The sequence below is a fragment of the Molothrus aeneus genome, chromosome 13 (genome assembly GCF_037042795.1).
Source record: "Molothrus aeneus isolate 106 chromosome 13, BPBGC_Maene_1.0, whole genome shotgun sequence".
Classification (NCBI taxonomy): Eukaryota; Metazoa; Chordata; class Aves; order Passeriformes; family Icteridae; genus Molothrus; species Molothrus aeneus.
Genome location: NC_089658.1, coordinates 14,139,700 through 14,426,386, shown reverse-complemented (window position 1 = coordinate 14,426,386; position 286,687 = coordinate 14,139,700). Strand labels below are relative to the sequence as shown.

The 286,687-nt window shown below is 44.5% G+C and overlaps 1 protein-coding gene across 1 annotated transcript; it reads right to left on the bottom strand.

Annotated features, from left to right (window-relative positions):
- Positions 1–46,037: 46,037 nt before the first annotated feature.
- SLCO3A1 (solute carrier organic anion transporter family member 3A1) lies at positions 46,038–178,044 on the bottom strand. The gene is made up of 10 exons (XM_066558618.1): positions 177,865–178,044; positions 154,962–155,427; positions 75,629–75,727; positions 71,882–72,151; positions 62,137–62,301; positions 60,105–60,303; positions 59,095–59,233; positions 54,623–54,798; positions 51,881–51,945; positions 46,038–47,505 (listed from the first exon to the last, which is right to left on the bottom strand). Exons 1-10 carry the CDS (start codon positions 178,036–178,038, stop codon positions 47,126–47,128), a joined length of 2,133 nt encoding a protein of 710 aa, XP_066414715.1. The 5' UTR covers positions 178,039–178,044; the 3' UTR covers positions 46,038–47,125.
- Positions 178,045–286,687: the final 108,643 nt, after the last annotated feature.

Sequence of the window (286,687 nt, the reverse complement as noted above, 5' to 3'; positions counted from 1 at the left end):
AGGTGCAGGGAGAGCATGGCCCCCAGGTTAGGCCCTCCTGTGAAGCAAGAGCAGAACTTCTTGGCTAGAACTCACCTCTTGGTGGCCAACACCAAGAAAGAAGCACTTACATCGATCCAAAAAACTCTTAACGAGTTGCAAACACCCCAATCACATTAGGAGCAGCAGGGAGAGGATATTTTCAAGATCATACTTCCCTTCTGGGTCCCAAAATGGAATTTTTGAATGCCTGCTCCTGGCTGTGCAGCACTGCATGCTCCAAAACCCTCCTCTGTGGGAATCTGATTTGTCAGCTCAGCGAGCACGTTCCCTGGGAGGGAAAACTTTAGTGCAGCTCGTGCCAAAATGTGATTTTTGCTCTGATCTGGGATCATTAGTGTCCTGTGTGGTGAGGAATATGAATGATCTGCTGCCAGATCACACCCAGCACAGAACAGCCTCAGGAGGGGGGGCTGCAGGGAGCACTCCTTGCAGGTTGAAATGCTCTGTACAAATGCAGAAGGAGGGAGGAGAGAGGAAAAGGAGCAGCGTGGGGGAGAGAGACCACAGGCATGTAGCAGCCTCCCTGACCCAGTGATTTATTTATGGCAGTCCTAGAGGGGAAGGAGCCATGCAAAGATCATGAGCCTGCATGCTGCAGTCAGTGGCGGATATGTGCTGGCATATATTTAGCAAGCAGGAGTACAAAGCACAGAACCTACAGAGGATGGGGAAATGCTTCCAGTCCTTGCAAGGTTTTTGAATGGTTCCAGTCAAGCAAGAGGAGAGGTTTATTTGGAGGAACACAAAAGATTTCCCTTGTTTCTTCCTAGGAATAAATTACAGGTGATTTCTTGGGTTTGCTTCCTTGAAAGCCAGAGTGTTTCCTCTCCCAGCAAATGCCTCACCATGCCTCACTCTTGGGCTTGCCAGCAACTTCAAAGGCCCTAGCAGGGAATTTTGGATGCTGATAGCCCTCTGCATGTGTAAAAGAAAAGGCTCTGTCTGGGATGAGGTGCCTGAGAAGTGTTTCACAGTGAGCTGCTCTTTCCAGGGTAGGTGAACAACAAAAGGAGCATTGCAGGGAAAAGGCCTTCAGTACAGCAGAAAAAAAGCAGAATCCGTGTCAGCTGAAACCAGTTGCAATGTTCATCATCCTGACAAATCCCTGCTCTGGAAGGTTTATAAAGTACAGTATCACAGGAGGGGACTGCACAGAGATTTACCCTGGGGAAGAGCCCATCACTGTGGCCACTGTAAATACAAGTTATTAAAGGGGTTTTCCTTCACATCCCACTGGAGTGAAGCCTGATTCCACCAGGATGGTGCAGTCAGTGGGACCTGGAGCAGCACAGTGCATGGGAACAGCAGGGGGAGCATGAGGTGTTTGGCAGCATCCATCAAACCTTGCCCATCACAAAAATATTAAGCCCTTAATGAGAACACAGTGTCACTTTAGAGCTCTTGACTCTGTTGTCTAAATTAAACCTCATCAGAAATAGGATCTTAAACAAGAGCCTGTTACACCCTCTTTGGTTTCTGAATTTAGCTCCTGCTTCAGCCTCAGGGATTTCAGAACCCTGGTGGGCTGAGCTCCTGGAGATCTGTGGGGACACACAGAGCTCCAAGTGTCCCAGCTGCCTCTCCAGCTGGGGCCTGATGAGCTGAGGAAAGCTCAGAAGCATCACTGGGCTTATCCTGTGGACCCTGATGATTCCTGTGGGTTCCTCCCAGCTCAGCATATTCTATGATTCCATCAGCATTGACTTGATTTCAGGAGCTGGATTTGATTAGTCCAGGAGTGGACTTAATGCTTGGACTTGCATCTCAGTCAAACTTATCTGTCATTCATAAATTTTAGTGGAAAAAAAATAATCTCCTTTTATATATGGGAGTATAACAATCAATCAAATCTTATAGCTCCTGTTTCCATTCTAGCAGCTTATAACCACATAATAAAAGCATGTAATGAAAACATCATAAAAGCACACAGTAAAAACACATTCACCATGCAAGTATTGCCATCTTAGCACATCCTGGATAGAAATGCTGGAGAATTCTCCAGGCTTCTGGTATGTACTAATAGCCTCCATAACACTACATCACACTCACCCTTCCCACTTGAGGAGTGCTGTCTATTTAAACAGCAGTGGTTATAGAAGATGCACGTAAATGTTTGGATTCAGCAAATTATGGGCATGAAAGACCTCCAGAAGAATTGTGCTTTCCTGGCTTTACAAAGTTAGTTAGAAGATTCTATGAGAAAAGCCTCTTCAGCTGCTTTTGTTGTATTATAGCCCTTATTGGAAAAGCTGCATGAGGTGGGTGTTGCATTAACACTCTTCTTCCCTGTGGTTTAAATTAAAGTTCATCTTCTCAGGCAGTTCCCTGCTTCACTTGAAGGATGCAAACAGCTCGTTCTGCCTCCCTGCTCTTTCTTCATTTCCCTGACACTTTTCCATAAATCCTTGCTCCAGCAGAGCACGGTTTGCTCAGTGTGGAGGAACCAACACCCTGAGATGATTCTGCACCCTGATAAAAGGTTTTGGTCCCTGCTAACTCTGCTTTGGGCCCAGACTGCTGTGATTCATCTCAGCTGGCTCTCAGTGTGGGCACAGTGGCAGGGCAGGAGCACTCTTGGAATTCTCCTCCCACCCCAGCTCCTTTATGCGGGGAAGCTGCTGAGGTCAGACTGTGGCTGGCCAGTGCACTTGCCTGCTTGTCCCTTCACATATGTTCCAAGTTTCTCACAAAGTTGTCTCAGCGAGTGAATAAACCAGAAATTAGTCATCAAGCCTGTCACAGAGACTTTCAATAGTGCCAGAATAGTCACCTCTCACTTTAATAAGAGCCTCTTGAAATCTTCTCACTTTCAAAGATTTTCATTTCGGTTTGAGGGAAGCATTACAGTGATACTGTGGACCTAATGGCTCAGCTACAGGTTGATTTTTGTATTTTTTTTTAAAGCCACAGATGTTACTATAATATCTAAAATGACTGAACCTGTTTATCTAAGAGATTAAAGGCAATATAGTTCCCAGTTTTCCCCAGCTGCTTATTTTGTGGCCTTGGGAAGCACTTTTTACTCATATGGCTCCGCTTTTTTCCTCCATTACTTCCCTCTCCTTTGTTTGCTTGACACTTTCGTGCAGAGAGAGGGCAGAAACCTGAGCTGGACAAATGTGATTTGATCACAGAGCTGGTGGGGGGCAGGTACAGTCAATCACGCTGCCATGAGCTCTCTTGTGTGCCATCAGCTGGAGCTCGTTTGGGGAGAGCCCCTTGAAGTGATGCCAATCCAAAAGCTGTGATACCTTTGCATGGACTCTGGGTCTGGTGCAGTGTGTCGCTGGTCCCCCCTCTGGTCTGCAGGTGTGTTAAGGCTGGAGGTTGTTTTACCAAAAACCGCAGATTGATTCAGCCACAGAGCAGAAATTCCTGACCCAAGTCCTTCTGTTCCTCTCACAAAACACAAAACCACCATCAGAGGCTTCTTTTTTTTTTTTTATTCCAAGTTCTCAGCCTCTTCAGAGACACACTAAATTAACCTGAACTCCCTTGGCTTCCCTTAATCTTACAAAAATGCAAGAAGCAAAGTAACTGCATTACAGATGAAGGCAGCAGAGCTGCCCCCCTTACCCCAACTCGGAAGCTGGTCCCAGGGATTTTAACTGTTCCTTTATCTACTGAAGAGGAATGTTGAAAAGTTTAATTGGCATGTAATGAGATAACTATAACAAGTTAATTAGTTCTCAATTAAATTGCGTTTACCATACGTTCTGAATATGTTGTTAGCAATTAACGACACCTAATGAACTTGCACTAGCAACTGAGTTTACTGTGATAAGGGAAATAATAATAATAATAATAATAATAATAATAATAATAATAATAATAATAATAATAATAATAATAATGCTGCTCACACGTGGTTTCATAGAGCATTAGAAGCAACAAATGATTTAATAAGTATGTGGTTAAATCATCATATCTTGTGCAGCCACTGGAAGGGAAACAGCCAGGAAATTTATTCTGGCACATCGAGCAGGGGTCTGGGAGGAAACAGTTGGCTTTTAGGATAGGTCATCTTGGGGAAAAAAATTCCCTGAGAGCTGTTGAAGAACTGCAGAGGAAAAGGGAAAGCAGGGCTGCAGGATAAGGAGATTCAGTGTAGATATAAGAAAGCATGACAGTTCCAGGCTGGACAGGGCTTTGAGCAACTTGGTTTAGTGGAAGGTGTCCTGGGCCATGGTGGGGAGGCTGGAATGAGATGATCCTTAAAGTCCTTCCCAACCCAAAACATTCTATCATTCTGTGATGTTTCTACAACAAAGAAAGATCATAAACAATTGGGATAAGGTAGAAACCCCTGTGGGTAAGAGAAAAGGGTTAAATTATTTTCTAAGATCACTTGAGCAGGTGAGTATGTGGAGAGCAATTTGTCTCTGTGCTGCCAGTTAACCTCCCCTTAATGCTTTGTGCCATTAGAGTGTCACACTGAACAGGCATTAGAAGGAAAAAACCCTACAAAGTAATTTACATTTTAATGAATTTTTAATTGAACCAAAATCTGTTGTTTCTGTTTAAAGATGCAGTGTTGACTTTGTGGTCTGTGCTGCTGAGAGCCAAGTGGGATCTTAATGTGATAAAAACAATGATAACGCTAAGCTTAATTAGGTTTGAAAGCATCCCTGGTAAAGTGGTGGGGAATAAAAACGTCACCTTCCCTGATGGAAGCCAAGCAGGCAGGCTAGGGAGAGCCTGGACCACTTGGCCAGCCTGGCTGCCATGAAGCAACAACCAGAGCTGCTGCTTCTTGCTTGTGTAAAGCTCAGCCTGTGCCCTGAGTGGCCTCAGAGAGACAAACCTGACACAATAACGTTGGTTCCATCTTTTCCGGCCACTACATCCAGCTTTAATGACTGGCAGGACCTCCTGTGTCTTCTCTAATCACTTTTCCCTTCCTAACAGGGCACATTGAAATGCCAGAGCCTGGCAATCACATTTTCCATGGCTGGCACGTGGAGGCATGGGCTCTCGTGCCCTTCTCTGTCCTGGAGCAAAATGAACATCTCCTCCTCTGTGCACCCAGCCTGCCTAGAGCTTGGAGACAGGAGAACTCACTGCACTTGGATTTAACCAAAAATGCTCCCTGGTGTTGAGGTGCACACGTTTGCTCTCTCTCTGGGGTACCTGTAATCCTGATCCAGACATTTTGTTGTGTTTTTAGTGTCTTGTACAGAGCGATTTGCCAAGTGGATCATGGCACACACACACATACCCAAGGAGCTCAATGAAATGGCAGCAAAGCAGCTTTTTAACACTAGTTGCACATCCTCTACTTTCATCTTTCTTCTGCCTGCCTCTGCTCCTGGGAGGATTGCTCTGTTCATAACATGCTCACAGATTCACATAATTAAACCTTGGTTTTTATTAGTTATCATTTATTAGGTTATTGTTGATTTGGTTGTAGCATGAACATAAGCTGAATACACCCCTTACCTCCACAGAGAGCCTGAGCATCTGACACTCTAACGAGCCCAAATAAAATCACAGCAATTGAAAACAAGCTATGGCAGCAGGTTTCAAAACCTGTTAAAATCACTTTGTGAGCTTTGTCTTCAATATCCTGCTGCTACTTACCAGGTCTTGCATTTTGCAGCAATTTGCTCCACTCTTGCTCTTTTATGACACTGAATTTATACTGCACAGGAGTCCCCAGCCTCAATGCTCAACTTTGAACTTTACATTATATACCGTGTTATTTTTGGCTTTTAAAAGTAAGGCTTCCCTTGACCAATTTATTTCATACCTCCTCCTGCTACCATGGGCAGTAATTTGATTCCCTGCTAGCATGGGCTAGAAATATATTCCTGTCTAAAGTGAGCAAGTTTGTCATTAAAAACATCTTTGCATGCATAGTGGGTGCAGAGGAGTTAAGACAGAGACCTCGTACCTCATCACATGCCTGAAAAACTCCTAATTTCTACTACTCCTAATTTCTCCTTGGAAGCAAGGAACTTTTCACTGCTACATCAATTTTTCAGCTGCTGTTTTCTCTTTCAGAGGCATTAAACTCCAGACTCACTCTCCCTGCCTTGCTGCCGTATCTGAGCTGCTTCTCTCTGGAGCTACACCATCTGAGCAGAGAGAGCCACAGCACTCCTCACGTTGCCTTGGCTTGGGAAATTATTCCTGCCTGCCTTTCCATGCCCTGGAACAGCAGGAGCTGTCAGTGCAGGCTGCTGCTGATGCTGGGTGTGATCAGCAGAGTGGTCCAAGAATAGCCCCTGGTCCTGACAGGGCATACTCCCAGAATAGCTGGGATGTCAGGAACTTTGCAGAAGGGGAAAGAAGTCACTTTGAGAATTTTGACTTTCAAGCAGGAACACCAGGGCTCCCAAAGCCACATGTGCTGAGGAACTGAGCACAGGACTCAGCAGCTCTTGCCCTCACACATCACAGGGGGGTTCAGGGAGGTTATTAGGACCTCTCTGGGCAGGAGGGATGCTGATGAGTGTTACCTCCCCAAGAGCAGCTCTGGAAGGGGTCAGAGTGTTTCCAGTGTATTGTGGTCCCTCTAACCTCTATTTTCATCTTGGCCACTGAGCAAGAGCAGCCCCAGAACTGGAAGGCTGGGTGCAAACCCAGTTAGCAGGGCTGGGAAGATCTCAGGGCACAGAGAGGGATGGAGGAGAGACCTTTTCATGTGTCTTCCTGCTGTACTTGTACAGGAACTGTCACTCTCTAGCCCATAGGAAGCAACTATCCTGAAATCCAGGAAACAGCTGCTAAATGACAGAGATGGCTTTGCATTTATACGATGATCATTACTGGAGGGTGTGAACTCAGCTCCTGCAGATAAGCTCTAAGTGTGGGAGAGTGCCACATCATTTTGCTTCTTCCTTCAGAAAGGGTCTTTCAACAAACTGTGTCCTTCTCTTCTCTTCTCTTCTCTTCTCTTCTCTTCTCTTCTCTTCTCTTCTCTTCTCTTCTCTTCTCTTCTCTTCTCTTCTCTTCTCTTCTCTTCTCTTCTCTTCTCTTCTCTTCTCTTCTCTTCTCTTCTCTTCTCTTCTCTTCTCTTTTCTCTTCTCTTCTCTCTCCCCACTCCCTTGCTGTTGCTGTGGGACATTAAATGTCAAGTCAATTGAACAATTTTCCATTTTGCCCTGACACTTGCAGGCCCTTGAGGCCATCTGGAGATCCTGTGGCCCCAAGAGATGAACCAGGTCAAGGGACCAGTGTCTCCCTCTCAGATAAACCCAAGTGTGTACCTGGCAGGTCCTGGTGAGCCCCACACCAGAGTTTCTGCTTTTGTGATGAGATGAAAAATAAATAAATTTAAAAAAACCCTAGCTAATTGCCTTTTTGCAGATTTAGGTGACTATAGCCCAGCTCTACAGAAAAGGCTTTTCTGAAGTGAAGCATCTCTCTGAGATTGTTTTTTCACCATAGCTTTATGTAAAATCTCTCTTCTTTTTCCCCACAGTTGAATCAGATCATTGATCTTACACTGCAAGCTTTGCCTCTCCCTTTTCACCTGTTCCTGCCTCTGTTCCACACAGCCTGGTAATGATTCCAAGATACAAAAGCTCACTGCCTTCCTCATAATGAGTCCACTTCTGTCACAAAGCATAATTTTGGGTACCTGGATGGAAAATATTGTCCAGATCCCATTTATGAAAATGCCTTTAATTCTGAAAGAAGGATGATTTTCTGGCTCTATTTGGGAAAAATGAGGACAACAAAGGGAATTTAGAGTAGAAGGGCCTAAAAAGATCCATTCCACATGCTGCAGGCCACAAAACACTCTCCATCTTCTTTATCTAACTTAATGTCTAGAGGAAAAAATAAGCTCACAATGCACTGAGCTGCAGGAGGTCTCCCACCCTCCCCAGTCAGCATGTGTGGGAGGGAAAGGCACCTGAAAGATGGGTTTATATGAATGTTTCTGTGGTGGTTCAGGGTGTTGCCCCCTCCTCAGAAGGGCACAGGGACCTCGTTTGCACCCGGGCAGGCTCTGGCATCCTTCAAAGCCACCACGTGTGAGACAGATTTGTGGCAGAAGAGGCTGAGATGCTGAGCTTTGGCAGAGAGGCAGCAGAACAGCCAGGGGCTGTAATGTCTTAGGACATTACAGGAATTCACCTGGCAGTGCTCTGTGACCAGGAGGTCCTGGTGAGCAGGTGGCTGCACACCCATGTCCAGCAAGACTTAGGTCAATTGTGATCATTTTATTGCCCAGCTCTGTAATGTGGTTAGGCACAGAAAGAGTTGTCTTTCTAAGTGGATTGATGTAATTGACAGAAGCAGACATCAGAAATTCCTAGGAGACTATGAGTACGATCTTCTTTGAATGCAAATAGTTCCTAGCACAGCAGCCCTGACTTTGGTTAGCCCTAATGCAAATTAATAAGCAAAATAAATTATATAATGGATGGAAGAACTTGAAAAAAACACTTCACTCAAGAAAGCAGAAGTGATTTTTCAATAGCACACTGTCCAGGTTTTCACCAGGCTTCAACTGCTTTTTTTGAATAATGGAAGAGATGAGCAAGTAAAATACATATGCTTAAATCACAAGCCTAATTGAAATACATTATGGTCAAACAGGGCATGTTCTACAGAGGTGGAGATCAGTGTGATAAAACCAGGAACAAGATGGAATTGTGCTTCAGAAGTGTTTGAAAGCTCTTCCCATTCCGAAGGAGTGGCTCACATTTGCAAAACATTTATTCAAGTCTCAGCTGAAAAGAAATCCTTGAACGCAGCTATGCTACCGAGAGGTTGCACAGTGGCAGTGGCCTCTTTAATCATTGTCCTATTCAAGCCCTAATCAGGGCAGCATATGCAGGAATGAGTGGTAGGAGCTGAGAATTCACCTCCTCAGCAGGGTGAGATTGTCTTTGTGTCTTCTTTCTAATTAGAAGCTCTATTCAAATGTTAATCAGCAACACCATGATTAAGGAGGATTAAAGAGAACACTTGGCCATCACTTCACTGATGTGGCTAAAGAGGATTTTATTTCTTCTTTCTTGTAACAAATAAGGATGTTCTGCTCCTGGTGGAAATCAGTGTTGTTTGGCTTCCCCTCAGCATCGAGGATGCCACCCCTTTCTCAGGGTGCTGCTGTGATGGCAACACAGCTGTTTCACTTCCAAGACCTTCTGCCATCCATCTGAGCCACACTGGTCCTTGGTAAACGCTGCTGATGTTTGAGGAGCGACAAGGGACTCGCCCACCACAGCTGAGAGGAATTTGGGGAGTACTCAAAGCAAAGATGGCCTGAGAGAGGGTCACAGGAATAATGTCTCCGCTCCCCTGACATTAGCTATGAGCTGTCTCCTTGGTTATTCCAGTGCTTTAATACCTTTCCTATCCCATCTTCTCTGCCAATATGGGCTCCTAAATGGTTCTGTTTGGATTTTCCTTTAGAGAAAGGAAGAAAAAATAATCACTGTCAGGGTAAGATGGAATCAAATGAATCTGAGACAAATGGGAGAAGTCAATGAAGGAATAGTCTTATACCTGATGAAACTGGACATAACCCTGCAGCTGGAAGGGACAAAACCACTGGAGATTAAAGCAGGATGACGCCAGAGCAGACAGAATCAGATGAACCACAGAAACAATGAGCAATTCTCCACTCACAATTTCTCTGCTCTATTCAAAGGGAAAAGGTGCTACATGATTAGAGACCATGTCCTTCTCCAGCATCCTCTCTGAGGTGCCAGCCTCACACGCCATGCCTTGCCCAGTGGTACCACGTCATTCCCAATGCCTTCCCATGCCCACAATTAGGAGAAACAAAAAGCTCTCTTGTCTTTGTTTCTTCTGAGGAATAAGCTCAGCTGGCATAAAATGAAACCATTTGTCTAATGGTCTTGTATTTGGAAAAAATCCCTTCAAAGAGACTGTACTGGAACTGGCTATTCTTCCAAATACATGAAATGATTTAATTAAAAGTGACAAGTTGAACAGAAATTTTAGTGCTTAGTGACCTCATTGTAAGTCTGTATTTTGCCTTTACAAAAAGTTAGCATCAGGTGAGGCTGCCCTGCCAAATCAAATGTCATAATCAAGGTCCCAACACAAAAACTGTTCCCTGAATTCTGAGGCTGGGGAAACTCCCTTAATTTGCATATTTCAAGGGGAAAAAAACCCACAACCAACAAACAAGAATGAGAAATTGAAAGCAATCAACTCGTTTCTGGTGGAGAATTTGGATGCTGCCTCTTGCATCTATGCATAATCCTCAGCACAGCATTCATTAGGCCCTGATGATTCATGACTGGCTTCTCCAGCTGAGACACAGGATGGGTTCAGCCCTGAACTGCCCTCCCTGTCTGAAGGCATTTAACTCCAGGGGTGACAACACAAATTGCTGTGAGTATTTTGAGGCTGGCTCCGCTCTGTGGCAAAGTAAGGGTTGATTCATCTGTGTTTCTGACAATACCAAAGCAGGCAAGCAGAATTTCAGTCCTGCATTATGTATTATATGTGATTGTTTGGGGCAAAAAAACCTACCAGGGTCTTTAATTCTTCTTGGTATTGTACAGGAAGGAAAAGTGGAGGCAACAATAGGCTGTGTGCTTGCAGAGTCCTTCCAGGCTGGATTCATTTTTGAAGTAAGCTGGAGGTCAGCTCAGAGTTGTCAGGGACTCGTGGAAATTAGGGGTTTTCAAAGGATCCAATTCCCATCTTGAGATGCTGTTTGCACTCAATATCCAGCCCAGGCCTTCCAATATCAGCTGGGCCTTCAGCACACCTTTGGTGACACTAATAGACATTCAGAGCCCAGACAGCAGCACTGAAAGGGTGACTCCTTGAACTGCAATGCTGTCCCATCTCAGATAGGCTGTAATCTTGGGAGGCACATCTGTGCCAGGTTTAATGCACATAGTGAAGGCCCCATGGAACAGACAGCTGTGTAAGCTGCACAAACTCACAGTCTACTGACCCATGGCACCATCCACATCCCTCCACTGTCACAGCTCACTGGGACCTGCACCAGGTACATTAAGCACAGCTGAATCGACCTGCTCACACCACAGCACAGCTGCACCAAAAAAATCTGGGGAGAGCTGGAGCTACAGCAAAGTGTGCCAGAGGGAAGGTGAGCAGGAAACAATTATTTGCTGTTCTTGCAGCAGAAGAACAAGGGATCATTATGTGAAACTCTGAAATTGCAGAGTCAAGCAAATGAGCATTTTGCACACATAGTTAAACTGAAACATACTGCCACAGGATAATGTGGGGGCTGAAAATATTCATGGCTAGAAAAACCTGTCAAGAGTCATTAAAAAGAAGGACTTAAACATTGCCTGAAGAAGTGCATACAGTACTACAGCCTGAAGGTGAAAGGACAAAGAGAGATGTTCCCTCTCTTCCAATACAAAAAGCTTCTGCTGCTGTTCACTGCTAGACAGAAACCAGAGCAAAGCTGATATTTGCTTCAGATGAGTACAGCCATTTTTATATCCTTATAAAAAAATTAAAAGTTCTGTTCATGGATTTGTCCTTTCCAGGGAAGGTCAGGATCTGCAGACATCTTTTCTGACAAATTTTGGAAACTAATCAGATAATCAAATATGCTTTTGACTGATGCTGGACGAGGAGCACCTTCTTGGCTGATAGCAATGAATCCCAAGAGTCCCTCCAGAGCCTAATGGATTGCCAGGACTCCCAAAGGTCACCTCCTACCAGCAGAGCTCTCCCAGGATAGATGAGCCCCACGTTAGCGATGCCATCCCTGTCCTGACAGGGCCAGGGTAGCAGTGCCTGCTTCTCCCCACGCTCAGGCTCCTGCTCCTGTCCCTGGCTGGAGCCAGCAGACTGAGAGGAGCCTGTCTCAGCCTCTCAGCTGCCCAGGGCCCTGACATTTCACTGCTGTCACCCTGGCTGTGTCTGGGCACCATAATTCAGCAGGGCTGTGTGAGCCAGCTCCAGCCAGGCAGCATCTGCACTGTTGGCATCTGAGCTGCGGGCACGTGCAGCTCCCTGGCACTTCACACCGTTATTTCTACCCACTCTGGTGTCTCTTGCACCTTTGCTTGATTTTAATCTCATGGTGATGAGGCCTAACTTCCCCTTTCCCATCTCCAAAACTCTCACAAAGTCTCTCACTAAGACTCTCACTCTTCTTACCAAGATTGAGATCACCTGCTGCCATTTAGCTTGGGCCCCCCAGTAGCACTTTTCTTAGGAAAAGAGACGGGGAAGAGTTGAATTTCCTGTCTCCACAACTTTTACTTAAAACATGGCTTTGCATCAGAACCTTTCTAGGGTTGGGCACTTTCATCCGGCAATAAAATTCTCTTAAAGCATTTAAAATAAAAAAAATCACAGAGTTACAAAACACCGAGGTTTTGATCTGAAATCATCACATTCCCACATGCTTAGTAACGTATTCATATTTTTCTCGCTTGCTTCTTTCAGCTAATAGTATCTCCAGAGGGGTTCTTCCAACATCACCTACTTCTTGGCTTGCAAAGAAATAAAAAATCCTGATTGATGATCTGCAGGCAGACGTGATGAAAGCATTCCAATCAGAGGCACAACACTGGTGCCTGAGTAATGGGATTCCCACGCCCACAGGAGGCACAGCACGCACCAAGTGATGAGGTTGCTCTTCTAGCAGGCAAAATTCTGCACCATCACATCTACATAAACAGCCACAAGTTCATGTCACTGAGCTAAAGGAAGCAAATAGACAAACTGAAAACTCCTTCCCTGCACTTGTCTCTCCCCTTGTTAACATCCAGGCGTGAGCAGCAGCCTGTTGCAGGAGGTCATTTGTTTTAAGATTGTATTTGGCTTGACAGGGAGTCTAGACAGAAGAGTACTCAGTTAATCTGTCAAATTCCCATTGCTCTCCCATGCATTGAGCACATCTTGGATGAGCTGGTGCCTCGAGGGTGAAGCAGGGAGGTGAGGCAGAGGCTTTGCTGCAGAGCAGCCCCGAGGAAAGGTCCTGGCAGACAATACTAGGATTCCTCTGGAAGCTGGGGAGGAAAGAGCTCGTTTTCCTCTGGAGCAGAGCTCCAGTGTGCCATGGTCACAAAACCTTTCTCCAAACCATGAGTGGAAGGACTGGTGAAGTTAAAGCTGCTCAGGGTGGTGTGAATGGATAAGTTGCTTTTTAGGGCAGCAAGACCTTGCTTTACAAAAGTTATAAAGGATATGTCTGTGTAAGGCACTGGGTCACAGCCCAGTGGGTCCCAAGCTGGGTCCCTTTAGTGCTTGCAAAAATCAGCAGTAGGAGAAAACAGCTGCAGTTTTATTGTAGTGCTCTCCATGATGCTGTAATTCTCACTCCCTGGCTGATCTTTGCCACCCTCCTAGTGTGACGTCTTTTGGCACTTGTAGGAAACCTCTGCCATGAAGTGCTCACCAAATGGCTGCTTTCCTTTAGAAACATCCACTGCCACAGTCCCAGACAGCTCTGACCAGCCAACACAAACCCTTTTGGGGGTCACCAGGGAACCTGGGTGCCCATCCTGAATGCGTGGTTAAGAAACAGGCAGCCCACCAGGCAGAGTGGTTCCACTTTTATGTCAGGCTCCTAACACTGAATCTGTAGCTCTCAGAGCAGCAGTAATCAGCCACAAAACCTTGGAGAGACAGGCAGGCCGGGTTCATTTTAGATAAGGGAACTGTGAAAAATGACAGTGTGACAGACAACTGCATGAGGGAGAGCTCTTCACACAGCCAAGGCTTTACTGACAAAATGCTGCAACTTCCCAGCAAGAGCTGCTCACTCACCTCCAGAGCTTCATCTGCTGGTGTTCCTCAGTTCACACCTGCCAGGTGGGGCTCTTCTCCAAGCAAAAGGATTCAGGGAGTGGAAGCTATGAGAGATGTGGCTATTTTGGGCTAGAGAGCTCTGGAGGTCCTGGAAGCAAGGATGAGCATGCCCATGGCACTGTGAAATCTGGTTAGGGGTTGTATTTTGCTTTGTTGGAAGATGCCAAGTGCACTTTCAGTGAGGTCAGGAGCAGGGTGTTCATCTACAAGCACCCATCCTCTGTCTTCCCATCCCATTTCTCCCCCCCATACATAAACATTTCTAAAAATTTTCAAAGCCTGCTTCTTAGTATTAAGTCCAAACCCCTGGAGGTTGGACAGGGCAGGGTGCAGCGATTTTTTCCTTTAGCTCCAGCTAAAGGGCAGCCTGCAAAAACTGCAGAGCACTGGCTCAAGGCATGATGCTGGCTGAGAAGCAACACCTCTGTCCTGCCTGGTCCTGGTCATCCCTTCTCTGTGTGGGATCCAGAGCTGCTGCACCCCTGAGGGAATGGGAGCAGAGGAGACCATGGAGGCAGCTCCAGACAAAGATTTTTGGATGCATCTCTGAACACTCCTCTGCCGATGAAATATTTATGATGACATGTTGCCTAGCAATGACCAGATTGCCCTGAACAGGCAGGAGATGAAATATACTATGGGATGTGGGAACTGTGGGAGAGATTGTGAAAGGAGGGGCTGGGGAGGGGGGGAGGAATCAAAATAAAACCAACTCCAAATGGGCACTGATTTTGCTGGGCTTAGAACCTTTTACTAGTAAGAGATGAAAAATAGGTATTGTTCAGTAAAGAATTGGATTGGTCAGGCTGATTTCACCAGCTAGGTAGGAGCTTAGAAGGATAAAAGCAGGCAGTCAGGAAGCACTTAGCTGTTATGTAGCAAAATGGTTTATTTTTGTCACTGCTTGGCGATGTGCGTCCAGACAGCACTGTCCTGTGGTGTTTTCTTTCCTCTCCTTGTCAATGTGCCAAAGCTAATTAAAGTGAGCTGGGTCTATCTGTGAAGTGGGATTTACTGAAACAAACTAATCAGGAAGGCAAAAATAGCATGTATTTTTGTCATTTGGAGGGAATTGGTTGGCTGGGAAGGAGGATGGATGGGAGAGCTACCACATGTCGTGTGTTCTGCCATCTGATTCTCCTCATTCATCCTGGAGCATATGCACAGCACTCTCAGGTTGTTTTTCTGTTTTTTCACTTCCTAGATTTAACCCCATTTCCAGCTGGTTGGAGAGCCAACAGGTGAGCCAATGGTGTTTCTGAAAAACAACCACTTAAAAAAAGCTGGTGGTGCATTTGCTATTTGGTGGTTCTCGATGTAAAGAGAGGGAAAAGGGAAAGACATGAGTTCTTTTCCTGTGAAAAGAGATCATCTTGCAACAGCATTTGTTTGCTGGAGCCCTTGCAGAGGCCAGCTGTTAATGGATGGGCTGCATGAGCCTTCTCATTCAATTTATCACCAGTCTTGCACAGAAAGATTCTGCTGCTTTCACGAGGGCAGTCAATCCAACCATCTCCCATATCTACAGCAGCCCTGATTGCTTTACCATCCATTGCCTGGCAGTCTGCATTCCTCCCAGATCCCTGTGGGGAGGGGATGGTTGGCTGGCTTTAAGCACTACTCCTCTGCTCCACTTTGCAGATTTGCAGAGGAGGAGTGCTTAAAGCCAGGCAGGAACTTTGCATCACCCAGCCCAACACAGACTGGGACATTTCATCATTCACCTCAATTCTTTGAGCATGACTGATATTGTCCTTTCTCATCGCATCCCATCCCACCACCAAGCTGTGGAGACCCTCTGGAGAGCTTCATGTTTTTGGTTAAACCTCCTGGAAAATTGTTTCATTTCAAATCAATGCATATCTAAGTGAAAAAGTACAAAATAGAAAGGGCAAAGATGGAAGTTTCAGGTAGGTGCTTGGCAGCGTGGGCCCACTGGCAGAATTAACCTCTCAGCAGGGAAGTTGTGGTGTGCTGAGGAATGGTCTCCAGAGGGGTCAGAAGAGCCAACATGAGACCCTCACTGTGATAATCACTCTGGAAACAGCCCAAACAAATCCCAAATCCATGGGAGGGACTTTGCTGGCCAGACCAGGCAAAGTGCTGTGGGTGGTATCGGTGTTTTCCTCATCGGGTTTTCCCAAAACCCTTTCCCGGGTTTTGCTCATGGGCTCTGGTTCCAGCAGGCTCCTTCAAGCATTTTGTCAACAGCTTGAATTTCTGCACTGTTCTGGCTTTGTGGAAGCTTTCTCACTCTGTCATGTTGACATTTCCCCTTTGCTGGGTTTGCCAGGCAGAGGTGACACAACAAGCTGTAGTCGAGCTCGCAGCACTGTCTCTGCACAAAGCAGCCCCCAGGCACTCACCTGGGCTGCAGCACTGCTTGCAAAACTTGCAGTTTTTTCCCTCAGCTTTTATCCAAAGCAGATGTTTAGCTGGGCCTTTGGGGATGTTCACTCCACTGCTTGCACTTTGGGAAAAAATTCCCTTCCTCCAAGGTGGGTGATCACTGTGGAGCTGTACAGAGGCTTTGGGGTGTTTGTGCCATCCTCTCACAGCAGTTTTGGGGACAAGGTCACCTCACTCCCTCTGTGGAGCTGTGCAAAGGCACTGGGGTGTTTGTGCCATCCTCTCACAGCAGTTTTGGGGACAAGGTCACCTCACTCCCTCTGTGGAGCTGTGCAAAGGCACTGGGGTGTTTGTGCCATCCTCTCACAGCAGTTTTGGGGACAAGGTTACCTCACTCCCTCTCCCAGCTCTCACTAAGAGTCAGCGTGGGGGAACTAATTGCTGCCACTTCCAGTGGATAAACCAAGGGCTGTTAAACCTTTGATGGCAGCAGATCTGGGAAATAAATTGAACAATCTTAAACACAACAAATTATATGGTCAGAAAGGAGCAGAATGCGATGGCAGCTCCTGTTGGGCTGCTGAAATGGAGGGCAAGGGGCTGAATGTGACCCTCTCTCCTCCATCCAGATAAAAGAACAGGAGTTCAGGGGTGGGGCCATCACAGATGGCACATCTGTGTCAGGAGCCAGGCTCATCAGTTGCCACTGATGGGCTGCCAGGGGTGAGATGTTCCCCTGGACACAGAATCAGGCAATGCTGAGTCAAACCACAGCCTTCAGGAGACTTCCAAGGCCTCCACTCCTGCCCGATGCTGTCACTGCCATGAGCAGCTGGAAGTGTGGGATGCAGTGAGAAAGCAGCAGCAGCTCCCCTGGGTTCAGTGGCTCACTTGGCCAGTCATTTGCTGGATGCCCTTGGAAAAGCCAATTAAGTTTTGCTGCCTTGGATTTCTCAGTTGTGCAATCCAGAGCTGTACTCAAGCATAATTAACTCATGATCTGACCGCAGTTTCGGGCATGTGGTTTGTAAGAGGGAGGCGTGATGGTTAAAAAAATCAGGAATTGAAAGTATTAATAGATTTGTAGGGCCTGAAGCAATGACTCTGCTAATTTATTTAAGCAGCATTTGTTAACCAGACCACAGAACCTCTTCCAGCAGTATCTACACTTCAGGCATGCCTGTGAGTCCCACCTGTGCATCTGGAGAGATGCTGAGTCTTGACTGAGGCATCTCAAGTGACAGAGACTCTGTCACACCTGCAGGTCTGCTGCTGAAAGGTTTATTTACCTGCCTCTCTAACACACACCACATTGCCAGTCTGAGCATACCCAGGATGGTGTGATGGGATTAAAGAGCTGTAAATGTGAGCAATCTCTACCCCAAGTGGAAGGCTGCAGCTCTTTGCATTCTGCTGGATAAGCTGAATAGATTAGGGTTTAAGCCACTCACAATAAAGAAGGTTTTCAAGGTCTTAAATAATTCTGGGAACTCTCTCCAATTTTCCCAGCACCTTTCTCTGAGTTTTAGATGCCCAGACTGAAGAAAGAACCAAACTCATCTCACTGACATTTCATTTAATGTAACATCTCTGCCTATTTTTAATCTCCTTCCTTATTCATTCATGGCTCATATTTGTCCCTTTAGCTACAGCTTTGTGCTGAGAGTTTGTGTTTGAATGGTTTTCTACTGTGATGCCCTATTTCTATTCCACCAGAGTTTTTGAGCACTCTCAGAATAACTGTTTTACAACCTGAGCAATGTTTAGACATAAGGATAAGATGAATAACTTGGTATTTTGATCTAAGGTAATGTAGAAAGTTCCCCAAAGTCAGTCTGAGTTGGAGAGAGGGAGTCAAATTCACAGCTGGAGTTGTTCAACCAAGACTTGAAAGGATACCCTGGATGAAGACTGGAATTAAATTTCAAGGTGGGGTTTGCTGTTGGAGCACATCAAATCTGGCATTAATCTTAGGAAATGTGCTTCTTTCTTTTTCCTTCACTGTGGCTTTGAGCAAGAACCAGCTCAGGGAATTACAGGGGAAATGCTGCAGACATTCTAAACTTTTATTGCTGAAATGGGATTGTAAGGAGGATCCCTGACCATAGAGAGTAAACCAAAATATAGCCAGAGGCAGATGAGTTTTGGACTCCCAGAGAGCAGAGAAGATGGGCAGGGAGAGCTAAGTTTCACTGCTGTACATGCCCCATCTGTTTTTTGCTGACACATTATTTAAATAAAAAGCTTTTCCAAGTTGCTGTGGGACCACAAGTGACCTCCTGTACATCCAATAAGGACCCATTTCAAGTGCAAGGCTGCAGGGCCACAACATAAGAAATTACCAAAAGATCTCTGAGTCACCAGGCTTTAAAAGTAAGTTAGAAATAAAGTGTGTCCATTAAAAAACAATTTTAAAAACCCAGCTGCTTCAACATGATAAAGAAGTTATGGCTCCAAGGAGCATCCATCAACAAAGCTGCTGTCCGTGGAGGGAGACAGAAATCTGGAGAAGGAATGAAAGAAAGATGCAAGACAGTGGAAGAACAGATTGAGGAATGGTCTTTGGAGAAAATTCTGTGCTAAGTGAAGGGTGTTGGCAGGTAGAAAAAGGGGGTTACACTAAATAGAATGTAAATGATAAAAACTAAAATGCTCTACTTAAAAAACAAACAAAAAGATACATGACAGAGTGGTAGAGATGCTTGCAGAGAAATCTGGAGCTGAAAACTGCTTGCTTACATGAATGGCTAATTCCAATTAATAAATGCAAGTCAGGATTCCATTTTCTTGTCAAGCGGACCTGTCAGGCTAAGTAGGATGGACAGTGAGGAAAAAGAGTGGGCAGAAAATAATAAAAAAAAGACAGCATTCACTGAGTGTGAGGTGTCAGATGGATAGACTAGGGGCTACACCACAAAAACAACACATTTGATGTTTGCTTTTGAAGTGAATAAATGGGAAACTGGGGAAATGGAGACATAGAGATGAGAATTGTCCAAACAAAATGATGGCTGAAAATCAGGAACTGAAACCAGTGGAAAGGGAAGCTGAGAGGAATAGGACAAAATCCTATTTGACAAACAGGGAAAGAAGAAGGAAGGAAGGAAGGAAGGAAGGAAGGAAGGAAGGAAGGAAGGAAGGAAGGAAGGAAGGAAGGAAGGAAGGAAGGAAGGAAGGAAGGAAGGAAGGAAGGAAGGAAGGAAGGAAGGAAGGAAGGAAGGAAGGAAGGAAGGAAGGAAGGAAGGAAGGAAGGAAGGAAGGAAGGAAGGAAGGAAGGAAGGAAGGAAGGAAGGAAGGAAGGAAGGAAGGAAGGAAGGAAGGAAGGAAGGAAGGAAGGAAGGAAGGAAGGAAGGAAGGAAGGAAGGAAGGAAGGAAGGAAGGAAGGAAGGAGAAAGAAGAAGAAAGAAAGAAAGAAAGAAAGAAAGAAAGAAAGAAAGAAAGAAAGAAAGAAAGAAAGAAAGAAAGAAAGAAAGAAAGAAAGAAAGAAAGAAAGAAAGAAAGAAAGAAAGAAAGAAAGAAAGAAAGAAAGAGAAAGAAAGAAAAGAAAAGAAAAGAAAAGAAAAGAAAAGAAAAGAAAAGAAAAGAAAAGAAAAGAAAAGAAAAAAGAAAAGAAAAGAAAAGAAAAGAAAAGAAAAGAAAAGAAAAGAAGGAAGGAGTGCTGGCAGAGGTGGAAGGAAGAATTGATGGCAAGGGTGAAAAGGAAGTTCCTCTGCAATGTTTTGTACTCAAAAATCATAATCAAAGATCTAATGAAATGTTTCAACCTCTTGGAAAGTCCCTAGGGAGCTTCACACAGAGTTTCAACTGCTGTGTTCAGATAAACAAACATCTTCTGGGAGGTTTTATATTGTATATTTGTATCAGCTGGGATGGAGCTGGATGGAGCAGGACACAGGGCCATGATTTACTGTGTCATACATTAATAGTATCAAATTATGGCTCTGTGGTTATTGGGGTATATGGTGGAGTGTGTTTTACTCCTAGCAATAAATGTAGTGTTTGCCTTGGGATGTCAATCAATAAACTATCTGCCTTAATTGGTATCGATTTATTCATTCATTCATTGCAACACTGCACAATGAAAAGCAGCACTCCTGGATTGCCACGGGCCCTGCAGCAACAGAGCTCTTGCCAAATCCATTTTGCACAGCAAAACTCAGAGTCTGAGATGGGGACAAACCTCTGTGAGCCCCCCAGTGACTCCAGCTCTCCCCAGGGACACCGAGGGGCTGCCCTCCATCACTTCTGATGGCCATGGACAGGGCACTCCTGCTCAGTTCTGCCTCTTCCATGATCTGCTGCTGCATGGGAAGAGAAAACCTCTCTCCTTTCTTCCTGCCTCAGCTGAGCAGTGGAGAACAGAGCTTTCCCTAAGTGGAGGTGTAAATGTGGATACCCCGTGGGTTCCCAGGCATGTTTGATGCTCAGCAGTGCAGTGATTTGCTTAATAATGGTGACAGAAGCTGCTCATCCTGCCAAAGCAGCTCTGAACCCTGCCCTGCACACAGGGCTGGGTGGCAGGGGCAGTGCTGGGGGGCTCAGGGTCTCTCCCAAAAGGACACCTGGAGTCTGCTGTGCTGTCTGCACAAAGCCAGCAGGTTTCATGCTACTTTTGGCTCAGTGGGATGCTGCCACTGGAACAATATCTCCTCTCTTTTACCTGGGAGGAGGCAAAACACTCGAGTCAAAAGATTAACTCTGACACAGCTCAGAAGCTGCTCCAGAGGGGAAGAAGGGATGCATCCAGCCTGGAGAGCACAGGCTCAGGATGGGGTGAGGGCTGGTTGCTCCACTGATGGCTTGCTGTCTTTTAAGTTAAAAAATGATGACTGAAAAGCAGGAACTGTAAAAATCAGTGGAAAGGTAACAGGGGCAATACCCAGTATGAAAACAGTGAAAGAAAAGATGGCGGGGGGGGAGGGAGAATGATTTATTTATTCATTATAACTAAACCCTGTGGAAACCATTCTGTTTTTTGCTAATTCCATACTTTAAACAGTGCTCAGGATACCAGGCAGTCCCTGAACTTCTGGCATGATACAGAAAGAGGAACCTCTTTTCCTGCCTCACCAGTACCCTCAGTCATGGCTTTGTGCTTTGTTCTGGGGATGCCTCTCCCAGACAGAAATGTATGTGCTGGCAATTAGAGTTAGCACAGACAATTACACTTCTGGGGTTTCTCTCTCGTCTCACCTCATCTGAGCAAGTCAATTAATCTCCCTGCATCTCAGCTTCCCTGCCTGTGAGACAGATAATCATGTGGGCACCACCCAGCATGGCTTAATCGAAGTGCTGGCATCTCCCCTGGCCACAGGGGTGCCGTGGATCCTTTCTCTGGAGCAGGTAAAACGCTGCTGTCTGTCTGGCCATCACACCTGCCAAAGCCCCAGCAGCTTCTGCCCACCCCTGGGATTTGCTGGGTCACCTCCCAGCACCTCCTGGCTCTGAGCCACAGTGGGAGACCCTGCTGAAAATAGCAGTGCTGGCACTTCTGCTCTGGATGCTGCAGCTCATCTATTTGTCTTTTTTAAAGAGATGATTTTACTGACGTTTCTTTAAGGGGAAAGAAAAAATGAGGGAGGGAGAGGAAGAAACTGTTCAATTAGGGATGAAAATAGCGGCTCCATTAGGTGGGCACTGCTGGATCAGGCAGGAGGGAGCTGAACTGCAAAGTCCTCGTGTTGGGAGTGCAAAAATTGCCAGTCTGTGACAGTGTTCACAGGGGTTTTCAGATTGGGGAAGAGATGGAGATCTGACTCCATGTTTCAGAAGACTTGATTTATTATTTTATGATATGTATTATATTAAAACTATGCTAAAAAATAGAAGAAAAGGTTTCATCAGAAGGCTAGCTAAGAATAGAATAGCTAAGAATGATAACAAAAGCTCCTGTCTCGGACAGAGAGTCTAAGCCATCTGACTGTGATTGGCCATTCATTAGAAACAACTCTATGAGCCCAATCACAGATCCACCTGTTGCATTCCACAGCAGCAGATAACCATTGTTTGCATTTTGTTCCTGAGGCCTCTCAGCTTCTCAGGAGGAAAAATCCTAAAGAAATGATTTTTCATAAAAGTTGTCTGCGACACCAGTGTGATGTGAGAAGAGCAAGGCCACCAGGGGAAACAGCCCCAGAGTGATGATGGGGCTTGCCCAGGGTGGTGCACCACAGGCAGGAGCCATGTGCATCTCTGCTGGGAGGACAGAGCACCCCAGATCACAAACCTCTCCAGTATCTCCCCACCCACAGTTATTCCTCACAGCACTGCAGAGCATTACTCTGAGCCTCTTGTGCAGTGAAAAGTGACCCAATTATGTCCCAGGATGGAAATTTACCAATGAAACAACTTTTCTACAGAGGAAATTGCTGCAGATGTGCCATATCTCCTCAGGAGGAGGTGTCATTAGTGCTAAATGTGCTGGTGGCCCTGGCAATGGAGACACTGATCTGTTTGGAGTGGGATGGACAAACTGTACCTGATTTCACTTTTGCTACCAAACAGACAGTGGCTGTTAATTATTTTAGCTACTAATTCTGTGTATCACACTATAACCCACGACCCAGAGGGGAAATGTTTTGTACCCCATTACCATATCCCTTGCATCAACTAATGACTCCAAAGAAAAACATGTTTAAATTAATAGTAATTTCTATTTGTGCTTTGTGACAACTCTCTTTCCAGCATACAGTCCTTGCACACTCCCTATTTTTATGCAGAAAAGGTACTGTGTTAAAGCTTGGAAAGCTTTTTATTGGGTATTTCTGGTATGCAATGAGTGCTTTTCTGGAATTAGTCCATCTTATGCCCACTTGGATTTTTAAGGAGAGACTAAGTGCCTCTGACATGAGTAGAGGAGGATGAGCAAATGGAAGAAAGCATAATTGGAGTAGATGAACTTTTCAAGAGTCAAAGAGGACTGTAAGAAGAACCACTCTAGAGTTTGGAAAATCCTCACATTTCCCAACAGCACCATACTCCAAGAAAAAGGCTTGGTCTGCAGCTAGTGATGGGTACACAAGCAGCACGTGGCAGCTGTGTCAGGCTGAAACCCTTCTCTGGAAAATCCTTTGTGTTCTCAGTAAACATCTCCTTCCACACAATACATCAGCCATCCTCCCAAGATTTGAAATTTTCATTGGAAAGCCACAGTTTTGCTTATGCAAATGAATTTTTTCTCGTAATTTGTGGTTTAGGGTGGGGAAAGGTTGATTTACTCTAAAGTAATAATAAAAGCCACCCAAATTCCACCTCTTCTCATTTTTTCATCCAGTTCCTGTTAGTCTGTGCTCATCCATATTAAAGCACAATAGGAAAGGGTTCTTTTGGGTGGGGTTTGGCTTTTTTACAATGCAACCCTAAAACAACATTTGGAAATCAGGCACTGACATGTCTCAATGGGTGCACTGAACCTTCAGAACAATTTCTGTAACAGGCAGACAGGTGAGAGGGAGAAACCACAGGAGGATTCACACGTCTCATAAAAGGCAAGAACCAACCTGAGAGCTCACATGGTGCTGAAACAGATGGCTTTCTGAGAGGTAATCTGTTTTCTCAATTTGGTGCTGTGGAAGGCACATAAACATTTCCTAAGGAGAAGATGACTCCTTGTCTTTTGATAAAAGGCACCTGCCCTCCATGCAGCCACCACGTGAACAAGGACAAAGAGAGAGAAAAATGAAAAAAATTTAAAAAAAATTAAAGAAAATTATCATGTTGTGTTTTTCAAGTCTTTGTTGGAAAAAGGATGTAGAGAGGGTGAATATTCCTAATTATTATCTGAGCAGCATTCACAGACAGTAGCTTTGGGGAAGCCTGTGGCGGGTTAAGAGAGCACATCAGCAAACGCACGCAAATGAGAAGGTACCTGCTCAAAGGAAAACAATGCATAAAACATCCTGCTTATGCAAATGTATGATGATGACATTACCAGGTGCTGATTAGAAAATAAATCTGATTTGCTTAGGGCCCTTTTTATCAACAATCCACTGTTTTTTTAAAAGGTGTCTGGTGGCTGTAACCTTGGCTCATTCCATTTGGCTGTCCCCTGAGGTGAGGTCCAGACATTTGGAAATTAGCAGAGGAAGGAAGGCTCCTGCTCTCAGGGTGTCCTGCAAGTGAGGCTCCAGGCATGGCTGATGAACAGGCCAGGGTGGTTTTTGTGCTTGCCACAGGGGAAATGGCTCTTTATGCATCCTGTAATCTGTGTTCCTGCTCCTAAGGATGCTCACACACACATCAATTCCTCTCCAGCCTCCCTCTGTGCACCTAGTCATGCAGCAGAGGGATAAATACTGAAACAACTTATAGAGCAGGTTGGTTAAAAGTTCACTTCTTGCTGTGTTTACAAAGGTTAAAACTTTCCTGTTTTCACAGCAGGGGCAGAGACATCAGGCCATGGCAGGAGCACTCCATCTGTATGGGCTGCTGTGCTCCCGGACACCAAAGAGCAGCACTGTCTCCTTTGATGGCAATCTTTGCTAGCAAGATTTTTCTGATAAACACTGGCCATTAGCACATCCTGCAAGTGCCTTTTCTAAACCCATCTCTTCTTGGCATCCATCACCTGCAGGGACTGGTTCCTAGCTCCACAAATTGGCACAGGATCACATTAACAGATGGCCTCGAGTACACGCGTGCCAGGACTCATTATGCACCTCTTTTTTTCTTATTTTTTAAGAGCTGTGTATGGACTCTGTCCAAGTATGTGGCAACATCTCTCACATCTGGGGTCACGGTGATAGCTCCTTTCTTGTATAACAAAGGTGTGTCTCGTGTGTGATGTGCTCCACAGTCCTCACTCACACTCGAAGGGAGGGAAGCATCTGTCTGGTTGGAGCAAACAGCTGTGCATTCTTTTTGGGTAGCCTGGAGTGAGCTGCTGGCAGCCAACACAAAATGCAGCTGCTGGGATCCATCCAGGCCTCAGTACACTCCCAGCCTCAGTAGATCTTCCCAGCAAAAGAAAACCTCAAATGCTCCCTCAGCTGATATTCCCGTGGCACAGGGAACACAGGGCACGGAGTAGGAATTTTCTGGCAAACAGCAGCAGGTGGCCAGCAAAGCCCAAGGAAAGGGCAAATGGAGCCTGGAGTCTCCTTCCTTGGTGATACTCAAAAGCTGTATGGACACAATCCTGAGTAAAGTGCTCTCAGGGATCCTGCTTGAGCAGGGAGGGTGACCTCCAAGTCCCTTCCAGCTTTGCCCATCCTGTGAATTTGTGATTTTACAGCTCAGGGCTCATTTCTGAGGCTGCCTCCACAGCACAGCTGGTCAGGGAACTTCTTAGAGGTGACAGCTAAAGGACAGAGATACCACAGCCACATCCTGATCCAACAAACTCTGCTTTTGAAGCTTTTACCTTAATTTGCATAACCTCAGGTCTGTGTTATTTACCTGATGGAGAAAGACTCATCCCTTTGTCTTCCTGAAGATCATCACGACTCTGCTGACTCCCCTTTGTGTCAGCCTCAATTTTTTTTTTTCCTTGGGAAAAATATGTTGTGCACTGATCTGTCAGTCACTTCTTCAGAGATATGGAATCTATAAAAAAGAAAAGCCTGGTTTAAAATGACATGTCACACTAAACTGCCTCATTACATCCAAAGTGAGATGAAATGCATTCTCTCTACATATTATTTTTCCCCTACTTCTCAGTATTATTCTTCATTCATGGGAATGGTGTTTAGCCAGGAAGATTATAGACTGGTCATAACCAAAGAAAAGGAGAGAAAGATTTACTCCAATCATGTCAAAGGGACCTCAGTGAGCATTAACTGATAAAGCATGCACAGGTCTCAGCACCCCCTCACAGCCCGCCTGTGAATTTATCCAGCTTGATAAATGGGAGCAGTTTACAGAGCAGGCAGGAATTGATACAGGAGAGGTTTCTATCTGGAATGCTCTGTATAAATTACTGGATGCTTATCTGTGAGTAATTCCCTTGCATATGCTAACTGTCCAGACACTTAGAGCCCATGGCAAAGACATTAGATAACCTTCGATTCACAATTGCTGGGGGCAATCTTCAAGCTAAATAAATAGTTCATCTCCTTCAGACCCAAATGATAGATCTGTTTCCTAGCACCACAACGACTGGTCTAGAAATGGATACTTCAGCTACAATTTTTGAGCTGTCCTTCCTTTTTATTTCTGTGCTTGCAATTTGTGTCTGCATTTTATGTAATTTAGCAGCCTGCTACTCCTGCCTTGCCTATTTTATCCATCAGGTCTCTAATGCCCCCATCCAGGTGTCTGTCAGGTAGATGGACAGTTAAAAATATGATTTTTAATCTTTCTCTTTTTTGCCATACACATTCTATTGTGGCCACAAACCACCCCAAGCACCTTCCTTTATTTGCCTGCTTGGCAATTTTGCCCACAGCTCTTCCTTGCTACAAACTTATGTGCTGAGCTGAAAAGGAAATATTTTTCTACTGAGCTTTGCAGTCTTAAGATCAGAATTCATCTGAGTAAAAAGTGAGGGCAGGATGCAGGCAGGGTGAAAACCAAGCAGTCAGTACATAAAGACAAGAGCATTTTCAGCACTCAGACAGGTGAGTGACAAATATCATCCTTTTCTGATAGAACTCCCCCAGCCCACCTTAATACAGACATTGCATGGTGTTTGTTTGGCATCAGCCGAATTTATAGCTCTATTTTCTAGAAATAAAATCACTGTCTCTGCCTGAAAGTCAGAGCAGAATTTTTTGTCCCCTAAAGGAATTGCACTGGCACTCTCAGCCCATCGTGCAGCCCGGTGCCAACCAAGTGCAAATGAACCAGGGGGAGGAAGTTCATGGCACAGAGAGGAAACTTGAGGCTGCTGAGAGGCTGCAGCCAGGAGATCTAAGCCAGATGGGTGGGAGCTGCTACTTCTCCATCAAGAGCAAAGCCAGGGATTCCCATCCTGTTGTGACCCAGCTCCTGAGCCATGGAAACTTTCTGCCTCACTGTGAGGGTGAGCTGGAGCTGTGACCAGCACGTGGCAAACACCACAGTGTGCTGGGAGATGAGACACATGGAGCTGCTGTCCCTGCCTGGAGAGACACAGCCCTCCAGGGAGGACAAGCACAAGGCTCAGGGGTCCCAGCTGCTGCCTTTGCTTTAAATCTGCTGCTACTAACTTAAACAAGAGTTTAAGCTGAGCTGCACTAACTTAAACAAGATGGTCTGCACAAGCCTCCTCACCACAGCCATGAAACAAACTGGAAATTATTAAAACCTTTAGACACTCTTCACCCAGCAGTATTCTTTGCTCTAACTTTTGCTGCCTAACAAGCTGTGCTGGGAAGTGCAGTTTCCCTTGGCAGTTTTCAGTGAAGCTGGCTCTGTGTGCTGGGTTTGTATTTCTCAGCTCTGGAAGAGGTGCTGATCCCATGCCTCATTCTTGCCATTGCCAGGCTCCCTTGCAAGAAAGCTGTGCACAGATCCGTCCACAGGGGAATACTTCATTAATCTAGTGCTGACAGTCCTTCTCACTGTTTTTTTTTTCCCACATGATGGTCAAACACATCATTTTTGCTCCTGAGAGACGCTGCCTGCAATCCTGCAGGGCACAGCTGCATCACACAGCCCCAGCAGGGCCAGAGGGTCTGGAGCTCAGTCTGTACCTGTGGGGAGGGGAGCAGTGCTTCCCAACACCCAGCAGGGATCTCGTGCAGGTGCAGAGACAGAGCTTGTCTTTTGACAATCTTGTCTTTTGACAATCTTGTCTTTTGACAATCTTCTTCCACCTCCTGTGTTTAACAGCTAGTGACAGCCCATGGCTGCTGCTCAGAGCCCCTGTGGGAGTGCTGTGAGCTGTGGCACCACCTCAGGCTTGGCTGCTCTCCCTCCCACAGCCAAGGTTAACCCATCCTTTTCTCAATTTTCCATGTGGAAGCAGCACTCAGCAGCTGCCCACATCTGCAAGGCACAACCAAAAATCTGGAGTCCACACCCCCAGCCAGGGGCATCCCAGCCCCAGAATGGGGGCATCCCAGGATTTTACATGGAGGCAAAACAACTCTCTCATTTTCCATGGAATCCCTGGTATTTCACAAGCTTTTTTTGGCTGCCACTGCCCATTGAGCTGATGATGTTGGAGAAGTGTCAGAACTGAATCCAAGCTCAGCACGTGCAGAGATGGCCCAGATTGTTTCTCCCCACATTCTTTATGGTCAGTTACACTGCTGCTCACATTTACCTATGCACACAGATTTCTCACATCCTTCAGAGGTTCCCTGCTATTGTGATGGCATTTGAAGACCTGAGCTCTTCCCCCTCGTGCCAGCTGTGAGCAAAGGCACAGCTGGAGGGGAGCCCAGCTGGGATGGCCATTGGGGGAGCTCAGCCCTCTTGCCCACCACTTCTTGCTTCTAAGAACCTGAAGGCAGATTTTACACCACAATTACTTTTTATTTTTTTTGTCATAAAATGCTGACATCATTGATTATTAAAGGTCAGGGAGAGGAAGAAATATCTCTGCATTTGCCTCTTCAGCTGAAATCTGGGAGCTGCTGCCCATCTGCCAGGGTAGTGCTGGAGATAAGCCCAAACTCCAAACTCAGCAGCAGGCCACAACTCCTCTAGATCTGGCCAGAGCAAATATCATCTCCTGCCACTGCTACATGCCTGTGATTTGGGTCAAATAAACCTTTTGCTGCATGCTTGCAACAATTTGCACAAATCTCTTTAGATCCAGGATCCAACAAGTGCTCTGTGCAGAAGGGAAGTGGACACAAGTTTCTTTCTCTGCTCAGCAGAAACATTTCCATTTCCATCTCACAGGAGAGAAAATCTAGATGCTATTTTTTTCCTCCTCACGGCTTGTTGCAACAAGGACTCTCCCTACTACCTTTCCCAGAGGGGAGAAGAGTTGCCTTCATTTCTAAATTTAGATTTAATGAGTGCAAAATGAATAAGGCAGCAGGGGAACCTAATCTGGTTAGCAGAGCAGCAGCAGAAAGCACAAGATGCCTGAGTACAGGGCTGGGTTGTCATTTCCTGTGCTGAATCCACAGGAGCATTGCTTTTGTGGATAAACAGTTGGGTATGAATTCAGCAGGCAGTCCTCAGTGCTGGTGATGAGAGCAGAGCTGGATTTGGCCCTGGGCAAACACACCTTCCTGCTGATCTCGCTGCTTGGATGCTGTGGATGAAGGGAGAAGTGGCCCAGCCGGAACGTACGGAGTTCTGTGCAAAGGCACCCCCTGGCACAGCTTGCAGAGGCACTTGGCTCCTCACAGGCACCTCTGGCTGGCCCTGCCCTCATCCTCTCTCAGCTCTGGGAGGGCCTGGGGTGCCTCTCTCCTCCCCTCCTGGAGCACTGCAGGAGCTCTGCTCATTCCCCACTTCAAAGCAAAATTATTTGCTGCATTCACTCAACTCCAAGATCCCCAAAAAACCTCTGTCAACACACCTTAGTTTTGCTCCAGACCCGATTCTGCAAGTCCCTACTGATGCCCTTCACTCCTGACTTGAATGATCCATTTCATCCTTCCCATCCCTCACAGCCCAAAGGGACAGTGCTGCTGAGCTCAGCTCCCCTGCTCTTCAAAATATTAAATGGGTAGGATGCCCTGACTCTTGCAGCTGACGTTCTCAGAAAATCAGGTTTCCTCCAAGAACCCAAACATTACAATCCTAAATTTCTTCTTGGGGTCATTCTTGGGGAGTACCTCCATGAGGGAAAAGAAAAAAAAAAAATTGCCACCAATATAACCAAAGTAGCTTCACTGCCCAAAAAAATAAAGAAGAACGTGTACACAGAGATAAAATATTCAGATTCCACTGCAGGGCATTTTCAGGCAAAATTAGCACCTGGCATTTGTCAGAAATGGCAGAGGATGGCTCATGATGTTAAATGATCAAAGCACTTGCTTTGGTCTCATGTGAAAGCTGAAACTATCTTCAGAAACCACAAATTCTGCTAATCCTGTGCTGATGCTGCCACTTTCTGTGGTGTCCTGGGGCTTCCTTGGAGGTCTTGTGGACCAGAGACACATAAAGGATGCACAGACTGAATTTCAAAAGCATCTCTGCTCCCACAATTTCTAGTGAAGTCGTCTGAGGAGACTGCAATGCTCCAATCCTTTCCTAATTAGATCAGCAGTCTCATCACCCCCTGAGAGGGCTTGGTGAATCCTCTGGCTTTTAAAGGAATTCTGCATCAAAAGCAGAGATCCAACAAATTGGAGCCTTCTCAAACACAGAAAGAAATGTAAGGAAAATAAAGAGCTTCCTCCATCACAATTCTGAATAATGACAGCTGGAGAAATAACACTTGTTTGTAAATAACCCATGACCCTTTTCATCCAAAGGGATCATGGTAGCAAATAAATCAATGCTTTTCTCAAGACATAGAGGGCATTAATAACATGCTTGGGCAGTTTTCTCACTTGAATTTTAACTTTTTCAAGGCTGTGACCACACATTCCCAGAAGAAGAAATAGATAATGTTATCTTTAATTTCTCACTAATTTACAACGGGATTATTTTCAGGGGATGGAGCAGATATAATTAATTTTTATACACACTTTATTTCAGGGGATGAATGCAAACAGAGAGCACCATCAATTACTCAATCAAGCATGGAGGCAGCAAATCAGCTGGGTATGAGCAACCAGGGTCAATTATCCCCTGTAGAAGATATTTCTGCAGTATATAAATTAATACAAAAGGCTGGATTTGTGTTTCAGTGCTCTCACATTGCCTGGTGTCACACAGATATTGAAGGTTTATTTGTCATTGTTGGGATGAGGGTTAATTTGTACAAATGGGTGTAAAGATGACCCTGGATCTGTGTCTTGTAGCATTTGCAGGGTGAGCTAACAGGACAAGGGAAAGGTATCTGAGAAAAGGGAATTGTTATTTTCCCATTTTACGGGTGAAGAGTGAGGGTGTGAGGAAACAAGGCTCAGTGGAAGTGTGTAAGGGACTGAGAGGTGACTCCTGTGCTCCAGCCACACTTGTGTCTTCCCAAAAAGATCTCCACCTCAGAAATTCAGTGAGCAGCTGGGGTATGCAGTAGTGTCCTCCCCACCTCCATAAAATGAACAGGATTAGAGATGCTCAGAGATAACAGAGGTCACCAGGGAGCCCAACCCTCACATCTCTAAACCCCATGGGTGAGACCTGCACAAGCCAAAATGAGCAAACAACAGGGAAGTGTTTGTGAGGATTTATATAAATGGTGCTCAAGTGTTTTCCTTGGGGATATTCCTGCCCTTTGCCACGAATCTTCATACAAATGATACTTTTGTGTGCAAGACCAAGTGTACAAAGGAAAATGCTCAGAAATATGCATTTGAGTTTCACTACAAAGAAATCTTTGTGGTGTATAAAAGTTTCAGTCCCTCAGAGAGTGAATTGAAGAAATACAATCTAAGTAATACATTTTGCAAACCAGAAAATAGCAACAAAAGGCTGGCAAACAGCCAGGTGCCATAGAAATGAACTCGAGGACTGAGATACATCACAGACTGTGTTTGAATAAGCAACATTGTCATAAAAAACAAGCCTGTTCTTTCATGAATAATACAGGACCAAGGGACAGGTCTCAATTTGTCATGTAAATTATTTACTGTAACTGTGAAATGGCCACCTGTCTGGACTTGTTGCAGCATTTGAAACACAGCCCATTCAATAAAAATAGGAAAAGTTGATTAAGAGGAAGAGGAACTTCTTTGGTCCTGCAGAGTGGGATGGAGACCTGTGTGCCAAAGCCAGTCTGACCCAAAGCTGATGAGAGAGCAGCTCTTAAAAGCACAGCACCTTCAGACCCAGTTGTTAAAGATGGAATAAAATCTGCACTGTAACAAGTCTAAAAGATATTTCTCTGGGTTCTGGCTACACCTGCCCCAGCCTGTTCCCACCACCTCACCTGAGGCAGCTCCTCCATGGTGACAAGCAGCTCTGTGCAGCCTGAGCTCAGCTGCTCAGGATTCCAGTGTGGTCTTTTGTTTCTTGGTTTCATTATTTTTTTTTTTTTTTAACCTGTTGCTCTATAAAGTGCATCCAAAACCATCCCAGCAGATCAATAATGAACAAGAGTTACTTCAGCAAGGCACTCGGCATTCTTGTTTAAATAACCTCTTTCACTCCTCAATTGCCTTGTTTTTCTCAGGGTTGTCATAGAGAGGAAGATATTGATGAGATGGTGCCGTGTGAGGCAGCATGGATGAGAGCAAAGTCATTTACTCTGCTCTCTAAAGCATTTATTTTTGACCTATTTATGTAGTGTGTGTAGCTACAAGTGTCCCTCTGCTCCTTCGTGTCAGTTTGGCCATTGGGAAGAGCACAGACATGGTTAATGCTGCACTGCCTGGGACTAGAGGAGTGTCTGTCATGTTTAATACATCCTGAGAAAGCAGACACCTTGGAGCAGGCAAAGTCAATAGGTTGTTTAGTTATACAGAGCTTCCAGAAGGCAAAAAACCTCATTTTCACCTCTCTAAAGAAAGGAAAGGTCTCGGGTGTCTGTGTCTTAGATCTTAAGAATGTCCCATCAAAACACAGGCTGCTGCAGAGGTTGTTACCTTTTAAGAGAAATGTCTTACTGAAATCAGCAAGGTCTCTGCTCTCTCCTATGAGAAAGGAGATGAATGAAAGCAGGCAGTAGGTTCTAAGACTGCTTTCCCCAGAAATAACCCAAAACTTTTCTTCCTGGTGCATTGCACTTGTTTGCACTTGACTAGAAAGCTGGAGAAGCACTAAAAGGTGCAGGATGGCAGGCCAGGCTGTCTCTGAGTTTTAGCCATCAAAAGGCTCCTTCAGCAGCAGTAGCTGTATGAAAAGTCCCAGGCAGAATGTATGAAGTGGATCAAGAGCTACTTACAAACTTCTGGAAGTTCTTTGTTGAAGACTTTCCTCTGGGTGTTTTTTCCCTGCCCTTGCTGAAACACACAGCTCTATTTCCAGCCCCCACAACACTTGTCCTCTTCAGGTCTCCCTCTGCTCACACTGGCAGGCAGCACTGCCAGCAGAGGAGTTTTGACTGCAGCAGTATATTAACCAAACATCCTAATTAACTGATTCGCCCTTTTATTGTCTCACATCTCTGCCATCACTGGGCCTGCTGTGCTCTAACAATGCTTTAAAAAGTCTAACTTGGTTTTTGTCCCCTGGCTTTTAAACACCCTGGCATTCCCATCTGCAGCTCTGTATGGAGATACACATGCAAAAACAAACAAAAAAACCCACGCTTCTTGCAGACTCCTTCACCTTCTCCTGCATGCAGCCCCCAAATGTGGTTGCCCTGCATGTTTCTAAAGCTTTAACCCAAGCTATGACCACATAAACACAGCTCCAGAGGTACCAGGTAGCAAACACCAGCAATGGCAGCAAGAGAGCAGAGAAAGGAGGGAACCAGCTGGGAAAGGGAACCAGCTCAAATAATATTTTCTGAAAGGTGATCCTAAATGTTATTAACCTGATTCTCCTCTGCCATCAAAACTACACCAAGGGATCTCCGGTTCAATGAGATTCAGACCATGAAAGACCAACAAAATCCTTTCTGTTAACAAGCCCATAAACTAATGGCACTTGAAAAACTCAGCACACCAGGCTTTATGACCCACAGTGAAACAGATTAGGAGTAATAGAAAGGCAAAGAGAGCCCCCTAAAACCTTATCTTTAGCTACAAAGAGTGTTCTTGTGCTGAGCAGGTTTTGGTTTGCAGCTCAGCACCCTCTTCTGCATCTCCAGAGGCATTTATGGTCCAGCAGCATGTTTCCACAATATTGGAAAAGAAATAAAAAGTAAGTCAAACAGCTCTGTGTCATTTCAACAAAGGCTGGGTTATGTTCTGGCTTCATACAGAAATCTAGATGTCTCTCAAGCTGCTCTGCTCCTTTCAGACACCTTTGGAAGATGTGTGGGGGTGTTAGCTCTGGATGAGTGCTGATTTCTGTGGGGAATTTGTACATGTCCTGAATGGGGAAGATGTTTTGTATACACCCAAGGCTTGCAGGAAAAGGTCTCCAGGATTTCAGGTGAAAGCATTCCTAATTAATCCAAGGGTGGCTCCAGCATGCTCTAAGGGTTGCCACAAAAACATCATCATATCAGTCATTCATATGATTGCCTCAGCAGTCCCTTTCCTCCTGCACATGAAGGGAGGGTTGGAGAGGCAAGTTTAATTCCAGAAACCACCTGTAAGACAGAAACTCTGGAGGAGGGTCCACTTCATCCCAAGCATTTCTTAGACTCCTGGATTTCTGCACTCATTTGCTGGCAGCAGCCTGAGGATCCCTTTGCTCTGCAGCCTTTGGGGCACATTCACTCCTCACTGCCATCCTGAGCCCACCTGAGAGTAAGATAAAAATCTCCATCCCCTTTGCTCTCCTGCCTCTCAGCAGAAATTTTCCTAACCTGCTGCATAATGAGACCATTTTTATTCTTTCTGGCCATCTCCTAAAGGTGAAAATGGGCCATCTGCTGAGCATCAGCTTCCCAGGCTCAAGACTTCTAATGAAAGCCTCAAATTCCTTTATTTGAGGCCAGTGAGGTGACTAATGGACTGAACAGCCTGAGAGGTGGAGGAAAGGCCCTGCAGAAGAGCAGAGGCAGCCACAAGGTCCTTGCGCTGAGCTAATGCTCCCGACAGCCAGCCAGCCCCATGGACCTCAGGCAGGGAGCAAACCCCCCTGAGCTGCTCTTTGTCTCCCCAAGCAGTTCTTTCACACCTACAAGGGCCAGTAAAAACACCCCATTGCTACAGCTCCCCTTCAGATTTATGCATTTTCACTCCCAAAATAAGGAGCCTCCTACTGAGAGCTCTGCATTCCAAAAAATACAGGCTGGGGCTCTGCAGGCTCAGGCCCTGAACATGGAGCTCCCAGGCTGAGGATGAGCCCTGCCCAAGCATCTTCCCCTGCCAGGGAGGGAAGATGCAAATTTGCAAAAGAGCAGACAAAAAGCCAATTTTAAAACCAACGCTGGCCTCAAGCTAACAGGAAAAAAAGATGCACCATTAGCTTTGATTTTAAAATAGTTATTCTCTCAAAGGCTGGATCAATGGAAAAAGGAAGCTGAGCCATGGATAAACCTTTAATTGCTCAGAAGGAGGATTCATCCTCACACTGCCTGGCCAGAGCATGGTGGCTGTGTGCTCCTGCATTCCCTCACAGCAGCTGTGCCTGCTCCCATGTCCCAGGCGACCACCAGGCTCTCAAAGTATTTTTCTGGTGGGGTCTGAATTGGAAAAAGGCATCTGTGAAAAGTTCCAGAAGGTTTATGTGCACTTGTGTCTCAAAATAGAACAAAACACTGAATTTCAGACTTTCCACAGAAGTGTAATGTTAAGCAGAAAATATTGCCTGAAGGCAATCAAAACATTTCATTTTGATAAAAGCCCAAATACTCCAATTTATTTTATATGCTGAAAAAAATTCAAGCTACAGTTTCCCAAAGAAAACTCTAAATGCTCCAATTTCAACAAGATACTGCGAGCTCATCAGCTTTTGTTTGAATGAAATAGCACTGAAACGGAGATATTCCCACAAAAAGTCATAATTTGGAGGAAATTACATTTTTTTCCCCCTCACAGGGAATATTCTGACTGGCTGTATGCAGCAGTTTGGTTTTGCATTTTGCCTGCAGAGCCAAAGGCATTTTTGTGGAAGGACACCTATTTATCACAGGAGTGACAGGAAAACAGAAATGAGATAAACATCCAACTTTGCCCTGCCATGAACATGGGATCCGTCCCTCTTGTCTGGCTGGCTGAGAAAGGCTCTGCAAAGAAGGTTTGTGGTAGAGAGTCACTATTCTAATGTTGTGTTTTATCCTTCCAAAATCCCAATTTCAGAGCACCAGAGTGCTCTCTGCAGTCACACACAGCCTGGGCTGCTCCCAGCACAGGGAACAACACAAAAGAAAACCAAACCAGGCTCTCCCAAACCCTCCAGAACACTCAGCCAGCTCAGGAGTGCACAGATCATCTAAAGGATGCTTCAGGAGCGGAGCAGAGCTGGGGCAGAGCTAAAACCTTCTGCCTGGAACATCACAACCTTCTCCACTTGGAGCTCACCAGAGTTCATCACCAGGCACTGTGGGAATCTACAAAATTAAAGGATTTTGGGCAAGCTGCAAAAGGCAGGCCTCAGATACAGCAGAACTGTGATTACAGCTAAGCAGCAGCCATGAGATTGGTCAGCAGAAAAATTATTTAAAAAGTAGAAAAGCAAGGACAAATAGAACAATGGTCTGTGTATTAATGCTTGTCTAGAATAACTCCCTAAGCTACAGAAAAGTTTATCTAGCAAGTTTATCTAGGAAGTTTGAAGCTTAATAATGGAGCTCCGTGCATTGTGTTTTAAGGCTCACAAGCAGGTATTGTATTTGAAATAAGCAAGCATTGTTTTACCAAAGGTACGTGTGCTTACAGTGGTTGGATAGAACTACTGTCAATGTGCTTTTGCTTTGTGTGATTGGTCAAAAAACTTATAAAGTAAGTTGTAACATTAAGTTCTTAGTCTGCTGCCTGAGATGTGAGCTGGTGGCATCTTCCCATTGTCATAACCATGTAATGAGACTGATGCTGGAAAATCAAACAGCTCCAGGCACGTCCCGCAGCAGCCCCGTCCCGTTTGTGATTTGTGCATAGACCCCCAGCCAGCGATAGGCATCACCTTAGACCCAGCTCAGGGTGCCTTAGGAGAGGTTCCAGCATCCCTGGGCTGGGCACCACAACATCAAAACTTACCCAAGGAGGAGAAGGATCAGAGAAGGCTGAAAGGGGCAGCAAACTGATGCTGTTGATGTGACCCAACTGTGAGTCCTTTCTAATTAAAGCACAGCCACAGCCACACATGGGCCCTGCTGCTAATTGAGGGAGGGCTGAGCACTGAGTGACACATTAACCTCCCAGTCTCAAAACATTAACTTTACCAGGTGTAATCTCTTCTAGGTGACATAAAGGTTAATAGTCTGCACCCACAACAGAATACAGCTCGGTAAATACCCAATTAACCAGATTCTGTTAGAGGTAGCAGCAAAAAGGAAAGGTCTAGGCTGGCTAAAGGAGGCTCTGAAATGCTGGGTGTGATGTGTGCTGGTGAGTTCACCCAGTGTGGGGGACAAGGGGACCTGCCAGGCATGGCCGGAGGATCAAGCAGGAACGCTGCCTTCAGAGGGAGCTTGCACAAACCTCCACACTACCAGGGGCTGGGCTGAGGAAAAGCAATGAAGTGAAATAAATAAAAAGATTCTTTGCTGTCAACGTTTAACAAAACATTTTTTTTCCCAGGCTTCCTCCTTCATTCCTCCTGAACTATTCTCCAAAGCCCCTGTTGTTGGAAAGTGAATTCAAAGCAACTGTGGTTGGATTCAACTCCTGTGCAACAAAATTGGTTGGTTTTTTTTTGTTTGTTTGTTTTCTGACTTATAATCTTTGTTTTGCTCACTGCCTTTCAGAAGAGGGAACTGGAACAGGGGAAGATAAAAAATGGAACAAACAAGAAATAAGTGAATATTCAACTCAGTTGGAATGCAATTGCCTCATTTAGCATAATTTTGTCGAAGCTTCAGGAGAAAACTTTGATACACCAGATTTGAAGCATTTGAAAATAAAGGGTCAAAGAAGTAATTGCTTTTATTCTGACCAGTACAGCAGCTGGAACAGGAGGAAGTGTGTGTCACTGAATCCTCAGGAATGTGTCACCCTCTGGGCCTGCTCCAACTGATGGAGATGGAGAAGCTTCTGCAGCTGCAGGGGCTCAGAGTGCATGGCAGGGCTCAGCCACTTCACTCAGCTGTTGCTATTTCAGCTAAAAGCTCTTTCCCCCCCCCCCCTCTACAGCTGAACTGACACAAAGAGTGTGAGACATATTCATCATCACCGACACATCCAGCATTTTCCTGCTCAAATCACGTTTCCTCTGAGCTCCTCCTCGTTTTAGTGTCTTCCAGGTGTTCAAGTTCTTCAGTTACGCAATAATTTAGGATGCCCTTGTTCTCTCTTTCCTTTCTCCATCCATTAAACTTCATTTTGCCCTTCCCCAAAACCTTCCCTACCTTCTCTGCCACAACCACTGCTTCACTGGACTTCCCCCTGAAGGCACTGCAGATCCACAGAACACATTCACCCCCACTGTTATTTCTAGCAAACCTCCAACCTGCACTCTCAACCCTGCTTTTACTGAGGCTGAGAACCTTCTGGAACAGCCAGAGCCCAGCCAGCCAACCTGGGAGAACCAAAGAGATCATCCAGTGAGACAGGACAAGAATGAAAATAGTGTTTTTAATATCATTTACAGCAAACTTACAGTATGTATTTCACATCACATATTTCTAAACTGCTCATCTGGAAAATATAAGCTGCAAAAATACAGAACACAGTACTCAAAATATATCGAGCATGTGGCTTCTCTTTTTTTTTTAAAGTCAATTGTACAGTGAAACATTTCCTTTTCCAAACCAGGTTTTGGTTTATTTTGGAAGTGCTGCTAAACATCTGAAAAATTACCAGCAGTCAAATTACCAGCACAGTTCAAAGACCTTTCTGAGGACCACTTTCCCTTGGGCAGGAAAGGAAAACAGGAAGGGAAACAGAAACCCCCAGCCCAAGAAGGGGCAGTGGCACGTGGGCTCATCCAGGTGCTACAGACCATTTGTGGGGATGTTCTGTGCAGGAAGGACCTTCTCCAGCACCCACAAATGCTGCTCTGGCAGTGGCACGTGGGCTCATCCAGGTGCCACAGACCATTTGTGGGGATGTTCTGTGCAGGAAGGACAGACCTCCTCTTCTCCAGAACCCACAAATGCTGCTCTGCCCAGGTGACTGTGGAGGACAGCAATGGCTTGAGGGACAAACACCACGGACTGGTCTGGTACAGAGGCAGGTAAACACTCCTCCAGGGCTGTGCACCCTGCACAGAGCTCTGCAGCTGGGTTTCAAGCACAGGTGTGACAAAGTGCATGGGGTGGTGTTGTCTCCAGCAAGACAAGCAGTGTGGAAGCACTCTCCATGCACTGAGGGGAGATTGCACCCACACACCAGCTGCAAACACTTGTCAGAGAAGTCCTGAGCTTCTGAAGCCCAGAGGAACTCCCACCAACAACCCAGTCAAGAGATGCATCAGGATTTGGAGGGCACATGGCAGGCCTGCCTCGTGAAAATGTATTTTTTTTCTTATTTACACTATGGAGAAAGAGAATGACGGATAAGGGAGTGAGTTAAGGAACAAAGTAGGTTCCTAATATTCTTGCTAGCCAAAACCCCAAGCCCCTCAATCTCTGTCAGAGACACAGAGGAACCAGCTGGTCAAGCTTTCTCAATATGCTTTGAATTTTAAGCTCTTGAGGTTGCTCATGTGTAGCTGCCACTGAGGGTTGTCAGGGGTGGGGAATAACCAGGTTACACAGGCAGGGCATGAGCTGCTGGTCAACCTCTAGAGCAGGAAAACAAGGAAATAAAGATCAGCCACTGAAACCTGGCTGTTTCTCCACCATGAATGAGGCATGGCCAAGGACGGGCTGGGCAGTCTCTTCTGCCCATGAACCACATCCAGAGCTGCTCTCCTCCTGCCTGTGTAAACTGATTTCAGATGGTGCTCGTGTCTCACCTGCACGAGGCAAAAGGAATTTCAGAACAGCCCTACTGCAACCATGCCCCATCTAATGCCATTTATGCATTGTCAGCTCCCACGACTCCAAATGTCCCCGTGCCTGGAATGTGATATAAGTACATACAGCAGGGAAAAAAACCATTTCTGCAGACTGCATTGGACTTGTATCAAAATCCTAACGAACACCACATTTATTGTACTTTATTTACATGGTAGTCACGTGTAATATAATACAATACAGCGTTCCATTTGCAGTGGTAGGCACTATGGGTTCTAAAATGTCACAGCTCTTCCTCTGCTCCATCCCACCCCCTCCTCCCTATGGATGTGAGCTCCCTGTTGTGCGGTCCCAGCGCTGCTCCAGTTTCCCCCTGAACCTGCTCTGGGATGGCTCTTCCCCAAAACCAGGGGAGGGAAGCTGCTCTCATGGGCTAACGTGGAGACTCCAAAACTTTGGTGGTCACAGACCACTGGCAGACCTCAGCACTTGTCAGGGGCAGTCCATGTGCAGCCTCCTCACCATGCTTTGCACCAGAACACCGTGAAGGCAACGTGGGGCTGCAGCTGAGCTACAGACCCCTAGCACAGGGAATAGGCCACCCATGGTGATCACAGAGCACCATTTGGTCCTGCTGCAGTAAGACTTTGGGAAAACGGTTGTGAGTCTCCACAAGGAATCATCCTCCTCCTCCTCTGGTCAGGCAGGAAGGGTCACGGGTGAAGAGCAGGGGTCGTTTCTTCCTTTCAAGTTCACAGTTAGAGTTGTGAGGCACCAAAAGCACAGCACTGTTTGCACTGAGGGGTAAATGCACTGCTGTTTGTGCGATGCCCTACTGCAAGAGAAAACGGGTTTGGGGGGCTCAGGTATCCGTGGCAGAGAAAGATGCCTTTTGCTGTCCCACCCACAGGCAATTCACTTGGGAAGAACTAAGATATGTTAGGCCATATGCAACTCTCTTGATGCCCCAGAGGATTCTGCTTCTGATCCAGGAGCTGTGCAAACATTGCAAATAAAATTTACACCACCTGCTTCACCTCAATACCAATTCGCTGTTGCCTGGGTTCATACCCTTCTGGTGTTTGCTCTCAGCAATTACTGAAATGAGTGCTTTAACCAGTAGGAATACTGGGAGAGGCTGAGAATTTCAAGCATCTCTGAGAGAATATTCCCGGGAAGAGGACTGTGAGTGGGAAGCCAGCACTTGGGCTGTCCTGGAGCGCGGCGCGTCCAGCGGCGCTCAGCCTGCTGACACTGAGCAAGGATCCTCTTACTCAATTCCTAACCACAAACTTCTGAACTAAATATTTTTACTGATGAGAAAATTCCAGCTTAGGGAACTCAGGGAGCAGAAATATCCCCTGTGAGTTTTATGTCCATCCAGAACAAATCCCTGTGTATGAATTACAAGAAAGCTTTTCCAGCTTCTCCAGACCACAGATGATATGCAGAAATAACCTTCCAAATACACTGGAGGTATTTTCTTGGTTTTCTCAGCAATTTGCAAGGACAAAATAAAAGAGAAAATTACTGTATGAAGTTGCTATAAATTATTTACCAAGTTGCAGCTGACAAGTTTCTTATTGCTTCTTGCCATATGCAGATACCAATTTTGTGCAGAACAAATCCAGCACTACAAACTGTTCAGGGTATGACAAAGCCTTTCCTTCTTAGGGTTGGACACCCTGCTCTGCCACACTTAATCTGAATAAATGGGGGAAACATCACAAACTCATCCCATCCCACAGACCCCCTCCCTGGAGTCACTCCATTCATCAAACAAAGACAGATTGAAGCAAAGCTTTGACAAACAAAACAACATAAACACTACAAACAGCCTCAAGTCCTACTCTGGCAGCCATCTAAACTGATTGCTCTGTCCACACAGCTTCTCCTGAATTCCCTGTGTCCTTTTGGGACCAAGAGATGCTCAGAGCCAAGCAGCCAAGGCAAGCCTGAAGCTGAAGGACAAGCAGTCCATGTTCACACTCTGCCCCAGGAAGCATCAGTATTGCTGCTGGGCAGGCACAGCCTCCTTCTGCTCCCCTGAATTCAGGGAACAGACAATGGCCAAAGATTTTACTTGGCATCACTAGTTAATAAAGAAGTACCTCATGTCTAAGAACTGCTGAAAGGCCATTTTTCAGCAAAGCAATTGTATTAAGACTCAGATTGGCTAGAAATGTCAATGGAATGATAGAGAACATCATTTGCAGCCTAAAGGTTATAGATTTAGGGGATATAAGCAGAACAAACTATAACATTTTGAACATATGTAAAACTAAGTGAGACCTGCTGGCATGCCAGGCAAATTTAAATGCCTCTGGATACCTTGGTAGAGCCAAGCTTGTGCTTTGCCACTGGGGGAAGGAGGAACTGTGGCTAGAGAAAGGAAGCTGATGTTCAATTTGGAAGAAAACACCCACAAACCATGGGTGTGGTGGAGGTAGGGCTGTCCAGGAGCAGGGAAGGGTGGATAATCCTTACAGAGACACTGAGTGGCTCAGTTACTTTCCTCCTTTCCTCCTTGGATGAGTCTCAACCATCAGATAAGCATGGCTGAACCTGGATCACACCAAAGGTTCTTATCTTAAATAAACTGCTGCCTATATTCCACCAATTCTAAATTGGCTGCCAACAAAACAGGTGAGGCACAGCAGCAGTGTGGATGCTTGGAGAGGTGAACCCAGACTGAGTAGGAAAAGCCAGAAGCCCTATTGCAAACCAGAGCAGGTCAGTATTATTGCTTGTAATCAGGGGTGCTCTGCCCTAAGCACAGGAGGCTTGTGAGCTCTGCACATATTAATCACATCTAGAGAGAGAACAACAACAAACCTGCTGCTGTCTGCAAACACAGTTCACATGGAATTAGGGGGATAGATGAGCACAGCTGCATTTAAAGGCAGAGCAGGAGTAAGTCTGGAAACTCTTGTGAATAAAGAAACAAAGCTGTTATCACATCAGTCCAGTGAAGCATTTGCATGTGCCTTTTATACTGACAATTCCCCACATCACCTGCCAAGAATAAAGCAAACATCACACCAAGAATGCCACAGCCTGAAGAAAATACCAAGCCAAGCACACCCAGCTGTGACAAACTCTCATATGGCAGCAACAGCTGTGGCTGGCCTGGGGGCTAAAGCTTCACAGTGCTGGTAGGCTTCAGGTTGTTGTGGGTTGGCTGTGGAGTGAAACTGCTGCTTGGAGTTGCCTTTCTGTGTCCCAAAACCTCATTTACTGAGGAAAAATGTCAGTCTGTCTGAGACACAAAGGTGAACCTTAAGCACATTGCCTCCACTGCATGTGATGAACATAAAACTCTGATGGGGATAGGAGGGGGTTCAAATCACATTCATTCCCTTAATTTTTAATTTTTTTTTTTTTTTGCAAGGCAAAAGAAGTAAATGCATCTCAGCCATTTGGAAATACTCCAATCACTTTCCAAATGTCTGCAGACCATCAGTTCAATTTGGAAGCACTTTGAAGTGTAGCTAAGTCAGATAATGGAAGCTAATTCCTCTCTGCATCTTTCCCTTCTCACCTTCTGAGCAAGGTGAGACCCAACCATGATGAAGAGCAGCAGCACCAAGGAGTTCAGTGCATCTCAGAGGGAAATGGCAGAGGGAGGTCCCTGTTATTGAGCTGACCTGCCAAGAATAGAAGGTTTGTGATATTCAAGTGCTGATTCAAGTGATGGACTTTTCAATCCCACTCTACATCGAAGATGTGCTGGGTGAAGTCAGAAAAATGGATGATTTCTATAGGCATTAAAAGAATGTTCTGGAAATGCATCACCTTGTTAACAAGGGTGCAAAGAAAACAATTCCAGTGTCATCTGCACCAATTGGGGTCCCCTTTTGATCCCACTGGGGCTATTCCAAGGTGGGATCTGAGCAAGGGAAAGGAAACCCCAACCTGAAGTCATGCAAGGCAACTGGTCAATCCCAGAGAATCTCAAGTAGTTTGTTTTTCCAAACATCCCATTCCTTAGCAGACAGCCACATGGTGAACACAGTGCTTTGAAACGCCAAAAGAACATTTCTGCTGAGACTGAGACCTCAATAAACCCCTCAATTTCAATGCCCTTGAATATGAAGAAACAATTTCCACCACTGGATCTGGACCACATGGCTCAGAGCATGCCCCTGTTCCTGTTAATGGGTGTTTTTCTAACTCCATCCTTGTTTTTTTGAGTTTCCTGCATGGTTAAGGCAGTTGCAGGATGGAGGTGAAGTGCTGACAGGTCAAGGCCCATAACACAGTTTGGGAAGAAGGAGGATGTCTGACACTCTTCTTTTGTTATTCTGTAACAAAAACTGGGTTGCAGGCAAAAATGGCTTGTGGTTCTGAAATCAGAAAAAAAACCCCAAATGCCTGCTGGTGTGGATGAAGGGTTTGGTCTGTGTATTTTCTTTCAACTAAGGATCTGTTCTTAAATCTGTACCAAAGCACTGACAGCAAAGCCCTTCACGATGCAGGCATCAGACCTAACCCTAGGGGAAAAAAAAAAAAAGAAAAGAGTGGGATGGGGGAAGAGATTTTCAAGAGTTCCATTATCAAAAGAAATAAAAAACAATCATGCAGGAATTTCAAGTTACAGCTTAAAAATAACATAAGTAACCCCATTCAACTGCATCTCCCACACATAATACAAGAAGAGATCAAATGAAAAAAGTAAAGAAAAACAAAAATGAAAATGTTATGTGCCCTGGAATCCTGTTTCTATAACTCCGGTCAAGGGAGACTTTTGACTGCAGCAACAAACCACAGCTCATGAACACTGGGAGTTTGTTTTACATCATATCAATCAGCATGCTATTCTCCTTCACCTTGGAATTTCAGAGGGGAAAATCATGAAATTGTGAAAGGGGTTATGAAATTTCAAGCAAGCAGGCTTTTAGAAAGGTTCTATTGTGTGACATTTGTTTTGGAGTCTGAAAGTGTGTGTATAGTATAAAATTATGAGCTAACATTTGGAAAGACAGCAGTCTAAGTAATAAATCTGCAGAATGAAGAGAACTGTACAGAATGATTTCAAAGGCTTATTCTTGACAATTATATATATTTTATGAGACAGTTATGCACCCTGTGCCTTTTCTGAATTCATTGTTTTATGGATGCAGTTTCTCTATTTTAGCAGGTAGGATATACTAAACCAACATAATGGTCTAAAAAGCATCATTTACCACCCAACATAACAATGGCACTGCATAGCTTAATTTTTTTTTCTTAATCTCCTTCATCAATTGAGTGATCCTTAACATGGCTGAAACCCAAGAATTAAATATCTGCAATTACAATATTTGTTGAGTATTTGGCACAATGGAGTTTATTTGATACACCCTTTTTTCCTGCCCTTATTGTTGCTGAACATGTAATTCTGTGCATAAGCTGCAAGCACACATATAAATTCAATCAAGTGGAAGCAGTTTGATACTCCACACCCATGTTGCAAAGCTGGATAAGAGAAAAGTGTGCTAAAAATGTGCTGAACATGAGTGACAAGTTATCCACCCTGTGTAATTGTGCCAGCTCTGGGGTGTCCACTGCAGCAATGGACAAGGACTTGGGGAAGATCAGCCCCTCTGCCACCTGCATGGAAGTGACATCCAGCATTTGACTCAACATGCCAGGTTACTCCTCTAAACATCCTCAAGTTCACAACAGCTTCGAAATTCACACACAAAAAAGGAACTCTTAATTATGGTGCTAACCCTTAAAGCCCTTCTGACATTTAGTCCATCGGAAACAAGTCTGCTTCCTGGGAAAAGAACTCATCAAATGCCACCAATTTGCATTGCTTCCCAGCAGGAATGTTTTGGAAAACAAAAGTGTGCATACAAAATAAGCCTGACCCCCACGTTTCTTGTAATCAGACGAAAATTTCCCCATGGTTTTTGCAGGTTTAGGTAAGACTGCACTGCAGGAGCCAAGCCAAATCTGCTCCTGCATGGATGCTTTGTGGGGAGCTGAATGGAAGTTTGAGCTGCTCAATGTTGGCCAACCTCTGCTCCCATAACCCAGCCTTCCAGAGGGACACTATTCCCACATGTACAAACAAAATGTGGCATACAGGAGAGATTATTCCATCCTCCTCACATGGCTCCCACTGAAAGTCAGTGGAATTTCTCAGGTGAAAAATAAAATACCAGTTGTGAGGGCTGAAGGATTAAGGTCGGTATTCCTCTCATCTTGTACACACACACACACGCACACGCACACACACACACTTTAAAGAAAACATCCACCACACAATTTCTAGATTGCAAATTATATATATATATATATCTTTAAAAACTGGAGAGAACATCAACAGCCTCTCCACATATATATGTATTCACTGAGTCACATAGAATATGAAAAAACTATATTATGTAAATCATCATATTATCTATAATTCTCCAACAGACAATTGTTTTTATAGAGACACAGTGCATTCATTCTCTTCTTTAAAAACATATTATGTGTCTTCATTGGCTTGGTAGCATATTAGAATGAAGGCGTATGGATAAAAAATGCAGAGGATTAAACAAACCCCTTGAGTCACATTACATTTGGGTGAATTAAACAGGATCCTTCCCCAAACTAGCATAAATAAATCCTCCTCATGGAAAAGTGTCAGCGATTTAAGGGTTAACACATACTCGAAAATAATTCCAAAAAAACCATCTTATTAAAGGACTACACAGATAAGTATTTGGAACTCATCCCCCTTTAAAAATGACAGCACGTTTGGCAAGTGTGAGCAAACGCCTTGAACTCTACTGGGTTTGAGATCTGAGCCTGGTTATTCACAGACAGCCACAGGAGCTGCAATCTGTGAATAAGCCAGGCCTGGAAGGACTTGGATACCCCTGACAGCATCGCTGGCCACTGGGAAGGTTTCCAGCAGCTTTCAAGGAATTCATCCTGGGCTCGTGGCTGGTGACAGAGTGTGACTGGTGGAAGGGCTCCAGCACCGCTCCCTCTTTGCCATTGTGGACGCAGCAGGGTGGAGCAGCACCCAGCCTGGCCAGCCCTGCAGGGCTCCACACACCCCATCTCAACTGGGAAAGAACCTATTGCTGTTATCACCTTGCTGTTATCACCCTGCTGTTATCAGCTTGCTGTCATCACCTTGCTTTCTCTACACCTCGTGCCAAACTCTCCGCTGAACCTCTGCAGGTGCCCTCTTGGAAGCTCGTGCTGTCACCAAAGGGGCTGGTGCCCAGCCACAAGGGCTCCCTGCTTTCTCCATCACCCTGCAGGATGTCACAAGTGATCCCATCAAAAGACTCTGTTCCCAAGAATCCTGGCTGGGTGTGACTTTGAGAAAAAGACAAAAGTTTCCTGTGTTGCCGTTGCTGTTTTGCAGTTGTTTCTTCTTCCATTCGTGCTCTCTCCTTGTTTTTATTAAAAAGGACCCTTGTATTATTAATATAGTTCACTCCTCCACAGTCACTATAAAACAGACTCCATATTTTCACACCACTCATGATCTTCAAGGTTATAGATAAATTTTGTCCTATGTGGTTGATTTTGGGGCACCGAGTCCCGCCCCAGATTGTCTAGGGTGAGAGTAGAGGCAAAAAACTCACTAGTGCTGAGACCACCTTCGTGGTTCTTGATGTATCTTTTATAGTTTTTCCTCAAGCACTGCCAGGTGGTTGTGTACAGGATGAATGCAAAGGACTTGAGGGCGATGGCAATGCTGACATACAGGTATCTGTAGACCACGTTGTCATACAGTGCACAGGCTCCTTGCTCCCCACAGAACGTGCTCCAGAACAGACACGTGGAGTCAATCCCAGCCCCGAAGATCAGCGGAGGTGGGATAAAACCTGCCAAAATAAGAGAGACAAATCATGCTTCTATGATCCCTGTGATAAAGAGAGAGAGGACGTGACTGCAGTGAGTGGAAAGAGGGTGCTTTATCAAGGCTAATAGTCCCAGCTGCAGCCTGTGATTTTCATTTTTGAAGTTCTAAATCAACCTGAATGAAGTTTGTGGATGAGCTTTTAGCTTGGACTTAACGTCTGTGGAAGAGATACCTGCTGATATCAACATGCAGCAAGAATCTTATTCAAGTCTGAGTGGCTTTTATTAAGCTTCTTGTTTGCCTAATGAGACTAAGTGGAGGGATAAATGAAAGAGGAGGACAGCCTTGCAGCTCACCCTCTAGAAACTGGCAATTCTGCACTTTAGAGTGTTGCCCTGAAGGATCTCATAGCATTCCAGTTCAGCACCTAAAATCAGCCTCGACACTGAGATCCAGTTTTGGACTGTACTCTGATATCAAAACATAGCAAAAGGTTTTCTCTGCATCTAAGGAAAAGAAACAATAGCCCCTAATAGATGTCAAAGATGCCATCAGAAAAGAAGGGAAAATTTTAGAGTGCCATTAAATGAAATATCACAGCAGGATTCTCCCACAGCCACTGCAGCTAACTACTGATGAGTGTTTCTCAATCATAGTTTGCAGAAGAGCTGCAATCTTCAAGCAAAGTAATCACTCCAATCTCATTTAACTAATAAAAGAAATGTTTTTCTTGTCTACTTTCCCTCATCCTGCAGGGACACTGCAGCAACCCCCCATTTCCCATTAGCCTGATGGTGATTAGGACATCCACACTCCAGCTCTGCGCTCCCAGCCAGCCTGCGCAGCACTGGGAAGAAAATGTGAACATTCTACATAATGTAACCATTTCTCTACCTTCTGCTGTATTTATGGGCAGAGGCTAGAAGCAGATAAACCCTGAAAAAAGCCCTGATGGATAAAGTCACTGCTGTGGGCTAAGACAGTGAGCAAAGGAGAGCATTGCATCTACCGAAATCCAACAGCAGGCAGGCACAACACCCCCCTGACAGTATCAATGCATCCGTAGGTGCTCTGATGCCTGAGACTCTATAAATACCTGTGACAGCAGACACAAGGAGTGCAGTTTTTAGACAGGAAAGTGTTTAATCTTGGATCCAGTTTCATCATTAACCTGGATTTCCAGGCTTAAAAAAGATACCTTCCTTCAGCTTGTCACGAGCAAAGTAGTGACATTCATGACATGTATCCTAAGACTACAAATAAATTGGTTGTCTTCACTGTTCTCTGTGGTAACTGAGATCTCTTTATTTTATTTTCTTGATGACTGGAGCTCTGCAGATTTTGTTTGATCTTCCTTCTATGTTGGTAAATGCAGGAATTAAGAGAGGTTATATGGGCTTTTGGTTCTCATTTGAACCAGTCATTAATAGCACAAATGTAGTAAGTAAAACCAGATGATAAAAAAGCAAGACAATCTGTTTGTTAGAAATACTCGTTCCAGTCATCATATCTAAAAACCTATCTATGTTCTGGAAAAAAATATCAGCACCAGCTCTGTGTTCATCATTTCAATGACTGGAAAATCCAGGCTGGGCTGGTTCTGTTTCTAAGTTCAAAGACACTTTTTTAGCTGAAACCTGTGAACAACCACACACTCAACCTGGATTTAAAAAATTCAGTTGGACTCCTGCCACAAAGAAGCAAGAGGCTGTGCTGCTGACTACTGCTGCTGGATGGCACCTCAGGGGTAATATCCAGATCTGGCAGTGACTGAGGAGCCACATTCTTCCTGTTTTAACAGACAACCACATTTGGATCATAATTTTGAGGTGTGAGTCCCCGCTTGTTAACATGCTGAGAGATGCTGACACAAAGCTTTGGAGATGTGCAGGCTGAACTTCAGGGAGAGCTGCCATCCCCACCTGCTGGCTCCAGCCTGGAGTCCACCACAATTTGGCCTGGAAAGTGCTCCTCATAAGACTTGAGGTAGGACCTGTTTCCCTTGAACTCCAAAGCTACTCCCATGTGAATGCAGGCATGTGGAAAACCCTTTAGCAACCAGTGAGTATTTCAGGCTGTTTTTAGCAGAGGAGAGGATGAGAGACTCACAGGAGCAAGTTGGTGCTCAGAACCCCTGAGACAAGGGAGCTGAGCAGTTGCACTGCACATCAGAAACTCCTCCTGAGAGTGAAACACTGTGGGGTTTTGTCATGTTAGAATAAGAGGCAAACAACATGAGCTTGGAGGAGAAAAATCTAAGGAAGTGCCCTGGTAAGCAGAGGCTCTTCCAGGATGCATGGTGAACACCACCCAGAAAAAATGCATCCAGGATCTTAAAGGTCTGAAATTTTTTGCCACTCCAGACAAATCCATTCCAAACCTTTGGCTCCAATGGCACTGCTTTACTCTCTTCTCTGGGAAACTGCAGTAATGCTTTTTAAATGAAGACACTGTTAGGCTGCCCTCTCACAGCAGAATTCCTATGAAATGAGACAATATATGCAGGAGGATACCGGGAGAATTCAGTCATGCTTCATGTTATTACAGTGAATATTAAAGAGAGTCAATCATGTTCTACCTCTTACTGCAAAATGTTGCAAAAATTTCTGCTCTCTCTATATATTTATATATATTTCATAGCAGAAACTGTAGGGCTGCATAAAAAAAGGTGCTTCTGTCTTACTGAAATCTATTAGCTAGGATTGCACCTTCGGGTCTCATACCTCTTGCATTTAATTCTCTCCTTTGGTGTAAGAAGCAGCTATTATCGCTGTCTTCTTAAGTCAAAGCTTAAAGGTGAACTGAAAAGCTTTTAAAATAAATCAGTAAAGCTATTCTCAAACCTCAGGTGATAGAGGCACAATTTGGATACCCTTGCTCATACAGAAAAGTATCTTTCTCTTCATTTTCTGTGCGTTCCAGCTACATTGCTGATATGATTCAGGATGTATTGTCTTATTTCATGGGAATCCCTTAATGACAGAGCAACATATAAAGATTTGAATTTAAATTCTCACTATGGCTTCTTTACTGAAGTGAAAAAAAAGAAATCTGTTCAACTTAAGCATACATGTCTGAGCCTAGTTTTAGAGGAATTCAGGATGCTGCTATCTCAGGAGGCTTCTCTCTTTTGAATGGAAAAAAGAAAAGATAAAAATCCCTCCCCTTAAGTATTTTTCTTTTGGAAACAACAGCCCACAGCCATCCTCCTTGCACACTTGTCTGCTGAGACTCCATATTCAGCCAGTCACAGCTGAAGTCAGGCCAAAACCCACCAGCAGCACCAGCAGCTAAAGAAAATGCTGTGTTTGCAAGGCTTGAACCAGAGCTGACCTGAAACTTCCCTTTGAGTTATCTGAGCCCTGGGTAACTTAACCTGAGGGAGCTTTTTGTATGGCTACAGTTACTTCACCAAAACCAATGGACATCTAATTGGCTTTACTGTAAACTGGTCTGGGAGCACAATTTCCTGTTCAGCTTATGGGGATTAAGGTATTAAAACAATAAGTAAAAAATGAAGTCACTTATTCAAAGCGATGTCTGATACTGCTGGATTTTCAGTCCTGTACTTCCCAGTGCCTTGTTACAGCCTAAGAAATGGCACTTTAGTCTCCAGCTCATTCCTTTGGGACCAAGGGAGCCATGCAGGGAAGGTGCTCTCAGTGCCCTGCTAAAAAAATAAGTTCCCCTCCCACAACATGCAGAAACCCTGGGCATGAGATGGTCCCACACAATGATGGATCAGAGGATTTTGCCCTGAACCACTGAGACTAATGAGCTGAAATAGAAGAGCTTTAAAATAGGAGCCACCTCTTCCAGAAGGTAAAAAAACCAGCCAGAAACAAGCAGCAGCCTGGTATGTTCCCTTTAATTCATACATGAGGAGAACATACTGGTGCAGAGGAGGAGCCATAAGCATTTTAATGGGATATTAACCCACAGGAGGAAACAAGGACTCAGCTTGTCTCATTTTCCTGGTTTCATTTCTGAGACACCCAAAGGAAAGGGCAAACTCACCATGTAACACAGGTCCTGTCCCTCAAAGGAGGGTGAAAATCCATATCCCTCTACTTCAGCCCTATGCAGTGCAGCAGTAATTCTGCAAGCTGCTGACACGTTATTAACAGCCACAGAAGAGAAACTGGTTGTGTGGGACCATGGGAGAAACAGCCATTGCTCATGCAACACTGCATTTTCTTCCATTAGCACAACACAAATGGCAGGAAAAGTGCTTCAGGAGCCTTGATGTGACATCCCTCATGGAGAGGGCTTGGAGCCCAGTGTGCCAGACCCCTCTCACGACAAGGACAGCACTGCAAGGAGCAGAAATCAACTTCTGCAGGTTAAAAAGAGGGAGCAAAGGGTGGGAGAGAAGCACACACAACTTTTGTACCTACCTAGCAACCGCAGCAGCAGGAAAAGCACCCCCAGAGCGTAAGACTTGAGTTCAGGGCTCACAGTCCTGCAGGGAGGAGGGAGAGAGAAATCAATTCCTGTTGTTCTGCTTTGATTAACACACCCCGTGGCCATGCTGTGCTGTCAGCCAGGATGCCACCAGCACCTCTTCAAAAAGTCATTAATGGGGCTTTTCTTCTGCCTTCTCCTGAACTGCCTACAGCCCCAAAAGTAATTGCATTGGTGACAGGTTCAGGAATTAGCCAAGTCATTAATAACAACAGCTAATGTTGACAATGGATGTTTATAAGCTCCCCATCAAGTTTTCAAGGCTCCAGATGTTGAGAACTGGAGGGAGAGAAAACTTTTGGTTCTGAAACTCCCCAGACTACTGGGAACAAGAGAGGGAGGGAGAATGGTGGACCAAAAGGTTCAGTCAGCCTGGTGATTCAGTGAGGAAGTGCTCAACACTGGTTTTCATGCAGTTTGCAGTGTCTTGTGCTATGAACACAACCACTATTGCATTAAGAGTTATCCTTCAAAGGTGCTTTAAAAAAACACTCATGGCAGGGGTGGTTCTCAGTATAAATACATGGAAGGGGCATCAGCCAAAACTGATAAAACAGAATCAGTGAGAGCTTTTAAGTTAGGAGAAGATCCTTCTGATCACCTGTCCTCCTCTCACACATTCATGGGCCATGTAATACCACACCATGACTTCTGTGTGAAGCTGTGACCTCGGGATGAATTTCAGCAGTTTCCAGGCAGACCCCCCACACTAAATATCTAAAGCTTTTATGCTGGGAATTATATGACCTTGGACAAATGTTCCAATGGTTAATGGGTTGGCTCAAATAGGATTCTACAGTTGGGTGAGAAATGAGGGAAACAGAGCATTAAAAGTTTATTTTAATGAAAAAAGAGATTATCACATGGAATATTCACAGTGGACTTTTAACTGGTGGTGGTGTCTTTCCATCCACTTTTCTATATTTAAGACCAAAGTCAATCCCCATACCTTAGGCTGGAGTAAAAATTGTCACTTGGAGACATCTCCTTTTCTCACTGACTACAGCAGTGACCAAATGACTTGCTAAGACAAGTCTACATTTAATTTGTAGACACCGAGTCCATTTTTAAATAACCATGGGAGCTGCCAGTGTCACTTGTCACTGCTCTGGACACCAAGGACACATTCATATGCCACAACTTTCTTTAAGCAATGGAAAATGGCAGTTGCAAGAGAGCACAAGGTGCTTATCTGGCTCAGAGCTCTCTGCTGTACATTTGGTACATTTTGTCAGCTATCAGTGATTCTGAGTGAAGTTACAAATCTGGATGTGTGAACTGTTTATTTCCTACAGCTCTGAACTAAGTATGTTTCATCTTCCCTTTGCTTTTCTTATTCCCTGGTATTCTTCTTCCTGGCTTATCTCATTTGAAGGCAACACTAAGATGTCTCCATGTTGTATCCTAAAGGTGCTGGCAGCTTCCTTGAACAAGAACTCTTCAAACTCCAAATTGCTTTTGTCACAATATTTATCATGAGGAAATTTGATTTCCCTTTAGCTACTGGAGATGCAAAGAGAGAAATGAACTAGTAGGTGGAATATCTCATTTTGTATCCTGCAGGGAGACATGCCCTCACAGAGCTGTTCTGTCCAAAATCCACTCAAGAGTGTGTTTCTAATACAGACCTTATTGATTGAATTTTATTGGAATTTTCCAGGCAGCAGAATGGATCTGCTATTTATGCCTCTGGTTATTAGTCTCAGTAAGTGACAGCTTGGACAGCTAAGTAATTTTGGATAAATGTGGGCTTAGATATATATGTATATCATAAGGTGAAGTGTTCCATATGTCTGGAAATAACACAAGGTCAGTTATTTGAATAAGCTACTTTTGCCCACCTATTCACATTGGTTTAAGTCAGACATGTCCTTCAGACTTCCAAGCTCCTTATGTTCTTGGACTTGCTCCAGGGTGAGAGAAGTTAAACTCCAGTCAGGGAGGTACTCACCAAAGCTAGCTTTAAATTTTTCCGTGGTTTCTGTGGTCTCCAGATGATCTCAAAAGGTGAGCCTAAGCCTCTCTCTAGGCCATTACATGCTGAGAACACGGGATGGCAATTCTGCCCCTCTCCTGATGCAGCTGTAACCTCCCTACTAGCTGGATTGGAAACTGCACATCTGTATTTCCATGTTAATCCCAGAAGAACAGCCCCTGCCACCATTCTCTGAAAGATCCCTGCAGGAACCTTGTCTGTTTGGGAGCCCAGTTCCACCTCACTCCCTCACTTTACCAAAGACGGGCTTAAACAGTTCCTGTTTTCTCTCCAGCAGTTCCATACTGCAGGCCCTGAACTGGGGCCATGCCTGCCTAAACCAGACACTAACAAGTGAAAAAGAGTAGCTTAGGGAGAAAACAGCTTGAATGAAGGTTCAGTTCAAAGTCATGGGTCTGGAGACAGTGAGCCTGGTATAAAAGGCAGAGGCCAGGAGCTGTGTGGGACCCTCATCTCCCCCCTGTGCCTTAGAGTTCCTCCAGCCCTCATCCCATGACAAGATCCCACCACCTGATGAGGACGGTGACTGACGGTCCTACTTGGTGAGAATGATGATCAAAGCCCCACCTGATGAGGATGATGACCAAAGCCCCACCTGATGAGGATGGTGACCAAAACCCCACCTGATGAGGATGGTGACCAAAGCCCCACCTGATGAGGATGATGACCAAAGCCCCACCTGATGAGGATGATGACGGACGGTGTCTGCGCCATGGCCCCGATCATGCTGCAGACACACATCACACACAGGAATGTCAGGAAGGCCTCTTCACACCCAGGGCTGGGGCACTTGCCAGGAACCACGGTGGCGTTTTCAGGAGGGACCGAGGTGAGGCACGAGCAGCCACTGAGGTTCTGCAGAGGAGCACAAGGAGTCAGGAGAAGGGAGAGCTCTGATCCCACCGCTGCCCTCTGTAACAGGGCTTGTCAGCAGCAATTCCTAATCCTCTGATGGTCAATTAAATAACTCCTAAGTGCTTGTTGGAGGGGGGTTCGGAGAGAGTTTCAGGAGCGTCAGAGCTGACGCATGCTGCCAGCAAGGGAAAGCTGTCCCTTGCCTTGTTTCTTTTCTTCTGCTCCTTTCAAGTCTCTCCCATAAATGTCACGGTGACAGAATTATTACCGAGTTCTACCTCTTTGGAGGAGAATAAAGAAACAATCTGTGTCTCTGTGACAAGGAAGATTCCCCCCATTATGGTTCTAATTACTTTCTTATTTACCTCTGTCCTCTTGGCTGTTGCAATTAAACTGAAGTACATTGAATGCAGGTAAATCTGCAGCCCTGCTCTTGGCTGCAGGTTGGGGACTGCTTCCAGCACCTCAAATCCTGGGCAGGAGCCACCCACGATGGGTGCTGCAGCTCACCCAGAGCTGAACCACCACAGCCTGGCAGCAGGGATGCTGCTGGACCTCAGTGCACTCCAGGGCTAATAAATGACATCTGATTCAGAGGGATTTGTGTTGAGCTAAAAGCTCAAGTCAAGCAAGATAAACTTTATCAATATGTGATCAGAAGGAGGGTGGAATGACTGCATTTTGCTTTGATCTCTCCAGCAAGTGCAGGATGTGAAAAGAAGCTTTGTTTGCCAGCCACAGATTTAAGGATTTTTTTCTTTTCCTTATTTTCCAACTCGCCCTCCTGAATTTCTGAGTGGGGGATGTCAGTGCAATTAAGGCACACAATACTACCAAGAAATCCCTTAACGAATACAGAAAGAAACAGTCATTAATGATTCATGGCTTGTCTTCACAAGCCCGCTGGGTTTGCAGGTCACATGTTTGGATGAGGAGCAACGTCATAAAATATAACATATTGAAAAGCAGCTCAATCTCCTCCCCTTCTCCCATACCACGTGCAAGCAGAAATTCCTTTGCTTTTCTGCCAAAGGGGTCCCCTTAGGACCATACAAAAGCACACTTTCTGGTTCACTGCCTCCAAAGATAAGGATCAGCAGGGATACTACTCCAACCTTTCTGACACCAATCTCTTTCTTCTGCACAGGAGTCAAATCATTTTTTTCCAATTAAGTGCACAGAGGACAAGAGAGACTGTGGTGCAGAACTCTAGGAGAGCTGGAGCAGACATGCAGGTGCCTTTCTGCTGGCAAGCAGTAATTAAAATAACAAATTCCTGTGCTGTGAGTTAGAAGCTGACACCTGAAGGCTCCAGAATGGTGACAATTAGCACCACCGAGGTGGTGTTTGCACAGACAACAGGAATTTGTAGCTCCTGGCTCTTACTGCAGTGCGCTGCTAGCCACTAGCCTGGACAAGGCCCTGTGGATCAAAACCCATGTAAGTCTGGAAAAATATACAGCTGCACTGAACAACCCTTGGACAAAATTCCCATCACAGCAAACATGCAGAATGGGGTGTTTATTTCCCATGGGCTCTCATCAAGGGACAGAAAGTACCTGTTTTGGGCAGTGGTGGGGCAGACTGTCCTGCCCCTGGTGGGATTTTTTTACAAAGCACAAGGCAGGTTCTACCTTCACTGCCTGAAAATTTGTCCCTCAATCTGCTTTTTTTACCACTTTGCTTCAAGGTGCTGGCCCCAAGCACTGTGAGTGGTTTGTACCAACCACCTCAGCTTGCTTAGCACTGCACCTCATCCTTACCTGGCAGATCTTTGATCTTTTATTACTGACACAGTATGCAACTCACAGACATCAAACAAGGAAACATCAAAGATGGAGCTATAACTTTGTCCTGTGGAGAGGAAATTTTTTGCTAACTGTGCCAAACTTCTGTAGATCTCCTTGTCTACAACCCCACTGCATCCAACCACTTGTTATCAGAACCTTCTGCTGCCCAGCAACCTGCACACCCAGATTTATGTGTGCCTGTGAAGCTACACAGATGCAGAGTTTACACCTTTAACAGCATCCTGACTTTGCTGTGATTATCCACGCAAATTATTTTACCCACATTTTTAATTACTCATTTTTTAAGCTCTGGCTCTGACAGGGAAGGGACAGGCTGGTATTTCAATGCAAAGCTGTGAGGTGCCAGCACAGTAACTCCAGGCTGGAATTCATGTGTCTCCAGCCAAAATGCTGAGAGAGTCAGTGGCATCAAACAAACAAGATGCACAGCCCAACATGTGGTATGCAAGGGTCACTCCTAGGAATGGCTGGAAAGAAAAGTCCTTGGGGGTGCCAGAGCTCTGCCTACCAGCACTGATATTCCTATGGCTTTTTGGACAAGTGCACCTCTGGAATCAGCTCAGTAAGAAGAGAAGGAATGAAAAAGAAAGAAATATCTGAGCTACACACTGCTTTTAGAAATTGTTCACAGAGGAAAAGTGAAGAGAAGCAGTCAGAAACGTAAAATGTAGTAAAGTTAAATAAAGCATTCAGAGAATTTTATGTCCCAGTAAAAAGCAACCCTTGCCTCATCACAAGCACATAACATTCACAAGACCCTCCAGACAGGTCATTACCTGGATTATGGGTTTAAAACTTGGTTTGGCAATTTGGCTTTGCCTCAAGGCCATTGCATGGCCAAACTGGTCCATAATTCTTGATAATGCCCTTTCCAGCAGATGCTATTGCTTCACCAATTTGTGTTCAAAATGTTACTGCAAAAAACCCCCACAAAACAAAGAGATGAGAAGAACCCCAAGGATGACAACAAGAAGGCAAAATGAGAAGGAGTGAGTAAGAGAGAGCATGAGGCAGAGTGAGTTTTTTGCTGAGAGGCTTGCTCTTGCAGAGCACAAGGTCAGGCAGCTGCAGGCTGAAGGGGCAGAGCTGAATTTTCATTACCATGCTCCTTCCAGAGGAGTCAGAGCTTTGCCCTGCACTGCACAGATTTCTGCCATGCTCCAGCCACACACCAGCTGAACACCTGCTGAAGGCTTGGTGAGCTGGTGAGACACAATTCTGTGTGCCTGAAACAAGCTGGTTTCCTCTTAAAATCATCCTGCTGCCATCTCAGGTGTTGGCTTATTGGGAGGAGGAGGAGGAAGAAGGCAGGGAGGAGACACCTTCGTGTGTGACACGTTGATGTGGATCCTTGCAGGGCTGCTGAACTGTGGTGTTTCAAAGGGATGCCAGCATCTCTGAGGCTGGGGGGGGAATGGAGGAGACAAGATGTTTAAGCAGGATGAGCTCACAGGTGATGAGGGTGGGGAGGCTGCACTGCCAGCTCCAAGTGTCAGCACTCACCTGTGCCTTGTCTCTGGGGCAGGAGGGGAGGTTTGGTATCTCCTCAGCGAGGAAGGATGAAGCCATGGAGGGATAACTGCATGTGCTGAGCACTGATGTGTAGGCACAAACAGTGCCTGTGACCAGGCTGACCTCCCACAGACTCCACACAGCCTGGCACAGCCCCAGGCAGTGAGCAAGGATGCAGGAATCCCACCAGTCCCCACCCACAGGAGCACTCATTTTCAGTCTAACCCAGAAGACATTAACATTTCAGCAGCAAAAAATGAAAAAGCTGGCTTTTAAGATATTGTTAAAAATTCCCCACATCTTCTTTATACAGGGATAGTTTGGTCTTTATGAGTTTTCTGAGGGAAAAAGCTCTTAGAGAGAACTGAAAAATGCAGAATGTCTTTGGATGGAAACTCTGCTCCCCTGACAACTGCTCTTGCTGCTGCCTCAGAGCAAAGCAAGGAAAGAGAAATAAGCAAGTAGAGTTAAAGGAAAGCTTAAACAAGGGTGAATAAAACCAGCAACTGCTCACAACTGTCTAGGAACCAGATTCAGGGAAAGAGCAAGAGGAAAAAGACTGAAAGGGTTGGGCAGGACAAACATGGGCAGGTGGAGAAGAGGGGAGATGAGGACAACAAGGAACAACAACAGGATAAAAGAGGAGCAGGTTCCCCAGCTCTCCCTTCTGGGCTAGGGATCTCTTGCAGAGGATGTGTTCTACCACTGGACACCTGTGCAGATCTCCCATCACGTTCCTTGCTTCCCTGCTGAGGAGGAAAACCAGGGCAGGAGGCTGTGAGATCCCATCCTGCTCCCTGCACAGAGTGGGCATTTATGGAACAGAGTGAAAAACAACAGGGGCTCAGGCCCACCAGAGCTGTGAGCTCACTGGCTGTGGGTGAGCTGCCCCCCCAGACACACAGGAACCTCACTCACTTGAGCTCCCAGAACTGCTCCTACAGGTGAGAGGTCCCCAGGGAAGGCCACTCACCGTGCTGCTGCAGCCAGCAAAGCAGGCAGATAAGTATGTGACCCCGTCTGCCCCACACACTGGAGTGAAGGAATCAGTTTGGCATTCACAGTTGTTATTGCACGGGGAATATGGGTCCAGAGATGAGGTTGGAGTTGAGCTGTAAGACAAAGAGAGAAAGAAATTAATGGACAGTGTGGTATCAGCCAGCTCTCCCAACTGTTGCCTCACAAAGATGCCTTTGAGGGGGAGAGTTAAGGCAAACACACTAAAAAAAGCAGTGGGCAGGCTAGCTGGGTTCCAGCTCTAAGAAATCCAGGCTACAGCCTCTTCTTGGAGACTGAAATGCCATGGCCACTATCTCCCTGCAAGAGAGAATCTAATGCAAGCCTTGGGCTGCCCTGTTACCTCAACAAGGAGCCTCAAGGAAACACAAAGAGATGCTGTGGAGACAGCTCTGTGTTTTTCTGTAAGGAGCTGACAGCCTGATGTTGTCATCTAAAGAGTTGCCACTGCATACAGCAGCACTCAGGAAGAAAATACCAAATGACTCTCTCCAAGTCCTGTGAGTGCAGGACAAAACAGGGTTATGTGAGCCTCACTTCTCACATTAAAATGAGCCTGCAGCCAAAAACACTCTCTCTTCACCATATCTGTATTTCTAGGCATCTAAAACCTGGTTCTACAGCCTCCCCTCAGGCACTGAAATCAATGTACAGAGCAGTGCATGTCCCTTACTGCCAGGGCAAACCAGACCCAATGCTCCAGAGGTGCCTGTGGGTACAGACTCAGGTCTGGCACCTTTTGATTCAGTTTGACTGAATTTCAGACTTTAGTGAAACTCTGCTGTCATCTGCAGGTGCTCAGGTCTCTCAGTGGTGAGTGGCATGGAAACATGCCAGACTAAGAGCCCACACCACACTGCCTTCTCTGTGCTTGCTCTGTGGCTGTCTGAAGGCCAGCACTGCTTTTCAAGGACACTAACATGGATTTATGCTGGCAGAGCTCCCTGAAACTCTCTGTGGACTCACTTGTTTCCATAGGGAACAGTAACCCCTGCCACAGGTCCTGTGTCACAGCCCAGGAACAGGAAGGACACATAGCAAGCTGTGGACACCAGGTTCACCAGCATGGCCATCCTGATGGCTCCCAGAGCAGACAGGCTGAGCTTCTTCACCAGGAGGCCACCCAGGAATATGCCCAGACATGCACATGGGATTGCTGTCATCCCTGCAAGAGGAAAAAGCAGTTAGCAAGGCCCAGTGAGCTGCACTGGGACAGGCTGAGCTCTCCAGCAGCCAGAGCTGTGCACTGGCACCAGGAAACTTTGCAATGCCCAACTGCTGGAGTGGCACCAAGCTGGTGCTGCCCAGAAAAAGGAACAGATGCAAACAGGCATGCTGCCTTGCATGGAGGAACCAGGATCTTCTGCCAGTTCTCATCCAGGATGGAGGGAATGCCAGGCTTGCTGAGCTTGGCCCAGCCTGACCTAAGCAGCAGCAAATAAAGTCAAGAATTTTCTGAGGTGTCTGGAGGCTTTGGATGAGCCCTGCTGGTGTGACTCACAGGAGTCTGATCTCCAGAGACTAGGCAGGAGCAGCATTTGAAAATATGAAATCTCCCTAAAATGATTTTCTTTAACTGTGAAATGCAAAATCACTGCCAGAAGTGACTCCCTTTCCAGCACAGACAGAAATCACCACACTATGCTTGTTTGGGATTGCTTTTATCCCTTTGCTGCCAGTTACACTCCAGATCTCACTGCCTGAACTGTGCTTAGGAGAGAATCCCAGTCCTGGCATTCCCAGACTCCCTGATGACAACTTTGTTTAAACAAGTTGCTGTGAGAAACACAGAGGTATCCAAGTCTCCTTTCTGTCAGGTCAGAAGCAGGATGTGCTCTGGCTCATGGGTGATCCCCTCTTTGCTGGCCACCCAGCTGCACTCCCATGCTGACTGCCCAGCCAGCTCCCACCAAACAGCTTTTTCCCTTCTCCCACTGGGTCAAGAGTGAAGTTACTTCCCTTTGCCAAGCCTTTAATTTTCAGGAAAGATGGAATTGCCTAACAACTTCGAGACCTCTGGCCTTCTGTCAAATCATATTAAAATTCACTAGCAAATTCCTGGGTTGCAGGGGGAGGCAAGGCTGACTGCAGGGGATTGTTTCTTTTGAAAAACCAAGCCAAAACCAGAAGATATATCAATGACTTTAATAGGGAAATAAACAACTGTCAGGAGAGCAGCTTGCAAACTCCTTGTTATGAGATGAAGATCCACCCATTTCCTGATGTCCCAGTTTTTGACAGATCACTGCCAGCTGCCCGTCTGGCAAGCTGTGGCCGCAGATCATCCAAGATCAACTTGCAGATATCTTAATTGGGTGCTGCTGAGAGGAGGGCTGTCATAAACAAATGGCTGGGCCTGCCTGGGATGAGCAGCAGCAGCAAATAAATGAATATTCTGCCATCAGTGTCCTGACAGGGAACAAATGAACGCTGAGAAATGTAGAACGTGAAATCACAGCAGCATGGAATGGTCAGAGAGAAGGGACATTTGAAAGACGACCAAGCTGCACTAACTCAGGTACTTGAAGTGCTCATTGCAATCTTGTCATTTCCAGGCCAAGGGGGAAAGTTGTAGTGATTAACAAGAGACACTGGGCTTCCTAACCCAGACTGAGATGGGCTGCAGAACTGTGGGGCACCAGAACCATGAGACAAGCAGTTCAATGGCCACACTATCACTGCAGTCCTGGGCAACCAGACAGCCCATTTCTGCTGATTCCAAGGCTCTCACAGACTCTCCCATCCTGGGTGTCCCATACTGCTTCCCACTCAACAGGCTGGGCCACAGGGGAAGTGATGGCAGCAGGATGCAGTGGAGAAAGGATGCTGGAGGTCTGGTCTGGGCCCTGCAGCCATGGCACAGCTGAAGGCCAACCCTCCCACTCACAGACACATCTCAAACAAGTCACTTTTGGGGCAGCCCAACCAGCAGCAGTTACCAGCCACGCTGAACACTTCTAAATCCCTTTGGAGGTTTGGTGTGCCCTTGGTTACTCACCCAGGAGCTGGTTGGCAGAGGAGGTGGTGAGGTTGAACTGCTGCTCCAGGTACTTGCCCAGGAAGGCGGCGAAGCCGGCCACCACGGCGATCTCCATGCAGGCTGCCAGGATGATGCAGGTGAACACGGGGTTGGACAGCAGGTGCTTGGTCACTTTGGGGATCACTACAAGGGAGGAAAAAGGGAGAGGTGTGTGGAATTTTGGGCACTCGGGGTCACCAATTGTGGTGGTGTTCACAGGGGTCTCAGGACGGGGAAAGAGATGAGAATCTTGACTTCCATGTTTCAGAAGGCTGATTTATTATTTTATGATATATTAAAACTATACTAAAAGAATGGAAGAAAGGATTTAATCAGAAGGCTGGCAAGGAATAGAAAGGAAAATGGAATGACAGCAAAAGCTCGTGACTCTCAGAGAGTCACTGACTGTGATTGGCCATTAATTAGAAACAACCAACATGGACCAATCAAAGATGCACCTGTTGCATTCCACAGCAGCAGATAATTATTGTTTTTCTTTTCCTCTGAGGCTTCTCAGCTTCTCAGGAGAAAAAATCCTAGCAAAAGGATTTTTCATAAAATATGTCTGTGACAGAGGTGTTTTTGTGTAGACTTGAGGTGCTGGAGATGCCTCTCTCCTCCTCTGTGGGGTACACTCATTTCACAGCAAGAGTAATTTCCTATTCTGCACAGACAAACTGCTTGAAATGTGGGAACACCAGAACAAAGTGAAACACCCGAACAGTGCCACTTAAAGATTCAAGAACCAAGAGGTGCAAAAAGAAATAATCAGTGATTATTTACTCTTATAGAAAACTGGAAGAAAGAGAAAAATTTCCAACATTCCTTTTTGTTTTCCCCATAGGGAAGTCAATCAAAACCTGGTGTGCTCTTTCTTCCCCTTCTCCTTTCTGTACCTGCTCCCAATGAACAAAGCTGAGCCAGCTGACAGGTGCCATGAGTGCTGTATTCAGCATAAATCCTTGCAAGCTTTAAGACACAAACTAACCCAGCTCACATCCGGACTCTCCTTCTCCTGCCATCCAGATTTGATTTATTTTCCTGTTCCAAACTGGCTCACTCACTGATGGCCACCTTCTTGCAGCACATGGGGGTGTTTTCAGCAAGCTGAAACTCTCAGGCTTAGCCTGGCCCATGGATACCCCATGGCACAAGGGTCCTCCTGCCTTGTGCCAAGGGACAGGCTTGTCAGTCTGTGTGTTCCCACAACCTAAAGCTTCTCCAGCCTTCCATGCAGATCCTGCCATCCTTAAGAGGGTGGAAGGGGACGTGCTGAGCTGTTCAGTGTGTAGGACACACACATGTGCCTCTGATTTCATGATCCCTTGGCTCTCCCCTTCCAAATCATCATTGTCTAGAGTCCCCTCTACTTCAAGCCCATCTCAATTTCCTATAGGCAAACAAGAGTAACCCTACAAAGGGAAATCTGTCTAATGAATCAGATTGCACGTTTTCTACTCCAGCGAGCATTTTAATTATTGTAGAGATAACACAGCTTGAAGAGGAGAGCATCCCAGTACAAAAGAGAGCCTTGCTTTGTCTCCATACCTGATGACTAATTTCTCCCTGAATTAAATGTGAAAATCATTAAGTTTGAAAATTACCTTGAAGTAGTGTAGTGAAGCCTCAATGGACCCCTATTTGCATTTTGAAAATCCATCCCCCAGATCCCCTGTGGTGTACCAGGGGCTGGCAGATGATGTTTCTCTGGTGCTGGGTTATGTTTTCCCTCAGGGATTTTTTTGCACTGGCCTCAGCAGAGAATGCACAGCTCTTTGTCAAGGCTCTGCTTGGGTGCCCTTGGCTCTTTCTTGGGGACAGTGGGAAAAAGGGTTATAATTAGGTTTGATCTAACCCTTTTGGAAGAGGTCACTTCACAGTTTCTGGTCTCTTTAAATCAGAAACATTTTTCCAAGCTGTATAAAATTTCTGCTTCCTAAAGATTTACTGAACATAATTAAGGTGCAAGAGGCATAGCAATTTTTAGCAGAATGAGTGAAAAAGAGAAGAAAAAAGGGGGAAAATACTGTGTGGGAGGAATGGGGATGAGGGAATTCAGACATGGATAAATTTCAGAAGCCACCTGCTGCTTCCTTCAGTTCTTTGGTGGCCACCTACAGAATTTCCCCTTCTTGCCAGGAAAAATATAGAAAATGAAAAGGTGGACTTGGCAGCACTGAGCTTGAAAAGCCATATTTAAGGTATTAATGACTGTTGTGCCTCGGGAGTTCAGTTTGTTCAAGATTAATGGATTCCTTGAGATGTAGCTTTGTGCCAATTTAAATCCAAAGACACTAAGGTCTAGCTCTAACTTTATCCACCAAACAATAGTGATGACAGCCTGGCTTTTGCAGGAGGGAGCTAAAGATCACGGACATTTATTTCTGAAGTTGGCACCCAACCATCATGCACTACCAAGGTCAAAATCCATCTTCTGTGCTTGGGGTGGACAACAAAAAAATTGCAGAGTTATTGCAGCATCTCACACAGGAGAGGAACCCCTCACAAGTGCCTTGTCTGGCAGTGCAGGGCTCCAGGTCACAGCACTTCATCACCTGAAGGGGCTACAGGAGAGCTGGAAAGGGACTTTTGACAAGGCTGTGTAGTGACAGGACAACAGGTAATGGCTTTAAACTGAAATAGGGAGGGATTAAATTAGATATAAGGAAGAAATTCTTTACTGTGAGGGTGTGAGACAGGGGAACAGGGTGCCCAGAGAAGCTGTGGATGCCACTGGAAGTGTCCAAGGCCAGGCTGGACAAGGCTTTGAGCAACCTGGTCTAGTGGAAGGTGTCCCTGTCCATGGTGAGGTGTCTGAAATAAGATGATCTCTAAAGTCCTTTCCCACCCCAATCTTTCTGTGATTCCTTGATTCCACAATCACTGCTTCTTCTTCCTGTGAGTTTTCTGGGACAGATCCTGTCCTCTGCTGAATGTCTGACCAATGTCTACTGCAACTCTGTACCATCAGGCATGTGGGACACAAAACCCAGTGCAAAGAGTGCACAGACAACTCAAGCAGTCTGGCAGCCTCCACCATCTCCTCAGCCAGGGCCAGCTCATTCTCTTTCATCTTCTAAGGGAAATAAAAGGGGATTTCCCTATAGAATTGAATATCCTTTCATCTTGCTACTGCCATTTGCTAAGATCAATCATTTGACACCGGCTGCTGCCTCATCCGTCTCAGTTCTTGGGGTGAAATACCTCTGGGAAGAAGGTAAAAAGTCAGCAGCAAAGTTTAAAAATCTCTCAGTGGACTAGAGTGACATGCTTTCAGCTGCTCGGCATATGGTGCTGGCTATGGAGTAGGAATGGAAATGCCTGAGGGGGGACAGTGAAGCCCTGGGGAACACAACAGCTATGGATGGTGTTTCTCCACTGGAGCCAACCCAGCAGGGTGTCATGGTAAATGTCACCCTGCAATTTTACAGGCCCAAAGGTTACCTGAACACTTTGGAGCAGCCCTTTGCAGCTACAAAGCTCAAATGGAGTCCTTTTACAAAGTGGGAAAAGTCTTTTGGAGTCCAAAGAGTCTCAAAAATCTACTTGGAGAAAACCCACAAGCCGCAGCAGGCAGGGCACACAGACAGACTCAGCCTCCCACTCACAGAAGGATGAGCTCATTTCCCATCCTCATCCCGGTGCACCTGACACGCTCCAGGATTCCCAGGAAAGCGATTCCCACCGCCCTGGCAAGATGCACTGAGGAGAACACAACACCTCCTTTCACTGCTGTCTTTCATCCCAACTCTTCAGAGCATCCACGTGCAGTGCTGGTCACAGGATCATCTGCAGGCCTGGGAGGGATCTGGGTGGACATCCCAGAGCTCTCCAATATCCCCCACAAATCCCTTGATTTCCCACCTTTTCCCACTCAAGCAACACTGGTTCCAAAGCATCCAAACCCCCTCCCTGTCTCCCTCCGTGGGTGCTCTGTGGATGACAGGCCAGGGGCTTGACAAATGCACACACTTATGTACACCAAGTAGCTTTGATTTGTCACTGCACATCGGGGAGTAGCGGGGATAATTGGCAACCTCATTACACGAGGTTTAACTACTCTCCAGAAACGACAAACTATAATCATCACGTTGGTGCTTGAAATGAATTGTTTGGAACATTACAATCACCAAGGCCCCTGTTTCTGGTTGGAGCACCCTACAGAGACATGTTTTCAATTTGCAGTAACGATGAAGAACACAGAAAGCAAAGTAATAAATTAGAGGGAGGTTTACAGCCCAGTCCACCTAGGACAGAGTGGTGAGGGAAAGGCAAAATGTAGTCCTGAGCCAAAATATGACTTTCTACTACCCATGTCAGCAGCAAGCCTCAGGTCTCAAGAGAAAGCAAAAGGCAAAACCTCCACCTGGGTTGAGGAAAAAGGGATGAAGAAAACAGCACAGGCAACAAGAACAAAACACATTCTGGAAAGAGGTGGCTTCTGTAAAAAAGAATATGGAGTAAGGCAAGAAGTGCTGAAGATATCTCAGGTGAGGTTAGTATGCTGAAGTTCCATGTGGCCTTGGCAAAATTATCATAATGGATATGAGGGAAAAGCATGACACATAAATCAAAAAAGCCTTCCAGACAAGATGCAAGCTTGAAGCAGCAGTTACATACTCAAGCATGGAAAGCAGGTCCTTCTCGTCCATCATCTTCCCTGCAGGAACCACCTTTATTTGACTTGAGAGGAGGACAGAAACCTCCCTCAACTGTGACACAGAAGTCATGTCACATTTTTTGTAGACAGGCTCTGCCTGCCTTCAGCTGCTGCTCAGCTTTGGCCCTGAGGTGTGCAGGCTGAAGGCCCTTCTGAATTTTTTAATGGTGCTGACAACAAGATGCTGGCTTGGAAACAGCCAAGAGAAAGCTGACAACAATATCTGCACCCTTATGAAACACAAGCCACAGAAAACTCAAAGACTGATAAGACGTGATGCCTTTTATGATCACCATCTTCTCACCTAAGACTTGAACTTCTCAGCAAGCCTTTAAAGTGTTTTGTTTGCAGGGGGACAAGACCCAAATCCAAAAGGCATTAAAGTCTAAACCTGGGCCAAAGCCTCACTGCTGTGGCTGTGAATGAAGGTATAGATGGAGCTCTCTCCAAAAGCTTGTCACTATCAGTCATGAGAAGTCAGGAGTTAAAAATGACCCTTGTTAGCCTTTAATCCTGCCCAATCCTATGAACTCCCACTGAGGATTACAGGCTCCCCATGGTCCAGGTCTTCCCTGCACAGCTTCTGGCCCAGGACTATGCTCCCAGTGAGCACTTTTTGGGAGAGAAATCCCAGATTCAGAGCAGCTCCCTCCCTAGGTATTCAGCAGATTGGTACATGGAGCAGGACAGAACTGAACAGAAGACAAGGCAGCTGTCAGCTGTACGTCCCAGCTCTCCTACACTCTTGAAAATGAAGCTGGAAAGAAACCAAAACGTTTCCAAATCTAGGGAATTTGCAGTTCTGAAATTCATTTAATTCCACAGTGAGTTTTCTTTTAATTCCTCGTGAATGAGCTTCCCTTTCCAAACCTGGAGGATTCCATATCAATTTCAATCCTTTTAGGGCTTTAATCTCTCCTGCTAGACAGAGCGGCAGAACGTAACGAATTTCTGGTTTAAATCATTGCAAAACAGAATGCATTTAGGGCAGAGTGCTTCAGAGGTGTTAAAGATCATGCAGAGGAAGCATTCTGAAATCAAATTTCATCAGAACTGGCCGCTCAATTCAATAGATGTGACATTTCCGTGTGGAAAAAAAAGGAAGGTTTTTAATTAACTATTTCCAAGCACGTCCCAGAGCAGGTGGTGCATCAGAGGCAGCGAGTGAGAGGGCAGATGTGGACAGACTCGAGCAGAGGGCACTGACAGAGCTGAGCATCTTCTCTGGCCCAAGGAGCAGAGAGGTCCCCAAGGCAGAGCAGAGGCAGGAAAGCAAAGCTGTGCCCCCCAGAAGAGCAGGGACTGCCCAGCCCATGCCTGAAGTGCTCTCACAGACCACACGGAGAGCACAGGGCTGGAACAACCCTGCAAGGCGGGAGCAAAGAGCATTGGCAGCATTTATTCAGGCTTCCACTGCTGTTAATCCTTCACTTCTCTGTGCTCCCCAATGGATTTGCTTTGCTGAAATGAAATACTAATCAGGCAAAGCAGTGCAGCATCCCCGTGCCAGTTTAGCCACGGGAAGCAGCTCCCAGGACTGTCCCAAAGCTTTCCTGCCTGAGCTGCCATGCCCCTGTGCTGAGCCCCCTGCTGCCTCCACTGCCTTTGATTGCCTCTTCACCTCGTGCTCTTCAAAGGCACCACTTTCATTTCAAGTTTAGAGCTCCTCTTAAGGCTGCTTCTTTCCTGGCATGAAAATACCCCACAGGAAGAGATGCCAGGGCTTCCCAAAAGCTGGGCCCTCCCTCCCGCTTAAGACTTTCACAGAGATGTAAAAGATCAATACTTTGAGCATGTTCCTTTTATATTAGTCCTGGCTTTTTTTGCGTGCTAAGGCAAGAGAAAGCCAAGGAATCTCAGCCAGCACTCCATCTCACTGACTTCCAGCAGATCTTGTGGTGTCTGGAGCATCCTCCCACTTGCCAGCCGTGCCATGTCTCTAGCTGACAGCCATGACCCAGCTCAGAGCATGTCCCCAGCTGACACTGCCCTGCTCCCTCTCCTACCATGACCTTTCTCTTGTGGCAGTCACTGCAAGACTTGAAAAAAAAAGTAAGAAAAAATTAATAAAGCTCCTTCAGCAGCCAAAAAGGAGATGCAGTTCATCCTCTAAGGATGTGCTGTTGATACAGAGGGTGTTTGCATAATCGATCCAGAGAAGCAACTCTTCCTCCCCACACTTGCACAAGAGATGGACAATCCACACCTCCATGCAGACATGGACACACAGCAGGAACAGCTCTGTCCAGGACCAGCTGCAGAGACACCACTTGCTAAAAATGAGGCAGAGTTATGACCATACAAACCCCAAGGACCATCTCCAGTCCCAACCCCCTGTGCAGGCAAATCCTCTGCTGCTGCCTGGAGAATCTTGTCCCATCCCTGGAAGTGTTCAGGGCCAGAATGGATGGAGCTCTGAACAAGCTGGGCTGGTGAAAGGTGTCCCTGCCCATGGCAGGGGGGTTGGAATTAGATGGTCTTTAAGGTCCCTTCCAACTCATGTCGTTTTATGATTCCATGGATTCTCTTCAGCATCACAAATTCATGCAAAATCCAAGGTCATATTCAGACAGAAGACACGACTATGCATGCACATTCATATTTTTAACCTCTGTATATAATAAAGAGCCTTTTTTACCCTAGGAAAAAGCAGTCTTAACTTTCTCCAAGCAGTCTTAACTTTCTCCAAAGGAGAATCAACAAATAAATTAGGGAGACTAAGATCTGCCACAAAAGAATGCCTGCAAATATTTCAGCTGCCACCAAAGTAATGTAGACCCACAGAAAGATTTACCCATCACCTGAAACACTGCTCATCAGGAATGATGAGGTGTGTTTGCCTCACTTCAGCAATGTGACTCTTGACCATATTCTGACTATGGCAACAGTGGCAAGGGATTTGAAAGGAGATGTCAGCTACCGAGTCATCTGTGATAGCCTCAAAGGAATAACTAAAAAGGTCATTCCTTGTCTTATTTGATGTCATGTAAATTTTATTTCAAAGTCCACCTCCAAAGAGGCTCCTGGAATACTGACTGATCTGAAATGGGGTTACCTGCAGTGAGAGGGCTAACGTGGAGGCCTGTGGTGCCTCCTGATGTAATCAATACTTGAAGCATATGGATGTGGCAGTTTAATTTCTCTACTTCAATAAGCAACAGATGCTCAGTGAACCCCCCATGGCCTCCCTGTGTGCAAGACGCTCAGCACCATCCTCAGGCTGAACTGCTGCCCCTCCATGCAGCAGGGATATGTCATATTCTTTCATTTTTTTAATATGAAAACCTGCAAACATTTCCAGTGCCCACTCCAAAAGCTCAGTGGCCAGAAGCAGGCACTCTGATGTGTACACAACAAATGCCACAGAACTATCCATATGGACATATCATGGGAAAAGCTCATTCAAGAGAAAATCCTTGCAACAAGGATGAAACGATGAAAAAATGAATTTTACTGACTGAGTTTCAAACAATTTATCTTTACCTTTCTTCTGAATTTACTCATCAAGTCAAAATTTCCATCTTTGACCTTTCCTTAATGAACAACCACATCTAGTATTCAAGGCATTTTTATATATTTGGACAACACATTTTTCCCCAAAGTCTCTTTCCTTCCCACCAGCACTTTGTTCAACTCCCAATTAAGGTGACTGCACAGGGAGTAAGTGATTTTCTCCTCATTTATCTAAATGCATCAGGCAGTAATGAAACCTGCTCTGCCACGGCAACAGGGAGTGGGAAGCAGCCACCAGTGCTACAGAAACACCCTCTCAGATGAAGGATTTTCCAGTACAGCCTAGAGAAAGGATATCTGCCCACACTCTCCCACAAAATCCTGGATCCTCAGTTGACTTTAATTAGAGTCACCTCCATTTCCATCACTGCAGGACATGATGTGAGGCTTTCTCTGTAATTTGCTACAAATTATGCTCTGCCCAGCCATTTTGCTGCTATTCTGGGCTGGTATCTCCCTCTTCCCATTTCAGTTTAAGAGCTGTGGTGATGCCCAGCATTCATTGCTTTGTATCTGGGATTGCACTAAGCTGAAACTCAGGTGCTGGGAGCTCCCAATTTCTTTTAAGTGCCCTTGCTGGCTCTCTCTCTGTTTTGGGAGGCAGAAGGGAGCAGAACAGTACACTGGAGAGAAGTTCACAAACTGCTCTGGCAACCGTGCTCCCCTTCATTATTTTTAGCAACTCTATGGGACTATCACAGATTTCTCACAGAATTCACAGAATCACCAGGTTGGAAGAGACCATCAAGTCCAACCCATGCCCTAACACCTCAACGAAACCATGGCACTGAGTGCCACATCCAGTCTTTTTTTGAACACATCCAGGGATGCTGACTCTATGACTTCCCCAGGTAGACCATTCCAGAACTTTATCACTCTTTCTGTAAAAAACGTTTTCCTAATATATTAGGAAATATATTTTTTATATATACAAAAATATATTTTATATATAAAAATTGTATTTTTATAATATATTTTCATATATAATACTTATATTTATATATATAAAATATATTTATATATATATAATTATATTTTTCAGAATATATTTTCATCTATTAAATTATAATATATACTATATATAATATTTAAAAATTTATATATAAAAATATTTATAATATATAAAAATTTTATATAATATATAATATTATATATTATATAATATAGAAAAAATTATATATAGAAATATTATTTTTCTAATATATTTCCAACCTATATTTCCCTTGGCACAGCTTGAGACTGTGTCCTCTGGTTCTCTTAGTGCTGCCTGGAGAAAGAGCCCAACCCCACCTGACTACAACCTCCTTTCAGGGACCTGTAGAGAGTGGTAAGGTCATCCCTGAGCCTCCTTTTCTCCAGGCTAAACATCTCCCAGCTTTTTTTAAGCTTTGCAGCTTAAAAAAAAATAAACAAACCACAGCCTCCAAGTGGAACGAAGCCTCTCATTCAGATACAAGCAACACAAACAGAAGTTACGGACTGAAACTCGAGGCAGCTGATTCCCGGGGCGAATTTGCCGGGACAGAGGAGCCGCTGCTGAGCTGGCCTCACCTCGCAGCTGCTGGAAGCAGGTGGTGGTGCTGCCGCTGTCGCCATCGAGCGGGTGCCGCAGGACGCCGTTGCTGGGCTTGTGGCGCTGGCAGTCCCTGTCGGGCAGCATGGCCTGCTCGCTGTCCCCGGCGCGCTCCGGCCGCGGCCCCAGCGCCTGCGGGAAGCCGAACATGGGCAGCGACGAGAAGAAGAGTAAGGCACCGCAGAGCAGGAAGCCTCCCCACCACGCTCCGATCCACCGAGGGTCGTCCGGGGTGATGTCCAGCTTGCCTGTGAGGGGGGCAAACAGCGGTCAGGGGTTTGGGCCTGTCTGGTCACAGAGAGCCACAGGTAACCTTCCCAGGCATGGTGCTGGGAAAGGCTGCAAGAAAATCAGAGAAAAGAATGAGAAAAAATTCTTACCTCCACTCGCTACACCTGATGTTGTGAACATGTGGAATGGAGATTTGTTTACCAAAGGGGGGTGTCCTAAGCAATGGTGATGGCGTTTTAATTAAAGGACCAATCAAGATCACAGAAAAGAATGAGAAACAATTCTTACCTCCACTTGCTACACCTGATATTGTGAACATGTGTAATGGAGGTTTACCAAAGGGCGGTTTCCTAATCAGCCAGTGGTGATGGTGTGTTAATTAAAAGACCAATCAAGATCAGTGAAAAGAATGAGAAACAGTTCTTATCTCCACTTGATATTGTGACCTGATATTGTGACCACGTGGAATGTGTTAGGGAGATTTGTTTAGCAAAGGGTGGTTTAGTTAAAAGAACAATCAAGATCACAGAAAAGAATGAGAAACAGTTCTTACCTCCACTTGCTACACCTGATGCTGTGAACATGTGGAATGGAGATTTGTTTAGCAAAGGGTGGTTTCCTATTTGGCCAGTGGAGATGGTGTTTTAATTAAAAGACCAAGCAGGATCACAGAAAAATAATGAGAAACAGTTCTTACCTCCACTTGCTACACCTGATGTTGTGAACATGTGGAATGTGTTAGGGAGATTTGTTTAGCAAAGGGTGGTTTCCTAACCAGCCAATGGTGACAGTGTTTTAATTAAAAGACCAATCAAGTACACCTATATCATAATCTATAAAAGAGCAATGGGTTTCTTAATAAAGATTATTACTGATCAATAATTATTCTGTAATACATGGAGTCTGTGTCACACTCACCTGACACGTACTGGCACAGGCCTGCACAGAGAAGGACACTGCACCTCCAACCCTGCTTATCACCCTGTTTTCCCAGGAGCTCAATGCTCCCTCTGCTTTGAATTCTCTTTTCAGCAAAAGAGAGATTGGCATTTGGACTTTAGGGGCAACTGTGACTATGTGGAGGGCGAAACAGTCCTAAATATTGGAAAATAAACCCACCCACAGCATCAAATGGGCTCAGGAAAGTACAGGAATAGTCAGAAAAGGAAGAAAAGCAAAATAAAAGGCCAGAGTATCCTGTATGTCATCACTCAGCAGAGGTAAGGCCCAAGAAGGGTCTGGAGTCAGTGTGAGAAAATACAAATAAACAGCAGGAGAGGAAAAACTGTTTTCCTAACAGCTGCCTTGCTGCCACAGCCACAAGGGTGCCCAGTGCTGGAGCTGATTCCTGGGGGAGACCCAGGTCCACATGGCTGGAATAACAAGCTGCTCTCTTCATGGTGACTGTCTGGTTACTGCCACTCTGAAAAATCTGTCTCAAGTGAGGCAATCAAGTTGTCTCTCAAGCAGAGACAGAAGGAAACTCTTTTCTCCTTAGGGAAAATAACATGTAGCTCTCAAATACAGATAAAGTTTGAAAAATAGTGTGGTGGAGGGACTGGATTCTTCTGCTGTTATTTCCTCCTGCCTGAAGTGCATTTTTTTCAGGTTCTTGGGAACACAACAGTGTGAAGAGTCAGGCAAATCAGAGTTTTCTTCATATTCCCTTCCTAAAATAGCTGCTGGGTGGTGGGCAGCGCAGCAGCATGCCCACCTGCCCAAAACCTGCCCACCTGTGGCATCCCACACCTGTGCAAAACAGGGAGCAGGACAAGGCTCAAGCCCCTGGAGCTGGTTCTCCTTATGGCACCTGGAGCTCCAAGGCAGAGCCAGCTGCAAAGTGGAAACTCCTTCCCATACAGAAACAAACAGAGGCCATGTGTGCCTCAGCTTTTGCATGGCAGGGACTGACCATGGCCAAAGACAGCTGGAGCTGGAGTTTGGAGCACTGCACCCTCCCTGGAATGTGGCTGAGCCACAGCCCTTCCAGGCTTCTCAGCACTAATGGTCTACAGCTCTTCTCTGTGGCTCAGGATTTCTCTGGGGCTTTTTGAGCTGCAAATGCTGAGCAATGTCTTATGTTAAAAATGGCCAGAAGATACCAAATTAACTTTTCAGCTAGGTCAGCGTCTTGCCTCTGATGGCAACCAACTGCAGATGCCCAGAAAGCCTACAAGAATAAAGTCAGCATATATTATTCTTGTGGCTTGGGGGCTTTATAAGCTAGATTTGGTGTCATGTTCATTTTTTTCAGATATATACACTTGTCCAATTGCTTTAAAATCCATTTGGAGATTTTTAGCACCTTATGGTGAGGAGTTCCACAGCTTCACCTACTGGGAGATAAAATATTTTCTTCTATACATTCATATTTTAGTGTAAATTATACTAAATGGTAAAATATCCAACAGGTTTCAAATAGCTCCTCTGCCAAATGAGGCTTTGGTAAAGCCAAGGAATGAAAAAGGGCCATGTGGTGTTTGACCAAACTGCAGCCAAATGCCTCAGCCATCCCAAAAGATACTTCTTTCTCAGTTGATATTATTTACATTTCTTCAGCTGCCATGTGCATGTGAGATCAAAAAAAGGCAGTAACAATTTTGCAGATTTGCACAATTCTGTTCTGAGTCCCGCAAGGTTCAACTCCATCCAAACGTGTTCTGTGACAACACATTTACAACATCCTAGAGCTGAAATACAAGCGACAAAAACCCTGCATAAGGGTCTGTGGGATCCGATGGAGCTGAGAACTGTGGAAAAAGCACCTGAACAACTGAGGGAAAGGAATGAAGCACCAGGTTTGCCGTGGGTAGCAGAGCGCAGGGGAGCAGCAAGCAGAGAACAGCCTGTTACATGTTGCCCTCTCATGGCAAAGAAGACGCAGTGCAGGCACCAAAAAAAGCAGAATTTGGTCTAAATGAACAAAAGGACAGTTTGCAAAAGGACAATTTGCAAAAGGACGGTTTGCAGACAATCTGCTTTAACCAGAGTGAAGTCAAGGTGAGCAATAATTATTTAATACTTTGGAGAAAAGCAATAATGCGGTGGGACTGACTGATGTTGCCCATCCATCCCCTCCAGGGCCATGAGCAGAAGGTGCTGGGCATGGATCTTCCTGGTGTGCCTCCATCAGAACCTGGCTGGCTGCCCACACCCTGGGGTGGCAGCTCTCCAGATTTCACCCCATGCTCTGGGCACAGCTCCCCTGGTGTGACAATGCCACAGTGCCATTTCAAGGTGTCCTTTAAGAGCTGGGATGAAACTCATCTCATAGAGAAAACCACAAAAAGAACAAATTTTAACCATTAAAAATCTGTTATTTATCAGAACAGAGCTGAAACATTTTGAATCCCAGTCTTAAAACCCTTCTAAAAGTGACACCCATACATGCAAGAGGCACTGAAGATGGAATGACAGTTTCCTGCTTGTGAGCATCAACATTTTTGTCCTGATGATAAAAATTTTGATTTGAAACCAAACCCAGTTCTCCTTACTTGTGTCAATGAAGACAGCATCCACATAGATTTTGGTACAGAAGGAGCCCAAGATAAATCCACAGGCTGGCCCAAATACCAGCATGGTAAACAGGATCCCTACAAGGAGAGAGAAAAGAGAAGATTAGCACCAGGCTCTGGTTATTCACTGCAAGTTGTTCTGCTTGTCTGCTGTAAGATGGTATTACCTCAGTGATGCCAAATAGATAGGGACAGTCTCTGTGCTGAATGCTCCAAGCAAAAGAGCACCCTAAATGTGTTTTGCTTTTCCATATCTCTTCAGGAAAATGAACAGATGGAGGTGTGATAATGCTGAAGGATTTCTGTTGAGCTGAGGAGACAGTGTGGACATATGCTGTGTTTTGGTCGGCTGGCTGCTCTGAAAGATGTCTTACTCAACAGCACAAGGTAAGGCAGCCCTGCCTTCTCCTCATGGGCATCTCTGTCTTTGCCACCTCCAGCTAAAATCCTGGTAGACAGAATTTTCAGACATTAGGGACAGCAAATCTATGAAACTAGCATTGTCACAGACTGCTGGATAAAGTCCCTTTGCAGAAGTAGGAGCACTTTTCCACATCTGTGAAGCCCCTCTCCCCATCAGACACACATGATAAATATTCATGCTGTGTGGATCTTCCAGCCCCTCACAACTGCTGGTTCCTTCTAAAAAACCTGCATGAAATTGCCAGTGTAACACCAGGAGAAGAGCTATTATGAGTAAATTACTTATTTGTTTCAATACAGTGTTTAGAAGCATTTATTTTCACTCCCATTTTGGCCCTGAAACAAGAATGCTACAGGCACAGTGCCAGCTCTCAATTATCCAGGGCAGAAAGGCAGGGGGACAACAAGGATAATCCAGAAAAAGAAGCAGCAAAGATAACACAAAACATTTGTAAATTAGACAATAAGAACATATTAGGTACTTTCACATTTGGGATAACAACAACATTTGGGAAAAACAACAAAAAGTCTCCCAAGGACCCTTGTAAATGGTTTTCTGAAGGGAGCAGGGACAGATTGAGCAGTGTGGAGCAGGGCAAGAGCCTGTTTGTTCCCTCTGGGGGAAGGCATTGCTGATGGACCCCTGTGCCTGGTGAGGGGGAACCTCAGCAGGGATGTGCCAGCACCAGCCCTGGTGTCACTGCACTTCCGAGATGGCCCACAAAGGAGTTTATTTGCATCTGGGTGCTTTGCTCACTCTCCTGATCTCTCTGGGGGTGTTGCCTGGCATCTCAGTGCATTTATAATGCACTTCATCACAGCTGTCTCAGCCCTCAAGTTCCTTATCTGGAAACTTTTTAATTCCCAAGCTCCCTCTCTATGCATTTCTCAGGAGCTGGAGAAATTATCAGAGCTGCAAAAAAATTCCCAGAGACCCCCATCCCCAGGCAAAGCAAACCACACCAGCCAACAACAGCTTAGCCAAGCAGAATAAGCTGGTATGGTCAGAAGCAACTTCACCTTCATTTTTAAAATGCAGGATGCAAGCTAATTCCTCATTTTTCAAGTGCAGGGTGCAAACTAATTCCTCCAGGCTGCTGGCACTGGGACCTGGCTGGATTAATAACCAGGGACAAAGCAGAGGTGCCCCCAGGCAGCTGCTCACACACAAACCCAGTGCATTGAAGCCTTCAAGGCTCTTCTCACCTGGAGCAGCACGAGGGACAAAGGAAGGTGGTGGGAGGAGAAGTGCCAGGCTGTGTGAGCTGCACTGAGGGGTTGTCACAGACACAGTTTATGGAACATCCTTTCCTTAGGATTTTTTCCTCCTGAGAAGCTGAGAGGCCTCAGGAACAAAATGTAACCAATGGTTTTCTGCTGCTGTGGAATGCAACAGGTGCACCTGTGATTGGGCTCATAGAGTTGTTTCTAATTAATGGCCAATCACAGTCCAGCTGTCCAGACTGTCTCAGTCAGTCACAAGCCTTTGTTATCATTCCTTCTTTTTCTATTCTTAGCCAGCCTTCTGATGAAATCCTTTCTTCTATTCTTTTAGTATAGTTTTAATATAATATATATCATAAAATAATAAATCAAGCCTTCTGAAACATGGAGTCAACATTCTCATGCTGGGACCCCTGAGAACACCATCACAAGGGGTCACTGCTGTCAGGGCAGCAGCAGGAGCTGCCAGCCCCTGCCCAGTCTCTGCCAAGCTCAAAGCTGCATCAATGCCACTGTGTCTCAGCCCATGCTGCCACTTTAAATTAATCCCCAGGGTCTCTGCCTGTGCTGTCCCAAGTCACAGGAGGACCAGCCATGTCCCCTCCTGCAGTCACCTTGTCCTGGGTGCTGGGTTTGTGCTCCATGGTCCAGCAGTGCACTGGGGAATTTGTGCTCCTCGAGCCACAGAGCTGCTCAGCAGGTGTGTGCCTTGCTCCTGTAAAGCCTCACAGGGGAGATCCCTGCTCACCTGCAGAAGCATTTCATGGCATGTGAAACAAGGGAACAGACAGGCTGAGAGAGCAGGAAAAAAGGGATTTATTCCCCCAGCACACCTCAGCCCCATCTCCCATCCTTCCCAGCCCCGCTTGTGGCTTCCACCAGGATTTTATAAAATATCCGTGTCACATTTGCTGTGGTCACTAGATGGCATCAGTGCTTGTCACTCAGCCCCCCAGTGCCATCTGGGGGACAGGGCTGCTCAGCCTTGCTCCCAAAACACGATGGTGCTCCTGCAGCCCATGGAGGGTGGCACTGGCACTGTCAGCTCCCACACATCTGCCACAGACACACTCAGGCTGGGCCCCTTCCCTGTCTGCGTGCTGAAAATCACAGCTTTTAGCACAAACTTTCCTATAAGTGTGAAGTTTTCAGGCACAGAGTTGAAGGAGGCATGTAGCAGAGACTGCCATGGCTGTGATGAATGAGACAGCATTCAAATACCTTTGGAAACTGAACATTAATTATGAATTTCTATGTAAATATGGTCAAGCACATAAGGACATGCTGGGCCCCGTATCAGCTGGAGCAATGACAAATGGAGGCAGAGGGACAAGGACCAGCCACTTCTAGCCTCCAGGCAACACCCCTGGATGCAGCAGTGCTGGGCTGAGGAGGGATGGAAGTTTGTGCTGTGATATCTCCAAACCACAGAGCTGTCTGACCATGTGTGTACAGGGAAAACCACAGAACTGGTGTTTGCTTCGTGGAGCAAAGCCCAAGACAAAGAACGTGGGAAAAGATCCCTCACCAAAAGCAAAAAGGAAATACTCCAACACTCTTTTCCAAAAGCAGGGACCTGTGGCTGGTGATCCAGCAGCAGCAGCAGAGAGATGCTTGCAGAGAGAATTATCTCAGAAAAAGGCAAAGACAGAGAAAGCTGTGGCCAGTGCAGGCACAGGTGACAGATGAACACTGCCCCTCCTCACTCTATTGCATCTCAAATGTGTCAGAAACCAGCCCTGTCCTCAGTTATTAGAATACCTCATTTCATATCCTGGTGGCTGCAGGAAGGCAGGGTTTGCTCTGCCATGTCCTCACTAGAGGGCAATGTGGGATAGAGCATCCACTGGAACACCTATCTAACATCTTACCAAAGCTATTAAATTATTATTCACCTCTAGGCTGGCTTTAAAAAACCATGTTAATTGTGTTTTCTCTTTTTCTGTAGTTTGTTCTAAAAGCAAGAAGAAAACAACTGGTTCACCCTGTGCCCTTTTTAATCTTTTTTTGAGCCTCCAACAAAAATCCCAGGGTTGCAATAATAGTATTTTACACTTTAATTCACAAATCAAGCAGATTGTGGAAAAACCCAAGGCATGGACTGTCATAAGGGATAGTCCAGGGTCTGCACAGAGCAGGACCATGCTCAAGGATCAATCAACATGCTGCTGGGAACAAAAACCAGGCTAATTGGGATAGAACCTGTGGCTGAACATCTGCGCAGAATTGAGGACACAAGGGGAAATTAGGCAAGTTTGAATTAGCTTAAGACATCCTTCCTCTTTTGAGAAATCCTGCACAACTGCCACCACCCCTGTGTTAGGAGAACACTTTCCACATCACCCACCCTGCCGTGCAACCACAAAGCTGCTGCTTAGCAGAGAAGGAGGTCTTGCAAAAGCCATTTCCCCAGTGCTGGGGCTGCTGCTAAGAGCTAAAATGTGCTAAATTTGTGGCTAGCTTTAATACCACTTGCTTGACCCTTTCCCATGCTTCCTTCTAACTTTTAGATCAGTCTGATTTGATGGAGCCAGAGGACACTGGTACCAGGAGCAAACAGATCAAAGGTGCTATCCTGGCTCCACCTGCCTCTTGGGAAACTCCCACTGATGCAAATAAAACCAGTGATCAGTACAGGTACTGAAATTTGATTTTTATTTTTTTTTAATCTCTGAGGTTTGTTTTTTTTTAATTCTTACTAAATTATGGCAGCTCTTAGGAATACTTCAGAGAAGAGAATTTTTTAAAAAAGGCAACTCTGTCTTGGGACAATTCAAACAATTTGTTTGGTAACTCTCAAACACTTCCTTCCAGTTTGTGTCCTTTTAGAGCACAATTAGATCTTAGTTTGAAAACAGCTAATAATTTTCAGTTTACCTGCTCTACTCCCTTCATCAGTCTTCCTGCCTCCCAAAAAGGCAGGAAATAAAAAAAGGCAGCAAAGCAGGCTGCACTGAGAAATCAGAAATGTCTTCCTCCTCATCTTTTCAAATGGAGCAATTTGCCAACTCCTACTTTGTCCTGTCAAATAACATTTTCCCAGAGCTGAGGAAAGGATTGGGACAGAGGCCAGTATTAGATCTGACATTTTGTGATGAGACTTTATCACCAGTAAGGCCCAAGCCTGACAATGCAGTTTTCCATCAGAGCCAAGGGAAGGAGCAGCAGCAGGTCCCACATCTGTGGAGGGACGGTGGCACAGGGATGCTCTGAGTCACACAAAGTGCACAGAAAGCAAATTGCAGACAGGGATATAAAGGCTGTCAGTATTTCAATAATAAAGAGCTGTTCCTTGGTGTTTCACAGAAGCAACAGGACCCTGAAACACAAGGGTTGCTCACAGGGTGAAACAGGTGAAGCGTGGACTCAATCCCTGTAATGAATTAACTGGGATTCCCAGGAGAAACCCTCCTGGCTGGAAATAAGGCATGGAGGGGACACTGCAAGCCTTGCCAGCCTCACCTAGGGGCAGCCAGAGCACCTCAGGTACAGCTCAGTGAGGAGTAAGAGCAGGGTCAGCACAGTCACAGGCTGAGGAAAAAGAACACATGGGCAGCTAAAGAACACCAAGTCACTTCACTTCAAAGCCTTGGCCTCACCAGGGGTTGAAGACATGAGGAGATTTATTCTGGAGAGCTGCCAACACACTCCAGGCAAAGGTGAGCTGGGTAGGTGAGACAGGAGGAGGGAAAGCAGCATCTCCCACAGCAGAGCTGGCCATCAGAGCAGGAACCATCAGCAGTGACTCACACAGCACTTCCCAACCACGGGCAAACCCCTGGTGTAGCAGAGGATACTGCTTTATTTAGCCATGGAGTTGTCACTGCTGCCTGCTGGGTCCTCTGGAGCCAGGTTGTTCCTGCCTTGGCATTTCCATGAAATAAAGAGTGGGGAAGATTACTCACTGTGCTCCTAAGGAGCAGCACACCTTCAGCAAAGCACATGGCCAGAGAAATACCTCCTCCTCCTTGTACCATCCCAAGGGTCACCTTTGGTGGGCAGAAAGCTGACCAGTTTGGAAGGTGTGGGAAATTGCTGCAAAACATTGTCCTCGCACCAAATAACCACATCCCTGAGGAGGAGGGGATCAAGGAACTCAATGTGATCTCTGTCAGCAACTGGGTGCTTCAGTGACCATCACAAATCACGGGTTTTGGGGTGTGTGGGGGGTAAGGCAGAGCACAGACCCACCTGCCATGGTCCTGGGAGTGCTGCTGCGGTCATGGGACGGCATCTGGCCAGGAACATCACCCTCAGCCCCCTGCCTGTGCAGGAGCAAGCTCTTTCTAAAAGCACAAAGGGAACTGGCTTTGCAAAGCACGAGATAATCTCAAAACCCTGCTTGTCCCACATTTCCTGCTGCGTGGAGCAGGCCAGTGTAAAGGGATTACTGGAATATTGTAATTCAGGGGCTCTGTGACCTGCCTTTAAAGAGACACCAGCCCAGCACAGCCTGTGGGAACCAGAGGCATCCTGGTGCAGACTGGGGATGCTGCATCCTCCTGCACACCAGGGAATGGCTCTCAAGGGGATAAAGGGATAAAGGTTCCACGCTCACACCTGGTGGGCGAAGCTCCTTGCTTCAGTGGCTCTTCTCTGACTTCCACCAGTTGATGTAAGCTCAAAAATGCACAGTAAGGGTAGATGGAGGCTGTTTCCTATCCAGATGGCTTCTTTGTACAGCAAAACCTGCTGGAGTCACCCAGCAGTGCCCATCCTCTCTGGCAGACAGTGTGCCCACAGGAGTGGAGGGATGCCTGCATCCCTGCCCAGCCCTTGGTCTCTCATCCCCAGCTTTGCTCATTTACCATGGAAAACACAATTTTCCCTGCCACTCAGCTCCCTGTCCACACTGCCCATCACCACCCCCTGCTCCCTCATGGCTCCTGCTCACTCACACAGCTGAGGGAAAGGTGAAGAGGTGGTGCTGGCCCCGTGGTGTGTTTGGATTTGTTCTGCCTCCTCAGTGCACCCACTGAAGCAAAGGGGATGTTCAAACAGGCTGGACAGATGTTTCCAAGTGCCTGCAGCTGTTGATTAATGAGGAACAACTTTGGGACAATTCACTTTAATGTTTAAACTTTGTTCTGGTGGGGATCAAAGCAGCTCCAGCCCTGTATTGGCATGAGGTGTGGAGGAGTGAAGAGGCTGGGGGTTCATCCCATCCGTACAGTAGCACACACATGATTTATCAGTTCTGCCTTCAGGAGCTCAACACCAGCAGACCCCTCAGACACCTATTTAGGGTTGCTCAAGTGATGCCAAAGACAGGCACAGATGTCCTGGCAGCCCCAAGGCAGTGAGAGGCTGAATCCCCTGCTCAGCCATTCCCCTCCCATGGACCATTCACTGCATCTCGTTACCTTTTAACACAAGCCAGTCCCTCCTTGTGATGTATTGCAAGATGCACAAATACTGTGCAGTGCTTTAGTGATCAGGAACACCAAATGTGTCAGAGCAAACTGAGTTTTAGTTCTGAGCTCTTCTCATTGATTCCACTGTTAGAGCTCACTGCCTGCCTCTGTGTGTGCAACACAACCCTTGGAGAAAGATCTGACAGTGCTGTCCCAAGACATCCTGTTTCTCTCTGACAGACTTGCAGCTGCTTTTGGGCCAGCAGAGCAGCTCCAGAAAGCCTGCAAAGCAAAAGCATGGGATTGAATCTGACTTCTCCCATTTCCATGTAACCACTTGTGACGAGAAAGCCATATGGGGGTTTAGTTTCTTTCAGCCAGTGAAAGAATTACAGAATTTGAAATCAGGCAGCCTTAGACATCTCCCATCCTCCCCTCTTCTCTGATCAAGCCTTTTATCAATATACCAAATCAGTTTCAGCAGCCTGTAAAATTTGCTCTTGCTTCATGAATTATTTGGGTTTTTAAAGCAAGCTACTCACCACTGTATGCAAATACTGCAGAATGACTTCTTTACCCCCGTGTTTAATAAGACTTAATAACTGTAGCTAAAGCTGGTTGGGGAGTTTCATTTACTTACAAGAGGCAATAAAAACATGCACCCATGCTACAGATTTAAGAAACTTCTAATATGGTTCTTCCAAGGCTGGAGAGAGCCCATGGCAGTGGCCTTTGCCCTGCCTGCTGGAAAAGACTATTACTCCAGTACAGTTTTTGTTCTAGCCTATATTTAACATTCAGATCTTAATCCCTAAAGGGGTTGCTTGGACTTGAAAGCATCTTATATGGAGGTTTCTCCCCAGACTACCAGGGTCCCTTTAAATATTGATTTCCATCAGAATTTGGGATTTCCCTAAAGAAATGTCTGCTGACTTAGACATGAAATCTATTTTCTATAGCAGGCATTTTGCCTGGTGAACCACCCTGCATTTTCAATTATTACCAAGCCTTAGGTTTGTTTTATCAGCAAATCCCTGTCCTCAGCACTATCAAGGCTACATGTGAAAGGATCAATGTTATATCAACAACTGACAGTCCCAGGGGATCCTGATGCACACACAGAATGTTTGTGGAGTGGCACAGGAGGGGATTTTTGCTTTAGGAGCACAAGCTCAGCATCCAGCCCCAGATTTTCCATAATGACTAGGTGCACTTGCAGCAGCTCAAAACACATTCATTAACTGGTTTGTGCCCTCATTCTGATGAGCACAGAAATAAGGAAAATCCAAGCCAAACAAAACCAATACCCCCTCCCTCCAAAAAAAACCCCAAAATATAACCCCAAATCAACCAAAAAGCCAACCCAGAGCCCTATGCATATTGGCTTTTAGGTTCCCCCTTTATCCAACTGCTGAAACAGGATCACCAAAAAGATGGCAGAGAAACAAATCACACCACGGGAAAAGCTCCACAACCCTCAAAACCCTGTTTGCAAGCAAAACAAAAATTAAAGCAGCCAATTTGTGAGCTCTGCAAGGTAGACTATGGGGATGTGCTCACTACAGAAGTCTTGGGATTTATTTGGTCACACCAGTTAACACTGGGAACAAACTGTTCCCACTCCAGTTTTCCTCCCTACCATCTCAGTCCCCTCCCAGGCAGTGGAGGGACCTCTTCCTGCATTTCTCTCCTCACTGATGTGAAGCTGGAGAAGAAATTTGCTTATGCTAATCAATCCCTGGCACCAGCCACACGAGAGCTAATCCACTGGCAATCTCCACCAGTCTTTGCATATTTAACCAAAGCAGGGAACACTCACAGAGGATTATGAACGCAGTGGCATTGTTGTAGCAGTGTTTTCCTACTTGAGCTGCAACCACTCTGATGCTCTGTCTCTTAATATTTACACACACTCTACGCACAAACAGCGTGAAGAATCACATCGGTGCATGCAAGCAAGGTGTGTGCCTACAAAAACACACACACCACACAGTGATTTAATATATCTCCCTGCACCTAGTGCTGTCTCCACCCTCTTCCAAAATGCTCGTCTTCATGCTGGTTATTTCTATAAACTAGCATCTCTTAAGATAGGCATATTGCTTAATCCTCACAAAGATCTGTCTCCTTCTGCAAAGGTTTTACAGGTAGTTGGACACGCATTGCAAGAGATTAGAGACTCAGGCTGAGTTAGGAGAAGTCCAGAAAAAGAAGCTCGATAGTCAATTTTTCTGCCACTTTCTGCAAAAAGGAAACCAAGAAACAAACAAAGTTTGAACCCATGTCCTGTCCAGTCAGGCGCATCACAAAAAGCCGATGCTGCGCGATCTCTGAAAAATAAGGACAAGCCACTTGTTCCACCTACCCTGCTGGCTCACATTCCTGTCCCTGAAACTTGCTTGTTATCACTTCAGAAGGAGCCAGCTCAGTTTAAGAGGTGGGTACAAGCACGTTCCTAACTATAGCGTGCAAATCCAGGGCAGGCTATTTCCACCCTGACGCACGAGCCACGGATTCCACACCTCCAACACACGGCGCAAACACACCAGCCGTAGCCGTGGGCTTCAACCAGCAATTTCCACCTTGTAAGCAACTTTTCCCTTCTGCTAATTACCTTGGGAGGCAGCCACCAAAGAGGCTTTGGAAGGAAAAAAAAGCCACATGCTCCAACGCCAAGTATGGTTTTTCTGAAGGGCTGAAGCCGCACGCCTTCGAGCCGCGCTCGTCTCCCCCCAGCCCTTAAACACAAACACCTGTTTCACCAAACCCACGATGCCTCTGCAGCCACAGATGGGCAGATTTCCTTGTGCTATTTCCCAGGAATCATGCCAACTGTAGGTTTGTATGGAAATATACTTCTAGGGCATTTCTCTCTCTCTCTCTCCAGCACTGCAAGTCTGCTCTGAGTTTGCTGGCTGGTGTCCCCTTTAATACTGGGTGGTTTTGATCCTACAGAAGAGTGTAGGGATGCATTAAAGATCTGCACAAAATTCTTCCCAGCCCTCTCTCCCCTGCTTGGATGAGCTGTCCTCCACCACCACCTGCGAGCACAGCCTGGTTTTGCTCAACAGAGAGACCCTTTTGAGGCTCTTGCACATTTTAACCTCCATCACTTGAATTCTGCACAAGTCAAGCACCTCCTTATACTCTAAAATACACTGGGAAAGAAACCCGCAACATGCAATTGAGAGTACAATGAGCTATTCCCACATGGTTCTCACAGCCTGTAAAATGTGAATTTTGGCATTTGGAGGTTGCTGCAACACCACCTTCCCTTTTTATTTATTTATTTTCAGCTGTGTACTGAGTTCAGAAGAGACACAACATGTTCTTTTGAGGAAAGAGCTGCCAGAACTGCCTCCCTCTCTCTCTCTAACCTCAGTCTTGGGGTATCCCTTCCCATCCCACACACCTTAAATGAGAACGTGTTCAATTTCTCACTGAGGTTTTATGTCAATACAGGCAGCTTGCTGCTTGTCTAAGCAATGATTAGTCAGGAAGACAAGTTCAGCTCTTTCCTCCCTACTGGACCTCTGACATGTCTGCCTCACCATTTGAAAAACTCTTCCCTGCAAAATTCCCCTCTGCTCCTTCCCGCTTCTCACCTGACTGCAGCAGAGGGCCACTGCTACATTTCCAGTCTTTTTCATGTCGCTAAAAGCATCTGGCATTTATTTCTTGAGCTGACAGCACCTGGGATTTCAAGACCTTTCCTCTTAGCATCATCCAGAGGAAGGATTTTCCAGGGTTGGATGACACAGACTCATCCAGTCAGGTCAGGTATGGTGCTGGATACCCCAACAGCCCACAGCTGCCCAAATCCTGCTCCCCTCCCAGCTGATCAAGCTGTTACATACACACAAACGAGTAATCCTCCATCCCAAACACAGCACCTGCTGCAGAATGGGATGCTCTGAAGAATGGGTGAGAAGTTCATATTCCTGCTGTTCAGGCATTTCCATGCCAGGGAAGCCCTCCCACTGCCCCACATCACCCCTGCTCCAGTGCTTCCAGCCCAGCTGATGGCTCCCTGGGAACATAAGCAATTCTAATTTATTCTTCTCCTTTTGTTTCGTGTTTTCTCAAAAGGTCTTGGGAGGAAAAACTCAGAACAATTAAAGACGCACTGTATGGTTTGTTCATCTGGGAAGGAAAGCAGGAAGAAAAGAGCATCCAAAAAGCAACAGTTCCCTCAGAACTGCCAGGGCAGCTCCTGCCCTCCCAAAAGCCATTGGCAAAACGTTCACTTTTAGCAAGAGCAGTTTTCACCCATTGTGAGATGTCTGCTCAAATCTCCTTTGCTTGGCTGCTGTGCAGGTACAGACTCTGCTGCACGGTGGAGGATGACTCACAGGCAGCTGGCACTGGGTAAGCCCATCCTAAATTTCTGAGGCAAGGAGAGGCCTGGGAATCACCAGTGACGTCAGGCAAGCTGCTGGGAAGCCAGTGCTGATAACAGTTATCTCTGCCCACCATTTAAGAAAGTGCCGTGCTTTCCTCTGCACAATAGATTAAATCTGCTCTGGTAATGGCTGGGCTGTCAGGAAGGAAAGGAAATTGAAAACAAAACTTGTGTTGTTCTGCTTCCTCATATTGCAAACGCCATCAGAAAAAAGCATTTGCTCTTGACAATAGTCATTCTGTGCCCTGACCCAAATCTCACTGAGCTTTAGGGGAACTCTTGCACTGATCTTAACAGGCTTTGGATCAAATCCACCATTTGCTTCTTAGAGCAGATAAATATTTGTTCTTACAGACATTTAGGGTGCTGGCCTGGGACCTGCCAGACTTGGCTGGACACAGGTGTCTCACACCTCCTTGCCTTACCCATCTCTTCCCTTTGAGGTACCCCACTGCAGAGGCTGCTCAGCCCTTGGCCATGCACAGGCTGCAGCTCCAGCTGCTTCCTTTGGACCCTGGCAGGAGTATGCCAAGGTGTCCCAAAGCATCTGTGGGGATCACTGTAGGGTTGGAGGTCTACCTGTGCTTTGTTTCGTGGCAATGCTACTTCTCAACAAGCTCTATGTAAACTTCTCAGCAAGAAAAAATTCATAATTCTAAATATATATTGTTTATGGGTGGGACAGCACCATGCTCCCACAAAACCTTCCAGGCAGGCAATGGGGGTGATCCAGTCTGACAACCCCTCCAAATATCCCCATCCAATTACCCCATGTGGGGAATCTGAGGGATGCCAGATGCCAGTCTGTTCTGGGGGATGGGGAGGCTGGCTGGATGCAGGATAATCCCCCAGCCTAAGATTACTTCCAATGTAATTGTTTAGCAGTTGCTCGCACCATCAGCACAAACCCTGCAGGCTGGATGCAGAGCACTGTGCTCCTGAGAGAGTGTTATTCAGCATTTCATCCCTGGTGCACAGCCCTCCCTCCTCTTGCCAAAACTACAAGCCACATGGGTGTTTTCTTGAGGTTTCTTACAAAGTCTATGGGGAGCTGCCAGCCTCTTCAGTGCTGCTTTCACAAGAATATTTTCTTTTGTGCCAAGGAGGACCCTGTCCCTGAAGAGTCTCTTTCTGCCCAGGGGAGAGAACAGCTGCTGCTATCATTATGGGCTTGTCTCCCTCAATTAAACATCCACAGCCACAGCTGAAAGATGAAACAAAGCCCTTTTTTCCAGCCCCCCAGGAAAGGGGCTGGATGGAGGCTCTGGGAGAAGACAGCAATTCTCCCACAGTAGACCTGGAATTGTGTTTTAAGTTGAGAAGTGAATTAAAAGCTGCTGAATATCCCATCTAAAATCAATCACACCAGAATGGCCTGGTTAAGGGTGTTTAGTGGGACATTGTCCTTGCCGTAGGGAAGCAACCCTAGTTGGCCAAGTGGGATGAACACAGGAAGGTTCATGATGGCCTCTTATTACTGAAACAGATTATTCAAAATTCTTCATATTACTCCTCCTCAATGACCTTTCAGGAGCTAGTCTGACTCTGCAAGGTCACTCTTCTGGGAGTAATGGCTTTAATCATAAATACCCAATTTCCACTTTGTTCAGAGAGGTCCACCTTGGAATTTGATACTTTTTGATGGGCTTTATGTTTTCAAAAGGGTGAAGGTCTGGATTTGTTCTGCGTTTTTTTTCTTTTATTTGTTGGTTTGGTTAAAATAACAAACCACAAAAAAACCCCCAAGCCTTTTAATTTCCAAATTTTTGGCTTCAAGTGGCTTCTCTTTGCAAGCATCCCTTCATCCTGATTAGACAAAAATGGAGTTTCAACCAAGTAACTGCAAATATCTCTGAATAGTATTTCTAAGAGTCTTTTTGGTGCTCTCCTGCTCATCTCCAATGAGGCTCTTTTAATGAATTCATGTCGACTCTCTCATTTCTCTGTTTATTACCCCTCTTCCAGCATTCGCCCCCTGGAAGATGTTAACCCCTTAGGACTACACAGGCAAATGAACTGCTCAGAAAATGAAACATAATTTCAGACAGCCATGCTATTCTGGCTGGATCTGAGCTGGACTCAGAGGTTTATAGAACTTGTTAGCACCCACATGCTGCACATCCTGCCAGCTGAACTGCCAGTGCTGCCATTTCCAAGCCCAATCCTGTGAAGCAATCCAAGTTAAGATACTCATATTTTAAAATAATCCAGCTAAAAAAACCACTGCAGTGAGGAATCCTAGAGAGTCTGTGACAGGAAGCTGGAAACAGCAATTTCCAAACCAGCAAATAGAGCTGCCTCTTTTATCATCATTTCACAAGGTTTATCTCTGCTGCCAAGTCCTGGTACATGGAATTGGTCAAAAAGCCTTTGATGGACCAGTGCACCATAGGAACAACGCAGGGGAAGAAATCAGCTAAATCAGCTTTATGAGACTGTGGCTGCTTATCCTTACTTCAGTTTTTGTAGGGGGGGGGAAGAGGACAGGATGTTGAAAGCTCCTCCCATAAACTCAAAACAAATCACGCTATTTAATTTGGGGTTGAAAAACCAGTTACTTCGCAGAGTGCGTGATACAGAGCCAAATTAAAAAAAAAAAAAACAACAAAAAAAATCAAGAGTTAACAAAAACCATGGAGCTTTCAAACGCTTTGTTCCCAAAACGCTCTGTGTGGGAAGTTCCAAAGCTTGCCCCTTTCCCTGCAGCAGAGGAGGCAGAGCCGTGGTGCGCGGAGCCGCCGCCGCCGCGCCCCGCGGGACGCGCTTGGCCGGCCCCCAGAAACTGCCACATGTTTCAGCTGGTGTGGCTCTGGACCATGATCTACTTTCATTGTTTTTGGCAGAGTTTGTCGCATTCTTTTGGACAGTAATTACATTTTCCAGGGCAGGCTTCCTGCCAGAGCTCGGAACGATGACCAACAGGCCCTTTTTAACCACCTGCTACGATTCCAGCCTTGATTAGTTATTAATGGGCTGTGGAAACCCACTGCAAGAACCACCCTTTCTGGGTATGTTACCAGGCTGGCTTGAAAGGAGAACAGGGAAATACCATAAGCAACAAAGACAGAAATTTGGAAGGTAGTAGAGAAACAAGAGAGATTTTGTAGAATGGTACGTGAGTGGGGACCAGTTTTTAAGTGGGGACTTGCTTTTCCCCCACTGTTCCCCCATCAGCTGGGATTGAGCAGCTGTGATATGACATGACATGACATGACATGACATGCCATGACATGATATGATATGATATGAGCAACCCAATGCTGATGATACCTAAAAAATAGAAACAAAATTCCTTGTAAAATCCAGGGTCTTTTTCACCCAACAAATACCAGGCTCCCATTTTCTTCTTGTATTTTAGCTGACTCTGGGGAATGGGAAGCTCGAAAGCATTGAGTTTCTGCAGGTGTTGGGCACCTTCTGACTGCCTCCACCCAACAAACATCACCTTCACGGGCTCATTCATATTTAACAGAGAGCAGGGGTCTTAAACACACTAAATTCTTATGACTGCCATGAATACGTTGTCCTGGAACAGGTCCATGCTAGCTCCCAAATAGCAACAGCCTGGCCACAAATGTTGTCTGTATTTACAGATATTGAAGATGCTTATTATAGGGTATCACAGAGAGAGCTCAAAGCACAGAAGCTCATCTGTGGGTTGGTAGGATGTAGCAAGTTCACCCTGGCAGGAAAACTGGTCTTTCAGTCTAAAGAAAACCTCTAATTTTCTCCACCTTTTAATTTCTACTGTCTGATTTTTACCATCTCATTGTTTCCAAAAAAAGAAATGATGGTTCAGTGGCACATGGGGATCAAGCCTTGCATGAGGACAAAGTCACACTGTCCCTTGTTGAGGGGAAGTAATAGGCCCTTGTCATTGCATGTCACACACCTCAGGTATTTCTTTCATTAAACCACAGAGGACAGAGGACTGAGGCACCAAGAGGCTAAGGCATATGACCAAGGATATTCCCCGGGCTTCAGGGAATGAGGATCCTAATCTTCCACCTCTTTTCTCCTGAGCTGGTACCCAGAAATGCCCAGATTCCACATTAGATACTTTAAAATCTGCTGTGATGGATCCCTTCTCACAATTTGTGCCGTCACCCATTGAAGTTTATGTCCTTCTCCTTTTAATAATCAAGTCTTAATTTTATTTTCACTCACTGAGCACAGAAACAAGGCAAGGGCTTGGCATGCATCACAGGAACAAAGGACACAGGCGCCTGGCACCTTCTCAAAGCAGCAGTCCCAAAGTGAGTAACCACAATCACACTCAACAGGAATTTCTGTTCCTCACAGGTACCAAATTTTAAAGGAAACGTGACCAACAACACTGCTGATGTCCTGCACAGCATCTAAAACTCAAGCAAAATCCCCATTAATCCTGGTTTACGCTCACTTAAATGGCAGACCTCTTTGTAGACTTGGTCGTATGTATTGTCCAGGGTGCATCAAGCTCTTTGACAATTCTCTCACTCCTTCAAAGCCATCAGGATTTATCCAGCCAGGCTTTCCATGGCACCCCTCTCAGCTGCAGCCTGCCAGGCCTGGTTTGCAGCTTCCCTCTGAGCAGATCTCAATAAAACTACCCACAGGAGCTTGATAAAAATTAACGTGAAACTCTGCCTTATGCCACCAGATCTGCATCCTGCAGGGGCTACAGGGAAACTACTGACTTGGTTTTGTGATAAAGCCTCACCAATGGAATGACCATCTCAGGGGAACATTCCACCTTCACCTGCACTCTGTTCTTTGATCCCCTCCAGGAGGTTTTTAGTAATAAAGCCAGCACTATAAGGATCCAGAGCAGACACACAGAAGGCACTCAGCATTTATTGTGATGATTTCTGCTTTGCAAAGCAGCCATATGTCTGCCAGAAAGCTGCTCTGCTCCTGCCAGTGTAACCTGAACCATGGGGAGGAGAAAGGGACTTAATTTTTCATATTATCCAGGTTTTGCTCCTTTTCTCAACTCTATAAGCATTTAAAGTTAATCTTTCTCTTCAATATTTTTCCTTTACCTGATCAAATCCATGATTTAATAAGGAGATAAACATCTACAGACACCTTGGAGGTTCCTCAGTGCACGAGGAGCTGCCAAGAGAAGGAAAGCACACCACCACTCACAGATTTAGGGGCTTAGATTGTTCTGTGGAAGGTTTGGCAAAGCAACACAGTAAAAAGAAAAGATTTTTCCATCTCTGTGAAAATAATTCCTTTAGTCCAATGTCGAGACAAATCATCAGCCCTTGCGATTTATTTTGCCAAAAGAAACATTCAAGACACTTCACTGAAATTATTGAAACATTATGTGTTGATAGAGGGGGAAAGTAACTACCAAGAGTTTGTTTCATCTCAGTACTACATAATATAAAGAGATCTTTTGTTTCCACCAAAATACATAATGTTGACAACCTTCTGTTGAATATTTGGATAAATTTGATGCAGAACACTTCAATTTGAATGAATTTACCTTACAAAACACTTGCCACAGTGAGAAGTGTCCAGCAGACACAACCCAGCAATCACCTGATGTGCCTTGTTTTCCCAGCAGAAAGGTGCAAGGATCACAAGGGGGTTTCTGATCTGGATGTGACATTTATGAATGTCCTTAAATATGGAGGATGTAGCAGAAATCTCATTTAGTAGAATTCTAATCACTGCATCTTGGCAAGACTATGCACAAGACTGTAGCAGGGCCTTTCTTTAAAGGAAATTACCTGGGCACTGAAGTTATGGAGTGTTTTCATCTCCAGTGACTAACTGAAGCCTTCAGGCAAATTATTACACCTCCCCACTTAGGAAAGATAAAAAGTTTTCTTTGACACTAAATGACCATTAAGCATGTAATACTAATAGGGGACAGTAACCATTCAGAATGGTAATTGAAGTGTGTGCCACAAAGGACAGTTAGGAAATATGCAATTTTCACAGTCTAAATAGGTTGGAATCCATCTAGTTCATGACTTCAGTAAATGTATCACTGCTCTGCAATATTACGGAAAAGCTGTTGGGTCACATCTGCTTTATCACCACAGTCAATGTAGGACTGCTCTTCCTGGCTTTTGCAAGGGGATTATTTTCAGGTGTCCAGATGTACAACTTTACATTCATGCTCATTGTTAACACTGGACTAGTGAGCAAGAGGAGAAAATGAAGATAGGGGGAAAAAATGTTGCATGTGAAAACCACTACTCCTTTCAGCAGCAGCTGTAACACACAAAAAGGTGCTGACTTACACAGTCTGAAATTCAAAAACCCTTCTGGTCACACAGAGATCTATGATGCTGTTTATAAAGGACCCTTCATCCGTGCTGAAGTGACAACACTACACAGGCACTGCTGCAAACAGCGTGTTTAATCCTGCCTTTTGAGTGCTGTCTAGCACTGATCCTGCCTTCTACACACTGCTGGGTAAGAAATGTGCTGCATCCTCCCCATCTGGCCATGGCAGGCAGTGAACAGAGCCCTGTGCCCCCCAAAACCACCGCTTTGTGCCACTGCTCCTCCTCCACAGCTTGCAGAGGAAAGTGCTTGTGGTCCTGTCACAGCCAGAAGAGATAATGTGGAGGAAACCAGGTCACCTCCTGGTACACAGAGGAGACAAGCTGTTCCACAAACCTTTACAGCCCTTTAATACCAGCATTTGAAGCAACTCTGGGCCTGCTGAAGAGAGATTTTAATGTGTTTGAAAGGGGGAAAAGGAGCTTGATGAGAGCCATGCTGCACATCCCAGATACAGCACCTACAGATCTCCTCATTGCCCCTGAGATGGGCATAGAAAGTCCATCCCTTTGCATAGGGGAGCTTGCTTTTGTTTCACTGCTCTCACAGCTTTTGTCATGGGTGATTATGAGACCTGAAAAACTTTCCAGACTGAGCAACTCCACTTCCAAACCTCCTGGGTGCTGCTCAGTCAGCACTTCCAGAAAAAGTGCCAGTGAGGACTACATTTTTATAACCTGCCAAAGGATGAAGAGGCCACTTTACCATTATTAGCCCAGATTTTAGAGTATTTCTCCCTCATCTGCCTCCAGGAGACCACATCTCAATTGTTTTCCTTGACAGAGAAGTACCTGCATCACTCTCAGTCTGATCCCAGATTTTAGATTCCTGAATTGCAACCAAGCCAAAGGTTTCTCCCTAATTCATATGCTGGCTTAGGGACTGAATTTTATTGCTCAGAAAGCAAACAGGGGTGGGGGGGGGAATAAAAAAAGTGGCAGGAACAGTCAAAAAAAATCACATTTGTTACACACTAGAAATCCACCCTTTCACTAACGAGAGCTTCTCTCTCCACAGAGGTTCTCAGACACATCTACATAAGAGGCTTGACTGAGCTTAGCTCTCTGGAATATGTGTCACACCAGACCCAAATCACAGCGCTGTGATGTCACGGCCAGCAGCAGCTCAATTCCCAAGACTTGCCTTTTTTGCACCAAAATAGCAGTTAAGCCTGAACAGGAAGTTCTGAAATATTCATAACGATGGAATTAGAGGTAACACTTAATCCTCATTACTCACTATTGGTATTTAGGCAGCATACTGTCTGCCTCCTGAATAATCCAGAGGCAGAAGGCAAAAGAAGTTAATGTATGTGAACAGGGCACTGTCATTTCTGAAAAGTGACTCTGTGCTGCCTTTTGGCTCTCTGTAATCTTTGTGGGCAGAGGCAATGCAAATTCCTCTCCCTTTACCTGTCACTGTAAGAGAAATTAGAGCTGGCATGAATAAAGAAGGGAGCAGACAGCTCCATCACATTCTGCTTGCAGCTGCCTGGAGCTGTATTTACAGCGGACACGAGTCGCATCCAAACTCCCCAGACTATTTAAGAACAGTTTGGTGAGGGGTTCTCCATTCCTACACCACCAGGTCTGCCCAACAGCAGCAACAAATGTTGCTCTAAGACTTAAGCCACAGATAGACATCCCCCCTCCAGTGCAGCCATGCCCTCTTTTTTACTTCTCATTGTGTTTTTTGCTAGCAGTCAGGGCAGCTGGCCGAGCCATCGGTGCAAACACATCCTACCTCCTTCCAGCCAAGAGGAGCCAGCTTAGCAAAGACCTGTTCATATGCTCAGTCACCTGGCTCATTTTGGTTTAGGGATGGATCAGAGGAGCAACCCTGCCTGCTGGGATCAAGGGTCAGCATCTCTTAAATACCAACTAGAGAAATAAACTGCAGCTGACACAGTAGAGGCTAGAAAGGTCACATCTCTGTGGCCTTGGTTTAGTATCAAGACTCATTTCAGGGACTGCACATTCCACAGTCCTTGATCTCAGATTATTTTGGGGAAAAAAAAGGTCAAAATATTTCCTTTCTCCCCTCTGAAGAGAGAACAAACTGAGAGAAAAATACCACCACTGCTTTCCACTGCTGGCCAACAGCAGAGGAGACAACACAAGCCAAGATTTTTGGGGTCCTCCCAGCACTCCATCCCCAAACATCTCACACACTTTGTGCTGGGTACCATCCTATGTCATGTTTATCTTCCTGTGGGGAAGGTGCTGTGCTTTATCTTCCCTCTATTTCTACAAGGACCTGAGAGCAGCAGCTAAGCTGAGGGTCCATCTGCCCCATCACACAGATTCCTTACCCTTCAGCCATGCTTTTCTCTCTCTCTCCTGGATGAAAGCTCCTGTTTCATCCCACTACCAGGACCAAGGCATCTCACTTCCACTCAACCCAATAAAGCTTTTCAAGGATGGAGGCTGCTGTATTCTGATAAAGCCAGCAAGCACCAGGGTTTTGAGCAGAAGCTTTGAGTTCACCATCTAAGGCATCAGCAGGGTGAGGAAGAGAGAGGGGCATCCACAGAGGCTCTGTACCAATAAAAAAGGCCTAAAAATGGGCTGTCAGCTAGTAAAGCCCTTCAAAGAACCGCAGGGAAAGTACTTTTCCCTCTTATCCTCACGAGTATAAAGATTCATGTTTCAGTGCTGCCACTGTAAATGAGGACACATTGGGCACCACCACGTACTTCACAGGTTCTGCAAGTCATCTCACTGATGGGGTGACAAAGGCACAAGCTCAGGACTGCCACCACAGACAGGGCTGTGACAAAGTTTTGACTAGAGCACAGTCACTCCAGCTGGCTTCCAGCCTGCCAGCACTCGTATCCCTGCACCTGCAGCCTGCCAAGGGTCAGAGAACCGATCTCCAAAGCCACCTAAGTGATGAAAGTAAAACCTGATTCTCAGCTTGTGAGTCCTGGCTTGCATCAGGAAAGTTTAAAGGCAGTTCAGCTACCTGTCAGAGAAAGCCTCTCTCATGGTAGAGCAGCCTCTGTCCTGAAATGACAGGTGACGTGGGTCACTGCTCAGGTATCTCCATCTGGTTGTGAAATGCTCTGCAGATGTGGGAGAGCAGGCAGTGTGACAGCTCTCTGGTTTGTGCAGAGGATGCTGCAAGGTAGCAGAGAAAAAAGAAAAGGAGATTCACTCATCAGCATGCAAGAGTGTCAAACCATCAGAGCCTGTCCTTCCCACCACTGGATTCTGCCCTGTGGAGACAGAGATCTGTGAGTACAGAACAAAGCAGGAGTTTCACCTCTGACATTACAACAAGAAAAAGAGCAAAAAGCCTGCTGCTTGCTCCCAGTTCCTCTGGGCCATCCCTGTTGTGTGGGCAGCAAAAGCTGATTGCAGATTGCCAACAGTAGTCGCCACTGCCATCTTCAAAATTGCCATTTGCAAGTGATTAATTAATGCTGCCTGGGTACAGGCTGCATTGTTAGTTAAGCTAAGGGGGACTTTTCAAAAGCAATACTGGTGAGTGCTACACTGTGCTGGAAGGGCTGAACATGGTTGTCTTTCCCCTCAAGAAACAGGGAAAACAAATAAACAAGTAAAGTATAGACCTGAACAAAACGGGTCGTGGTGCATTTTTAAACAGATCACATTTGGTTAATTTCAAATAAATGCTATGCAATTTAATTTCCAAGGCCAGAGACAAGAATAATACAGCCCTGCTGTGTTGTCTTCATCTGTCTTCTAATAAACTGATTAGAGCCCAACACGTTAAAAGCCCTGTGCACCATTATCTATTATTCAGGTCCCTAAAAGATGTTAATTAACCCTCATGTTCTGAGGAGCTCCATTGTAACACACACAATAGGGAGCCACATGGCACAGTCAAAGCACGTGTTGCTTACTCATTCCGACTTAATTACATGGGCACCATGCCAAGGTGGTACTGGAAGAAAAAATACAGTATGGCAGAGACAATGTCCACACAAACACATCAGCTTACAGTTCATTCTTTTACCAGGAAAAAACCCAAATAAATGCACCTTTCTCTGTTCTTGACAACAAAAAAAACCATGTAGCTTAGTCAGAACTAGGTTATGTCAGGAAAACTTGATGCTAAACAAGACAAGTTTGAGTTCAAAAATCAGCACTCAAAAGAGCTGATCCTACCATGAAGAAGATCTGAAAGAAAAGTTCTTTTTAGATTGAAATGCAAGCCAGAAACTAAAGGAATTGTAGAAGGAGATGAATGGAGTTTTGCCTCAGCTCCTGGTCCCTAAGCCATTGAGAAAGGAGTGGAAGGACTAAGAACAAGAAACCTCTGCATTATCTCCCTCAGCCATGGCATGTGCATGCCCATCAGAGATGAAGCTTCTGGAGAAGATGCATTGCCCACATCCCCACCAAGCATATGAAATATAAAATCTTTCAGAGGTTCATCAGAAAAATACAGTCTCTCAGACTGTGAAGTTCAGCATACTTAAGTGATTCAATAATGCTCTTCTAAGGCGACCAAACTCTCTCTGCCCCCAGACTGCAAGGCTTGGGAGTACACGGTAACTGTAAGAATTATATTTCTATTTGAACATGGTAAAATAACAATGTGTTCAAGCAAAAACACTGAGCCGCAGCTGTTTGCACTGAAAATTGAATTTCTTCCTAAAATCTCACCCTGAGGTGGACGCTCTGCATGGAAAACCTCAGGTCAAGCTCTGCAAGCTGAAAAAGCTGTAAGTACTAAAACCAACAGAGTGCAAAGGGACACAATCAGCTGTAATGCTGCTTGATCCACCTCCAACACTGCAGAGCCAACATTTAACAGGACATCAGGTAGACACCCAACCTCCTGAAGTACCTGAATGTTGTTTTTTAAGCCCAGTCCTCAAACAGAGAAAAGATCAGTGCACATGGGGAAGGTGTCTGAACTGCTGGGGACTGGTTTCCCAGCAAGGGTTCTTTGGTTTATGTGGTGGGCACTTGGTGCTGCACTGGTGAGACAAGCACTGTGCTGAACATCCACGCACTGCATGGGTTAAAAAATACCTAACCTGTGGAACTGAGGTGATGGATATCAACATAAACCACTAACAGGTGTAAACTGCTGATTTGGGGCCAGCCCAGCAATCAACAGATAAAACTAACCACCCCTCAATAGATCAAAGGGGATGAAAGCCAGCACTGTGGACATTAAGCTAACTCACCTCTGCCTTGCAAACCTCTCCCTTTTTCTTGTTTTACAACCCTTTCAAAAGAAAGTAAAAGGAAAAAAAAAAGCCTCAACAAAACCACAGAGTTTTCCTATAAGGTTTCAAGGATCATTAGAGGTGAGGCTGTGAGAGAAGCACTGCAACCCCAGTCAGGAATGGATCCTCCTGCTGGGATGTAGCCCAGGTAACTCAGCAGGGTTTGGGCAGCAGCACAGCAAGCTCCTGTTGGAAGGGGTCACAAACAGCAGCTGGCCCCCCACGAGCTCTCTGCAGCCCAGCACCTGGCTCAGGGATTGCTGATAAGGGCAGGATTTGCTCAGGGGCAGGAACTGATGCTGTCCTCCAGGGCTTCCATGCTCTGTTTCCCTGCCATAAATCTCAGCCAGCTCCATAAATCTGCTAACATGAACTGCTGGTGGGAGCTGTGCAAACACAACACATGCAGTGGGGAGTTTGGAGGGAGCCTACCTTTTGTTCATCTCCTAGTGCTGCTGGTATGTTCTTTTAAAGCTGTTTCAGAGCTGCTCCATCTGCCAAGCACTCGTGATTTCAGCCAGCACAGCCCCCCAGCCACTGGGAGCAGATTACTTTGTGCCATACAAGACCTTTGTGATGGAGTTTCAGATGTCTGTGGTGCTGGGATTTTGTACTTAACTGCAGAAGGGCAGCTTGTTCCTTGTTCTCGGGAAGATGGAACTTGAAGACATGACAAAATTTGTATTAGAATTTAATGTTAAATGAAAAATCTGCAAAGGTTACTTAACTCAAACTGTCCTCAAACCCTTGTGTGCTCTAGGGAACCAAGTATCAGGGTCAAGTTATCCCATGTGTATTTACCAAAGATCTCATTCTTTCCTGACATACATAGAAACTTAGAGAGGAACAGGCAATTTGAGGTTCTCTTTCTGCTGAATCAAAGATTTCTCTTTACCTGTTCAGCCCCTGCTTTCTCTAATACAAATGTTGAGCTGTCCCTATACTTTCTCTGAAATTTGAGCAGTGGAGCTTTTAGAGATGGACCACTGGACTGATGATGGGTTTGACCCCTTTAAAAAAGAAAAACAACAACAACAAAAAAAAAAAAAAAACAAAAAAAACAAAAAAAAAAAAAAAAAAACAAAAAAAAAACCCAGAAGAACTCAGTAGCTGCTGAAATAGCTACTCAGCAGCACAGAAAGGAAAGTTCCCATCCAAGGTTTATTTTGCTGGCAGAACTGTGAATGTGCATCAGGCCCCCTGACAGGCAGAGAATGCATCAGCACCACCAGGGTTTTATTCCATCTTATGTTGACCCTTCTCCACATCCACCCAGCAATTCCTACTTCTGACAATGGCAGTATTTTTATGGTCACCCCCCCATCAATGCAGATGCCTTTAATGTGTCTATCAGTGTAAGTAATAGCACAGTGTTAATTGAATGGCTGAGCGCTCATTTCATCACACATTAACACTGCTAAAAGTTATATAATTCAGCTCCCAGGGAACATTTTACCATACACTATAAACTACCTCAAGAAAAAAGAAGGCCAAGACAAAGCAAACCAGCTCCTAGCAGCTTCTCCCCTCTTGGAGGGCTGTTATTTAATCAGCTTGTATTTCCATTATTTATCATGTGGAAGCAACGGCGCCGTTTCAGCGGCTGTATCTTAAAATGTAATAAAATATGGTTGTGACACAACAATACCTGGATCCTTCAGCCAAACCCTGCATTTCAGTGTCAGGATGTACAAAATATTAATCATCTGATGCAGCTGCTGCCTTCTCTGTGAACAGAGCATATATTTCACTGCACCCTGGCACGTCTCTTCTCCTGAGGGCTTTTATTAAAAACAGCCTGTGAGTTACTGAACCATTAAGGTTTCCAAGCCAGAAATTTGACCCAATATCCAGGTTTATAATGCTCTTGGAAAATATTTAAATCAACGAGCAGACCCAGACCCTTAAATCACAGCAAAAGAACACCTGACACACCATTACACAACAAATCTTTTTTAAGAAGAGGCGGCTGATAAAGCTTAGCTCCTGGCATCATTATTTGCAATGTTTTATAACCAAGGAGGCCAGGTTCCTACCTAGGGATTAGGTCACCAGACAGAGTCAGAAAACATTAGGGCTGACAAACTCCTTCTTAGACTTCATCTTTGAGTCATGAGTTTCACAGCACTTTAATTAAGGAGAATATTAGCACAATGCAAGTGGGCAGTAGGAGCAATGCTTTGCCTGGAGGGGAGCACTGAAGGGCCAGCTCTGATGAGGATGATGATGATGATGATGACAATGACCATGCACTTGGGCTGCCAAGGCTGGGTCAAGGCTCTGCTCTTGCCTTGGCCTGGCACAGCAACAGCAGCCCAAGAGAAGTGGCTCCAGCTCCTTGGAGCACTGCAGCTTTTGGACAACGTTCACGTGTCTGCTCAGCCCAGGCTTTTAGAAAAAGGAACACAGAAACACAAAGGAGGATCAGAACATTTCTTTTGGTGTCAGTGTCACTCCTGATGAGAACTGGGTCATTGAAGAAGAGCTATTTCAGCTATTATGCCCAATTACAAAAAGGAATCAGCATCTAAAAATAAAGCTTCGTGTGCCTGTATTAAAGGCAGATAATTCACCATCAAATAGAAGAGGCCACCTTCCCCAACAAGTCGAGTCTGCATCTCTGCTGAGGTGCCACTGAAATGTATCCCTAATGGGGGAGTTGCATGCAGAGGACAGCAGCCACAGCTCCTGAGGGGTGACACCACTATCCAGGAACCTCATTCTTGGAGACTGGAAACAAAGAACTCCACAGCATTTCTGTAATTACTGCTGCTGAACAGAACTTGTCTGCTTTGAATTCACTGTATAACTAACCCAAGGATTGGTCAAATATCTGTTATCTCTCTCCAGCATCCCCCCTGTTTAGACATGTAAACAATACATCCCTAGATGCTCCATCCTCCAAGTACCAGGGAACTCAGAGGCAAATGAGCCCACCTGGAACACAAACCACCCTCTGGCAATGCCTGAGTCGTCCCACAGGCTCCACGCTCAGCCTTCAAGCTCTGAAAAAGTGCCACTGTCCCTCCAGAGGAGGATGCCTCAAAGTCACCCTATATACCAACCTAAGTGGACACTGCCAAGCCAAACTTCCTGGTGGATGTCAGGAGCAAAATACGTTTAAAACAAGAAGGTGGGAAACTGGGTGCAAGATTGCACAGCCAGCAATGGGCAGAGCCTCAAAGCTGGTTTGATATATGCAAACATGCCAGAGATCAGACGTAGATTTGAAGCACTTGGAATTGCAAAGCTGGATTGAAGTCTCACAAAAATAATCTTCTTCATGGTACATCTTGTTCTTCCTATTTCTGAGTGTGATGGAAACACTGCAAGAACAGCCTCTGCCATCACAGAGCAGCATATTGTATTCCCAGGCCGTGCCACAACGGAAAAGCACAAGTGAATGGAGCAGAAAAAAGCATAACACTTTGGCATTATCACCCTCAGAAACACTCTTTTTTTCTTTTCCTAGTGCGCCATTTGAAAGTTTTTTATACCCATTTTATCCTCAGAGAACTTCTCTTGAGGACAATTTCAGGGAGAGGACCTAGAAGTGAAATCAGATTTGAGATATTCATCCACGTGGGGGTGGATACCTCATCTCTCCTCCAGAAAAGCGTGGATGCAATTTATCTGTGCAAACCCAAGAGAAAGGGCAGGGAGGACAAGAGGGAGAGATGCAGTCCAGCTGAAGGAGGGGCAGCAAACACATTAGGAAGAGCAGAACAGCATCAGCACTGATGGGGCATCATGGACTGAGGGGCAGTTCTTGTACACCTGAAGGAGTGCAAACTTAAAAGCTGCCTTTACAGGATCATTATCTTACATCCTTCCCTTGTGGTGGTGTTCACAGGGGTTCCAGGATGAGGGAAGAGATGAGAATCTTGACTCCGTGTTTCAGAAGGCTGATTTATTATTTTATATATATTATATTAAAAGAATATAATAATTTAATATATATAATATATATATTATATATATTAAAAGAATTATTATATATATTATATTAAAAGAAAATTATATACTAAGACTATACTAAAAGAAAAGAGAAAGGAGACATCAGAAGGCTAGCAAGGAATAGAAAGGAATGATAATAAAATCTTGTGACTGGTCACAGCCTCAACACAGGTGGCTGTCATTGGTCATCAAGTAAAAACTAAACAATTGTCCAAATCACATTCCAAAGTAGCAAATCATGGAGAAGCTGAAGCTTCCCAGCTTCTCAGGAGAAAAGATCCTAATGAAAGGATTTTTCGTAAAATATGTCCGTGACACTCCCTCTCTTGCTTTTAGTGAAACTCCTTCTTCTCCACCTCCTTCTGACACACAACTCTTACACACCCTGTTCACCCACCCCTGCATCACACCCTGCTCTGTGCTCATCCCATCTCTTCAGATCCCCACACTACAAAGATGCTCATTACCTCACACTTGCAGGGTTAGCCAGACTTTCAAGAGCTTACAAGTGGGATTCAGTAGCACCCAGTATACAGGGAGTTGTGGGAAATCAGTGAGTTTTTCACACAGGCCCAATTCAGGGTAATTACTAATCACACATTCATTACAGATGCAACCTTTTCTGACCCAATTCTCAACGGGCAACATCTGTCTGCCTGCAAAAATGTGCATCATTGTGCTGTGAATCTTGTATGTGTAAGAAAAGGAGTCATTATGTACAAAAAGCTCTCCTTTTGGTCAGAAATCTTTCTACAGCTTGGATGGGTTTTGCCAATCTCTGCCTTCCTTTGCTAACAGTCAAGGAACTTGCATCATGTCAGTGCAACCCTTCATGCCCGGGGGCTGTCCTGTCCCACATCTCACTGCTTACCAAAAACTTGCCCCTATAGTCTGAGGGATGCTCCTTCCTGGGCCTAAAAAGCAGAAATATCAAAGCTGCCTCTGAGGCTGAAAGCTCTTGAAGGCAGGGAAGAAGCAGGGGAGGGCTGTGTAGCATCTCCTCCTTCCCATTCCTCTGCAAACATCTCACAGCTCCGGCCAAGCTGCTCTGTGCTGACTACCTGCTAATCCAAATTTGCTCACTGCTCAGAGGTTGGCCACCTCCTCCAAGATCAGTACTAAGGGATATTAAAAGGAAGATGAAATTAACGTGTAGCCATTTTGTCAGTGGTTAACACAGAGCAATTACCACAACGTTCGTGTTCCATAACAGGCAACAAGCTCTTAGCAAAGTGATGCTGTGCAGAAGGCTCCTGCAGATCACAGCTGGGAGCAGGGCTGAGAGCTCAGAAGCACTCCTGGTTAAAAATAGGACAGTGGAGGTAGGATTTGTAACTTCTAAAAATAGTCTTCCCTAAAAGGATGCTCTTTACCTTGCTCACACATCACATGTGTATCAGACCTCTCAGCAACTACCAGCTGTTATATCAGGATTTTTGCCTGGTCCTAACTTATTTCAGAAGCATGAAATCCTAACTCACAAAGTTTTTAAAAAAGTAAAATATTTGCCATAATGACTCATTCTGAGAACTGCATTCACAAATGCTCCCTTCCCCCTAGCAGGAGACACATTCCAGGACCATGTGAGCAAGGAAACACAGTGGCAGTCTCTAAACAACACAGCCTCTGCTTATTTAACAATTTTGGCCAGCCTCTGTTTCCTGATTCAGTGCTTCAGATTTGCAACAACAGAAGTGAGAGATTACAGAGCAGGTTTGTGTGGAGGCTGGGATAAATGTAGGTCGACCAAACTGAATTTCCTACGGGATGCAGGAGAGCAGTGTTGTCACACCATAATGGTCTCCAGCTGTTATGCCACCAAAATACACAGCTAACATTTAAAATACACACATATAGTGCTTAAAAGCATGTACAAAGCTGGCTCATCTGACAGCAGGTCTGCAGGGCAGAGCCACTAACACAGGGCTGGGTATTTATGGAAAGCACAGATCACTGGGTGACACTCTTTACATGGGGCTGATTCTGCTGTGGAGTACCTCAGCTAAATCAGACTGGGATGAGCAGGATTAAAAGAAATTATTCTCCCAATTCCTGCCTTCTTCTATTGCTCTGCCAGCATCCCTGCTAAAGTTGATGTTAATGCACAGCATCAGAGCTGTTATTCCACAGGAGCAAGGGAAGCCCAGGGAAGAGCTGGGCAGGGAGAAAGGGAAGGGAATGTGACCCAGCAGATAGAGCATGGAATTAGCAATGGAGCTGCTGCTCCCATCCCTGTGCAAGGAAACCTGCCTTTTTGTGCTCTAATTTCCCAATCTCCAAAGCCAGGCTCCTCTGTTAAGATCTTTCACATCCGTGCATGATCAAGAGCTAGAATGGTTTCTAAAATGAGGGCAGCAAAGCCTCAGGGCCAATAAAAATGCAGGGACCACCCAAGCAAAATGCATGAGTCAGTGGAATTCCTCCAGTCGTTCATCTGTCCACAGTAACCAACGAGCCATGATGCTGGCAGGCTGCCACAGGACTCTGACAGCAACCACTAAAATTATGGGTTTGGTTTTCCCTTGGTTTGGGCAAAATGAAATAAGAGCACTGAATGTATTGATCTATTTTAAAACCAGTGCAGTAACCAGCAACATCTGACAAAAAGCGCTGGGCACCACAGATTTCCAAAAGGAAAAGCTGCCTCAGTCTGCACTGCCCAAAGGATATTGGCTTTCTCTCAGTGGGCTCCACAGCCCTGACTACAAGACAGGTGGAACTCCAGAAAACACAGGGTATAAAGGATACCAGAATTAGTGTCTTTCAAAACATAGCTCTAAAGACTCTTTTTATAAGTGCTCTGACTTAGCCTTTGGCAGAATAGGAAGGAAAGACAAATATAAGCATTTTTTTCTCTCCTACCTCCTGGGCTGGCTATATTTATACTGCCACACAGATTGCTGACAGGTTGGTCCAAATGTCTTCATAGGAATAACCTGAAAAAGCCTCAATTTTCTCAACAGCCGCCTTCGAGCGACAAATGAAGATAAACTCCACACAGTGATGCAGCTGCTGCGCAACCAGGGCTCCAGGTCTGCACTCATGGCAGACAAGAGGTGCATTGGCACTACTTGTTCCTTCCACATGAGCTCTAGGAGGTAGCTCAGGAAATGTTCACCTGGTAGAAGTTGCCTCAGGAGTTTTCTTTTCAGCTTTTTAGCATTTTGCAGGGTGGAACGGCCTGGGAGCAACTTCAGACACAAGTCAGTCTGCATGTTAATGACAGAACACTGGAAGGAGAGGCAGTGGCAAAGCTGATGTATGATGAGCAGCTTTCCTTCTAGGCAGTGTCCTGGCTCCCCAGTGACCAGTCTGGCAAAGCACTTTCTAGCACTTCATCTTGCAACTTTCTCCAAGAGCTGAAAGATTGTTCAGGAACAACAAACAATGGAGGTCTGAGGAAGACACCTCAAATTGAGCTTGCTTATTGCATTATGTTGCAAAAACCCCCAGAGCTATCAGCTCCATGTGGGAGGAGGCATTTAGCAATTCCTCTGTCCTGTATAATAAGCTGGAAGAATCAGAGGGAATTTTCATTGGCCAAAACAAGTAATTGCTTGTTCCTGGGATAGGGGTGTCACTGAGGGCCCATGTTTGTATTTTGAGACTGAAAAACAGAGCAGGTGTAGTGTACAGGTTGTACAGTACCTGTGGGCACAAACACCTACTGCATCTCATCAGATCCACCACTGAGACATAAGGCACCAATACCCAGCAGAGTGGAAAAAGCAGCAAGAAGATTTCTGAATTTTATTGGCCTTAGTTACAGCAACAGGCAAGTGTCTGAGCAAGCAGCTCTGGTGCCGTGCAAAACTGTGGCCTCCCCATATGTCCAAAGGAACTGAAAGAAAGGAATTCATTAAAGGCTACAGTGACATGCCTTTGATGCTTCCAAAGCCACTCTGTCTGCCTCTGAACAACTGAGTCATCATCACAAAGGAAACTCTTCTGAAGTTTATTTCTCCTCTAATTTGCATCTTGTTTTCTTGTGCTGCTTTTGTAAGCCGTGCTTTGGAAGCACATTTCCCTGCCAGCAGCAGAGCAGAGCAGAGCTGAGGAAGCTCCCTCCCACCCCTGCCAGGATTCCTCGCTGGCTGCCCACGAGTCTCCCATCGCTGGGCTGACCCTGCCCATGGGTGGGCAGGGGGAGCTCCCTCTCAGAGCTCACCCACGCCCACCTGCCAGGGCTCTGCAGAGAGCTCCGTGTTCCCCGTGCTGCTCCACAGCCCTCGGAGATGAGCTGTGCTTCATCAGAAGGACAGAAACGCAGGTGCTCGCTGCTGGCTGACGCGCGCCCCACGGCTGCGGGTGTGTGCGTGCTCCTGTGCTCTCCTCGGCCTGGTTTCCAGGAGAGTGGCTGGCCCAGAGCAAACCCTGCAGCTGGCTGAGGCTGCTGCTCTGAGCTCAACCAAAGTCCCTGCATTTGGCTGGGAAAAATTAATACATTTAGCAGTCAAGGCATTTAGTGTGTAAGGGCGGCGAGGCACAGGTGTATGATAAAGTGTTTCATTTATCTAACATCCCTTATAGACTGCAATATGCTTCCATCACAAATCCCAACATCTCTCTGAGCCACAAGTTTCACTTTTGCTCTTTCCAAGGCGCCATCTTGTAGCCCTGAGTGGTCTCACTCTACACCTCAACCCTTGTATTTGTGACTGTGGCCTCACAGGATGTGGTTCAAAACACATTTATTGTTTTCTGAAGGGACTTTAAATGCAACAGCATTTCATGCTGATGTATTCCAGGGGAAAAAATGCAATGGACAGGTATCATTTTTCAATATCTCTACTACTGCAGGCCTCTGCTTGAACCTAGAACTCATTTTTATAGGAAGTCTATTAAAACAACCAGAAGACCATGACAGAAGGATATTTCAGTCCTACTGTCTGCAGAGCCAGTTATGCCCTGCAGGACTGGCTACTGTGATCTTCAAACTCCTCTTTCAAGAGGCTGGACAGAGCTGTGCCCACCTCTTCAAGTCAGTAAAACTGACAACTCCAAAATTATGCCAAGTTTTTGCCTGGGAAAGACAGCTTTATCCAGTTCCTCAAATCCCATTAATGGCTCCTTGACTATAGTCTATATATCTAACTCTAAATGCAGGAAGAAGAGGGAAAAAAAAAATAGAAAAAGAAAAAATAGAGATAAAGAAAAAATATTTCAAGGTCAAAACATTGTGTTTAATTTTTTCATGAATAATGCAATGGCAGCAGTACAACATTGTGCCTTCTGCCCCCATCATGGTTTCTCAATCATCAGAATTCTAAAGGTGTCTTTCCATCTCTCTCCAACGTTCATAGGTAGATACTTGACAATTTAGTAAACTAAACTGAAATGAAGGCTCAGCAGAGCACAAAATTTGAGGCTAGTTGGAGCCTTTGAACCAGACCATTATGATATTTTGGGTCAGTGAGTAGGAAAACAAGTTGGGATAGCGAAATGTCAAAGAGTAAAACTGTCAGAAAAAAAAGATGTCAGAAACAATATACTCTCATTCCTCCCTGAAGATGACTCTGTCTGTGATACAATACCAAAATTATTTTACACACCAGAGATCCATGAAGTCCTTTCAGCTGGAATGGCAGCAACTGATATCTTGCTCTGGAGTGCGCACACACTGAGCTTTGTCAGTCCTGATTTTGTGTTTCATGAGCTGACTTTGACCATGAAATTTTATTGGTAGCACAAAAAAATTCTTCAATAAAGCTGAGGGTTTTGCACTGCTGAGAAAAGGAGAGATGTATTTATTTTGATCATTTTATCTCCTCAGAGATAAAACTAAGACTTTAGAAAAAGATGCAAACATCAAATCACAGATTTTCTACGTGGATAAGTTGAATATTTTCTTAGCTAGGAAAGACAGAACTGCAATGAATTTGATGAGCATTCAAGGCTTGCAACAGTCTATTTTATTTTCTTGAACCAAAATCCAATATAGAACCTACAGTGTCATTGCTAGAAATATTATTCTAAAAAGGTAGCAAAGATACTTGTTAAACCCTTTAGGATAAATTGGCACTCACTCATGTATTTCAATCAATGACAAGAGATAGAAACATCTGAAGTGATGCATGAGCAATGTGAAGTAAGTTGGCTGAAGTTTCTCCAATTAGACAGCGCTGGGATTCAACAATTAACTTCAGCCATTCATTGTGTGAAGTGTCTGATGTAACCTCGCTGTAAAAGAGCAAATAATCTGCAACTGGAGCAAGAATGTGTCCCTTGACAAACAATTATGAGTACATAAAATATGAGGGGAAAAGACAGCTTGAAGACTCTCAGAGCCTCAGAAAAATCACAGAAGATGGAGAGTTTCAGATTTCAGAACCTGATCATGAATAAACACCAGGGATCGTGATCATCCTATGGCTATTAATGGATTTATGTAAAAATGCCTATGAAGGGCTCCTGCCACAGCCCTGTGTGCCAATCCATGGCTTAACTGCAATCTTTGCTGAAAGCTCGGTGTCAGTGCCAGAATAAATGTGAAGAAATGCAAAGTTTGAGTTTGCCCTGGGATGGCCACTGAAGGAGCACAGAGAGGAACACCAGCAGCTGCACGATGGAGAAGGACACTCTCCAGGTCAGACAATCTGGCACCCACGAGCATTAAACTAATTTCAAATAGTTTAAAATGACAGCTGTAAGTGAGCATGCATTTTCTTCTTCATTGACTACTAAAATGAGTAATCCCCTTCTTCAGCTCCCAGGAGAAAGCCAGGACAAATACACTTTGTCAATCACAATATATCATTCTGCAGCCCCAGCTTCCCTAGAGAACCCGAGCATACGAGTCATTTACTGGACTGGATGGGCCCTGAGAATACATACTCTTGAAAATCATCTTGCATTCAACCCTGAGAGGACAGTTGTAATAAATATTTCCAAACTCTCATTTCTCTGGTTCCATTCCATGTACTTCTGTTAAGGAGATAAAAGGTAAGAGAACAAGTGGAGTTAAAATAGCCACTTGCAGGCAATGCCTACATTATCCATCCAGGTCAAGGATCCTGGAACATAAATGCAATGCAAGAGAGGCTACAAAATAATGGAATTGATTGTTTCCAAGTGTGTCTTTCTCTCCTAGGAGAACTGCCTTTACATAAGCCCTGGAAATGCAGTGCCCTCAATTAGCAGAAGCAGCCTTTGAGTGAATCTGTTGAATTTAATCTCGGATCTACAAGTCTGCACTTTTCTCATGCTTATTCCCTCATCAGAGAAGTTGTACAGGAGGAGAGACCAGCAAAGACAATTGTCAAATGTTTTCATCTGCTGAAGTGGTGCCTTGGAGATGACCTCCACCCCACCTGTGACACACAGCCTGCCTGCCACCCCCTCGTGGCGCCAACCAAAGTGATGCCTTCCCAAGAACAGAAACACCAGGTATGTACCTGGCAATGCATTACAGGCCACTTAACTAAGAGAAAGACCAAAAACCAAGTAATCAAGCAGGGATGAGTCAGCTGCTGCTTGCAGATAGCTCAAAGGGAACAGTTCAGCCAATCCCAATATTTATTGTATGTATAATACTACTATATTTCCAAAGAGCTTAAACAAATGGAAGAAACTACCTTTTTGCCCCAATTAATTTTGAAGTTGGGGAACTCACTGTCAAGTAGTGAGCGCCAAAATTTAAGATGGATTAAGAATGCAATTGGACAAAATACGAAAACTCTCCTCCTGCCAAGTAACACAGCAGAGAGGAGAGAGCAGGGTTTCACTTCCCCCACTATGAGATGGGGCAAAAGGCATTTCAAGGAGGAGTTAGCATCACATCAAACCACCAGCATTCAAAATCCCAGGCCTGGCCAGCACAGGAATTTGAAGAGACAGACACTCAGTTTATACAACCCAAGTGTACTCTATTCCTTTATATTTGCTCAACATTTGGCCCATGGATTTTCCATCATGGAGAAGCCCTTGCGCAGCCACAGAAATGTGACAGCACACACAAAGTGTGCTCCTCCTGGTGACCAAGACTGTATTGCTGGCATTGAGTCACAGGTTTGCTGACAGGGATTCTGACAGGCACTGGAGAACCTCAGCAAGCCCCCAGACAGCTTTTGGGAATAAAGAAGCACTAATAACTGTGCACAAACATATACAGGGTGAGCTACATGGTCACAAACAAAGGAGTAGCACAACAACAACAACCTGGACGCCAGTCCAAGGATGCTCAATCCAGTAATTTAGACATATCAGCATGAAAGCCCTTGAAGTGCATTCTGGCTGCAGTCACCATGCTCAGAGGCTCTTTTCTTTGTCATTCCCCTCTAATCAAATGTTTTACTTTGCAGAGACAAATTACATTCCTAGCTTTTATTTCCTCAGGAACTGCTGTGACCAAGCAATCAACACTCTTCTGTCAGGTTTAAAATGCTGATGGTCAAATAACACAAGGGGTGATTCATCTTTCAAATACATCAAGCTCTTGCAATTGCCTGACTGCTTTCCACACACCAAGGAATGGCTGGCTTAGGGGTCTGTTATTTACAACAAGCAGGATTTCTCCCAGTGACTTTCCCATATGTTCCCAGTTGTCCCACACTGTTATATTTAGGCTCTTCTTGACTTTCACTGCACAGGGGAAGGTATGGAAGTCATACATCAACAGGCAGCATCTCTATAAAACAGTGAACAGGTTCCAGGGACAGCTAGATCCAAACATCTCTCCTGTCACCACCTGCACAAGATGCTGGAGCAGCCTCTTCTTGCTCCCAGCCACAGCCACACTGGAGTCAGACACCACAAATGACAACAAAGTGGGTGAAAAACCAGGCTACAAGTTGGCCAAAACTTTCCCATATCTTATTTAATTTAAAATAAGTTTTTCCTATAAAAGGGTAAAAAATAATTTCAATACTTTTTTTCCTAGTAAAAACTTCTTAAGAGACAAAAAGTAATTATCATGAAATTTGAGAGGGGAAGGGAGACTGTCAAAAAGCTGCTTAAGTGGCAGAAAGAAAATTCAGATTATCCTTCCTACTGCCACTGTGGGGGCACAGTGCAATTCACTGGGAGGCCTCAGTCCCACAGACTGGCTGCTCATAACCACTATTAAGAATGTCCAAGCTCAAAGTTCTTCTATCAAGTGCTCCTTCCACCACAGAGGATGAAGCTGATGCACAAAGATCTGGATAGATGTCTTTGTTCCAGCTGTTCAGTGGACAAAGAAATCAGGGCAAGTAATTAGTGCTGGCAGCTGGCACAAATGGAACCTTTCTTTTGAGATGTGGACTATATGAGACAGCTTGAATCTCCATCCCAAATTCAAACCACTGCAAAGGGTGCACATCAGAGAAGCTGTGGCTCAGCATGTTATCTTAAACTTCTGCATGTGGAAAAAAAAAATAAAGAGAGTTCAGCACTAATTCTTTTCTTTATTAGAAGTCAGTGCAGACCATATGTGATCCAACTTTCTGGACTCGAGACAGCCACCTGGCACCAAAGCACTGCACTCAATTAGTGTGATGGATTGATTTCTCCAAGAGGCCAAATTAATGCAAAGCATTAGTGTTATCCAGCTTGTATCAGCATCTCACAGTTCACAGAGCAGGTGACACCAGCCTGGCAGCACTCTGAAGGCACAGGGGAAATGTGCATCCCTAATGCTGGCCAGCTGCTCAAGCCCACAGCCAGGATTTGAGGAAACCTCGTGAGGCTGTCACAGGACCTCTGCTCAGGCAGGAAGCTTCACCCAGCCCCTGATGTCAGCAACCCTGGCTGCAACCTGCTAGCAAGCCTTTTCATTGCCCTCTTTCTCTTTCCTCTTACCTCACACTTCAACGTCTTGACAAAAAGGACTTTTCTCCTCCTGCCATTTATGCACAGACAACACATCTCTCTGCTTCTCATCCTTATTATATGCAGCCTTGGGGTCCCATGTTTTGTTCACAGAAGAAGTGCTTTCTGCAGACAAGGGAACTGGCTGGATTCACCTGCCAAACCTCCACAAGAGCAGGAACATGGATCACACTCAGAGAGTCCCCTGGCAGGTCACAAAGCCTTTTCAAAGTACAAGCAGACAAAGAGCACTTCAGGAACTCTCACTATAAGCAAAAATAGCTCTGGAGACCCAGCTGCTCTAACAGGCTCAACAGCTACGGCTTCAAAAATTCGGCAGAATTTTACTTTTCCATAAACCTAAAAGAACATTTATTTTTTTTCTTTGTGCAGTCAAAAGTGGGAGCAAACCACACAAAAAGGAGGCAAGGCAGTAGAGTGGAGCTCTCATCTCTGCTCAAGTTCGTAGGCATTTCTGCAGTAGACTTCACTCTGTAAGTATTGTGGTATTTTGGCTGCCACAGCCCCAGCTGGAGTGCTAACACGTACTGAAAGCCAAAGAAACAAAGAATAATGAAAATAAATAATTATTGTTTAAAAGCTGAAAAAAATCAATTTGAATATGGCATTTGTGTTTATTTTAATTTAAAGCTATGACAACTGCACCAGCAAACTTATTACAGCCTCTTCACAAATGGACTGGTTCAGAGCAACACCAAATGTTAAATTATGACCACAGACCTGCAAAACTGCAGCTGCTGAACACACATTCAGCGAGTCCAGTTCATGTTTAAGAGTAAAGCCCTACTGACATAGCTATAATTCAAAGGAATAACACAGATTTCCAAAGAACATTAATAAAAATATACTTGTTCTGGTTTTGATGGGTACACTTTGGGCCCAATCAGCAGGTGCAGTAACACTGGATCTTTTACAATAACTAATGCTGCAAACTATGCAGCACAGAGGCATTTTGCTCCCACCTGGGAGCTCCAGGCTCCCCAAAGTGGCTGCTCTGGGGTGATTTTGTAGTAGCACAGCATCAGAACATACAGTGCAGGAAGCAGCTTGGTCCTTTTGGAGGAAATTACTCAGTATCTTATGACAAGAATCAGTTCAAAGGTAAATTAATATTTGTATCAAAAGCTGATAAATTGGTATTTTTTTCCCATATTATCTTAATGGCACAAGTAAAAGGAAGAAAAATAGGAACTAAATGAAACAGGATTTCACAAACAGAATAATTTACTCAGGCAAATATATTCAGAGACACCTCATTAACAGAATGGCTTAGCAAGACCAGCCAAGCAGTGACCACCAAGCCAAGCAGAACAACCCCAAACATGCACTGCATTGTCTGAGGAGATATGGCAGGGGAGGGGAATAAGCATCACTTAGAAATGGAAAGGGGAAATGTATTGATAGCTTTGTAGCTCAGAAAAACATGAGGACACAAATGTCTACAAATTTATACTTGGGTAAAGATCACCAAGGCTTCTAACTGCCACGCTTCCTCCTTCCTTCTCCTCTCCCCTGAGATTCTTGCCAGGAAGGAATTTACAGCCTCCTTGCAGGGCATTGTTGTAAAGTGGGTCCTTGGTCTCCTGTTTTTGGGTTCCTTCTGACAGCCTTGGCCTAGGGCACATTGGAGCAGCACCTCCAGCTGTTGCTCTGGCTCCTTCTCAAGCCTGCCAAGAGACATTAACTGTATTGGCAAATGCAGGTGGGAGGGGGAAACCTATAGCTATAACCTCCATGGCATCCCTTTTAGAGGTAAAGACAATAAAAACAGCCTAGGTGCAAAGGTCCAGTCCCTGCCTTTTAATGTTGTGGTAACACCTGGCCACTTCTGCTAATCCTCTGTTCCCTGGCAAAACAGAAAACAGAAGCTAACCTACAGAGATCATAAACTAGAAGGGGCTTTCATCTCCTGGAAACTGTGCACACCAAGAACTGTCACGATGGAAAAATCACCAGTGACTGTTTGCAGAGCACTGACAGGAAAACCCCAGCTCAGCCTTCCCCACAGCTCCATCTGCAGAAACCTCTCTCTCTCAGATGACAGCCCCTCATCTCTCAGCTTGACATCACCAACATCCCATCTCTGCTTTGCCCTAACAAGATGCCCACACTTCCCAAGCAGGGAATTCTTCACAGAAGAGGCAGCTCCCTTCCTCACGTGAGACAGCCCCACCATCCCTGCCCAGCACAGATGCCACCCTCAGAACAGCCTGAGGGCACTGTGGTGACTCCCACCCAGATGGAAAAACTGAGAATTAAATCTGGGGTTTGGAGTTAAGCTCTCAAAGCAGCTGGGTGCCTGTCCATGGCATTGGGAATGTGCTGCTCAACAGCCAGCATCAGGAGCAGGACAAAGAGCAGCAACCACAAGCACTGAAGTGAAGACAGACGGACAGAAAGGCTGTGGAGAGCGTCAGTGGAGACTGATGTGAGTGCCAGATCACACACATCAAAGTTTTGCTTTCTGCTGTGGATAACAGCATTGCCCTCTGAGCAGCTCCAGTGGCAGTGCAAAATCCACTCTTGTTCAGGGTCCTGCTGATGAATACTTGCACCCTGGTCCTCCCACACTGGGGCCATGTAATGATGCACAAGCCCAGCTGCTGCAGTGGCCAGGGGAGGGGAGGCTCTCAGCCACCCACAGATAAAGTGTTTGTCTTGCAGTTTATATCTAAATAAGCTATTTGGAAACTTTCCCTGGTGATTCTGGTATTCTACAGACTCTGCCAAACGCCTCAGTGAGAAGCCAGGTGCCTGGTTCCTATGGATGGGAAAGGTTTCCCTCCATAGATCTGTGAATACAAGCATGGCATGATCCAGGCAGCCTAAAATAACTGCCTTAAGCACTGGCAGTCAGAGGCAGATGTGTCTGATGACCTTCATACTGAATTTTTTGGAGGTCACAGTAAAACCCCTGTTTGAGGCTTAAGTCACTGTGATCTGAGGAATAACAGGAGAAAATGTCCAGTCAGACCAAAGTTACACAGCTGTACATACAGGGTCACAACAACAACTCCCCCCACACAGCAGGATCTGTGATACAAAAATACCATTACCCTGTCCTGCACTATCACACCCAAGGCCAAACTCAGCCTCTGGTACTGTGTATAACAGAATAAGGGCTCTTGCCTTGATGCACACAAATTTGGGCTGCCATGAAAGTAAAAATCCCAGATTAAACCCACTGCACAACTTGTGTATCATTAAAAAAATACTACTGACTCAAAAAGCAAGCTCAGTATGTGAAAAATAAAATATTTGCAACGAGTCAGTGGGGAATACATCACTGCTTCTCGTGCACAGCAGAAATGTTATTCCCACCTTGCAATTCTCCAGCACAAGAATTCCCAAAGCTTCACCCCCTTCAAAGGAGTGAACAGCACATTAAAATGGGCTGCTGCTCACAGAAATCTCAGGCAGAACTTGCAGCTTTGTGTCCACATTCATGCACCGGTGCCACCAGAGTCACGTGGGGTGTATAAAATGACAGCTCTAAGATTACAGCACCAGTGATGATATAAATAGGTGGTGATGCACAGATGACGACAAAGATGAAGGGTCAGGGATTTATGCTCTGTCAGGTGTTGCAGGAGCAGATGGTGGCCAAGAGCAGAAAAGAAGCCCACAAGCCATGCCAGACAGCTTTGATCCGTTCATATCTCAAGCTCCACATCTGCTGAAAGAGTTTCCACTTCCTGAGCAGCTTCCCAGAATTGGCAGGGTGGTATTTCCTGTCCACACTGCCCAGAGATGAAGCTGCTGCCTGAGCTCAGACATGACAGAGGGGATGTGTCCAGACCCCAGCACACACTCTGAAGTCCAGTGCTGTGCATGACCTACATCAACCAGCCTAGCCACAGAGGCAGGCTGCTTACAGCTAAATGAAAGGCCTAAAAACTTGAAGATTTGGAGGATTACAAGGGAGATGAGGCTGAGTCAGGTCCTAATCCTAAGTATTTGCCTGATTTTGAGTGCTAAAATGAGATCTCTGTGACACTATGTACTGCAAGTTTTCTAGTTTGAATTTGTTCCCAACCTTGTAGCATTTGCCACCTCAGCCTTTTTCTTACCATAAATTTCAGCACTGGAAGATGACACATCACTGGAAGACTAAGCAGTATGAGTAGGACATCCTTTGGATTCAGTATTATCTTGAGATAAGAGACCCAAACACACAAATCCTCCCTTTCCCTGCTGCTCTGACAATAGTGCTCCTTCATGCCAAAAGTCAAAGCAACAAAAATCCCCAACTGCTGAGAAAGGTATTAAAAAATGTTGCTTTTTCACAACATCTTCTCCACTAGGAACATGTAGAAACATCTTAATGAGCTAAAACAGGATCTTGAGCTGTATTCCAGAGGTGCTGGCAGAACACTGACTGCTCAAGACATGTGGAAATGGATGCAGCACCACATGGCATAATCAGTCCTGCCTGACACCAGGCAGTGATCAAACACTCCTCAGACTAAGAAAATTTATTTAAACATCTTAATTAGACACTCTGTCCCTCTGTTTAGTCCCACATATATAACAGGACATGCAAATACCAGTCAGCATAGAAAGAGGAGGAGGAAGCTCAAGGGAGGAAGGAAGAGTAGAGTGTGCCATAAGCTGCCCAACTAAGGACAAGGAATTTAGAAGTGTGAACTTCGGTTTAAGCATCCTATTTCCATCACATTTTCATGGGAAAAGAAATACCCATGCTCTGAAGGTTCAATTACTGACAGGACAGCATGAATGTGGGAAAAAACCCCCTCAGATTCCCAGAAAAGTCAGGAAACCTTAACTATGGTTTAAAAACTAATCCGCCTCGTTAAGGCCCCGATGAAACCTGTACAGGGCTTTAAGGCTTTCAAGGGAAATTTTAGACAGAGCACGAGCATTTCATGGATCAGACAATCCAATTTAAGGGTTTGCCTGTGCTAGAAGTTCACTGCTCTCCCTTGCCTGTGGTGGTTGGAGTGGAATCCTGCTCAGCCAGGCACATGCCTCAATATGGGTGCAGTTGTGCATGTAATAATAATTGCATTTGTAGGGCTTTTTTAGGCAAAATAAACCATTCTAAATAAGACAGTGTTCCCTTCAGCCCAGCACTGGGAAAACCACAGGTACAAAAATAAAATCCCATCTCTGACAATATGGTTTTTGATTGGTCTGTGTGTTCTAGCAGGCCAGTATCTGAATACTTGCAGAGAACAGGAGGTGAGCAGAGAACCAGGAGAGAAGATAAAATACTTCCTTTCCAATTTGCATGGATTACTAGTGCCCCAGCAGTGATGTTTCATGGCCTGTTTCCCCCCAGGAAAGGAGGAAATGGGCTGACATCCCACTATCTTTTCCACCCTGTGCTGTATCACCTCCAAATTAGCTCTACATGGAAATAAACTCTCTCCTAAAGCGAATAAAACTTTTCCTCATGGCACAGTAAGTTTTCTTCTAGCTCAAGAGTCTGTAATTTTAACTACAAACTTGCTCCCTTTACACCAATTTCTTAACATTTATGGTGTGACCCACAGGCACAAAACAGGATTCCCGATAACACCAACTCTTCATGTAGCTTTGAACTTTGGTCAGGATGTCACATTAGCAGCTAATAATTTATTTGAGCCATTTCCACATGAGAAAACTTGGTTTCTCATAGTGCAAACTGAAAGGGATGGTTTCAAGTCCTTTCTCTTTCCAAATATAGTTTGGAAATATTTTTTAATCGCTCCTATACTTTCTCCAAGAAGCCTTCAAAACAAGCAATATCATCTTTTCCAGTCTGAAACAATGTTCTGCTCAGAAATTTCAAACAAAAATAAAAATTAAAAAGTAAATAAACATTCAAAATGATAACCTCTGGTTTAGTATTGGGAACCTGCTTTTTTCATCTCATCTCATCTCTCACCAAGTCACAGATTTATTTCGGAGGATGAAAGCAAAGCAAACCAGAAACACCATCCTCCTGCTGACTCTCTCCTTTATCCATTCGGTTTCAATATCTTCTGCAGCTTGAGTTTTTGTGGGATTGGTGTGTGTTTGAGTCCAGGCACCACCCAGCCTCCTTCCCCCCTGTTCCCACTGCAGCACAAGGGGCCAGTGCTCAAGGAGCAGACAGAAATGCTGCCTAGCCCAAATGCACATCTAAAAAACATTTTATTAGCCAACATGGTTTGTGTGCTGGAGCTGTGTAGCTTGTTAGCCTTACAGTGCCTTTCTCTCTCCAAACACATCCACACTATTTCTTTTACCTGCTGTGGCTTCTTGGATCCATGCAAACCACTCTCACCCTTCCCCATGAAAACCCAGCCAGCAGGCAACACACAACCTACAGAGAATCATCCTGCTTAGCTCTCTTCTTTGTTGTTGAACTGCTCTGTGTGTTTGTGGGATCCAGAACACCCTGTTCATTAAATAACATAATGAGCTGTTTGGATCTGCAGCACTGTCATTAGTCTGCAGTGTAACAATGCAGATCAGGAACAGCCGATGTGGATGTGGGGACTCGGATCACGGCTCAGTCTCAGCTCAAGAATTGCAAAAGGCATCCAAGTTTCCTGAGCACCCAAGTCTGGCCTGTGCCACAGAGCTGGACTCACACACTGCTGGCCAGGTAGAATTGCCATGGGCACAAACGTGGGCTGGGACAAAGGACAGCCCAGGCCCCACAGCAGACCCTGGCACAGCTCAGACCATGGGCTAATTCAAAGTTTTCACAACTAGAGCTCTGTTCAAGTCTAAACTTCCTTTTGTGGCTTCTCCTTCCACCCCATCTGCTTTTGGGTAAGTACAATTCTTCTTATCTAGACACCCATTTCTACATGGGGTTTCAGCAGGCTGGTGGATGAGGTTTCCTCTTCCTCTGCAACTTGCTGGAGTGGGGAACAGAAGTAGCACATGAGTAACAGACACTCAGGAGAAGGGAAAAAACATCAGGAAACCAAGCCAAGGCTCACTTAGCCTGCTGGGGGTTTTTGGGTATTATTGAAGTAGGTTTTCATTAGCTGATAAACACTCTGACAGTGAGATTACTCCAAGAGAAATCATCGTGCAGAACAAATCAGTACATCCACAAGGCTGTCTCCATTCTCCAGCCTCCACAGGGACCACTTGCCCCATCGACAAATGTAGAGGGAGAGGAGATGCTAATTCTTCCTAGTAATACTTTGCCTTTCATCTGAGATTTTCAAATCACTCAACATTGAGCATTTGTTTTGTTAATGTTTAGAGGACCCAGGAGAGTGGAGGCCTCATTAGGAAATTGATACAGACAAAGCAGCATCATCCCTGTGCTGAAGACTGTGGTCTGACCAGGCTGGACAGACCAGGGGCATCACAGGAAATGAAGGCAAAGGAACCTGTATACAATTATCCACTGAGATGATTAGGAAGCCAATTCTGCTGCCCTGAGCCTCAGTCTTACTCACTGGATCACACTGAACGTCACAGCCAAGCTCCCCACACCAGAGGCAGAATATCCCCATAAAACACACAGGAGAGGAAAAGGAACTCTGGTTTCCAGGAAGCACAGGAAGTCAAAGAACAGACATTTATTTCCCTGGCCCCTAAAGAAAGTGCCCAGATATCTCCTGGATAAGCCAAGGCTCAAATACATGCACAGAGACAGCTCCACCATAAATGCCAGGAAGAAATGTGTGGAAAAGCATATATGTGAATAACAGCCACTTCTCTTTTCCATTTCAGGGTTTCCTCCCAAAGGAGAATGTCATGTATATTACTTGCATCTATAAATAATTTATATGTCTGAAAGAAAGAAGGCAAGGTCTTACAAATTTAGGTACCATATGCCTCCATACACATATTTATGTATAGAAATATATCTGCACACACCACACTCTGCTATCCTGGCACTCAGATTTCTACAGACAGCTCATTTCTCTCCCCTCTCCTCTCCTCCTCTGCAGGATCACAGTAATGAAGTTAGGCCTGGCAACATTAGTGAAGCACTTATTTAATCCACCCTTTCAAATTCAACTGATATCTGCCCAGATAATATCAAGAGAGCAGCTGAGGCTCCTTTGTCAGCAGCCTTGAAGGAGTCATAAGCAAGAAGATAATAAGAAATCTTATTACCAGCTTGGAGAGAAAGAGAAAATAGGGATTTGGAAGAGACATATAAGCCAAAATTGACCCTAGGCAGATGCATGTGAGTAAGGTTTTCAAATGCAGTACATCAGGAGAGCCGTAAAACTGGGTTTTAAATGTGCACAATGCACCCAACCAATTAAAATCAGATGCTGGGCAGCTCTGTCCCTGTCAGGACACAGAAGCAAATTTTTATCCTCAGCTAAAAAAAATTATTTACCTTTTTGTTTCAACTCCAGGACATGAATTTTCTTTTGTTCTCTCCCCTTCTCTAGTATGAATGAAGAAAAATGGCATTCTTGGTTTATATATCTCCTCAGAAACACAGAAACTCCTTGCATATATCTGGAGATGCCACCTAAATCTTAAAATTCATCCCAGAAGTTGGTTTCAGTTACAAGATGTTATTGAAATAAACAATCTTGAAGAGCAGTAGCATTACATACTTGCCTGCAAAGTAACCCAAGTTACTTTATTTCTTGGAATTTTGTAAGAACCAGAGACACGGCCTATTTTTATGAATTATTTATCTAGTATTTCTCACAGAATATTGGTTTTTGGCCAATTTTGACCAATTTTTATACTTGAAGCTGGATATCACTTTGAAAAATACAGAACTTTTGTAGCCCTGCAAAGAAGAGATAGCCACGTTAAGGAATCACCAGCTGGTCACTGGATCTGATCAGCAGAATGACCTGCACAAACCCTTCTGCTAACTATTACATCTGAATTTGTGATTGCTTCACCTCTGTTCTCTTCCCCTAAAACAGGGCTGGCACTCCAGGATCCATCTCCCCACAGAGCTCCAGTACACCATGGCTTTTTCACATATCCTAGATGAGAGAGGAACCTCAGCTGGTGAAGGCACAAGGACCCCTCTCCTCTTCATCCTCACAGCCAAGAAGGATGCTTTGAGGAAAACACTTCCACTGAGATGAGCCTGAAGAGCCAAAGGGAGAAGCTGATGGGCTGTTATTAACAACAGATGGCTCTCAGTAGTGGATCTTCAGGGGAAATTGTATCATTTCCCAGTTTGGGGGCTTGGAAACCTGAGAAACCATGGAGGTGAGGTGGTTTGCCAAGGGGCACTCGCAGTGACTCTGCTCTTTCTTATTTATTAATACCTTCATCTACACTGACTCAGCTGGAAAATATGATGGCCTCTAAAGGCAGATGAAAGCTGGTTTATGGCCCAGAAAGGTAATGTCAGTTGAGCATATTTCTAAGCCTGTTTCGAACACCGAAGTTATATTTAAGCACTCATATGTTACAGCTGATCTCGACCCAGAAGATAAAGTCTATTGTGCTTTGCAGGGTGTCCCACCAGAGGCAGAAACAATTGTTTCAGTTTGGTTTTTAAGCTCAAAAGGAGAATAAGCAGCATTTTAAGTTGACCCAAATACTTGGCTCCACATGACCTATTTCTGACTGCGATAACTGCGCAGCCATCGTTTACAGGTCACTGGAGTGTGATGTGCAGGGAGGAGCACAGCAGCTGCACAGCAGCCAGAACCCAGCCACAAGTATCCTCCCCTTGTGCCTGACCACTGACAATCTGAAACCTCCTTATCCACCACTGATTTTGGTGCAGAATGGACATTTCCAGCAGTTTCATTACTTGCAGGTCAAACGTACAGTTAGGACACGGATCCATCTGACCCGCTGGCTTGGATCTGACAATTCTCCTTAATTGTAAAATTTCAGCCTAGCCTCATCAATTCTCCTTTTAGTTGAATCTAAGACAATATAAGATTAAGCAAAGTGGCCTCTTCTGCTGCTCTGACAAAGACCAACTAGAAGCAGTAATGACTGCAAGGAGCACAGCTCACTCCTGCACTTCCATCTGCCCACCCGGGGGAAGGAGAGGACTGCTGACGGTGACAATGGAACTTCTCTGCATCAGGTTTGGCATTTAAATTCTTCAACAGAAGTATGGACTCAGACTAAGCAATGCAAACACAGCATATGCTGTTGCAATAGGGCCTTATAGGGACTGCTGTGCAACCCCACGCTGTTCCAGCTCCTGCACCAGCTCTACCCCTGTGGTCACATCTCTGCCCAAATACACCTGGGAGCTGTGCTGACAGTTCAGGTCTGTGCCTAATCAAAATTGAAAGCCTCTTAGAACCACTGCAGTCTGCCAAGACTTCAAAGGAAAGGTTAGTTAAACTGCAGGACTACCTGCAGACCCAGGGAAACGAGATTTTCTTTTACTGCCACAACTGAAAGGCAGCGCCTGCATGTCATGGCAGGAGTATGTGCAAAGAGCTCTTTTACCTCCCCATGTTCTGCCCAGCACTGAAGATTTATCCCTCCCTCCAGATATACATCCCTGGCAGTTCTCTCACACAGCTGCTGTGACAGCAAGGCACTTGTACAGCCCTGAGGATCTGCTTCTCCTCTTCAGCCTCTACAGCTCTGAAGCACCACCTTTAGCTGCTGACAGTACTAGTGGATGTCTCCTCTCTTCACACACCCATCCCCAGCCCATGCCTCACCAGTCCCCCAGGGTTTCACAAGGTGCTCCCTGGGATCAGGAGGAATTGCAGAGCTGTGCAGCACTCCTCCAGCAGTCACATTTGTGTCCTGCAAGTGGATGGTTTTGAATGGTGTTTGAGAAGTTACTGCACTCACTGACACAATTTGACATTCTTCTATTGAAAGAAGTCTTCTTTCTATCTAAAGATGTAAATAGATGTAGCCTGGCTTTCATGGACATCCTGCCCAAAGGGAGGTGACATTTCAGCACAATTCAGTGTAGACAGCAGGTGCCACAAGCCTCCGTTATTCTTCTGGAAGCTTCATACCCTCCTGACTTTGCACATCCTTGCCTTCCACAGAAATTCACCACATGCCCATCCTAACTGCAGCCTCCCTGACCAACTCCAAATTAAATCTAATAACCAGCTCATGCCTAAATGTGATTATTGCCCATGAGTTGCAGGAAATAGGGAACATTCTACAAAACTGAGATCAGGGCCAGGCTTGATAAAACTTGATAAAAATTATCTCTGGAAATAAGTGTAGTGAAAACAGAGGCTCCATAACGGGGTAAAATAGCCTTTCCAGAGCTCTAAACCTCTGTCTTACATTTGTCCAGCTGGTATAAAGCCCTATGGAGGAGTTAGACAACAGGTAGCAGTTTTATCCAAAAAGCTTTAAATGGATGATAGAGCCCATGCAGGAGATAAAGACAGCAAGAAAAGACAAAGCAGAGGAAAAGTAACAGATTGGCCACCATATCCAAGGAGCAACCCCAGCCATGCTGGGGCCACTGGAGCATTCAGGGAAGCCCAGTGAATATCTGATACCAAGGAAGACCCTGAGCAGCTGCACATTCTGTCCCTGTCAATGGGAACAGCATTTGGGAATTCCTGGCATGGAATGAGAAGTCATCACCTTCATCTACACAGAAGGCACTCAGCCTTACTCTCATGGCCTCCAGAGCTGTGCAGAGCTGTCCAGAAAAGAATGCAGTTGAAAAAAAAGGAAAATAAACATCAGCTTTTCTGTTCTGCAGTGTGGTTTTTCACATAGCTGAAGTATTTTTGGCCATTTATAAAAAATTCAGTTTAGATGTTCCTCAAGTTCAGTTTCGACAGTTAGAGAATTTACTTTTATATCCTGACTGACCCTGTATTTTCAGGGAGGGTTATGTTAGTTTTGGCTATAAAATACTGATTATCAGCTGTTTATTGCACAAGTGTGGACAACTACCCTAATTTATTCCCTCATTTATCACTAGATCCCTGGGAAAAGCAAGCTAGTGATTTCTAGTGATTATCTGCTGATAATTTACAGCAGGAAAGGAGACACTAACACTGAAGTCCTGTCATGATACCAAGGAAACCTGGTCAGAATTAAGCTGGCAGTCTCTCCAAAAGCTTGAGCACAGCAGAGGTGCTGGAAATGAAGCAAGGAGGGGCTGTTTCTTTTCCGTGTAACAGCTGGGAAAAATGCTACAAGCTTCTTTTCAAGGCCAGCCTTCATTTAACTGAAATGATTAGAACAGAATCAAACAGTAAGCCACTCTCAAACTGACAGAGCTGGAGGACAGCACATGCAAGCAAGCAGCCTGCATACAAAAATAAGACAGCTGAAGAAGCAATGGCTGCATTTTCCTCCTAGAAATCAGCCTGGGGAGTTAGACACAGCTTGGCTCTGCAGAACTTTGGAGGATATCATCTCCCACTTGATCAGCATCCTTTCCCACACCTTTCCAGAGCAGAATTAAAGAGCAGCTTTCAGAGGATCACTGTGACACCACAGAGAGGCAGCTCCACGGGAAGGCTCCAGCCTGGATGGCAGAATCCCCCCCAGATCCCACCCCACAGCCCAGCTGGACCTCCTACGTGTGAAACCAAACTGGCTGGCAGCTCTGGGTAGAGTTGTAGGAAGCCAAGGAGAGGAAAAAAAGCCATTTATAAAACACCCTGTTTGGGGAGAGCTACAGCATAGTACAGTTTCACAGAGAAACTGATTAAGCACAGGCAGGACTCAGGAATTCTGCTCCCATCTCAGCCTCTGTGCCAGTGCTACAAAGACAGAATTAAAAGCAGTAAATATGACAGCTCTGCCTCGTTGGCATGCAGGATGCCCAGACTGTGCCACAGACTCATTTGGCACCGGGGAATGTGACTCTTGGGCAGATGACAGCAGGGAAGGCACTGACTGCTCCCTCCTCCCCAGGGCAGGGCGCAGCTGTAGGACCATGGACAGCCCAGCAGAAAGCAGAGCATCTCCCTCCTGCTTCCTCCATCAAAGGAGCTGAAGAATCAGGTTTAAAACACGGACCTCAATAAGAACTTTTGGGACTTTCTCCCACTTTTACAAGTCTTCCAAATCACATCAAGTGGCGCATCTCTGGTTTCAAGGCAGTGCCACATGTTGATGCACCTCAGTTTTTTCGCATTGACTGCAAAGTAGAAACCACATGGATAAACTAAATTCCCTTTATCATTGCCATGAATATCATTGCCATGCCCATTAAAGAATCTGACAGTATCCTAAATGAGAGCATTGCACCACCACAAATAAAACCTTCACTGAACACAGGAAATGTCCAGCATAGCCCATGACAAACAATCAGTAGCTGTGGTTTGACAGGCATTTCCATCCTAGTAGCAACTCCTGCTTTTACCTCTTTGAAAATATTACTCAAAAACCTGTAACACCCTGTAAAGTTTCATAAACAGGGAAAGCCTAATTGAAATAATTCAGCCAGGGCTTTGGAGGAGCAGTGCATCAATTGGACTACAATCCAAGCAATTCTTCTCTAACCCTCCTCCCCAAACATGAGCTCATACTTGATTACTGAGGGTTCAATAACAATTAATTTTTGCACCACAAAAACCTAGCTGTCTTTGCTGACAGGGCTCCCATTCTGCACACTATATTATTGTGGTAGGAATGCAAAGGAAAATATCCAGTGAAAAATTCAACAGATTCTACCAAATGCCTTCAGCTCCGTACAAAGAGCAGATGTTAAAACCTTCAAGTGGTGTCAAAATATCTCTCTCAAAAGTGGCAGGTTTTGAATTGCTTGGTAATTAAAGACTCTGAAGATTGCTGGCTTTAGTTCAGCACACTTCACATTCACAGAAAGCCTTATTTCTTCCCCCCACAGTGCCAGATACTGATGCACCAAGATATTTAAAAAGGCAGTCAGCCACCAACTTCCAGGAGAAACCAGCAAAAACCCAGCAGTGCTAAAATCCCAACATCTGCAGAGTCTGTTCACAGATCATCAGCCTGCCTGGGTAATAAAGAGACAGAAATTTGAGAAATCACATAAACCCACACCCAGCACTCACACACCCTGCAGGAGAGGGGAGGGTTTCTCCCTGGGGGCACCAAACCAAGAGCAGAGGACATGGAAAACAACCAAACCCCATGTGCCCAAGCAGGACATGGAAACCACCAAACCCCATCCCCTCAGGAGCCAGGTAGTGCCCAGGGGGAGCTCCTTTTGGAACATACTGAATGGGAGGGGGCAGAGCTGTCACTCTTTGGCCAAACTCCATCACTATTTTAAGAGGAGATCTGTGTATGCTCCTTACAGAGCATGCTGAAACATGCACACTCCTCCATAAATATGCTATAGATCAAGGACAAAACCGAGTCCTTTTTTAACACCAAAAATGTTTTCCACACAAAAGCCATGTTATTAATTACAATTTTTTCCTTAAGTGGCTCACATGAAGGGTTAGTCATATACCTCCCATTGACTCTAATGAGAGCCTTATGGTTAGAACAGCAACAGCTTTTTCCAGAACATGGTGGGTGGAAGCAACTTCTATTTTAATAGGCCAAGAGTAGCGAGAAAGACAGAAAACCAGAAAAAAATTTTCCCCATGCATGTTTGGAAGGGGAAGAGATATGGCATATGTGTCCTCTGCCTCACTTCGGGGACCTGAAATGCATCTTCAAATTACTTCTTAAAGCATTGCAACAAGACAACAAAGTTATTTTCAAAAGAGATGTTGACCTGCTCCTTCCCTTAGGATGAACAACTTCCACACTGAAAGGACCACACCAAGATAAAAGCATGGAAGCTGAAAACAAATCTTGAGAAATATCTTCCAGAAAATTATATACACTGCCAGTGGTTCAAGGCTGGCACATCTAGATTACCAGAGCTAGAGAGAAAAAAATAGAAAGGCTTCTCCAAAAAGCCACCACATTTCAAGCTAACTTGAATTCTGAAATGGAAACTCACCCCCTCGAACCTATACTTAGAAAGAAAATCCCTAAAAAGTACAGTCTGAGATTTCATTTAGGAAAACTGAAAACAATCTTGTAACTGAGGATTTTCAAAACACTTCTGAAGCTCCTTAAAATGCCTAAAGCTCAGCTGTTTGCAAGCTGACAAGCTGGGCAACAGACATGAGAACTGGGTTGTGAAGGGTATTTTAAAGCAGAGGAGCTTCCCTTGGTGCACACCTTTGAACAGGAACATGGGAGCCCTACAAATCCCATCTCCAGAGCAGCACACACAGTGAGAACCTGGAAACCAGACTGCTGCAAAGCATGAGGACAGTTCAACTTTGAGCTTCTTTTCTTTTCTTTTTTTTTTGACAGTTCTTTTGCTCCACGTGGCCTATTAAGAGTAACCTTAATATTTGTATAAGGTTTCAAAACTCTGTCCAAACAACAGCTAATCCTCTTAACAAATTTTTGAAGTAAGCAAATGAGTATTATCATTTCCATTTCATGGATGACAAAGCTAAAGCAAGTAAAGGAAGTTAAAGCCACAATTTCCAAACGAGCAGGTGAACAGAATGAATGAATGAACGAGTGAACAGAGCATCCTGAAAGTACAAAAGGGATTTCTTCCTGTAAACAATCATATCACCTGCAAGTGTGGTTAGATATTCATGTTCTTGAAGGAGCAGGGCATGCACACCTTCATGCAGAGGGTGGTGCCTGACACTCATCTTCATGTGGGAGATAAATTGTGCTTGGATTTGATGGCATTAAGCAAGAAGCTGCTTGGTGAGTACAGCAAGAGGTGGGTCTTGCTTCCAGGAAATATTGAAAATGACTCCAACAAGCAGCACCTCAAATCTCCCTGGGGATGGTTCACCCCTCAAACCCCAAAGCTCCCACCTGTTGATAACACCGGTTATGGCTGGGCTGGGATGTTTGAATCTCACCCAGCAGGGCTCTTCAGCACAGACTCCAGTGGCTCCTTCTCCCCAGGGCAGGGGAGCTCAATTGCTGTACACAGTGGAGGTGGCCACCAGTCTTGTTTTCCTCTCTGGTTTGTTTTGAATGTATTTGTAAGGGTACTGAAGTAATTGAGCTGGGCATTTTACTGTCTTGCTCTTATAAATCCAAATAAACACCACACCTGCTAGAAAATGGTTTAGTTATTAAAAAATACAAACATGAGCAAACAAGAATTTACTTTTTTTTTTTTTAAGACCTCAAAACATGTCCAAAAGTCCTTAATGCCTGAAAGGATAAAACCCCAAAATAAACAGTGCCCCAGAGGCAGCACAGGCTAATTTCTATGAGCCAAAAACCTTTTGTACAGAGCATACAGAGCTGTGAAACAGGTTTGATCATGGGCCAAGTTGTGTTTCCTGGGCTGCTGTGTGATTATCCAGCATGACTTTGCATTATAGCACAAGGGCATGAGTGTGAGCTGCAGGAGGGTGCTGCAGAAAATCACAGGTGAAGAGCCAAAGGTTAAACATCTTCAACAGAGAAAAAACCCTGCACTTCAAGTACACAAAGCTTTGAGTTAGTCCAGAGTTTTATACTGCGGTGACAGGGAGGAGAAGAATAAATTAATTGTGGCTGACTTTTACTAAGCAAGAACCGAGCACCTTATATGCTTTTCCTGCTGAAATAGAAACAGATTGGATATATTAAATTGATGACAATGACATTTATCTTGAGAGTCAAGACACAAAGCAACGAACACTGATTTGCTGTCAGAAGCACACAGAGCAAGACCTAGATTTTCATAAATCTCAGCTGTTGCTCAGGCAACAGCCACTTTTAAACAGCTTCCATGCAGGGAGCATTTCCACAAACCCAGCCTGGGGCATCTCTGACTCAGTTTACTTGCTGCAAGCAGGGATGGGAACCTCGGGGTGAGAGAAAGCAGCAAGTGCTCCATAGTCCCTGTGTGAGGAAAGCCTCCCTGGGGCCACTGTAAAAGCTGATGGATGCCAGGGAAAAAGCTTTGCTGTTCAGTGTGTGAGCGAGAAAGGCCTGGATGAGGTCTGCTGCCCTGCCCAGGTGGAGGAGTGATGTGGCAGGGCTGCAGGGAGCACCTGCCCTGTGGCTCTACAGTTCCTGCAGCTGTAACAGCACCACAGACCAGCCCTGCCAGCCACAACACCTGACAGACAAGCAAAAGTTCTTCCTGAGCCCTGAGGCTACAGAGGCCCTAGAAAACAGCTGCCAGGCAGGAGGAGAGCCTGCATTCCCAATTCCCTGCCTCTCCCTTTACTGGAGTGCAGCTAATGTGTCCTCCAAACACATTAGCTTGGCTATTTAATTTTCCTCTCTCCAATTCTCCCTGGCCATGGAGAAGCAGCTCCTTCCCTGGCAGCCTGTTCCCACTCACCTGATCCTTTTGTCTCAGCTCATTATGGCTGGCTGCGTGGGAAGCAGAGCTCAGTAAATGAGCACCAAGTGTGTTATTCTCCGATTTTTCTTTACGTTTTTGTAGCAAGGTGGCACATGTAGATCAGCACGTTTTCACTTTTCTCACTGAGCAGTTTGGACAGAGCCTCAGAGTCCTCTGGGATGGGAACCTGGCAGCAAAGCTCTGCTTCAGCCTGTTCTGTCCTCATAAAGCTGAATTTCTTCCCACTTAAGTATTGTACCTGAAAAAAGGTATTTCTTGCAATAACCCTTAATGCTCAGTGTATATAGTGGCTTGCTTTGCTCTGCTTTCCTGTAGCAACAAAACCCTCCCATCTTTATTTATTTCCTCTGATCAAATAGCAATGGAGGTTTCCACTCCTGGACACCATTAAATCTGTATTCTCTACTAGTCAGTAAAAGGTGCATTAAGAACTGAAAGGGCTAATAGGGCATAAATGATTTTTAGGTGGCAAGTCCCACTGGTCTGTACAAAACACAGACAAGATTGGAAACTGTGTGACCTTATATAAGGGCTGTAATTTCAAAAACTGGAACAAGATCTCTAAATAACATTTCCAGAAGAAAAAGGAATCACAATCAAGAAAGGACTAAGTGTCCCTCTTGCCACAGGTCAGACTGCAATAGGCTTGCAAAGCAGCCTGAGGCTGAGGCCAGGAGACAGAAGGAGAAAGGGATTTAAATGTGGAGCCAAAGCAAAAATACCCAACAAATGTTGCTTTGATTTGCCTGTGCAACAACACTGCAGTTACCTGGAGTGACCCTAGGAAGGAGCCCAGCAGCAATGAGGGTTATGGGGAGATGCTGTGGCCAGATTGTCACAGAAATGCAGGGTATTTTAGCAGGTTAAAACATGCAGAAGGCAGCACACGACAGCAAAGCAGCAGCCACCCTGCTGACCCCACAGAGGTAAAAAGGCAGAAAAGCAGGAGGGTTTAGCTGAAATTAAATAGACAGTGGATTAGTATGGGATTTTTATCCTTGACCTGGCTTTCTCTCTTGCAGACAGCTAACACCCAAACACATTGGCTAAACAGATACTGGCAGACAAGTAATACATTTTTGCTCTGGCACAATCTGAGGAAGGAAGGAAGTTATCCATGCTTTACTGTACACAAGGTACACATTATTTCCTGCAGTTACAGAAAAGCTTGCCCTCCATTCTTCCCAAAACACCCAGCAGTACTCAGTGCAGCAATACCAAGTCTTGTACAAGTTTTCCTCCACCTCCTTAGGAATAAAGAAGAAACCAAACAAATTTCCTTTTTTTTTTCCCTTTTTAAATTCACATCCTCCACAAATCCAAGATTTTAAATGCAAGATTTGCATTGGAAACCAAAAGCTGCAGAAAGTGCTATGAAGAAGGAGTCTCTTCTTCTCAGCTGCTTCAGAAACACGCACATGAATCAGAAACGAGCCCTAGGAAGTTTGCTGCCATCCTTTCATTCACAACAGGAGGCTTTCCCTTCCCCAGCCCCTTTTCAGAGACAAAGCTGCATCAATAACCACTCCATGCTGCACTCCAGGATGAGACACTGTGGGCAGGAGCTGCCTTTCAGTTAAAGCCCTGTCCAGAGTGTTTGCTGCATTAATCCTGGCAGCAGAGCCTGTAGCCCACCCTGTGCTGCCAGCCTGCACCAGCAAAGCTTGCCCAAAATAGCTGTGGATCTTCTCAGCTACCAACCAATTTTGCTTCAAGTGCCTCAGAGACAGCAGCTACTTCAAAACTTCTTCAGAGTAGGTTAAACTTGCAAGGTCAAGTGATAACTTTGGGGTTTTTTTTTAAGCTGTGGCATACAAGAAAGCCTCACCAGCACTCCTTTTCCTTTCCCCATCCCAATCCCATGCTGGCTCTGCACCCCAGCAGGGTAAGGCTGAACAACCCCAGGGCTGTGTTCTGCAATAAGTCATCTCAGCACCTGTTTGGAACCCCAGGAAGGCTCTGAGCTCCCCATCTCAGCAGGCACAGCAAACTTGTGCAGTCACAGTAAGAGGGGGCACTAGGGCAGCTTTGGAGGCAAAGCTCTCCAGCTGCAGCACCACAGGGCTGGGAGATGGTGACATTTCTGCAAAGTGAAGGATGGTGCAGGTGAGAGGAACAGCAGCAGCAAGGCAGCCCTTCCATCCCAGCACTAAAGATACACCTCATTAACAGGTGTGCAGTGAACGGAGATTGTCCCTTTTCTTAGTATCTTTAATTTTGAAACAAACCCCAGAAAAACCCTTGCTGCTGCCTGGGAATGTTCCAAGCAAACAGAACTTTGACATATTTCCTTTTAAAGATTTTTTCCTCCCCTTCTTTTTTTTTTTAACCCTTGAAATCACTGACTTTCTACTCAGTCAGAATGCTTGATCTTGCACATACCCCCAGCTACAGCCCTCCCTTATCCCCAACCACTGTGTGGAGTTTCAGTTGGAAACTCCACCAGTGTTTCTGGGATGTTCCAAAGGAACAGTGTAAAACCAAGGTGTGACCTCAGTCTCAGGACAGGGTGCTCTCTGAGCAAGCTACACCTGCCTTTCCTGAGAATTTGAAAATAAGGATGACTGTGCTACTCTGTCACAAATCCCTAGCCAGTATTTCATTTTAGTGGACTTAAATTGCTCTGGCACACAACGCAGCTGAAGGAAAAACGCTCCCCTGAGCAGCTGCAGTTGCTTGTTTAAAAGCAGAATAATGCTGTGTAGCTCCTCAGGATGGATCACTGGGAGCTGTGATTCTGTGATGTTAACAACCCATCCCAAGATGACAGATGTAATCCTTTGGCTCTAAAACAAAAGCAAACTGAAGCACAAAGGGGATGATGTCCTCCTTCAGGTTCCGCCAGCCTCTGCACACCCAGTCCAGGAAATGTTTTACTTTTTCTGCACTGCAAACACCTCTAAGAAGTAGTGAAGCAGCAGACTAAAATCCCATACAAGCATCCTAGCGTGACTCTGAGGACAAAACCCAGCTCTAACATTTCTTTTTGGGCAGGGGGGTGGCAGAGGAGGAGAACTGCACAAGTGCCCATCTCCAGGGCTGTCCCCGAAGCAATGGCTCAAGATTAGCTCACACGAACTGCTGGAGCAGCTGAGCTTTCTGGGGTCAGAGGAGGAAATTCCAGTCCTTGAGCAGTTTTGCTTATGTGAGTCAGATGCTCCTGAAGCAATGTGTGTACACACGTGCATTTTCACACGCAGCCCCTTGCCCACATATTGATTAGCAGCAGCACGTTCTGTCCTTTCCCCGGTTCCTTAATGCCAATACTGACTGCAATTCAGCCCTGGAAAATAGAGGAATTCAGCCCTGGAAAATAGAGGAACCTCTTACAAAGCAGGGGGGAATCAATATGTGACAACCATAATTCTCTGCTCAATAATTACACAGAATTTACACTGCTGAGTAGGCTCCCTCCATTGATTTTTACAAAAAATATTTACTGCAGCAGGAATACAGGTGTAAGGCTAAGTTTTGATGCTCTGTCTTTCCAGTGCATTGATTTCAAAATAATAACCAATTTCATACTGTACAATGCTTTCATACCTTCATTCAGAGACACACCTCCACACAGACCATGCCTCTGCCTACAGCATTCTATTCTCTGTTTCTCTTCCTTTGTTCAAAAATCCCACTTTAGCAACTCTTTAAGTACTTTTCACAGTCTCAGTAAGAAATGAGTCATGCTGTAGAAGGCCTTGGGTCCAACAAGAAAGGACAACATTCCCGGAATCCTGTCAACCAACCCCACCCAATGACACAACTGAGGGGCTGTGAAGATGTGCCAGAATGTCTCAGTGCTAGACAATGCTCAGGCTGTTAATTACACTCTCATAGGAAACAAATAAACAAACAAATCCATCCTGATACCAAAAAGTCTCTCAGAATGTGTTCTGCAGAACTTGAGGGACACACGTGTACGTGAGGGCAATGAAAAAGGAAAGAAGTCATTGTGAGTTCACTGTCCAACTCCAGAGCAAACCTGTATCGTATCAAATGTGAACATCTGGCCATCCAGCTTTAGAAACAATAGAAAAGAACTAGAAAAGACAGACAATACAAGATAAGGAAACTAGAAATATGGAATGGAAATATGGAAGGAGAGAACCGCTGCTTTGGGAACTTAAGATGACTGAATTGTGTGGAAGAGATGAACGAAACACTCCTATTCTGTCAGAGCTTGTAGGAACCCAGGCAGAAGCTGTCAGAGACCTAAAAAGAAGAATTTTGTTGGTGGAACTTGCTGCTGCAAGATATTTCAAGGCCTGAAATACAAATCAGCCCACATTCAGGTTAGATGAGTTTGGAAAGTATAGACTGACTTAATATGGCAATGGTCCAGAAGGAGCCTCCAAAACCAAACCACTGACCAGCCAGAACTGTTATACCAGGAAAGGATCAGCCTTGTGTTTTTTCACACTTGAACATTTGCTGCTGGTTCTACGTGAGACAGGGTGCAAACAAAGAGGGACTCAGCTGTCCATATCTTTAATTTAGCACAGAAATCCCTGAATTACTGCCAGGACCAATGGCACAAATGTGTGTGAGAGGAAGGGCAGTTCAGAAGCACCAGAGAAAGATGTATACAAACTCCCCTCAATTTAAAGGAATAAAATCACCGTTTAATGATTTCCTTGCTGTTGATGCTGTCCAGAGGAAAAAATCAGGATAAGCCAAGAATCTATGACTGCTTTTCCACATAACACTGGTGTGCAGCAGCTTCTGTGGACTCAAAAAAAGATACTGCCCTTTCTCTTTAAACTTAGAAAGAAAAGTGTAAGCCTTCAAACCAAGAGCAGAGATCTGGACCCAAACTAATAAGTCCCACTGGTATACACAGATGAAGGGTAGGTAGCTATATGGCACTCTCTATTTTCCTTTTCATTGCAATCAATTTCACTTTTTAATTTTTCATGTGATGTAAAGAAACTGCATTTTAATTCCATGAAAAAAACCCCCAAAAGACAGAAGGTCAATACTGCATACAAAGTCTCACTTCTCTTGGTTTTCTCTCCTGAGAACACTGATGCTCCTAATGCACCATGAATTTCATAAGAATGACTCATTATCTAAGCAATGAAAGATTAAGTTTTTCTTCCCCCTCCTTAAACTCCTGCAATGGAGGGTTTTTCAGGAGCGTGATGAGGGTGACTCATTGTGGAGGGCACGGGGCCACAGCTGGATGTGCAGTGCTCCCATCTCAGAAGCCCCCTCCAGGTGCTTTGCAGAGCTGGGCAATGATAAATGGCAGATTAGCATCTGACATGCTAGAGGAGAGCTTGTAATTACCAGCAAAGCGGAAAGGCAGAGGCAAATAATTGCCTCTCTTCCAGGAGACAAACATTAGAGAGGTTTATTGAGCAATGCTTCTTGGGGTGGCAGTGGCCTCTTTCAACACCTCCTGTAAACCCTTCAATTTTCCCCAAGCTGGAGAACTCCAAAGCCACAAGATAAACTGTCACAGGAGCTGGGGGAAGAACAGTAAGAGGAATAAAACCTGGATCCAGGCTAGAGAGTAATAAATATTTATTACCTTTCCTTTCTGCACGTTGTGGAAACAGATGCAAAATGAAGTTCAGTGACTTGTGGGAAGCGAGCCAAACCCAGCTCTGCTGCTGCTGCAAGCAAGCAGAGTCACAGGAATGGCTCCTGGTTACCTTGCTAGTGGTGCAGAATTTGTCTGTCCATCCAGGCCCTCCTATCTCTGACATCCCTGTTCCACTCCATATGTACCAGTCCCCCCCAGTCCCCTGTGCTCGGGGACAGCCACACTGACAAGTGTCCCTCTGAAGCACTGGGACATGGCTGCTTAGTCCTCAAGTACTGCAAAGACACAGGAGCTGTTGCTGCTTTGTCAGAAAGCCAAAATTTTAATAGCTTCTTTTGTCCAAGGTCCAAACATCAGCTCCTCTTCTCATGTGATGAGAACCTCTCCTTGTACCTTCACTCAGCATTCTCAAGGAGGCCTGTTATGCTCTCTCAGACCTTTTTCAGCACAACTGTGTGCTAAGGAAGCTGTTTGTTCTCTTGTCACACTGCCAGAAGCATGCAATACTACAAAAAGCCACACAGAAAAAAACCACAACTGCCTTTTGTTTGCTGGCTTTCATATTCTTTCCTAGAAAAGGAAAGGCAACTGCAATATATAGAGAAGTGCCTAAGGACCAAATGATGTCACAAAGTTTACATATAATAGTTCCAAAATCAAACTTGTCTCATATTCAGTAATAAAGCTTTAAAGGGATGGGTGGGAATCTTAATTTCCATCCTTTCTTAGTGGATTTTGGTTCTTCTGTGTAGTCACTTCAAAACTACCACTTCCATCTAAGATCTTAAGTTCTTACAGGCTCCTACCTCATGGGGTGACACAGAGGCACAAGCTAACATTTCCAATTATTTAGCTGATGATGCATTAAGCAGGGATTGAACCTGGAAAACTCTTTGTGAGCAGCTCAGGCTTTGAGCACCCCAGTTATCAACAGGGTGGTGAAGTTTAGGCAAACCCCACAAAACAGGCAGGGTGAGGGAGAAGGATCCTTCTCCTGCGTGGCCATTCTAAACAGCCTCACTAAGAGACCATCAGGAAACAAGAACTTTGCTCCCAGAACATGATGTTTCTTCAAAGCAAGAACAGGTGGGGAGACGAAACAGGCCATCTATAAATTGTTCAGGGTGCATTTCTTTCCTTAAATAAATGCCTGAAGCACACCACAGGTTACTAGAGGACATCAGAGAAACACGAAATGTGACGCAGTACAAGGAAAGAGAGAAAAACCTGGGGCAGGGCTTGGCAGTGCAGACACCAAGCAGGTCTCCGGGCTGGAGAGGAGGAAAAGCTGAACACACTGACTTGTAAAAGTCTGCAGGTACCAGGGGAGCAGCAGGTGAGACAGGTCAGTGCAGTTCCACGTGCTCACAAGAGGCCTCTGCAAACAGCAGCACCTGCCAGACGGAGGGAGCTGCTGCTCTGTCCTCATGCACACTCTGCCCACTGTTTCCTAATGCAGTTTGGCTTTTTTTTTTCCCCCTCCTCCACGTCTGTAGTCTCTAGTTGACTTAAAAAGCTATTTTCTTTTTGTGGAAATATGAAAGCTCTCCATTATTCAGCACTTATTCCACATGGATGAAGGTCGACGGCCTCCTTAAAGAGCTTTCCTGCAGTGTGTAACATTAATAGCTGCACCAAGATGAAATTAATTTCATTTTCTGAGACCTTACTTTTGACACTGAACAAAGTGCGTGGGATGGGAAGGAACAGCAGTAACAATTCCTTGCATGACTCAAGGGGAATCACACCTCAGGCACCAGGACCAAACCACACACACCACTTCTGTCCTCTCCTCCAGGGCAGGCAGAGGACTCTGGGGTGAACTGGTCCACACTGGTCAGCCCCAAATCCCAAACTCCTGAATACCTGTAAGTCACAGCCAGGAGCCTTCTGTGAGTGACGTTCACAACATGTGAGGGTGTTGGCAGAAGACTTGAGTAAGTCTTAAAAATGCTTAGGAATTTAATGAGGTTAATTACTAGGTTAAAAAGTACTTTAGTCATTAGAAATAAAACACAAGAAACAAACTGTCCACTTAAAAGAGGGGAAAATGAGAATAAATTGCAGTGATTGGTATCAGGTCCCTCTGCTCTCACTAAGTGAAGTTGACATTTCCCATTATATGCCCAGTCTCAAGGATTGGGTCCTAAAAGCTGCATCTCTGACGACCATAAGCAAGAAAAAAAGAAAAAAGAGCTGACCATTATATCTCCCCAATACAGGTCTCATTGCAATGGTTACAGCATTCAGAGCCTGTGAGAGCCCTCTGCCAAACCAATCCATACCAGCTTTAATCCTTTAAACAACCTTAAACTTCTGAATCTGGGTGTTTTTGACTGAATGGTGACACCAGCAGGTCCTGCTGGGATTCCTGGTGGGATGGGACATCCCTCATTAGTCACCCCCAGCCACAAAAACACAGAGCCAGACCCTTGTTCAGGAACATCTCTCCAGGAAGGCAAAGACAAAGCCACCAAGCCTATGAGGCTGAGCACAAAACACACTCGGGGTGAAAAAGGAGAGAGTTTAGCAGCAGGGAGCTGCAAAGGAAAGAAGACTGAACCAAAGCAATGTAAAGATTAACAGGAAGGTGGAGATTAAGCACTGCTGTGACCTGCCTGTTTTATTATGAATAAAGAAAGGGTACAAGGAAATACAACACCAGTGCCCTGCTTCGTGCTGTGCTGACCTGCCCCTGCTTAGGCCACCAGCATCAGATGGTATAAACAGCCCAAAGGAGACTTGCCATCATGGTGTAGAAATCATATGGCATTTAGAAACCCTGGAATTAAATTGCCTTTGCAATTCAACAGCAAGCACAGAAGGAAGATAAATAAAAAAGCCAGTGGGTTAAAAGTCAGGATCTCCTTCAGTGCTGGGAACACAGTTTGATTTTAGCTGTGCTGCACAGCCCCAAGACTAAAGCTTAAGCTGTGATATTAAGGTTAATAGAGCTGAGAAGATATTGGCATTTGGGCAGACGTCAGCAATTCTTTCAAGCGAGTTACAGATACCAAGGGCTGGAAAGTCAGAAGCATTTCTGCTGTGTAAAACGTGACATGCCAAGCTATTTATTCTGTTGCAAATGATGCTCCACATGAACCTTGAAACACCGGGCTTCTTGCAGCTGAAAATAAGACACCCCATCCTCCCCATACACACACACACAGGTTTTGGCCCAGGTGTAATGATGCTCCTGCCGTCTGTGCTCCTTCACAGAGCATTTGGGACTTGCACAGGATCCCAAATTCCTTACACCATGTGGCTCCAGGGAGAAAAATTATAGAAAAATGCCTCGACATTAGTTATAATAAGGCTTGTGAGCACAGACTGGGTGACGAGAGCGTTCTACTAGCGCTGAATACAAATCAGAGGCAGCACACAACCACGGCTGGCCTGTGAAGTGATCAGCTCCTGTTCTGCACTCCCTGCAAAAGGCTTCTTGCTTCTGGAAGGGCACGTGGGAGAAGCAGGACGGAGAAGGGCAGCCCAGGACACGCTGCCCACTGCAGAGCTCCCAGCAGGAACGCTGCCAGTTCCCACGGCTGGAGCAGGGACCTGGGCACGCCGGGACCCCGCGGCCAGAGCTGCCCAACCCAGGGTCCTCTGAGCCCCGCTCAAATAACAGCCTTTGCAGCTCGTGGCCAAGTATTAAATGTCACTTTCATGCTAATTTTCAAGCTTGGACACAAGTGTTTGTTTTTCAGGGAATGCTCCAGAAAGCTTTCGCCTTCTGCGCAGATGGGTACAGCCAAGATCTAGAAAACAATCCACCAGAACTGATGAGACTTGATTTTCCTCCTTATGAAATTATTATATCCGGGATTTTTCTGAATAGAAAAGGTTACAGTTAAAACCTGGGACAACGAAAGCAGAAGTTAACTTTCATTAAAAAACCAAACTAACCCTGAATGTTGCAATTACTTCTGCCACACAAAATGCCTACTAAAATTCAGAAATTATTATTCAAGTTAAATATTTGACTAGTTAGGTTCGGTTTTTGCAAGGCTTGTTTTATTGGGTTTTCTTCCTGTCTTAAATAAACTCCCTTCAATTTGCTGCTAGAAAACCCTGAAATGGTGGAAATAAAAGGCAGCCAGCATGTCCTGTTAAGGTTTAGATAATGTCCAGCTGCATAAGAAGCATAGATAAACAGGAGGGAGCAACTCAGCCAACAGGATTTTGGGCCCATAGGATGGATGTCATATGTTTGAGAAACACTTTTTGCCTTCTTGCCATGATTCCAGATTCCACAGAAGGCAGAAGATAAAGGCACAACTCCTGCCCCATGTGCTCAGGTTGGATGTGCAAGGACACAATCACTATTACCTCCACTGCATATTAAACTCTGTGTCACCCTTCAAATTGGTCAGGATCAGAAGGCACTGATGAACCTTTGGTTTATTAATTATTTTTTTCTGCTCCCTAGAGAAATTACACTGAAAATAAAAAAGAGCATTTTAATTTCCCTTGAAGAAACTTGGAAAATTATCATTCCAATATAAATTTGGCGTTCTGTTTTTTTTTTTTTTTAAGTAGTCTACAACTTTCTCTGAAGTTGTGGTAAACTTCTTGTCTGTCAATGGAGATTTACTTGGTTAACAGTTGCATGCAAGTGGAATTAGACCTTCATCACCATTTCTAGAGCATGCTGGGTATATGCACAGCATTGCACAAATTAAGAACTGCACCAGACAAATAACAGGTCGCCCATCCAAAAGGGCTTACATTAATTATGTTAATCCAGCAGAGACAGAGGAGTGTGATTAAACAGTCTCTACTGCCTGGGATTTGGCTGTTATCCAGCAGTAATCCTGCACAATCTGGGTTTGAAGTGTGTGTAAGGAGTGTACTCTAACCACCTATACTCAAAACCAAAGCCAGTGACTTGGGTAGGCGATGGCATCCCTGGATGCAGGAGCAGTTCCTGGAGAGCAGCATCTCCAGAGATGAGCCCCAAGCCCCCAAGCTCAGCTCCAGAGCAGCCAGACTCTCCCCTGACTACTGTGAACCTACAGGCACTGGGGCCTTGAGTTAGGCAGTAACTGTAATTAAACCCCAAAAGCCTCGTTAACAAAGAGCAGAAGGAGACACCAGAAACAAACCTGGTGCCAAACCCTGACATGCAGCTGTTTCCTGTGCACCTGATGGGGGAGGAAGACTCAGCTACATGGACCCTCCATGCAGTGACTCAAGGTTAGATCTGAACTCGAACAGAGAGAGAAATCTGTACAGGAGATGCCTCATCCTCCTGCTGCACAGAGGAGTCTGTTAAACAACAATTGAAGTGTCACCTCCAGATCTCCCCCTTCTTCCAGCTGTAACACAGCAGTTATGAACACAACTGGCTGGAAAAGGGATGCTGATCCCCATGCAGCAACACAGCCTGGGGCAATACAACACACAGCCTCACATCACATGTTTGTGACCAGCAGGAAAGGACAGGTCCCTTCAGGCAACTGGAGCCACTTGGTGCTGAGCAGACAGGCTGTGACTAAGGTGTCCATAACCTGGGCTGGAGGCAGAAAGCCTCAGTGGTCAATATTGGACCTCCTGCTTCTCATCCAGAGCCTTCCACTGCTTCTCTCTGACCTCCTGCTTCTCTTCCAGAGCCTTCCTGCCATGGGTTAGACAGACAGACCCTGCAGAACTGAGCCTGTGCCTGCTCTGTGCCAGCTCCCCATGGCAGCAGCACACCAGCCTTGCCCCAGTGATGCCACCCAGCCACTCACTGTCCCCAGAGGCACTGATGGTGGCACCTGGTGTGACACAGCCCTTGTCACAGATGTGTTTCATGAAAAATCCTTTCCTCGGGATTTTTTTTCCTGAGAAGCCTCAGAAACAAAATGTAACCAATGGTTATCTGCTGCTGTGGAATGCAACAGGTGGATCTGTGACTGGTCTTGTGTGGTTGTTTCTAATTAATGGGCAATCACAGTCCAGCTGTCCAGACTGTCTCAGTCAGTCACAAACCTTTGTTATCATTCCTTCTTTTTCTATTCTTAGCCAGCCTTCTGATGAAATCCTTTCTTCTATTCTTTTAGCATAGTTTTAATATAATATATATCATAAAATAATAAATCAAGCCTTCTGAAACATGGAGTCAACATTCTCATCCCTTCCCTCATCCTGGGACCCCTGTGAACACCACCACAAGCCCTGACCCTGCTCCTGCAGCAAAAGGTTATCTCAGCTTCTGGCCCAGCTGGCAGCACAGCCTGGCCACTGCTGTGAGGACCCTGCTGATATACTATCCACCTGCTGTAACCAGAGCACAGCTTATTTATTCACTCTGTCTCTGGCAGGCTGTCTCCCATCCAGAGGCATCTCCAGGGAAAAGAAGCAAAAGCCACAAGTCACTGCTCACAGGCATGGAGAGCTCTGCCTACCCACTGAGGAACCTCCTCCAGCCCATTCCCTCCTGAACATCACCTCTGGCAAGCAGGCAGCAGCTCAGTGCTACCTAGCACAGCTCCAGAGGGAAGCTGGCAGCAAAAGCAATGAATCATCTGCTGAACCTTAACTTGTGACGGTGTGAGCGTGGACTCTGCTGTGCTGGATCCAGCTCTGGAGGCTGCGAGCAGCAGAACCACAGGCACAACTTGTGGGATGTGCAGTGGGAAAGGTCTGCTTCCAAACATCAAAGCCATTCCTACAACCACAACTGACAGGGAAGCAAATCGTTAAATCTAAAGAGATCCACTTGAACAAATTCCATTCCTCTCTCCTGCATCCCTGTGAGACAGAAAGTCTGCAGGATATTGTGGAAAAATCAAGATACTCTCAGAACAAAGGCTGAGGTCCCAACCCTCCTTTTCCCCATTTCACACAACAGAAAATGACCAGTGAAAATGCAGATCTGGAGAAATGCTCTGTTTCCAAGTCTCCTGGACAGAAAACTGAGGTAGTAACTTCAACATACACACAGAAGATGATAAACACATCTACAAGCTATCTCTAAATTCTCAGTCTCATTTGCCAACTGAGAAGCTACAGACAGCAAGTAATTTCTCTGTCTCAGCAGGGGAGACAGGACAGAAATCTGCAGATAATGTGAAGAAATGCTGCTCAGGCAGGAATCAAAGAGCCAATCCTTGGGAAGTGCAGATCACTGTTACACAAGTCTGGCTTGCAATGTTTCTTTCATATTATAGTAGAAAAACCCATTCATACAAACAGGGAATCATGTCAAAATGTACCTATTCTACTACTAACTTTGTGTGGATAAACTCATAAAACCCCCAAACTTAGGGGTTTGCTGTACCACAGCCTCAACTCAAAGTGCTCTTTGATGATCTGCTGACAACTCACTTGTTCAAGGTTTGCATTTAGTTTGAAAAGCTCAACATCCCCAGCATGAAAAACAACAATGTTTTCCTTGGGTCAGCAAAACAGGGCAAAGGCAGCTTTTATTTTTCACCCTAACCCTAGATGGGAGAGGCATGGCTCACATTCAAAGGCACGAGTACTCTCTGCCACACGGCTGGGAATGAGTTTTGCTCTGTAGCTCTGTAACATCATCCAATTCTCAGCTGGAGGTTTTCCAGTTAATAAAACGGCCATATGGGGCATTAAAAAAAAAACAAAACCAAAAAAAAAACCAAAAGCATTTCCTTCCTTTGCAACCTTCAGTCTGAAAAAAAAGAAAAAAGGAAGGGAAAGGAAGGGAAAGGAAGGGAAAGGAAGGGAAAGGAAGGGAAAGGAAGGGAAAGGAAGGGAAAGGAAGGGAAAGGAAGGGAAAGGAAGGGAAAGGAAGGGAAAGGAAGGGAAAGGAAGGGAAAGGAAGAAAAAGGAAGAAAAAGGAAGAAAAAGGAAGAAAAAGGAAGAAAAAGGAAGAAAAGGAAGAAAAAAAAGAAAAAAAGAAAAAAAAGAAAAAAGAAAAGAAAGACGGAAAAAGAAAGACGGAAAAAGAAAGACGGAAAAAGAAAGATGGAAAAAGACGGAAAAAGAAAAAAAAAGAAAAAAAGAAAAAAAATAAAAAAAAAAGAAAACCAAGAAAAGCAAAGCAGCAGCCAGTGGTACTCCTGAAATTCAAGAGCATCTCTTTTCCTTCTTACAACCCTTTTACCCAGCTAAAGCGCTATCAGCACCTTTGATGGGTGTGCTGCGGGCAGAAGACAAATAATGATGGGTTGGAGGCAGCAATTAGCATCTTCAGTAAACACTGGATCTCTCTGAGAACAAGGCTTCTGGCACACTGGCTTCCTGACACCACCCACACTCCCCATCCAAGCACAGTGTTTATTCACAAAACAAGCCTGCCTCGTGAGGGAAGGGAGATGTGAGCACCCTGTGGTCTGGGAGAGGCACACCCCAACACCCTCCTGACCCCTGCAACAGCTGTCACCCAGAAAGGGCACGGTCAGCACAGATTCCACCTGGACACCTGATTCCCAGGTGGGTGTCGATTATTCGAAGAACCTGAATTTTAATAAAAAAATGGAGTCTTTGGATGTGAGGATCCAGATTTCTGTAGATTAATGGAGATGGCCCATACCACGTTTCTGCTGTATTGGCTGAGCTCCTGTCTTAACTCTGGTTGCTTCAATACCTGACCCCCGACCCCCAGTTTTAACATGTTTAATATGCTGCTGCTCACATCAACACTCCACCTCCCTTTCACCACCACCCTTATTCTTGCCTCTGCTGCATGCAGCCTTTGCTCAAGCAGATTTCTCAAATCCTTACCCCATCCTAAGCCACCTCCAAGAGCTCCCCAGTGCACTGTAGATTCAATTTCCAATTGCCTTCCTGGGCTGCAGTAAGCAGCAAGGACTTTCTCAGCATATCCTCAGCCAGCCCTACACCTCCTTACTTGACTCTCATTCCGCTGCTCCACTGGCTCAGCTCTAGAATTTACTGCCCCTCCAGGGCTAATAAAACCCAAACTTGCTGATTTTAAGGCACAGAGTGTCTCTTCTGTTTACTCAGACTTGGAATACCACAGGACAGCAAGGCTAATTTATTCAGAAAGCTTCACTCAGCTGCTCTCATCTCCACACTACCACAGTTTTGGGGGGTGCAGAATGTGAGATGAACTCAGGGAGCTACACATGGGAGCATTTTACACAGCAATCTGGAGAGCAGCACAGCTGCATTTTCACTTCTCTTGTTTATGTGAAATTTTCACTTCAACAGGTCTTTTATGCATCAGCAGAACCCATTAAAGACTGTATTTTTCACCTAATGGGATTGCCTGTGGTGATTTTTGCCAGCTGTGCCAGCCTGTGCCTTATCTCCCCAGCCCCAGTGCACTTTCTCACCAGTCCAAGGGATTCCATGTGCACTCCTATCTGTGGGTAGGATGCTGCAAGACCAGGGCGATGGCACAACTGCCAATTCAGCAGATTTTTGATAGGCAGGCGCAATTTTAAAATATCTTTACTCCAAGAGAAGTTTTGTACCCACTTCACCATCTTCACAGCCTTAGAGCCACAATCCTAAACACCCACTCAAGAAAGCAACAATCTTGGGAAGAAAAAATGCACAACCTAACTCAGAGATGAGAAAAACCACAGGGAACTGTGGAATTTGCTCCCATTTTTGTTGTGCAGGCTGCAAGTGAACTTCAGAGGTGACTGGACAAGTCTGGGATGTTCATCCCTGTGCTGCTGGCTCCTGGGAATGAGTTACAGGACAGTGAGGTGTCTGACTGTCCTCAAAATGCTTCTTGCAGCTCACCAACCCAAATCACAGGATGGTTTGGGCTGGAAGGGACCTTAAATTCCAACACACCTTCCACTAGACCAGGTTGCTCACAGCCCCATCCAGCCTGGCCCTGAAGACTTCCAGGAACTGGGAATCCACCAGTTTTCTGTGCAACCTGCTCCAGTGACTCACCACCCTCACAATCAAGTTTTTTCCTAATATCTAATCTAAACCTACTCTCAGTTTGAAGCCTTGTCCTGTCACTACGTGCTCTTGTAAATAGTCTCTCTCCACAATGCAAAGACAGTGTTGGTCTCAATTTAATCATCCAGCTCTTGGAGGCAAGTTAAACATAGTTTGCAGAGGTGGAGCAGGCTAGAGCTAGCAGACAAAAAGCCAGGATCTGTAACCCCTCTGACACTGAAAAGAAAGGAATGTCTGCACCCATGGAAGATGCATTGCTTTGCAGGAATGTAGTGAAATGCTTTAGTTCTCAGAGCAATTGCAGAGCACTGGAGTCAGAACTCCTGGGGTCTATTCTCACCCTCTTGCTAACTTGTTTTATAACCCTTGAGACGTTCTGAGTAGGAGTATTTGCTTAACCTAAGCTTAATTTAAGTTCTGGTCCTACTTATAAATCAAGTACCTCCAGGACTCCAAGCTCCTAATGAGGGGGGGTATATAATTACACAAGAGAGTGTTTCCATTTCCTAGGGAAGTCTCACCAACACATGAAATAAAGCAAGGTTTGAAGGGATAAGATGTTATTTTACCAGATCAGGTGACAACTGAGAAACAAAATGTAAATATTCTCGAGCATGATTAGTCACACTGATCAGAACAAGCTCCACCAAGCATGAACATGTGTGTATTAAATAGGTGTTATGTCTCCCTACAAACCTCTTACCCTCTGGCACTTGTGGGAAACTCTTCACAGAACTCTCACCCAGAACCTTTGCAAATAATTTTGTTTCCTGCAATGCTGCTTCCTGTAGTTTACAACACAGTGTTGTGCTTGTCTCCCAGCAGCACCACAGCAGCACATTTACAGAGGATGTGATAACACAAGTGCAGTAAAACATCTGTATGCTTGCATTCCAGGAGTGTGAGTTTTTATATAAAATGAGGAGAGGGAATACTGAAAACACACACACACACACATCTCTACACCACAAAACCAACAAGTGCCCAGAAAGCTCCAAGAGAAATGACAGCTTAGGCCAGTAAAGCATTAATCAGTGCTCAAGACACCTCAGAGACACAACCAGGGAACTTTGTAGCTCACTTCTCACATGCTACCACCCCTTCAGTCTCTAACCCCAGCACACAGTTTATAACTGTCTGCTGAGAAAAAGCTCTCTCTAACAAGTCTTATTCTTTCGATGATCAGCCTGATTGGATTAGGACATCCATATGTTGTAGCTGAGGGCTAACAAGATAGAGGTGGTTTTTCATCACATGGGTAATTGGTCTCTGCAGCAATTACTAACACAGCAAGGTTGTCCCAGTTGTCTTTTTCTCCCCCCTAATATTATTTCTTTCAAACTCTAATAAGCAGTCTCACATCAATATGTACAAACAGTCACAGTGGGACTGGTTTGTCTAACACTGAGGGCAGGAATGTACAGAATACCACAGGGAAAAAGTGAGGTAAGCAGAGGGACTCAGTTGCACAGAGCATCTTGCTCTTCTACCAGTTTGAACACTTGAATGTTCACTATTGCTTTGATCTCCTGCCTTCAGCCAGATCCTGCTCCCTGTCACAGACACAGCTTTGTTTGGCTGCACTCAAGAGCTCTGAGGTATTAAGTCAAAGAGCAAAGTCACATGTTGTAAACGTCTATCCAAGAAACTAAATCTCACATTTTAACTGGTAAATAAAGGGCCAAATTTGGATAGTCTCCTCCATACAAAATCCCTATTACTGAAATCAAAAGGGGGTTTAGCAGGAGCAGGCCTTGCTCTTAGGAAAAGCCAAATACCTCATTAGCAGCATAGTTAATGGAATGGCCATACCCTGGCAAAAAGAAATCTGATAAAAGACTGAGTCCTTTCAAAAGAGCAAAGTTCGAAGAAGCAGTTTTGGGAGCAACTTTGAACCAAACAACCAAATTTTGAGAAAGCAAAGCCAGAATTTCTCCAAACCCAACAAGAAAGTGCTTAATAACCCCAGATTTATGCAAACTTATCATTTATGCAAAACAAATCCATAAAGTTATAAACCTTCAACATTCACCAAACCAAGGAAGAGCTTCCACTCCGCTGGCTGCTAAGATGACCACAAAGGATGCAGAGGAATTTTATTTTCGTTTTACAAGGTACCCATCCCTTTTGGCCACATTTTTCCCTCCAGGCTGGTGCCTGAAAGGCAATCAGATACTTGTAGTTAGTGAGGCTGCACTGATGTTCCCACAGCAGCTCTGCCCCCCGTCCCACACTGCTGGGCCATCACACACCCTCCCTGTGGCAACAGGACAAGAGAGAAGATTTTAAACTACTACAGGGTCAATTCCAAGCAGATCTACAGAAGAAATGTGTTATGAGGAGGGTCATCAAACAGTGGGACATGTGACATTGACAGAGAGGTGGTGGAGTCCCCAGTGCCCAGCAAAGCCAGGATAAAGCCACAGTTTAACAGCTTTGGCAGCTGAGTGCTGCCAGGTCCCGTGGGTCAGCAGAGCTGCACGTTTGTGCCATGGCACTGCTTGGGACTTTGCAAAAGCAAACACCTTTAGGAGGTTACTCAAATAGCACTTTTTTGGCACCTAAAGGGTCTAAGTGCTGGCTCGCCCAGAACCCAGCTCAGACCTGCAGCAACTTCTCCAAGTGCAAGAAAACTTGGTTGAGCACCTCACCCAGGCACAGGAGAGGCAGTTTGAAAGAGGGAAAGCAGGAACTTCTCTGCATTCTCCTATACACTCATACAAGCACCCTGTCCCACACATAAGTGAGTAACACCCAGCCAGTGCCCTGAATTGTGCTGGCAAAAGGGAAAATTCTGTGCCTTGTCCCACCATAGGAAACAGAGGCCCAGCTGTCCTCAGTGCCAGCCTGTAAACTGTGACCAAAACATCTGGGCACATCTGGGGCAACACGGATGCCCCACCTTATGTGCAGTAAGTTGGGGACTCTCGGTCAAGTTCCCAGAGGAAGGGCCAAGACTGGCACACACCACTCCTGCCTGTGCCATCAACAAGGCACAATACAGCCTTCAGCTTCTGACAGGGGCAACTCACCACCTTCCAATCTGTTTAATTAATTTTATGAACCTTAGGACTCTGCCTATGAGCCATTTAAATGACAAGGGCACTGCACTAGACACGCTGCCCCAGGAATGATGTACCTCACTAGGCTCTCCCAGCTGATGACTATTTCAAGTACTCCACAGAAAAAACCCAACAAACTCAACAAATGGAGTGATTTTTACAAGACATCAGAGTCAGCAAATCCCAATTAAGGCAAAAATCAGCTGCAGAGTACACAGGGAGCACAGAGTAACATGGAAACAGCTCCCACCCTCAATATGCTTTCACACAAAGTCATTTGGTTGGGCTCAAGCTTTATTTACTCAGCTCATAACAACAGCAAAGAAAAAAAGCTATTAGCAGAAGGTTAAGGTAACTGAAACAATTGCTGTAGAATAATGGAGCCCACAATAGTTACGACTTCGTGCATATATTTATTTAATTGAATAAATACATTCATTCAGCTACTGCTTTTTGCAACAGCCTTCCTGCTGCAGTGGGAAAGGTTATTCCCATTAATTGATTATTGTTACTGCTCTAATACACCCTGCACACTTGTTTGTGTTCCCATTTAATTTTCCAGGGTATTACCACCAGCACTGTAAAAGGGGACGTGTGTAAGGGAGCCAGCCCTGCTGACACACAGCAAATGAGAACACCCATCTCTCCCCAAAGGGCTGTAATTATAAAAGGCTGCAGGCCATGGATGGATCAGTGGGTTAATACCAGGATACCCACGTGAAGCTGTGTAATTTCACCTGATCACAGTGAGTTCGTGGGGGAGAGACAGCCCAGAGAATCTTTCACACAGACACCTTCCAGTAATGAACAGGCATCACAGCCCTCACGCTGGCAGCAGCTCTCAGAGCTAATACTGTGCCTTTCCCAGCCCAGGGGAGGCTGTGACAGGAAGGAAAGGCTCTCCAAATCACCCGTAGGAGGATGCATTTACTGAACAAAAGCACTGCAGAATTCCGTCTTCGGGCTAAAAATATTACACACCTATAAAGCTGCCTGTACCAGCAAGGGGAAAAGCAATTCTGGCTTCTGTGCCCACGTGGGGGTGGACAAACTCACCAGGCAGCTGATAGGTATGGAGTGGGCACAGAGCAAATACAACAGATAGGAGTCAGCTACAATCCACTACAAAAGACCTCATAAAACAGGCTTTAAAAGGAAAAATGCACAAGGCTGGCAGGGCCTTGGGTGGTGAGCTCAGAGAAGCATGTTCCAGCAGGAAGGGCTAATGTGAATAAAGCACCCATGTTGATTGCAAGACCACAAATGAGCACAACAGGAAGGAGAGTGGGAAATGCTGTGAGGAGTGAAAGGATAAGCAGCCAGGATGGGCAGAGCTGTACAGACCTCTCAGGTGGGTCCTAAAGGCCTTCCAATTGATCACCAGATGGCCTCAAAGGGCTGATGATATGACCTGTATGCTATAAACACACAATTATTCCACTTCCTGTGGTTTAGAAATGTAGGTTCAGACATACATGTCAAGAAATTTGAGCGCTTTGGAAAGGACAAGACTGATCAAAATACATTCATCCTCCTTGTAAGAGACTTTTCATCAGGTAGAGACAAAACCAGCAAACCTAAAACACAAAATGTTGACTCAAACTCTGATTTCAGCAGCTTATGCTGATAACTTGCCATTAACTCACCAGCATAGATACTAACTCTCAGATTTAATTCTTGTCAGTTGAGAAAATGTTTCTCCTTCTCCAAAGCACAATGGCTGCTATCATTTTGACTGACGTAAGCTACCATAAATGATTTTTCAAATGGACAAATTTATCCCTGGAGACAGCAAGATTCCAATTAGGGCATGTTTGTCTTCCACTGCAGCAAATCTTGAGCTGGTGCTTAAAGCAAGACAGAAGGCACCAGAAGCGAGAGTGAGCTTTCTCTCTGTCATCACAAAACAAAAAGTGCTTCTACAAATTCCATGCAAAATATCCCCACACTAATACAAAGGTCAAAGCCAGGAGCTGCAATGCAGGGTCCCATCCCTCTTACAGGGTTAGTCAGGGCAGATGTGGTAAGAACACACCATTCTGTTCAGCTCTCCTCTCACACCAAGGGTAAGAGCTGGAACAACCGTATGATAAAACCAAAATACACAGAGAAATAGGAAAGACAGAAGGAAGCAGCTAAGCAGAGCTGAGTTATCCATTTCTGCATTCCTCTGCCCTGTCATGAAGCAGGCCAAGGACAGCTCTGTGCCCCAGAGGATGCTGTGCTCAGATACACCCTTGCACAGCAATAACTCAGGAGCACTCATCACTCCACAGCACAAACTTCTTGACTCAAGACTTGTCTCTTCTGGGGTTTCCTTTAAGCCATGCTTCACATTACTGCAATTCAGCCAGTGGCCCTAAGTCATGGGGCCTAAATATGAGGGGTGTGTGCCCATGATGCCAAACACACAGACAGCTTCAACAAATGCAAAGAGACACTCTGAAATGCATTAAAGATCAGCACAGCATTCTTCTGAATGAGTCTCACAATCTGGCAGGGCTCCTTCCAACATCAGTATCAATTTCCTCCATCAACTGGAGACAGAATAATAGCAACTTCCTCTGTTTAATACAGCCCTTAATTGTCCCAGATCAAATACTGGCTCCCAGAGGCTATTCATTCTGCTCTGTAGGTAACTGTGTCCTAGACAAGATGCAAGAACTTTTATCAGCAAATGTTAAATGCAGCAGGAAGGCCAGAAGATGTGTCTCAGGCTGCTAAAAACATTAACCAACCACATCAGTGCACTGGCCCTAATGGAACTCACAAAGCACTGCTGGGAGCAGCACGGGCACTCTAGTGACCAAAAAACCACCTGCAAGCTCCTGCTTATCTGAGAGGCAGCAAATCCATACAACCACTGTCAGATCAGGGCTTTTTTCCCCTCTTTGTAGCAGCTCTGATCCCTGTCCTAATGACAAAGTCCTCACTGATTTCAAGAGAACTCAGCAAGACTGAGCAGAAAAAGAACTAAAAAAGGAAATGCCAAGTGAGTCATTAGTGGGTGGAGAAAAGAAGCGTATAGTAAGTAGTCTTTACTCCTTTAAAATAAACAGTGCCACAAATTGAAGGAATCCTTTGACACTAGTGAAGATGGAGCAGTAACAGGCCCTGCAGAGTCTGTAGGAATGATGAATTCCTCCACTCAAAAGAGTTACTTATGCCAGATGCCAATAAACACACAGGTAAAATTAATCTGTTAGCTTGGAAACCACTAGATGGTAGTTCCAACATTAAATACAAGATCAGATTCAGAGAAAAATAAGCAAACCAGCACCAAACCAGAACATTTTCCCCCATTTCAAACTGCTAAGAAAATTCCTTTATTTTTTCCATCTTCTGGCTGCCACTGCCAGCAATATGACCTCTGAGTCAGATGCTGAAAACAGGAGGAGAGTTTCCTCCTGACCAGCAACCTGTTCCAGTGAAAGGTGTCCCTACCCATGGCAGGGGTAGGAGCTGGATGATCTCTGAGATCCCTTCCAACCCAAACTGTTCTATGATTAACCAGAGCAGGCATGCTGCCATGATCTTTCTAACCCTGCCACAGCTCAGATGTGTTTCCTTTGGAACATACTTCAGTGTGTACTTTCACACACTCATCTCTTTGGTTCACTTTGCCCTGGGTTACCAAAACAGCCCCTTTTTCCTAGGCCTGGTTACTACAGCAACAGAATCTTTTGGAGTTTGGTAGCAACACATTGCAGGCAGCAAAAAAAAACCCCAAAAAAACCAAAACCAAAACAAAAAAAACAACCAAAAAAAAACCCGCCAAGAAACATGAAGCTGCAAGTCAGCAGCCCATGAAGAGAAATATTCCTGTAGTATCTCACCCCTGCCTCTCTAATTAAGAAACTCTAAGAATCCCCACCTCCTTGGCAGAGCACAAGCCTGAGCAACCCCTGACTTCAAAGGATGCACAAGAGAGGTGCACTGCCCACAACCTCCTGTGTGCCTGTCACTGCAGAGCAACCACAGGAGAAATCTGATGGGCTTCAGTTTTCTGAAAAATATTACACTCCACAGATGCTATTAGTTCCACTAATGATTAAAGCCAAAGCATCACTTTAAACTCCATATGGTATCACATCTGCATTCTTCTGCATACACATGAGTATCAACACACAAAAGGAAGACTCGGGGGGGTTCTTGGGGTTTGGACTTTTTTTTTTTAAATAACCAGAGAAGTGTCTTGTATTGTTATTTCACTGCAAAGTGACTGTATTAGATATTATATTATTACCCCACTTAACTTTCATACATCGTAGAAGGAGAAAAAAAAAGCCCTCTTGGTGCACACAGTTATTTCTATCTAATTCACTGCCTTGGGACATGAGGATTTTTATTTCTCACTAGTGCTTAGCTGTCAGGTTGAGAGACTGCTTCTAACCCTCAGCTACAGTCCAGCCCAATGCAGCACACCCAGACTCAACATAAGCAGTACACCAAGGACAGCACAAACTGGTCAATCTGATCATTTCTCAGCAGCAGCCAGTCATTCTACAAAGTTCAGCCAGACTATTATCACTGTTATTAATTAGTTCCTATCCTGAGAGAACGATCTATGCCAGATTTGCCCCTAATTTCAACTTAGGGAACTTAACCAAAAACATTTCATCTGGCCACACACGGCCCCCACTGAGTGAGTGTGCTATTATGAGAAAGCAAACTGATATAAATATAGCACGGTGACAGTATCCACTCTGCAGTTATTTCCTCTGTGAAACAGAGCAGAATGAAGTGGGTAAGCTGCTCAGCCAGCTTTCTTCTAAGGCCACTGAAAACTGCATTGATGACATCAACAAAAATAATCAGTTAAAGACAAATCTGAGCAAATAATTCTCAAACAACATTTAAACTGAGCAATCTGACTCCCTCTCAAGTATCCACCAATGTAAGATGACACTTCTACTTGTTTCTTCTCCATTTATATTCATTCATGGAATAGATTTTTTTTTCCTGGTAGCTTTTATTTTCACTAGCAAAATTGATTGCAAGTTGATAGATGAATTAATCATCCAGTATCTGAAACCCTACCTGTGATGGATAGGCTAGGACAGGGCAGAAATTAAACTTCATTGCTGGTCGAGTGTGCATACACAGGCACTCCTCTGTAATCCACAATTCAGATGTAGAAATTCAGGTTATGATTTCCACAGCTAAAGCCAGAAAGCAAACAACCCCAAAATGCTTGGGGTTTTGCGGTGAGTTTTTTTTTGGTGTGGCTTTTTTTCTTTGTTTGTTTTTAAACTCCACATGTAGTAACAAATACGGTTAGACAACATCCTTATCTCTGCAGAAAAAATAAAAAAGCAGCACATAGTAAGCAGAAATAATTTTCTGGAAGCATTTTCCCAGCTACAGTTGAACTGCCAACTTTAAACACGTTATTTTAGCATACAAGATGAATGTAGCTCAGGAAGAAGAAGAAGAATCACTCTTCCTAATCCTCCTCTCATGCACCCTCCTCCAGCCTGTTCTCAAGATATGAAGCATTGCTTAAAAAATGCCCACGGAACAGACTGAAAGAAGTTGCTGCTCCTCCATATAGTTATTTATAATAGATAATCTTAGAATCACTCTTAATTCCAGCTCATCATTTATGGTGTTGGCACAGTTGCTCCAGTGAATTCAGTCTCATTATTCACCTTTGGGTTGCACATTATCTTGTATTTTATACATCATCCTTCTTTGTCCAGTGGATCCCTCACAAACACTTGCAGAACCAAGTGAGGATGAGTAATGACCCAAGGACAAAGCTAAATGCTGAAATACTATGATTTTATGGCCAGCTACAGAAAAGCAGGGACACGTTTTGAATACACAGGCGAAGCTCTATGTGAAGCAGAAATACATCCATTATTGCCATGCTATGCAGTGACCTTCCACCAGGCTTCTGCCCTACCCAGGACATTAAAAAGCACTCTGAAAGTCAGCAGGACTGCTCAGCTCTGCTCTCAATGGCCACACTCAGCTTGGAAACGAGATTAAAATGTCTTTGGGAAAAAACTCAAACAGGAAAAGGATCACCCATTCAGCTGAAAATCACACCAAGGTGGGGATGATGGGACAAGCGCATACTTTTGGTAATCAGGATTATACTAACAATGGCAGCACACACTCCACTGATTTATTCCATTGGAGCAGCTCACCTAGTGACAAATCCCACAGAAAAAGGAATGTGCCAAGCTGGTACATTTTTTCAAAGAAAACTTTGCCAACAACATCCTCTTTAAACATGCTGGAAGGGGCAACTACTGCTGAAACCCACAAGCACTTTACCCCCAGTAACTGAGATGTTTCACTGGGGAATCAAAGGCAAATTTCACAGCATAACCATACGAAAGAATTTTGCAACATGATCACCAGCACCATGAGTTCTACTTCAGGCTGACTGTATCTCAAAATAGACCTCACCAGTTTCCACATCCTATTCCGTTAGAGAGATCACATTATCAAGGGTCCTGCCACAGCATCCTGGGTCACAGCACCTACTCTGTAACTGGCACTTCCTTGCTAAAATGTGACAGTGGTAGTGACAACATGTGTGTCCTCTCAGTCTCCTCAGACTGCAGTGATCACTCAGATGCTTTGGAACAGGATGAGAACTAGGGTATCATGTGGGGGGAAAAAAACCCCAAAATAAAAAAGTCAATCATCATCACACACACCACTTAAAAATTCTTCAGCTAAAAGTGAGCCACGAGCCACCAATATAAGAACTTAAAGCAATCTGGGCAAACACAAGAGAAGGAATGAGCATCTGCCCAATCATCACAGCTGTCAACCTTTACCACTGCTACAATATAAGCAAGCACTACTGTGCTTCTCTGCTGCTTGATGGAGACACCCACGCCAAGTTACTTTCACAAGCACAGCAGCACATGGAGAAGAGGCCTTGAGGCATCCCTTCCACTGGCATCAAACAGGCAACAAGAGCCAGATGCCAGCCCACAAGGAAAGCCTTCCAGGAGAAGAGGTTCAGAGAGCCTTACCTATGTACAGGGAGGAATCTTTCCGCCTCACGTGGTCATCGATGTAGGAAACTCCCAGGGGCTGGACAGGGGTAGCACCAATGCCCAGGAGGACCTGTGCCCCGATGAGCAGCAAGTACATCATGTTGGTAGCAGTCCTATTCCTGCAGATAAGGTCCGGGTCTGGTCCCTCATCGCTGCTGGACCCGTTGACAGCACACACATCCCTCCCTTCGGCTCCCCAGCGGATTTCTCCCGACTCGTACTCGTACTGGTGGGTGAGAAACTCAGGCAAGGCAGAAAGGAGGGCACCCAAGGCCATGACTATCCCTCCACATCCTATCAAGCGTGGCCGGTGTCCTCGGGCCCCGAAGTAGCTGACGAAGAGGATGAGGGCCAGGTTGCCAATCTCGAAGCTGCTGGCAATGACGCCCACGTCGGCGCTCTGGAGATTGAACCGCCGCTCCAAGGTGGTTAAAACACTCACCTACAACAGAGAAATCCAGAGAAAATTACATTCCATGCCTTCCATTCTTCCCAATATGTACTGCTGCAACGCAAATTTCCTTGACTTTTTCCTGGAGCTGAAACCATACCCATCAAGGACATCCAAATCACAGTACAGTAGCTGAGCTCCAAGCATGACCTGACTGTTCAAACACAGCCATGCCAGAAGGTCCTAATACCAAGTGACATTTCACAGCCTACCACCTGTCTGAGCACATGTCACTTCCGAATTCCTGTGCCCATCAGTGTGTATTTTGGATGCCTGCAGACACCCATGATTCCATGATTCTGTCTCTGGGCTCCCTTTCTGTTTGAAGGCACAACCTTCACGGTGCACTGTCCCACGGAACCAAGGCACAAACCACTCTGAGCTTCACACCCTGCCAGGCACACAAGCTTTCCCTTGGAATGAAATGCAGTTAGGGAGCAGCAGAAAACCCTGCAGGTTCTTTGCCTGCACACCAGCACAAGGCTATTGAGCCACTCAGAGACAGTGATGTACAAACAGGCAGTTTAGCTGGCATTGAATGCTTTTAGTCAAGTATTTAAATAAAATGCTGATCAAAGGGTTTAAACTGTTTGTGGCTTAGTTAATGACTGGGATTGTCACAGAGTATTTTTGAGAAGACAGGCCAATTAAGGTTTACATAGAAGATTTAAATCTACCATGAAGAAGGGATGATTTAACAAATTGTGAGTATTTATCACTAGGAAGAGAGAAGCACATGAATAGTCTTCAAATATTTAACATTGCTGCAAGAAGGAATGACCTGTTCTTTGAATTCAAAATGGATGGGACAAGAAGTGACAAGTTTAAACTGCAGCAGAGATGATTCAGGTTAGATACAAGGTGGGGAGAAACCAGATTTTACTGGTAGGGATTGTGAAGCACTGAAATATGTTGCCTGGAAAGGCTGCAGAGGTCTTTAACAGAACACAGGTCAGGAAAGACACAGGCATGACTGATCTTGCCATGGGGCAGGAAAATGAACAAGATCATCTCTGGAGAGCTCTTCCAATCTTGATTACATGGTGCAGTGAAACACAATGTGGATTTCCTGCACCAGTCAAGCATTGATCAGAGCATGAAGGATGAACCATTAAGTACCTCACTTGCTGTCAGCTCTGCTCAATGGAGAAAACAGAGTATTCTCATGTCTACAGCAGTGTCCCTCTTCTACAGTAAAAAAGCAACAAAAGAAATCTTGAACATGTCACAGAAATGCCAAAAACTTTTACCTTGAATAAAAAACTACCTAGTTTTTTGGACTGCAAAAGATGAAGGTATTTAAGGTTGTCCTAAAAGAGGCAGGTTTCTCTATTCCAAAAAAAAATGTGATCAAGACCTCAGAGCAGAAGGTAGCCCCTGGATAGAATAAAAATAGCCTCCCACTGGAGGCACTGAAAATCTTTGCTGATAAACCTCACGAAGCAGGAGCCTGCCTGACCGACTTTAAAGTATTCTGACAGCAGTTCCTCTCCGGGGGCAGTTTGCCTCTGCCAGGGTACACCAGGGCACACTTGGACGAAGACAGCCCCATTGGCAACAAAATGGAAAATGGAAACAACCCACTTCTGCTGCTTTGCATAAGCAAAAGCTCCCAAACCTGACTGCGATGTCCGAGTCAGACCTCCAAAGCTGGGCTGTGTTAATGTTTTCTGAAAATCCAGCCCTCTTCTCATAAAGGCAGCTCTCATTTTATACTACCACCAGTGCAATCCTCCCTGACTAAAGAGCTGAGGAAGGCAAGGAGAAAGAAACCTAAAAATCAAATCCTATGAATAAAGGCAGAGCAAGAGCAGTAATTCCTCCCATGCCAAAGCCAGGTGTGTGTGTCAGTGGAGAGGAGATCACCACTTTGCCTGCAGCACCAGGTGCAGGTCCCTGTTGGGATGAAACAGCCCCGTGACTCACGAGGGACACGGGTGTCCTCTGTGAGAGGGGACAGCACAGCCTGTCCTGCTCCAGTGGCCTTGGCAGTGCTGGAGCTCACCTTCTAAGGGACACTGCTGCTCCCAGCCCTCTCTCTGCAGGAGCAGAGCAGGAGAGCACAGACACTGCTATAAAACACCATGCTGGTGTTTCCAGAGCAAGGCGTGCCAAGGAGGGGGCGTCAGACAACATCCCACAGGCACATCCACCAGGCACCCATGGCAGAGAATGGTTTGGATTGCAAAGGACCTTAAAGACCATCTATAGTTCCAAACCTTCCACCATGGACAAGGATTTATCATCCATGGTTTTATTGCAAGGTGTCGTCTAACGGGGCTGGCACTGGGGTCCCTTGAACACCAATTCTGACAGACTGGGGAATCTCTCCAAGATCAATATATAACTCTGAGCAAAATTATGTCTGTGGTGCTCATTTCTGAGCTGTACCTAGATGGGAAACTCATGATTACTCATTACAGCTGTGTAAACTGAGGTAGAGAGCCAACTATTAATGAGACAAGTGCAGTCAACAAAATTAATTTCTGATGGAATAATTTAGGCTGGAAGATTGAAAGCCAACAGAAGTGATTTCCCAAGGCCAACTGGTATTAACTAGTTTTGGAAGCCTCCCATATTTCAACCTGGCTGCCTCATTTTAGGCTTTTATCGTACATATATACAAGTGGCTAGAAAGCAGGATGGTGTTTAGACCTGTATGTGGGTGCCAGATCTCAAAAGGGTCAGATTTTGGACAGCTGGATTTCAGATACAGAAAACTACACCATTTCCAGGTGCAATTCACAGTGACAGAGACAGTAAACTGGTGACAAACCAGGGAACTAAAACCAGAGTCCCAATTCTCATTCCACTCTTATTTCTGTGGGACTTCAGCCATTCTTTTCCTTTTCACAAACACTAACCCACTCACAGCAGGGAAAAAGAGCCTCACCATCCCCCAATACTTTCCTCTCACCATCCCCTAATACCTTCCTGCTTTACTTCGGGTAAAAGACTGAAACAAAAGCAGGAGGACGACAACAACAGAGGGCAAATTCCAACTCTCTTGATAAAAGCTGGCAGTTCTCCTTATTCCTCTGGCCAGACCACACTGCATTTCCCAGTCTGCTCCTTCTGGCTGTAGCACTGCTACCCTGTGCTACCAGCTCTGCCTTTGCTAAGTGGGTTATGATGAAAGGGGGTATGGTGAAAGAACAAATCCATCATACCAGCCTTGAGCATCCAGAAGAAAATAGCATCCAAGTACAAAATGCTGAGACCAGCATCAGCAGAATGGCCTCCAAAACTGACAGTCACAGTGAGAGGAAAAAAAAATTCCCACAATAAAAATAGGGCTGGGAAATAAACTGTCAACATGCAGATTCTTAGCCAGAGAACAACAGGAACACAACTGCATTTTATCCAGGGTGGCTGCAGCCTGGACAGCACAGCCCAAACTCTTACTGTGACATTGGCTGTGACCTTACAAAGACCAACTACAAAATTAGCAGTAGCCTTGCACAGATGTTACCTGCACTTATGCAAGATAAACCCCTGCCCATGGCTAAAATCATCTCCCCACCCTTCATGCTCCACTTCTATGGGAGTTTCTGTATATAAGGTTTAACCTGACTAAACTTGTCATTTCTGTGTGGGATGTTCCCAGTGCCCTTGTAACTGTGGGATAAAAACACTGCATTGCCTGAATTTCTTTTCACAATCCTGTTCCCCAGCAGACCAGCCATCACCACTCACAGACACTAACTCTGTTTATCCAGAGTTACATAAAATGTTGTAAGAAACACCACAGGTCCCTGTAAAATACTGATGTCATGTGGAAAGGCTGTGAGGATTATAAAAAGTCCCTGTGTGCTGATGCCAGGTCAATCACTCCAAAGCACAGCCCACGTGGATGCTGTTTGAGAGCAGGGATGTGGGCCATGGGATGCTGCAGCCTCACAGCAGCTTCAGATGGACAACCTCCTGCTCAAACACAGCAGGGAAACACCAGGAGCCCACAGCTGTGAGGCTGCTGCTTCCTGACTCCTGTCAACTCACACAGCTGTTCAGCCAGGGATGGGAAGAACCAAATAAGAGGGTATTTAGTTAAAAAAAGCTTCTTCCAGGAAGCAAAGGCAGCACCCAGCAAAACTCATGCAGACAAGGTAGAGCAGATGATGCAGTCTGAGCCCAAGAAACCACCCACAGGACCAGACTGGTCCAGAGCAGGCACAAGGACAGAGGTAGGGCCAGCGCTCTATCCATGGCACAGGCCAGTGCCCAGGAAAATGGGAACAGCACTGGAACTGCAGCTTCCCATGGCAGTGTGCCTGCCTGCCACCCTTATCTCACATCTGTGCACATCTGTGACACATCTGTCCCTCGGCAGGTCACTGGGGCTCTGACCAGCCAGTCCTTTAACTGCAGCACTGGGCTCATTCTTCTGTTGTGCCACCTTTGCTGCCTCTTGCATGACTCCCATTTCACCTACCCCAGACATCTCCCACTCCATTTTTGACAGCAGCTCCACTGAGATGTAGCTCTGAGACAGATCAGCCGTGTGGCTGCTGTTACTCCACAGGTTCCTGCTCCTCCAGACTGGGTCTACACCAGAACAGCCAACTGGACCACTAAAATCTACACCAGTTTGGCACCTCCACACCTTGCTCATGCAGAAAGCAGGCTGGGCATCTAGAAAGGACCATGTAACCCAGCCTTGTGGCTTTCTGTGATCACACTGCAACATGCAGGAACTAGAAGTGATTAAAACGTGTAGCATGCTTGCACTGTCTCCCCTGACTGAGCCACAGCAGGCTGCACACACACATTTGGATCAGATGACTGACATCAAACAGGCCTGGGCTGAAGGGGCCTCCTAACAGCACTCTAAAACACTCTTCAATGATTGAAAAAGGAAAATGTCTCATGTAACGCACACAGTGATAAATGACCCACATCAAAAAAAAAAAAAAAAAAGAAAAAAAAAAAGGAAATCAATCACCACCTTAAAATTTTCCAGCCAAAGCAATTTGTATTGCAACTTTTGTAACTAAATCCAGGGAAGCTTATGCCATGCCATTCTGGACTTATTTCAGTAATACATGCTCACATTCATCATCTCTGTTTGTCCCGAATCTACAGACCTCGGCCTTTCCGAACCAAAGTAAATTTGTTTTCTCTATAGGCTGTTTATTTTATATTAGTGCTCAGCAAAAATACAATCCACAAACCTGCTCCACCCTATTGCCCCACTTTATCACTAAGAAATGAACTGAAGGCTGGGAGCACCATTATGGAGGCAGAGCCACAGTACATTGAAAATGAATATCATATTGTTCGTCTCTCCAATGATCAAGTCATTCACGCACAGAGTCTCCAGTTAAGTTCATTGTATTAATAATACTGGGTTATATATAGAAAACACATTGACTTTATGCCTGAAGGGCCTTTACAAAAGGCTTCTTTTTAATGTAAAATACATTTTCTCAGTTATGTGGTAAGAGATTGGACTTGAAGAGACATGTCTGCAGTGCTACAGGGTGTAAAATAATTGCCTGGCAACTACGTTCCCAAAGGAAAACAAATGCAGTCTCCATTGCAGAGCTGAGAAACACAGGGTTCCTTGCAGAGCCAAAGGGACCATGCCAGAAGTGCCACTCCTTCCAGGTGCCTCCACCCACTTCTTCAGGTGTCACCTCATCCTCTCTTCCAGAAGCTGTGCAGGATGGGGCAGATGGGATCCCATTACTGGGAGACTCTTCACAGCTCCCCTCCTACAGAGCTGGTCCCCAGGGCTTGGTCACCCTCCTTCCCACAGCCACCAGGCTCAGGCTTCAAAGCCCAAGGGAATGATGCTGATCCTCTGCTCTGACATCTCCCTGCTCCACAATTCCAGCACTGAGATGGATCACTTGTGGTTGAGCCGAGCTTTTAAAAAGGCAGCCATGTCCTTGGCATTTTGCACACTCCTTCCCATCGGAGGGTTGGGAGGAGAGCAACAACCTTAATACCCTTTGCCCAAACCCAGGCAACAGCTCTTCTTGCTGCTCCTCACCCCACCAAAGTAGTGAGGGCATCAGGACTGCCTGTCTCAGGCTGCTGATTACTTGTTTGAACACCTTTCCTGGTCCAGCAAAGTCAGTCAAAACTTAAAATACATTTTCACTGCAGATGCCAACACCTGTGCAGGCTCTGGGCACACAAACATGAGGGAAAGCAAAAAAAGGTGGTGATATGGACACACCCAAGCTGGCTCTGCTCAAGGTCTGGAAATCATCTCTGCATAGAAATCTGCGTTCACATGACAGGGATAATAGATGCCACAGCTGAACCCCTGCTGAAAGTAGGGTGTTATTAGCTTGGCTCTTGCTGCATGTGCCTGTGCTGTTTCTAGGCCAGCACTCAAAAAATCTGCAAGTTACTGTACTGGTGCCATGAGGAGTTTGCAGATTGGATCTGTGCCTCACTGGTGTGAAAAATTCATTTTATATTCTAGTGACCAGCTCTGAGGTTACTGACACAGTCCAAATTCATCACACGTTCAAGGTCAGGATTTTCAGGGCCTGAGAAGAAAGAGGGTATTGCACCATGCAGCAAGAGAAACAGCAAGAGAAACAGCACATCACACTCCTAGCTGAGGCAAGGCACACATTTTTGGCAACCTTCTTCTCTCTGGCATCAAGCAGAAAACTTTCCTGTCATCTCCTGTAGCCCACTGTGCATCTCCTCACCACATTTCAGCAGCCACAGCATCCTGTGCCACTGGCCCTTGGCCAACACACAGGGCACAAAACAAGTGTACCTGGGCACCTTTTGCAGGGTTTCACAGCTGTGCCACAAACACAGAGATGCTCCAGGCTGTTGCACACTGAAAACAGGGCAGAGAGTACTCAGCACCCATGGAAGATATCCTGTTTTGGTCAGAAGCTGGTACATCAGTGCAAAACCGCAATTTGTTCCAAAATAGATTAAACAAAAAAAAAAAGCCACGTGCCTCTCAAAGGTAAACGCGCACTTTCCACTACTCTAGTGAAACTGGGATCCAAACATGCTGTATAAAAACCTCACCTCTAACCCAGGCACCCACTGCAGCAAACAGCAAGGCAGGCAGGGCTGCCAATCCCTCCCTCATTTGCTTCCTGCAGATCCTGCATGGGACACAATGGGCTGACCCCCTTTCCCAGCTCCCCGAGGAAGGGAAGGCGCAGTGCCCCATTTACAGCAGCGTGAACAAAAAGATCACTGGGGTGCTGTTTGCAGCTACCCCCTCACATTCATGGTGGAAAGTCAGCCTGGGTCACCAAGAGCTCAAAGCAGACCCAGGTACAGAGCCAGGTCACACAGAACTGCCTAAGCAGAACTTGAAAGGCTTTTTCTGTTGCTCTGAAACAGATGCACACCACAGCCAAAATCTAGTTTTTTAACTTTTTCAAGCCCCAACCTACAGTGATATTATAATCACAACCACCGACTTAGTGTCCACACAAGCTTTCTGCCTCCAAGTCTGCTGCTCAATACTGACCTCACTGAGTGAAAGCAGGTGGCATTTTAGTCCCTGACAAAGTATCTGCATAAAAACACCCAGTGCCAGAATCCATTTTTAGCACAAACTTTCCTTGAGTAGCACACTTACAACAAAGCCAGTAGGTATTTGAATCCTTACTTATTTTTAAATGTTATGTCATCTTCACTGGCAGCCAAATAACACATCATAAACATGCAAAGAGGCACAAGCCTCAACCCTGTAGCTGCATTTCTGCATGCTTTAAAAACTGTAGCACAGAACAGCGCTGCTGGCACATTTCAGACCTAGAGGATGAAGAATTCCATGTGGAATAAGTGCACAGCAGCAGGGGCTGGTGAGCAGGGGCAGCCAATCTCTCTGTCAGAGTAAACAGCCAAGGGAAAGCTGCTGGAACATCTTTGACACGTTCAGAGATGGATCTTTTTCTTTTTTTTCCTCCATGGGCAGCAAGTAGGTGTAGAAAGCCAGATGAAGAGGAATTCAAAGTGTATAATTTAAATGTAGGTTCCTGCAGCACTCCTGGCCACATACAGAACTGGCAGCAAGATTTATACATGGGTCTGGAGCTCTGAAAACTGGGCACCATCATGCCGGGCTCCAGCTGAGAGGAGGAGATGAAATTCATGTTGCTGGAAGATTCTTTACAGGAAAAAAAACCCTTCCTATATAGTATCCCATGGACTGTGTACTACCACTGGAGAGGCACAACCCCAAGCTGTCACACTGCAACACTCTCCCTTCCCCACCTCCACAACTGAATGCAGGTTTGCTTGTTCATCCCATAAAACACTTCCTAACACAACACTTCCATGCCTGCAGAGAAGGCTTCCTACTCTAACACAGAAACCATAATGCCAGCCTGCCCAGGAAACCAGTCACATGAAGGGCTTCATGTTAGCTTAATTTATGAGCAGGAGCTGAACTCGGGGCTAAGGGTGCACCTGAGTTATGCCATGGTGCAGATGAAGAAGCAAGGCCTGTGGAGCTGGTTGCTGAAGCATTCCCAGCTGCCAGGCATGAACCAAGGCAGAAGTGACACGGGCAGGACACTCTGAGGCAGGATTAATAAAACTTTGAAGGAAGCTGAATTCAGTTTTCACAGTTGGAGGACAGCAGTGATTATATAAAGGCTGTATAGTGGGAGAGGAGCTTTTCTGACAAGTCCTACTACTTTTCTCCTCTTCTGCTCTGGCTCTACTGATATCTCTCCTGCTCTACTCCCTATCCAGCAGAAAGGATGCCTGGCTGCAGCAAATGGGAACTCAGCCTAGGGAGAAGTTTGAGGCTTTTCCCATCAACCAGTGCATCAAATGCTTTAATTTAGTAAGCCTGGGGACAGAGGAAGCCATTTAAAAGGGAAACAACAAAATGGCCACATTGCAATGTGCCATTCCACAGCACTTGTGGACAACTTATAAAAGAAATACCGAATTACACTTCTGCATGTGGAATTGAGGTCTCTCTAGCACCTAACCAGCAACACCCCAAGCTTGCCCCAGAGCCACACATGTGCTGCTTGCTTATCCCCACCTCACAGCCTGCAGCCCACACAAGCACTGTCCCTGTCATCCTGCTTGTTTGCTAAGTAACACCCTCCTCCCAAGCTGCTCACAAGGCACTCATTTCTCCTTTCACCTTGTCTCTGTGCAGTGCCAAGGGTACAAACAGGAGCCATGTGCTCCCCACTAAAGGGAGAGGCAGGCTGGGAGGTGAGCAAGGAGGGCCATGGAGTAAGGAGGCAAGTCATGGCTTGAAGGTGATCTTAAATCTATGCACAGCAGAATCACCAGACCCTGAAAAACTTTAATGAGCACACACACAAGGAAAACAGAACTTCTCACCTCTTCTCTTTACCTATGGAGTCTGACATGAGCCAAAGCACAACAGGAGAGGGGTTCCCATAGAGGATCAATGCTCCTAGGAACATGGCAAATTGTGGGAGGAATCCATCATTCAGGCACTAGAGAGTGGGAATGATTTTGGATTCAGCATTCAACACAAAGCAGAGACATCCACTAACTAGTGGTTACTGCAGCCAACATGAGCGCTCTCTTCTCTCCTTGAACTTTTCCAATCTGGGTTCTCTCAACCTCCACAGCCATTTCAAATCCCATGTTTTCATCTCCCTCCAGTTCTTCACTCATCCTTTGCACACAGCTTCTACGTGAAGTTAATTCTCTTTATACTCAGCTTCTCCCTGGTTCCTGCCTCCCCAAGGTACTAATTACAATACAGTTTATTAGGCAGGCATATAACACTTAGACTCTAATTTTGCCCTGCTTTAGAGAAAGCTAGACACCACTGAGACAGTCCACTGCAGTCAGTAACAGGGAAGGGTATTTTTCAAAAGCATTTCAGTGGCTTTGGAACAAGAGTCCCATTTTCAAAGAGACACTTGGAGTGTCAATGACAGTATGGCTCAGAAAACATCCTTGAAAATAATACCCTCAGGCTCTTTTAAAATCCATCACTTACCAAAGACTGAATAAAGCAGCCCCAAGCAGCCTTTTCCAGTGAAGCCTCAAAGAGCAAAAGGCTAAACATTTCAGCCCTGACATTTCAGGCAGGTGTGAAGGAAAGAGGGATACCATTCAGCAACAAGGCTGCATCATCACAGGTAGGATAGCACAAAATTACTACCCCACTAATTAATTTAGTTCAGCCTGTTATGATAACTGCAGGAGACCTGGTTCAGGGCACAAGCACAGGGCACTCTTTCATCCCAGTTACCATCACTGGAGCAGCTCAGTGCCCATCATCCTACACCACAAGATGACCACAGAACCTGACAGTAACACAGCTAGCACATCTGCTGACTGAAAGAGAAAGCCCACAGCCTGGAGATGTCCAAGATAAAGCCAGGAAATGAGCCCAAGCATGCCTGGTCTGCACCTTCACCACAAAATACAAACAGTAGCTGTTCCTCAGCCAACAAGAGCTACCCCATGGGCTAAGCTGTCCTCTCCCAAGTCTGCCACATGTCACATTGTCCAAATGTGAATAAATCCAGATTTCTCTGGGCACAAACATTCATCTTGACTGATGAAGGGAGTCAGTTTGGACATGACAGGTCTGGACAGCCAGCTGCAAAGGAAGAGCTTGGCTTGAAAACATTATCCACATGTGGCAGGAATGTTCCTCTGTTCCTGCCAAGATGCCACCATCGCCAGAATCTACCGCGCCAGTATTGGTTCAGAGGAATCAAGTTGCTGTTCCTCCATCATTTAATCTCTCACTTGCCTGAATAGTGGGGGTGAGGAGGAGGTCAGGGAAATACACAGTGACAGGACTCCTGGAAACACTCCATGAACCTAATATTTTGTGACACCGTCTGGATACCAAGAGTTCTGAATGCAATCAGGATGCTGAGAATCAAATTGAAAGTGTCTGAATTTATGCACTATGAAGTCCAGGAGGAAGACAAAGAAAAAAAAAACAAAACAAATGTCATTTTAGCTTCATTTGCACTTCCAGTGTAGCAAAGTCCTGTGCACCTCTTAAAGATCCCATTCCTGGAAACCTCAGTGTGATGCCTAACATAAATCCATAAAGACTTGGTCAACAGTAACTTGAGTATAATTATTGGAGTAACACACTCCATTCATGTCAAAAGGCCTGGTTAAAGCTAAACCAGAAGACCTGCAAATAGCTTGTGGCAAAGTATCAACTTTTTTGTCCATTTTGGCCAAGCACTCCCCCAAATTGTAATCCCAACTCAGAGCACATCAGTTTGAAAATGGAAATACAGAAGTATTGAGCTGGAAACATTGTAGGAGAAAAAACTTCCATGCATGAGACCATAGAACCTTATACCAAATCCCAGAAAGAACTCTGCCTCCAGATGTACCTCCCAGCTGTTACCCTGCTAACCAACTGCTCACTGGATAGCTGCCCACAGATACCAGAGGTGCAGCCCATTAATGTGGGAGTATCTGGAAAACTTAGATAACAACAAGGGACCCTGGGCACTGTTCAGGGATAGACTTCAAAAGTTTGCAATCTGAAAACACACAGATCTGATTCTAGAGACTGCACCCAGTATTTCCCAAGAGTCATTACATACAACTACAGTAATCCATTAGGGATCTTACAACTACAGCAATTCATTAGGGATCTATTTAAATAAGAAGGCAAAATAAAAATTCTGGCAAAAAGCTTGTCCAGCATAGAATTAAGCTGAATAATTCAAATCAATAAATGCCATCTAAAATAAAATAAGGGAGGCTACACCATAAGGCTCAAATGCTTCCATAAGAAACAGCAAGAAGAGATTTGAAACTTCTGCCCTCTTGCTAAAAAAGAGCAAAAACTGTGATTAAGTTTAACACAGTAGCCTTGATGCATCCTAATCCATGGAAAACCCTGAACTTCTGTACAAGGCCAGCATCTGAGAAAGCTTGTGCAGCTGTGCCAAATGACACAGCAAACCCACAGACCTGTGCCTCTAGCACATGGCTTGCTACTGTGGCTAAACTTCAATAACCATCAAATAACTCCCAAGCTGATTTTGGAATCCACTCATTCACACAGTGATCTGTCAGTGCAGAAGAGGCCTCAATTAAGTGAATTAACTCATGGAAGTGCATGGTTTATCTAGCTCCGTGGAACACTTGAATACTTTCAGCCTTTGCTCTCAAGCTCTCTGAAGCTGGTAGGTTTGAATCCCAAAGACTGTGGGAAAGCTTTTCAGTAACCCTAAAGCAGCTCCCTTGAGTTACAATTTTTAACAGCATTAAATATCACAGACTATAGAAAGAGAACTAACAAAACCCAAACCCCAACCTAGATTAGCACCCTGTGACCCAAGGACTCAAACAGCCATGTGGTTTTGGTATCACATTTTGATATAAAAAATAGAACCTTGTGGTCCAAGCACCCTCCTTTGGACCAAAGCTGGAGAACAGAAGACAAGGCAGGTTCCTGCAGGAACACAGCTGAGCTCCGTGGGCACTCCTTGCACTGAGCACCTTGGATGAGACCATCCATGTACAGGATAGATCACCCAACCAGCCATCACCGCCCTTCACAAACAAGCACCCCAGGACAAGGCATCCCTTCAGCTGAAGCTCCTGTCCCTCAGCCAGCAGCTGCACTGACTTCAGACATAAGGACCTGCATTATAACTAGCTATAGGCAGCAGGAAACAAAGTGTGCATCTCATGCAGAGGCTGAAAGGCCCATTGTAATTAACCACTCTCGGCCCTGTACGCTGGACAGGACAAAAACAAAACCCACAGTTTTCCTTTGCTGGTAAGCCCTAAAACCACTGCCCACTATTTCTCATAAAGGGCCTGTATGCCCAGCACTTTCTCTATCACAAGCTAGACCATTTGGCATAGGCTATGGGAAGGGTAACTCCCACAAAAATCACATTTTACAGACAATGCCTGCAGGACAGAAAGAACACCACCATGTTTTAGTCACACAGACATGCTTCCCTTGGGCTGAACCTTGCTGCCCAGTGGGACACCACAAAAACCAGTGACTGATCACCAAGTGCAGGACCCAAGCAAAAGGGAAACCATTTAGCCAGTGGCAGCCAACATTCCTGCCAAGAGCACATCAGTGCCCAAGCATGATTAATGGTTTACTTCAGCTCATGGTGATGCTCTCCCAGCAGAGCACAGTGAGGATCTGACAGAGAACACTCCCAGAGAGCCTAGGGGAAAAAAAGGGGTGGGATGGGGGGAATACGGTGTTTTGATTTTTGGCTTTGTTTTAAACATAAAAATCTATTTTAATGGGTGATGAAAGTTAATTTTCCCAGGGCGAGTCTGTTTTATCTCTGACAGTAATTGCTTTATCTCAACCCACAAACTTTTTCACCTCATTTTCTGCCCCCACTGTGCTGATGATAGAGTGAGAGAGAAGCTGGGTGGTGATCTGGCTGCAGACCAAGGTTAACACACCATAACATCTCACCAAGCAAGGTGGACACCCTTTAACAAGAAAAGAGTAAAAGCTTGAAGAATAACTCGGAGAAAATAGCTTTCCTGAATCACAACAATTACAGCTCTTCCTGCAGCTCAGTGAGATGATGAGAAGCAAGCTGTAGGATTGAAAACCTGCAAGTCTTAACTTCTCCTCTTTAAAAATCAAACTTTAGTTATATACTTTTACCTTTCTGTTGTTTCCAGATTACTGGGTAACAAAGGATCCATCCCTAACATGGCAACTCAATGCATTATCATATAACACTCAGACCATGTCAGGATGAGAAGTGAACATGTTTCCAGCAGATGAAACTCATTAGCAGGGCACAAGAAGCAGCAGGACACCACTGGGGGCATTCCCCTTTCATGTTTTTCAACATCATTTTCTTTCAGTCAGTATTTTAGCTTCTCTCTTGGAAAGTTTTAAATGCTTGCTCTCTTCTCTCTTGGCATTTCTCAGTGTAGACAGGCACATGTAGTATTTTTCAGAGGCACAGGGACCTGCCCTGCTACTGTCCCAAGCAATGCACGTGCCAGTCAGAGATTCCTTTCAAGTTAAAGTGTGAGGTTTAGTCCATTCCGGCACCAAAACACTCCCAAGCAAATCTCTGGTCTCCTGCTAATGATGTGCCAAACCATGTTTGCATGAAGCTGAGAAGTGGAAAGAGGCAGCAACTATTTCATATCCTCCTTTTCAGAAGTAAAAAACAAGAACTCCAGACAATCTTTCTGCAGCCCTTCCTGGTAATGTTCCACCAGAGAAAAGAAATACCATTCATTGTTTAACAGAACAGCCTGCAAAACTATTAAGTTATGATGGTTTTTCACTCCCTGTTATTCCTTTGGAGAATTAAAGGGATGAAATAAATCTGAAACTACAAAAAACTCAGAACTCTGTCCTGCCATGGCAAACAGGCCCAATACTGTTGTCCTCTGGCCCTGCTGTGTTTGAACATGTGTTTGCTCCATAGGTTAGCTCCATCTAACACATATTCCAAGAAGACTCCAGGAAAAATACTTCCTTTTCACCTTAAACATAAATTCATAGAGTATTCCCTCTGTTTTAGGAATGTAGAGGGCACCACTACCTGTCACCCTCCACTGTAAGGCAACTGCACATTGTTTCATGCAGTTCTCCAAGTATTAAAATGTTAGGTAACATCCTAAAATACACAGATGCAACACATTGACCCAAACTCAACGCTGATTTCAATTCAGCCAGAATTCTTACAGTGGGAGACAAAAAAAAAAAAAAGTATGCCACAAATATACCACTATTCATCTTTAAAAATGGAAAGTGAAACATTTCTGAAAGGTTTCTGCATTCTTCCACACCCACACCACACATCTCTTCTCAACAGCCGAACTTTCTTTCAGTTTCCTTATAACAGAAAGAAAGTTCCTTAAAAAAAATCCAAGCAACTAAAGACAATGTTGGATTCCAATGCAAACATCAAAGCACCAAAAAAAAAACCTGCCATAGTTGCTTCAGAAAGTGGGTGAGTCATGAAGACCTCAATACAACTGAATTATCCAGGTTCTGTCAAAAACTTCAGTGTCATTTGATGGATCACCACAAAACTAAATTTTAAGTCTTTTTCCACTTTCAGTAAACTAAGGAATTATGAATTATACCAGTGAACAGCATGGTAAGTGTTTCAAAAGGACACTTTAATATTAAATAAGCCAATTCCAGTAATCCTTGCCCAGGAAACAGATGTAGCATGAAATAACAACTCCTGTGCCCCCACACCAGCTCTCACAGCCACTTATCTAAGAGCCACTGTGCCTGCAAACATACAGAAACCATCCAAGTGATAGCTGCAGACACCAAGATGTGTTAAAAAAATACAGAGAAATCAGCTGTCTGCTTGTTGAGGTTTGGAAAGGCTACTATGAAGGGAGAGGCAACAGAGGGGAAAAACAGAAACCAAAGCACATTCCTTTTCTTCTTGAAAATAACAATGATGATAAACATTCCAGCAAACCAGAAATGAATATTTTGCTTTTACACTCCAGTAACTGACTGGGTTCAGGCACTGCTGCAACAGAAGCTCAGTAAAAGATTTTCAGCTTCAATACTGTGGGCACTGTGCAAAAGCAGGGGGGCTGCCTGCCTCACTTCAGCAAGGAATACTCAGGTGGCAAAATGATGAAGCACATCAAATTAAGAATAAGACTGGGAAAAAAAAAAAAAAACTTGCTAAGTGGAGAGCTTAGAAAATCTGATTTTAGTTCTGAGGAGTCTCCTAGTTTGCTGAGTGAGGAGAGGCAGATCCAGACCTGTGCTCTAAGTCTTCACCCCTGTATGATTAGGACTGCTTACCTGCTTAACATCTGGGAAAAAGGAACATTCCTTCTCCCCCTCCTCTCAAACAGAAACAGCTTGGATGCAGGGACCACCTCTCTGAACACCACAGAATGCTTCCCACAGCAGGGCAGAGCCCTCCCAGCATGGATGGGAGGAGTGACAGACACTCCAGGAGCTTCCCCAGCAGCCTGCCATCACTATTGATCCTATGGACAGCACACAGAGCAGGGCAGTGTGAATCTCTGCTCCTGGAGCAGGCACCACTGCTTGCTTTGCCCTGCCTATCTACAAAGAGACAGAGCTTCTAGTGCCTGTTCCAAGGTGACCTGGAGACAGGACTCTTGGGGTTCTAGTCCTGGTTTTGCTGCAGAGCTATAATGAAGCCTTGTAAATCAAAATCAGTGGCCCATTTTTCTGCGCAATAGGAAAAATTAAGTCTTTCAAACTTCACTGGAGCACTTAAAGGAGTTACTACACAAAGTACTATCACGTTTATTTAAACTCTTTTGGATGATGCTTAAAATACAACACTTGTAGTTTCATCTGGTGTTGATCAGGAGACAAAGCCACACTAATTCATCCAAGGTGCAACCTCACCCACTAAATAGCTTGCCATTGTTTGATCTTCCTGTGAAGGAAGAGCAGGAGACCAAGCAGTCTACAAGTAAGGATTATAATACACAGAGGACAAATTCTTCTTGATGAATTGCAGAATAACCCTTCTGAAGCAATAAATGTGCACTGCTGTAGCAGGACAGAAGTTGGCTTTCGGTTCTTTACGACATGCTGAAAGTAAGGGACAAAAAACCCATGCAAACCTGCCAGACAGCCCTTTCTGGGAGGCAGGGAGTATCTGCTCTGCCTCGGATCACAGTTCCACTGAGCCCTCTCTGGGACAGGGGCTACAGCACCACTACAGGAGTCACACTGCATGAAATTGCCAAGCACAAATGGCACAGCCCTTCAGACCAGAGCATTCTCTGCTCTGATTCAAGATCCCTTTAGACCTCAGCTGCAGGAACACTGTGGAGTGTGTAAACCACACAGAGCCTGTCACACAGGCACCCTGCAAGAGCTAGAGGGATTCTGGAAGTGAAGGCTGGCCAGAAGAAATGGGACATTGGTTTTATACAGTGGACCACAGCATTTCTAACTGTTCCTTCTTTCAGAGCCTGCAAACATCACTTGGCCCTTACAGAGAAACTGAAGAACTCCCAAACTTTCTTCTAAAAAATATAAAGACACTAAAATAAATTATTCCACATTCAGCCATCAAGTGCATTTTGCCTTTAAATGGATTTAACCAAGAAGACATCAGGCTGTAAGTTGCAAGTTGCACATAATACATAATGTAAGAGATAAGCATGTTGCCTCTAAACTGTTTCATCTATTAGTAGCAGATAAAAAAACCCCTTTCTCCTAATCAACACATATATGCCAGTTACAAGTTTTCTTGATACTCAAAAATCCACATTAGGATTGGAATTTCAATAAAGTTTTTGTGTTAATGTGTCCATGCCACACTCCTGACTCACACCCCACAGGAGCCTGAAAGTATCAGGACCCAGAGCTGGATCTGTTTTCTGCTCCACCCTGCAGTGAGAGACCCAAAAAAAAAATATCAGAAGGCTTCTTTGAGAAGAAACATGAATGTAGTCAAAAGAGCTAGTTTAGAATAACTTTCTGTGCAACTCAGCTGCAGAACAGACAATATTCTCTAATGGGAAAGGCACACTAGAAACAACTTTCCAGAAATAACATTGCCAGCAAAGATATATTAAGGGAAAATGAACGGTAAGCAATAACCAGCCAATGCTTGGCAATACTCATCCCCACTAAAACGTTTATTTTCACTCCATGGGTTTGTTCCCCTTTAACTACCCCAGTGACAAATAAATTATGAACATTACAGCTAATTTATTACTCAGCACGGCTGAGGATGGAGAGAAAAAAAGGCAGCAATATTTTCAAGCTGATTCTTATTCTAGAAAAACAAATACTTTATAAAAAACAATAGTAAATTAAAAAGGAAAAATATTCTTGTAGTTAAGTCTGCCCCTGCCTAAGCCATTCAGGCTCTGCTGCTGCCAACCAATCAAATGCTTTATCAATAGCTTCAGAAACAGAATCAAGCTCTTAATCTCTGCCTCAGTTTCCCCGCGTGACACTTCTCTCACCCCATCCATTCACACTGCAAATACACAGAGGCAAGTTCTATTGTGCAGCACCAAGGACAACAGAAAGCTCTGAAGCACTGCAGTACTCCCAAAACTGACTTTAAAGACATCCTCCATGCAGATCTTGCCAGATTCCAAGGAGGGTTTGATCAGGTCTGTACCTCAGAACACAATATTGTATTTTATGTATTTAACATGGGAGAAGAAGGGGTTGCACAGCCAAACAACTCAAAAAATCCAAGTGCAAAATTCTGCTGTTAACCCCTCAGTTCCCACCTGTCCATCACACAGGGCCCCTACTTCTATTTGTTCCACCAGGAACCCTTTGGTCATTCACTTCTGTATTTATCTTTGATACTTATCATTTTCCTGAAGATGGAATTTCAAGATTTCCACTGATATATCAAACCTCAGCAGCAATAAAACTGCACAGAAGGAGCCTGTCTCAGAGACCACATACACACACATACACACTCTCACCTGGAGTCACACAGCACTAATTTTACTGCAGACTCTTAGTTAAGAGGGTTTTTGCAGGCTGCAGTCAAACACTGCTGCACGGGCAAAGCTCTCCCTAGGAAGTTAAGCACGGCTCAAAAGTTTTCATTCAGCAAAACAAGAAACAATTTGGCATTCATTCCCACGCAAACACCAATGCACCCTCCTTGGGAGGGACCAATTATTTTCCTTTCCATCCCATGCTCAGGCCAGTCATCCTCTATCACTTGATAAAACACATGAATAGCTGCATTCAAAGCTGTAGCAAACAGAGACAGCTCAGTAAAGCTCTGTAAAAACAGCTCCCCAGAGCACACCACAGAACTGGCTCCCAACGTGCTTCCCATATGCATGCCCTTTATCTAAAGGAGCCCATGACTTTGGCAGATGTTGGATGCTTGCAACTAGGTCAGTTTGAACCAGAGTGAGTTGAGGCTAAAGGCCAGGGAGAGAAATTAAACTGCACTCCTGCTCCACAAACTGTGGCTGTCAAAGAGAGAGCTCCGTGCCTTCTGCTCAAGCAATGATTTCACCACTGGCTAGGCACAAGATCTGACTGGCAGGGTGATGAAATGCCTCAGAGATGAACCGTCAGGAGCGCTTGGAATGTTATTATCTGTAAAAAGATTCCAAAATATAGAGCATGTAGGAATCCATGGGGAAGGAGGGAGGGAGGGAGGTAGACAGGCAGGAAAGTGTTGCCAAGGTATGTGAATCAGCCTTATCGAAACCCTCATTGCTGCACGGCTGGCATGACTGATCACACTGCTGCATCCACCCGAGAGGCACAAGGCTCCAGCTGGAGAACAGAGGCTCCAACCCTTCCCTCCTCGTGCCATCTGCACCAGTCACCCTCATCTCTTTAATCCACTGCCCAACGCTGCAACAGAGCAGCTGCAGGTGGAAATCAGCTGGGCTGCTAAAAAGTTGCTGCACAAATCCTGAGTAACTTCTGCAGCAGGGATGCCTGCAGACTACAAGCAGCATTTCCCCCACTGCCACTGCAGTTGCTGGGAAATTCAAGTTTCCAAAAGCACGCAGGAGTAATTAGATGAAGCCAAATAAATGTGTACACAAAACCTTACACGAATATGCAAATAATAGGGTGTATTCAGCAGCCCCAGAAATTAAAGCAGCAGCGCAGGCTTGTATTTGCATAAACTATGCAGGATATGGCGCGAAGTAATTTTGGAACATGTGCATTTTGCAAACAGCAAGCATAATAATAGAGAAATATTTTGGAACGTGACATTGATCAAATACTCCCTAAAACTTCACAAGAAGAACCTCAGAGACACTGCGCTATTTAAACACAGACATCTACTGCTGGCATCCTGGGGTATTTTCACTGCTGAGTTCTGTGGGAAAAGAATTGGACTTTATATAGATTTTTATCAGCATTTATTATTTATAAAGCCCTGTTGGCAAGCAGAATGTTTTATGAACAAATAAAAGTGAATGATCCTTGCTTAAAAACCACATAATGAATGAATGAATGTATACTTTGTATATATATGCAAGTGGTTGCTGCTAGTCTATTGCACAGTGAACATGGAAAAGGGGAGGTTTTTTACAACTCTAAAAAGAAGTAACAATAGCCACTTCTAAATGTACTGACATGAAAGCCAAGCCCAATCCAAACTGAGCTCTTCAATCACTCCTGAAAAGCCAAGCCCCTGCCCTGTTTTCTTAACAAGCTGAGATTCTGCCCTCATGGTCTCCCTCAGACAGAATCTGAGGAAACCAACTTGTCACCGTATAAGGCAAAAAAAGGTTTCTCTTCCTGAGTTACAAATAACTAGGGAAAGTCACACATGCGGCCAAGGAAAGCAGAACTACAATACAGAACTCCCTCACTGCTGACAGGCTAAAATTAGTAGTTTATTCAACTGCCCAGAACTACACACTGTGCCTGTCCTGTGCAGCATCTCCCTCTTTGCCTGCCTTGCTGTTTGCTCTCCACTTTGTCTCGCCCGCTAATTTGTCCCTCGGGGAGCAGCCCAGCAGCCACCACCGAGCTCCACTGATCCCAGGAGCCTGAGAAAATGAATATCCACTTGCAGCTACACCTGGGCAACTGTGCAGTGCCTCCACTGATTCCCACCCCATGGCAGCACCTGAGAACAGCACCTGGCCCCATGGGACACACGGTCTGCAAAAACCATTAAGTGCTCTGTGCTTTCCAGCAAGCATCTTTGCTGCTTCTGCTCTCACTCCCCTGCAGCACCTGTAAGCACGGTGCTGGGCAGATTTGCTTCAAGCACAGATTCACCCTGCAACGACAATTCCACATTTGCATCTGCTCATTGTACGAAGAGCTTCGCGGTATTTGCAATGACGGCAGATAAATTATACAGGGAACAGAGGAACACTTGCCCAGTGCAGCTGGGCCACTGCTTATGCATGCTAGGGATTGCTTTGAGTTTAGTTTGCTTTTCTTTTTTTCCCTTTCCCCCCACTGCCCAGTTGCCGGTTACTGCCTGTGGATCCCGCTGGCCATGGAGCTCAGGACACAGACCTGGAGAAAACAGAGAGCAGGTACAGAGCTGCTGAATTTATCACATCCGGGAGGAGGGAGGGCTCTGGGAATCGCAGAGCTCCTTTCCCCACGGTGGGGCTGGGCTGTGTGAAACACTCCAAAGGAGCAGCAACGCTGCTCCGGCACAAAGCACGCCCCGGGAGTCGGGGAAAACAGGAAAAGAAACGCGAAACTGGCGAGGAGTGAGCAATGCAAAGGAGTTTGAGGGAAATGCCACACTGGGGACTAATGCTGCCGATCCTACGCTCCAACACCCCAGCAAAGCATGCTGATATACATCCCCCTAGCAGATCCATGCATTCCTGGCACACCGGTGCCCACCGGGTGACATCACCCGTGGGCTCTTCCTTGGCTATTACTTTGAGGAAGGATTATCCCACACTCATTCACACTGACAGCTCATTTTGCAAGTAGCTCATCGGAAACAATATATTTACTTACTAAGGTGTTACTCACATAAAGCAGGCGTGTTCCTGTCAGGCTCCTACAAATTAAGTTATATCCATATATTCTCACCTAGGGTATAGAGTTGCTGAATTTATCTCATCAGATGTGATGCAGTTTCCTTTGGAATTACAACTATGTTTCAGACTAAACTTCTGTTTTATTATATGGAGATGAATTCTAATTTCCATTTCATATTAAGAGGGAATATTAACCATGGTTAGTTTAGTCACATACCTTGAAAAATTATAGATCACGTTCAGTACAAATTTGCATAAGTAGTTTGAGCATGTGAAAGAAGCAATGCTAAATGCTGAATACAAGTACCAAATGCAGAGTTCTTACATTTACTGTAGAATATATTATGTGTATGGCCTCAAAAAGCCTCAGAGATTACGAATACATTTCTTTTCCATGGAAACTATAATTCTCAAATCCAGCAAGCTATTTTAAGAAATTTAAATCAACTATACACTTACATCTGCTGGAAGCAGAACATTTCCACAGGCTGTACACTTCAAGGCACAAGCACAGCCGTAAGGACATCTTCCCAACTCTTCTACTACACTTCTGCCTCTGACACCGCATCTCACTATGCAGATTTAATGCTAAAGTCTTATTTGGATTGTTCTGCACCCAACACCGAGACTTTGGGGGCTGCTGCGCTTTGCACCGCCGCATCACTTAAGAGGATGAGGAAAAGCGGTAACGCGGGAGGCACGAAATAAATGCCCCGCTAGCTTTTGCCGGTATTTATTCAGCGTGAAGCGGGAAGGCTGGCGCTGGAGCCGAGCGCCCGGCCAGCCCGCGTTGGTGCCAGCGCTGCCCGGGCACGGCCGCGCTCCGGGCGCTCGGGAGTCCCGCGGAGCGGCCGCACAAGTTGGGCGGCAGCGGGTGGGTGACCCCTCGGCACTGCTGAGTCATTTCAGCCGCCCAACGCCGGGCTGCCCCGAACCCCCCCGGGCTGGGGGGCAGCCCGCAGAGCCGCCCCGGCCCCGCGGAAACTTCCCCTGCGCTCCGCCGCGCACCGCCGCCGGGGGCTGCGGGCCGGCCGCACTCACCAGGTAGGCTCCCACCGTGCCCTGGGCCAGCATCAGGGCGCACTCGGACACCAGGAAGAGCTGGATGCTGGAGAAGCAGGAGACCTTCCTCCGCCGCCTGCGCTGCCGCGGCGCGCCGGCCCCCGGGAGCTCGCTGCCGCCGCCGCCGCCCGCCGAGCCCCGCTTCCCCGGCATCCTCCCGGGCACCGCCGCTCCGCCGCCGCGGGATGGCGGGCCCCGCGGCTGCTCCGCGCCTTCCTCCTCCTCCGCCTCCTCCTCCTCCTCCTCCTCCTCGGGGTGCCAATCACAGCGGCAACCCGCGGCTGCCTCTCCGCCCGCGGGCTGCTGCCATGGCCAGCTCGCCGCCGCCTCCGCCGCCGCCTCCTCGCTTCTCCCCTCCCCTCGCCCGGCCGCGCTCCCTCTCTCCGCCGGCTCCGCGCAGGCCGAATCCGCGTCCCCGGCGGCGAGGGGCGGGGAACGCGAGGGGCTGGGGCCGGGGCTGGCGGCGGCTCCGCGGCGGGCGGGGCGGCCCCGGCCCCGTCCCCGTCCCCGTCCCGGGCTGCGGGCACGGCGGGGGCAGCGCCCGGGCCGAGCCCGCCGCCCCTGCCCCGCGCTCCAGGCAGCGGAGCGAGCGGCGATGCTCCCGCACGGCGCCGGCAGCGCGGGCTCGCCCCGCAGGTGGAGGGCAGGATGCCCCCTCATCCCGGCCGGCTCCCTGCCGGTGTGTGTCCCCCCTTCCATTCGGTTGTAGGGGCCCCTTTGCAAAGGGAAACGGAGGCGCCACAAGAATTAAACGTTGAGAAGAAATGAGCGGCTGGAGGTGACTTGCTTCGCGCCGCCGCTGCCATGTGCGCCGGGCTTGGCCGTGCTTCGTGCGCCTGGCACCTGCCTTCCGTGGTGCCCTTTGTGGTCAGCCCCACCTCGAGTTCTAATTTCAGGAGATATCTTCTCTTAAAAACCACTAATCTTCACTTCTACTGTTACAGATCACATTCCTTGTCGGCGTAATTGCAAAACCTGATCTGTTTCACTCTTGAGATGCACTTTTCTTGTTCATTTCTGGATCCACACTGGGGGCTGCTGTTCTACTTCCTTGTGTTATTAAACTCCAAGTTATATGGAACTTTAAATCCACGATTCATTTAGTACTGGGATGCCCATGGCCTTTGAGAGGAAGAATTTTTTGTGGAAACACAGGTTATGTTTTTCAGAAATACCCCACAATTAGCATCCTAAATTTCATTTTCGAAGGCAGTTGAGGCCTTGAAGCTCCTGAACACCTCAGAAAATATCTTTGAAAATGGAAGTTAGGACTGTTCTAATTTTCAGAGCATAAACCAGTCAGCACCAGGAAGTCAAGAGAACTGATATTTTGAATGAACTCCGTTTTTCTTCCTGTACCCTTTTTGAGTTTCTTCTCCCAAAATATTATCACCTCTTGGGGGCTTTGTATTTTGGCCTATTTTTACATGAGTAACCTTATTAAACATGATGCTGAAAATCTCTGAGCAGTGTCTCCACCCAGGCTGATGAATCTTTACTCAGACCAGCTGGTGCACACTGCAGAACTGCAAACCATTGCTGGAGAGAAAATGCAGAGACCTGGCACACTCAGTCGCTGCCCTTCGCTCATCAGCTGCCAACAGGTCCCTCCCATGCTGAACTTTGTCTTGCCACAGCTTTTCCAGCAGGTCTGTGCCACATCAACAGGAGTCAATAGTCCGCTCCACCTCAGGGGCACAGCCTCCAATATTAATGGCCCGAGGCATCGTTATCAAATAATTAGTGAGGAGAACAGCCCGGTGCTTGTAGCTGAGTGGTCTTGATTTTAATGAGATACAGATCAGTCCTCCAGACACTGCAAGCCTCACAAGATGCACATTAGAAGCTACCTGAGGCCTCAGCTGCCGAGGTTTTTGCATGAGCCCATGAGAAACTGGCTCTTCCATACAGGTTTCTGCCAGTCCATAAGGTGTTTGTTTTGTTTCCATCCTGAAAAAACTGGTTCTTCCACCAGAGAAACCCCAAAAAGGCAAGTGTTCTGGAAATCTCTCTAGACAACAAAAGTGCTCATCTCCTTTCTAAACTGTTTATTTAGGCACCTCTTCTGTAAAAATCCTGAAGTTGGGAAGCTTGCAAGGTCTCTATCGCTAGATGGGTGAATTCACAGGCTAATTCAATTAGTGTGGCTAGACAGATGCTTTGCTCCAGGTGGATGCTGCAGTGCGTGATAAACAGGATGGACAGGCTCACAGACTTTTAAATAGGTGAAACCAGAGTGGTGTCTCTTAAAATACTTGAACATATAGAGTTATGCTAGAGGAAGTCTTAAAATTTCCTGAAAAAAACCCCATCCAACAGAACCAATACAGATTTTTGGGGCATGCTGGTCTTTCCAGTCATCTTTTGCCTGCCCAAGGTTAGATGCTAAAGATATCAAATAAAGATAAGCAAAACTCTAAAAACTCATCTAACTCACCAAGTATATATTTGGAGGCAGAAGTTTAAACTTCTGCACGTGCTACTGCAGTTACCAATATTCAAGTTGATGCTCTAAAGCTCTTCAGAATATATATATTTTTATATATATATATAAAATATATGCAAATGACATCATGTGTCTCGATCACATCTTAGACATCCTGTTGGAAGAGTTTGTTCAGGCTGATACACTGCTTGTCTTTCACAAGGAAAACAGCTGCTAGAAAAATTTGACTCTAATACTAATTATCGGAAACATCTGGTTGCTTGATTTATTGCAGCAGAATACAATTTTCAGTTCAGTTTCTGTCCAGGAGAGACAGAATGCCTGGGTTTTTTTCTCTTATTTATGTTGTATACTCACACTTTTTTCCTCTAGAAAAATTCCTCCTGGGTTGCTCTGCTGGAGGAAAGAGTGAGGGTCTTGTATCTCCACGTGAGGTACATTGGTAGACCTGAATTTGCTTTTTGCCACCTCTAAACAGACCACATTCCTGAGGGATCTCAGTAGAATGCTTCAGGGATGGACAAGTGACCTGGTTGGATTTAATAGTTAATTATTGCTATGCCCAAACAGCTTTTCTGGCCTAAATTGACTCAGCTTTAACTACTAATGTGTGGAATACTAATGTTCTTGGATTATCATTAGCCTAGAATAAAAAATGACTCTACAGCTAGAATAGTCCCTTCTCCTCAGGGCTCAGCAGTTTTGCCAACACAGTTCTCAGCTCTTTCCACATCCAAAGCAAGCCTTTTCCCCACAGTCATTTCTACTAAAGCATCTTGCAGATACCTTGTCAGGTTTTCACAAACACTCTGAGATTCATTGCTGGCAGGCAGCGTGCTGCCCTAGATAGGGGTGGGCACTCCAATCTTAAACCAGCCAGCTCTCCTGAGACCATCTCATCACACCTTGTCTCTGGACATCTCCTTGCTCCTGGGCTTGTGGCAACATTCACCTCTGGGTAACCTTAGCAGGCAGAGTTTTCTTGGTCCATCACCACGCTGAAACAATTTCTGCTTTAGTTCACTTTTCCCCCTTCCTGTTCATGGTTAATATTACTCCAGATTAGCTGTGTAATCTTGATACTAGGGATAACTTTTTTGATCCATATTCAGAGTCCTTGCCTGTGGTATATGGAGTGTGTGGCACTGAAGAACTGAGAGAGAGCTGTGCAGGGTGAGGACCTTAGTGAAGTACTTGACTGGTATCTTACACCTCTAGGGGCAAAAGTGCAAACTGAAAATCTAAGCTTGACCATCAGCAGTGTGGGTAACAGGAGAAGGAACAGGAGAGGATGATTTCCCTTCAGCAGAGCTGGTGGAAACCACTCCTGTGAAATGTGCCAAAGCAAGCAGCTGAGCTCTATCATTAGGCATCTCTACAATTGCCATTGGAATCGTATTCCCAAACCTTCCAGACATATTTTACAGTCCAGGGAGCTAATGTGTGCCTCACCCAGTACAGCCCCACTGCAGCACTGTACCTGTTCCTGCTCAGGATGTAGCAGGGAAAACCAAGAACAGGTGCCAAGAGAAAATGATGATCTTACAGAAAAACTGTGATAGATATTAAAAAAAAAAAAAAACAACAAACAAACCCAACCAAAGCAGTGCTGCAACCATTGTTGCCTTTGACATTGCAGCCATAACTGTTGATTTCTGCCACCAAAACTTCTCTGGATGTTCCCTACGCGGTGACTGCACTTCATTGCTCTCCTTTCCACTGCTGCAGGTCAGGAGCAGCTATTGCAGCCTGACACTCACCCAAGTGCCTGCATCCTCACCTCTCCCCGTGGCTATGCTTTCAGACAGGTGGTTGTGCTCTCCTGCCCCGTGGCCCTGGGTGCCAGCCCGGCTGTAAATCGCTGCTAATCTGAGATAATTGCAAGGGTGACTGAGGAGCATCATGGTGAGAGCCGCCCTGGGGGCATGCTTGCCTCGGTCTGCCGGGTTCTGGCACCGCTTCTGCCCCTTGCTCTGGCAGAGAAGATGCTCTCACCTGGCTGTAAGGATGTCACAGCCCTGCATTAGGTACAGCAAAATAATGTCCCTGAGAGGTTTGTGTTCTGCTCCGTTCAAAATCCCACCAGTGAAGTTAAAAATCAGGCACAGCTGTCTCAGATACCAGTCTCAGACTACAGTTGGGTTTCTTTCCAGGACAGTGTATCCGTGTTCAGGCCAGTTTTCTTTTGCTTTAAGGCATTTGGATGAAAGGAGAGCTCATGTGCTGCCAAAGCAGATTTGCATGTAATGTAAATCATATCCCCTTGGCACCAGATCTGCACCCCTGACTGGTCCTGCCTGGTGCATTTGTCTGAGGGAAGGCTTGCTTACATAGTAAGACAATAAGGAATAACTTCAGATATGTTCAAAGTACAAGGAAGAAAATGTAAATAAATATGAGATCCCAGGGCTTTGGCCAAGAGGCTTTTCCTTGGGATGGCTTTGAAATGATGTTTTTGTGATTCTCTGGTGCAAACCCCTGTGGAACAGCTGGCACAGGAGGGAGGAGACAGGAAGGGATTTAAATCACCTACCAGTGTAGAATGGGGGTGTAAGTGTGCCCAGCAGCCAAGGGTGTGTGGCAGTGAGGAGAACTGAGACTGGGGCAGCTTGGGGATGTATCAGCAGCTGTCATTTCCAAGATACCATGACACTAACAGTTTTAAAGCAATTTCTTTCTATAAACACTTCTGGCTTTACTGCCTTGCTATTTTGAGTCCTGCTGGAGACTTGGACTCATTAAAAAGGCATTTCCTTTGGACAAGCAGATTAGATAGCTGTTCCTTCCCCCACACGATGAAAGGATGGAGAACACCTCACTGAAGCTAAAAAATGCAAAAAATTGGGACATACTAGTTTAACAAGAGGTCAAGGCTCACCTCATCTCCACCTATAAAAAGAGTTAACAAAGAGAGGAGATTCCTAAATGCAAGAATTGCATGTCCTGTCTACAATCCACATTGCATAAACCTGGCTCCTAAACTCTAATTACGGTTTCCCAAATAAATGAGACTTGGATCTGAAAGCAGCTGTGTAATCTCCAGTGCCACTGACTCCATGAGACCTGAGGGCAGGCAACACCTTTGCAGCAGAGCTAGGCACCCAGCAGGATCATGGTCTAAATGGAAATCCCAATGACTTTTGAATTAAAGCAATGTCATTTAGCAAACACAGTATAATTGTGAAGTACCTGCAAATATTGACATCAGCCTAACGCCTCATTTAGTAGGAAAGTTAATTTGCAGAATCAGAAAATGAAAAGTAAATTACTGGACAATAGACTGCTGCTTTCCTGACTATTAATCAGCATCCCATAAAGCAATGCTTGTCCAAACTGTAAGTCAATATACAATAAAAATATTTAATTTCTTTTTGTAAGGATGAGACCTCGAAACTCTAATTCTAGAAGATAATTCTATTTAGTCAAAAAAAGGAATGTCATCTGTATTTTATACATTGATGTGCCTTTGTGAAACAACTAAGATACTCGCTGTAGTAGCATATTATTACAAACGTTCTGCTTTCCTGTCACTGTGACACTCTGAAAAATATTCTTGGCCAGACCTGTCCATGGCTGATGATGCAGCAGAAGGCAATGTTCCCTGGAGTCTGCAAGAATTCATCTTCCAGGTGGTGGGGTAACAGGAGGAGTGATGGTGCCATCTTTTGTGTGGGAAGTCACACCAAGCTCTCTCACAGTCGCAGTTGCTGGTGACACACAGACTCTTCTGCCCAGCTCTGAGCATTAATATTAGTGGGTCAGCCCAAAGTTCATTGCTGGGATTTCATTTTGACCCCTTTCTTTGGGGCTTTTTTAATGTTAGCTGGATGCAATTTGCTCCTTCTATGTGTCCACCTTGTGAGTAAGTTCCTTAAATAGCAAAATGTAGCAGAGGTTTTATATGAAAGTTTGCAAAGTGCTTTGGACCAAGGGAGCCATAAACAGTTAGTAAGCAAGTGGAGTTTCACCCAGACACTGAACAGTTGTGCTCTGACACTTCTTGCTAGATAATGACTTGATGGACCCAGTACTTGTAAATCAGACTGTCCCCTTAGTAAAGAAGTTGTTTACGGTGATGCTCAGTGGCATCTTGAAATCCAGCCATGGGTGCATGTGCTGACTTCCCCTGGAGCCTTTTATTTACTGTCCATGACCACATTCTCAGTGGATCTCTCAGCTTGGTGTGAACACTTTGAATCAAACACTGCTTGCTTTTAGCCCAGTCATATTTTTTTCTCTAGACATAATGTAGAGCATTGTATTTGACTCACTGTACTAGTTCCTGGCTTTATTGAAATGACTGTTGTATCTCTTTGCTGAATAGATTTTATTAACATCTCTGAGCTGGTAAAAACCTGACCTAGGGCTTTTCTGGATGAGCTGTTTCTTGCCAATGGAAGGGAGTTTCCTGTGTGATTTTGTGGTGAATCTGTAGTACCAGGGTCTCTCTGAGACACACTGTAGTCCCCGATGAAGTGAGCCACTGTGAAGGGTGTTCCATTTCTCAGGCTGAGGAAAAGGTGTTATGGGAGAGTGGGAAGCTGAATAATTATGATAATTAAAGTAGTGGCCTATGCTGTCCATGAAAGAATCAAGGCAATCAGCAAACACAAAGTAAGATAGTACAGACAGAAAAGGGAGGAACTTCACTGATGGCATTGGGATGTTGTGGAGCAGCCCTTCAAAACAAAACCAGCTCCCATAAGCCAGCCTTTTATTGCCTTTTTTTTTCCCTTTTTTTTTGGCCAGAACGGAGTTCTCTCACCCCCTCAGCTGATGCATGACCCCAGTTCAATTCAATAAGTTCATCTTTGGAGCAGCTAACAGTGTTGTTGGGTGTTACTCTATATACTTATGTAATTTCAGTTGGGTGAGCTTGATGTAAAAGAACACCCTTTTGTCACCTTAGCTGTCCCAATGCCTCTGGGTACCGTAAGGTCAGCCACAATCTGTTTTGGCTGGACACATAACCCTGAGTTGAGCTGTAATCTTCTAGGTTCATGTAGATTACTAACAATGTGCCTTTGAAAAATGGCAGCAATATGAATATATAGTGAGCATTTTGGCCAAAATTAATTGTTTTTCTTTGGTCTTGGACTCCACTGTAATAGCCTGTTATAATTGAGTTTCAGCATTCTTGACAACATTTGGTCCTCAAAGGTTTGCACACATACTAATGGAAGCAAGTAGGAGCTTCAAGAATAGAATTGAATTTTTTTTAATAACTTATTTTATTGGGGGTTTAGTGGTTTATTGTGCTTTATTGGTTCAAGCTTTTAGAGTTAAGAGAATCCCTAAATTATTTCATGTCGATGTGAAAACAAAATGTATGTAACAGCCTCTTGTAGTACATAATGTCACAAACTGATATTTAAGGCAATGGCCATTTGATATAAAGACTCAGCTGTGAGGGGAGCCTTTATGAAGTCACTGTAGAAGACCTTGCAGAGCATTCCTGAGGTCTGCAGGCCAGCTTTATCCAAAGAGCACCAGAGTCTTGCTGCTTTTCATCCCTGTGGTCCTAGAGGCTGAGCTTCCCCTCATGAAGGATCCTTGCAGCTATGAAGGAGTGTAATATCTCTGAAGCAATGATAGAAATGCAGGGCCCAGGAATGCAGGGGAGAGAGGAGTTGTTGACCTCACTGGAACTTAGCTAAGTCAGTGAAAGATAAAGGGAATTCACTTGCTCTTGGCCTGACCTCCAGCATGAAAACAGGGCAGTGCAATGGGCAGTCAAAGAATAAATCCAAGTTATTTGGAAGTGCCTTGGTAAGGCAGTAAAGAGTTGCTCTACTTGACCTTGAAATAAGCAATATCCTCAAGGAAAAAATGTCCAATTCATTTGCTTACTGTGAAGCAAAGGAGCCCAGAGTTTGGTTGACATAACAGAACAACTCTCCTGTAAAAAAAAGTCAGGGAAAAAGTGTCATTAAAGGAGATTTGTGAGCTTGTTATCTTGAGGCTTGATGCTAATTCTAGAGTGTTCAATAAGCATGGAGAAAATGGAGCAACAGGAAAGGCAAAGCCTGACAGGTTCTTAACAGCGTTACATTCCTGCTCCGCTTTTCATTGCTATTTTAAAAAGAAAATAATTGGGTTACAGGAAATATCCTGAAAGCTCTCACATGAATGTGTGCTGTTTGGGTAGAGTGGCCTGCAGGTGAGCCCTCAGCAGTTATTTTTCATTGAGAAAAAGACACAGTTTCTATCTCCTATATTTTTTTGGTGTGAAGGGTTGTCCACAAGCCAAGAATGGCATTCTGCTAATGCTGAGGGTGCAGTAGTGAGGATTGGATGCTAATTTTTATCTCCCATCAGAGCATGGGATGGCTAATTCAAATGGATTTAAAAATAAATAATCTCCCACTACTAATTTAAATGTCCTTCCTCTCTAGATCAGGAAACTAGCTCCAGCCTTTTATACTTATGGTGGGACATCAAGAGATGGGATTCACTCTGCCACTAAAATTGTTCATCTTCCCAGAGGAGATCCTATGCACCTACCCAGGAAAGTTACAGACAGGATCTAATGTAGAGAAAGAAATGACCTTGAGATGTGGTTTTCAGGGATATTCCCTAGAGCTCAGTGGCATCTGGTGCCATAAAGACACCACATCCTGTATTGACACCACAAGGATGGGAGCTAATTCCCACTGCCTAACAACAAACATTGACACTGTCATTCAGGATCCAGCTTTGCACCTCTACCTTAGCTCCCTTTCTGACTTTCAAAGTCTCTTTTCTGAGAGAAACATCCTAACTGTCAATTATGAAGGATATGTTAGGCTGCATAATTAGGATGAAGGACAGTTGTTTCAGAAGGCAACTATTATTTTTATTTTTCTATGGTAATATAAAACTCTCCTGTGAATCAATCATAAATGTCTCTCCAGTGATTTATGACCGGTATGTGAAAGCTGAGAGATGGCTTGAATGCAGATTTTTTAATAAATTATTTCCTTGAGTTTTTGTCCCAAATGCAATATTTTGCTATTATTAATAGTCTGTGCACATCACATTGAGGCAAAATGGAGCATGGCACTTTAAGACAACCACTGTACTCAACAAAACTTCCTTGCCTAACTTCCTCCATGTGGACATGTATCATTAATCTTTTGACAAGAAGGATCTTGATTCTTTCCTTTTGTACAAAATTAAAAATGCCTTTCTGGAACAGAGAACTGAAGTAGTACATCTACTGAAAGCATGAGAATCAAGGTCTTTACAAAAGATATGGCTTTTTAAAACATTCAGCTTTGTTGACTGACATAAATTGCAGCAGTGCCCACCTGGTCTGTTGAGGACTGAAGTTCTGGGGGTGCTGCTTTCTCCTGAACAAAGGCTCAGTCTCAGCTCTCTATGTGGAGATTGTTTTACCACCTGGAGGAGACAATATGATAATGATTATTCAAGAGAGTGATTGTCACTGCAGTCATTCCATTGTATCAACATGCCTTTTCTCAATCAAGCTGAACAGACCTTCCATGAACTATTGCTGTTGTTTGCTTGAGAAAAGCTCATTACCAGGGCTGATCAAGAGAGATGCTTCAACCATAATAAATACACGTATTTCTGTGAAACTCAGCTTTTTATGCCATTTTTTATTAAAAGCAGTATGTTCTGATTACTGGATTTTCTATTAGAATTCTCCTTTCAGTAAGTAAAAATTACAATGACAATTTTAATACCTTTATGTAAAGTTTTCTCTCTGTTTTTTGGGGAAGGTCAATAAAATGTGTCCATTTTACATTTCAAAAGAAAAACAGACTTCAGGATAGCTGTCAAATTGCTTTCTCTATCTTGATTATTTAACCATCAGAATGTATCTTACATCTCCTCCTGTGCTATGAATTAGCCTGATACCACCGACATCACCACGGTTTTCACATCCTTCTGAGCTTTTTGTGGGTTTAGGTTTCCTAAAAGAAGCATTAGAGGGACACATTTCCATGCTGTCTGTGATTTATGAGTAGGTTTTATTTGTGGGGAGATTAAATTGTAGTAGGGTTGGGTCTGTTTGGGTTTCCACGATGGCCTCTGATGAGTTTTAATACAGGTAACCCTCACAGTAAATCAAGTGTCTCAGCTGATCTACAACGAAGTGAAGCTGTGACTCATTGCCTGGTAGAGCATTGCCTTTCCTCAGACTGTAACTCATTAAGCTGAGGGAATTATTTACGACCCTCCTTGCAGCCACCCTAGCTGATGGTGTCATTTGGGAAACCTGGATGATCCATATGGAATGTGAAATATTTGATGGTTCGTAGATAACTCATTAAGGTCTGAACAAATTCAAAGTATGCTTTCCCGGGGAAAGCTCATCTGGGTGATGAATGTGGCCATCTCTGGGCTCCAGGGGTCTCCTGGAAGCACAAAGAATGTCCCCTGCCTTTGCCCAAGGTTGATGTACATAAGGTTTTCTTGGAAACTTGATAACTCTGTGACCTGCAAAGTGTAATGAAGAAAGGATTTTTTTTCCAAGTCAAGCATGTGAGTCCTGCAGAAGCAGCACAAGAACAGACCTCAAGCTGGAGTTGTCATTGTTGAAAGTAAAGAAGTTCTTGAGCTTGGAATCTTGGCTAATGCAAGCCTGAGGGCATGCAAGGCTTAGACACTGCCCAGAGCTTGCAGAGCATCTGAACCCAGGCCTAAGGACTGGATTTACAGCAGCACTTGGGTCAGTTTACCATCTCTCTGTTGCTCAGCATCTGCAATATATTTCTTTATCCTTCTTTCTGTCACTCCTTGGTGTCTGTGCTAATGAAGCATCAATGCTCACGATCAGTCCTTGAATTCATTCACCATTGAGCCATTCTGGAAAACTCATGGCTGCACCATCATATTTACACTTCAGCAGCAATTCCAACCCCCAAATCCCTCTGTGTCCACCAGCCAGCTGGGCTCCCTCTCCTGAGCAGCCATGCATTCCAGGAGGATCCTGGCCATCCTCTTTGAAATATGTTTTATTGTCCCTTGGACACCAGTCTGTCACTTGGATGGAGCAGGCTGAGACAAGGACTGCACTCATGCTTGCAGTTAAGTGGCTAATGCACGGGGGAGGCAGAGGGGGATATTAAATAATAATGACAATAATAATACATCTGATAGAGTTCTGTTCCACTTTAGCACTAAATGGAAAGCTGAAAGCCTCCCTATGGATCTTTTCCATCTCCTGCACCAATGGTTGTAACAGATGCATCAGTTTAAATTTATGACTTGCATGACAAATAAGACTGATACATGTGTTTAGAAAATCTGGGCCCAACTGGCATGTTTTGATTAGCTGCAAATGGTGACACTGCCGTGTCTGTAATGCAACTTATAAAAGGCATAGATGTGGTCCACTTTTTTAGTTGGAGCAAGACAACATAGATCTTTTAATGTGATATCTGTCCTTTACTTCCAACTTTATGAAAACCTTGTGAAATAAAAATAAAAGCAATGAACTTCCTTCTCTGATTTTAAAAATGCCCACAAACAACAAAGAATTAGTAAAACCCAAAAGAGGAATGAGGAAACACTGAAGATGAAAACCACTGATCCATTTAAGCACAGATGAAACGATTTGACAATGTACTGGAAAGGAATATTAAACAGATACAAGCTATTAATTTTCACTGAGGGTCAGCCTGGGAGCTTGAGTAGCACCTGAGATTCAGGTTAACCCTTCACAGTGGGGAGGACCTCACCATCAATCAGAGCTTCTTACTCTTCTTGGAGGATGTTGATACTGCACGTGCAATAACTGCAAAATGTTTTAGACAGGTGATACTGTTTATAGAAGGGAAGGATAATCTGGAAGGTGGAAAGAGCTCAAAGATTACAAGGAAGGCTAGCAAATGGTAAAATTAGCATGGAAAAATATTGGTCCCTTTCATTTATTTCTTGCAGGGAGAGGACATTGAGGGGGGAGACTGGTCTCAATGAAAAACAGTTTCTGCTATCAGGACCTCTCCTGGGAACAGAGACCTTCCAGCTCACAGGGCAGCTGTTAACACTGCAAACTCCCTCTGGGCTGGGCTCTCCTGGGAATTTTTAATGTCTGTGTGCTCCCAGACAATTTGAGCATCTTCCATCTTTCAGCATAACGAACATGAAGCTTTTATAGTACTTCACAATGTCACTGGCTCATCCCTCATTTTGAGGTTCAAACTCTGCTCAGTGCTTTTGGAGGGGAATGAGGTTGCTGGGAAAAGCTGTGCAAGCAGTTAATGTGAGGAATTTCAGCCTTGGTGCCTCTGTTCTGAGCACTCCTTCACCTAAAACAGAGCATTTACCTCCTCTCAGCTGCCTATGCAGCCAACTTTTTGTCCTTGTCCTTAAAAAAAACCCCCAACATTAAACTGTACAACAAATCACTGTACTTGTCCAGAGGGAACAGTAAATGCTACTCTACTCATACCTTACTCCTTCAACAGTCCTATTTCCAGTGCTAGAAATAATGATGTGAATACCTCTATATCAGCATTTTCCATCATGATTAAAGCTATGCCAGTCACCATAAAGGTCACCATGTGATAGACTACAGACCACAGGCCCCCACAAGCCAGTGTGACTAACACATTAAATATTGGATTGCAGTTTGGTCAAGTGGCTGGTGAGAAATGAAATCAATACTCACCCTGGTGAGAAATGATAGAAATGAGCATTCACCCTCAGCCACGTTCAGATGGCTGTGAGTCTGGACTGCCATATTTTCATGTTTATAACCTAGATGTTGCGTTAAAAATTGCCCTGAAACTCAGTAGTAGTGGCAAGACTGAGCACTTATTCCTTCAAGCCTTTCTTCAACTTTATCAATGTCCTTGATTTTTGAAGCAGCAGTTATCTCTGTGGAGGTCTTGACTCATCCTGCCCCAGCCATGGGGGAGGGACCTCTTCTACCAATTCCAACAGAACAAACTGTACTAGGGAAGATTCAGCTTGTTCTACCTGGAAAAAAAATACACCCAACAGGACTGTTGTAGCTGTTTAAAGGAGATTGTATTCTGTCCCTCACGAGAGAAATATTCCAGCTACAGCGAGATGCATTTTAATGACCTGCACATCATGTGGAACAATGCCTTTGTTCCCCAAACTTTCTCCTTTCCCAATTTTCCACATTTTAACATGTTCATTACAATTATTATTGTCATTATTTGGGATAGTATTATTAGTATATTTTATTTTCTTTCACTTATTAAACTGTTCTTTTCTCAACCCACAAGCTTTACCTTTTTTCGATCTTCCTCCCAATCCTGATGGGGCTAGACCATGTTGCATTTTGTTGAATTGGAATTAAACAGAGATGTTTCTAGACTCAAGGTTGATGTCTCAGTATCTTCTCTATTTGGTCTTCAAAGAAAGTTCAATTTTATTCTTCTACATTTTATTTTTGTTTCAAAGGTGCACCAGTTGAGCATACAAAGAGGGTTTCAGATTGATCTTATTATCTGTTTACAACAGGCTGGTCTTGAGTTCAGAATCATCGCTGTTTAAAAAGCATTGAAGTTGTACTAATGAGTATTGGAGTGTGTTTTATGTGCAACCTTCTGGTCTCGAAAGCAAAACAAAGTGCTTCACCTCTTTTAGCATGTCTGTTCCTTGAATATTTATTTTCCAGGTCAGTCTTAAAAGCAGCCCGTTTCTTACAAGAGTAAATCCAGTATTGAAGCTGTTAAGTCCAGGCAGCTGCTTAAAACTTGGCCCTGTCTGAAAAATAATTAATAATAAGAAATAAAACTGTGTTTGTGTAACCTTTCTGTAGAAGAAGCCACTAATTGATACAGATGTCAGTGCAAAGAAGCACTCGGAAGAAGCATTGATTACAAATCCCAGTGGGATAGGGCTCTCTAAAGGTCAATCACTCCTTCTATTAATTGCTTTAAAAATAAGGCTTGGAGAAAGCTGCATATGAAATAATGCTGGGATTTTGGGAATCCCTGTTGTAAACTGTGGCAGTGTTTCCATTGGTTTCAGGAGGACAAAGTTGTGCCATGGCTTGGATGGGCCTTTTTATTCCTCCTGGGTTTGTCTGTAATGAAATTGGCTGGTGAGGAAGGGAGTGCCAAAACCAGAGGTCTCATTACAGACTGCTGCACTGAAAACACATTCATTTCAAACACCTCAAAAAGCGCAGGAGAGAAGATTAAGTCTGGGTATGTTTCATTTCTCCAGGCAATTTTTCTTCCTGGGTTACACAAATCTATTCTTTTCGGTTGTTTAATAAAAAAAGTCACAGAGTGTAATTGTTAAAACGAGCGGTGGGAAATGCAACAGCCTGACAAGAAATTACATGTCTTATTTATCTCCTCTGACATTACTCCTGCAGGAGCTGGGTGCTGGTGGAATGTATTGCACTGGAACATTTCCCTCTGATGCTGGGCAGGGGCACTTCCCCCAGCTCTGCAGCAGTTTCCTCCCCACTGGAAGTCCTAAAGGTAAATGCAAACCCAGGTCTGAATTAACCTGTGAATCTTGCCAGAGACTGATGCCCCTCTCTGCCCTTGCTGTTAATGCTGGGGAAGAAATGAAGCAGGTCAGGCAGAACTGGAGCTCTCTGGGTGGCCTCCTGACTGCAGGAAAAATTAAATCAAAGCTCAAGGAATAGTTATCCCTGGGGAAGAGGATTGGTGCTTACAGGTTTTCTCTGTGGATGCCTGAAAAACTGCCCAAGCACAGTGCACAGTGCACAACGAGCTTTGGCTGAAATAGAGATGGAAATGGATAAGACAAGAAGGAAAAAAAAATGGTTTTAGTACATTTATTTCATGGAAGTGGCAGTATAAAATCAGATCCTGTTTAACCAGATTGGAATTCTTCTGTGCAACGATTTAACAGCATGCTGATGTGCTGATAGCATTTGCCATCAGCTTAGTTAAGTGCTGGTACATGGTGCTCCAGTCCTACAGAAATTCACTCGTTTTCACAGATAGCTATCCAAGGGCATCAAGGCTCTTCTGAGATGGATGGCTTCTTCTTTTGAAGACCCTAGCTACTATTTTGATCAGCACAGTGTAAAAAACCTGAAGGGAATTTAAATTAGATTTAAATTATTTCTTCATTTTGCTGTCATTATATATTGGGAGGAAGGGGAATGAGCAAATAATGAACAATATTGCAATTATACCTTCAGAGGGTTTGGCTTATGTAGGGCAACTGGGCCAACAGATGGTGAAAGCAATTTGATGTACAAAAGTATGAAATAACTGATCTGGACAGAAGGATTAAAGTGGGGTGTGGGTATAAATTGAACATGGATCATGAAAAGTATATTGGACTATTATGGGAAATCACTGCAGCCTGAGCACAGATGCTGCAAAAGAGCAAATCAAAGTGCACTGGCACAGTAATAGAAACAAAGACAAAAGGTGAAAACCTTATTGTTTTAGTCCTTTGTCAGCGCTGCAGGCTTTGATTTCTTCTTTGTACAAGAAGAAATCTGCCTCGAGGGAGAGGTGCTGAAGGATCTGGTGAGGAGCAGAAAGTTCACAGGGGCTGGGCCAATTTGCATGGCAAACTACAGGGTGATGTGCTGATCTTAGAGAAACACCTTTAAGGAAGGGCTCCATCGGGGCATTGCATGCCTTAAACTAGCACTGAACAAGACAGAACATCTTATTAGTGTTGGCAAAAAAGGCCTGGATGAGGCAAAAAGGCCAGGCTGCCTCTTCTGAAGCATAATGCAAGCACAAAATAAGTAAAACGAGGACACACATTTGAGAGCACTTAATGGGAAGCACCAAGTTTTTAGTTGATAATAGCCACTTAATCAAACAGCCTTATGTAAAGTCCTTGTAATCCCAGCTCATCAGCATCACTGGGGTATTCCCAGGACAGAAGCACAGTTTTGCTGACAAAGAAGACTAAAAGCAGGAAATTCATGCAGTGCTCCTGTCTGTGCTGCTCACATCTAAGGGAATGTGTGCCCCAGACAGGGGTGCATTGGTTGGGATCCCCAAGGAAGCACTGTCCAAGCTGGTTTCCAGGGTGGGCTGGGCATGGCACACACCAAAGTGAGTGCAGAAATTCAGGAGTCACATCCCTGCACTGCCCTGCCTCCTGTACAGCAGGACAGCCCAGCCTGGATGTGCCTCTGGGATGGCCACAGCAACCCAGCTAAAACATCTCTGATAAAAAAGCTGTTTACTTGCTTCAGGTGGGTGTTGTGGGGCAGCTGAGAAGGATGGCAATACAATCCCTCCCTGTTTTTAGGAAAGAATGCCTCCTGGTGTCCCCTTACCTGTGCATGGCACTGCAGAGCTGACAGCAAAATACAGGCTCTGGGCATCTTCTGCTGTGATCCAGGGGGAGAATTTGGGGGGCCACTACTGGACTGGTCCATACAGAAGGATTCCTGAAGGATTCCCCAGAAGGGAAAGGGAAAGTCTGTGGGATACTGAGCTGCTGAAGTAGCTCACTGTTGCTCTGTGTTCAACAAATGATAAATTGAATATGCTGCCCCAGAAAGCCATGACCAGCCCATCTGTCTAAACCCAGAAACACTCTTGTGTTCACTGTAAAGCTCTTCTAGCACAAGTGTGCTGCCATGGGGTCCCAGTGATCTGAACTTTCATGGCATTGCCCTCCTGTCTGGGGAGGATAGCAGCATATGACTGCCCTGGACCTGCAGCACATCCCAGTTTTCCTTATTTTCTAGCTGGCTAAATTGCTTTTGGCTGGACATGTGGTGCATGGAGGATTGCTTCAGTTCATTTCCCACCCATAACTGAGCAAATCAGCCCATTTACTCTTAGAGCTCCCATTAGCAGAACTGATGGAGAGGCGTGAGGAAGTTCTTGTTTGCTTTTTCATCCTCTTAGTCACACAGTCCAGGACCAAATGAAACCTTCACCCTAGAAATGTGTCCTATTGTGAGAGGCACTTAATTCCTGCAAGGCTCTTGGAGTGCTGAGGAGTCAGAACAGCACAGCCTGAAGGGCTGAGGCACAGTAAAAACCTGACTTTGGGATTTAATGGCAGAAACAGAAAATAAGAGTGTTGGAGAAAATCAGTTTAGAGGAAGTAAAAATGGATATTTCAAAAAAATAGTTTTCTTCAGCTTTGGATTAGTCACCATTATGAACTTTTCTCTCTGTTAAAAAATCACTTCTAGGTCAATTTTTCAGTAAAAATTCCTGTCTCAGCGTGAAGGGACCAGTCTTTTCAGCTTGAAAAATACCCCTGCAACTGGCATGCCTGCACTGAAATATATTGTTTTAACAATGTGTACATGAAAGTTAATACATAAAAACTGCTGCACTCACTTTTTCCAGTCTGTAATGTACGCCTAAGTCAGCTCATGTGCATTGTCTCACTCCATCTGAATTGCCATATTTTAGGGAAATTTTCTTGCAGAAAATAAATCAGCAGGATCCCTCTCTGGAACCCCTAAGTCCCAAGTTTCCAAGTTTGTTTTGGCTTCATTTTTATTCCCTTGTTTTGGAAATTTTGGGGTGGGTAGACTGGAGAAATTTTCTAACTTGTTTGGCCATTTCTTGCTTCTCCTCCTCTCCCCCTGTCTCACTGATGATCTCCTCTCCCCCAGATCCCAGAACCTGCCCCATCTGGAAAGAATGCATCAATCTGGAACACAGGCCAGCAATATATAAGCCAGGAGTAAGAGTAAAGTTATAGTAATTAAGGTGGAGTCCTGAAGGGATAGGTTAGTGTTAGTTAGCTTTGAAAGAAATTGCAAGAGTATGCTCAGACCTTATTAGTGGATATTCCCTGGGTAGAGAATATATAAGATACCTGAAGAGTTAAGCTGAAAATAAAAGCTTCAGCAAGGGCTACTTAGGTCTTAGGAAGGACAGAGAAGGATTTAATTTAGATTTAGTCTAGTGAGAATTTTCTGTTGGAGAGGTAAAGGTAGGAATTTAAATGATTTACATAAAGCATCTGAAATGAAGCAGCAGGGAAAGGCTGCTGGCCCAATGTCCAGCAGACCAGAACTTGTAGCAGAGAAAAAATACTGACAATTGTTCTGTTAGACATGCAGTATCTTCTGGCTCTCACTTAATTTGGAAGAAAAACAGGGTGTACCCCAACAATGGTGGCAGTTCTTGATCCAACGCCTTCCTCACCCTAGGGAGGTGCTGAGGAGGGTCCAGTGGCAGCAAAGCCAGGTGGATGTGCTGCAGACCCTGAGCAAACAGCCAGTCCCTCCCTCCTCAGCCCCAGGGAAGCACTGGGGTGTCCTGAGCTGGCCTTGCTGCCTGGGCACAGCCCAAGCCTCTCAGCATGCACAGTGTGGATGCTTCTTCGGCTCTCTTTTTGTGCTGGGATTGACAGCGCCCTTGTCCCCAGCGTGAGTGCCACTCTGTCCCAGCAATGCCATGTGCCCCGGTCCTGGGGGAGAGGCTGGGCACGTGCTGGGAGCTGATGGGGTAAGCAACAATGAGTGCTCGTCCCCAGAACGCGCAGGCGGGGGGAGCAGAGGAGAAGATGTGACCTCAGCAGATGCTCGAGAAGGAGAGGGGGAGGATGTGCACTGCAAGGAACCAAAGTTAGCACAAAAGAGAAAGTGTTAGCCTCGTCACAGTAGCAAATGCATTCAGATCTCAGTGGGGGCTGACAGCAGCTCTGCTCTCCCAAACGCCTCAGCACGCTGCCCTCGAGCTCTTGCCTCAGTTCCCCAGCCCTCCTGTGCCAGCACGCTGACCTCTCCTCCTCCCCGAGCTCTGGCTGTGCATCCCCACCTGCTCTGGTGCTCCTGCAGAGCGAGCAGCCCTCCTGAGGCATTCTGCATCTTCACGGCATCCCACGAACACCAGCGCGCATCACCTCTCCGGGCCAGCAAATGCTCCTTGGCAGAAATTGGTGTCTTGCAATTTCAGTAGGAAGGGTTGAAAGGAAATGGTGTTGGCCCAGCGCTTTTGCGGGCAGAAAGCCAAATCAAGCATGGAAAATCCAAACTGGGTATAATGAGAGGAGAAGATTTTGTGCCCTGTTGCACTGTTGGTGCAAGAATTCTGGTTAATTGTTAAGAGTTGCTTATGCAGTGTTTCTTTTTATCCATAGACAATGTCTTGCAACATGGGACTGTTTAAAAGCGACAATAAAAAATCCCACAATTTTTTGCCTGTGTTCAGTATCAATAAAATAGTCTACACAATCTTACATGACCATGCTCCCTGATGTCAACACAGATGAAGCATCTGTCTTCCAGAAGGAAAAAAATATTGTCAAATCTGTCACCTTTAGCAAACAGAGCAGCTTTTTTTTTCCCCCTGCTGTCTCATCTCTGGAGTACCTCTTGCCTGAATGACTCCAGTTTTGATGATTAACCAGCCCATTTTCAAACACCTAGAAAATGCCTTTCCCAAACAGGGAAGGATTTGGATATTAACCTCAGCAGCATTGTGCTCAAACACAGACCCATTACTGCTGTTTGTTAATCATCTGGGGAAACAGTGTCTGCAAACAACTGTGCAGGGACTCTACAGGGTTTATAGAAATGTTTATTGCTTCTTCTGTACCTTCAGTGAAAGGCAAAATCAGTGCTCATTGATACATGGAGTCTTCAGGCTTCATTTTGGAGTTTTCTGCTGCAGCATAACAAGATGTACTGAAATCACTTTTGTGTGCTCTGCTGTACCTCCTCAAACTCCTCTTCTCTGGCAGATCAGATGGATGGGGGGCTGCAGCCATTTGCATTTTTAAATAAAGTCAAACACAGTAAAGTGGAGCTTGGCTTTCTACAACAGTGTGCTGAGCAGTTGGATTTGGTTGTATTTTGAGAGGCTTGAACTCTGCTCCAGTCTGTTGCTGTCTCTTTTCTGAGCACACTCCCTAGTGCTCTAATAAATACTAAAACCATGGTTGTGCATTTTCTTCAGCTGAAACTTGGATTTAGCTGACAGAATCTGGCAGAATCTGACCCAAAGGTCTGACAGAATCATAGGCTGGTCCTTAGAAGGGAACTGAAAGTTCTGGTTGTAGCCCCCATGCCATGGGCAGGGACTTTCCACCAGGCCAGGTTGCTCAGAGCCCCATCAAGCCTGGAGAGAGTTTGGGGTCAGGTTTGGGGTGTAGGTGTAAGGATAGGTAGACAGAATGATCTCAAGAGCCTTCAGAAGCTCTGCAATAAACAAACAGAAAATCATGATAAAATAAATAAATAAAAGCCAGCAAACAAGTGCTAAATTCAAAGAAATCAGAATAAATGTATCCACAGAGGTCAACTTAGGGAAAAGCCACATAAACTGCAGTGATGTTCCTGCCCTTCTCCCTTCACCCCTTATTGTTTTGCAGCTACAACCAGAAATGATCCTCCCCCTTCCCCAGGCTGAATTCAATCTCCCACCATGTCAGCAGCTGGCGCCTCCTCGGCACTCACAGAGACACTTTGGGCACTGCCAAGACCATTTGCATTGCCAGAGGAAGGATTGTTATCCACTGAATTAATGAAACCTGTGTCAAACTCAGCTGTCCTTCCAATATTCTGAGCACTTTGCCTGGGTTTGAGGCAATGGGAACTATTTAGTGGCAACGTGGCACAACCTCTACTGCAGGTTTTGTGTGCTCTAGGTTGAAGCCACCTGAAAGGGAAACTGCAAGAGATGCAATAGATGTTTGAGCTTGTTGATGCATGAATTTTGAGCTGGTGAAGTACAGAAAAACACCCTCCCTGTCTGAAAATGCAGGGACAGTCACAAAGGTTAAAAATTCTATAGTGATGTCATTTGGGCTGAAGTTATAAAACAAGTACTATGCTAGAGGTGTGTGTGGAAATTTTTCAGGTGAGCTCAGGGAAGTTTGCATGAGTTCCCTTTCCAGTAATGCTTTATCCAAACACATCCTCACACATGCTGCACAAATCCTGGCAGCTGGCCTGCTGAGGGAGAGGGATGAACACATGGCAGGCACCATGTGTGTGCAGTGTACTCTGCCCCAAGCTGCTTGAAATCCCCAAAAATTCCAGAGACTTGCAAATGTTACAACTAGGTTGGCCATTTCCACCCCATACAGTAATCTGAGTTTTCCCTCCAACTTCTGCCAGTATTTTTAAACAGAGCTGGAGCAGCCTTTTTCTATAAATACTCCACTTCTACACCAATATTTGAGATTCCAGCTGATCAAATTCTGTCTGTTATGCCACTGTTTTGTTTATTATGTATTAGTGCTTTTCACCACCCATTTCATCTCTTTCCCTTCTTGTTATTGCTAAAACACACTCAGATTTTGGAGATTTACAGAAGAAACCTGTGTTTTTCCCAAACCAAGAGTCCTGCAGCTCGCAGCCTGCAGTGTTTCCAGGATATAACACAGTCAGCAGGACAGCATGTCAGTCACTGGCACAGGCCAAAAATAGCATGTGTAAGGCCAAACTCAAAGGGCTAAAATGGTGCTCTTTGAGCAGATGTTTAAAAGCTTGTGCACAAGCTCTAGGCTTGTTAGCCAGCCTAAAAATTGCAAAAGGCCTCTGGGAAGGATTAAAACTCTTGGCCAGTACACACACTTCTCTGTTGGAGGCACTGGAGATATGTTTTACTTAAAAATGAAAGTGGTAACCTGGGCTGAAGGATTGCTCAGAGAGCTCCTGAGCCAGAGGTCCTGGAACCATTCCTGATTTGGGCCAGGTACTCATTAAGGGCAAAAGGAGTGTGATCTCAGAAAGGGCTAAGCAGGGGCATTTATGACTCAAGAGAATCTTGAGGAGGATGGGGTAGAAAAAAACTACTTGAGAAATGGAGAAATTCCATACGTAAGAATAAAGATGGGAGGTTTTACAAATGTAAAAGAAAATATATTGAAAAAACATCTGAAGAGAGAAGACTTTAAGATTCCTGGTTGAGATTGATGAGTACTGCCCCTGGGGCTATCTCAGCCTCAGTCTGCATCTATTCCAACATCCATGGAAGCACCAGGTCCTGACACATTCTCTGCAGTGAACAGGAAATATCAATGACTTTGTCTTTTTTCCCATTTTTTCCCTGGTTTTCTAAAAACATGTCCTGATGAACGACCCATCCACCTTTGCTGTTTCTGCCACACTTTTACTTCTGTGCACTCTCTGGCTACAACACTGTGTCTTTGGCTTGTTACCATGGCACGGAGGTGCCCTTCTGTGTCATTCACAGTGAGAAACCCTAAAACTCCACATAACAATTTTACAGCCTAATGTGTGAAAACATGAGCTCATTGGGTAGCAGAAAGCCAGCATTCACCCTGAGCTATGGATGATTTCCTCAGTCATGAAACCTTTGGCCAAGCAGCACCACTATTTTTTTTTTCCTTTTCATTTTTCAGCATCACAAGAAAAAATATTTGAAGCTTTTCCCAAGTGCCAGATTCTACAAGTTACAGGCTGGAGTTATTATGAGTCTCATTAGTCTCCATGCCCTCCTTCCCACACCTATGAAAACCAGCACGTTATAAAAAGGGTTAGTTGGACTCAACATTGAATGAGCAATTTAGCTGGGTAAAGAACAGAGAAGAAATAGATTGGGATAATATGGTGCAGGAAAGCAAAATGAATTTATTTCCCCCAGCCTTAGCTGAAATTAGATGAGTGCTTGGATTGGGTACACACTAAGGGAAACCCATGGTGGTGTTTGATCTCGGTCCCACGAAGAAAAAGGGTTTTATTCTGATAAAAAACAGCCACTGTAGTACTGGAAATTCCACCCAAATATATAAAATGTTTGTTCTCTCTGGCATGGCTGTGTGAGAGCTCTACCAAGGGTAGGTCAGAGAAGGCAGGGTATTGTGGAGCTATTTTCTTGCAGAATAAGGCAGGAAGTGAGAAATGATCATTGTTGTGTCTGAAAGGATCAGGTTAAGTGCTGGAACAGAAATCCACTGAGGAATTAATTTGCAGACTTTGCAGAGAGTAAGGAAATTAAATCTAGCTAAACGAGTTATTCGTATTTTTTCCCTTAACAGTAGTAAGCATTAAATCTTGAATTGGGAGTACAGTGAGGCACTGACACCCCATCAGTGTGTTAACTGGCTCATTCATGCTGGAGCAAGGCTGTGGGTAACAAGGAGCTTTCATTAACAACTGATCTTAAAAGGAGACAGGGATTTTTGGGTTTTTTTACCTTTTTCAGGCACTTGTTTGAGCTGGAAAGGATGTCCTGGGAGACCTGGTGGTTCAGGCAGGCCAGGAGGTCCCTGTCCTGGTGGTGTTGATTCTAGGAATGCTGCCTATGGATTTTACTCTGCCCAATACATTGGCTCTGGGTTCCTATCATCACCTGAGCTACCTACATCGTTCTGATTGGTTTGGCACCTAGAAAAAACTGTTTTCAGGAATGAGGAACCAGCAGTACAATGTGGTGCAGCTGGTGTCATCCTAGGAGTGAGAAAGAAGGCTGGCTGAAAACAAAATTTTGACCTATATAGAGTGATCCATCTGTCCAGGGAAATATTTCTATACTTCCTAGAGTCAGCTTCTTCCCTGCTTTACCTGTTGGTGTTCTGACAGAAATTTTCAGTGTTTTTACCAAAAGAATATTTTTCCCCCCTGCTAGAACCCTTTTCACCAAGATTATTTCTCAAAACATGGTGCTAGGGAAGGCTTAGCCACCCAAACTTGCCATTCTCATGTGGTTTTCAGCAGCTCCCTGGGAACTCCCTTAAGGCTCTCCTGCTCAGTCATTGCATTGCCTTCCTGGCTGCTTTTTTTCCTTTTTTCTTTTTCCTTTTTCCATTCAGCTGCTTGCAATTCACATGAGCTATTGTATTAATAAACAGACCTTTCCCTTCACCAATCTGACAAACATATGGGATATGAAGCAATAAATTACAAAGCAGCCCCACATCTTTCATACCGTCATTGGCCCTCATGTCTTGCAGGAGAGGAGTTTCATCCAGCTGGTTTCATCATGCTTGAGTGATCTTTAGTATTAAATGCAGGGCAAAAGCTAAAGATCATGGCACCAGAATCCTTTGTACGTAACGTTACAAATGGCTCGCCTGCAAACGGAACGAAATGTCAGAAGATGATATCAAATAAATGAAGATATCACCACAACTACTCATGTGGAGCATAATGTCCCAGACCTTCTCTCTGTTATTTCAAAAGCACTCACATTTCAAAAGAATGGGGATTTCTTTTCTCTTCCTCATAGGGGAAACTGGTGCTGTAGAATTGCAAACACGATTGTGGTGCATGCTGCGTGAGAAGCAGACACTTGCTGCCTTGGAAACCCTGAAAAGGCCGTGTCTCTGATGCTAGTTTCTCTTTCTCTCACCCTCTAATTATGTAAGCCCCACTCATTTAGGTTTGGACTCAGGCTGCTTTTCTTCCTGGTATCCATTACACCATTAGGCTGTTGCAGTGACAGAGTGACCCGATGGGAGGGTGGAAATACCCCGTGGGTTAATGGAGGCAGCAGGATGTTTTCCCTGGATGAGCATTGCTGAAGGTGGGATACAATGGAAGACGTGCTCCCCTGTCAGTGCTGGTACCTGTGCTACAGCAACAAGCATCCCACCCCTCCCCTTCCAACATCATGGGGGCTGAACTGGTAATTTGGATGTAATTGGGCACCTCTGATTCTGTTTAATGGGGCTCCTGATAAATGGCTCTCCTGCCTAATTGGTACAGTTACCATAGGAGGGCCTGGCCCAAAGTGTGAAGCAATGCAGGCCCCTAACTCCCACTGAAATCAATTACACTGAAATCAATGAGAGTTAAACAGCTGAACAGCTTTTAAAATCTGGCCCTCAGTGCCCCCCAGGGCTGTAATTTATCAAAGCACCAAATAAATGGCATGCCTGGTTGATTTCAATGGGTGTGATTGGTTTATAGGAGTTATTACTGGAAAACTCCCAGCTTTTAATACATGTCCCCTGTTATTTTTCCAGAATTTCAGTCTGTTGATGCACAAGTGCAAAGCAAACGTACTTGAGTTTGACTCTGTTCCAGGAAGGCTATCAGGTGGAGTCCAGCATATATTTTGATTTTGACCACGATGAGGGAGGGGACAGAGGATTAGACAGACATCTGCTCTCATCCTATGCAGCCATTTGTGCAAGTTCTTATCAGGGCAATTGATTTGAGGAAAAAACTCTGCAGTCTTTGCCCATCAAAACTCTCCTGAATATATAACTGGGCATAAAATCAGCAGTGACCTTGAGGATGGAGCCTTTTCTGCACATTGCAGTGCTGTGAAACTCTCTGCACCCAAAACCAGGAGACTGCCACAAGTGCTTCATTCTTTAAAAGATAATTCAATTAGGTTGTTCTGGTGCTTGCTGTCATGATCTTATTGCTCTGTTACAGTTCTAAGCAGGGTACCTTATCTCTAATGATTGTTGTGAAGTGCTTCACTGTTCTGCATTTTGCAGTAGTACCAGATACTAAACCGTCTCAGTCCCTACATCCCTGAGAAATGGAGAAACCAATACTGCTACTGAAAGGCCATTTTCTTCTGCAGGTGTCAGTATTTCAGAGCATCCTGCAGTGAATGGGATGTTAATTAATGTCTGATTTATGTCCCAACATTGTAACACACAACCATTGTGTTTGATGGGTTAATCATGGGACATTTCAGGCAATTTTCTGTCTACCCTTGTATTTCCTATGTGTGTTGATCCTTTGGCTTTAGGGTCTTCTCAGAGGTGTGAGTTGAGAGGCAATTAGAAATTCTCTTTCCTGATGTGATGGGAGGAATACAGCATGCCAGGTGGCCTTGGAGGGTGACTGTCCAAATTCACCTTTTAGAATCCCAGAACCTCCAGGACGACACAAGTGTTATTTATAGACTCTGATGAAAGAACTGAATTTCTTCATTTACAAGGGTGCCTTGTAACCTGTCAAACCAGATGTCAAATGTCAGTCTTTCAGAGTGTGACAAATAATTTCCATTCTGAGATGGCTTTATGTTGCTGATTAGACTGTTGATGGGCCATCAAAGACATCAAAGACATCAGATTCTGGCATCTATTCTTGATGACAATATGTAAACTCTTCAGTGATCTACATATTGGCTCAGGGACTGACTTTGTTCTTTCCTGCTCAGAATAGCAGTATTTCCTCACCTCTCCAGAGAATGATATGTTTCTCACTTTTTTTTTTTTTTTTTGTGGTGTAGCTTGGACAAAAGGCTTGAAGGTGTGAAGGAAAAGTAGCAACAAGGAGTTGCATCACTCATTCCCAACATAACTCGTGTTGGCAGTGCTTGCATTGTCCTGGTGCACTTGAGTTTGTCACAGTGTGTGGCACGACCTGCTCACAGCTGTGCTGCCAGGGGGAAGCCAGGCTTTTCCTCCTCTTGTGATACCCCAGATTGTTTTCACTTGTGCCAGCCATGTAGTTTGCTCCAGCCTAGAGCAAGGCACTATGGAGACAGTGTGGTTAGTACTGAGGGCTGGCTCAAATGCCACTGAAGCCCCAGCTGCAAAGGATGAGTCTTGGATTCCCCAAAAGACTTGTTGGATGGAAGGCAGATAAAGGTACAAGTAAAGTCTAGGTGTAGTGCTTGAAAAATCAGAACACTTCACTCCGTGTGAGAAGAGATTTAGGTCCTTGGAGAAGAGACTCCAACCTCCTTGGAAATCACACTTTGAGCTCCTGCTGAAATGCTCTGTGTGGCTGGTACTGAGCTGCTGCCAAGAGCTGAGATCACAGTTCACCTGGCTTTGTTTCCTCAGAGGTGCCTGGAAGTGGCTCATTTTAAACAAAAGCAGGGTATGTTTGGACTCACATGCTTTTATTTCTTTCCCTTTCCACCCTAAATTTCTTCATGCTTCCTTGAGGCAGCAGGCATAGTCTTCCATTGCTTTGACCTGCTTTTCCACAAACTAACCTAGGTCACACTCTTCCAGTGCCAGCAGCTGAGAGGTATCCATCAGTATCTTGCCTATTAATGATATTACACTTCCATGAAGTTCCTTCAGGTCTTCCCCACTTATACTTAGACCCCATGTGGTACCTTCTCTCATCTCTTTTCCTTTGCTCCTGAACTGATGCATTTCTGACACTGGCAAATGTCTTGGTGAATTTCTGTATTTCCTAGAATGACCTTGTTGGCATTTTGACCACAGTATGTGAAAGACCTAAAATGCTTGCAAACTTGTCAAAATGAAGTTAACAGATATGTACATCAATCTATGTTTATTTGTAGCCTGGCAGAACTCAAACACCCAGGTTCCAGCCAAAAACTCTGCTGTCTATGGTTCCAAATGGCTTAACACTAGAATTTCAAACACCAGGAGGAGGTGAACATGTTCAAGAAGGACCTTGGTGGTTTTTTTTTTTTAAACAACTGAATTACCCATAATTTCCTCTCTTTAATTTCTTTACTTACATGTTTACAAGGCATTGAGCAACACACTATTGATTACACAGAGGTCACTCAATATAAGATGATGTATCTCCATTCCTCTCCATGGCAGTTCACAGAAGCTCCACTCAGGTGGGAGTGGAGCCCATGTTAAAGGCGCTGCCATGAGGGTAGTATGAATTTATTTAATTCTTTATTATAAAGTATGCCTGGATCCAAGGATTACTACAGAGAGTGAAATCGAATCAGCTTAAAAAAGAGGAAAGTAAGAAGTCTGAAAATGATTGCAACGCAGCCCTTTCAGATCGTGTTTATTTACTTTTTGTTTGTGGGTGGTATTTCCTTCATTCCCCATCAATCATGCCAGCTATTGATATTTTTTCTGTCAGACACTAAGAGTATCAGACTGACTGACACTATCTGTCTATTGACTGCCTCGGTTTTCAACCTTTTGGATTTGCAGCCCCCCTGAGCATTTTCCAGCTGAGGAATTTAAGCCAACTGACATGGATCATTAGCTTGAGTAACTCTTCATGAACCTGTCAGAAGTAAACTAGAAACCTCAGAAGCCTTAGGTAGATAACACTGATTATATAGGATAGATATTTACATAACACCATTGATGTCTCAGGTATAATCAGTCTCTGGCTGGATGAAATAATCGATAGGAAACCTGGCAGAAAATGCAGAATGAGATTGTTCTAGGCATTAGGAAGCCAGACCCACCAGTGGATCCATTTTCTGTCTCTCTGGGTTGAGACAGAGTTTCTGAGGGGCCCTTCACCCATTCAGGGGGACAGCTGTGATCCAGGCATCACTTGCATGCTGGGTGGGTGGATGAGGATTTAGGACAGCCCCTACAACCTCTTGCAGCCTTGGGAGATATAGGAGACTCTAGCTCAGGTGGATCCAGTCTCTATATTGAGTACTTACCCCTTGGGCTTTATTATGCTTTATTTAGCACCTGAAATCACGTTGGAGACATATTCTCTTGGGTCCCTCACTGGAAACTAATTATACTCTCATAAGCCTGCTAATTTAGTGTGTGCTTCCAGCTACTCCAGGCAGGCACCACCTGATGTGCAAGTTATGACTTGCATAATGCTTGGGGACTTAATTTTCAGAGGCACCTTTGTGCCATGGAAATCAGCAGGACCCCTCATACTGCTCTTTTTTTTTTTGCCTTCACATCATTGCTCAAATAAATACAAGAAAACTATGTAGTCATGTGTAGAGGCTCAGCATTTCTATGTTTCTCAAATGTCAGTCAGATTTGCTACCTCTACTAGACTGAAGAGCTTTTTCCCAGCCAGAACCTACAAGCTGAAACTTCAAGGGAGATCACGTCCAGCAATTAGATATGGGTTCTTCACAGTCAAGAAGTTCAAGGGCACGTGGATATGTGAAGTTGTGTTGGTTTAATTGATAGCTTAACCTAGTTTTGTCAAACTAATTATGGTTTCTGTGAAGGTTTACTTTTCCTCTATTTCATTTAAGATTAAATTGCTAAGTAGCTGATTTAGGCTGGAATATGATAAAACAATTTCTAAGCAGAAAAACTATCTTGATATGGTAGGAAAGAGCACTGCAAGAGAAAGAACTTCTATACTTCTATCTGTCTTGGTTACACTGTGGTAATTTGTGTGTAGACTAATCCTGGGAAGTTTAAGAGCCATTCCTTTGTGGATACCATGCCCCAGTGATGAAAGAGGAAACTTGCTGTCCGCTCATGTTCCAAATGTTCTTATGAGGTGTTAATGAAGCATTTCATCCTTTAATGGGACCACTGGGATTGCAGTTATCTATATTTTATTTTAAGGGTTTTTCATTTTCCAAGGATCAATACCTAGTTCCTAGAAAAGATAAAAAAAAATTCCAGTAATATAAAGGAGAGAATTACTGTGTACCTTGAGGGCTGATATGTTGGAAATGAAATCTCCTCTGGAGTGTGAGCCAATTTTAAATTCTCCACAACACTGAACTTCCTTTTCAAGATGCAAAGCAGAGAGAAAAAATCATGTCATGTAACAAATACCAAGACAAGAAGGGGGACCCAGTAGCTTATCCCACATGTGTTTGGGACTCAGTCATTTAATAACTCAGCTTCAGTGGTGCTCTTGCAAGCGAGACAAAAAATCCAGTGCACAAGGCAGTACAAGAGGCCACTAATATCTCAGAAGGTGATGCCAGGATTTGCTGCCACTTACTCTGCTTGATCTTCTCCAGAGGGGACTTTGTGTTAAATAAAAGCAGCAAATGTACTAGACAAAAGATTTTTTTTGGCAAGATCTTGCTTTGGTCAGTTAGAATCAAGTTTCCATTACTTCAGGGCTTGGCATGAACAAAAGCTGCAGAACTTAAACGGTTTACAATCCACTTGTTGCATTTAAAAAAACCGACTTATATATTTTCTGTGCTGTAGTAGTCTGGTTTTAATTGGATATTTTTTGGTACAAGAGACATGGAAAGTTTTTACCCAAAAGAGACAGCTATAAGAACAGATCCAGAAAGTGCTGTGGGAAAAGCCACGTTTTCCATGTGTCATTGCTGAGTCCTGTCCCCAAACCAGGTTCATGTCTGTCATCTGGCTCTGTGAACTTTCCAGTGTCATATAGCAAATGTGCTTTTCTTTTCCTACCTCAAACCATCTGGAAAAGCTGTTCCCAGCTGCTGTGTAAAACATAGTAGGAGAGGCTGTGAATTTTCAGAAATACTTTTTTCCCTGTGCTGCTTTTGGCTGGAGTAAAGTTTGTTTTCTTCACAGTAGCCAGTGTAAGGCTGTTTTGGATTTGTGCTGTTGATAACTCAGGGATGATTTTCTTCTTCTTCTTCTTCTTCTTCTTCTTCTTCTTCTTCTCCTTCTCCTTCTCCTTCTCCTTCTCCTTCTCCTTCTTCCTTCTTCTTCCTTCTTCCTTCTTCCTTCTTCTTCTTTCTTCTTCTTTCTTCTTCTTTCTTCTTCTTTCTTCTTCTTTCTTCTTCCTCCACCAGTGAGCAGGATTGGGGTACAAGGAATTAGGAGGGGACACAACCAGGACAGCTGTCCCCAAATGACCCAAGGGATATCCCAGACCTCGTGGAGTCATGGTTAGTGTACAGAGCTGGGGAAAGACGGAGGAATGAGGGCACATTCAAGGTGATGGTGTTTGTCTTCTCACATCATCATTACACCTGATGGGGCCCTGCACTCCTGGGGATGGCTGAACACCTGCCAGCCCTTGGAAAGTAGCTTTGTTTTGCTTTTTTATTTGCATGCACAGCTTCTGAGTTACCTAATTCCCTGTCTTCATCTCAATCCACAAGTTTTCTCACTTTTGATTCTCTCTTCCATCCCACTGGGTGGAAGCAAGAGGCTGTGTGGGGTTTAGTTGCCATTTGGGATTAAACCACAGCATTCTCCATCAAATATTTTCCAATTCAGCAAAAAAGAAGTACCTCAATCTGCTGTAATTCCCATGCAAATCCACAAACTATCCAAATAAACCTTCCTTACCAGCCATGTCCAAACAGTGCCTGGTTTTGTGTAGGGCTGGCTCCTCAGAAGGCCTTCTGGCAGCCCTGGTAATGCTTTGCTTGGCAGCAGCTCTATTTTAGATTTGTTTTTATTAAAAATTATGGCACATACCCCAGAATGAGAATTTCAGCCTCTAAATTATGGTTCTGCACTGATGTGGTGGCTGCATTTTTCCTAACTCCAGTAACAGGATCCTTGTACATGTGGTTGGTAACATTTCTTGTAAAGATTTTCCCCAATCACTTGAGATTTTAGAACTGGATACATGATTTTCTTGCACCTCTTTTTTTGTTGTTGTTTTTGGGGGGTTTTGTGGGTTTTTTTGGTTTGTTTTTTGTTTTTTTGGTTTTTTTTTTTCTCTCTATTACTAAATGCCTGATTGTAGTTGACAATATCCTGGATACTGCTCCAGATACAGCAAGACAGGAGAGCTTGAAAGGGGTGAAATGAAACTACATGGGCATGGAAATACAGCAGAGATACGGTCTGCTCCTCTCTGCTGGAATTAGAAATAACGTGGGTATGATAACCTGAAAGGAATCCTGTTCCCCTTCTTTTCTGGATGACAAATGAAATAATGGTGTTCTCTGGAGTGTTCTAAAAGAATCAGCTTTGATCCTACCAAACTGAGCTCCTGGTGACAACCTGTCATTCAGGAGAGAAAGGTGGGGCTGTCAGTTGTCATCATGAGGGCACATGGGTTTTGATGCAGTCTAGGGTGTAAAAGGTGGAAGTGAGAAAATCTAAGGCAGGTTCAGTAAGATCTCATCCCTGCCTTCTCCAAAAAAGGCACAGTCCCACTTCAGGTCAATGCTCTGCATAATTTTCTTACTTTACCCTTACTCCTAAGCAAGGTGAGCTCTGTTCCCACTTCCCCGCAGGTGGAGATGCATTACAGAATCTCTTTTAGGCCCGGAAATGGTTTCTCATTGTTGTCTGTGAAAATCAGATGATTTGTGCCCTATTGTAATGGAAATAGCAGAGGAAGTGCTCCAGCAGCCATCCAAGCCCAAGAGGAGAGCTGGCAACTTCCCCCTGACATTTCCAAAACAACTTGCTGTGTTTTCAGTGCTAAATGATGCTGTGGACAGAAGCCCTGAAACCATTCTTCCTGTCAGTTCCAGGGACGGGCAATTAATCACTGGTGATTACAGGTCTTTTCCTAGCCAATAATTGCAAGGCAATTAAGTTTGGGGAAAGGAGAGCAGGGTGGCAGCGTGGATGGCTGTGCAGAAGGGGACTGTCAGCCCCTGGCAGTGTTAAACTGTCCCACATCAGCTACGAATTTCAGTTACCAAAGCATATTTTGATATGCAGTAATTATGCTTCCACCTCAGCTTTCATCCCTTTCATTTGTTGCTTCCATTGAATGTCAGGAATTATGTGTCACGGTTCAGAAAGACTTGAGAAATCCATTAAAAGCTTCCACAAAGAGAGCAATTTTTCAGACAATATATGATGAAGAAACTGGTCTCCTCTGATGATTAATTCCAGTAACTATTCATCAAGTCAGGTGCCAGGCTCTGCAGCAGGCTAGGAGCATTAAGAGCTGTGATGAGTGAGGTCTTCTAGCCCTGAACCTATGAACTAAGTACATCAGCAAACTCCCAGGCAGCAGCTAGCAGAAATACAACATTAGTTTTAGTCACTGTACTGTTAAAACATGTATTTTCACTGGCAGGCTGCAATTGCCAGCCCTTCATAAATCTTTCCACACAGCCAGTGCCATAAGCACCACTGGTTTAGCCCTAATCCCTTGGAGTGTTGTAATCTGTCATCCCCAGGGGGATTGCAGTGACCCCCCATCCTGACTGTGCCTGGCTGATGTCAGTGGGAGTTTTGGACAAAACCACTGCAGAGGTTTAGTCAACCAGATATGCAGCCATGCTGTGATAACTTCAGGCTGTAGTTGGGTACTGGTGGGGAGTGTTTAATCCACTGGGTGATACAGGGGGTTATTGCACTCTTGTGATGGTGTTCACGGGGGTTTTCAGGTGAGGGAAGAGACGAGGATGTTGACTCCATGTTTAGAAGGCTTGATTTATTATTTTATGATATATATTATGTTAAAACTATACTAAAAAGAATAGAAGGAAAAGTTTCATCTCAGAAGGCTAGCTAAGCTAAGAATAGAAAGGAATGAATAATAAAGGTTTGTGTCTCAGACAGGGAATCCAAGCTAACTGGGCTGTGATTGGCCATTAATTATACAGCAGCTAACCATTGTTTGATGAAAAGATGTCTGCGACACACTCTTGGTTTTGTTTTTTTTTTTTTTGTTTTTTGGGGTTTTTTTGTTTGTTTTTAAAAGTTTTTTGATGTTTACATTTTTGTAATGGAGTTTTTTACACAGTTTTTATGTAAATAATAATTGTTTCCCAGATGTCGTAATAGGATATGAAATGAACGACGCGCACAGCTTGAAATCTTTAAGGCAAAAAAAAAAGTAGTTTATTTCTGACCCCCGTGTTTATAGACTTTCAAAATTGACCATGGATTGGAGGATGAGACTGCTACCTCTCCAACTACACTGGTCAAACCAACAGTTCATCAAATTTCTCCTCCTCCAGAAGGGAATGCAAAACAATCATTATTTACATGAAAACTGTGTGAGAAACTCCATTACAAAAATGTAAACATCAAAAGGCTTAGAAGAACTGAGAAGAACGGGGCGACACACTCTTGAGCAGAGCTAGTTCAGCAGCTCAGGCTGTGCTTTGTGCTGCTGAAGAGAGCAGCACTGGTTCCATGCTTTGTGCGTCATCAGCAGCACCAGCAGCAGCTTCTGTGACCCCCAGCATCCAAACAGAAATGCTCCTCCTTGAAATGCCACTTCTTGTCTCTCTCTCTATTGGACTTAATTTTGTACCGCACAGAGGGGTGCCCCAGATTTCCTGCTCAGAGTATCCTTTCAGTCAGGGCTCTGTATATTTATCATAGGAGTTGGAGAATGGACTTTTTGGCTCTGCCTGGGATGAGTGATCTGTTTGGTGAAATGTTTTGTGTACATGTGCTGTAGAGTTTTCTCCCTTTCACTTTCCTTCCCAGAAAAAGGATCTACAGGGAATGAGGAGTCCTGTCAGCCTCTACTCCTGAGCGTCCTGCCCTCATCCTGCATAAGCCAAATTCCCCTTGAAGTTACACTTGGGTAATTCCATTGAAATTAATAAGATTTTTACAGTGTGATCAAGAAGAAAACGTGTAATACAAGTTTTTTTTTTTTTTAAGATATACTTACTTTGTTCTCTTTTTTGCTGGCAAAAGTTGTATTTACAATATTCTCCTTCCTTCTTGCTCTCTTGTGGGTGTACCTCTTGTGAAACTTTCCATTGTTGGAAATGTCTGTAAAGAAAAGACAAAAAGAGATAAGCTGAATTACTTTTTTTTCCTTAAAAATTTCCTCCACAGAAGAGCTTGCAAGAATTGAACAGAGAACAAGAGATTTTAGTGCTGCCTTTAGCCATATGCAATTATAAAGTCAAGGTCTGGGTGCCTTTAGGGTATCAGCCTAAAAATGAATGGCATTTCTATCAGTAGCAAAACGAATGTTAACTGTTCCCTAGTGGTGGAGACCCAAGATAGAGGGAAATTAAATGATGTGCTCCTCATTTCACAGACATGAACACACACACACACACGATCACAGAGAGCCATGGATCAGAACCTGGCCCACTGGCAAGACTTTATTTGTGGTTAGTCAGCTGCTAGGAGGAATAAGCCAAAATAACCATTTCCATCCAGAAGACTGTAGGAAGACAGTGTTAATCTTGAGCTAAAGTGCTGTATTTGATCTCTAACTGCAAGGAAAGGTTTTGACATCCTGTTGTTCCAAACCATCTCACCAGCAGAAGGCACCTTGTACAGGGACCGTGCGGACATCAGAGCCCAGCAGAGCCAAAGCCCCAGCAATTGCTGGGTGGTTGGTTGTAACAACAGCAGCAGGACCCTTCTCATCCAAATTCTCACAGGGGATCCTGCATGGCTTTGCTGAGGGCTGCAAGGTGGCAATCACTCTGTTATCAGGGCTAAGATAACCAGGGTTGGCAGAAGGGAAGAAGAAAGCAATGACTCATGAAACAAACCAGCAAGGAGAAGATGCACACCCCTGTTACATTCCCACACTCATCAGATAACTTCTCTTTTCAACTGTTAATTTACCTCAGAGCTTTACAGCTAAATGCACAATCCTGAAAATGGTTCAGTTAATTTAGAATAAAATTTTTAATTCACCGGCTTGCCACCAAGTCTTGGAACTATAACCATGCAGCAAAGTCAATCTTTCTTTGCTGTCAAAAGTTTGAGAACTATAAACCAGAGGTAATCATAGCCTTCTTGATGCTTATTCTTCATTGAAAAAAGGAAGACAGTGCGTTCAGGAAAAGCAAACTCCATCTCCTTCCTTAAAATTTTGTGCCAATATGTTTCTTCTACTTCTCAATATTAATCTGAGTGATTGCTCTAAAAAGCAAGATTATTAATTTCTAAAGATCTAAGGATATTTTCTCCATAGTCTGACCTGAATTTGGCACTGTATTTAATAGCTCAAGCTCAATAAAGAACAAAACCAGCTCATTTCTCATAGAAGTTTATCATTCCTTCTCAGCACAGCAGACATATCTTTTGCAGCTGAACCATGTCAGGCTTTATCCTGAGACTTCTCTCACTAAGAAAGTTTGCCTCTGGCTGTCTCGTTTGCTTTCTTGCTGACTTGCTCTTTGTTCTGTGAACACAACTCTTCATACTCCTTGTTCTTCATCTGTGAAATTGTCTTTAAAGAAACAGCATTAAGAGGACATTAATACAGTCCAGTCAAGTGCACCTCATGTAAGGGATGCCCAAGTTAAGCTTGCCTAAGCAATCCTAATTCAGTCCCCTACACATGTGTTCCTTTTTCTACAACCTATAACCCTCTGTTCAATATTTCATTGGCTCTCCAGGGAGGGCCCCATCTCAGGCTGAGACTGGGAATCTGCCAGCAGAGCAGCACTAATTGGAAGATGACAAATGTTTGCTGCTGGACCTCTGATGATGGTTGTGCTCCTGGATCCCTGCCGTCTCCTAGGATGACCAATTTATTTAGGCTGACTCAGATAATTAAATGCATGAGTACATTTTTTCCTCACTCAGCCTCTATTCTTTCCTCATGTGACTGCAGACCTGTGAACTTTCCTTGCATTGAGTTGTCCCAGCACTACCTATTTTCTTTGCTCAGGAAGCACCAAGTTAAGTCAATATTTGGTCTCTTTGAGAGGTCACAAAGGGGATCTGTCCTTCAAAATATCAGTAGATATTCCCTACCAATGATGGAAAATGTGCTGCCACATACATTGTGGAGAGACACTGCATGAGCAGATCAAAAGATCAGGATTTGATGTGAGGAGGACAGTCAGTGAGCCTGTGCCAAATGCTTTTGGCAGATTAGCTCTTGCTTTGAGGAACACAGCCTGAACACTTTCCTGTAAGATTAGGGAAGTAGTGCCATGCTCATAAAACATAACCTCACTATTTTTCTATTTAACAGCTCTCTTTCCACCCTAGGCACAGACACTGCCTTCATTTCAAAGATGGTCAATCAACAGGGATATGACCTCAGTTCCAGCAAGTGGATATTGCTGGGATGGCACCCTCAGGACTGTGTCCACTCTGTTCCAAGTTCCAGTCCAGAGCTGGAAGAATTTCCTCAGGGAGGAGGAGAAACATTCCACCTTCAGCCTCCCCAGTGACACAGCAGGGTGCACACCTGTGGGACTTGGGTACATCTCTCTGCCAAGAACTGCTCAACCCCTCCTTTCCTTACTGTGCAGAACTCACAGAACTTTGCCCACTGCTTTGCAGCAAACTGGAGAGAGGGGCAGAGAGAAGCTCCCCACACCTGCCAACCCACCAGGAGCCCCTTGCTCTGCCTCCCACACCAAGGATATTCCTCAGGCATTACTGGGTGAATCAGAGAAGGAAGATGCTCGAGAAGACCCTGTAAATGGTTTACAGGGATAAAAGAAGGGAACTCAGCTCTTCAAATAAAATAGCCACCTAAGAGAATAAAATTGTTCATTAATTTATTTCAGGTTGAACCTCTATACAAGTTTATGCACTTATTTTGCCTCACATAATCATTTCAAGCATCATCATCTCTCAACTAACAGGAGGTACATTTCTAGCTGTGCAGGGGAATTCCTCCCAGCTGCACCAAAGGGTTCACAAACCATCACTGATCTTACACTGCAGTCCCAGCTCACATCCAGTACTTCTGCTACTCATCAGCTCCTGATCATTTTCCTTTTCTGTTGCTGTTGTGCTCTTCTGCAGAGGCAGCAGAGCATCCATGGGCAGCAGGTGGTGGTCTGAGCTGAAGTGCTCTGGAGAGACCAGCAGAGGTGATTGCCAGCAGTCAGGGTTTGAGGTTCCCAGCCTGGAGGAAGCTCCTCTCAAAGCCCCTGTGCTCACTCACTGTGTGCACGCTGCAGACTCCCTCGCTTCTTGGTGACAAGAAAAATTGGTGAGAACAGTGCTCATGTCCTTCCTTCTCCCTTGGAAAGTCACTGCCTGGTTCTTAAAAGCAGATGGACTTCAACATCCTGACACTTCCCTTCCAGCAAAGAAAAACACTTAATATACAAAATCCCTGCACCAGCGTTTTGAGATTATTTTCCAATAAAATAAATCAAAAATAGAGGGAAATTTCCAACTTATAAAATTAGCCCAGCCTGTCGGTGCTGCTGCCCTAAAACAATCAGTCATACCTGGGACTAAGCTTTTCTCCCAGAGATGCAGTTGCCATGAAAGGCAATTGCATCTCTGTGTTGGTAATGCTTTTTGTCACTGCAGTATGTCTTTGAGGTACCTCCGGCCCCACCATGGCTGGTTTAACATAATCTCTTCTGATAGCAAATAGAAATTTTAGCTGTAGCCAAAAAGGCTTGACAGTGTTGCTTTCATCTTGGCACCATCCATGCTAAGGATATAAGCAGGAAAATATCACTAACAATACATCAGCTGGGCTTATATTGTCACAAAAAATTCAAAAAAGACACTACCACTTTCTGATGACACCGTCATTAAACCCAGCTACCCTGGAGCATGATTAGTGCACACACAGACAAGGCAACACCAAGGAGAACAAAATGAACTTGCAATGGCTACTCTTTGAGTAATTCTGAGTCATCACTGATTATCTAGTTCATGATCAAGCAAGGAAACAAGCAAAGCCACGTTGATTTATGCTCCAGATGCCACATACTCTGCCAGGCTCAGGGTAGTGTGACTGTGTTGTCCTCAGAACTGACTTACAATGGCCACACATCAAGAAAGAACTTGGATTAGCACATTGAGGAATTAGTGCTTGCAAAAAGGAAACAAAGTAAAAACTGGGGAAGGCACTATTTTGATCCATTTTGTGATGTGACATAAGTTCTCTCAGAAACAGTTTGATGTTTGACATCTGATGCTTTCTAAATATGTCGCTGTTTGTGGCATGTTCAGAGAAAACCTGTAATCATCACAACTTCTTTAATACAGCACAATGAGATCTGACTGTAGCAATAAATCATATCTCATCCTATTCTATTCTCATTGATTTTGGTGGAATAAAGGTTTTGCCCAAAGGAATAAAACCATATGAATACTTTGTTAGCTTCTCATCATCTCTTTCTCAATTCATTACTCCTTTGCTTTCTCCTTTGATAACTGGTCATGGAAAGTAATTCAGTAAATAATTCTGGTGGAGGATTTATGTTGTTCTTATTATATGTGAGAAAACTATTTGTGATGCATCTGCAAGGAGATCAGCATGGATTTTAAATCTTACCAGATTTGTAGACAAGAGGATACTGGCTTTATCTCTCAATTGGCTGAGAAATATGTATATATATTTTTACTTTCAGGTACAAATATTTCCATCTGCATCAAAATTTACTTGCTGGGAGGCTCCATGTGCATGCAGTGCTCCAGGGATATAGACCATGGAATAGCACAGCTTCTTATATTAACTCTTTCTGATTGTCTTTAGCTTGACCCTGCCATCCCTGTCACAGTTCTATTCACATATATTTCAGGGAACTGTTGAGGAAATATCAGGGTGCAATAACAGAACTTTGCTTCCAGAATTGATTTCACAGCAGCAAAGAGTGATGCAGCTGGCTGAGCTAGAAGTGATGGCTGCCACAGTAAACCAACTTTAATTTCCTCCACAATTTCTTTTTTCACTTTACCAGACTTAATACTCTGGCACAGAAAGACAGATTATTGGGAAATAGGCTCAGGTGACCATTGAGAATGTGGAATGTGTTTGATTAGGTTTCTATTTAAGGAGGGATATTATTTGGGAAATTGAGTCTCACTCCTTTTTAGAGGCTGATTGTAGCTTATCAGCTGAAGAGGTTTAGGTAACATTTCAACTACACAGCTGGAAGTGGTACAATAACCCTTGATTTTAAAGGAGTAATTATTGCATCCAGCTTAGGCTTAAAAATAGAGAAAAACAGATTTACAGGGCAGCAATGGAAATCTCATTTTGTTTTTTATTTGAAAGCAGCAAGGAGAAAACATGTTGTCATGTAGCTGTCAGTGGGATCTTGACACCTGAATCAGAAAGACTTCAAACACTGGCACGAAGCAGCAGCACCAGTTCTGTGCAAGCTTGTGTCTCCTGGATGGGGAAGGGAAGAAGAGGCATCTGGTCCTTCCCTGTCCCCATTTCCTACAGCCTGCCACAAACCCCCTTCTCTCCTGGTCAAGATAGAGGCCACAAAGTTCAAAGGAAATTTAAAAATGAGCATTGCATCTTTGCTTATCAGTTGTCACCCCAGATCTGGACCATAGGGATGTCTCCATCAGGGTGAAATCTGTGTCTCAGAGCCTGTGACTCACCAGGGAATACACTGGCATAAGCAATACCCTAAAAGTATCCCATTTAGCCCAGGTATGAAGCTGCAGGCAAGAGGTTAAGAGGAACATTTTTAAAGCAGAGCAAAAGACTTAGTGATAGAACTACTGTTGACATTGAGTCTCACACACTGCTTTGAAAATTTACCACCCAAGAGCTACCTTAAATCTATAATGCAGTAATGGTATTAAACAAGGCAGGAACATTAAAACACTGGCTTAAACCTTGGATTTCCATAATGCTCTGAAATGGAACAATAGCAAATCTAGTGCTTGGTCTTGATTAATTATGTGAGAGGGATGTGCTGGACTGGCCAGCACTATCATAGGCATACTGCTTATTAAAAAGGTTATGATCTTTTTCTTTCTTTCCTAAATGCTCCATCATCTCCATCTCTGTAGGTAGAAGGTACCTCATGGAGGTCACTTGCAGGGAAGTGTTCCCAGGAAAAGTAGGACCAATCTGTCTTATCCCCACAGGAATCAAATGCTGTTTTCATAAAGTAGAGACTGCTAAATTCTTTCAATTCTTTAGGAAAAGTTGTGGGTTTTTTCCCTGAGAAATGCAGTTAAGATTGGTTTGAAGCTTCTAAGAAGCCTAATGAACCGTGGCTATGCCTGTAGCTTTTTAACATTTGGAAACTTTTGTTGTTAATTAACTTCATTAATAGTACTTAGAGGCACAGTGGCCAATATTTACTGAGCACTGGTGTTACTGCAAAGCACCAGTGGAGCCAGTGGCTCAGCAAATAGATTCCCTACAGAAAACTACAGGGCTGAACTCGTCATGGTCAGGTTGTTTCTCCTCTGTGTGAAAAAAAGAGGAAAACCTCATTGACGCTGTTTAAAAAAAAACCACATTGGTGTTAAATGAATTGATGGAACTTCCTAATCCTGCTGGGGTTGGTATTGAGAGCTGCATTCCCACGTGGAATTCACAGTGTGCAGAGGGGGCTGGCTGCAGCATCGTGGCCTCGAGCTGGACAGGGCTGGACAGAGCAGTCCAGGGACTCTCAGTGCCCAGAGGAAGATGCTGCAGAAACATCCTTTTCCAAGTAAACCCCAAACAGGAGCTTGGTGGCACTGGGGGATGTGGCTCTGGATGCCTGGATGACTTCAGCATCCATCCAGCAAAATTGTTGACATCATGGTGTCCATGGGAAGTCACAGAGTGCATCCCTGGGGCACACTGAGATGGGGCTTTAATGAGACCACCCTGACCAAAACTTTTGCTTCCCTGCTCAGCTGAAAAGGGAGATGCACCAGACTCACTTTATCATGACAGAAATGCCCTGTGAAAAGGCAGAGAGGTTTCTTGGGCACAGCTATCTGAAGTCCAGCTAATTGGACATCACTGCAGCAACTAACTGATCTGGGAAACTCCAGAACTGTGTAGCTGTTATGAGAAAAGTAGCTGGAATTATTTCTTGAAAAGGTTTTCACAAACTTATCCCTGTTATTTTTCTCTCCTTTGTTGTTGTTGTTGTTGTTGTTTTCTTTTACCTCTTTCATAATCTCTTTTATTTACAGTGCATCCTTCAGGGGACACTGTTGAGCTATTCACTATAAACCTAAAATATATACATCTAGGTTGGTATATCTATGGAAATAGATTAGTCTCTTTGACTTATATTTCTAGTCAGTCTGCCCAGATTACTGTGTTTGTTCTACCAAGGGAAATCTCCTGACCTGAAAAATGTTTAAACTATGTTTTGTTTTTTAATATCACGAGAACATTTCTATTGGTGTGATGGTTCCTTGATGCTTCTCTACAGCCCTTTTGGTTTTTACTGCACTGACAGGATTTGAGGAGATTCTGAAAGCTGCTGGGAAGAAATTTGCTGAAGATCCCAGGAATATAATCCTCTCCTTCTGGTATTGCTGGTATTGCTACAGCTCTTTTCTCTCTTTTTTTTTTTTTTCCCTTTTTTTGGCATGAGAGCCAAATCCCAGAGGATTGCTGAGATGATGAGGACAACTGGAAAAGGAGGAGCACCTTATCAGGCAATGGCTGCACAAGAAGGTTTTTAAAATTTTTCTTATCTCCATGCTCTCATCTGCAACATCAGATCCTCTTAGGTTTTAGACCAAGAGGGGTCTCTCTCAGGAATTCATCCCCTGGTGTATTATATTGTGGATGGCTGAATTCCTCCTAAGAAGTTAAGATTGTTCACTGTTATTGCCCATGAGGATGGGCTGGAGGAGAAAGCTGGAGAGACAGGGAAGAACACCCTGTTGGATGACACAGTTCTGGGCATTGCTGAGGGTCCCTGGGTGCTGATCTGGAGGAGTTTGGCTCAGTCCCTCAGTCTCATGTGTCCTCTGCAGTTGATAATCTGTGCCTGCAAGGCCATGTCAGCATTTCCCAAGGTCCCTTAACACTCCCTGCCACTGTAGTTGGGATCATATTCCATCCTGCATGAAAAGCAGAATAGGCCTGAGCATAACTGGAAGGTTGGATCTCTGGAGAGCAATAAACCTCCAGGGTTTGCAATGGGTATAAACACACTTTAATTTTTTTTTTTCCTGGCTATTGTGAAAAGTTGGAAGGGTTTCATATTTTTCTGTTCTGCCTGTGAGAAATACATTAACTAATAACTTAAACCCCAGGGTGCCTGCTGGTACTTTCATAGACAAGAAGGGAAGGATCAGTATTAAATACAGTTTAAAATAATCTAAGAGGTATGTGGAAGGAAGACAGGATCAAAGCAAATGACAGTAAATTATTGAAATGGACTACAAAAAGGACTAGAGAAGAGTCCTTATGCAAAAACCAAAAGGAGGAAACATTTGAGCTACCACCTTGGGGCCTGATTCTGCTCCTGCCTGTTTATCACCAGCCAAATTGCCCAAGTGTTTCTGCAGTGCTCTGCACAAGGCACCTCCTTTCTCTGTGCCCAGTGGGGCTGCAGACTCTGCTGTGAGCAGGGTGGGACCACAGCTGTCAATGGGAAATGGAAAAGAGATGAGTTGCTGCAATCACAGGGCTTGAAAGTGTGGCTGGTGTAAACATCAATGAGACATTGGGTGCACTCCTAAGGCTTTTCTATCACTGGTGTGCTGTGAACAGGTCTAAGGCTTTGGAATGGTTTAGCCATCTCTAAAGGGCTGTAGGGGTTTATCCACTTCAGCTCTCTAAGCCTTTAGTGCCAAATCCTTGTCCCTTGTAAGTCTCCAGAAAAATCACCAGTCGTTCCAATGGGTGCAGGATCAGGTCCCTGGAGCACTTTAAGTAATTTAAACCACTCTAAATCCTCGAAGAAGCTTAAGTGATAAGCTACTTGTTCCTGAGTTTTCATCTTGCACACCAGGCTTGTAAAATACTCCAGGCAGCTCCTGGTGCACTGGCTGGGAGCACACACAGATGCATTGCTTTGGAACACAGAGATAACGTGGTGAGACCTTGCTATCAAACTCTCAAAGTGTTTTACTTTTAGAGAAAGTGGGACTTTTGTTATTTTTTAAACACAGTAAATAACTTCCAGCAGCTACCAGATGAGATGCTGCTCCCTGTGCTCAGGCAGGAGAGATAGTGCCAAAAGCTCTGGATTCAGACCCTGCTGGTGATGCCATTTGCTGCTACATTCCCAACCAGTCTGTGTGATATCAGGAGCACCAGAGGCTCTTTAATGTACCCTGCTTTTGAATGATGATTGGAAAATAGGATAAACCTGGGAAACACTTCACAAAAACTCTGCTGTAAAAAGTCACTTGGGGAAGTCCTAGCAGCCACTTTGGAAGTCCTAGCAGATCATCAAGCAGCATTTGGACAGGACTGCTGCAAACAGGTGTCTCTAAAGGGAAAGGGAGGTAGAGGAGCCAGACAAAAATTTCACTGCGTTTCCATCCTTTCATTTGCATGACAGCGCCTGGTTCACACTTGTCTTTTCATCTATTTTTTGCAGATCTGCAAATCAAGGCAATTGTGGCCAGGCATGGTCAAGGGGATATTTTAGGGAACTTATTAAGTCTTGCTGAAATCACAGCAGTTTGCTACTTAGGGCATAATGAAAGGGACTGAGATGTTGTCTGAGGCTTTAGCCAAGCTGTCTCCCTGGAGATGGATGCTTTGCTTCCATGCAGAAGAGTCAATGTTCCTGCAGTAATGTGGGAGGCTCTGATGGTGCCCAGCTCACATCTTAGCTCCAGGAGCAGATACAAAGGCTGCAGCTCTCCACTGGCTACCACAGCATGACATCTTTGCTAGCTCTGCTGTACAGCACCATTCCTTCACACCATCTCAGTAGTTCTTCTGTCTCCTTGCCCATCTTTCCACCACTGCTGGTCCAATCTCCTTTCTTCCTCTGACTCCTACTAACTTCAGGACACTGGAAAATTACCTTCCAATCTTGTACACTCCTCTGCTGCCCCTCTTTTCCTCTTTCCTTCCCATCATACTCATCCCACTTTGCCTTCCTGTTTACATCAGCCTCTCCCATTCAAACTCTCTTGAGTGTCTAGATAAATATCATAAATTGAATTACAGCTGCAGACCAGAGCCCAAGACACCTGTGTCTGATTCCTGCCAGTGTTCATGAGCTTTTGTGACTCAGCCCCTTTCTGATGCTCCTTCCTCATCTATGTGCTAAAGCTGGAAAAATATCAATAGGGGCCATGTGTTCCTTGGGTTCAGGGCACGATATAAATCCAGGGTGTGATTGCTGTTAACCTCTTCTGTGAGAAGTTGAACTGGCCAAATTTTCTTGTGGAGGCCATTGGCTGCCCTTCTTGGCTGTTAAATGCCATTTTCCCTGAATTTATTCCCCCCTTTTCCTTCCCAGGGAATGTGATGTGCTTGGCACAGGAGCTGCAATTCATGCAATATTATTATTAGGCAATAAACAGTGTCCATGAATGATTTAAACACAAGCAGAGCTGCTGATATTGATTTATTTTAAGCTCCATAAAGAGTTGTGTGGAGTTTTTTTTTAAATGGGAATTATTAGGTCATCCATGGGGGAATCTTCAAAAGTACCCCTCTGCAACAAGGCAAAGGGTGAAGCTTTTGATTTGCAGAGGCTTTTTTGGGGCTCCATGCCCTGGGCTGCCTCTGCCAGCAGCTCTGGGAGGGACAAGGCACTGGCTCTGGGGGTGTAATTTCTCTAATTTCTCCCGTAATGAAAACAAAACTGCTGCCTTGCTGGAAGGAGCAGAGAGGAAAGCCTGGGAGGGGATGAGGAGCAGACTGTGCAGACACTGATGGATGCTGTAATATTGTCTGCTCTTCTCCCTGGAGTTTCATGTGCTGAACAGCTTCTGGCAGAGCCCTTCCTCCCCTCCTGTCTGCTTTCCAGGCCCACTGATCTCTCTCCTTTCCTTTCTCACTTTCTACTTGTCCTCTTAAATCTTCACTGCTGGCCTGATGTTTCCAGCCCTCCACTTTCTGATTCTCACATCCTATCTCCACATCTCATTAGTCCTTCAGGACAGAGAACATCCACCAGACCTTCCTTAGTGAGCCAACCTACACTGGTGGACTTTGCTCTGGGTGAGGAACACTCACAGCTCTTCAACTCAGGCTTTAATCCAGGTGCCTTCACCCCTTCAAGCTCACAACCTTTCAGGGGGTGGAAAATCACCAAAAACTGGTAACAGGCAGGCTGGTAGAGGGAGGGCTCTTTAACCACCACTGTTATCTCTACAGTACTTGTGTTAGTGCTTAGGGTACCTCTTACCCTCTGACTCTTGTCCCTAAAGTCTCATAAAATAACAAGAAATCCACTTTGCATTCAGATGTTCTCTGTTCAGATTAATTTACATGTTGGTTTTTTTTTTCTGTGCAGAGAGATAAAGAAACATTGCAGAAAAATGCCTAAGGTGTATATGGGAATTGGATACCCAACCCTTATTAAAAGTCAGGAAAACTGGTGCCTAAGAGTGGTTCATGTCTTTCAAACTCTCTCCTTTTGATTTCAGGAGAAGGCAAAAGTGTGTGTGTTCTCCTGTACTGAAATGTCTTGGTGAAGACAGAAGACTTTCAACACACCTTTGTGACTCAGGAGCACTAAACAGAGATTTAGAAACCAAATCCCATTTTAACAGTCATCCACACACCTCCAGGTCCAGCTTGGAAAGCTGCTCAGAAGGTGCCTCTGCACGTGCAAGCCTCTCATCCTGCACAGCTTTTGAAATTGGGAATTTAATGCTCTGGAAAGCAAAGATCCTCTGGGTGTTGGGATGTAATCTCCTGGATGCTGTCCTCTGCTCCACTGAATGGCAAAAAATAAAAATAAGCTCCTTTGCAGAATGAGATATCTGAAAAGCAGGCCTAAACCGCAGAGTGTGAGCAAAGCCAGTGAGAATTTGAGTCATCCACGTGTGGAGAGAGGTGCAGGAACATGGGAGCAGGAAACAGGAGCAGCAGAAGCCCCTGGCACCACACCAAAGAGGAGAGACCTGAGTCTCTGTGCCCAGAGACACTTTCAGTTCCCAGGGGTCACTTGAAATGAAGCCTTTAGTAATATGAAGTTAATTTAATTAATCTTGAAACAATCCAAAGAAAAATCACTGCCAGCTATGTTGTTTTTAAATAAGGATTTCAATGGGCCAAGATTTAGCATCCTTTATAGACCCATCTGCCTAAAGGCCTGTATCTTATCTGATCATTTCCATGGCAACAGCTCTGGGATTAGAAAAGGATGAATGTTTAGGAATAGTTGCTGGAATTTCATGGAAGATGATGAATTGAGGATTACTTCACTACCTACGTGTTACCATGGAAATGCACATTTACAAATTGCACTGGATTTAAAACCCCACCATTATTAGTATAAATTTGTGCTGCTTTCTGAAGGAGCTCCAGGAGCAGAAGGTGCCTCTCACCTCTCCAGCCCCACTGAGCACAGGAATGACTTTGGTGGCTGAGAAAGGAAAGGGAAACAAGTTGCAGGTCTTGGGCCCAATTTCTCTTCTCAGACAACCTCCTAAATGAAACCCAGATAGTCAAAAGGGTTAAAACTAAAAAAAAAAAAAAAAAAGGTATTTCACATACAGAAAAGCCTCCAATCAAAACCACCCCCTCCCCTTTCAACTTATATATAATGGAATTTGATAAATGGATGAACAGATTTTTTAATTACCACATGTGACTTCTTGACTTAGGAGACTTTCAGTCTTGCAAACCTAAGGTTATTTCTAAGACTGTTTTTATTATTGTTGTGAAATTCTTATTTTAAGTGTGAAACAAATCTACACAGTCTGTTTTGTAAACTATTCATAAAATATTCCATACTTTAGTAACCTGCTCTGTTCTACCACTGGTGCTGAAGTAGGACTTGAGACTAACTCTTACTAAAGTCTTGGAAAACACAGTTCCCATCCTTGAAGCCCAGAGCAAAAACAGAGAAATATTCCCCATCCATACATAAACCATGAAAATCCAGAGGGTCAGATAAATAACTGCTGGAAATTCTTTTATCACAGACACACCTGTTTTTTGTAGGGCCTGAGGAACCATCTTACCATACAGCAACAAATATCAAAATAAAGAATGGCATAATAACTCCAAGAAGGCTACTGCAGCTGATCCATGAATTTAATCTAAAGGGGCCAGAGCATCTTCAAAGCAAAACTGAAGATTTGCAGCAGCTTGAGAAGAAAATGTTATTCATTTTATTTTGTATATCAGGAAAGTGAGTCCAGAAAAAACTACCCTGAGGGTCAGCAGCCTGGCTGAGGATGTGGCATTACACAAAACTGGTGTTTGCTGGTTATAAGGGTATATTCAGTGAGGGATGGGTGTCATAACGATGGCTGGGGTAGTGATGCTGCTTCCTGGGGGAGAAGCAAAGGTGTCCTCTGAGGAGCTGTGTGGCTGAGACTGCTCCAAAACAAATTCATCTGCACTGACAGTGCTGCCAGCAACAAATCTATTCAGACTGACATCCCCACTGCCTCAAACTGGGCAGAAACACCCAGGGCAAGGTGTTCCCAAGTGAGGCCAACTTCTGTTCATGCAGCCACCACCTGGCACTCTGTTATTCCTCGTGGCATTTCACAGATCCTGGGCTTGCTGCAAATACACCACGGTGATCCAAAAGCTGTGCTGGCTGAATTAGTGACCTGGGAATGAGATGAAGGGAGAGCACCTTCCCCATGGGTGGCAGAAGAGGCACATCAGCTCACACCCTCTGCAGACATGCCTGTGTTGCATTTTAGTACTGAGAGTGAGGCAAAACCCAAGAACACAGAGGCTCTGCAGTCAAACTCCCCACCTGACCTTCCCATGACAGGGTGAAGCACTCAGTGGTGACCCAGGCATTTTGTTAGCTGTCATTTTTGGAAAATATCATGGGGTGGATCTCATCTGTCCTTTGCACTGAGGAGGTCACTGCTAATGCAGCACCTTTGCAGAGCTCAGCATCCTCCCAAACCCATGGATATGTGGAGGGGAGACCCTCATCCCTGGGTTTAGTGACAGATTTGGCTGTTGACATTGCATTACACCTAGCAACAATTTATGATGGGATTTTTTCCATGTTCTTTCTTCTTACCTCCTTCTTGCAATCTTTTTGCTTTCTTAAGCTACTTTATTTTTCTTTCATTTGATTGTGGGGGGGGGGGGGTCGGTTTTTTTTGTTTGTTTGTTTGATTTTTTTCTTTTTTTTTTTTTTTTTTTTTTTGGTGTTTGTTTTTAATACGAGACAATTTACTTTTTGTGCCTCTTTGGGAAAAACAGGGGGCAGATCTCCCCAGCTGCCTGAGAGCCCTGCTCCCACCACTGCCACATCCAACCTCCTGCAGACTTTTCTCATGAGCAATTAGGAAATTGCTGGAGCAGCCAGAGCTGCAAAGAGGCAGTGAGGATGCATGGCATCTTCCCAAGGGTGAGAAAATCAGAATTGAATCAGCTCTTTGGAAAACCTCCACCCTTTCCTCTAAGATAAGCCTCACAGCTGGACACAGAGCCAGGCACAATGAAGGAAAACAGCCTGGCTGAGGTGGGGCTTCCGCCTGCCCTCCGTGCTGCCCTTTGGGAATGGCATTTCCCAAGGGAGCAGAGCATTTTCACATGAAGAGTTGATCAAATGCCTCTAAGATGTTTAACCTTGGAAGATGAAAGAGTTCCCTAGTGGTTGCCACCTTCCCTAAGTCGTTATCAGAGCAATTATGTGTGATTTAGTAGTTTGCTCTGTTGCAACACAATTTTCTATATTGTCTGGAATGATAAATGGAACTGCAGACCTGGCCCCTGTATGACTTCTTTGAATCTGCTGCATGGGACAGGTGAGAAATATTGCAGCAGGGTAAAAATCAGTGCTGGATGATCCATGGGAACGAGCTGATTCCTGCAGTTTTCCCTACCTGTCCTTAGTGAGGAAATTATCAAGAGGGCAAGAAGTTATCCACAGGTAAAATGGGAAAGTTGTCTCTGCCACTGTTGAACAGATGGGATCAGGGTGCTGCTTGGCCACAGCATTTCTCCTTATGTGCCCTGTGTTTCTGAGGCAGTTTCAGGGATTTGTTTGTTTTTCCAGTTCTTAGCAATTTGAAATTTAAAAATAATTCAGCTCCCAAGTTCTGTTTGTTCCTTTGGAGTCCTCAGGAGATCACTGAGAGCTTTCCCCAAAAGGAAAGGGCTCAAAATATCCTTTTCTATTTTTTTCTTTTTTTAGTATATGAGATGGCATTCTTTATCTATCATAACTCCAGGAGCTGGATGCCACTACAAATTTCAATGCTGAGGATAAAAATGTTGTGGATTTCCAGCTCTGGTAACCTCAATCAAAGAGAAAGCCCTCACTGAATGACCTAGAGACATACAGCAATGCAGAGCAGTCAGGGTTTGGTTTTGGAAATTACAAGGAGACACTTGGCAGGAAAGAACAACCACCTTGAGATTTACAACTGCAAATTTTCTTCCTTTCAAACACAGACCTCGTGCATCCCTCTGCAGGTTTCCTGTACTAGTAACACTCCTACAGATTTTGGATTCCTACTGCAAAACACTCACACCACCACAGGAGTGACTCTACAATATTTTGAGGTCCTTTACATGCATTCAGAGAATCTGTCACATTTAGGCAGTGTCATTTTGTCCCTACACAACAATGGGGATACAGAGGCCAGGGACTGCAGGGAATTGCCCTGTTCACTGATGCAGTAAAAAAACAGCTTATAACTCATAACTGAAAAGTCTCTGTTCAGTTCTTGGGGAGAACAACAGCAAAAGAGGATGTGGGGTTCAACACCTTCCCCCCAGGAAAGCCAGAACACACTGTAGGTTGCTTTGCAGTGCTGGAGACAAATTGGAGAAATGAAAGGCAGTGATAAGGGCTCCCACTGAAATGAACTGCAAAGCTCCTGGTGACATAAGGCATGCCCAATCAGAAAAAAAAATCAACCTCAGCCTTGCTTTTTTTGTTTTGTTTTCTCCTTTCTGTAGAAGTCCAAAATAGCCCTAGGAAGTAGAAGAAACATGACTCAAAGACAGACTTTTCCTCTTAAGACCCAACTTCCTTCCTTGAACAGTTTGGAGAAATTTCAACCACACATCTCTCTGAGCAAGGGCTTTATTTGAGGCTGCCCTATTGTCAGGAAAACCCCATCAAAAAGCCTGTGGCCTCTACAACAGACATCCTGAGTCAGGCAGGTCAGGCACAGAGTTCAGGATTTTGCTCTTTCAGGATGCTATTGTATCCAGGAAAGCAGGATGTGAGATTTACCCTGGCCTCTTAAGCAAGGGGCAGGGACTCTGAAAGGTGATGTGTTGAACAAGTTCAAGAGTTTCTAATAGACCTGGTTTGGGGTGAGGAGTTTTTTGGCAGGAAGGCTTAAACCATTTCTGAATTATTACTAGAATATCTTCTATTACTAATGATGACATTTGAGATTTAAATGATGTAGAACTGTTGGAAGCCCTTAGTGTCTTGGAGCTCAGATGAAGACAAGGATAGCATTTCAGCAGGTGAGCCCGGCTTCAGAGATTTCAGGGGTTTCCCATTCCTCTTCCAGACAACTCTCTTTTTTGTCTATTTTTTACTTCTGGTGTCAATTCATCCTCCTAGTCAGGCCAGAAGGCACAGCACAGGAGAGCTGGAGCTCTGAAGGAGTGGCTGCTGGGGGCCATGGCTGACTCATCTCTGCACAGGGAATCCCCAGCATTTCCATCTCTGAGACTGAGTGAACGTTAATTTCCACAGGCAGGTTAAATTCCCCATAAGTTAAAAAAACAAGTAATATTCTGTCTCAAGGGCTCTAATTCACCTGGAAGTGTGAGACCAAGCAGAATTACACCAGTCAAACACTAAGTGCTGTTTCCATTTTTGCCCAGCAATTCTGGTCCTTTTCTCATTTTATCTCTGTTCTCATGGGCTTCTCAACCCCACCAAATGCAAAATTTTATCCTTTAAAGGATAAAACCCAGTATTTGTAGGAATAGCAAAATTAAAGTCAGGTAAGCAATACTTCCTGAAAAGGTACAGAAATAAGGAAAACCTCACATTTTTCAAGTCATAGCTTACTCCATCATTGCTAGGTTATGTGTCCCTCCACCCCAGATCATAGCCAAGCATAAGGATGCTGTAAATAAAATGTCACATTCTTCAAGCTAAAAAAGCCTCTTGATGCCATTCCCTGCCAGCAATGGTCATTACAAGCTCTGAGAAAAGCTGGATCATCATAAAAAGTGCCCAAAAGATGCAATAAAAGGCTTAGCAAAGGACACCAGAGAGAACCTTAAGTCTCACTCTCCTGAAGTTGAGAAATCCCTAGGAGAATCTGCAGTGATGCTGTTACCCAAAACAATCCCAAATCACCTGCCTAATGCTGGTAATTACTGTGCCTTTTGATTTATAAGGTATCTCACAGGCTGTGACAGGTCAAGGTCACTTTGCAGTGATAACATGCTTCTAATTGCAGCAGTGCTTTTTGAGGAGGAGCAGAGGTGAGCTCAGGATAAGGAATCATCACCAAATTCAGGTGTTTGTGCCTCTTGAAGGTGCCATCTGTCTGTCAGCAGAGCTGTGTGCAGCCACTGCACTTCTCCTGCAGGCATCCCTCTCCAGCAGCACCGAGGTGCCTGTGCTGCCTGCAGCTCCTGGGATGCTCAGTGTCCCAGGGGCACCTGCACAGAGTGTCACTTTGATGGGAACAGACATTGTGCAGTGCTAAATCTCCAGAGGCCACCTCTGCCACTCTCACTTTTCTTTAACATAATGTCTCTGCCTCTTTTTGTGTCCCTTGGTAGAAGGAGTTGGAAATTAAGAGTCCGATCCTGTTCTGTACCACATGTTTTTCCTGCACAACCCACACTGGTAGCAGTTCTAAGAAAAGCAATTCAGGCAGGGTCTTTGGCCCTTGGTCCCTGCTGCCCCGGAGAGTTTGGATGCTGTGAGTAATCAGTTAACACACAGATTAAAGGAACAAAGAGCTTTTAGACCAGGCTTGAATTTAATTTTTTATCATCAAGGGCATAGCTTACTGTGATACCAGGGAAATATGGAGATACCACTGCAATGCATCTGTCAGCCCTTCCCTAGATCTGTATAGGGAGAATACAGATCTCCTTGCTTCTCCTCCCTTCTCCTTGCTGTGGAACAGAAGCACAGATCCAGAAGAGCTCAGAGGCTCCAAGAACAACTCCAAAGGGTTAAAAAAGCTTTGGTACAAAGGTAAGTCATCGTGATATTGCTGAGGTACTGAACAAGCACACTATGAGATTTTCCTTTTCACATCACTTTTCTAATGACTTCTTTTTTCTTTCCTAGAAACACATTGCAAAAGAGAACAAACACCATTCTCACAGCTGAGGTGCCAGTACTCAGCTCTGAGGACTCAGAGTTACTTAGAGCTAATTTGGTTTTGTTTCTGTAAAATTTGATGAAAGGTACTTGGAGCTTTGGACAAGAAGTATTTGGGAGAAAAAGCATTTATTTTTCAGCTCACAGCAATTTCTTTTCCAAACATTCACTTCTGTTTTGCAGTTGTACTGGTGTCATTCTGAAGAAACATGAACACTGATTGCAAAGAGCAATTATCTGAGCTTTCCACAGCAAGGCAAACCTAATGCTGAGTGTAGGATATTTTACAATGTTCACTTAAATTATACCATATCTCCTTGTAATGCTGTACTGAGTGCTCAAAAACTTCCTTCTGGGTGGGTAGAGAAACTGAGTCATGCAAAATAATTGCTATTTAACTCTGTATTCAGCAAGACATTTAATGAGAAGCTTAAGCCATTCTGTTTCATAAAGCATTTAAGATGTCCTGTATGGGATAAGCCATCAAATTGTCAGTTGAAAGATGAATTTTCCAAAGCACTGAGCACTTGGGAAGCTCCAATTGAAGTCAAGTGTGCCCTTTAAGATAAATGTCATCTTTTTATTTCCAGCCTTGTACTTCCACTGTAGTGAAGGGAATAGGTGAAAGCAGGGTAAGCCTAGCAGGGTTTTCCCAAAGTTTGAGGGCAGGGAAGAACACCAAGAGAGTTCCAAATTAAGCTGTTGAAAGTCTGCTATCCATGTGAGTACAAAGGGCTTTTTCTGATCTGAATGGTGACATGAACCTAGAATCATAGGATATCCTGAGTTGGAAGGGACCCACGAGGATCAAAGTACAACTTCTGTCCCTGCACAGGAAAGAAAAAGGAAAAGGAAAACTCCTTTTTACCAGGCTTTAAACCTAGAAAGATCACTCCAGCTTTTCCTTTTCCTGTCAAGGCTGGCAGAGCCGAATTCAGAAGTTACATCTTTCAGCAATCTCATATTTCCTTAATAAACACCACAGGGTGATGGACCTGTATAGAGTAATATTATTTTCTCCAAGATGATAACTCTGCAACTAAGCACAGCCTATACCCTCTGCAAAATGTCAGGTGGGTAAAATACCCCCCAAATTATATTTGTCACTATCAAACAAGACAGTGTTTGCACACTTGGGAATAAAGTGAAGGCAATTAACTTCTCATATACTTGAAAAGATGTTCTACTGCCACCTGATTACTTTATCTTCATTATTTTTAGCTGTAGAATTATGTAAATAGCAATTTAGAGAGCCCAGAGGATTCTGAAGATTCACTTTAATGACTTATAATAGTTTAATTGGACTGTAAACTGGCCCCCGAGGGGAGTTGAGCACAGGTACAAGTGTTACTTCATGTCCCTACCAAAATTTGCTAATTGCCAGCTTTTGTGTAAGCAACAGCTTCTAAGTCTTCCCAGCAGCACAGCAGCTCAGCACTGCTGAGGATTGAACCTGCATGAAGTTCAGCTGGGGAATGGATTGCAGAGCCTATAGCATCAGAGAGGATGTGCAGCAATTCACAGAATCCAACCACAGGCTGCATTCTGTGAGCAGAGGGCACATGTGAGGGGAAGATGCTGTTATTAGTGAGAAAGGAAGAGGTTTAGCTCAATTATGTCACAAACTTCATCATTTAGGAGTATCACACAGTTATTTAAGGAGGGAGGAGCATGCTAAACAAGGTTCTGGGGGATGTACCCAGTACTTTGGAGATGTGCTGTGACAAATCCAGACAAACAGAACTGGAGATATTTCCTAGATGCTGGCCAAGAACCCCAGAGAAATCTTTAGGTTCCGCACAGAAGCAGCAAGGGTCTCAAACCACAATCAAAACTTGGGCAGGTCTTGGCTCTGAGCTTGCACAAGAGGCAAGCCCAAACTATCTTCTCTGCCCTCCCCAAAAGGAGGAATGGGGCAAGCAGATAAATCACTGCAAAAGAGCAGCAGATGTCCAGAGGAAAAAAGGCAGAGAACCTGAGATTATTCCTACAGCAAGACTAACTGGCTTGAAAAATGAAACATAATGAAAAGTGCCTACTCTGCTCCACTCTGTCCATCTCTCCCCTGGTCAATTCATTTGCCCTTCATCCTCTCAACAGAATAAAATGAAATGCATATTTTACTGTAAGCTTCTTTGCAGTGCAGGCTGCAAGAGGCTTGAGGACCTCCCTAGGGGGAATGAGCTAACCAGAGATTGCTTCATCCTTTTATTCCAAAGGCCAGGGACTTTCATTTTCAATTTCCTTTTATCCAGGACTGCTTATTATGTTCAGGTTGCTCCTCCACACCCTTCCCTGAGTGACAAGCATGCACTGGAAGGTGACAGACAGACACCACAAGTGTGGCCAGTGGCAGAATGAAACATCTCAAAACCTGCTTTGCAAATGGAAAGATCTTGATGAGTTTCTGGATTGTCTGATGAAGTTTGTGTTTTTTGAGCCATACAGCTGGGCATCTCACTGTTAAATGTGATTAGAAATATCACTCAAAAGCATCAAGGGTAGCAAGAGATAGGTGAGGGGTTATCAATACCCTGTAACCAGTTTTTATTAAACAGAAAACAGCTGGTGATGTTGCTGATGGTCCTCCTGGAACTTCATGACCTTCCCACTTCCATCACCTGGTTAGATAGGACAGGGCAAGGGAAGTGTGTCATGGGGATATAGGATTCACTCCTTGGACATCTGCCTCTCCAGAGCATTTTCCTTTTCAAACTACCCATCTTAGCAAAGTGTACATTGTCCCAAAGTTACATTGGTACAGCCTGGCTGAGGCACTTCAGACCCTCCCACAGGAGGCTGCAGAATCCCTTCCCAGCAGGGACCCACTTCCTTCCTTTCTGTAGGGAGCAGCATTATAATTTACATAAAAGGAAAACAACCCTAATTAATACCACCTAGTGTACCTATCCTTGAATCCATTATTGGCCAAGCAGGCCCAGCCTGAGGACTGTGTTTAGCTCAAAGACAAGCAGGAAGATTCCCTCTGTGAACTCCTGTGCCAGACTCCTGGCTCTGAGCTGAGGTGTTGACAGAAGAGCATCACCCACTGCAATGCCACGAGATGTCACACAAGGCATCACCTTCCTCTGGCACCCCTGACTGGCAACACCTTCTCTTGTCATCAGTTAACCCCTAACTAGAGATTGGTCTTTTTCCTCCCTTTAATATATCATAGACCTTCATAATTTATTTCATCCAAGAGGAATACTCTCAGGACTATTTTGAAGTGGGAAAACAGAGTATTAGAAACTCAGACAATGCTCTGCTGAGATGCAAGTTCTGGGATAGAACCACTTGAGAACCAGCACTGGAGACAGTGTTAACTTGAAAGGACAATGTTGTCCAACCCTGCTCAACAATTATGTACTACATATAAATATATACACATTCTTTTATATATATATATATATATATATATATATATATATATATATACACACACAATGAAAGTGTGATTTTATGGGAGTTATTGTATTTCTCTGTTGGCTTGAGTTAAGCAGAAGTTGGCATCATGTGCTGTTTCCAGAAGCTCACAAGCATGACATAAGTATGCAGAGGGGAGTTCTTCTTGAATGTTCTTTCCATAATTAATTCTCCAAAAATTTTTTGTTGTCTGATCATCATGCAATTATTTGTAAAACAAAAAAGGAAGCTACAATCAAATTATATTTCCATGACTTGAGGGTACATTGCATCTATTAGTTTATGTTTAAACAATAATTGAGTATGTGAAGAACTAATCATTGTGATACTGAAAACATCTGCAATCCAAAAACTGAAATTTTTTGTTTCAGTTCAGAGAAACTTGGACCTCCCCTATATATGGGAAGTGTCTTTTAAATTCCTTTTGGTCCCCCCTTTAAACACGTGGAAATTATAAACATATTGGCTTGTTGGGAATTTTCAGGAAATGACAATTTAGGGAAGTCCAGAAGATTTTGCTTCAGGTTTTCAGGCCTTTAAATATTTCAGTCAGAATATTGGAAAGCCCATGAAAACCCTGAGCTTTTTCCAGCCTTCACTGACACACTCCAGCCTAACTCTCAGTGTAACTGAAGAGACTTTAAGCAGCAAGGGCAAAGGAAGGACACCATCCAGTAAACATGCAGAAAAGTGTTCTGCCTTCCAGCTCTGCCCTCTCCCATGGCTCTGGACCTGTTAGATACAGCTGAAGAGCCAAACTTAGCTGGAGCCCACCTGGCTCAGCCTGGATTAAAGCCACAATCAAGCCAGGAACATTTTCCCTCCATATTCCTTTCAAGACAGTGAAAACATTGTGCAAATAAAGAGACCAGAAGTGAAGCTGTTTAGTGGCCAAGCTCACTCCATTTGCTTTCAGCTCTCAATTACAAGCATCACATCCAAGAGCCAAGTAGCAGCAAAACAAAAGCAGCCAGCCAAACCCTGCCACCAATTTTCAGAGTATAAATCCTAAATGAGCCAATAGTTTTATACCAGTATAACCCCTTTGTGAATGATCAAAATAGGAATAAGAGGCTGAGATCTTCCATCCTTTTCCTCACTAAATCAGAAATGACTTGGGTGCTTATCAAAATGATGCTTCCCCACTAACACAGCAGAGGATCTGCTCCACTTTCAGAGTCCCAAGCTCTGTGACACCCCTGAGGTCCCCACTGCCTGTGCTGAGCTGAGCCTGCCAGGGTCACTGGCAGGACTCACAGAGAAGCCATTTAAATGAAACTATTCTGGTTTCTAAGTGAAGGAGGAGCAAATGGACAGACTATGCAGTCATGCCCTGCCTCACCTGTGCAAGCCTTTCAGTTTTTAGCACCATTTCCTGATCTGTTCCTGAGCTCCTGACCCAGCAGAAGCTGTACTACAGCAGGAAAGCACTGCCCTAGGAGCATTAGCATTAAGTACTACAGGGACTACAACCTCCAAGAGCCTCACTCATCAGCAGTGGAGTGTAACTGATAATTCCTCAAGGTTTTGTGGCTGCACACATGCTCTGATTTTTTTATAATATGCCAGCAGAGCTGCATTTCAGAGAGCAGTAGGCTGAGAAGTAACAAGGGTTATTCCATTTTTCCATCTCAGATCAAATCCTTGATCATTCTAGCTTAGGACAAAACTGGCTCACTGATGCAGACTCTTGATATTTTTGGTCAAACACCCATGATGCACCATCTTGCAGTGTTTACACAGAAGCAGGCCTGCATGGCAAGGCAGTTCCCTGAAGCATAAGATTTGATTAACCTCGTTAGCTTGCCTTGCAGAGCTGCAAATGTTGTTAGACATTCTGAAATTATCCAGCCCTATTTAAAACCCAACCAGAGTATTTGGCCTGCTGACCTCCCCCAGCAACAAATTCCACAAGTAAAATTAACCACAGCTTTCACAGCCCAGAGTGGCTCAGTCCCTGTTCCCAGCCAGGAGCATCTCTTTAAGCTTCACCTGTGGGAGCTCAGGGTTTCTCAGGCCACTTTACATTTCCTTGCTGAGTCCCCACACTCCCTTTAGTCCTTAAAAGCTAAGTCAGACCAGAATATCATTAAAATTATTAAAGACAATAAGCAGCACCATTAAAATGATCACAAACTGCCCATGCTTGAAAGCAGAATTCTGGTAAAGCCAGAAGAATTAAAAGCACTATTCTCCAAACCCCCTCTCAAGCATCCAGCATTATTGGGGGCTGATGTAAAAGATTTGATCTGCATTGACATCTAGGGAAATACAAATAAGACCAGGCACCCTGGTATATACAAGCAGTCATATGTGTATTGACTTAACAGGTCCATAATAACAAATTCACCACTGACAAACTTCAGTTCTGCTCTAGGTGGAGACCCAAGTAGGTGCTTCATAAGGTGGGGAAGAGTAGACCTTGCCTGAGAGCTGGAGAATTTCTAACCTAAAGAGCAATCCTAGAAGTCATAGGAAGTTCACAGCTGGGCTTGATCTTAAGAGTCTTTTTGAAGCTAAATAATTGTATACAAACAGTGATAGGGGATTCCAAGCACTAAAAACACACACAGCTGGACATTTCCACAGAACTTCGAGCCAGCTTCTCCCCATCTCACTGATTTTCACTCCACATCTTCCCCTCTGATTTCCCCTGGATGCTCCTTTGGGCCCTTTCAGAGCTGCCTGTTGCTTTCCCTGACTCACAAAAACAATAAAGCATTCAAAGCCTTTCTGCTGGAGGAACACACAGAGTCAATTACAGCAACATCATCCTCCTTAATCAAGGTTAATTTCAGAGGGTAACATTTTTCTCTGTTGGAATATTGTCAGGTGTTTTTAGATCTCCAATTTTATATAAATTTAGCCTCTGAATTCTCAAGGAGAGAGTTGCTAAGGTAACCAGAGCCAGCCATATTGCTGTATGTTCTCCCCATGGAGCTTCATTAGGGCCAATCAGTCACTTCCAGGGTAATAGAATATGTTGCTTTCTGAGATAAGGATACAGCTTTTTATAGTGTCAAGGTATTTTTATTAAGCATGTTAACCCCTTGCCCTCTTAAGGATCAGGCACTGGCCCTTTCCTTAGAACTGTAATACCCAAGAAATGAGATTCAGGGAGACTAATTGCTGACAGTTGAGCACCTAGGGCCAGATCAGAGGAAGTCAGCATGCCTGGAGTGTGCTGCCTTGTGATAAGAAAGCCAGGGGTGGTTGGGGATTGTTTTCTGCTGGCAGGGAGCCAAATCAGCTTTATATCCCAGTAGCCAGGCACAAAGCCTGCTTCTGAAATAGATCTGACCTGCATGAACCAAGGGGCTGGTATATATATTTCTTGTCCCAGTCTAGACATATGGGCTACCTGCTATGTTTGGTCTCTCATGTGAGCATCATCATCTTTCACATCTAAGAGCTACTTTACACCTGTTCATAGAATTTATTAGCAGCACTTTGGAGGACTGCTTAGAAAAAAACACAGGTATCAGATCAATTCCTAGAGATGAGACTTAAATCTACTTCCCCAGGACCTAGAAACCTCCCAAATTTCATCTAGCTGAAAATAGCACAGCCAAGATCTGCCCCTTCTTTAGTCAAAAAGACTCTGCCTGTTGTTCTAATTGTCCCTGCACCACTCATTAAGATAAACTTCAGAACACACATATTCCCATTTTATATGAATATTGGCTTCAAAAATTCATTTTCTCCAAGACTTCCAATCAGTACTCAGGAAACCCACTGTACCAGAGCAGCTGATGTTTGTGTGAGTCTCACTTGCTGATCCATGTCCTCAGGCTGAACCTTCAGCATGGAGCTGCTCCAAGGTTATTTCTTCAACTCTAACTAACAACACATTTATCCCTGTAGCCTCCTGCTCATCCACAGAACCAAGAACACCTGAACTGAACATGACTTGACCTCACGTTTGCAGAAAAATTTTGAAAAAATAGTACTAAGAAAGAAACCACATTTGCTGCCAAAGTGGTAAAAAAAACCAACAAACCATAAACCAACACAACTCACTGGCAGCATTCTGTATCTCAGTCTTCATCCAGTAGGACTCCTCCAGAGTTCTGCTGCAGACCAAAAGCTGCAGTCATAAGACACCAGAAACCCAAAGGAAAAAATCTTCCCCTCCATTAATCTCTTTGGAGGTTCCTCCTGGTGCAGAAAGATACAGTTACACCTCATTGCTCCTGCTCTCCTGAACATCATGTCCATCTTATTGAATAATGGATATAACACTGCAGTCAGGAAGGACAGCATCTGTCAGCTGATACCATGTTTATTGTTTTCCCTTGAAAGAATCCATTATTGCAGTCCTGTAGCAGGTTCACTTACAGACAAACAGAAGCTTTACTTAAAAGAGGCAGGATCTTTTGTGCTGGAGAAGTAGAGACAGCTGGGTACTGGCATTTTTTTGTCATCTCATGATTTTTTCTTGCTGTTATATATTCACTAATAAGATAGGAAGAGGTAATTATGTGGAATTTGAATAAAATTAATGAGATAGTGGCAATAATTTTAAAAAGATGCCTGAAAAAACCCAGCAATTGCAGCACAGAGGTATTTAATAATCATTTGAGAAAAAAATCCACTTGTCTCAACATGAATTCACAGTTGAAACAAGCACATGGAAACAAATGAAATTCAGAGCAATAGCCACACTTACAGCTGGTTTGAATTTGTTACTTTGAAATAGGAGTGTAGGGCATGAACACATATTTGAATACAAGAACAGCAGCAGTGATGGTGACACTTAGACAAGAAAGCAAAATGGGCAAGGTTTTTTATTTTGGTGATTCTTTCCCTTTTTTTTCCCCATTCTTCCTTATGACAATGTCTCGCTTTCCTCCTACAAATGGAACCTGCCCCTGTAACAGAACACAAAGAGCCTACAAGAGTGAACATTCCAAGGGTCTGAGGAGTCCTTTTACCTGTGCACAGTTGTCACTGCAATGGAGGACAGGAGCTGTGTGTCCATTTGCAATGAGGATCAGCTCCTCACCCCTTTTCTGCCTCCCCTGGAGGTGGGTCCTACAGCCTGCATGGGATGTGCAGTGAGGAGGGTGAAGATGAACACCTTTCACATGCTGCATCCCACCACAGGGTGTGAGACAGGGCTGGCAAGATGTGGATACGAGCTCAGTACATCCCTCTTTCAGTTTTCCAGAGAAGAAACCCACAAGCAGTGAAGAGCTGAGGCATCTTCCTCATCAAAATTACCCCCACTAATGAGAGTGTTCAGCTTGCAAAGCTTGACTGCAGCTGCAGTAACAGAGCTCAACTCAAAGAGAAAAAGCCCAGCAAGCTGCAGGGAAGGTGCTCCCAGCCCAGGCTCCAAGGGAAAACCTCTCCATTAGTAATCATTAAGCACTGAAGGGGGAAATCAGAAACAGAACCCATTCTGCTTTTCTCATCTATGCTCAACTCCCTGATACAATGGCTACCCAGATTCTCTTCAGCTTCTTTTAATCCCTGCTCCCCTAATCTCCAGACAGGCATGGAAATCCCAGCCAGGCTGCAGCTGCTCTTAGGGAGCAGCTTTGTGAAGCCTGCACTCCCTAGGACTGTCCCCTTCAATAGCAGGTGATGGCTTTTCTGCTTTTCAAAGCAAAACACCTTTCTAGCAAAGTAAAAAAATAAAGCAATAAGAAAGTAAATTAACCCCCTGCAGGAAAAATCTGTGTTCATGGGCCTGAACATCTGCCTTGGATGCTTTGTGAAGCAGCCAAGTACTATTATGAGCATAATCAGCCTCAGAAGCTTTGTAGGGTGAAACTGCTTGACTTGAACCCTCCATGAAACCCCCAAAGCTCGCATTAGAACCCTTTTTGGACCTTTTACTGTCTCTTCACATCTTGCTCCCCATCCACCAGCATTTCCCATTTGTCTTTTCCCAAGGGCTCAGTTTAGTGCCCACCTGACCCCATTTCCCCTCCAGGACTGTTGCCTCCCACCTGAAGCACCCTTAGACATCCCACACCACATCTTGGCCACCTTAAAGGCCATTTGAAACAAGGATTCCAGGCAGAGCTCCATTTCCTGCCCAGCCATCTCACCTCTAGGCTGCTTGCTGCTAAACTGCATCTCTGCAGATTTTCCCATCAGCTACAATAGAAAAGAATCCAGGATAAATATAAACTAAAAAGTATCACTTCAATAAAAAATGCAGCACATCCCTCCCCTCATTGCTATTCAACCAATCCATCACAAAACCCCTTGGGACAATAGGATGCTTTGCTATGGAACAGCTAGCAAAGCCCACAGAAATGATGTGATTGACATTAGTTATCTTGGAGAGAGTACCCATTAAAAGGGGTTTTTTCAACCCCTGGTTCAGCACAAAAACAAGTAATCTCTAATTGCAGTTATGCCTGTACCAGCTCAGAGAAGTGTACAAAATCTCACTGTTCTGCCTCATGATTTATTTCATGAGGCTTGAAAAGTATGGTAAAAAAGATAATAACCAAATACAGACAGAGGATACAGAAGTGTTTTGAGGAAGTTTAATTATTTGGAAACAAAGAAGAGAAAGTAAGCTACTCTATTATGCTTCCTCTTTTCCAGATGTGGAAGTAATAAAAAACCATCCCACTTTCTGGAGCTCTGCAAATCTCAAATGCAGCTCCTTAGGCACTGTTACTCAGCTGGAGGTTAAGAACAACTCAACAGCTGTTTAGGATTTTGAGCATCCTTCATTCCTGCTGGATTTTACATCATGCTGATAAGCACCAAGAAAGTTTGAAAGCTTATGCAAAACTTGCCCAAGCAAACTATTTAAACTCCTTTGATCTGCAAGCCACAGCAGGAAAATCACAGCGAAATCAGTTTTTCTTCTATTCCAGCACTTGTGCTTCTGGCTGGAATTGGAAAAATGCACATAAACAGAGCTTTTTGTAAGCTCAAAACATGATACTTGTCAGAATAAGTGCCTCCTTAGGCCACCCTCTTGTGGCCAGGGAAAATTTCGCAGCCACCCTGTCCTGCTTTTCCCTCTCCATCCCCCTGATGCCCCACTCCTCCAGCATGGGGGGTGTCCTGGTTTAGGGCAAATTTGGGAGAAAACCTCCAAAAGGGGGCGCCTCCAGAAAGGGAACCCACACGGCCTCTCCCCCAGTTGGTTCAGGAAGGATTCCTCAGAGAGAAGTGGAAAGAACCTGTTTATTTAACACCCAGAGCACACAAAATGAACAATACTGGATGACAGCACTCTTTCACTGCTGTGAAAAAGATGATAAATCCAGAAAGTCTCTCTGGGAGTGGTTGTTCTGTTCTCAGTCCCTCTGGTGCTGGGAATGGCTGCTGCCCGGAGTAGGCCCCGCTAGGCCGCAGGGTGCAAACTCTCGGTGCTTGCCAGGCCCCAGTCCAGAGCAGGCTCCAATGGTTACAAAAAAGGGAAAGGAAAAACAGTCCAGGGAAAATTTGGACTGCTTAGCTAAAGTAACTAATGAGCAGAAGCAAAGAGCAAGAGCAAAGCAGGAGCAAAGCAGAAGCACAATCAAGGGCAAAGCAAAAGCAGCACCATGTACTGCCCTGTCTGTGTGTCCTGCCGGCCGTGGGGGAGCGGCCGATAAAGAAAATAAAACTTTCACTCTTCAGAGCCAGTCTTGAAGGCACAGAACATAATATCCAGCATAAACAGAACACACAAATGGGGATAACAAGCATCATAATGTCACCCTAGGACAGGGGGTTACTGACCCCATGCTTTGAGTTCCTCCACGAGTTCCACCCCACCACAAAATGAGGCTCCTGAGGAGGTGCATCAGTTCCAGCAAGGAATTGTACATTAATAAAACCTGTGTTTGGGACATCAGATTCCCTGGCAAATGTTGGGAGCAAGGGGAATCTGTGCTTCCCTCCAAGGACATCTCTGCACCCTGCTCCAAGCCTCCCCACACTGGCCCTGTTAGCACCAAGAAGCTGCTGGTGCAGCTCCTGCCTTGGCTGGTGCCCATTTGTGAGTAACCTGCCCCAGCTCAGGATGTTCCAGGGCTCTCAGCACACACTGCACCTGCAGCAGGGCACTGGGCTGTGAGAGGCTGAGCTGCTTTAGGCTCTTCAGCATTGCAGGACCTGCAGCCCCTGAGTCAGAGGCAGTTCAGTGAGCTGAGCTGAAATGAGGAAGCAGAAAAAATGAAAGAAGTCTTCCAGGGGATCAGTTTCTTGATTTAATTTGCATTGAGTGGATGAAGGAGAAGCAGGGGGAGGGTGATAGGGCTGCACTTTTGATGGCTGCACTTTTCTGTAGCAGGGTCCTGGTTAGGTGCAGCACCAATTCACATCCTAAACCTCTGTCAGTGTCCATTTTCATGTCTGGATAGCACACCCAATGCACACCCACACTGTCACCACATCATTAATATGTGCCTTTAGCCAAAGCAAATTAGACTTTAGGATAAACAGCCCTTATTTTTATTTAAACTTGTTTATGTATTTTTGTAGAGCAATAGTAACACTTCAATCCTCTGCACAAAATTCTTATTAATAGCAACAAAACCAAGTAAATAAGGCAGGAGAAACAACCCAGGGTATTTTATTGCATCTAATCCTCCTTTTGCATCATTCATATTTATACAGGCCAGGGACTGATTTTCTTGGTCTGCCAAGCATGGCTGATGGATGCACTGCAAATACAGAACAGAGCCTTGCTCACAGCCAGGTTTTTCTGTGTCTCACTAGAGTGCTTTTGTTTTATCTCTCTGCACACCTTTGCAGTAAGACAAAAGATTACAGCTCAGATGGGTGGGCAATTGTTAAAGGAAGGAGAACAAAATGAGCAGCCAGGCCAATCTGAGAGAAGGATGTAGGCAGGGCTAAGGCATAGAGACATCTCTGCTGGGTTTAGGCACCAAGGACAAGGTAAAGCATTTAGGCACTAGCAGCCACTGGAATAGGGAATTAATGCCCAACTCCCTTCAAAAAATATTAAACCTTTGCCAAAACAAAGGGGAAGAGAAAGGAGGAATTTTGTGCTGGTGGTAAAAGGTGATGTTGCATGATTAAAGGTGATGTTGCATGATTAAAGGTGATGCTGCATGATTCAAGGCATAGCTTTTTGCTCCTTAGTCCTCTTGGCACCTAAGGGGACCTCTGGACCATGGCCTGCAAGTGGCCAGAACTGCACAAGAGCCAACCCATCAGAAATGGTACATCAGTGGCTCATCAACTGGGACTTCCTCTAGTCCATCCAGCAGCAAGATCTGAATTTCTATCTAAATTCAAGCTGCCTTTTTGCCTTTTTCTCAGTTTGCAGTTACTCACCCAGCTGAAATGCTCTCCCAGAAAGTCTTACGGTGTTTTTTTCCCCATAGAAGCAGTAGCCCTACCTCCTTTCCACCTTTTACTGCATATCTTTATGTGCTCAAAGCTGACACAGCATTTAAATATTTAGTCTTTAGGAAACTGAGCAGTTAAAAGCAAAACTCGCTTCAGAGATGTGTAACTCAGGATGCTCTCAGTTTTATTTTGCTCTGTTTATGATTTAAGCCCCTCACCAGACAACACAAAGTCAGCTGCCTGGTGCTGCAGAGATGGATAGATCTGTTTGTACAAGACTTGGACAATTGCTCCAAGATTGTATCTTTGCTTGGACAAAGATAAAATCTTTGTCAGTACTTTCTATTGTCACATCCACATTGCATGCACAAATAAAGCTTCTCTTGCTGGTCCATCTTTCCTTTTCATATTATACCTGGTGTAAGGATAGAGCAACATGTGCTTTAAAAGAGCCTACTGCCACAAATTTACACTGCCAAAACCTCATTCTCAGAGGGAGGGAGAGAAAAAATCTAAGCAAAAAAAAAAAATATCTGATGCTTTACACCTCCTCAGTGCACTCTCAAGAGCCCCCAGCATCAGTGGAAATTGCACACATGGAGCAGAACTCACGGCTCTGGTGTCAGGAGACCAACCACACCAAGGGACAGCTTTGAGGGCAGCATGTCTTCAGAGGAACAGCTGCAGGATTTTCCTGGTCCAGGGGCAGCAGAGCCATTGTACAGCAGGCAACAGGGTGCTCTGCAGAACAGGAGTAAACCTGTGTCACACCATTCCTCCTCTAGACTTCATTACTCAGGATGGAAAATGGGGTCATTTTCCTGATGTGAAACACAGCTGATAATTCTGGCACTGCTCTGTGCCAACTCCACCTGTAAGGCAAGCAAAGCACAGATCTGCTCTCTGCTCTGTGATGGTCACCCCTTTGAGGGCTGAAGTCTCAGTCTTGAGGGGCAAGCAAATTCCCAAGGGGGTAATAGAAAGCAGCTGCCCAGTAGAGAAGTTGGTCAAGCCTAGATTTAACAAAGAAACAGATTTTCTATCTCCTCTCAAGTGCCCAGAAAGCAGACAGCATATCAGTTACCAACCAGCCCCAGGAGAATCCTGTCTTCCTGTCTCTGTCCTCAGGGAAGTGCAGCTTCTCAGGAGGAAAGAAATATTGATGCTGAAGAGCTACAGCAGAAGAATAACTTGGGCAAAGGTCTCTGCTTTTCCCTCAAATTAGGTATTTCCCATTACACTGATTTATCCTTTTTGCCAAATGTCATATTCTCATTTTTCTTAATTATTCTTGACAAGTCAAAAGAGCTATGAGGGCTTCTATAAAGAAATGTAAAAGCTTTCTCACACTGAAGAAAACAGGTTAATTTCAGCAGGCTTTGGTGCTAGGAAGGCAGGGAGGGCAAAAGGGAGGGGAAAGAGGCTTTTCTGCATTGCCTTGTAGCACCAGGCACACACTATGGACATGAGACCTGATCCCAGCTCTTCAGAGCATTATGACAGATGTCTCCCCATCTATCATAATGAGGGGAAAAGCATGGCCCTGGCACCAGGTCACAGCTCATTCCTACTCACAGGAAGGACAAGAAAGTAGTGACAGTAAAAATGGCTTCACAAAAAATCTGCCCCAATAACATTACAGACCAGAGAGGCAGAAATCCCCTTCCCAATCCCTGGCTCTTCAGTCTAAAAAATATCCATTCTCTGGAGCTGCTTTGGTGTAATTTGCCAGGGGCAAGCTGTACCCAGCAGCATCAGGGGGGACTGAGCACACCACTCAGCCTGTCCTGGGCTTGTTAACACAGGCAGGCAGCACACACAAATCAATAGCCAGGGTCTGAAGTTTCACAGCAGGTCATCATTTGATCTGGTAATAAATCTTCTATGGTTTATTACTGGGGACAACAGAAGTAGAGGGAAAACATAGTTTTCAGCCAGGCCGTGACCAATGGGTTATAGGGAAGGAATGTCCAGGGTTATGGTCTCAGTTATTTCATTGGGGAGCACATTAAACACTGATTTTGTTCTCTGCAGGAGGGATGGTGTCCAATGAAAATGTCAAAACACAGTAAAATGAGTTCAAGAAATAAAATAGCCTGGAAATAGGGAAAAAGATCCTAACTGGCATTGCTAGGACATATTTGGGACTGGTACCATCCCTGTCCCTCTTTCCTGTCCCCTTTGAGTTGTGGGAAGAAGAAGTAACCTGTCTGACCCTCTAACCTTGCAGCTTCACTGGGATGAAAGGGTTTGTAGCCACCCCATTTTCCATGCTGCTACTGCAGCACCTTTACTTGCATTAAATTGGAGCCACAGCTGTGCAGCTTTTAGTAGGAGACACTTTACAACCTTGTTTGGGTAAGAAAGAATATTGTGGCCAGACAGCTGGGCAAATACTTTACCTTGGGAGAACCCCAGCTGGCATTTCCTGCCTCCTCACTCCCAATAAGCAGGAAGTTTTCACAGGCTGATTCTCCATCTCCAAAGCTGCCTCCAGCCTTGCACTGCTCCCACAGAGCTGCAGAGGAGCTGCAGCCCCTCATGCACTACAGGGTTAACCAGAAACCAGGCTGTAAAAGCAATTCCAGCCCTGCTAATCCCATCCACTGAGCTGTGAGTCTGTTCCCAAGGTTTCCCAGCACAGCTCATTGCTGCGTGTGCCTTTATATTACAGCAGAGTACTTTCTCTGCAGGCTGAATTTTTGTAAGGCTGGTGAATATAGGGATGTTTCAAGCTGCTCTGTCCATAGAAAGGACTGGGGTTGGACTTCTTGGAAAGGCAGGATTTGTGTCACCAATCAGAGTGTTTTTCCTTCTGGCATGTGCTCAAAATGCCTGTAACCTGGGAGAGCAGAAAAAGAATCCTGAGTAGGATGCCCTAGATTTTATCATCACAGCTTGATCTATGTGGAGGCCTTGCTGACAGCAATATTGTCTCAGGTACTTAGACATGGTCCTTTCTCTTCTGGGTTCATCCTCTGGGACTTCTCTGGCTCTCAGTTCTCTTGGAATCTCCCTGACTCATGAGCCTTTTGGACATCTCTGCTTGTCACCATGGGAGTTGCCTCGGGGTAGGTGTCCTCTGGCAACCTTGTACTGGTGCAACTGGAATAACCGTGCTGAGGATGCTCATGGTCAGACTCTGATCTGTAACTGGGAAATACTGAAGGACCCAGGATAAAGCAGAGGCTGATGACTGCCTCTCACCCTTTTGATCTGGATGCTGAGGACCCAGATTGACTCTGAAAGCTCCCAAAACCCTTTTCCCATCTTCTTATTCCCATACCCATGACTGCATCATAGTCATGGCTGTAAATGCTGGCTTTCTTTCCTCCCCAAATATTCCATTTACTCTAACAAGACATGGATTGCACTTAATTGTTTATCTGAACTGAGGCTGTAAACTGTTAAATGATTCATCCATTAATATTCAAGGTGGATGCTGCTTTTACACGTGGCACTGTGCAGAAAAACAAGAGACACGTGTTATTGTAATGAATCAATAATTACTGCTCATGAAATGCTATGAAGGTAGGCCACACCACTATTTATTAGATACTTATTTTAGGTTGTTTCATTTGGTTTGGTGATAAATGCTGGAGTTTATCTGTGAAAGGAAGGTGCTTCTTCCCAGACCATTGGGAGTTTGTTTCTGGTACCTGCACAGGGAGTGATGCACTGGAGCATGGTTAGGAGAGGCAGGATGCCAGTCACAAATGTGATATGCAGACCAGCATTTTGCCAACCCAGCCTGCAAATAATTTTGTTCAGACCCAGTAGTTTCTGGGGGAAAAAAAAATAAAGGGAAACCCAGCCCTGATTGCTTGCTCAGGCAGAATGCAGGGCAGCTAGCTGGACAGAAACCATCTCTCTTGGCACAGCATCTTGTCTTGTTTCAGCCCTGCTAACCCCTTCACTCCACACTCTTGGCAAGGGACCCTCTGAGTGCTGAACAAGGATCAATTCATCATGTGGAGTGGAAGGCACCAAGCCCACCCCCAGGAGTAATTGCTGGGGACATGGGCATTGAATGACTAAAGTGACAGGAATTCTGCCTTGCATTTCAGTGTGGCCAGGATTTACTTGCAAGAAAAGAGGGGAAAGTTCCTAAGATTTCATTCAGTTTGGATAAGTACCAACAGTTTGTTTGGTTATCCCAGAGTCTTTTATCTGCAGTAAATGCAAAAAGAAAAGGCCTTTGAGAAGACAGATTGAGAGAGTGTTAAATAAGTTGTTACCCTTTCCTTGTTCTGAGTGCAAGCAGCCAGTTTTCATGTATAGGGACTCTAAAAGGCTGCCTTTTAGGATCAAGAAGTAAATTGTATTTAAGACTTTAATGATGGAAATTTAACTTGCTGCTTTGGGCTTACCCTGGCCAAGCCAGTGGATCGATGCATGAGGGTCATGCATTATTTCAGCTGAAGTACTGTTAATAAATGGTGATGGGTTTGCAGAGAATTATTCAAGAGACATAAGCAGCTACAGGCAAGAAGTGTTTTTCCTTTACCAGAACTTGCCAAAATGTGATTCTGAGAAGCCTGTGCTTCAATGAAACTTTGTCTCCTGACTTCTCACCTCCAAAAGTCTCCAGTTTTTGCCCAGAGTGGAACTCTAGTGATGCAGACAGAGGTCTGGTTTCAGTGTAATTCTTCCCTGCTCTGGTGCCAGACAGGTTTGGAGACTGAATCAATATTTGCAACAACTACAAAGGAACTTTTCCTTCGAGTCTTCTGAGTTCAACTGGCTTTTAAACTTGTCAGAAATAATTCTCCACCATCTCCTTGCAGGTTTTAGCAGTAGACCTGAACATACAGTCATTCTGAATATGCAGATGGTCCAATCCCAGCTACCTGTGCAAAGGTGACTCTGGATTTGCATGATACCCCTTTAAAAAAGAAGCAAAGGACTTCTGAGAAGCAGAAACGCATCTACACAATATAACTTCAGTCAGCTGCTCTGAGCAACAAATATTTTCATGCAGCTAATTTATTCTCCTTAAAAATGTCCCATGGGAAGAAATATCCCATGGTTGATTGTTCATGAACATTTAAAGAGTTTCCTACCTGGCAATTCTTTCTCCTCCTGACAGAATATCAATCCAGCCATTCTGTCATCTCCTGTGCTTTAGTTTAGTTACTACCACAGTTACTGCTACAGCAGTAAAATTTATTGATCAGACATTCTTGCTTTACAAGGTAGAAATGGAGGGCTGTGACTGCTCATTCCCCTACAGAATGCAGTAGCTGTCTTTGAAGGTGAAGAGCCTTGAACCTTTATGGAGCTGCAGACTCTATTTTCCAAACTGGGTGTTAGGAATGACAGCCAAAACAAAAATCACTGAGCTAGCAGGAAAGGAAAAAAAAAAAAATCTTTGGGCTCTCAGTAACCACTGCTCACTTCTGGCTGTAGATATCATTGTCTGCCCCTGACTAGTGTAGAACTAGCAGTGAGCTCCATGGCATTCTCCATTTCCCTCCCTGCTCATTCTCTCCCAGGAAAGTGCTGCACTGTCACACATATATTTTTTGAAAAATCCTTTCACTAGGATTTTTCTCCTGCGAAGCCTCAGAAAAGAAATGTAAACAATAACTATCTGATGGCTGTGGAATGTGGTCTGGAGATGATTTACCAACAGGTGCATCTTTGATTGGTTCCAGGTGGATTGTTTTTACTTGATGACCAATCATGGCCCAGCTGTGTTGGACTCTCTGGACAGTCACAAGATTTTATGATTCATTTCTTTGCTAGCCTTCTGATGTCTCCTTTCTCTTTCTTTAGTGTCGTTTTAATATATCATTTTCTTTTAATATAATATAATATCATAACATAATAAATCAGCCTTCTGAAACATGGAGTCAAGATTCCCATCTCTTCTCTCATCCTGGGGATCCTCAAACACCACCACAGGGCACTGCTGGCTCTTGGCAGCTGTTGTCTCATTAGTTCTCCATTAACTAGCAGGAACACCATGTGATGCATTTCTACACCCCTCTAGCTGTCAAAGGCATTAAAATGCCCACTGCCATCTGACTGGGAATGTGAAAGGCAGTGGTGGAAAGATACACACATTAAGCAACTCAGAAATGAGGGACCAGCTGGTATCTTAAGAGGGTGTCATTTGTAAGGCACAAATGGGCCTAAGTGAGCACAAGGGAGGCTCTGACCCCGAGCACTGAAGCACATACTTCTCTTTAAGGAGTTAGTAATTCCACTAAATTCATTGGCAACAATATTTTTGACCAACTCTTTTCTGTGTCTAATGTTCCCTAGAGAGAAAATAGAAGTGATAGTATCAGTTTGCCAGTTGTTGAGGCTTAGAGGCTAAATGTGTGCAGAGTGCTTTGAGATAGGAACCTAGGAAACAGGCCCAAAGGGGACTCCAAGGGTACCAAATCCCATAGGCACATCCACCACTTAATATCTTTGATAAATTTAGCAAGCTCCATCCTGAAACCTGTTGAATTTCTCACCCAAAGTATTTTGGCTAGCAAGCTATTCACAAGTGTTACCTTTCTGAGGATTAGAAGCAGGGCTGTTAGTGTGGGCAAATGATGAAAAGAGAATGCATTTAGGAAAAGATTATCAGCTGCATTAGGAGCCAAAAGGAACAAGTGTGCTCTGAACAGTCCATTTGCTTCCTGCCTGCTCTGGGCACTGTTCCCCTGTCTTCTTCCATGGTTTATGTCACTGTTCTCCTCCAGCCATTATTGCCCCATTACTCATTTCTGTTGCCTACAGACACTGCTCCCTCCCCACCTTCTTCCTACTGATTTTTGCATCCTCTCCTCCTCCACCACTTGATTTTGAACATCAGAAATCTAATCTCCCCTCACAATCCAGGAGCATGGGCATTTACCCTTTTGCACTGAGCTCCTGAAACCCGGTCAGCATTCAGCCACATCCCAGCCTGGGGTCAGGAAAGCCTCTGGCTGCAGAGAAGATCCTCAGCATTCCAGGAGACAGCATTTCTTGCCTTCATGCTGGCTGGTGGCATGGTCTGTGTGGGGAGAATTGAGAGCCTGATGGAGGAGTGCCAGCACCCCCAGGCTGTCAATAACCACCAGGATGATGGTGACTGAGCCACTGTGGGGAACCACAAAAGCAGGAAGGAGCCAAACATGCAGCCATAGAACATAATTTTTCTTCTCTTTTCAGTAATTATTTCCTAGGATGAGAATTTGCTTTTCCTCAACATTTTAAAATTGAGGCCACTCTTTGTGCAGCAGTCACAATCTGCCAAACATTCACATCTGATGGTGGGGACAGGACCTGGTTTTGGATATCATCCATCAATGACAGATCCACAGCCCTGTGTGATGGAGGGCAAGGCAGGGAGGAAGGAGAGGGGGGGAATGGGAGGTGCAGAGGGCTGGTAAACAGCACACAGAAATCTCATTTTCAGTTGCCAGCTCAGAAACAACCCCAGCTTGCTGTGGCCCAAAGCCATTTCCTGTTGACTGTAATGACTTTGGTACTTGCTCTGCACTTATTAGACAGGCAACCAAAAGAAAACAACAGCAAAAAGCTGTCTTTGGAAATGAAGCAGGCACTGCTAACAGCAGCTATCCATCTTAGTCTCCACTTCCCCCTGGAAACAGATCCCAGCAATTAGCAGGACACCCGCTTCTTTCATGGAAATAAAAAAATGTTAAATGAACTCTAAACCTGGTTCTGTTTCTCTGTGAACATCAACAGAGGGAGTGAAGGGACCTTCAAGCCTATACAGTCCAGCCCCTCTGCAGCGAGCAGAGACATCTTCAGCTTGATCAAGTTGCTCAGACCCCCTGGCTTTGAATATTCATTATTTTTCTTCTCTTTTCAGTAATTATTTCCTAGGATGAGAATTTGCTTTACCTCAATATTTTAAAATAGAGGCCACTCAATTTTAAAAGGATGCAGCATTGGGAGCCCATGCCAGTGTTTCACTACCCTCACTGACAAAAACCTTCTTCCTTGCCTTTGATCTAAATTGACCTCCTTTCAGTGCAAAACCATTTCCCCTTATCCTATTACAACAGGTCCTGCAAGAAGCTTTTCTCCACAAATACAAGTTTGTGCCCAGATCTGAGTTCACGACAAACCCATTGGCACCCCAAAGAGACAATTTCCCCTTGGCAGAAACGCCGTGAGCAGCAAGAGCCACCTTGCAGAGCTGTCAGGAGAGCTGCAGTCCCACATCCCTCCCCTTCCTGCCTGAGCTTGGATCAGGGCAGAGAACCAAACACCCTGAATCATGACCTGGCAGCGTTTGAGGGAGCCATTGTGCATCTGTGCTCTTTTGCACACAACACCTTTACTTTTTCTCCACCAGACTAGCAGCCAAGAGTGACAGAGGATTCCTTCCTCACCCAACAGCTGTGCTGGCAGTGCTGATGAATGTTTCAGGATAACTAACATCCTCCTCATCTCAGATTCCTCTGCACCTCTTAGCCTGTTCATGTGGAAATGGCTTAGCCCTGGATTTAAACAGCACTTCTTCCACAGACTCACTTTCCCTGGTATTTGTCCACGTTATGGCATGTATCCATGTGAAAGAAAAAGTATGTTGAGGGTAATGGAGCAGAAGGACAGAGGGTCATCATTATTTTTTAAGCTGCTTCGAGGATTCCAAAGAAACTACTTCCAACAGACAATTATGTAGGCATTCTGATGTGGCTGCCCTGCAGGAGGAAGTTTGGCTCCACACAGCTTCCCCCCCACACATTGCTTTCACCTGAATTTTAATAATCTGAAGAAGGATAAAACCAATAAAATGTTTAATGTGGATAGATGGGACAGGGCTACCCTGAGTGCTGTTCTTTGTGGATGAAAAATGCCTCATTTAAAGTTTTTCAAATTGTGGATCTCCCCCAGCAGTAAATCTGATTTCCTGCCTTTTGCATTTGCTTTTGATTTCAGTGGAAATTGGCTCCCACAATCAGGGCAGGGCAGGGAGATGGAGCTGGGCTGACTTCGTGCACAGACACTTCACAATTACCCAAGAGAGGTGTGGCTGGTGGAGTTTTCCAGCAGCACAGACTGGCTTCTCCATGAATAGGAGAGCTGGCATGATGAATACTGAAGCTTTCATCACTACCAAAACATCCACAATAGTTGTTAATTCCTTCCTAGCTGAAGAGGTGGTGTGTAAAGGACTGGAGCTCTTCAAGAGATGAAAAGATATTTTGTCCCCAACAGCAAGCAGCTGATAATGAAATAGAGAAGCACAGCCCACACCATGCTGAACATCTGCATTTGGATTTTAATTCTCCATCCCCTTAGAATCCTGTTTTAGTGTTGTCCAAAGGGAGATAAAAAATTATGCCTTCTTTTATTATGTCTGTGAGTTTTTGGCAGTGAGATGAGCCTGTATCTTGCAAACTGATGTTCCCTCTGATGTGAGGAGTTTGGCTGCTTTGGCCTCTTGTAACTGCATCTGCTTTTGGTCTAGAGGAAAGGCAAGAGCAAGAGAAAAGAACTCACCTTGCTGTTTCAGGTAATTGGGAGCCAATTAAACAGGCTGGGACCCTGCCCAGAGCTTTTCATGGGAGCCCTGCCCACACAGGGCTTGGTGCTGTCCTGCTCACTCAGTGGCATGATCTCTATCACATGGTTCCAAAACTGAAATAACCTGTCTGGATCTCTTACAACAAAGGTCTTTCCCATCTTTTTGTACATTGAAGTATCATGGAATAGTACTGCAAAATCTGCATCCTGGAGGAAAATGATGGAAATAGAAGTTTTTCTTCACAGCCAAACAGAGTGAAACTCGCTGACTCTTATGATATGGCATGTTTTTCCCAGCACTGAATCTCCTGCAGATGCATGGTTAGATAGAAATCTCAGCTACAGGATTCCACAGAAAAGCTTGAATTCAATGCTAGGTCTTAGGAAGCAGAAGGTGCACTAAAAAAAGTTAAAATATCATCCTCTCTTGGTATGTGACTCATGCGTTAGGGATGGTAGATTCTGGAAATGGTTAATTAGTAAAAACACTTGGGATATTCTCAGCTAGAAAATCTTCTGTGCCAGGATCACAAAGGGCTAGGGTTTAATCTAATACACAGCAGCAGTGGGAATTATGCTCCCTGCAGTATTTCAATATCCAGTGAGCCATTGCTTGGGTGTGTTTGGATACCTTCATAGCCTTGCACTCATGGGGCACAAGGGATTCACTTTCCTCTAAAGCCAATTAACCAGTACCTGTGGAAGGCACAATGGATTTCAATACATTTTGTAAATATAATAAAGGTTAGGGTTGGTTTTTTTTTATTTATGAGCAAATGTGCACCTTCAATACTCACTGAATTTAGTTAACTGTGGTTCCTGCCAACACAGGAATCACCCAAGTGGAGAGCACTGGGCCATCAGTTCTTGGGTGTCCTGCACCAGAATGTCCCTCCTCACCAAAGGATTGTCCATCTCTTGCTGAGTGGTGGTTAAAGATCAAAAGCTGTAAACTGAATCTTATTTCTATTTTCTCAAGAGAAATTCTGTGTGAATAATCAACAATCTGCAAATGCAAGAGACTCATATGACAGACTGAGTCACCTCCAAAACTTTAGATCAATTAAATATGTAACCAAACCTATAGAGAAGGGGTAAAAAATTCTACTCTTTTCTATATAATATCAGCTTAAAACTGAACTGCAGCAAGTGAAATAGGAAACAAAATCCTTGACAGTTCATTCCAGAGCTACCCTTATGAAACATCAATCCTGTCATTTATTTCCCTTGTCCTTGATAAATACACACAAAAGAAGGGAAGATTTTACTGCAGAAAATATCAATAATGTCTTAAGGGAGTCAGGCAAAATTGGTTTGTCTATTTACAAATCAATACATAAAACCCTCCATAAAGCTGGTACTTATTTGACTTTGATGCCTGAGCATTACTGAGGGTGTCAAGGGCTCTTCTCTGTGCTGTCTAATGGCACAAAGAGGCAAAGCTGTTGTGCTGTGCTGAATTTCTGGTTCCCCACATGTGTCCTTGTGCCAGCACAAGCCAAGAGGCTCCATGGGGTCGTGGGTTGTGGAGGTGTGCTGAGCACCACTCCTGATGGGAATCCCACAGGGATGTTCTTCATCTGCCCTCCCTGCCCTCAGTGCTGCCCTGATCACTGCATGAGAAGTGAAACAGAAGAGCTCAGCCCCCCCTGGCATCAGCATTTCCTGGAATATCAGCAGGATTTTGTAGAATGCTGTTTTCTCCTCTGTTGTATTCCCTAGGGCCTGGAAAATAAGTGGGAAAGGCTATGCAGACTCCACCGGGACAAGTGAGGTGGGTCAGGACATTTACATCAAAACACAGGGAAGATATGAGCTGTAAACTCAGTTTCCACTTCCCTGGGGAAGGCCCAGATCTGTCCCTGGAAAAGGGGTGCCTTTCTATCTGTGCAAGACTTCAACTGGGAAAAAGATGCCCAGGAAGCCCAAGAGCATCCCTCCTGCAGTTACCAGGACTTGGAAATGTTTCCCAGCAAAGGAGTGAGTGAGGATGCAGAGGGAGAGATGATACCTTTCATGAAATCAGTGGAGCAGAGCAGCTGTGGAGCAGCAGAGCAAGAGCAAAAGGCAGGCAGCCCCTCTGAGGGGGGCAGGGCTGAGCCAGGGATGGCAAACCACATAAACACAGTCCCTAAACACAGCCAAGCATCAATCTAAACGCTACAATTACAAAAATATCGCCCTTAACAATTTGAAAACATCACTTGCAGGATGTACAATTAACCCTAAGAAATCAGCGAGATAAAAAACTGATTGGGTAGAAATTCCATAAAATGGGGGTCAACACCTTTTCTGTTTTCTCCATCAGGATTTAAAAAGACATAAAATCAGGGATATAAAGGCCAGCAGTAAGAAATAAGATTTTTTTTTTTCTCAGCCAGCAGTAAACAACACACATCTTTCAGAAAATGAGACATGTCCCAAGGAATTTGAAATGGATCATTGCCTTTTATGAAACATTAGATGTGTCTGGAAGTTAACACTGAAAATTAGAATGCAGAGAATAGACAGACCACAGAAAAACATCATTAAGTGCAACGTATTTACTATCCTTTCACAGTGGGGATAGGAGCATTATTGTTTAGGTAACTGAATTGAAATTCAAATGGAAGACCAGACCAAATCTACCTAGTTTTGGGTTGGTTTTTTCAACAAGATGAAATTTCCTGCAATGTCCTGTATTACTATATTATGCATTACTGCCTGGAGGAAAGTTTCTCTCTAAACAAATAGATGAAAATATTTTTAAAGAGAGATCACAAAGGAGCTTAGAGCAATGAGCAAAAACCAAATAGGCAATGTAAGCATGATTAATTTGTTTCTGCCTGCTCCTCCATTCAGAGAGGGATGAGCTGGAGAAAACATGGTTTATTTGCAAAAGGAACAGATTCCTATCACGAAGAGAATGGGGGCAAAACTGCTTTGAATTATTTTTGTTTTCTTTTGTTCGACAAATTCTCTGACACAAAGATGTAAGACTTAAAACTCCTGCATGCTGGAATGCTCTCACATTGCTATTTACAGCAGTAGGCTGTGCCCAGATGCCTTTGTTCTCCATATCTCCCTTCCCCTCTTTGTGTGCTCTTTATTTATGTTTTTTCTACCTGTTGGATAACAAATTATTGTGCTACATGAATGGGAAAGACTGGATCTCTGATAAAGGGCTTCGATGGGCAGAGATACTGCTGGTGGCTTGTGCTAAGAGGTGCTTCCTAAACAATTCGTGCCACAACAGGAGCAGACTCAGGTTAACAGCCTTTTTTTGTCTCAGACATTGCTGTGAATGGTGCAAAGGTGAGGGAGATGAGGCTGGAAGGTGAAGGCTCTCAGGACTCTGCCCTGCTGGCGCGGCTGAGCGGGTGGTGGGTGGTGCTGAGGGGTCAGGGACCCATTGCCATGGTTCAACTTCTCAGCCTGGTTTTGCTGCTGAACTGGAGGTGTGAGAACCAGGCCCTGAATGCAGGAGCAGGAGCTCAGTGGGTCCAGGTGCCCTACTTTCCACCCAGCCCTGTCCTCAGGAGGGAGATGCTGTGCTGCCTGCCTTGGACACACTTTGTGGAAGGCCTGGCTGGTGCAGGAATTTTCCTGAATCCAGCCCTTGGTTTTGGTGTGCTGCTGTTCCTGGGGGATCATGGAGGTGCTGCTGCTCCTGTGGCCTTCCAGGGCATCTCCCTGTTCCTCAGGGGGGGACCCAACCTCAGCTCTGTCCCAGCACAGGTTCTCCCATCTGTCACCTGTGTGCTTTTCTGTCCAGGTTTGTGGTAACCTGGCATTTGTACTGACAGTGAGCACTGAAAATTTATGTGTGTTTTGGATTTCATAGGGATTTGGTGTCATTGTGGTCTTTTTTAGAGCTTTGCTACTCTGTTTTGTCCATGAGAATAAATCCTGATTGCGTTGATGAGAAGTCCAGCAAGGGCAGCTCCCAGATGAGTGGGAAAACATGTAAACATCAAAGATTTGGAGGAAGGCAATAGATTTTTCTCAAGGTTTGTGCACTTTTATGAAGTGCAGAACAGCAGTAAAAATTTTATTTTAAACTATAGTTAACCTGTGTGGGGTGAGATGAAAAGAGGTTGAATGCACCAGCCACAGGACTCTGGGTTATGGCATTTTTGCTCTTCAAATCACAATATAACCAGCTCTAAAGAAAACAGAAACACTGAAAACAGTTTTCTGGGGACAAAGTGAATTGCTTATTGCTTAGCTGTGGTTTAGAGGTTTGCTCCCTTTTCCTTCCCCCATTCATTGCTAAGTTATGTCTTCCCTCCTGGTAATTCACAATAAACACCTCAGGGATGGAGGGAATGATTGTAAAAACATGAAAACGTTTGAAAGCCTTGACTCACTGCCAGCAAACCACCTTCCACTGCAGTTAAATATCTGTTTGCATTTGAATATTTGATGGAATCTGGTCGAACTCAAATGAAACTGTTGCTGGGAGAGAGATAATGCCCCAGCAATCTATAGTAATGATCTGAAGTGGTGCCATTTACAGCAATGGCCCTGCTATGGCTGCTGCATTGTTAATGAGACCACAGAAGCACACAGAGCCCATTAATGATGGGGAAAAGCCTGCAGGGAGCTGGGCACCCGCAGCTCCAGGGGGCCCTCAGCTCCCATCTCTGTGCCAGATGTGGAAATTTCCACTCAGCCCCTGGCACAGGGATTGCCACCCACTCACCCCTCCCAGCTGGGGAGCTCATGGCAGCATCCCTAACCCATTCCCCTGTGCTGGGATTACTGAAAGCCTGGTCCTTCTGCAAGGGGCACAGCAAGGAAGAAGTTGAAAGGCAGGATTTCCTATCTCTGATGGCTTCTGAAATGAGTTTGCCTGCAAACCACTAATCCCTGAGCTACTAAACAGTTTCACTCTCCCATACTGTGACAGTTTTCCCTCCTGCTTTTCTCAAACAGCTACCACAGCCAAGGATGGATCAGTTATAGATTCCCTCACAAGATATAAAACCCTAAACAAAATGAAAAACTCACTTGATTCAGTGGAAGATTCTAAGATTAAACCTGGAGCTAAAGCTGACCCAGAGGTCATCTCTGAACTCCTGCAATGGCTAAAGATGTGCATCCTTCACTTCTAACCTGGGTAAAATGCTAGAGGTCACTGAACTGGGGGAAGCACAATTGGTGAGGAGACAAATGGTGCCAAAATTCTTCCTCAAAGAGAAGAGGAGCCAAAGGAGGAGGGTAATCACATCTTTTGAGCAGCTGGCTTCAGGCCAAGGGAAAAAGAGATGTAAGGCTGTCACCACTTCCTGCAGCACTGCTGAAGGGGTATTGGCAGGGAGAAGAAAGCAGGCATTGCCTCACAAGCTCACCTTGATCTTCTGAGTAATTGCATTTCCATGAAGTGTCACTTCTTGCTGGCCCACAGGTGTTCCCAGCTGTGTTTGCTGCCTGAGCACTCAATACTCCCTCAAAGGGGGGGATGTGGAGGCCCCTTCATTGAGCTGTTCCCAGGCTGAAGGGAACAATTCTCATTTTCCCCATATTTTCTCCCTGCCTCCATTCCATGTGCAGCACCTCCAGTTAAATTGCTGGGAAAAGCTGGGACAGGGAGCTCTGCCCACTGGGTTTTTGTTTCTGGCACTGTAAACAGATGTGGGGAGTTTTCTACTCCAGCTTTCCCTAGAGTGGGAAAAGTCCCTTTTCTCCTGCAGGAAAGGATTTCACCAGCACAGAGACTGCCCAAAGGGAGATGCTCTTACCTCACATGGCAAAGAGCTGATGTTGTACCTGGAGAGAGAGAGTCCATGGTCACTTACAGATCTGCTCCTTGAGAGATTTCCTTGTGTCTTCTGAAATATCAACTCTGCCCCTCACCTGGCAGGGAATCTGAGATGAGACAGGTCCTGCTCTAAGCTGATCTGGCTATTTGGGCACTGGTTTCCAACAGCTGAGACCTGCCATCAGAACCAAAGAATGACATTTCTTTCAGCAGTGACCATTTTAATCCAAATTATTTATTCAGGGAATTTATTAATTTAAAGAAGAAATCGTTAGTTGATCAGACTCTGAGAAACAGCATTCCCTCAGGTCTTGCAATACTGATCTCAGCCTTGTGCTGGCATGTGGGGTGTTTATTCAAGCTTGGCCCTTGAAAAGGGTCACCAAGCCCCTGTCCCAGGGTATTTCTGTTTGCTTTCAATTGCAAATGAACATTGGATAAGGACTTAATCTCCAGTTTGCCTTGTAGAAATTGATTTATCACTTAATAAAACCCTTGCTGTGATGGGGAGAGAGCAGGCAGAGCCTGAGCAATAGCTCTATTGTGCTGTCAGTATAAATTAGAGCTAAAGATGTTACTCTTTAACTACAAGCTTTGGGGTTTTTCTGTTTTTTTACAAGTGCAATTTTCAGCTGACAAAAGGCATCTTGCACAACAGATTCTTTCCTGTTTAGGTCTTCATCCCACACAGTTTTCACAGCCTTGCTGCCCTCTGAATCTCCTGCAGGCAGCAGCATGCAGAGGAGAGGGGATCAAACTACAGGAAAGGCAGAGTCTGCTTTCTGGGCTAGAAATTGTAGTGTACAGCTATTGATGATAATTATAGGGGAAAGTCTCATTGATTTACACTCTACTTTCTGAAAATCTGAGGTTTCAAAAGAACCAGGGAAAGGAAAAAGTAATAAACTAAGACATCTGTCCTTTTTTATCTGTTATTAGAGAGGATAGAGCTGGTTTCAGGTGTCTGAGGGAGTCATGTTAAGCTCTAAGACAGAGTTAAGTCTGAAGAAAGAGCTTTATTTCTAAAGTACAGACCAGCTTATTTTTCCTAGGCTCTCACCCCAGGCTGAGCAGCTGAAATCTGGAATAAGAGTGCATCAGCTCTGTAGAGATGGCCTTGTCCTGAAACAAAGGTTCAGATAGAGCCAAAAGTGAGAGCAGGGACACATCTGGGTTTCATCATCTGGGAATTGCCTGAATGTGCTGTCAATCTTCTCCTCTTTAGGGGAGCAAAAAGATGACACAGTGAGTAATGCTCAGTCAGTAATATTGAAATGCCAGATATGGATAGAGGGAGTGGTATCAGCTCTATCTAGAGCTGAGAGCTCTTGGTCCCCTGCCTGACTGCAGATGGAAGGATCCTGTTGGCACAGGTTGGACATCCAAGGGCACAGGGAGTGTCACAGGGGTGTTTTTGTGCAGAGGAGCTGAATCAGTATCAGTGGTGGCTATCAGTCAAGGAGGCCAGGTCTAGCTCAGGGGTTTCCATGTCTCTTTTTAATCCTGCAGCTTGTTAACATCAGTTTTGTCTTTTGCATTCAGCTTCTGAGAAGCTCCCATGAATTATAGATTCCATAATTCCTGATTTCCCAGCCCAGGACTCGGGGGTGGCATCAGCCAGCCTGCAATTCCCTTGACATAAACAGAAATTCTATAAAATAATTATTTTATTTAATATTATTAATCAGGGCTTATGGGGTTAACTAACTTGTGGCATAAAAACTCATAGAGGAGAGGAAGATTTATTTATAAGTTAACATTTGTATATATATACACATGCATATATATATGTATTCATTAACTTGCTAGAATGTATATTGGGAGCATTTAATACATTCCTCAACAGCTGAGAAATTTCTGTTCAGCTCACGAATTCATCACCACAGTGAGTGGTAATGAGCCTTTTGCTGTAGGATGCAAATCCTACAGCATCCCTGCATCCCTGGTGAAGGAGGGACTAGGAATCCAGGCTCTCCTTGATACTGAGGCTAGACTGAGAAAGGAAAAAATAAATCAACCCTTGTCATTTTTGAGAAGTGTGTCTGTAATGAGCCATATTCTATTTGAAAGAAAAAAGTATTTTAAACAGAAACTAAAATGTGGACCCGATGTATTTAATTACTGTTAATCAAAGAAGAATTAGGACTCACCAAAGGTTTTCTAACATTTTGTTAAATCTTTCATACAGTCTCTTTGCTCTGGCAGGACAGAGAACAAAATGTTAGGAATATCTTCCAAGACAACTTCTTCTAGAAAAAATAAAAATGAATTTGCAGATTTGTTTGCCATTATTTCACAGTACTTTTGGGATTTCTTATTTCACTCCTTAGTTAGTTCATTTGTAGCAACATCTTTTCTTTATTCTTATAATGATTCACATTCCAGTGACCGTGGAACTATTTTTCAAAATCACTTTGGTTATCTTAGTCATGACTTACCAAAACTTTTGCATATTCTAATCTACAAATTAACATTTAACAAGCATTCAAGGTGTTTTATACATAGAAAAAATAAATGTGTGAGGGTGGGGGGGGTTTGTGTGTCAAAAGAAAGAGAGGGCAGAGAGAGCTGCCCAGAGAAGCAGCCTATCAGCAGCACCAGTCCTTGCTGTTATCACCACTAGTGATCAAGATCCTCCAAAATCTCACCTCTCCTCCTGTCTTATTTTTCAAACAAAATGCAAATCTATTTTTTTTTTAAAGATGACTTTTCTGGTCTCTATGATCGTTCCTCCCTCTTCCATTTATTTTGAAATGAAAACACCATTTTTTAATGATAAAAAATTAATTATATTGGAGAGAGCGAGATTTATGTGCCAGTGAACACTTTGGTATTCTGTACATGGAAACACTGACCATATTCAATTTTTTTGTCCTGAAGGTGAAAGAGATCTTTTCTTTTTTGAAGTTCCCCATTGCCTTAAGAACACTTAACAGAAAATTTCCCTCCTTGCACTAATAGGACAGACATTTCAAATCTATCAAGCTGAAAGGAAGGCTGCAATCTTTCATTAGCTGCTGAGGAATGCACCACACCATCCAACTTCAAACATTCTGTCAAAAATATAATTAAGCCATCTTCTAAGTAATAATAATAATAATAATGATATCTTGTATTTTCCCAGATGCTTTTATCCCTGCAAAGAATATATTTCAGAATTCACAGACCTCCTCCTGTCTCCCTTTATTAAAATAAATGTTGAAAAGTGCCATGTTACTTGGATGATACATTTATTTAATTATTTATTTTTGTGCCCAGCCCACACACCTGTGGCATCTGTTCATCTGCTCATCCCAGCTCCTCTCTCCCTGCAGTCCCTGGGAGAATGATGCAGGCAGAGTAGGAAAATCAATATAAAGTATGCCTTCTTCTACTTTGTTTATTTATGTGCTTATATCTTTTTTAAGGGAAGTTAAAAAAAAAAAAACAACAACTCTGTCTTGCGTGGTTGTCCCTTCTGAGGGATTTTAAGGTAATCTTTCATCAGCTTTCCTTACCACCACAGGGAAAAGTCTCCCTCTCTTTCATTCTTACTTCAGGCAACTGAAGCATGAAATGGGAGATCTCATCTGCAGTGGAGAGCAAATGTGTCACCTTATTTATTAATTTCATGATCAGCTGAAGACTTTGATTTATTGGACAGGCCCAGCCAGAGTGTTTTTAAATAGAAGCAAGAGTAAAGACTAGCTGTGGAGAAGGTTGCTGAATATTTTCTTTGGATTATTTACACAGAGATACAATGAGAAATGTCATTTAAAATCAAAAATAAAACCAGTACAAACCCAGAATCCCTTATGTCTTTTTCTATCCTGTGGGAAGTTTTTTCTCCCTTTTTCTTTGCCAAGTCTCTCATCGTGGCCTTGGTGGCATCACATTCCAGCCCATGCCTCTACCTGCAGCTTGTGGAGTGCTGTCCTTTGGATCTGTTTGATTTAGCTAAACTTGGCTGCCAGCATGATGGGTTGAGACCCTGGAGTCCTGGCTTCAAGGTGCCATTGGCAAAATGAGCAGAATTTAAAATATTTGCAAAGTGCTGTGAGTTCTCAGGCACTCTGGAAGTGCCTGGTATTTTCTTTGCAAATAGGATTTGCATGTATCTGAACATTTAAAATCTTGCAAGAGAAGGTGAAGTCACCACAGCCAGGGAGGAGACAGACTAAGAACATTCATTTCACTGCATTTGGGAAACAGAACACATAAGCACTATCTTTCAAAAATCTACATTTTCCTCTTTTCTGCCGCCAACATATACTGAACCAGTTTCATATAAATTACTTTAAACTTGCAATGATAGCAATATATCCAGGAGAATGGTGAAGGAGTTCCCTATGCACTGCTGGAGCCTGAGGCCCCAGGTATAAAATCAGGAGAACAGAAAAAGCACAGAGGTGGACCAGGCATGGATGTTGGCTCGGGTGGGTGCACGTCCCAGAATGATGTTCCTGCTTCATTTCCCCAGGGCTGTTAGTGGATTATCTACTGATGGATAGATTTTAATTACGAGTGGACATGTTTTCCTGCATCTGATCTTCGTCCAGATGCTAATTCAGAGAAATATTCTGGTCTGGTTTCTGCAGGGGAGTTGGCTAAGATCATCTTGACAGTCCCTTGTGGCACTGTAATCCATAAGCCTTGCCAATAAATCACACCATTGCTCCAGTCTTCCCTATGGAATCACACATGCAAAGGGTGTGATGTAGAGGATCAAATCTAGCCCTGATCTTTGTTCAAAGCTCCCCTTTTAAGAGGAAATGTATATAATGAGTGATTCACCCACCCCACTTGACCCAGCATTTAAGCAATTAGTGGGGAAGCACAGACTGTCCTGTCGGATGTGCACGTATGCAAATCTCCTGTTTTATCCCTGTAAAGCAATTAAGCTCATAGGTATAAAACAATTATGCTGTAAAGTTTCCTTTTTCCTCAAGGGGAAGCCTGTGGCATTTAAAAAAACACATATTTAGAATTTTAAAGCCATTGTTTTTGGTGACATTTGAGGGATGTGGGGCTAGAGAGTTAACTGAGTTAGATGGCATCAAAAAGAGCAGAAATGAGTCCCTGTTTGACAGCTTGGAGAAAAACCGTAAATGTGAGACATAATTTATATGTATTTTAAAAATTCAACAACAACAGCAAATAATTCAAGGGACTCTAGCCAGCTGGTCTTCCTTCTAAAACTGGATACAGCAAGCAGGAAGTCTTCACACAGCAATGATGACATGCAGGAGCCTTCTCTATAAATTTACACATTCATCAAGCCTTTGTGGAATAATGAGCTACAATCTAGCCAGCCTGGGGCAGTCTGCTGTAATTGTTATGATTTGTTTTCAAGATACAGTACAAATTCCTTGGTAATCTTTCCTGAATTTTAATAAGGGGAAGGGAAGACTTAATTAAAGAATCCTTTGTACCATCTACGGCAACTGCCATCTGCGAGTGCTTCATTCTGGGTCTTATCTCCATCGTGCAGCCCCCAGCTCTGCCTTTGTGCAGGGTGCTGGTAACAGACCCAAGGAGTGAAATACCCCTGCTGAGAGGGTTTTGGGAATCATGAACCACTTTGGCATCTTCAGTGGAGAGGCAAGGACAAGAGCCCTTTGATCAGCCCTGATGCATTAGAGCATTTATTGAAGATAAATGGCATTTATCTCAAGACAAATTAATGGCATTTATTTCAAGACAAATTAGGGAATACCCAGTTTACATATAAAAGAATCACAAAACTTTTTTCTTTTTTTTTTAAGAGGTATGTATAACAGAATTGACTTCTACCAAAAGTAGTCTCTGGTGTCAATAGGGACTTTTGTGTGTTGCTATAAATGGGCTTTTATTTTCACAATGAAATAGGGAAATGTATCTACCAACAGAAGCTGTCAGTAAAGAGGTGAGCTTCTCAGATGCAGCTCTGTACAGGCTAAATTGATAATTTATTTGGAAAGAAATCCTCTCTACCCACAGTTTCAAGAATAAGCAACTTTTATGATAGGAGTTCGTAATTAAGGCTGGGTGCCTTGGCTTACAAGGGCCTGAAAATCCAAATAATAGGATGGATTTCTTTGCTGGTATGACCCAGAAACTAGCTGGGATTTCAGAGCAGGATGTGCTTGAACAAGGGCAAAAACTAACTCTCCTTGATTTAATGCAGAAGGAGCCAACACCAGAGGCATCTCATGGAGCCCTTGCTCCCTCCTGACAAGTATAGATATCCTTATGTACCTTTTGCTGTAAGAAATTAAAAGTTTGGCCAACATCTTGTTCTTTCTGTTCTGCTAAGTAGCTGTGAAAGCTCTCCTAATTTCCTCTCTTTGTTACATTCCTACTCCCTTCTTTCCTATCCATCTATCCTGTATGCCTGTGGGCTGAGAAGCTGCTTTGGTGTGGGAATCCTCAGCACTGAGTTCTTTCCTGCCCTGTTAATCCCCCTTAGGAGCAGCCAGGATGTGATTATTAATCACTCACTGGAGACTCAGGAATGTAATCTCTAGATAACATCCATCCCACTTAAGCCTGCCCTTAATGCCACTTTTTGGAGAAATGTCTTGGGACTTTGTGTCTTCTGTTGCACCTTGATATGATCACACAGGAATCCTCATGGGAGTGGAGAGAAACACTGGCAGACCTGATAGCCAGGCTTTCATTTCTTCCTGTCTGGTGGTGTGATGCCATTGCTTCAGCTGATGGGTGTGTGAAAGCCTGAACTCTGGGCAGAGGGGTTAATTTGCTGAAAGAAAAATTAATGCCCTTTGTCTTTTTTCTCTCCTCTTTTTATCCATTTGCATCAAAACTCTATCAAGCAAACCACTCTCTTCTATGTCTGGAAGAATTCAGTTTGTATTTTACTTCTATTGCACTTTTGTGTCCTTCCAGCTCTGTTAGCATAGATCAAAACAATCTAGGAGCATATGTTCCTATCAGATTTAATGTGTAGACTTTCTTAAATCTCTCAAAAGACCTTTCAGATCTAAGCCTACATTTAAGTAAGCAATTAATTATTGCATAGTTCTTCCAATGAAAACACAACTTGTTTTCAATTTAAACTGCAATTCTGGCTCTTTTGAAGTCTCATGTCTGTTCATTCCAAGCTAGGGATTGTGCAAATTTGGTCTCAGACAGTACCTGTCAAATCATCAAAAGGCATTGGGGAGCCTCCACATGTCAGGAAGAATCTCCAGTTCTTCACTCACCCCCGTGGAGTTCAGGGACCAGCAAATTCAGCCACACACATCAGTGTGTGCAAAGCACTGAACTAAAACCTTTCCCTAAAACACTTAAAACACAGTACCTTGACTAAAAGGACACATCCTTCCTATAAAAACAGGGGCAGAACATTTAACTAATCCTCTGACACTGTGAAATGTCAGGCAGGAGGGAGTCCTTGGGGAGGGAGAGGATTTGGGAGTGAAGTGTTTCTTGTCCCGGTTCGTGAGTCAGGGACAAAAGCCGGCAGTGATTTTCTGAAGAGAGGAGGTGTCTGTGATTCAGCTGTCATGTTCTCTGCTCCTGGCCACCCGGTGCCCTGACAGGGCAGGGAAATATTTCCCAGCAGAGAAATATCTCTTTGTACTGGAAAACTCCACAGCATGTCATGCAGTAAATGGAGTTCACCATGCAGAGCATCACCTGCTGCCAGCCCAACAGAAGGCACCAGAGCAAAGCACAGGAAGCCCCATAAATACATAGAAAGAGCAGAGGATGAGCATGGGGCTTGTTGTGTTGGTTTTTGAAGGACAGGGTGTAATTCATCACTTGGGGGCAATCACGAGAGAGGGATGTTTAAATTCCTCAGAGACCACAGAGCTTATAAATAATAATGAACAGAATAAAATGCAAATGGTCAGTAAGGAATCAATAGTCATGAATGAAATCAGCCCTCAGATCCTAATTGAAATGAAAATGAGATGCATATTCAATATGTGCTTAATAGAATATACATGATATGAGCATCCTGAGCTAATGAACAAGATCTTTCCATCATGCAGATACACACAGGCAGGCCCCCCTCCTAGGAAGAGAATGCCAATAGATGCACCCAGCCTCACCATACCTCTGTGAATTGCTATGTATATATACATATATATTGAGGATAATGGAAACAATGAACTTTTAACCTCTGTTAGGTCTCAACAGCAAACAGCCACAAAAAGAGCAGCTGTTGTTTCTGAATATCCATGAAACAGTGATAGGTATTTTGCATATTGCTCCAAAATTAATTGAAGCTTTTGTTTGTGTCAGAAATAGCACAGAATAAAGCCAAGCCTTTATTGTCCTTTGTATTTCAGGCCATTTTGCAGTAGCTGATTAGGTGCCCACATGCTAATTGCTCTGGTTCCTTGGTAACCCTTCCTAGGACCTCACTGACCCCTACAGAAGAGTGGGAGCTGCTGCTCTTTGAGTCTAATTACAAACAATTGAATTATTTCCTGCAGGAGACTGAGCTGGGGATCTCATGTTATCTCAGCAGAAAGCAGATGTGCACTTCTGTGGGGATGACTGGCCCTGATATGCTAAACACAGGAACAATCCCTTGCAGTAAGAAAAGAGCTCCCTGTTTAAAACCAGATTTTTGGTGTTTGTGACTTGGAAGGATGAGCAGCAGAGACAGGAACATCAGTGTTATTTCAGGAGGGTCTTGGCGAGGGCTGCAAAGATCAGCTGTCATGCACAGCACTGCTGAGACAGGAGCAGGAGATGGTCCACAGCCCTGGGAGCCACGGAATCCTGACAGCTGGGGAGGTGTGAGGCACCATGGCTCATGTGGGATCACCTCCCTGAGGTCCCACTCCTCTCATGCTGGGGAATACAGGTTAAAAGATGCCCAGTTTGCTGCTGAAATGCTGATTGCCCTTTGCCATGCTGGGTGCCTTACCCAACAAAACAGATGGACATTCTGCTCTTGGGATAAAAGCCCAAAAGCCAAGAGTCCTAATTGGAATTCTGTCACAGTTCAACCTCTCTGCCTCCAATTCCTCATCTCCACCCCACATCTGTCCTGTGGGTTGAGTATTTAACATTGCAATGTTTTGGAAATGTTCTAAATGTTTTGTGCTAAATCCTATCTGAAAGTACCTAACTGTTAAACAGATGGAGCTTTTTTTATTGCTTTGCAAAGCAAATGTCATCTGTATTGAATTTCTTGCCTTGTCTGCTAACAGAATTCTTCTCTCTGATTTTATTTTTCCATTCCTGTGGAGACAGGGTTGCTGGGGAGGGAGCTGAACACAACAATTTAAGGGCCAAAAATCTATTTCTTGCTTTAGTATCCTGCATTAATGTTACTGCCTCATCACTGCTGAGCCAGAATCCCAATTGGATGTCAGACTGATGAGGTCTTTATCCTAGACCCATTATTGGATGGAAACACATTCTTCTGAATCTGCACTCTATGACTGGATGGGGGCACTCACTGACAGGGAAAAAAACGTGTTCTGAGTGTAGCAGAAAGCTGAAGTAAAATCACCTCTCCCTTAACACAGCCCAACAGCTCTTCTGACACACTGAAGGCTTTGCCAAGGGCACTCAGCTAAGCCAAGGGCCATTAAACTGCCATAGAAATCCCTGTGCGTTTTCCTCTTGGGAAAGGAACACGATCCCTGGTGTAAACTGCACGGGTGTAGCTTGTGCTCCTGCCCCTTGCTGAGAGCTGAGCACAGGAGAAAGCCTGCAGGGAGCAGGGCAGAGCTCCTGGCTGTGCTGCCAGCAGGGATTGCTCTCACCCACCGCACTCTGCCCTGTCCCAGCATCTCCATCCTCAGGGATGAGCGCAGCACTTTGGAGGGACTGTGACCCACAGCTATCCTCACAGCCAGCTGAGTGATTCTTCCTGTTGCATTCCTTTCTCTCCCAGCAGATGGTTGTCTGGAGCTGTTCCTTTGTAATTTTTGTCCTCATTTACCCGCTCCAGGCAGTGGAAAGCCAAGAAAAGAGAGAACATTGAGATGATGGACCTGTCTTCATCCTGTCACCCTGCTTCCCAGACCTGGTGCACTGGGTTCCAATCCTTCCTCCCTGAGACCCTGCAGCCTCTGCACCTTCAGGAGTGTGGCTCTGTCATGAGCAATAAGCCTGGGAGGACTTGAATCTATTCTAGGCTGCTGCTGCCAGGTACAGATGCTATCTGTTAGGTTTTACTTTCCCAGAAGTTCTTCTGATTCATAAAACATTCAGGATTGTGGACCCTTATTTTGTCAAATCTTTCTTTCCTGCTGTGAAGCTTTTGGCAATGGAAATGTGCATGAATGACTACAGAGCTGATCTTTATTAATAACTTGGTTGGCCAGAACATTGTTGGATAAGCCATGGATAGTCCTGGGGAGTCTGCAAGGCATTAGGAAGTGATTTTCCAGATGAAAGAAAGAAAGGAAGAAAGGAAGAAAGGAAGAAAGGAAGAAAGGAAGAAAGGAAGAAAGGAAGAAAGGAAGAAAGGAAGGAAGGAAGGAAGGAAGGAAGGAAGGAAGGAAGGAAGGAAGGAAGGAAGGAAGGAAGGAAGGAAGGAAGGAAGGAAGGAAGGAAGGAAGGAAGAAAGAAAGAAAGAAAGAAAGAAAGAAAGAAAGAAAGAAAGAAAGAAAGAAAGAAAGAAAGAAAGAAAGAAAGAAAGAAAGAAAGAAAGAAAGAAAGAAAGAAAGAAAGAAAGAAAGAAAGAAAGAAAGAAAGAAAGAAAGAAAGGAGGAAAAATCTGTTTTGAGCTATACACACAAATTTCCATGGATGCAAAAAAACAAAATGGAGAAGAATTAATTCAATTAAAGAGCATTCAAACTTAAGCCTTGTTTTAGGAGTTTTTAAGTGATAACTCATGTAGCTACACTGCATGGAGTTTCCTTGGAGTTTTTTTCTTTGTGTTTCTTTTCCCCAAGTAAGACAATCCCTCAGTTAAAAGGATCAGAACACTTTGAAATAATTGCTGAGAAGTAATTCCTCTTGCTGTTCTCCCTGGGGAGCAGCACTCCAGGGTGGATGCTGGTCCCAAAGCAGCTGGAGCCATCTCAGCTCTCGGGATGTGGCTCTCAGCACATCCCTTAGTGCTGGCATGAAGGAGAGGAGAACTGCACACATTGGTTTGGAGCACATGGTGTTGGTGCTGACCCTGGCAGGGGCAAATGTGAGCCCAGGCTGAGTGCTGGCAGAGTCACAGCTGGCAGGGAAATTCCACATTCCTGACACCCCTGTCTGGAGGGGACACATGGCAGTGCAGCTGAGCCAGCCCTGACAACCTGACCCCACAGCTCCCCTGCCAAAGGGCCACTGCTGGCACTGCTGGAGGGTACCAGGAGCAAACTGAGGGCTGTGAGAGTGGCTTTGCATGAAATACAGTCACTACTCAGCTGAAATTCCCCTCCTTTTTGGCATATCAAATATTCACATGGGGTATACAATAATAAAATACATCTATTTCTAAATCCACCTCATGTTACTTAGAATAGGGGCAGGAGTCATTCACCTTATACACAGAGGATTCTGTGAGTTTCAGGGAAAATTCTTACAATAAAACCTGATCTGGAGTCAGTAAAACATCCATCATTGTCAGCCCTTCCTCACTACTGGCCCCCTTCTATTCCTACACTTTGTGTGAGGATTATCAGCTTTCCCCTCATCTTCTGGAAGACTTTTGTTGCAGTGACAGTATTAAGATCAGTTTAGCATTTGTTATGCTGGTTTCAGATTTTTTTTAAGCACAAAAGAAATTTATTTTAAACAGCAAAATTACCAGATGGGAAGCTAATTTAATAAGTTGATCGTATCTTTTCATTTTAATTAGAAGACTGCACATAGAGCTGTCTTCTTGAAATACAACCTGACACAACTGCAATAATCCTAAACTGCCAGATCTGATTTTGTTTTCCAAGTAGGAACTAAAGAGTACTTTAATTTCTTTAAAAGTACATTGGAGAGGATAACATTTCATTGACAAGGGCATTCTTTAAGGAAGACTGACTCAGGCACTACGAGACATGGAGAGTGAAAAAGTTAAAACCAACTGAGTTGAAAAACTATTATGACCACCAAATGAAATAAGCAAATAAAAACTGCAAAGGAACAGCCTAGTTTTGCCACCTAAACCTTTGTTATTTTTCTACAAGCCACAGGGAGAATGCTACTGCAATTCACAATACAGAGCTTATTTTTATATTCTGCCCTGTCTATACATATTCCATGGCTGGGAGAACTGGGCTTTATCTCAATATTATCAAGGTCTTTCCATCTTAAATATAGTGTACAAAAACCAGGCTGACTGGAACTGAATACAGTATTCATGGAGAGAACAAACACCCACAAAATTTCACCAATATCTGATGAAAATCAAGATGTACCCTCTGGAGAGAAGATTATGTAGACCCACCCCCAAACATAAATGAATATTCTATTTTTACATATACCTGCTTCCTAACTCTGTTTCCAGTGAAGGAAATAATAAATTATTTTTTAAATTCCATTTTTATCCATGAGAACCATCTCAGAATCTTATTAATGAACAGGAAACGTTGGCCGACAGCAATGTGGTTAAGAAGCACATTACATTATAATCATTTTACCTGGGCTCAGATTAAGATTTTTAAGCCACAGAAGAAACTATTTCTCACTCTTTTCTTGACAGAGATTGAGTACCCAGAACAATTCAGAGGGGAGATAATATTTGCTGAGTTTAACATAGGGAAAAGGTTGTGGTAGAAGACTTCACAGGGAAGTTTTGGGTAAAGTTGCATCTATTTTTTTGTGTGGTGGAAAGAAAGGTCCCCACCTCCAGATATGTTTGAGTTACAGGGACAACAGTGATTTATCAAGAGGAAATGAGAGCTAGGGAAATATTCCTTGTTTCTAAATAAAAACATTCATTTTTCTCCCAGCTCCTAATGCCTGGGATGTAGTCAATATAAAATATTGTTCTTCAGCTGCCTCAGCGTGCATGTCTGCTACACAAGCACTTTCTTGGCTTGATTTCATTTCAAAGCCCATTCAGACTCTATTCTCCCTGTGCTATAGTTCTGTAACTGATTCAGGTTTCAAGTCATATTTTGCTGTTTTCCCTCAAGAGTAAAAATCAGAGCTGGCTCCTGTGGGCAGTAGCTGATTTTCACATGTGCTAGAGGCAAACCTCAGGGTTCATTCCACACACACAGTCTTTCGTAAGAGTGTCTAGCTTGATTGAAACATGCAAAAAAGCATCACCTACACCTGTCATCAGCACAGCACTTATCTAGGAAGAAAGGCTTGCAGATGAAAATGATCCTGGGAATAATTGCAAATCCTAGATGAAAAAAATCAAGTGACCTCCTTTTTAATACCACAGAAACATATTGGCAAACCTTTACCATTAGACTGGAAAATAAATATCCATCCACTCATGGTCAAATTTCAAATGAACATGATCTAACTAATCAATTTTTGTTTATTTAGCATGCTCTATCTACTCAAGTAAATCTAAATTAATGGCATGAGTAATTGGATTCATTTAAGACCTTGCATTTCCTTTCCTTATGCTCTGCTGCTCACTGCTGTTTAAATGAGAGCAGCAAAACCATTTTCTTCTGTGGGCCACACAGACAATACACTGATCACCAGAATTTGGGTCCCAGGTGCCTTTTTCAGAATTATCCTCTCACATGTGGCATAGCCAATGATTAAATGTGCCAGATAGCTTGGAGCTCCAGAACAATTCAAACCTGAGATTTCCAGCAAAGAAAAAAATGATGTATACAAAAGAGAACCTACCCAGTGCTATTCCCACCTGTGGGAGAGGCAAGAGGTTAATTTGAGGTTAACAACAAGACTTTGGAGGCCTTGGCATGTGGTATAAATGTCTTCTGGCACACAGCTGAGCCTCTGGGCTGTACCTCAGCCTGAGTGGGATGTGATGTGTGCTCCTGCCTCTGCTGGAATTCATGGAGTGAGACATTGCTTACTGGGGACTGCACTGGAGCCCAGGTATGCACGGGATGGATTTTATAGAGGATGAAGTTTGTACCTCACAGTGAAACCACTACCTGATAGGGATTTGTACTCAGGGCCTGTGCTCCCTTCTTTAATAATCAAGTCTGCTCTCCTGCAGGCCTCCTTCCTCCTCCCAACACATTAAACTCCCCATGTCTGTCCTGCCCCATGAATCCACATGCTGTGATGGATCTACACATGCACAATTCATATCTACTCCACTGTTTTCTGGGAATATGGTTCTGCAACACAGGGTGACCGCAGCAGCTTTCTTTGCTGTATACCAGGTAATTTGTGTCAGCCTTTGTCTTAAGAGCCTGGAGCTTTATGTGTTCAAAGCAGGTTTGCTTGGCAGGAATTAAAAACATTTCTTATGTCTTGGAGGAGTTTTTCCACTTACAGTTTGCTAAAGTGGGGTCTAAGGAAAGAATCACTCCATTTGGACTACTCTTGTTTAAACTGGAGTGGTCTTTTAATTCAGCCCATTCCTGTCAATCCACACTCATGGATGAGATCCTAAAACCCACCTTCCACCAGCAGCCTCCTCCTCTCTTCACATACCCTGCAGCCCCTGACACAACTCTCATCCAGCAGCTTCTTCAAACAGCAAGAGGAGAGGAGAGGGAGAGGAGAGGGAGAGGGAGAGGAGAGCTCCTCCACAAACCTGGGCACCATCTAACCCATATCTGGGGTCTCTGGCACCCCTGGAATTCAGTTATTCAATCAGTAACCAAGAAGAACTGCATTCTTCTTTCATCCCATGGTAAAGAAGGCTGGTGCTGCCTGTTGTAACTTTATTTATATCTTACCTGCACCCCCCTGCTCTCTCTGACAGGCAAACCAAGGAACAAGCTGGAGGCTGCTGCATGGAGAAAGGGAGTTCTTCATGTAAGGGATGGGACGTGGGGTTCTGAGAACACTGTGTCACTACCAGAAAATATCTCTTAGAGCCTGTGTCTTCTCTCTCAAGAGGCTTTTTTTGACAGACCAAGCCTTTTTATGGAAAGAGAACACTTTTCACCTAAAATGTTGAAGGTTTTGCGAGGCAAAGTTGGATCCGAAAGGGAAAGAAAAAAAAAAACGTTACTTCTACCAGAGTATTTCTGGGAGAGAACAGTCACCTTCTGGGCCCTCTCAGCAGTTCTGTCCTCTCTGTGTTGGGCTTAAAATTGCTCAGCAGTGAGGCAAATTCCTGGATCCTGGACCCCTTAGCCCAGCTGAAAATGGTGTGAAGGATGTGAGGGTGAACAGGCAGGAGAGGAGGAAAAGGCAAAGGAGTTTTGGAGCAGGAGCAAACAGAGCTGTTAAAATGGCATCTTTTCTAACTAGCAGCAGAACTGCTGACTCTGGTTTAGATTATTGTTCCTTGCCTTCTATGAGCACTAATAGGCTATAAATAAACCCACAAAACCTTACTGCCAGGGAAAGCTAATTTCTGGTGCATTTACTGATGTTTAGGGCTTTCTTTTCACAGCAGATGAAATCACTGCAGTGTTTGCTGTGATTTGGTGTATAGTAGCTTAAATCAGAGCTTTGCTTGGACCAGCTCCCAGCCTTCCCTTTGTTGTTGGATCAGGGATCTTAGTGTGAATTTGCAAAGGGCCAAAGGAATTAAGTGCCCACACTGACTTACTTTGGTCATCAGGATGCCCACATTCACCTTACAAATGCAAACTTTTAAAAAGTACACCCTGTTTTCAACAAGAAACCTACAAAACAGACTTCTAAACTGGGGAGATTTTTTTTCCCCATGGTATCTTACTTGAATTCTTCCTTTGGATTTTGGTCCGTGCAGCAGGGGAGAGGTGCCAGTGCTGAGAACAGCTGAAAAGCAATTAAAGGCAGCAGCTGCTGAGGGACTGCTTCCTTATTGCCCTCCACTGAAAAGGTTCATGGAAAACTATTTACTTTCCCTGAGCTGCTGGAGAAAATGTTAGACAAGTTGTAGCTCTGTGCAGAGGTTTGTGCTTGCTCCAACCTCTCACATCCGTTTGATATCTGAAAATCTATTGACAAATTATTTCCTATCTGCTTTTCACACTTGCTAGATTCCTGGGATGAGAGAGTCTTTATTTCTTTGCAGGGCTGCACTACGCCCAACTAGATTAGAAAATGTTACTTGCTGATAGTTTTTTTTTTTCCCTTTTAGCTGCCTACAGAATGCTATACCGAGGTGCACTGAAAAAAAATAAATTCCACACCAGAGATATGATTTTTCTATTAACCTTCTCACCCCAAACTTCTTCAGAGACATTCATTTTTCCCCTGGATTTCTATAGAATTTTGCCACAAAAGCTGAAGAAGTTTGCAGAAATCAGCCATTCTTAAAAGAATTCCTTCATGCTCATATATTTATACATTGCTTTTTAAATCTGATTCCTTGTAAATATACAATTCTACTATAGATGAGGCCTTGTGAGGCTCAGTTGGTACATTACAAAGCACTTCATTACCAGGCTTTGGTGAAACCCAGCTCTGCTGTGTTACTGGTACAAGCTGCAGGAAAAGGCATCCAGGAGCTGCTATCACACATGGTTTTCTATAGAAATCTGGTATTTAACAAGAACTAGAATGATAAAGGAAATGGTATTTTGGGGGACTGGGGATTCACCAGCCCATGTGGAGTGAGTCTGCAGCACTTCTTGGCCAAGTTCACCAGCAAACCAGCCTGTAAAACACCACCACTGGTACCAGCAGGGATGTGAATTAACAATTAACCAAACTTTTTGAAGTCTGGAAAAAATCCATTTCATATGCAGCTGAAGACAGCCCTGCAGAAGAGTTCATCCCCATTCCAAAGGAAGAGTTCCCACATTTTGATTGAACCAGCTCTTGAAGAACAATATGCAGAGCACAGCCATCAGAGAGGTATTTGCAATCAAACACAGCCTAATGCAACCCTGACTCTTGGGGGTTTGGGGGTTTTTTTCCTTCCCTGTTCTTTCTCCTACTCTTCTTTGTGGTTTATTGTGTCCTTTCAAGCATTAATTTCACAACAGATAAATAAAATTTCCTACTGACTGGGGTGCAATGGCAGTCGGGCCAGGATTTACACTTCCAGTTTAATAAAACCAGTGAGAATGATTTGTTAAACCAATGCAAGAAAAATGTAGGAGGAGGATTTCAAAGATCTCTCAGTTCATGGGCATGATTGCATGAGATGGAAGTAATAGCTTTGATTTCTTCTGATATAAGCAGTGTTCTCATGACCCTCACACAGTTACAGTGGTCCTACATTCCTTCTTTATAATGGATTGATGTTTATTGCCTAGGATTTGGGATTTTTGTCCTGAAATCTGGAGAACTATTAATTTGAAGATAACTTATGGCTACACATAAATCTAATTATTCAAGACAGTTTTCAGTAGAGGGCCAATGTGGTAATGACTCCCTTAAATTCTGGCTATGAGTTTGAGCAGGCTGACTTATTTCTGTTCTGCAGGCACCCAACAAATGTATTTATTAATCTTACAGCAACAGTTAGATATCAATGCTTTGTGTTGTTAACAATTATATTAGAAAATTGAGGATTCAGAAATCTCCAATTATTAGTGGTTGCTATGGAGAGTGGACTAGACCATGATTTTTACCAAGGTAGATGTGTTTGACTTCACACAACTTTCCTTCTCCCTGGTGTGTTATTGATGGTGCTCTGTTGCACTCATTCTTCAGACAAAAAAGTAATTCACCAAATAGAGCAGTTTTCACTGATGTCCAGATTTCATTGTGTTGTAATGCTATTATTTTCCCCCTAAATTTTATCCAACCTTTGTCTAGTATATGTGGGTCTTTGAGGACAAGCACAGGGAAAAAAAAATACTCTGGAGACTCTTCAATCTTCCTTAGTTATAACAAAGAGCAGGACTGCATGTAGGGGCTGTAAGGAGGTGTGTAAAAGGGATCATGATCTGGCAGACAGAAGTCTTGATAGGTTTTCTTATTTCTGTGCTTTTAAAAAACCTATTTCCTTTAAATGTATTCCACACCCCATCCCATGGCAGCTCAGGCTACAGGGGCAGACAAACACAGACCCTGTTACCAAGGCAGCAGCAGCACACAGACACCCTGCTGCTACCATGGCAGCAAATGTTATATGGTTTAAATATATGTATTTGTTTGTGTGTACACATCTGTCCTGGCTTTAGGCCTAAGTCCCACAAGTCAATGCCAGAAGCTGCAGTGATTTAAGACCATGGAGTTAGGCTGGATGTAGTGAAAGCTTAAGCTTGCTTCTTGATGGGAACCTTCTTATCCAATTAAAACTGGGAGGGCAAGGACAGTCAGAAAGCCAGGAGATCAGTCAGATCATCCAGGGAAAAGGAGTGCAAGTTGTCACCCTCCATCACAGCTTCCAAGGGAAACAGGGACAAATCCCTGGGGCCACTGTATCCTACAAGGAGTCTCCCAAGTCAGGGTTCTCCTTGGCCATCTCCAAGTAATACCCAACAGACAGAGTAAATACTTTTCAATTTTGCCTGCAATCCAGAAGGCTTTCTGCATTATGTTTTTGTCCAAATAGATACAAATATTGCCCCTCATTATCCATAACCCCTGAAATATCGTGAGTTTTGATTTTTTTCCTTCAAATAATTAAGCCTGTTTGCTGTTGGCAGCCATCACATTTGCCTATGTGAGGCCAAGTCTTTCCAAGTTTATTAGATTTACTATTTCCAAGAAATAGCTTTCATTACCAGGGGTGCCCATTAGTTCTCCAGCTACTTCCTGTCTTATCCCCAGGTGGTTGCCCATGCCAGATTCCCATGCAAGGGTGGTCTCATGTTACAGAAAAAGCCTCCTTCTCTCTGGAGAACACCAACTTCTCTGACCCCACACAGATATAATGATGACTTTAAAACACAGGGTGCAGCAATTATCCATGCACGTGTCACAAATCAGGTCCACAGAATTATTTACTGTCTCTCTGCTTTTAATTTTGTCCTTGTTCTGCATCTCATAAAGGTCCCTGTCATGCTGCCAGCGTTTTGGTGCCTGTTATTTATTTTATTTACTGCTGAAAAATGAAAATATGTGTAAATCCATAAATAGCTAATATAAGAAATATTGCTTCTGTGACATAAGTCTGAGTCTTTCATGGCTCTTGCATCAAATGAATGGTCCAATGGGTCAGGCAGCTTCAGCCAATCTCCCAGCACCCCATGACATTTAAATATAATTTAGCTTTCAGAGTTAGGGGGGAAGAGGGGAGGGGAAACTGAATGAGTTATGAAAATACAAATTAAACTGCATTACTATTGCTTTACAACAGCCTGTGCCATATTAAATAGCTGACATGTCTGTTCCAAGACTTTGTCTTGTTACTTTTACATTTATGTAAACTTACTTCAGTTAAAGAGAGAGTAGGAAAAGAAAAATCAATTGAAACAGAAGACAGAGATTTAATTTAGCTGGGGGAAAATCAGATCAAGGAAGGCAAATGATGAAGATAAAAGTAACCCCTGTCCCAATGTAGAGAGAGAGTGGCTGTCTGATGTTCATTAGAATTAATTAACAGCATTATGCTCCTCTGGGACCTGGGGGGCTGAGGGGGGTGGGATTTGCTGCTGTTCCAAGAATGAATTAGAAACACAGACCAAAGGAAAAAGGAGCCAGGGGTTCTCATCCTTTAGGACCACAATGGGTTGGTGGATCTAGATGTGGATGGACAGAAGTGAGGTGGTTTAAGCACAGGCCTTCCTCACCACAGCTGGGGTGGAAAAAGGCAGTGACTGCTGGGTTATTGTGCTGACAGTGTACCTGGGAAAATGAGTTTTATGTGATCCACACTGTGCATGCTGTCTGTCTCTGCCTCGGTAAAAATCATGATGTCCACTGGCTGATTTGAATGAGATACCTGGATAATCTGAAAGATTTTAAGTTCCCAGAAGGAAATAGCCCAGCAGGTAGAAAAGTGTCTGTGTTTATGTTCAGGCTGATACTAGGAATGAACTCACATTCCTTATGAGACACTAGAGAACCAACATTAGACAGAGCTACCATTAACATCCCAACAGTGCCAAGCCCACCACTAACCCATGTCCTCGAGTGCCACATCTACACTTCTCAATACCTGCAGGGTTGGTGACTTCACCATGGCTCTGGGCAGCCTGTTCCAGTGTTTCACAAACTTTGGTGAAGAAATTTTTCCTCATATCCAATCTAAACCCCTCCTGGCACAACATGAACCTATTTCTCCTTGTCCTGTCCCTTGTTTGGTGTGAGGATCCCCACATGTCTACACCCTCCATTCTGGGAGTTATGACACCAAAAAGGTCACTCCAGAGCCTCTTTTTCTCCAGGCTGAACCCCCCCAATTCCCTCAGCTGCTCCTTATCAGACTCATGCTCCAGTTCCTTCAGCAGCTCCATTTTCTCTGGAGACTCTCCAGGCCCTCAATGTCCTTCTTGTAGTGCAGGGCCCAGAACCAACCCCAGGATTTGAGGTGCAGCCTCACCAATGCCAAGTACAGAGGGACAATCACTGCTCTTGTCCTGCTGGCCACACTGCTGCTCACACAAGCCAGGATGCTGTCAGCCTTTTCGGCCTCCTGGCCACACTGCCAGCTCATATTCAGCTCCAATCCAGACACTTAAACCCGGGATAATCCAAATTACCAGACACAAAGTGGCAGGAAAGGGGTTTCTTGAATTCATGTGGGTTTTTCCCCCACATCTCTCCCCAAGAAGTCCTGCCAGGACCCTGTGCCCACACTTGGTGTGTGCCAGAGGAGGAGAGGCAGCCAGGCCAGGAGTGTGAGCAAACCAACAAACCTGCTTCCAAGAACACGGGAGGCAGCTGAGTGTGGAAGGACACAAACTTTGTTTGTTTGGTTTGGATTGAAAAGGAAGGCTCATTTTAAGCTTCATAGGGTTTTTTTGAGGGATGGAAGAAATCAGCCTTTACCAAATGCAGGGAAAAACCGGCTTTTCAAAACCTGGAGAGGATCAGGGCCTAAACAAACAGAGCCTCTGAAATTAAATCATGCAAATGTACTTGACAGATTCCCTGTTCAGAAAATGGTGCCCAAGAACAAATAGTTCTTTGGCTGTTGAAATGTTACAGGATGTTGGCAGTCTAAAGAAAAGAAAATAACCCCCTGAATCAAGACATTCTGCATCCCCTGAGCTGCTGTGCTCCTGCCCTGTGGTCAGGGGGTGTGAGCACTCTCAAGGTGGCGATGACTGAATGATTTATGAAGCCCCTTTTTCAAAGGATGCCTTGAAGGGTGCATCTGTATAGCTGATCCCAGCCAGCCATGGCATCAGTCTCTGAAGACTGTTCCACGTGTTGTCTGTTCATTACATAAAAGCAGAGTGTGGGCCACTGGAGTCTTTGTTTGCTGCCTCTCCCAGCAGTTTAGAGAGGGGACAAATGTGAGCAAGGTACACGGACTGCTCAACTCAGCAGTCAATAATATTCAATAATATTCAATAATATTCAATAATATTCAATAATATTCAATAATATTCAATAACAAAGCAGAGACCAAGGGGATGGGGACAAAGCAGATCATGTTGATGGCCTGCTTAGATTTGTCCCTCCAAACTTGCTGCAACCTCAAGACTCCAGAGCTCATCCTTCCAGGTGAGCAAGCTGGTTCCATCAGATTAGGAAGATATGATGCTATTGGGAAAAAAGGCCCTCTTCCTTAGGATCATTTGGCCATGGAACAACATGCATAAGAAATTCCTTAGCTGGACACTGATTTGAAAAGCAGGAAAAGGAGGAGGAAGGAGCAAGAAGCTTCTTGGACTGCGCTCTGACAATCTGAAAATTCACCAGGCATTTCGACTATCAAGCCCCCCCAAAACACATGAGCAGTGTGAAGCATGAAAGTAGAGCTAGATCTGAATTTGATGGGTCAATATCTTCAGTGATTTGATTGCACTAAATTCAATCTTTAGTTCAGAGAGGTGACACAGAGCTGAAAATTGAAGCTCAGCTACTGAAATTGAGTCTCAGGAAGGCAAGAAAGCAGCAAGGCATAAAGGGAAAAGAAAATAATTTCTTAAATAACTTCCCTTTAGATTCCTGTAGCTTAAGCCAGTGTTTGCCAAGAGATAATCCATGCATAACTCTGCCTCCTTTGCTTTGGAAAGGGACTCACTGGGGGCCAGACTTTGAAATCCCAGCAGCCAAGTATGAACTATATTGCTGGGGAATTTCTTTCATGACTAATCCTGCTGGCTGCTTTGGTAGCAGGGGGAGACCTTCTCTCCATGGGGGAAAAGAAACTCAGCCTGGGCCATGATTTGCACACAGCAGGACCCTGAGGACAATGGTCAGTGCATGGTAGTGTGATGCCACAGAGATGTTCACCTAGCAGGGGCAGGTTCTCACTTGTCACTGGGGCTGGAGAGGGAATGGATTGAAGATAAAAAGCTCTCAGCGTGTTGACAGAGACCGCAGCCAAACTGGGGATTGTCTATAGGCTGCTTTAACTTCCAGGGCTGTCACCTACCTTGGAACAGTTGTTGCTCTCCAGGAACCAAGGCCATGGCTCTGTGTGGCCCTTGGAGCCAGTTCATGTCTCAGTATGAAGAATTCTATTTTGACCTATGAAGACAAAAATTTGGTCTTTCCTGCACTCAAAAATACTCAAACAAAAGAAACTCTGAATTCAACTGTCTGCAGGAACTTTGGGATTTCCTCCCTTCCCAGCCTGGGAAAGCTCTTGCAGGCATGGTAGAGATTATCAGTAGTAGTTACAACAGTATTTATGCATTGTATTTTAAAACATTTTGCTTGAAGCATTCTTCAAAGAACCAATATTACGATAATAAGCAACAATTTAGAAATGATCATCAAAGTGGAAAACCAAGATAGATACAGCATAAAGAGCCAAAGGGCATCATTAGAAGGAGGGGAAGGCTTCCCTTTGGAATGCAGCCATGATGCAGAAAATGCCTATTCAGAGCTAACTTTCACCTGATCCTTCCTCCCCTTGAGAAAAATGTGCATTAGAATTTAATGCTGCAATTTCTATGTTAAAATTCAGAAAGCAAACACAGCCATGAGCTTCTGCTTGTTCTGAGATATGGTTAGCCGTGCTTCTCTCCTCTTAGTCCTTATTCATCTTTAACAGGTTGTAAAGGAAAATGCAGCTCTCTTGACTGCACCAGGGGTCAATAATGTTTTCTGCTCTTGCTTAAGTGAAAGATCAGGATTTTCATGGACTTGGGCCACAGCTGTGCTGTGTATGACCACAGTGGCACAGGCAGAGAAGAGGAATAGCTCCAAAGTATTATATTCACTATGCTTCTTATGGTACTGTGACTGTGCAGATTCTTACAGCAATCAACACTTTTCATAAAGCCCATTTTTAAGAGAACATTCATTTTCACTGGAGGGAAAAATGTCAAAGACATATCTGTTTTCCTTAAAGTCTGGGCATATTATAAAAAATAGTTGGAGTCCTAAAGGAGAACATTTTAATTTTCAGCTGGAAAATACTGACCAAAGTGTGGAAATCTTAGCTTCATACAGAATTGGAAAAAAAAATGTTTGGTGAAGTCTTTTCCTCTTCCTCTGGGTCATCTTTACCAGGTCACTGCTACAAGCTAGATTCCTTTTCTTCTCTTCCTTGACTCCTCTAGGACATCCCTTCCCAATTCTGCTCTTTCCCTGGAATTTCCCATCTCTGCAGTTTTAAATCCACTGTCCCGTGATGCAGCAGGAGCCTGGCAAAGCCCCAGAGGCTGCTGCTTTGGGGCAGCAGCTCTGTTGTGCTGTCAGCTGAGAGTCCTCCCATCAGTGCTGATCTCTTTCTAAGGCAGCTTTTATACCAGTTTGTAGTGAAGGTGTCCTTCACTCTGCTATTTACAGAGTTCAAAGATAAAACATTTAATATTCTCATCAAATTTCTCATTTCAGACTTCTCTAAGCTTCATCCACTTAAGCTGAACTGGGCATACAAACTATTCAGCTTATGTGAAACTTCTGATAGAACATACTGGGTTTTTTTTAAAGAACATGGAAGATGGGACAACCATGACACCAATTATTATTATAAGAATGCTGCTTAAACATTCTTCCTGCTTAAATGTTTTTGTCTTGCATTCAAATTGATTTTTTTTCAGTATTTTGACATTTATTTTAAAGTATTTTCCCCAGAACCACACACAAAACCATATGTATTGTAAATCTTCTTTTTGCTTCTAATATATTTTGAAATTTCTGAGTTCTGACAGATGTGGTTCTCCCCTTTTGATTCTCACAGAAGTTTTTCACCATTCTTGATGGATGATTGATCACACCTCTTATTTTTCACATGAACCACTGTGTATGTATATGTAATGTGCATACATACATTCTATATGTTTATTTTGGGCAGCTGGCTGCCCTTAGCCAAGGCTGTTGGGTGGTGGCTCTGGCCTCATCTACTTGAGACAGCAGGAACTCCTCAATTTTAGGTCCCTATTTACCTCTGCTGAACTGTGTCTAGTACTTCTGGTGATTGTGCTGGTCATTGAGTAAATGCTGTAGATAATTTCAAAATATCTTCTGGAGGCACCAAGACCGATCCTTTGTGAGGCAGCAAAGGCATCTCTGAGTGCATCAAGGACTCTTTCCTCCTGATCCAAGTGGCTGAGCACATCTCTACCTTTAAGAGCTCGATGTGGGAGGCAGCTGGGCTGGCAGGCAGAGCCAGCCCTGTCACAGGGGCTGGAGAAGGCTGACCAAGAAGCCACAGCTTCCACATTGTCAAAAGCAATGTTCCCATTTAGTCACTCGCACTCACTGTCTTTCAAGCCTCATTGAACTCCAGCAGGGGTAAAAAAGCCTCTGTGACGAATGTGATCCTCCTCTGCAGGACAGAGACGTTTAGAGGATGTCACTGCCATCACTCTGGCTGGGGGTAAGGCTGAAATAACTCCTGTCAACCCCACGACGAGAACAGGACCGAGGAACGCTGCGAACAACAGGCAGCCGTCAACACTCCCAAAGCTCAGCTCTGAAATGAGGCCACTGGGCTGCTTCTAAATCCTGCTAAGTGTGGGTGTGTGTGGCGCTGTGAGTACAGGGCTCTGGGTATCAGGGGCTGTCTGGAGCAGTGAGGGGCCCTGCAGCTGTGCTGCCCATCTCCACTGCTCCTGCTCACAGCCACGGCCGCCTCGGCTCAGCTCGGTTTATGTGTGACATAATTTCCCCATAAAGGAGGGCTGATTGTAAACCCAGATGGAAATGGATTTGCATGAAATGCACTTTAATTAATTAGCTAAATGTTTGCAAAGTGCTTTGAAGATGTAAAACTCCATACAAATGTTCAAGGGTTCTAATAATAAAATAACAATAATTAATTTCCCCAGGAAGCGTGTGTACAGCATGTGCTCAGAATATTCCTATCCAAGAACATAAAAAAAAAATAACCCCACTTTACCTCTGACATTTTATTGAGGACTGAGTACTGCAATAAAATAAATTAATTCATTTATTCATCCATGGAGACTTCAGTTTGGCTCTAGTTTAAAAAAGAAAATAGCAGCCATAATGCCCATTAGTCAATGTGACAGAAGTATAATTTACAGCACTTAAGCAAGACAGGGCTGTTTAGTAACGAGGCATCGGATAAGGGGACCAAGTATCTCTACTTTCAGTTTTCCCCTAAAAGCAGTAGGGCCCTGCAATGAGGTGGCCTGCAGTGACTCAGAATCTGGATGTTGTTCTGAGTACATTAACTATGAAGAAGCAGCAGAAACCTGGGCTGTTACAGATGATTTTACACATTGCTCCTGGATGGGGTCTGGGAAATTCTGCTCCCCTCCCTTCGAAGAAGTGTTTATTTTGGTGCTTGCATTCCTTTGGATTTGACTTCTGCAAACATTTGGTCAGATTTCTGCATGCAAGAAATTAGTGAGATAAAAAAGCCATTGCAAAAACTCATGCAAATATGCATTTACCAGAGGATTTGCATCTCCAGCCAAGGCTTCCAGCATTTCAAGGTCTTTACAGCAAACCTTCAGCTCAAGAGTCAGCCTTCAACAACCTTCCTTCCCTGTGCTGCACCACCAGGATTGTACTCAGAGCATTAGGGATTTTAAAGCTGAGGAGGTAATGTGACAAATGAAAAAAATTATGTGAATTAGCAGAAAACTGACTTTCCCCCTTGATATTAATTCATTTCTATGGCAAGGGTGCACTTTCAGAGTGCAATCAAATTCATGAAGAGGTTTTGATGGATATGGAGAGACAGGAGAACACCATTTATCACTTGGAAAAGCTTCACAAAGCACAAGAAGGGCCCCTTTATGGAGTCATAACTGCAGGAGATGTCATCTGTCAGGGAGCTGCACGATGGCCCTCCCTCCCCAAGTGGGGATGGGCAGATTGCAAGTGAGGCTTTAAACTTCTCTCCAGAGCCTGAGTTCAGGAGTTTGTTTTAGTGTATTTTAGAAATAAAATCAGAGAACAAAAGTGGAAGAGTTGGGCTGCTTTCTACAGAGGCACTCTGCTATCCAATTCAGAAAGGAATTGTGTGAGATTCACCTGATTCATTTGTCTCGGAGCAGAATTTTACGACAAAAACCATCTGTTTTGTTCCCTGTAGTTATTATTATATAACAAGAATCACTAAATGAGACACTCAAACAAAAACAAACCTGTACTTTATCTCCATGCATTTAAGCAGATTGAGTGAGAGCAAATGATTTTAGATGTATCTCTAACCTCCTTACCAAAGCATAGGATACATTCATTCTCCACCAGAAGTAACAAGAAGCATTCAGAAGAATAGCTGAGGCCAGCTATTTTCCCCAAATAGTTAACTGTTTTCCAGAACCTGGAAGATTATTTGACAGTCATCAGCATGAATTTTCTTGAAGAGGATGCCTAGAACAAGCAGAAAGACCTGAAGGTTTTGAGCATGCAAAACTGATGTAACTTTATCCTGACTCTGAATTCATCCTGCTTCTGGAGAGAAGCAATGGGGAACTTGTAATCTCCATACAATCTCAACACCCTGACTGAATAAAAAGAACACTACTGACCTGCTGCATTTGACTATTATGTTATTGAAAAATTCCCACCTATGAACTAAGGGATTTAGCCCTTGGAAAACCTACTTGTGTTTGCAGAGCTGTTTCCTGACCTTTTCTGTAAGCCAACATAGTCATGAGCAGTAAGATCAAAGGCCTAATGAATGTCTGATGTGAAGAGAAAAGAAAAGGCTTCAGGCTCTTTCCCTTAGAGACTGATGAACACTCATTTCCAGTTAATTTAATAGGGTATATGCTGAAAAAGGGACTCCTGTATACAGTACATTGAACACAATCTCTTATATTTTCTCTGCTTAAGTGGATGCTCTGTTCTAGTGAGCCTCTGTCTTAGCAGACACTAAATATTATGTTTGTCAGATGAATGTACCTCTTCAGGAGCTCAGTTTGCAGGCACTGAGTGCACTTCAGAGGGCAGATGTTGATTCAGAATGCATACAGAAACCCTGTCTGATTTGGGACAAATGGGAGAGGTGACCTGAGCCTCCAGTGAGTTAAACCAGCCAAATTTAGCTGATTTTGGTGCAGCAGCAGTGGCTGTGGTCCCTGATGATCCAAGCTGGATGCTCCAGACCAGCTGACTGTGGAGCAATTAAAGAAAGGGATGAAGAAGGAACATGTTTGAAGGCAGCAACACCAGCATCAGGCTTTAAGCTGACAACTGAAATTTAATAATGCATTTCATGACATGTGAGCATTTTGTAGCATAATTTCTCTTGCAGCAGTAAATAAAGAATCAAATGGTGATTGGAGCCATCAACTTTGTCATCTGTGTCCCTGCTTCTTCTGTCAGGTTCCTTTGTGAAGCTCAAGTTTCTGTCAATCTCTCCCTTAAATCTACTGAGCAGAGTCAGGGGCACAAAGCAGACTGTTCTCTGTTCTTTTTGGAGCCTAAATGAGGTTGGAAGAAAAATAGAATGTCCTGCATTGGAAGGGATCCACAAGGAGCATTGTTAATCTATTTCATTGTAGCTGGGGTGGTCAGGGCTGTAAAATGGTTCAGTGCTTAAATGCACTTTTATAACCCTGTGCAGGAGACAGAGTGATGCCAGAAAGCCTCTGCATTTACCACTGCAGAGGAGGAGGAAGGAGACAGGCTCCTAAAAGTGCAGTTTACCAGGGGAAGCTGCAGCAGCTGCATCTATGCAAACACCAAACT

Coding starts and splice junctions, on each gene's coding strand:
- SLCO3A1 (XM_066558618.1), bottom strand. CDS start 178,038: ATGCCGGGGAAGCGGGGCTCGGCGGGCGGCGGCGGCGGCAGCGAGCTC. Junction 72,152..75,628: donor TGCTGTCTTCATTGACACAA/GTAAGGAGAACT, acceptor CCCCCCTCACAG/GCAAGCTGGACATCACCCCG. Junction 62,302..71,881: donor CTGCTTCCAGCAGCTGCGAG/GTGAGGCCAGCT, acceptor CCTCCCTTGTAG/TGATCCCCAAAGTGACCAAG.